The sequence below is a fragment of the Meleagris gallopavo genome, chromosome 5 (genome assembly GCF_905368555.1).
Source record: "Meleagris gallopavo chromosome 5, MGAL_WU_HG_1.1, whole genome shotgun sequence".
Classification (NCBI taxonomy): Eukaryota; Metazoa; Chordata; class Aves; order Galliformes; family Phasianidae; genus Meleagris; species Meleagris gallopavo.
The window spans coordinates 21,363,929-21,593,833 of record NC_139408.1 but is presented as its reverse complement, the minus strand read 5'-3'; the positions used below and the strand labels follow the sequence as shown (position 1 = coordinate 21,593,833).

Sequence of the window (229,905 nt, the reverse complement as noted above, 5' to 3'; positions counted from 1 at the left end):
GGCCTTGCTCCACAGTGGGCTGGGCAGTGTAGAAGGAGTTGGGCTTGTCCCTGCAGTCAGACGACTGCTAAATTTGCCTCTTTCTTCTGAATATGTTAAACATCAGCCATGACCCCATCAGTTTATCTATTTGATCTAGTCTGTACTAGCTGAGCTGGAGAATTGATTAACTATTTAAAAAAATGCTATTCTTCTGACCCACTGCCTGCAGGCTTTTTTCTGGGCAAACAGCACATCTCCCAGGGCAGTAATGCAGCCAAAATGGATACTGAACCAGAGCTACTATCTCAGAAATTACAACATTTTTATTATAACCATTATGACAAACTATGTAAGCCACAGTAGAATCAGGCCCACAGATATTTATCTAAATGTATACAATTACATTATTATTTTGGTAGGAGAGGAATCAAAAGGAGTTGTATACCCTATCCCAAGCCTTCCCCATGTCTGTCCCACTTTGCAAGAGGCTAGGTTGTGGGAGATTGTATATACCCCACTACTCCACTGCTACCTCACCCTCTTGCACCAGTTGTTAGGAAGAGTTTAAAAAAATCAGTGAAAGCTTGACTGAGAAAGAGATTAAGTTATGTCAGGATTGGTGGGATCCCACCCATGTGGAAACAGGCGTCTTGAATGTAACAAACAATTTGGGATTAAATTGCACACTTGGTTCCATATGATTGACTTCCCTGGAATTGCACTGACAGAAATGAAAACAGAACTGAACTCCTCAGATTTCAATTAAGTAGATAAGTCATTGTCTATGCCTCCCTCCTGGTTACTTTGAGAGAAAAAAAAAAAAAGTCCATTATTAACTTACAAGAGTTGTCAGACTAGGAATTCTGCAGTTGTCGAGTTCTGTAATGTAATATACACCCAGAAAAGATATTGTCAAACCTAAATGCAAACGTGACGTGAATGAGAGGACTGAGTGAGCTTAATGCATCAAGCACGAGCCCCTTAGCTGCTGCCCCAGTAACCTACCTCGAGGTAATGCTCCCAGTTTTATCAGCTTTTACAGTTTTATTTTGTTTCAGAGAGCGCTTTATGTGCAATTGCACACTATAGGCTAGTCGCTCTCAGTAGCTGACCACAACAATCCAAGCCAGAGTAATTCAGAAGGTATGTTGCTATGAGTGTCTCAGACTGAACGTTATGAAAGCTCTCTGCAGACTCATTTGGCCTATTTACCTCATGTTGCAGTGCATATTTAAATTTAAATGGCAGCTAAAAGCCCAGGGTGCTGACCTAATCATCACTCAAGTATTTTTTCCATTGCTTTTCTCTTTCTGCTGCAGCTATAGTAAATTAGCTTGCTGTGTAATGGGTTTGGGGTTGCTTTTTTTCCCCTTCAACATCCCCAATACACACGAGAAGCACCGAAGGGCAGGAAAGAGCACACTACTCAGCAGAATGGTGCTTTCATGTTCTTCACAAATAACAAAGCAAATGAAGCAGAATTATGTCAGCAATGCATTGTACCATCAAACCCAATACTTTATCCGTCAGGAGAAAATGTTTTAACTCCTGTTTTTTATTCTATTTTTATTCTGCTATAGAGAAAACCCAAATTTTATTAATTTTCTCTGAAGTTTTCTTATATTTCTCACTTTCAGGAAACAGCAATTCTGAGGCTGTGTAACATTGTTCTGAACATGTTTTCACAGTATTTCAGGATATGAGAGGAACTATGACAACTGCTAACATAAAGCATAATAGAATAATGGAAATACTCTATTACATTTAATCACTAAGGGCACCTGCTACTTAGTACTGATTGAAGCAACTTATCTTAATTTCTAGATCAAATGCCTTCTGTTAGTGCTTTAATGAAACAGTGTGACATACAAGAAAAATTACTTCACTACGCACGTTGCAATCTAAAATGATTCAGGGGAAAAATCAACCCAAACAAACATTTCAGTATTTTCCCTGTATTGTAAACATCTTATTTTCCACAAAAATCCTTTTACAGCAGAAATGTCTCTTGGGCAGCTTTAGTCTAAAGAAGAAAAAAAGCTCAGTAAATCCCATGCAGAAGGGACACTCTTATTTTATCTTTGGAATGTCCTATTTCAGTGCTGTTCCAGTCACCTTATATTGATTTAAGCACACTAAGTGTATGCTCCCACTTCTTCAAAGTATGTAAACTCTCAATCCACACTGCACCAAGTTTAAAATGCCTGGTTTAGTTAAACAGGGCCTCAAACGACACATAGTCAAGGCACTGAGAAAAAGGATCTAGCTTACCAAAACCATGGATGGACTAGAATATTTGTTAACATTATTTCAAAGGCAGATGTCAGATGACTGGGGCTTTAGCAGAACTAAGGAAAGGAGGGACCCAGGCACTGGAAGCAAGCAGAGAGAGCAGCAGCCTCAGTGGTGCCTGGAGGCTGCACAGAAGTGAAGTGGGAGCCAATTCAGATGCCAGCCATACTGGAAGGTCCATTTGGCCCTGCTTACAGGTAGGCTCTGCAGAAATGCAGTAGCTAAACACGTTTCAAAATCAGCAAATGTCTTACACAGTTTTAGTGCTCCTCTCTCCCTATGTTGCTTCTCTTTCTTCTTAGACAGTCCCTGCAAGGGATAACAGTTACATTTTGCCCTCTGCATCTTTGATTGTAGTTCCATTTCCTACTCTGTTGTCTCCCCTGAGGGTTACTATTATCCTGCTCTTCCCAGCCCCACCTTACTTCTGCCCTTTCCTCTCCAAGCTTAATTTCCCTGACTTTGATCCTCTAATTGGCCATTTCCCGCTTTCAGTCATTACACTGCTTCCCTGTGTGCTGGCCAACATCCCATGCTTCATCTACATTTTGAAAAAAGGGTGAAGAGTAGACCAGAAATAGCACCCAGGAGCATGTAACTGTGCTGTGAGGGGACTGAGCGAGCCAGAAAAATGAGAGAACATACCCATTAATGAGCAGTGTTTGTGAGTGCTGTTACCTCAGACTTTCTTAGGAGCAGAAAACTTAACCATCTCAATCCAGAGTTTTGCAGATTTGCCACATCTTGTAGAACCCAAGACTGTGTCATCCACTGCAATACAGACTGATCTTCTGCAAGAAAGATTTTGTGCATAGGGATTTCAGCCACTGCTGTTGTAATGGAAAAGAAACTCAACAAACAAAAATATACTTGAGCAAACTGTAGGAAAAAAAATAGTCAAAATTACACCCTTATAAACCAAATACAGATGGGTAACAGAAAGCAAGGAAAATATTTTCCAGTACATGGACTTTGAAATATTCCCCTTTGAGAAAGAAGAAGAAAAGAACATGAGATGCAGAGCAGTATGGATAGCTAATTCTCTTCCTAGGACAGGCCAACAGCTAGATGATTTCCTGAGAAGGATGGGCCCACCTCACAGAGATGCTCAGAATGTGAGCTGGGGGATGGGAAGGAAAAGAGGAAAAACAGCTATTCACTGCCAAGCAGAAATTGCACGGGAAACAGGAGCTTGGGAATGTGCAAGATGGGATTTGCAGGCACAGCTATGCAAGATGGAGAAAGAATCCATAATCTGCAGGGTGGGAAAGGCCACCAAAAGAGCTTGGGTCTCCTGGGAAATCTGTTCTCTTTGGAGTTAATCCCTCCAAGTTGGAAAAGAAAAAATGAAAATTGCATTAAAATTTGATGAGATTTTTACTGCCACATCTACTCTCCTGCTGAGCACCTTCACTGCTCCAAGTCCCCCTGCCACTCAACTGCATTCTGCCATTTAGCAGGTAATATTGGTGATGGGTGGATGGTTGGACTGGATGATCTTAGAAGACTTCTCCAACTTTGGTGATTCTATGATTCTATGAAATTTCTCTACTCGTGGATAATGACCCAAGTCCAAACACATAGACCCCCTTGCTTCTAGAAAGTATTTTCCCACGGTATTTTCCTTCATTGCAACAGACCCTCTCAAAGATGGATTTCATGGAGCTGATAACCCTATCAATTTCTAATTAGGAGCCATGTGAAGACAGTCTTCATCATTCAGAACTTGTTTGCTGTTGTAATATCACAGCCTGGGTTTTGATATTCGGTTAATGGTGTCAGTCAGCAATAGAAATGACTTAGCTTTCCTCACATTTTTTATGTACAGGAACAGACATTATAAACACCAATTGAAAAATTAACTCAGCAATTTTGTTTTGTTTTGTTTTTTGTTTTGTTTTTTTTTTTTCAGTGAAAGCAAGAGGTTTCAACACTTTCAAAAAGGAAGTAAATACTTGTAGGAAATATAATAATTTTTTAAAAGTTCAAAAAGCAGGCAAAGCTCCCAGCCTATTTCAGTTTCTATTAATAAAGAATGAAGTAAGAATAAAAAAAAAATTCAAAACAATTTTTCAAAAGTGAAAACTCATGTTTACCTTTGAAAATGAATTCTGAGGCAAAACCAAAAGTCATAATCATAATATTTTAGGCAAGCATATAGTTGTTTTGTTTACGACACATTTTAACTGGAAAATGGCGTGAATAAAGCATGAAAAAAGCTAGAACTTTGTAGATGAGGCATGAATTTTGCAGATAATGCTACTATTTCTTATTCTCCATTCGAAAACCCAGCAGAGGAGATGAAACGGGGAAAAAAGCTTTTTTTTTTATGCAGAGAAAGATGTAACACTTTGAAGAACACGAGGTGAGAACTGTTTAAAGTCACGAGATGGATACCAGCTTTGTGGTAGTAGAAGACAACTGGTGGCATTCTGTAAAAAGAGATTCAAGTTCTGTTTATCTGAACTGACAGCAGTTAGAAGAACATTTCATCCTTATCTATCAACTGTAATGCTGCTCTAATGGGACAGGGGATCATTTTCATGGAGTGCTGCTGCCCAAGGCTGTATACTTACACAAGCAAGCAGTAATGGATTTCCAGACATTACAGATTTCATGTTGCCTGAAAAACAGGTACACATTTTTGCACTAGTGCAAACTGCATGCAGAAAGTTTTCCAGTCTGGAATGGCAGCAGTTTAGATTTTTCTTGCACATCTTCAGCAGAAAGGAGCCTATAGGGTCAGGACAACAAAGCATTAAACACAGTATGTCTGAGACAGGAAGAGTGCAATTATTATGATTTACAGCACTGTCAGGTTCAACATGTCTCTCTAACAAAAACTGCAAAGGAATCTCAACCATTGAACTGTCTAGCTCTTAGCTATTACATTTGATCCACAAACAGTACCTTCAACAGTACAGTGCCCTCTAGCACTATAATAAAGTATTAACCTTCCAAATTTCTTCTTAGTCCCATCCAAATACCTATCAAGAGAGAAGTTCAGTCTGAAACCCCTGTTTAGAACAAGTATTGAAATCACTAACCATTCCTGATCCCGAGGAGAAGTAGAACTATTGCTCATTTTACTAGCTTCTAAATGAAAGTTTTGACTGAGCTTCCCTCTGTGTTCTCAACAGCTCCTTAAAAAAATACAGGTTTCTTCCTGAAACAGAAATGGCAGTAACTGATGAGCAGCACTGAAGTTTAAGGAACCACCTTTCTGAAACAATGGTAGGAACAGGGGAGTGGAGCAATTCACACAATAGGATTAACCATTGCTGATGGCAGTAGGTGGATGGGCAGACCATGTTAAATTACAGTTATGTTTGAATAAGGAGTTGCTGTGCCCCCCCTGTCCACACGCAGTTTGACTGAATAAGTTTGACTGCTCAGCAATGACCCAGTGGAGCTAGGTTCCAGAAGTAGGATGAATTTGAGCTGCTTGGATGACAGATCACTGGTCTTGAAGAATGGAAAGCCTGCTGTGATTGTCCTGTAAATGGACACCAGAATATGGCACGGTAAAATTTAGTACTACAAGTTTTAGTGCTCTTAAGATGTGTGGAATAGTGGCCCATGGGTGGATGCCCCATTCTTAGGTGGCCCCAATAGCTCAGAGGGAGATTATCAGGAAATAAGCAAGTTTAGAACATAGCTGTTGCAGGCATTGGGCAATGTTCAGTAGAAGCTCTCATTGCAAGAGGAAGTGAGGGAAAACACAGGAATCCTAAGGGCCTTTGATAGCAAGACCACGGCAAGGAGATACCAAACATGGAATACACGTGTTCTTGCCCTTGCTGACTTCTGCTACCCAGAGGAACTGCAGAAGCAGTGCAGATACAGTAAGACAAAGTGAGTCTTGGAGATATCTTAGCTGCCTTACTATGGTTCTGTTGGTAATATTGCAAAAATGCAATACTTATTGCATAATAGGCTTCTCCTACAGCTTCTGTATGGAAATCAAAATTTCTTCCAAATGCACATTCTTGGTATTAAGATGTTCTTTGTAGATACAACCAGGGACCAGCTAGTTGCTCTAAAAAACAACTCATCCAGTTTCTACTGCATGGTGATGCTACAGAGATCCTCTGTCTTTCCCCAAGTATTTATTCTAGTAAGATTTATTAGGCTATGCCTTTGAGATTCCATCAGTACTTCTCCTCAGTTCTATTTTGATTGTAGAAGACAATCATTCTGTGACCAAAGAGGAATGGATGAGGTAGTATACAGTAACAGGAGAGCTTTTTCCCCCTTTATTGCTATTATCTATGACATGGATGTTATACACAGCAGATTAGATCTGTGCCTAAAAGCAATAGGCCACTCAAGGGAAATTACACTAATTAAGTATAAAGGCTGACTGCTGTCTCATTTAGTTCCTGTCTGCTTTGGAGGAGGACACAAAGAAGGGACTGTGGAGACTTCAAGAAGTATGGACGAGCTTTTCCCACATTTAGGATATTTGCATGTTGGGAAGCCTAAGATCAGCTTGGCTGATGTAAGCTTCATCCCTTACTGACTTCATCTTAGAAGTCAGGACTTGATACTGCAAGCAAAGTGCATTCAGAGAGTAGAGTGGGAACTCTCTCCAATCAGACAACCTCTGTGCAGTGAGGAGTCAGTCATCTTCAGCCAGCAAGTCACTCCATTTGCCAGCTGGGAAAGGATCCACAGACTGCCCCAACGATGCTCATACATTAATCCAGGGGATTAAGGGGAATGCCAAATGTGGCAGGGGCTCTGGAAGCAAGAAAGGAAGTCACAGCCAAAAAATCCTTCCTCACAAGGCCTCCCCATGTCTCCTCCAGGGTCCTGTAATAGCTCCAGCCTCTGTTCTCTGTCTCCTTGGTCAGATAACAAAGGAGTGCTGAAAAAACACTTTCCTATAGCCACGGCTAAAAAAAAAGCTCAGCACAGCACACATGGAAGATGACTAGGCTAGCTCCCACTGTTTGCTGGGGAGGGGTTCTCTCAGATCTGCAGAACCTCTGAAGTGTCAGCACCATCAATTAGACTGGAAATAAAACCTATAAAAACCTCCTATTAGAAAATGATCTCTGTGGTCCAAAGCCCTGCAATACATCTTCAGAGCTGTGTGAGACACAGTACCTGTTGTATGGCTTGGATCTACATAAATGCAGCTTACAGTTAATTAATCCACTGAGTTTGGAACAGCTGTTAACCAACTTCCCATAAACTTAAATATTTAAAAAGCACAGATGACCTCACAAAATATATTAGCACGTGGGGCTATTTTGGAATAATTCATGTGCTACCACTGCTAGCCGGTGGACTTCAAAGGTGTGATACTGTGCATTAAAAGCCTATCTTGGTCCTTTTAAAGGCTCCCCATGTTTATTTTGGAGGCTTTGAACCCTGAAGAAATAAACTGATATTTTCAAAAGATCTTGGCTATCTAGAAAGGGGATGATTAGCATTTCAAATCAAGCATTTAATCTATCTGATGCATTTCAAAAATACAACGAGGTATGGGACATTGTAAAGGTTTTACTAGTACAAGTGAGGGATGACCTACAGATCTCACTCACAGCTCTGCCAGATGCAGGGCACTGGGGAGCAGCACAAGAGCTGCCCTACAAGAGGCCAAAGAGAACAGCAGAGCAGTCTGGACAGTGCTCATACCAACATGAGCAGAGGTCACAGCGCACCAGCAAGAAGGCAGAGCAGCTCTAGTGAGTCTAACCAGGGTCAGCCTCAGTCCAATAGTTGCCAGACAAGTCCATACAGACAAAATAAGTCTGAAATCATCCAGGAAATCAAGTCACCAGGTCAGGGTTCAAATTAATGGGGTGCATAGTCAGGTAAAGGCATATTTGCAGTGTAACTGAAGTCAGGACAAAGGGCCTGGGTTTAAAAGCAGTTCTGAACAAAATCAGCAGGCAGACCCCCAGAAGGCTCCCCCGCAGGTCTCTTACAGCGATGCTTTCACAGCACTCTGACCTCAGGTTAAGCTGCATCTATCAGAGTTGGCTGGGGCACAGGCAGCCAGAGCCCTAGCAGGGGGAAAAGTCTGCAGATCTGTTAGCACCATCTGGCACAGGACAATCTCTAAACCCCGTTCATGTCAGTGACACTACTGTACCAACACAAAGCTATGATGCAGATATCATTATTGATACCATATTCTTTTTTCTTGTTCCAGCTCTTCCTAATCTCAAGAGGTGGTATATCTCAAATAGGTGGATGCTGCACCTCCATCAAGTAGTGCCCAATGTTCAAGGATGAGATATTTTATCATTATGTGGAAAACAATACACAGATCTCTATCTATCAGCTCTGCAGAACAGAGTGAAATCTCCAAAGAAAACATGCAAGCAGAAGAAGAAACAGCACAGTAAGGAGATGCTCTGAAACCAGGACACCCACGTTCATACAAACTATGTCATGGGTTATTACAGAATTACTTCTGTTTCTGCAAAAGAGAAAGAAAAAATGTTTGAAGTTTCTTTCTCACTGCATGTTTTAGCACTTCTCATTTATTTTCCTCCTACTCTTCATTCAGTTTGACTCAGTTAAGTATACCTTTCTCTTACATCAACTGCCTAAAGTAGCTTAACAGTCTCTGCCTCTTCAACTCAATCACCCACAGCACCAAATAGCTACTGAGAAGGCTCCTGCAGCATATCCAAAATTGGATAATACTACCTTAGAAACCTCTGTGACACAGATATCACAAAATACAAGAAATATTGGATATATGGGGCAATGTGATAGGCCCTGGATACTGAAGCTATGAAAAAGTATAGCTGAAAAGCAGGCTGCACATTGAAGAGCGTCTTCTTTGCTACAGGAAGAAATAAAGTGCAGCCCTTATGGACTAAGCCCAGCCAGCCACAACCAAAGACATCTGGCTGAATGCTTGCCTGAACTACTAAGGTGGTCACAAGATGGTCTTCTGCACAGAAATGAGAAATGCTGGAATTCTTGTTTGTGGCAAAAGCTCACCTAATAAATTCTCTAAACCATGCTTGGTTCTAGCTTTCTGCTTCTGCTTTAGAAGCACTGGAATAATCCTGAAACTATGTAAAAAAAGGTCAAATGTACAAGTTAAAACAAACAACAACAAAATCAACAAGAAAAATTAAAACAAACAGAAAAAGACACACAAGGGGGAAGTAGAGCAGTGATAAGAAATAGACCATTTGATAGTTAATAGGTTAGTGCAAACTATCAGGGCTAGTAAAATAACACGCTATGGCAAGAGGAAAGGGAATAACAAGAGAAAGAAAACAGTTGTATTTCACTCAGCACTGCCAGGGACTATAAAAGAGTGGAAGGGAGTTCTCCTGATCTTGGTAATCCCTCTACAGAGGGAAGGTCACAGGACAGCTTTTGAGAGTTATTGACCTGGAAGCTTCCTGCTCATCGATGGACACTCTTTCTGCACTACGTTACTTCACAAAGCAGAACCAATGCCTCATAGTCAACTTCAATCATCAAGAAAAAGTAGTACAGTTGCTACTAAGCAAAGTTAAAGCAGTTAACTTTGACTAGAAAAAAAAAAAAGTGTGGGATTTTCAGAACCTTCTTGCCTTAGAAGGGAAAAGGTTAAAGCAGTAGTTCAATTGATGAAGAAAAACTGGCAAATAGTCATTCATCTTTGGATCATATTATAATCTGAATTCAAAACTGTTTTTTGTGGATTTTGAAGCACATGGGATTTATCAGTGTGTGGGGCTATCAGCAGCATGGACCAGAGGAACTAGAAAACAAGACTTAGAATATATAGCTTAATGCATTCAATTAACTTATTTTGCAGAAGGGAAGGTTTTAGAGGTGACATAATTGCTGAATATAGCAAGTTACACATAAGAAAGCATTTACTAGGAAGCAGAGGCAAGCACGCAGGCTTTTCTATCTTTCTGACAAAGAGGTAATGTCAGCCAATAGCTAGAAGTTTACAAGACAAATCTGTCTTATTTAAGTAATTTCTGGGCAGCTGGAACTGCAACAGCTTCACTAGGGAAGTCACCAGCTTTTGAAGTCTTTATAACCAGGCTGTATCTTTCAAAAACACACTTACTATGTAGTTTTGGAAGGTAATGTACTGTACTACAGGGTTTGCAAAGGGCATATCCAAACTGGGTATTTCCTCTCCTGAGGTCAAGATGCCTCTGTAGCACATTCATACAATGAAGTGAGGTGGGGCTGATCTGGTATGAGTGTCAGAGAGAAGTCCAGGCACTGGGTAAGCAGTCAGAGTCCAGTGCCCCCAGCTACCCTTGCACATTTGAAAGAACAGACCAACAACTTCATGCCACAAACACGTAGGAGGATATCATGATCGGTTAAGAATAACTTGTCCACCACAGGGATCATGTATCTTCCTCTGAAGCACTTGGCAGTGCTAGCACTAGAGATAGCATACTAAAAGAGACAGCCCAGAGGGCAGACAGTCTGGCAGTTCCTATATCCTTGGCACAGCTCACCAGCACACAGGGTGTCCTTGGAGGTCTCCTATACTTGCACTGACCAGAGCTGACCCTACTTAATTTATGAGCTCTTCTGAGATCACAGTCTCATGTATTATGGCTCCAGGCTCTATTGAAATGAACTTTATTAAAATAAATTCCAGCTGCTTGGAAGGAGTTAGAGAAACGACAAAAAGAAGGCAAACTCTTCCATTCCCTAACTCACCAAGAACAAAGCAAAAAAGTAGTTACAGGAGACTGAGTAAAAGCAGAGAGGGAATTCAGCTGGCCTAACTGAAGGAGCAGGAGACAAAAAATTTGTCAAAGGGTTTTTGTTTGTATACTTTTTTTCTTATAAAATGGGATGGGTATGAATAGTAAGGCAGAACTTAGCCAGGCAGTACACAGAGAAAACAGGTTCAAAGCACAGCAGCAGAGGGACTAAGGGTCAGGAGGGACCTTGATAAAGCTTCTGACTGAGGGTGGGATGCATATCAATAAATCAGATTCATTTGCAAGGGGTCTTGAGTGCTTGTCCTTTTCCTGTTTTGTCTGTTCCCTGGCCTTTGGTCTGCACTATTTCCTTCCCCAGGATGCCTGTGGGCTGTTAATGGAGAATATTAGGGAGCAGCACCAGGATGTACCTCTCTCTGCATGTTGCTGCCAGCAGCCTACAAATCATCCCCATTTGGTAGATGCTCTTTTTATCCTACCCTTGCTGTTGGGGTATTTTGAAAGGATGACATTTCTAATGAAGTCTGGCATTGTTGTCCAGCCACAGCCAAGCTGTACTGCCATCTGATGAAGACTGCAGAAGTAAAGCTTGACTCTACTTCCCTTTCACGGGCCTGCAGCTAGAAGAGAAAAGATCTAAACTCTATGAGGCCTGTTCAACTGCTCTTCTTGGTCATAGGGTGACCAAGGAAAGAGCTGCTTCTAGGACTGAGAATGGGAAAGCTACTGCGACGCATGGTAGGGTAGGAGCCAAAAACTATGATGACCTGTTGATTTAGATGGGAACAAACCATGAATTTATGAAGAGCTGCTGAACTAGCTATGCTTGTAGGACACAGAATCTGTAACATTCACCTCTCTTCTGCAACCTCTGTGCTTATTTTAGTGATTTGGAGAGCAGTGGCTTGCCAGAGCAGTCCATCACTCCTGTGTCTTGTGTTATCACTGAAACTGCCTCTGGGATTGCCACTCCGAGTGCCTCAGCATGCAGAAGTCAGGGAACTGAGACATTAGCAGTGCTTATGTGACCTCACCCTCACCCCCATCTTTCTGCTTCCCAGCAACTAATTCCCATGGCTTCTTCAGAGATTTCTCCAGCTTTAACCCACACAGCTAAGAGTTTGTTTTCAGCAAGGAATTCCTGAATGTCTTCAACATCATTACTCAGTGTCTGAAACAGCCTTTCCTGCTTGGTATCAGGCATCACAAATGAGAAAATCAATAATTTATAACTGAGGTTTTAGACCCAAGCCAACCATAGCGTATAATGAAATAAAGACCAAGCAAACAAACAAACCTAACACTTAGCACTCTAAGGCTGGCTAGGCCCAATTAAATAGAAAAACAGTGTGCCTGTCGTGTAATCAGCAAAGCAAAAATATTTGCCAGATAATCCTGTCCACTTGAAAGATCTGCAGATGTTCAGCACCTTCACGACATTCATTGCCACTATGGGAAGGATGTGACACCTCAGCAAGCACAGGTTCTCTAGACTAACATGAGAAAAATCCAGTTCGGCAGCGAATTCACTTAGCATCAGCTCTATGGCAGGGGTTCAATATGAATTCTGTAGCTGAAAGCCATTAGACTTTTCCCTCATGCTAGCATCAGCTACTTTTGGCAAGGCATATTAAATGCAGTGAGCCAGAAATGGGGCCTGGAGAACAGATTATCCAGATCACAAATGTCAAACCATGGAAATGGATTGGTGACAAAGAGGGTGGAGAGATGAGTTTCTATATAGCATTTTTTCTCCCCCATTACCAGTGCAGATGTGGTCTACACCCCAACACATGTTTGTAATGAGTATAGTGAAAGAGGAATTCCAGATCTTACTCAAGAGTTGAAACTTGAAAGAGTCAGATGAGTTTGAGATTAATCTAAGGTTTGATTAAGTGTGCACTAAGAGTAACAGAGTTGCCCGTGTTCAGGTCCCACAGGCAATGGACAAAGAGATACAGATTGCCCCCACAGTGCTGTCTCTAATCCATAATCCAAGAGTCTCTTCAGCAGTTAGAGAAGGGCTCAGATCCCAGATTAAATTAGCTTTTCCACTGTGATGAGACTAACAATTTCAGCAGCTCCGTAATTTCACAAATTAGAAAGACGAAGTTCAATTTTGTCAGACTTCAGGCTCTTTTAACTTTCTTTGAATGCCATGGTTTCTTCCTTTTCCGTCTCTCCCTTCCTCTCCGCTACCACTGCAGCAGAAACCTGAGAGAGATTCCTTCTGGTTAACTGGTGTTCACAGGAACTCCCTGAGCACAAAAGAAAGGGTATCCTTATTTAACTAAACCCAAGTTAATGGCTGCTAAGGAGTGAATGATACCTCAAATCAGATGTAACAAAGCTAAATGCTGATTGACATTAAAAACAGCAGAAGGCTTAACGTAGTCTACAGAGTGTTCATACTCTATCTCAGACATCCCTTAAGTACACATTTAATGGAGACAAGTTGGAAAAATAATTCTGTAGGCTTGATAAACTTGAGGGCTTATTTCTTTAAAATTTCTGAAATGAATTTATAGAAATTCCTTGGAGAAAAGCAGAAATTTAAATCTTACCAACATGCTACTCAGGCAATAGTAGTTAATGTAGGAAGCACTCATTAGGATAATGAAACAAAAAATGAATTTGTGTGAACTATCACAAATACTTGTGCAGTAGATTTAAGAGACATAACTATTTACTGGGACCTGGCATTTAAGCTGGGGAATTTTATAGGGCATGTATGAGTGAAAAGAGAGAAGATATGAGGGACATCACTTAAAATTTATATATCCATCACTGAAACAAACTAAATAAAGAGAACAGAATAGCTTTCCCAAACAGCTCTCACTCTGACAGAGAAGGCTGGTGGGTAACACGTCTGATATCAATATGGAAATACTAAGTGGAAAATTATCCTCTGATTTTGTACTTTTTTTTTTTCCAATTAAGTAGAACTATTTCACAATGGATTAAGGGCAATAACTAAATAAAAATCTGTGGAATGTGCTGAATTCTACAGGTCTACATCTAATCTGTGTTTGTGCCTATGTTAAAATGATAAATCAGTTCTGGGCAAGTGAATGCATAAATTCATAGTCTTAGTACTCTGAATGTATTTATTGCTGGTTTTATTTTTCTGAAATGCATGGAAGGCCAGGAGCCAGGAAGGAGATGTATAAATCCTAACGTTAGAAATGGGAAGGGTAAAACGTTTCACATATTCACAGGAGGTAAACAAGTTGTTGTTTTCAGAGAGAAAGGGCAACGTCTGATTAACTTCTTTTGAAGATTTTAAGCTACTAAAAAATAGAAAGAAATCTGCAGCACACATCCCCTTCATTCCTCTCATTCCAGATTTTATCAATTTACACAATGAAGTTGTAGGCGTTCCAAACAAAAACATTCAAAAGAAGAAATGACATAAGAAATAAGCCTGTTTACCTCTTTGGAAGGCAATCAAGCAAGGTTTTCTGGGGTGAGATGACTTCGGGCATCACTTTACTTTTAGATGAGGCATCTGACCCAAAAGTGGTTTGCTGATTGCCCTCCACTACAGATCCCATGTGGGAAAAACACAGTCCCTATGGGAAAACTGCAAGTAAAACCGCATGTAGCATGAGGCTGCTGAAGGGCCACTGGGAGCAGCTCTTGTAAAATGATAGAAAAAAAAAGAAAAAAAAAAAGCCTGGCATTGGTTTAAAGTAGTCTAAACAGTTACAAAAAACACCAGAGATAGCAACAAATACTTAACTTTTCTCATAAAACTTCTCATTGGCTATTTCAGCGACTCCCTGGGTAAGATGAACAAGATCATCTTTGGATGTCCCTATGAAACCAGCTCATCTCCTGCTGAGAGGAACCCTGTGTTTCCCCACTGAAGCTGGCAGTGGTGTTTGATGCATTATGCTGAGAGCTTATGGCTAAAGTAAAATTTGAAGTTCTGAAAATCTCTGTCATGCCCTTATATTTGGGATGGAGCCCATAAGCAGCAGGCTCTAGAAGGAACATTGATATTTTAGTTAGAAACAAGCCATTAAGGAAGTTCATAAACTCTGGTAATAGCAGGTGATGACAAGAAGCACTCAAGGGTAATGGGGCTGGCAGTAGCTTCAGAAGAGGACTGCCTCTTACCCCAGCAAGCACAAAGGGAACTCCCTCCTCCTTTTTGCCTTAAACCAAAACAACCCCCCTTGGAGAATTTTGGAAAGGAGTACTACTGCAGGAAGATGACAAGGCAGGCTGCCACATGGGCCTGAGGAGCTGCTTCCAAGAAAGAAATCCTCACATGTGCAAAATCACAGGGACTTGAGCCCCTTTTGTATCACAGCAACTTCCTCAGAGGCCTTCTAAGTTCATTCTGCTTTCCATGGTCTGAAGTCAGAGACCTTCAGGAAGAGAAAAAGAGATTCCTGCCAAAGCATCCCACTCCCTGAATTTTTAAGAAATCAGAACAACTCAAGCTGCTAGTTAGTTCTGCAACTAAATACTGAATAAAAAAGGATACGTAGAACAACACTGCTTTAACGCTCCTTTTTCTTCAGATTCGTAGTCTGAGAAAGGTTGAGGGAAGGGGAAGGTGAGGAAAGGAGAAAGTTTTCTAAACTGAGGGAGAATTGCTACAAGATGATGCAATGACATTTGCAAAAACTGAAAACCAATTTATCACAAAACATCACTCTAGCATTGGCATGAGGCACAAGCAACAACATCTGAGAGTTATCACCTTTGATTTCCAAGGAGCAGAATCAGCACTGTTTAACTCTTGTATAGAAGAACCATTTCAGGTACCAACAGTAGGAAGGCAGTGACAACAAGAGCAGCTGCTTATGCAAGCAACTCAGCTAAGATCTTCTGGTGCAACCTGCACACAAAGATTGCATCAACTTCTGGCTGAGGTGAAACTTCAGGTTACAATACTTTGCTCTCATATTTCATGGGAATCGAGTAGCAGCTGGCAGGAAGGACTCTACAGTGGTTAAACATTAGATGAGAAATGTCAGCCTCCTAGGACAAGCTGCTAAGCCTGCAGCACTCAGTCTGGATTTCAGTTGTTCTGGAACTGAATGCCATGATATTTACTAAATGAGCATTTTCCAGACACTAAGACTCACATTCACACTGAAAGTCCTACAAGGATTCTAGATTACAGAATCACAATGGTTTGGGTTGGAAGAGACCTTAAAAGGTTTTCCAGTTCCAAATTCCTGCCACAAGCAGAGACACCTTCCATTAGTTCAGGTTGCTCAAAGATTGCTTGTTGTTTCTCAGTGGTAGCTACTGATTCAAGTCTTCATCCTCACACTGCATATCCCGCAGAGCTCACTGCTAAGTCTATGACTGTTCTTTCCTGATCTTGGTTTTAAACTTTATCCTGCGGCCATTTCCCATAGAGGGCTTATGGATTTGCTGACACTTTTACCAGCCTCTCTTCACAGTACAGACTTCAACAGATCACCAAAACCCTTTTTAGTCTTCAGCTCTCCAAATGCTGCCCAACCTCAGCCTCACTGCCAGCTTCCCAACTGACTTTAATATTCATTAATATTCATCATTCTCTTAGAATCAGCTTTTACACTTGTCCTGTATTACCTGCAAAACAAAAAGATAAATCTCAATCCTAGCACAAATCCTGAACTTGACTCTGGTGGAAAGAAACCAAAGACACATAGGTCTCCAAAAGAAAGCCGTGACTGAAGACCAGAATGCTCCTCCAAAACACAATTGCTTTCAGAAGCACACATACTCGGTAGCCTTTGATTAAAGGTAGGACTATGGATAGGAAGTAACTGGTAGGACAAGAAAATAGCAGCATACAGGAGTGTTATTTAGAAGACATGGGGTCTCAGCAGTTATTGCAGTGTGTCAGGGTTTGCAGAATGTGAGTTGTTTTTACATACTAAAAGACTTCCAAGGATAAAGAATTACTCGCAGTAGGAACCCACAGCTTGCAGCTTCTTCAATGACACCATGCTATGACAAAGACAAGGCTGGGGAAGGATACAACTGAACTTCTGTCTTCCCGAGTAACTAAGCACTGGCAGTGGGTCACCCCCAGCTGCTCATTATTCCTGGCACAGGCCTGACACATTGTACATGGGAACTGAGGTCATGGTCAAAGATAGTTGTAGGACACAAGAAAAAAAAAATAGTGAGAAAAACATGTTTTGATGCAATTGAAATTGTACCAAATTACTATCAGCAACAGAAAACACTTAAAGGCAGCTTTTTTGTGTTTGTTCACATCATTGGGTCATATATTTATGCTTAGGAGTGATTAGAAGTAATTGAATTATAAAAAAGAAATTCAAAAACTGTATTTATTTCTGAAAAATATAATATTCTGTCCCTGTTGATCCCAAATCTAAGTAAAATGTTATTTAAAATCAAACTAAAAACTTTTGGAAAAAAAATACTCCACTATTTCCATTTGGACCTAGCTGGCACCAGAGTGTTTCACATTTGATGTCTAGACAGAATAATGTTAATAGGCTGATTTTTCTTGTTCTAGTGTCACAAGTTTTTTTTTTACTTTTTTTTTTTTTTGACAGTAAGAGGATTTCTTCAATCTATCCCATCTCAAAGCTCGAAGTTAACCCTAATCTTACCAATAGATTAATGAATTTTCAGTAGCATGTTTTCCTAATCTAGAATCTCCTCGCATTTCTATGCATCTTTCACTGTTAACTCATGCCTGATTTCATTTCCATGAACAAAAATTTACTGAAGCCACTGAATGCTGCCAACACCAGTTTTCATCCACTCCTGACGATTTGGCCACCCCTAGCTTCCATGTTTCTCACCCTAGTCTTCACTGTAGCTCCCAGTTGCAACTAACTCCACATAGGAATATGATGGCTGTTAGACTTTGCATCAACACATTTTATTCATTACTGCATATTGAACATTTCAGACACTTTCTCCCCAAATTCTGGATAATCTTAAACCTGACACATGGGGATGCTCCTCTTAAGCTGATGTATCACATCAGCAACACTACCAGTAGGCTTATGTACAGTGACACAAATTAAACCTAACCAGACTATCATCACATTCTCTGCTCTGTCACCAGTTAGTCCACTATAAAAAGGTGAATTTTAAAGCATTAACAGATTTTTATTTTCCTTTGCCTGGATCCTAACCACAATCTTTCCTCTCCTTTAAATTATGTTTGTTTCAGTGATGGATCCTGTTACAAGAACTTGACAGCACCAGTCTTAAGCACTGCAAGCCATCCACAATTCTGAAATACGCCACTCTCTCAACCTTCTGGTCCTGGTTTCTTATCTGTGTGGGAATCATACATGCGTATTATAGACCAAATAAACTCCTGAAGTGTAGTCCTCTCCCTGCAATCAATTTCAGCATGATCACACACAGGTTAGGACAGGCCAGCAGAGACCGTCACATTAAGGACAAGGTTAAGAAAGTGTTTACATGACACTGAATTGCTTGGCAGTACTGCAAAGTTCCTACAAGGTCTTAGAGGAACCAACAGAAGCAAGCAACTACAAAGATCTGCTAGTCTGGGAGAGTAAAGGGTTTAGTGGGAAGCAGCTGTCCTCACTGTTAAGCAGTCTACCCTTTCCTATCAAGCCGGTTTCAGAGTAGAGGAAAAAAATTATTACACCTTCCTCCTCTTTGCTACTGGAGCACAGCAGTCTTCAGTATGGTCTTCAATGAATTCAAGAAAAGAGAAGAAGAGATCTCATTACCATTTTGTTGCCTATTAAAGAGTGAGACAATCTAGCTGTGGTAAAAATAAATAGCTGTATGCAATTATGAGAATCGCCAGACATCTCATTTTATGTCAGGCAAGGCTATTGCCTAATAGAAAGACAATATTATCCTGCTGTTGCCTTGCTCAGATGAGAGACGGCCTTGAACTAATTAGCTTCCACGATAGCCAGCCATGAAATTGCCAACTTTATGATAGCCATCTTATTGTAATGGGCTCTCTGCATCTTCTCATCACATAAAAGCTGGTGAAACCAGCTTCCTCACTACTCTTAACACAGTTAAAGCTCTTTGTTAATGACTACTGTGATACCTAGAAAAGGTTAAGAGGAAATGAGAGTGTTCCCAAATCCCAGACACAGCTCTGGTCTGCAGTCTTGGTCCCATACAGCAATCTTTACATCTTTGCTCATAGCTTATGGGCCCAAAGAGAATCTCTGCATCAAGGAACAGGCTCCATCAAGAGCACACAGCCCATAGCCCTGCACCCAGCCTCATTGAGGTTTGGCACTTTACTGGTTAAAGCAGGAGCTGCTGGGGATTTCACAAATAGTCAGTAAGTGCGAAAAGAATACTGAACGAAGGTGTTACAGGAGGCAGAAAATGGCTTTCATAACAGCTGTGGTGAGACTGCCTAAAGTAAGAGAGTGACAATACTTGGATACATTCAAAGACAATTATTTTATAAACAACTGGTTTCATACTGATCCTGAAACAAATGGGAAAGGCAGCAGAGATGCTGAAGGGCAAAGGTGCTGTGGTTTCTTCATTCCCTACACAACATCCTTCACAGCAGAGTGCTCCATCCCAGGCCCCACACACACTGCCACCGAGCGCCCATGTAGCGATCCTCGGTGACTGGAAGATGGCTGCCTGCTGCCCCATACCAGCCCCAACTTTCATGCCAGCTTCCCTGACTGCAGTTCCTCCAGAGAAACCTGTTTCCTACATCCAACCAGGACCAGCTACGGCTCAGCTCCACTCCATTTCTTAGTGACCTCTGATGGCAGGCACTGCCTCCACGCCTGTCTCATGAAGGGCCGACATGACTACACACCTCTTCTTGAAGCACGCTGGGCCAGCCCACAGCCTGGCATTCCTCAGTATCCCCACCTACCTGGCTGCACCGGAGGTCACGAGTCGAAGATGCTGCGTTGCAGGCAGGGCCCGTTCCTGAGGCACCTCTGGGCACATCTCCTCGCAGGCACAGAAGAGAGAAGTGAGGCTTTGGTACCGCCATGCTCATTCTTCTGAAGGAGATGACATACCCAAGCCATGCTCCTGCTAGTCAAGGCCATCACCGCAGTGGCCCTGTCTGCCTTCCTGCACTCCACAAAGCAGTGTCCTCTGCTCAGGCCAGCTGTCCCCATGCTGCTGATCCAACAGAAGCTTTTAGAGATTTCCACATTGCCCTGCCCTGATTTTAAATGATGCAAGACCACCCAGGAGTTGAAAATCACAACATTTCTTGAGGGCATGCCATCTCCTGTGAAATAGCAGACCATGTGCAAGCACAAACCAGGTCGCACCCACATAATAAACAATAGTGGCAGCAGAAACCTGTGATTTTTTGCCTTTAAATTTCTGCCACAGTACTGAGGTATTGAGGTATCACATTTTTAGGTTTGATTTCATAACTGAGATCCCTTCCCTCCTCACCAGCTTCCCTTCGCACAGAAAACACCTAATTAAACATTTGCAGTGGGAATAACATGTGATGTTCAGATTAACAGTGCCACAGTGCAGCACACAGTTGGGTTTACCTCAGATGTTACTTTATTTCAGGTCAGGCTTTGATGATTTCAGATTGGGATTTCCCAGCTATTTCCATGGCTTTAAACTGTAACACTGCTTTCTTGCAGATTTCATGCTTCACATTTGTAGCATACTATTTTAAAAATAAACTTTCTTTATTTTTAGACACTACATCCAAAGCACCCCTGCATGTCAACCCATGACAAACCCATCACTAACACAACCCTGAGCCCAGCCCCTGTCTCTTCCTCAATGGGTATCCAGGATCCCATGGGTTACTCCTTTCCCAGCAATGAATCCCCATCACACACTACTTATGGGTTCAAGTTCTTCACAAGACACTGAAATGTTTTAAAATATTTCTTGGGCATTGAAGGTTTAAGACTTTTCTACTTGAAAGACATTTTTCCGTCCAACTCCAGCCCTTTTACATAATGCTTACCATGAAGTAGCAAATAAGAAAGCAGGAGAAATCTCCCCATTGTATGTTTTCAAACTTCTTTCAGTTCTGTTTAAGCAGAACAACAACAACAAAACCCATTTTGTTTTAAATGAACCTACATACTTCAAAGAAAATCTGCTTTGCCAAAAGAATTTTCAACCAGTCCAAACCAGAGTTAATTACAATGTGGTATTTAAAGGACAACTTATTTTCCAGATACTTAAGAGCATCATGGAACAGCCTCTGCCAAGATTAAAGATCTGTTCTCTGCTGGGTTATTGTTCCAGGCTGTCTGCAAACATCTCCGCATGAGTTACACTCTTCTGACATCATTTTGCAAGTGCAGTGCCCAAAACACACGCCTGTACTATAATGTGGTCTTGACAGGACTTCACATTTCCACTCTAGTAAATTCTAAATAGCTTCCAGAAGTGCTATGTAGAAAATACCCAGGAAGCATGCTGGGTAAGCAATTCATATTATCGCATGCTCCAGGAATCTTACTGTCTCTGAAGAACTTCCATAAGTCCAATCTGCAACTCTAAGCAGGATGAAAAGAAGAAAAAGAGCTGGAGCAACACACAAGACTGTCACAACTGTTGTTTTGGAGTTAGTTACCTGAGACCAAGGCAGGCAGATCCAGAAGTAACTACAAATTGAGAACTTCCAGTAATATTGCTTGGACAGCAAGAGACAACGTGGACACAATACAGGTTTAAGAACAACTGGTAGTGCAGCAAGAGTCACATAATGAGCAAGGTCTGCAACTACAGTCACACAGTGAGGACGTGGGATCCTAGGGGACATCTAGACCTGATCTAGGTCTCGAGAAACAGAAAATTAGCCTCACATAGCTGCAAGACAGTAGTTTCTAATCTGGTTACCAATGCAATACCACTCACAGAACAAACAGCAATATCAAGGTAACCTCTGAGCAGCTGCCATTGCTCAAAGAAATATTCTGAAGGAATTTACTATCTCCTCGGAGCCTATGGAGGAAAGGGAAACACTCTCTGGTTTTCTATAGATGGGATCTATTGTAGGTACAGAAGTAGGCATCTATATTTTCTGTAACTGGGGGAAGGCAAGTCACCCCTTGATGTTGTAAGAGAGATAAAGGAAAGTAGAGACCAGAGATAGATTAAATTGAAGTGTGTGCAAATAACTTTCTCTGGGTCTAATGTAGGATTTTCCCCTTGGATTCTATGCCTCTTAGAGAATCTATGTGCTACTTTGAACCTTATCCTTTTCTTAAGCCCCTATTTAAAACAGGTAATATTTTGCTTAGAGAACTGAGAATGTTTTCTCCAGATACAGAGTACCCAATAAAACAACACGTTCAACCCAGGCAATTATGTTGTTAGGAGCTTAGAGAGCAGAAAACAGAATTCATATGTGAGAAATAAGAATGTATGGTTAGAGGTAGTCAGTTTACCTAGGCAAAGGGCAGCTTCTCACATTTGGCAGAAGAAAGTCTTACCACAAGGCAAGAATTTGTATGTGCTCTACCAGCACACCAAGTCCTAGAAATGGTTTTTAAGAACTAAAGCATATTTACAAACTTTACTAGCAACATTTTACTAATAGTTTTGGTTTAGTAACAGCACAGCTCTTTCTAGGGATTTTTGCATACTTACAAGTATTTGAAGACTTGCAAATTGGCAGATTTTACACTGACAGGTTTTTAGCATCAACCTGGTTTAAGACGTTATTCAGAAATCCTGGCTGCTAATTGAAGTTTATTCTTTGCAATAAAAGGCCAGGGCTAGAGCCAAGAGTCTCAGAGGCTAATGGGCTAGAGCCAGACCATGAATAATTGAGGGTGTGTTCTCCATTTATGGCATTGAGTGGCAGCAACTGGCTGAGAAAATGCATTTGTGGGAATCCTACGGTCCTTGGGCTTTTCAGCAATGAGCCCCTACGGCTGCTGTTCCTCACCTTTCACAACCAAGGCACAGCCTGACACCAATGCTTGCAGTTCATCCTTCAGCAGCCAGCATTCAGCTTATTACCAAACTCATCCTCAATCCCCGAGCCAACACAGCGGGAACCAGCCACACCACAGCACATGGGAGAGCTGCAGAGAAAAGAACAGCTGCTGCATGTTTCATTTGAGTATGTGTCACACAGAAAGCTTAACAAAGAACAAAATACATTGTGACTTGCGAGCTTACCCATGCTAACTCTAGTGCAATTCCTCTTCCTTCTCCAGAAGGAAAAATGCCTCATGGGAAGAATTATAGCAGCTTCTGAGTTCCTTGTAATCATGCAGAACGAGGAATGTCACCAATCCATTACTAGGGGCCTTACTTCAGGCCACAGGCAGGTCACAACAATACTCATGTAATATTAATTATTGGCATGGGACAGCTATACAGCAGCTTGTTAGTTACACACAAAATGCTTCCATGTGCTGAGCTACTGCAGAGGCTGATGCCATGGGCTTTGCTACAAACATGAAACTTTGAAAAAGCCTGTATGTTGCTCTGGTTTCTACTTCCAGCAGCAAACCTTCATACCAGGAGACAAAAAGGATGCCCGGCCCAAGATTTGTGCACACCTTGGGAGTAGCGGCAGGTTTTCTGCTCTCTGAAGGTCTAACAAGTCTCTATTTAAAGTCCTTTACAGAACACATTTATAAGCATCAAATGGCTTCTGCCAGCTTCTCCCCAGCCAATCCCCAAAGGAACAAAGGATGAAAGGAAACATGAAAAAGATGTGGACAAGGAGGGGGAAAAAAAAGAAAAAAGCAGTAGGAGAGGCTCCTCCTACTATCTTCAACTTCTCATGCTACTTTGGGCAGAAACCTCAGAAACATAATCCATATACAGTAGTAGAAGACGTGCAACAAAATATCTAACTGTGTACTTCTCCAAGAGATGGATGGGAAAAGTATTCCTAAAATGCCAAGCAGGAAGCACAAATCGTTTATGAGAATACAATTGTAATTACAAGTTATTTTAGCTACCCTGCTGCCAGGAGTAACTAGGAACAGAAGGAAGCGATCATTGTCATCATCTCATCCCCCAAGGGACCAGCCGAGGCTGCCGATACTGCAGCACCGGGGCCTGAGCTTTCTTGGTAGAACATCTCCCTCCAGTGGCCAAAGGAGAGTGGTTTGCACAGAGATCAGGCGCCTGCGGCCCAAGCTTGGTACCAGCAGCAGTTCTAGCAGAATTCTGGTCAAGCTTAATAGTTGTTCCATTAAGCTGAGCACTCTGAATCAAAGGTCCCAGGGAAGCGCTGCCAGGTTTGGTTTACCAAAATAGCCACCACAGCTTGCCTTCTCTTCAGTGGCCTGGCAGGGGCTGACAAACCTTTTTCAATAGATGCCTGAAGGCTGAAGTCTAAGGAAGGTAAATAGGAAAAAAAAAAAAAAAAAAAAAAAAAAAAAGCTAGGCTAGCAACAGCTGCATGCACTACAGGCATGGTGGTGTGTGTTTTTTAAGTCAGCTCTGGAGTTGTGTGACTCCACAAAGTACAGAATACAGAGATTTGAAGCATCTTCAAATACTGACATCACTTACCTAGGAGATAGCAGGTGATTCAAAGGAACTACAACTTCGCTGACTCTAACTCAGCCTCACCTCACAAAACAAGGCAAATTTTACTCTAGAATACAGGAAAATTGCCACCTCTCTCTGACAGGCAGTATCTTTGTAGTCCACACCAATCTCAGCCACAGATCACAGTTTTCAAGGACCTTAGAGCATACTGGCATACACTTCCTGCTTTTTGGCAGAGCCCTTGCTATCTTGAAAAGCAAGGTATCAGTGATCTGCATGTAAAGCAGAATGGGGCTGAGGAGAAGGAGGGAGAAAGCACTGCAATGCAAAACACATACGCAGAGATTAAATATATATATATATATATTTTTTTTTTAGCAAAGTCTTTATTACAGAAATATTCACTCTCTAGACTTTTATATCTGTACATGCATTTCTTCCAGTGGGAAGATGTTTCTAAAAACAGGAAAAAAAAAAAATCAAAGAGGAAACCCATCATGGGCCCCTTTTTACTCGCTGCTCAGCATTGGCATCTGTAACCAAACAAGAATCTTACAAGTGAGAACATGTTAGAGAATAGACTTTGTACTGTGAAAGCTAGCAAGCTTTGCTGCTAAGAAGGTGCCTTCTGCTATAGCAAAGGTCAGCTTGAAGGATCTGCATAGGAGGGGATAGGGGTCTCAAAATAGCAAAGCCTTATCAGACCTCCATAAAAAAACAGTTGTCCGTCATATTTACTTTCCCCAGTCGCTGTTGAGTCCCTAGATGAGGACACAGCAGGGACCCACTGCTAGGACCCTGCTCCTCTGCGTGGGCCTTTCTTGCCAGAAGAAAAGTTGAGTGGGTAGTGAAGTCATGCCTTTGAACAGCTAGCTACTAGGGCTGTTCCTACCAACCCCATCCAGCAAGAATAGGACTGACGGTCCTGGGACCACTTCTGTAAGGCAAAGGTTCCTTCAACCAAGTATCTTGTATCAAGGCTCGGACAAGGACCATCCACTTCTCTCCCAGATTGCTTCCTACTGCCAGGGTAACTAGAATGCAAATACAGCAGCAGGAAATCTGTTGTGCCCAGGCTACCTCTAGGACTGAAGGTTTCTACCCAGCTCCATTGTCTAGGAAGCTGGGGAGGTTCTTCCACACACATTCCTTGCTTTCTTGTGCTCTACACCACTCTTTGCTGCTGGCCAATGGCTGAACGGAGCAAACATCCCTGTCATAAAGTACATAAACCACCCAGCCTGTGCAAGTGCAAAACCAGCTATTTCTCTGCTGCAGTGCTTACACTCAAGACCAGTCACCAGCAGCTTTGGCTCCAGACCACAGTGGAGTCAGATTGGAACAACTGAAAATAAAAGCAGTTTTATCCTTGCACCTAAACTACAAAACCTAAACTGGGCACTGGTAGCAGGGATATCTCCAACATGCAGTGCCTGCAATTAAGTCAGATCCCTCCATACTCGTTACTAAAAACCACTGTTAATATTTTATGTTCATAATGGGGGCAGGGGAAGAATCCAGTTAATCACAACTTTTGTATGAAAGTTGGCAACCCAACGCAATCAACACAGCCAGCCTGGGGCTGAGTCCACACTATGCAGCAGTCTCCGAAGTGCTGAAAAGAGCCACAAAACTAGTGCAGGGATGAAGGAAAAGGAATAGAAAAACATGCAACCATCAGATCCAGAACCCAAGCGACCTATTCCAAAAGCAGGTGGGCACCACAACCAAAATCTGCCAGACCACACTAGTGACAGGTTGACCTGCCTCCCTCCCAGAGGCTTCTTGTCACACTCAAGGGGAAGAGCTCCACTGAAGGCAAGGCTTGACTGACTCCAGATGCAGGAGAAACGATGAAGGTAGAGCTCAGTAGTTCAGATGAGAGTCTAGGCTGGAAGATGCATAGCAGAAGAAGAATCAGGTTAATTGCAAGGCCTGTAAAGCACGACTAGTTACCACCACATCAGTGAAGTAGGTGAGGCTACCAAAGCACTGGCATCTCGACAGCAATTCTGACTCATGGGACAGAAAGTTGGTGTTTCTTTTGGAGGCCAAGGGAAAGATGTGGGAGGAGAACAGGAGGGAGGAGCAGTTATTGTTATTAGGCCCAGTGGGCTGTAGAATTGAGATATGAATAGGATGTGGGGCAGGTGGCAAAAGGTGTCTCATGATGCAGGACAGTTAAGTTCTGCTTCTTGAAGAAGAAATAATCCAGAGGCAGGATGCAGGTAGCCCAACGGCTCTATTGCCAGAAGATCAGGCTGTATTGCAACTCTAATAGTTCTTAGCAGAGTGGTATCAGAAATAGGACATCACAGGAGTAATGGTCAATGGTTGGACAGTCTGGATACGAGGCAGGAATGTTCTGTTTGCTCCTTTCTCAGTGGTGCCGTAGTTTTGGAGTCAACAAACTCAAGACTTGGGCACTTTGGTGTAGTCTTCACTGTGTATGTTCTTGCAGAGTGAAATGGAGAGTATCATCCCCAGCAACTGGAATAAGTAATGAAAAATGGGAAGTCAGTCACCAATCAGATAATAAGGTAGGAAGAAAGAGTGGTATGGGGAGAAAAATACAGGGGTGTCCTTTTAATGGTATCACTAAGGTAAACAGAGTTAACCTCCCCCCCAGGATGATAAAAATATGTTGCTGCAAAAAAACCCTAAAACAACAAACAAGCCTTTATGGGCTTTTTAAGGCAAAAGTTGTCATTTCACTAGTGGGATGTGTGTGTGTGTAAAAATACATACATTCTGTACGATACATAATAGCAACAGAAACCATGAGTAGACAGGGCTTACTCCAACCAATGAGAGGAGCAGTTCAAAGCTCAAAGTAGACAATTCAGGAGCAGTATTGACATTAAGCAAGCTGTCCATCACTTAAAAAAAAAAACAACTTTACCTTCATTAAACCATTTGTCTACTACTAAAAGAAAAAAAATCCCAATAACTTTGTCTTTGAAAGAGTCCGCATAGAGAAACAGGATATGAATGTGTATCAGGGAATGACTTACCTCTACAACAGCAACACCTGTGCAGACTCCAAGAATGATACCAAGGTTGTCCTTCAACCAATCCTGTACTCCATCCACACAACCCTGTGGAGAAAAGATCATCAGAGGGGAAAGAAGCAAGGAATCTAAGTATCTCAAGACCAGAGATTCATAACACCTCTCTTCTTGTGCATGCACATCTTAAGTCAGTTACATGCTGTGACAAATTTCACAGCAGCTTTAGCAGAGAAGGGCAAGATCCCTGTCATCCTGTTCACTAAAGTGAAAAACATTCTCCAGAATCATTTCCAGAGTAGCAAAAACAAGATGACTTCAGTGGAAGCTTCATGAACCCCAGACATATTCACTCACCTGCTTGTGAACAGGCCAGTCAGCATATGTTGCAGTACCATTCACCCCGACATCCAGACTACAGAAGCCTGTATTTTCCTCAGCATCCTTGGAACTATTGGAGCAGGAGCAGGGATACGCAGTCAAGCTTCTGTTGATAAGAATGTTATTTTTTTCCCACTCCTCTGCTCCATTCCAGCCACAGCAGGTAAGCTAATAAGCAAAGATAAAGCATAGTGGTCATAACGCTTCACACTGATAGCATATTACACACTCAAACAAGCAGGCAGTGGACGCGGTCGCACACAGAGCGAGAACTTTTCACGATCTGGTTCCTAACTGCAAGGTACCTCCGGAGGCAGCCTTGGCCAGCAGGGCACAGCAGCCAGCCGCCGCACGGTGGCGCGGACATGCCACCGAGCCCCGGCTGCGTGCACCCGCCTGGCTGCTGCTCGGGGCTGGCTGGGAAACACATGAGGAAGGTTTTCCATCCAAAGAGACATTTACATTCCTATGCCCTCACGTGACAGAGCTACAGACGCCGAAAGGGAAAGCACGTCGGGAAGTCCAGCAAAAAACTACGATCTTTTCTGGAAGCCTAGACTACCACACAAGCACTGGGATCCAAAGCAGAGAGATAGTCAGATTTGAGGTGGAAATTTAGGAAAAAATCCCTCTGCTCAGAGAAGAAACGTAGCGTTTCAGTCTGACATATGACAGCGGCAGTAAGAACAGCTGAACACCCACAACAGCATTAGCATTTGGTTTCCAAACAAGTGCTGAAAATCGACCCTCCAGAAGAAACTTCTCATCTCAGAAAGGTTGGACTTTAAATCCATGTCTGGTGACAGCACAACTCCTCTACTCCCTTTCAAATGCAAACTGTAGTGTATAAGAGGAACTAGATTCTTAACACTCCCTCCTCCACAGAGCTTTCTTCTTCTATTTCTATATTAAAACAATAGCTAAAGCAGGATCCTTTCTCTGCAGTAAGCCTTCCATTGATTCAGCTGGCAAGGAGTTACAAATACAGCAATAGAACATAAATAGATCACTCCCTCCAATGAAGAGTATTACTGGTCAGTGTAAAGAGCATTTTTCTTGTCTGTTATTACTTGTACTGATAATACATCAGCCCCATGCTGGGCATGTATTTAACTACAACAGCCAGCAGGCTCTCCGGTCCGTGGCTTGGCAGCAAACAGCTATCATGACTCCAGTGTGCTTGAACACTGACCTGGTTACTCAGGCACTGACCCTGATGCTAAAGCAGAAATCACAGGCAGTTGGATGGCTCCCAAGAATGCTCACACTTGCAGAGGAATTATCACAGTAAGCAGGCAACAGACACCAAGCAGCAATGCAGACAGTGCTGCTGAGTTGCCTGGCAATAAGCTAGGGACTTTAACTTGCTGTAGAAGTAGCATGCACTGTGGCTTTCACACAGACTGAGGCATTCTAGAGACACTGCAGACGAGGAGCAGAAGTGTCAGGGTACCATTTGGTAGGCCAGACACACTGCACTATGCAGCAAATACTACCTAGTCCTAAGAGCCACCATATAGAAGAAAATCAGTGTCTTACCTACCACTAGTAGTACTACCTGCTAGTATGCAGGCACCAAACATGACAGACACTTCATATCTCAGCCGAATCAGTGCACTACAATGTTAACCAACAGTCACCTACACTGAAAATACAGCTTTTTAAAAGACATCTGAGGAATGTAGATGAGACACACTTAAGTCAAGTGGTACAGGAGATGGTTGCAATTCACTACCAAGAAACATGAATAGACTACATGACATCCAACGCTAAGGAGGAGCTTCCGGAAGCTGAGAATATCAAGTAGTGGATGTCAGCAACTGTGACCTGAATATACAGAACTGGAAAGGCGTAACAAGATTGAGGAGCACTGCTAGGCCTCTTGCAATACCTGTTTTCATGTCTTCAGCCTTACTTTATAAACCGTTTGCTGCACTGGCAAAATAGCATGTTTCTTTTCCTTGCTTCAGCTTGTGGCTCACCTGTTTCTGCACGTAGTCCCACGCATCTTGTAAGTTCTTATCTTCACCATTCACAGGGTCATAATCTTCAATCAGTTTTTCAACTATGCGTGACAACTCTCCTTTCAGCTGGCAAATTAAAAAAAGAGCAAAAGTCAGATTAGTCAATTCTTTGTAGCCTCTTCTTGTGGGTAGACTACATAGACAACCCTTCCTTATCAGCTTTAGTCCTGCTGGTCTGCTGCTCTCATAGCAGGGAAAAACAAAGGCTCACCATGGTCATGGACACTGAAGCACTTTGCTTTGCTCTAGTTCCAGTGAATAAGGCTAGAGCAAAGACAAACTGCAGGTGGAGATTACAGGCACTGTAAAAGAAAAATGAAAATGGAATGAGCAGTAGCTTCTGCTTAGCTCTTTTCCAAAAGACCTGAAGGAGAGAGTAACCTGTGCTCAGACTATCATACTCCCACAATACAGCCATTTTTATCTTGCAGCAACAAGATAGAAACAGTAATACGATCATTGAGAAATAAGTATCATCTGATTGGCACATAAGCAGTAAAGAAAAAGGCAACTGGGCAGTGGAAAATCCCTCAGATTGACCTTGAAATAGTTTACTCTGCAGTCTTGTCTATGCTTTGGAGAACAGGCAATAAATATGATTGAGAAGATGAAATGCAAAATGGGTTTACCAAGATAAAATCCCACTTTGATGACCAGATGACATTTCTTGCTGAGAATTTTTTTTTCCAGACAGAAGTAGACACACAAAATCTACCCCAGCTTTCAGTGACATGTGGCTTGCTGCTACGTAAGAGGAAAGTTGCTCTGGAGGAAGTGAATTAATTTGAAATCCCCGTTTCCTCCCTCAGTCACCTATTTCAAGCTTACTGAGTGGGTGGGAGACTGCTTCCTGGTTCCTCAGAAGTTGAGGAACCTTCCTGTACTGAATAAGGCATTACGATTGTCACACTGTTGGTAAGAGACTCATTTGACATCCAAAGAAGTTCAAGAATCAGAGCTGAGCAATCATACAGACAGAAAGGGAAGCAGAGTTTTTTTTCTCACAAGATAGCAAAGCTGTGAAGTTGCTGGCAAATAAGTGTACTGAAGACAATTGGAGATCTACCACAGTAAAACTTGGTATGTTTAGTGACAACAACAAAGGCAAGCAAACAATAAAAATAAAAATCAACAGACTGCAGCGGTACAGTATCAGAGAACCAAAACAGATGGTTTAACATGCATCAGGACCAGTACAATAAGAAAGTATACATACACAGTTTCAGTCTTGAATGGAAGCTAAGACAGCAGTTTTGCTACGCAATGCAACAGCTAAGTGCTCCCCATTAAGTCCCTGCTTTGGTACAGAGAAAGGCTATGAACCTGGTGAACAGTGAGAAATAGAACTGAGTAGGGCATGCTGAACAATTGATGTCCACCACAGGTGAGAAAAAGGGGAAGGATCAGTGCAAGTTGAAGGATAACACTGTCCTGTGGACTCACAGTTAATTTCTAAACTTGCACTGAAAGGGAGACTTTGATCTGGGCTACTGCAGTTCATCCCCCAGTACTGCTGAGCCCTCCACCTCTCAGGGAAGGTTTGAGTCACTCCACTGCTGTGTGCAACTGTTTTTTGACATACAGCCTGCGGAAACTCCTGTTTTTCACAGGGCATTGATCTATCTCTCCCCAGACTCCCGGAACTGCTGCTTCTGCATTGAGACAACATGTACTAGACCTGCCTAAACTGCTCACTGACAGTCTTAGAACAAAGCTCAGCTGATCAAATAACCCCTATACACCCATTCCTTGTCCAGAGATTTATACCTCCCTTAATCTTGATGAGAGGCACAAGCTACCACTCAGCAGGCTCCTCAGCCTCCTTCCTCCCTTCTCTCTCTGAAGATCTCCTCAACCAGCCTGTACACAAGGGACAGCTAGTACAGCTGTCACTGTTAGGGACAGACTCCTATCTCAAATGGCTGGAAAGAAGCATCACTAGACAGCTAGTGATAGCACAGAGTTACATCAGCCCTAGCACTGGGATTCTCCCACCCCTGTGTATTACCTTTTTGTCTGTGGTGCTACAGCATACTTCATATCAGTGGAAAAGGTTTTTCTCTTTCAATTAAGCATTGTAAAAGACTGTGGTAAAGCTAAGGACAATCAGCAACAGAAAGCAGTGCCTACTCATTTGCTTGCTATACCAGCTACTTCTTCTAGGAAACTGCAGTATGGCTCACAGCAATCACCTACATCAGGCCAGGCAGATAGGAGCCACATGGTCTTCCTTTTCATGATGCCTAACTCTTCCCCTTTTAATTACTTAGCTTCCCCCTTTTCCTTCCTTTCAAATCAAGGCAGCCTGACCTGGTTCCTACTAATGAGATTGGCCTTAGATGCTGCCATAAGCCTGATCCATTACGGAATCTCTGCATTCCCATCCTCACCCTCTTGCGTACAGGGAGGGAGGCAAGAAGGGACAGGGCTGTCGTCTCACCCAGGGCCCATCTGGCCCATTTGCACTCACGCCAGAAAGAACCAAGGGTCCCTTCTACGAGAATCCCTACCAAAAAGAGCCTCCATTCTCCAATCACACCACAAGCAGACATAGGGCCAGAGTTAGATGTCCCTGATTGCAGCTGCACAGGAAGCTGCATCTCTGCTCTTCCTCTATTATTATGCAAGAATAGGCAAGAAGTCTTACAAACAGCTCTGGTTTCAAAAATGTCATCTAAGGAGGCATCTAAGTGAAAGAAAGCCAAGGTTCTTGGGTGTTTTATGAAGTAATTGGAGAAGGTGGGGATTATTATACAAACAATGGTACAGATCTAGAAAACACATGCAAAAATAGCTTGCTTAGCTGGCAGCACAGCTCAAGGGGGAGAAAGGCACCTGCAGCTGAATGCCTCTCTGCACTGGCATACAAAGCACAACAAGCTAGAAAGGCATGCTGAACTTTAGCTTTTCCCCTCTTCACCCATTAAGGACTCCTCAGGACTTAAGCTGTGTGGAGCATGGCTGCTCCAAGACACTGATGCCTCTGTCCAGCATCAGAAGGAACAACGTTAGCACCAGAGCCAGAAAGCAGGAGGGCTGTCAATCTCCCTTGCCCATGGGTTTACTGAAGAGTGCAGAAAAGCTGAATGCCAGAGGCAAAGCATACATCACTGCTTCCAGCCATCATCATGGGACAAACCCATGCAGGACTCTTCCACTATCAGACACCACTGGTCATCTATCCTGCCCCTCAGACTCAAGCAGATCCTTCCCCCAACACATTTATTAGATTCTAATCTGCATATTGAAATAGGCCCAAAATACAAGGGCGACCTCACCCCTCAGTCACTCCAGATTCTGAAACTAATGCATACCCTGGAACCTCAGGCACAAATGTTTGCTACAAAGAATAGCTAGAAAGGAGGGTAATTCCTAAGGGACTATCACTCTCCTTTGCTCAAGGCACTCGGAGCCAAGCTGCAGAGAACTGTGTGAACTAGGATGGAGAGACGTCATCCAGACTCTCCCAGGTCTAAAGCGTTGTGATCTAAAGAGGTGTTAAGTGAAACTTACGATGTTGCTATCCTGCTGTCCTAAAAAACAACAACAAAAACAAACAAACAAAACAAAAACAAACAAACAAAACAAAACAAAAAAAAACACCTCACCCCACCACAAGTTTTCAGCAGGGGAAATGAATGTTCAACATCCTCCTACAGTGGGCAAGCCCTGGGCAGTTCCAGTCCAATGGGGCATTCCTCCAGCCATGCCCACAAGGGAGGCAGAGCTGCAGCCTTCCTGTCAGGCTCAGCACTTATAGTTACACTGACTCTCTCAGTATATTTCCATATGTCAGTGTGGGGAAGGATTCTGATGCTGAAAGCAAACAGATTTCAACAGAAACATAGGCCTTGCTGTAAGGTCAGCGATACAGGCAAGCAAGTGAATCTGTGCAGTATCTACTGATCAAGAAGTGAGCAGGTAGGGAGCAGTACAATAATCTCATCTCCTCTTCTCTAGTAGAGAAATTGAGACTTCAGTAAAAAGAAGCAGAAGAGTATCATCTTGCAGCACTTGATCCAGGATTCTTTCCTCCACTCTTATTATTCCTTGTTTTATATCTAACCAACTTCCTGAAGTCAGAAAGGAAAAACAAACATGAAGAACACAATGGGGACTGAATCCTGAGAAGTTTTCAGTCTTCTTCACTGCACTCTGAGCTGCCCTGGGATGGCATACATCAAGTGAAGCAGGGTGACAGGAAGAGTGTCACTGAAGCACAGCCCACAAACCAGCATGTGAGAGGTTTTTGCCAAGACATTCTTGAAATTGTCTTTTTTTTTCCCCCTTCAGTTGTTCTGGGCAGGTACTTCAGAGGATCCCTGACACAGAAGGTCTCTGGAAAAGTTTTACCATAAGTTCTGCTCACTGAGAACGGCTGCGTGTGTTCAAACCCCTCTCCCTCTCCGTCATTCTGATGGATCTGTACAGTTATTTCAGCTGCGCTGATTTTGCTGTCTGTGCAAAACTCTTAGCACTTTCAATCTCCCTCCAAACAAAGAATTACAGCTGAAAAACTGGAGTTTCCTACATTGAAGTAACAGCTGGAGGAGAAGTACTAAGAAAGGTACAGAACTTCATGACTTGGGAAGTCATATTTCCCCAGCATCAGGGAAATGCCGATTCTCATACCTCCTCTGCATTAGTCAGAGCTGTTGTGAATCAGCAGCCTGTTTGAAACTCTAACTTCACACATCAGATAATTGGTGTTTCAGTTACTCCTCTACCTTCAGCCAGCCCAGAGAGCAAACTACATTCACACCACACTTGGCAAGGAACCCAGCCAACAGCTGCTCACAGTCACCACAGCCACTTGCATGACGTTCCTATCAGCTCCACCAAGGCAGGCACCTTCCACCTTCCCAACTTCACCACCAACTTCCTCAACCACCTACTTTTGTAAACACCAGCAGAAAGACTGGCTTAGGAGAAGCAAGCACAGCGCTGCAGTGGTATGGATACATGGTTACGTGGCAAAGGACAGGGTTACCCATAACTGATACTAGAAACCTGTGTGCCAAGACAGGAGCCAGAAGGGACAACACAGTTTTGACTTCTTCCCACTGCGTAAATGTACCTCTCAGTTGAGGTGGCAATTAGTTAAAAGGTCTAACTGAGCACTGTGCAGGCCAGGAAACCTATAGCCAGGGCAGGATGTTGCAATGCACTGACATAGCTCAGAGAAGTTATCCCTTCAAATTCTGGAGACTCAAAACTCTAAGAGGCATATGCTGTGAAATTCCATTCCTGACAAGAGAGGCCCACTTCAAATTGTTAAACCACTCGGCTTTAAGCCCCAGTGATAGCACAGGAACTGTCAGATACTAGGGATTGCTCTTAGGGAAGAAAGGCAGCTCTTCCAAGAAGGGCTTTGTATGCAAATTCTTAAGAGTTTAAAGGAAGGAACATAATGACATAGAGTTAAGAAGGTTGGACTGGTAATCTAATACGGCAGCTGTGATGACAGTGTGGTAATTACTGCTATTACTACATTCACAGATAGTAGCCTAGAGCAGGATCAAGAGGAAGCGTGGTCAAAAAGCTTTTCAAGAATTGCTCTTTACTTTTCCCACAACGAGAAATAAAGCCTATATACTAAACAGCTTCCTAATCCTTGGGAAAGAAAGACTACCAAGCAGATACAGGAGAAACAAGCTGTACAGCAGCTACAGTGCTGGTGTGGAAGAAAAGAGAATTCAGTTGTGCTTGCCAATTGTACATCCAAGTTGAAGAGCACTTCTAGGTGTCTTCTATTCCCCTAAGGTAAGCCCAGGAAAAACAAACACAGACAATAAGAAACACTCACTTCTTCTTGCTGGAAATAGATGACCAGTCCTGCAGCCACCTGAGTTATGAGAATCACCATGAGGCAGGTAAAGTACTGGAAACAAAGAGAGAAGACATTACCATTATCAGATTCATAACGTCTGCACATAAGAGCAAAACTTTCAGTGAGACTTCATTTACAGAAAAAGTCACATCTAGCCAACATCTTTGCCTGCAGACAAGCTCAGCTATCAAAAATACTCTTCACAGTGAAAGGCTTAAGTACAAGCCTCTGCAAGTACCAACAGCAGCTACAACTTATTGAGTCAGCGCGCTTCAGTACTTGTCTCATTGGGCTAACAGGAAGAAGACAGTTTATAAGGATCACATGCATGTGTCACTCCAGCCAGGATTCCTCTCCCACCCCCAGCACCGTTATAGTCTGTCCGACCTCAACTGGTTGAACTCTCTCCACCCACAGCAAATGGCTAATCCAGCTAATGCCAAAACAAATGATGTGGCCATAACTGGTTTCCTATATGCACATGCTCTGAATAAGCAGTAGTAGATTAGCAGGTGGAGGTTTACGAAGGTAGTTTTGTGTCATTTAACAGAAAATTTTACATAGATAAACCACCGGTTGCAGCATGCTGACAAGAGAATATAAAGTATGCAGATAAAGAATAAGTTCTGAGTTGACCTAGCAGAAGTACTGTCCCCAAGGAGACCTGAATCTCAGAATACAATCCAAAAGATATTTTGCAGGAGAGGTATCAATGGGTAATCTAAAAGACCGGATGAATTCTCTCACCAGACCCAAGAGACATCGGATTTCATTGACTGCTCCAAGACAGCCCAGGAATCCCATCAGCATGGTGAGAGACCCAACACCGACCAGGATGTATGCGCCAGTCCTCACAGAGGGAGATGACGTCTCTGCAGGGACCAAGAGAAGGAACAAATTAGCTACTGACAAATACGACAACTGCCATCACCATTTGGAGAATTGACTCCATATCCACATAAGTCTGCTATCTTCTACAAGAACAACGCATGGAGGCAGAAGACTGCTTCTGGGTCTTCTGATGAGAGAATACCACTGAAGACAACCTGCAGGTCTGCATTATCTCAAAGCCTAGAGGACTAAAGGTCACTCCAAACAGCTGCACTCATTGCACGCTGTTTCAGTACTCATGTATGACTCCTGCAAATAGATGCTAACTCCAAGATCAAAACAAGGATTGTGCCCAAACATAATGCTATAATAGGATAGAAAGTACCACAGTAATAGCAGGATGGCAAAGTCTGTGGCTGCAACAAATGAGAACAATCCCAAACGCAACAGCTGCAAACACAGAAATGAAAAGAGAGCTGCTTACCTTTGGAAGACCTCAGATAGGCAGGATCTTCAGCAAGAGATCCCTCATCTCACTGCTAACTCCTAAATGAAGTCTGGAAAGGGCTGGATCCTGTATGCGTTGCATACACCTGAGCTTCCCTGGGTTGGCCCTGCCTTCCTAGCAAGTTCTCAATCACTAGTTCAGGACATGACTTAGCATTTCTGCTACATCAAATTAGCTACTTTTGCACATCCTTCTAGCAGCTACCACCCACTGTTGTCTGGAACAACTGCATTCTCTCTATTTTCAACAGCTTTTCATTCAAGTCTAGGTAATGTTAATTCAGACATGCTGGTGCCGTCAGTCCTCTCAACATCTGGTACTTTAAGCAACAGAAGAAAAAAGCCCTTATATCTGAGTTGGTCACAGTACTATTTCTTGCTGAATAGGACTGGAGAAAGGCATGCATTATGGCATAAAATTCAAAAGTCTGGAAATAGCAACCATTGGTCATTAACAGAAATCTGTAAACCTGTGAGTTGGATAGTGCAGGGGAATGTCCAGTGATTCATGCAATTAATATTTCTAGAGCTCAGCATTCAGTTTCCTAGAAAGAAGTCCCAAGAGACAGGAGAAGTCCCTGAGCTCTTCCAGAAATAGGTTAAAAAGAGAAATAACTGAGTCCAGGCTAATATTCTTGCTTAGTCAGCTTCTCAGTATAAGAAAAAGCCATTTCCAGCTGCAAAATCCTTCACAGAAGCCAGAGCAGCAGGTAGGCAGAGGCCATGCTCACACCTCTCATCTGCAATACGCCTTATCTCAGAAACGTGGCCCTGCTGGCTGGGCAAGCCCTGCTCTGCTCACTGTCACTCCATGTTTTCCCCTGCGCTGGGCCAGCTGCCAGGCAAGCACAAGAGGCCTCTTGGCAGCGGGCTGCAATGCCCTGCTATGCAGAGCTCCTCCAATGGGTTACTAAAGCAGAGGAAGAGAGGGGCAGGGAGAAAGAGCTGAGACTAGAAACTGCCATGAAGGAAGTAAAATCTTCACACACTTTGTTAGCAGATATTCTGGGTAAAAAGGAAGAAAAAGAGGCAGACCAAGGGACTTGGTACATTCACAGTGACAGCGACAACCTTAAGCCTGGGGAGTAGCTGCTGCACAGCTGGCACTGATCACATCTCAGACCCTGACAGGTGATGCAAGTAGCCAGGCCCTGGTAAGCCTCTTTTCAGCTCTCTGTATTCAGCGTGTTTCTGCTCATGCTCACACGTTACTTACCACCACCCTTTACTGGGCTTCTTGCCCTTTTAATGGTGCAGTGTTAGCCAGATGCCACAGCACAATAAACAGAGCAGTCTGCAGTGTCTGTGTGTACTGGCCATAGTGGGAGTGTTCTTTCCACCCAGCATATTTCAAAAGCACTGCTAAAAAGCAGTGACTTGGGAGCAGGAATTGGGAGATAAAAGGATCGGTGTAACTGGGAACAGAGCTACAAATGCCATTGCTGTCCATTCCTTGGACAAACAAGATGGGTCTGCAAGCAGCATTTATCTAGCATCCAATTTTCACTACAGCATCTGACACTGGTGACATCAGCAGCAATTCTGGATGTGGTGACAATGAATAACACAACTTGTTAGAAGCCCCCGCTAAGAAAAGGCACAAAGGAAGCAGTTTGTCAGAGCCAAAGCTGTTGTGGCAATACAGCATGCAGTGAGAATAGGATGAAATACTAGTCCTTAGGTTTAAGATGAAGCATGTGGGTTACTGGGTGAAGAGTCAATAGTTTTACACAGTCTGACCCCAGTGTTGCAATTCACGAGACTAGCAGAAACACCATGTCTCAAGGCATGCTCCTTTTCACCCCATTCTTACTAGAGGTCCATCTTGCCATACACCATGTAGTTGGTCAGGCCACAAAGCCTGCTAAAAAGCATTGCTATCCCCAAACTAAACGATCATACAGAGCCTCAGACCAGAGTCAATTAAAAAAGAGAAATATGAAGAAGAAACACGGTCTTACGCAGAACTGAAATGAAGCTGGTTTTGTCAGCCAAAATCCATATTCCAAAACCCAGGATCACAGCACCCAGAATCTGAAAGAACAAGAACAAAACAAATATTTGTATAAACTAATAAGCCAGCTATAAGAGGCAGTAACCCTTATTCATATTTCCAGAGGAAAAACAACTATTCTTTTGCTGTTCCCACCCATCTCCCCCATGGTACTCCTCCCAACATAAACAGGATTAGTATGACTCCAGGAAGAGAGCTTCAGCCAACTGCACAGGAGCCCCAAGTTCTGTTTGGCAGACCTTCACATCATATCGGAGAAAGGTTCAAAATAGTCTGATGAGAAGATGCTGCTAGAATCTTGCACAAGGAAGTGCACAGTTTCTCTGAAGATCTGAGGGAGCACAGGAACATCTAGCATGTGATTTAAAAGATTTTTTGAATAGAGAAACCTGACTGTAAGCGATCAGACTGCAAGCCAGCTGCCAAGGATTACATAGCTGTCAGCTGGAACCTTCCCAGGAAGGACATCTTGGGCTTGTCAGGCTCTGCTACGATGTTATGGCTTCAGCCCACAGACACACAAAACCAGTAGCATTCACTTCGCATGCAGGTTCCCATGAGCAAAGGGCTTTTCTTCTTCCAGAGCCAGGCTCAGGCATTTTGTCTTGTGACCCTATGTTACGCCAGAGCACCCTAGCCCCTCAATACTCCAGCCAACACATCTTCCCACCAACTGTTATGAAACATCAGTCACAGCCTGTGCCTCATCAGTTTTATCTAGGGGAAGGATTAGCAGACCAATACATCCCTGTGAGTACTCAGCTGAGTCTAGATCCCAAATCAAGAAGGCCAGAAACATACAGATTTCTCATCTTGTTTTGAAGGAGGAGAGAGAATAAAAAAAAAAAAAAAGCATATTCTGTTTCAGCCTCTAGGTATTACTGTACATTGAGGTCACTCCAACTCCCAAAATCAGGATCGTAACACCACTATACCACAACGAAGTCACTAGCCAAGAAGTCTGTGAGTCTGCTGGATTTATAAGAAGCCAGAATTTGTGCAATGCAGACAATTCAAAGTTGCAGAGTGGTGAAAACCATTGGTGCAAAGTTCTAAAATACTGTAAAGGAACAAGGGAAGGAAAAGGTAAGTGAAATGCCTGCAAAGGATGTGAGCTGCAGGCAGTAGTTCTTACACCAGCAGGATTTTAGCAGAGGATGAAGCAAGGTACTGAATAAATCAACAGGACTGAAGAGAGATGGCAATTCTGTGCTTCATTATAGAGTGTTCAGATAGATCATGGAAACGTCAAACCACCACCTGAAGCAAGCTGGCAGAGAGCCATATGGCAAGGCATTGTCAACACATTTCCAAAGTTTACAGTGTGTTTCAGCTCCTCACACAAAGATGCCTTTCAGAGCAAAGATAAAATAACACTCTGAAATAAGCTGCTTGCAGGCTTCCTGGCTTGGCAGAGGAATAACTCAGCTCTGGGAGTTAAACTAGAAAGTCACCGAGCAAGTTCCCAATATCTGAAGACCAATGAAGAAAGGCATCTTAGCTGTAGAAAGCATGCTGCTGTTGTTTCTCAGTAAAAAAAAATCCCAACAAGATGATAGTAACAAGAATCTTTGTATCACATCCCAGTGTGCTGCACAGCAGCACTGCATCTGTTGGTCAAACTGGAAATGAAGGCCCCTTGAATATATAACAGCTGGAGGCTCCTAAAAATTCCTCTTAAACTTTGTATTCACAGGAACTGCTGAATTTACAGTTTGAGGCAGTCTCACATTTAAGCCAGTCTTAATAAAATATTTGTCTTGAACAAGGATGCAAACTGGGCTTTGTGTGACATCTCTTTTGGCTCACTGACCCCGAGATGTCACCTCGGTTTTGCTGCCACTGACAAAACACAGAGCTCCTGCTGAGCTGAGTTCCTGGGAAGTTATTTGTTACGAGGTACTCTGACTACCCAAGGCCTGTTTTCACTCGGAGCTTTGTTCTTGTCCACAGCTCATGTGTTTGCCAGGAGCTGCTGCTGAAAACACTAAAAGGGGGAGGGCAGTGAGAAAAGAAACCACAAGGAAAAAACACTGCTCCGTTTACAACCCTATTGTTATATCCTAGCGGGAGGGTATCTCTGTGACTTTTCTCAACATCAGGCACGTGTAAAAAGCCTGCCATCAGCAGAAACTGTTCAAAATCTTCGCTCCAGAGAAGCACAAAGCTCCACAGCAGAACAGATCGGCTTCAAATGCCCCCTTTCCATGGGGCAGCCTTAGGGGAAAGACAGCACCTGTAGCATAGCACAGCCACACAGGAACAGAAAGTGAAGCTGCATTCAGGGACAGACCAGAAAGCAGTATTCCCCTTATCTTGCCTTCTTTCCCACCTCCACCTCCAAGCTTGGCCCTTCCTTTCCTAACATGCTACACAAAAGGTAACTATCAGATGAGCTATTTTCTCGTTGGTATATGGAAAGTAGAAGCCACCTCCTTCAGCAGAGCAATACCCCACACCAGCAGAGCAATACCCGACACTGCCATCATTGGCCCTTTGTTCGCACAACAACACCACAGTATCTAAACTTCACAATAGGATGCATGTGAGAGCGTGCCCCCTCCTAGCCCCCATTTGATAAAAAAAAGAAAGAAAAAAAAAAAAAAGAGCTCAGACTGGATTACCTTTTGCTGAGGCACACGCTGGAGAATAACTACCCAGAGGCCTGCTTCTTTTCTCCAGTCAAGCCCTCCCCAGTCTCCCCCTACCTCCCAATTCCTATTCAAACAGGGGACTTGGACTAATTCACCTTGTTAAAAACCAGAGCCAGCCTTTGGGACTGAAACAAAATTAGAGTTGTTCTTTAAAGTCCCGCCTGACCTATTTAGGAGGGCACTGCTGCTACTTGGCAAGTTTTGTACCTTCGCTGCTCAGGGGCAGCTTTGCTGCTGCTCTAGATGTAACAGAGAAAGAAGCTACCACACCTCTCCATCCAGCAAAACCCCATAACTCTGGCCTTCCATTCCCACTGCAGAAAAGTAGATGTGTGCACTGGAGGCAGCAAGTGTGGACCAGGAGCAGAGCACCTCCGTACTTGGAGTCAGCAGCTCTGATGTGCTTCAGCTTCAGGAGTTCCATTCTCTCTTCCAAAATCTGTGTCATTTAATGAACACACTGGGCCAGCATCCAGAAAAAAAAATGCTTCCAGCTAATTTTAGTTCCTACCTATTCCGCAGACACCCGCAATACTTACAAGGAACAGGAGATTGAAGAGGAACAGGAAGTACTTGGTGACTTTCAAGCAGCCGGACCCCATCTTCTCTCACTTACAGGATCTACAGGGAAAGCAGAAGAACAATGAGCGGCTGTTAGCATCAGGTCCTCCAGGCAGATTGGATAACACCCTCACCCCATGCAGAGCTCTGCATCACACAGTAGGTCTCATAGAAAGCACACCAGAAGCACGCACTGGACAGACATCCTGAGCTGCCCTTGAGAGCAGCAAGACAGGACAACATAGTCATTACAAATACAGCTGCTGCAAAGACCTCCTGGAGCTGACAGAGCTATCAGATGTTCCAGAAGGGATTTAATCACACATACGCTAATTCCGTCACTATTTGCACAGTTTGTGTTAACAGCATCAGCCACAACACCAACTGTAGCTACTAGTCCAGATGGAGTGAAGTGATGCACTTATCTGAAGAAAGAGCCCACAAGGACAGCTCCCTCCCTCTGAAAACTCTCATCTCTTTGTGACCCCCCAGCAGCTGAGGGAACACTGGGTCAATCTGTAAGGTAGCATGAAATCAAGCTTCTTGTGTGCAACTCTGCACTGGATGGCTAAGCAACGCTTGAGAACCAGCAAATCTACTGCATACCAGCAAGTTACTCACATACTGCCAATTCTGCTGCAATTGCAAGGCATATAAAATTTCAGCAAGTGCCTATTTCCATAGACAACCTCAGAAGTACAAGGCAGCATGGGATGATGGATTGGGATGCTGCTGTTAGTCTATTGGTACCAGCCATGCAAGCTGTAGTCTGTGGAGTGGCTAGCAGACGACAGAGAGGAACTACAGTGAGGATCTCTGCCATAAAAAGAACATATCTGACTGTATTTGATCTTAATTACCATGCCTAGAGCCTATGTAACTCCGCATGAGAAAAGATAGGCAAGATTGCTCTCAGCACTGAGAATTCGGAAGCATATCAGCAGTGGTTCCTTATCAGGTCTTTGGATTACAGGACTTCAGGAGTAAATATGTCTGTATAACTGCAAACTACAAGTTCTCACTTGTCTGACAGGAAAGAGCTCAGAAGTTACTGACAAGCCCAGCAGACCATCACTGGGACTGGAGTTCTCCTCCTCCTGGGGAAGAAGAGCAGCTGACTGACACATGGGGACAGCTGGGGAGGAATACATCAAAAGTCAGCTTTTCAGCTTCTCCTTCTGTCCCTGTGCAGCTACCCTTCCTGCAGAGGGAATGGAGCTCTTAAGTTCCTTAAAATCTGCTTTGGCAAGCTCCTTGTTTCAGACAGCTCACGCTGCTGTGGTAAGAAGCAGCATTCAGAGGAAGAGCAGGAGGAGCTGAGGCACTAGTCCTGCTGGGAAGAACGAGGCCCAGTGGGAAGCAAGGTCAGCAGCGCTTCCTGCTGCCAGCCTGGGTGTACCAAGGGTCACAGGAACCTAGTGCGCTCTTTTGTTTCAATTAAAGGCTTTTGCTTAATCTTATTAAATATTTAGGTTAATTCTGGAGTTAAACTGGTATGCAGGCCTTGTTACAACGGGCTAGTCTGCCACCGAGCAGTGGGCATCCTCCTCTACCATTTAGCCACCCTCCTCAACATTTAGGCAGCCAAGTCCCAAGGCAATGATGGATGCCTGCTGTGGGGGATACAAGAGCTCTTCTACCTTTTGACCTAGCCATACAATAAGCCAGATAGATCTCACACAATTCATCAACCTTCTTACCAGATGCCCCAACCTAGGTGCAATCCCTGTTTCTCCAGTCCAAGGAGCAATTCCCAGTGCTTGCTCCCAGCAGGCAGTAGCCACGTGCTGCTTATCTCTGACTGCCCCCTGCTATTTTGATTAGTTGGGAAAACAGACTTGCTGAGCTATTAGGATCATTACAATAGTTACCTAAGGTAATTACATTGTCAAACAAGCTGAAAAGAGCTGCTGTGGAAGAAGTTGTGCCTGAGGTGACAGAGTAAAAGATCTGCTTCCAGGGCCCTCTATTCCCAGCTTTTAAGACGTTCTAGTTTTAATATTTTATTAGAAACCAAAAAACTAACTGCACATTATAGCATTACATGTCACTCTTGCCACAGGGAGATACACCTCCTTCATAGCTCCCAGCAATGAAAAAACAATTCAAAGTACAGTTTTCAAGCCAAAAGTAAAACAGGTCTTTAGAGCTTTTCCCTGAGCTTTTAGCATAACTATGGGTTCCACATACTGAAATATAATACGTTTTCCAATTCTCGTTTTATCCTTAATAAAACTGATCTTCTGTTCATTAAATTAATTAAATTCCTCAGGATCCTACCTGCAGTCACAACACAAGCAACACCGTGGAAGTAGCAGCTCGGTGGAAGTCAAGATGGGAAGATAAGTTTGGATGTCTCACAACCAGGCATACCCACAGGCCATGAAATGTGTGAGTTTGTCCATCTGGCTGGGTTGCTGAGCCCAGAAGCAGGCAGGACCCATGACATGCATAGCACAGCCCTTGTTCTTGCTCTTGCCACTGAAGAGCTGACTGCTCGTCTCTGGCAGCTGCCTAACTTTCCAGCCCCAACATCCTGCAGCAACGCGTGCAAAGGTCTAATAAATAAGGCTCTCAACTTTCTAATTCCACTGTTTGTTCACAGTTGTGCATTGTTTTCTCCTTTTCCTCTCCACCCTAATTGCTTTCATCATTCAGGTTCTTTTTACATATTTTCCCCACACCCGTCCTTCACTAGGCAGTCCCACGCGGTCTTTTCAACAATCCCACCCACACGCCTCTGATTTTCCATGTCACCCTCGAGAGTAATGCCAGCTCTGCAGAGCACTTCATAGAAGACCATGCAGTTGATTTCCACAGCAGAGTATCTTCCTGCCTCTCCTTCCCTATTTCTGTGATGATATGCAGGGCTATTCATACCTGTCTAGCAGCTCACTACTGCAGTAACATCTCAGTTGCATACATGACCTGGTTAGTATTGGTGTGGCTGAATCCAACTAGCAAGGCTCTGCCCCAGGACCTGGGAGAAGGTATTCCCGGGCTAGGACTTCGGGTTTCCAGCAGGCAAGACATAAGAGGAGCCTCAGCAAGCCACGCAGCACCAGAGATGGCTCCCTACCCCAGCAGTATCTCCAGTTTTCAGGCTCATAGTGATGACAGCAGAGCCGATGTGCAAAGCACAAAGCCAAGGACATGTGCAAGGAGCAGCAGCAGAGGAACATCATCCTCTTGTTCCACAAGAGTGGCTGTGCTGGGGGCAGGTGCATGCAGAAATTATCACCACATCAGTCGAGATAGGGGAAGGCAAAGTTAATTTTTAATTGCAATTCTGCTGTGTCAAACTAGACTCTGCACTGCCCCCAGCTAGCCAGCACTGCGTGCTTGGTGCTCATTGGAGTTTACGACACTTGGCTCGGGCTGACTGGTACGTGCCTGTGCAGCGCAGCCCTGTGGTGTGAGCACAGCCTGCTGCAGCTGCAGCCCTGCTCATGCAGCTCATACACCTCAGCTGCCAGGATCCTGCACACTACAAATAAGGGGCTCATTTGCTGGTGCGGCAAAAGTGAGAAGCAAGCAGGAATAATTCTAACACAAGCAGAGTAGGCCAGCTTGTTTCCGTGCTTCACTGAAGGAAAAGCTTTGTTCTTCACAGAAACACAGGTGCAGCAGCCACCACTGTCTCAGTTCTGCAGCATATTCAGTGCTCATGGTGCTTTGCATCTTGTGCCTGATGCGGCACCTGAGATCACTGGAAGAAATTGAGTTCCCACTGGCATGCTCAGGTGGCAGAACTTCTCCCCCTAACCCACACAAGTACCTGCGCCAAGACGGGGGACCAATAGGCTGCTGACTGCATGAAGTCACTTACCTGAGCACTAATTGGCCATTCTGAAGGATAGCACAGTTACATTTCCAGAATTCCCTATTGCAGAAGCCAGAGAAGCCACAAACTATAGAATTATTTGAGTTGGAAAGGAAGGTCATCTAGTTCAACTCCCCTTCAATGAACAGAGACACCTACAGCTAGATCAGGTTGCTCAGAGTCTGTACCAATCTGACCTTGAATGTCTCCAGGGATGGGGTATCCACCATCTCTCCGGTAAACCAGTTCCAGTGCATCACTGCCCTTATTGTAAATCAGGGCAGAGTTTTGCAGAAGCCAGAGAGGATGAGAGAACACTCACAGAATGGTCATTCGTGCTCCTACAGACATCTGCATGCAGCAGGACCTACAGCAGGGCAGCTCTGAAGGCCATGACCTCCCACGGCATGGGAGGAGCCCTCACCCACAGAGCCCAACTAATGGGAATGTTTGATTTTCCATGCAGGTGAAGAACAAACACTTGGCAATCAGGCAGCCTCATGGTCATCTGGTTGAGAAACTTGACAGCTTGGCACAGTAGTGCCAGATAATGAACAAAGGCAGAGTTGCTGAGCCTCTTCTAACCAAGTACAGCACTGCCCTAAGGCAGAGATCCGGTAACACACAAAGAATACCCAAGGGAGTTCATCTTGTTGACATTACAATTCAAAGGCCTTGGACTTACAGTACACCTGGGACTTACAGCTTGTCTCCAGCAAGCAAACAACCACCGAGCCAATGAAATGCTCAGGTCTGAATTCAATGAGCTTTTCTTCAAGCTCCGCTGAGATAATACCAACTGTGTAGTGACCTTGAGAGCATAAACATGGTCATGTTCGTGGTGCAGACTTTCCAAACAGCATCTCTTGTTGAGTTCCAGCAGAAAGATTGGAGGGACAAGATGGACTTGGAAGGTTAGGACTGCTAATAAGGGTTGCACTCCCAAATAGGTCACTTCTGGGGGAACAGATAAATGTCTGTGGTAGTGCTATAACAAGCTATAGTGTCTAATAAAGTGTCAGGGCAAGTTAGGAAAAAAAAATTAAAAATCTTTGCATAATATAACCTTTTGAAGCAGAAGACAGTGGGAAGAAAATGGTTATGGGGGGAAAATAAGTTAAGCGGAAGAGTCTTATCAGTTATTACATCTGCTCTACATATAGCTGCTCGCTCCTTAAGTAGAAACCATTGCCCTTAAGCTAGAGGAAATTGCAACAAGGGTTCAACACAAACAGCAGTGTGGCTCCATCAGCCTTTAAAGTGCAGCACAACAGACAGACCGCTCCTGCTTGTTCAGGATATGGGACAGGTATGGTGACACCCTAGCACAAGTGTCTGCCAGTCATCTGCACACCAGAGGCTCAGCTGTGCTTGCTGCCCTGGTGCAAGAGGGGCAGACCAGAGCATGAAGGGACGCCAGTCAATACCACTGACAAGACCAGATTTCTGAGCAATGAGTTTTTATCAGCTTACAGCACTGAAATAGATTTGTTCCCAGTACGCCTGATAAGACATGAAGCTTTTCGGTTTCATTTCTGGAGCAGGCATACTATTAAGTGCAATAATCTGACCAACGTATCACCCTGTGGGATGAGAGATTAGAAAGCACCCTGAGGACTCTCTATGGTCACAGAGGTCTTTCAACATGTTTTTCAACAGAAAACCTGTGGTGCATTTTGCAAAACGGAAATATATATTTTAGAGACGTGATTCTGATGTGTGAAAGGAAGTGATCAGATATTTATAAGCCACCGTCACGCTTACAAAGAAACCAACACACATTTTGGTATCGCAAAGTAAAGCAGGTTTCACAAGCACCCATGATCCTTTCTGTCTATTTGAAAGAGATGCAACCAGATTTTAAGAACACCTGCACCTCCCACTTCAGTCAGAAAGCCAACATTTAAGTATGGCTTAATTCTCTAAAACTTGGAAACAGAGAAAGTTCTTTGCTATTTTCAGTCTATGCACACATGCTTGCCCAGCACGCAATATTTGCAGGACACTCCATTTCTCCAATTTAAGCAAATCTTTCCATTCAGCAAGACCAAAGATACAAGATTGCCAAAAAAAAAAAAAAAAAAAAAAAAACAAAATCCCAGAATCTGTTCCAGACATCTTTTGGTTCTTCACTTACCAACTCCCCGACATCCACAAACAACCTTACCAGAAATGACAGACAGAAGAAAAAGCCAAAATATTGTTTTTGTTTGTTTTGCTTCTTGATTACCGCTTACTAGATTGCTATGTGGGTAGCAAGCACTGCAGGACTGCAGGTAGGGTCCGGAGGGTCTCTGCGCTGACTACAAGCATTGCAGGTCACATCACAGTGAATACACACATTTCAGAAAACTGGTCAGGCAGCTCTGTCACTTGACTGCACAGGCTATTTAATGGCTCCAAAACAGAGATCAACTCAGCTTTGGTTCCCCCCGTGTCCCGTCCTACTCCCCCTCCCCCACCCGCTTGGAACTGTTATACTATAAACAACATCTCTGCAACAAACGCCTGCACCAGCTCCCCAGGAAGGAACAAAGCCAAAGGGCCCACCAAACATGTGCCGTTGGCATCAGGCCCACCAGCCTGAAAATCACCATACAAGCACAGTGCAGGCTCCCAAGCTTCTCATGTAACGTACACAGCTTTCCCAGAGGTCAGCAGAGCTCATCTGAGGCTGTGCAACCCCTCCCATTACTGCGTAGCTTAGGAGATACCTTCCTGAGACCTCTGCCGCTCCAACTCAGTGAGGCCACCAGAACTCCAGGCACTTCCGTGGGCGAGGAGAAAACCTTCACCAGAGCTTTTATCTAGCTAAGAGACAGAGATTCCCTGTCCCTGCACTAGGAGCCATCAGTACTGTGACTGATTATATCTTTGCCTCCTCCTACATACGACGCAAGAAGTCAAGGTCAAGGACTTTCTACTGTTAAGTTCCCTTTCAAAACAAACCGGTTCTCAGTTACTTCCATTTTCTCAGATGTTAGAGCAGATAACTACAGCTTGTTTAAACTCAGCACACCCATGCCAAACACATTTCTGAGAATTTACAGGCATCTACCACAACTGGGAACCAAAATTTCCCATTCCCTGTGATTCCTTCCAGGAATTAGCAAGGATGTAGGAAAGGTGCAGAAATTCACTTTACAAATGTGAAGTTTTTTTCTGCTGAGTGGCTTAGCTGGTACTGGAGCAAACACACTCCGACTCTTCCCACTCACAGCCCAGGACTGCAGGCCTCTGCACAGAGCAGTGGATGAGGCTGAGAAAAGCAGGGTACCCCCAGCAGGAAAACAGCTAACCTCAGCTGTGCTCACCCTCTGCCCTCCCCAGCAACAGTGGGCTTTCTAGCAGCCCAGTCCTCAACTGAAGCCAGGGAAGCGTGGGAGGATGTGCATTCCCTCACACTGCAGTCTCCAGAGGAACACGGACACCCTGCCAGGACAACCAACTGCTGCCAAAGAGCTCAGGTCCCATGCTGCTGGACACGACCAGCTCTCCAAAGAGTTGAGGTATCTTCTGGCTCCAGGACTCTCCAAAGACCTTCTCCCCTTAGGGCCCATCCACATGATCTTGAAGTGGCAGAAAGGAAGAACAACAAATAAACACCTAATAAAGCAGAATTCCTCTGGCTCATCCTTCTGAATGGCTGTGAAGCTTCAGAATTAAGTCAGCTTTCTCCAACAAGAGATGAGACGGGTTATTAGTGTAATCATATCACATGCTCTGTATCAGATTCTTTGCTGACAGCAAGGCACTTATCCCAAGAACCCAAGGTTTTAACCCTTCAGCCCCACAGACCAAGCAGAGCTGGAGTACTGCTGCAGGTCCAGCATGACTGGAAAGCAGCACAAGTCTACCGACACAAGGAAGTGTCTCAGTCCACAAAGGGATGCCCCTGTTGGTTTGTTCCCAGAAAGAAGCTCCTTACTATTTATGATGTCAAGAATCTTGTTTTTGCCAAACAGACCATTTGCTAATTGCAGCATCCTCATCATTTACCAGCTGCTTGCATGCCTACAGCTACTGAGCCACCCTGCTGCCATGCTACCGTTTTGGCACTGGTATGTGTGACTGCAGCACAGACCACAGATGGATAGCTTTAACAGTGCCAATCTAACAAGTTAACAGGTACGGCTCAGCCAGGGATCTCCAAAATCAATAGGAAGCATTCACAAGAAAAAAAAAAAGCATCGCCACAGCCTCTGTGCTCACTGCAGCTGCCTGGGGTGAAGCTTTCCTTCTGTTGTGCTGCCTGAGGTCAAACGGATGGGACACCGCAGCTCCTGGGAGTGGCTTGCCTGTGCTTAGATGGCACTGTCATCATGTGGACAGACATTTCACAACATCCTGAGTCTGGGCCGCCCAGCACTACCAGCAGGCATGAATGAAGAGAGAAAAGCAGTACTATTTATAGGCAGCTCAAGTTGGAAGGGCCCTTCTTGGCCCAAACACCTTCAAAACGAGGGTCCAGAGAGGGCAGAGGGCAAGAAAAGCTCTGAAGTACAAGAGTTTAGAGCACAGATGTTTTAAGTGATTCTCTTCTAAACAGAAAAACCCACCTGCAACCACATTTTCCCCTCCCCCTCAGTAACACCTGTGTCACATCTGTGTCACACCTGTGTCACAACAGCCAGACCCCTTGCTGATCCCACCACTGTGGCAGCTCTGAGTCAGTTTCTGGAGTAGCCAGTCCCAGGAAGAGCTGCTGCAACATCTCCAAGAGTATTGTAGCACTGCCTAGCACCTCTACCCTCCACCTTTACAGATTCTAATCCTCACTCCTACAAGGAGAAATAAAGCAGTAAAATAAAGATTTTTACAACAAAGAGCAGCACCGTAAGCAGCAAAACCAGCACAAGCTGTTGCAGAAACTGCAGTGGAGTAGCTTCGTTCCTGACTTAGCTCTTCACGAAGTGCAATGCCACAGGAAGGAATATCAGTAGACAAAGCTGGAAGATAAAGGCATGAGGCTCAGCCAGCTGGAGTAGAGGCTGCAGGGCTTTCGGTTTTGCTGTGGCAGAAAGTTATGGCAGCTGAGGTGCACCTGGGTGCATATAGGAGTTGTGCTCCCAGCTGGCAGCTGTGCTACAGGACAGGTGATGGTGGCAGACCTCACCAAGCTGTGTGAGACATTGCTCAGTTTCAGACTTGCTGCCCGCAGTTAGAATCACCCCTCCAAACACCATCCAGAAAGAAAAATCGATCCACCCTAAGAAGCATCACATGCATAGGCTGTGGACAGAGCTGCTTGAAGCCAAGAGGAACAGACATATGGGATACGTTCCCCGGGAATTTGGCAGTTAAAACAGACAGCAAGACTTTGAGAGTTGGGTCTGTTCCGGGAAAAGGAGGGGCTTCCCGCTGTCCTCGGGGATCCACGCATGGCACTGCCTCCAGCCGTCTGGAAAACAGGCCAAGTCCAGCCAGAACCCAGGCAGGCCAGGGGCCTCAATGCTTCCCTGAAAGGGTCTCCTCTTCTAAATTTAGAGCACAAAGACTTTGGAGGACTGTTTGATGGAGCAAAGTTAGAAGAAGAATGGAAAACAGCAGTTCTCTCTTTTTTACTTTAATGCAGAAATAAATGCTCCTATTTCTGAAGGGCCAAAAAAAAAAAAAAAAAAAAAGCAGAGCTCTGTTTCATCTTTAATCAGCAGACTATGACGCAGGTTATCATTACTTTTTAATAGAGCTGCAGACATTTATTTATAATACTTTTGTCCGTCCCACCACGTTGCACTCCCTTCAGGGAGTGGGCCTTAGGGAAAGTAATGCTATAATGGGATGGAAAGTACTGCAATAATAGTGGGGTGACAAAGTCTTTGGCTATAGCAAATAAGCCCAAATGCAGCAGCCACCAAGTAGAAATGGAGGAAAAGAACTGTTTACTTCTAGAAGACCTCAAGTAGGGATGGATTTCCACTGCCAACCCTTAAATGAGGTCTGCGAAGGGATGGATGCTGGCTCCACCCCTTCCAGTCACTCGGGGCATTGCACGCAGCTGAGCTCCCCTGGGTTGGCCCTGCCTTCCCACCAGGTGCTCAATCACCAGTTCAAGCTGTGACTTAGCATTCTGCTACAGAGGAAGACATCTCTAATTCCCATTAGTTCTGCAATATCTATCAAACCAGACTTACTGATGAAATCAAACTGCAACCAGTGGTCTTTCTCCTTTGGAGGGGCTCCCAGCAGGAGGACACTCCACCACAAGAGCAGAACGTGGGTGACAATGCTCTCCAGAGAGATGCTGGCATCAGATCAGGCAGCAGGCGAGAGGCACCATGACTGCCCCTGCAACAGGCTGCCCCAGATCAGCTCACACACCACCTCAGTGGCTGTTTCCCCTGACAGCAAACACCCCATAGTGACAGAGAGCAGCTGTTTAGGCTCCTGTGGGACAACGCCGGATGCACAGCCATCTAGTTGTATACACTCCACTAGCTCTTGCTGGAAGCTGACAGCTGGGTTTGCAAGAAGCTTTCCATCTGCCTGGAGCTGATATGTAGCAGGGACTCACTGTTTTACAACAGCATCAAGTCTAAACCACCACCACAACATTGACAACCCCAGCTACCATGCCCTGTAGGCTCAGAAGCTGCAATGAAACGTGCTGGAAAGGGATGCAGAATCAGCTTCTGAAACCACAAGCGGAACTGTGACATCACTGCAGCCTCTGAGGGCATTAATACTGCTTGTGCCATTCCACGAAATAGCCTCCACTTGAAATAGCCTCTTGTGTTGTGGCAGCAGCTGGCTTGATGGCCCTTTCAGCAGACAGAAATTCCCATGCACCTTCAGCAGCAGGACCTCAGGCCCCATAGTTGTGCTACAGGAAACCTTGGTGCTGCTCCACAACACCATGCTCTGCAAATGTCAAGCGCTGCACAGCTGGCTGAGAGCAGAAATCTTCCCTAATTAAAAGAGATTCCTAAGGGAATGCAGCACAGATTTACTGCATAACTCAGAGGGATTGGCTCTTCAGTTACTGTGTACAGTGTCTTTAGAAAACCTGCGAAAGAAAGGGACCTAAAGGCAAAGAAGAGCTCAGTCTTGTTGGGAACATCAAGGCAGTCCCTTTCTCTCCCACTGTTTTTTTTCCCAGAGGAATGAACAGAATTAGAATTGCTGCCTGCCATTTGAGCCCTGTTTCTTCAAGCACAAGGAAGACGCTATGCAACAGTTGCTACTTCTGGTCAGTGCATAAGTCAAGGCAACAGCAGCGTGGGGTGGAGCCCTGCCGAACTGCAGGTCCCTCAACCTAAGCCCAGCTCAGCATTCTGGGTCCATGCTCAGTTAGGAAACCTCACTCTGTGATCAAAAGCAGCAGAAGAGTATCGAGGGGACAGGAGGCAGTTTACTTGGTAAAGCCTGCACTAGGAAGCTGAGGCCATTCCAGTGAAGCCACCCAGGACTTGACTCATCCCAGTGACTTAGTGCATGCTGACACATGACCAGCTCCATAGCAGTCAAAAAGATGCTCCAATTGTGACATGCTAGCAGGAGACGTGCCTCAGACCCACTGCCAGAACGGCATCCTTTTGTGTAAAGAGTCTACAAATGGCTCGATTACAAGCAGGAAGGGGATGAGCAGATCAGTTCACATGATGCAGTTCAACCACAGGCATGTGAGACCAAAGTCCCAACGCATGCTTGATATTAACATCACTGAACACAGCCCTCCTCTTTAACTGCTGTTCACACATAAGGCATAGACCTCATTTTCCAAACAGTGCTAAGTCAGTTGAAGGACCAAGGAGAAATTGGAAAGAAAAAAAAAGGCAGAAAAGGAGTAAGACATTCTCCAACGTGGATATTTTTGCTGTAGAGCACCTAGCAACCTAGAAACACCAAGAAAGCTACAGAAACGCCTCTGGAAAGATCTAACCTGAGTGTGTGAAAGCCAGCATGCAGCCATTTCATGCAGCAGAGGAGTTGTTCTAGTTAAGTTACATTTCAAAATTGATTCCCAACCAAATTGCTAATCATCCATCACAGGAGACAAGCCAACTCCAGGCGCCCCGGGTTTACATATCCGTATATCGTAGGATGGCAGCAGCAGCCTTTGTTCTATTAGACAACACAGCCACATCCAGTGACCATGAAGCCCTTCTCCGGAGCAGGCCTGGCAAACAGGCTCCTTCACTCCCAACAGGTAGAACTGCTTTACAGCACGTCAGTGCCCAGCCATGCAAATCACCATAGGCCAGCTCCTCTACATAATTAATCTTTTCCCAACCACCCAGTGGGGCACTGGCAGGTGGCCATGGGAACAAGGACAGCGATTCCACTGTGGGAAGGAGCGTGTGGCTCCAGCTCTCACCTCTCAGCCCTCCCTCTGCTTGTGCCTTTTAACTCCAGTGCAATTATTTTTGTCTACAAGGGGAACTCTGCATTATATAGCTTCAAATTTCTGGGCTGCTGGATATCCTAATGTATGTAGCTCTTTCTATTTAGTATTTGTCCAGCATACATTGCCACAGGATTACCATCACACTGGAAGGGATAAAGCTTACTGCCAGGCAACAGCTTTGCAGCAAAAGCTCTTTGTAACACACCTGTCTACTCAAGGCTGTGCTGCAGAGAAACTAGACTAGCAGCATCCTTAGCAAATGCCAATAGTCCTTCACCAATTTACAACACTCCTGATGGCACAGCAAAGCTGCCGAGCTCCTTAAAGACGGGCAGGCCATTTACCTCCATAGTAAGTGTCAAAAATTGAGTACATGCACTGCTTTTATTTGGCAGTGCCCCAGTTCTGGAGATCCACCAAGGAGAGAAAAGAACTAAACCAGGCAGCCCACACGTGTGCTTCTTCTCATAAGAGAAAGCCTGTTTTCCTTCACTTTCCTCCCCTGTATTTACCTTGGATGAGCCCCAAGCTGCCTGGCATTCTTGTTCTGCTGTGTTCGAGGGGTCTTATGTGGGTGCAGGAACAAGACCCCACCTGCATGCTCTGGTCCCCATCCATCTTAACAGGCTTGAATTTTATTCCCTTTTTCTGCTATCACCCACAGAGCAGTCCCTTTTGCAGAACTGCCCACAGTCATGCCTCATCTGTCTTCCAGGATATCAGCTAGCTCTGAATCTGTCAGCACGCAAGCAATGATTTCAGCAATTTCCAGCACGCAGTTCCTGGTGCTTCACTTATCACCCTGTCAATGTGCAAGTCAGCCATTAACTACCTCAGCCCTCATAATCAGAGGAGCTTTCAGCAGAGCACACAGCTGAGTAACAAACAGGCTCTGTCACAGCTGACTGCTCATCCAGAACTGCCAGCCTCACATCTCGTGTTATTTTTCTGCCTTGCCTAGAGATAGCCTCTTCCATATGTAAGGACTCTAGACCCCACAGCGTTACCACTACACTCGCAGACAAATGAAGTCAGGGAGCTAGGAGAAGGAGGTGCAGATGTGGTGCACCTGTGTTAGAAAGGTGAAGTTTAGGCAGTTAATTCTGATGCACACTGATTTTTTTCACCCAGAGAAAGAAGGGCAAAAACTAAGGCTGCAGTCCCCACTTGCTGCACAGGCCCAGGGGGAAGCACTGTTGCCTCCCTCCGTCTCTCCAAGGCATTCAGTCACAGTTTGAGCGCTGCTGAACCAGATGAGCAGGGAACCAGTGTCACTTCCTGCTCACCAGCAAGTAGGAGATAAGGAAGAAAGTGGCCACCATATTCCTCAGGCACCATACAAGCAGACCAATACTGACTACCTGATATGGCACGGGGCATGGTCCACATTAGAATATTGCTTTGGATTTCCTGTAACAGATCCTGAGCTATCAGTGCTCAAGGTCCATGCTGCAGTAGCTCCCTTTACCTCTGCTGAATGCTTCCTGCTGTAGTAGTCCCAACAAAAACCACAGCTACTACTTGGGATGGGAAGTGTCTTCAGGCCTGTGAGTACTAGATCTGTAAAGCTTCCATATTTCCAATTTGCCTTTCCAAATTGAACACTGAATGAACACCTTCTGCCCTAGATGGCCTCCTGCAGACTTATTAGTGTGATGCAAGGACAGGGAGATATATGAGAGAGATAAAACCTTTCCTCAGCTACAGCCAGATGAAGAATTTCATATTAAGATCCTTCACAGTTCAAGCTCCTGCTTGAAGGCAGGAATGGCTCAGGTAACAGGAGCAGGAAACTTGTACGGAGCTCTGCTTGAGCATCTCCCGCACCACCTCACAGCTGCAGGTCATGCTACACCTGTCTCTATTTTAGTACTGGGACAGACAGCAGGAATGAAGGAAGTCCAGATGAGCTGCATCACTAAAGCTGCTAAATCCTCTTAAGGGAGGAACTTAGATGGGGTAGGACAGAGATTGCCTGTGGGAGGGCTTTCTCCAAGTAATGATCTTGTGCCCTGCTCTATTTCTGTTGCTTGCAAGTAAGAAGTGAGTAAATGCTGTGCACCAGAGGTGGTTCTCACCAGATGCTTCTCCCCAGGTCCTCGGAGCAGTGCCATTGCAAAGGGACCCTGTAGTACGCTGACAGACTTTCAGACAGCGAGGCTCTGGCCATATGCCTCCGCTCTGCACTTCTCAGCCAGCCAGCAAGCACCAGAGCAGAGGTGTGAGCCCAGTGCTACACAAAAGAGGGATTTTCTCAAGAACAAGTTTTGAGCTCCGATCTCACGCACAGGATGGAAACACTAGAGCTGGTCCAAGCCATGGGAACACTTCATCCTGAACGAGCTATATGAAGTTTATGGATGTACTGAAGCCAACATTTAGATTCCAAGGCTTTTTTTTTTTTTTTTTTTTTTGCTTTCTTTTTTTTTAATACTGAGTGGTCAATTTGATGTTAAAACACACGCAGCAGAGTTCCTGTGCTGTGGAGCAGAGGTGGCACATCTGGACAGTAGCAAGCCCTTATCCGTGCATCAGCAGACTGGTTAGCAGTCACACTGCGTGGCAATTCACAGCCAACATCCATCCAGCTACTGAAATTCAGGCAGCACTCAGAACCCTGCCCTTCAACAATAGCTTGGAAGAAAAAAGGAAAAAAGAAGGCAGAGCAGGCTGGACCGGTACCACATCCCCACGGCAGTATCGCAGCAGGGCTACGACTGCCACAGTCGCATCTCACCCACCTCGCAGGAATTAAGCAGGACGGAACGCCGCTGAGGACTGCCCACTCCCACCGGGCACAGCCGGGCACGCTCAGCCTCCTGAAGCTGTCTTTTCCCGCAAGGACGGCCCCACAGAGCCGCACGCCGGACTGCGGGACACCTCTGTGTTGCAGAGACGGCTTTTGGGGCGCAGTAGGATCCCCCGGGCTCACCCCTATCTCGCGGCCCCTGCCCCACTTGTAGCACAGCTCCGCCAGCGCCGTGTCGGCCGCTAACCGCAGTCCCGCCACGAGGCCGCCCGCAGCCCGGGGAGAGCCGGGCACAGCCCCGGAGACGCCGCGAGCCCCGGCCGGCCGCGATGCGAGGCGGCCCCGCAGAGCACGGCGCCACCGGCCCCGTACCGCGGAAAGCCCCGGGCAGCCCCAGGCGCCTCGACCCAGCCCCGCACTTGCACCCGCCGAACCCGGGGGAGCCGAGCCCCAGGCGGGAGCGGGATCCCCGCGCGGCAGCCTCGACCTCTTCCTCGCGGGCCGCCCCGCACCTACCTATCTACCTTTCCGCTGCGCTCGCCGCTCCGCTCGTTCTCTCCGCCGCTCTACCCCTGAGCTGGCGACCCGACCAGGGGCGGAGCCGGCGGTTGCGTTCAGCCAGCTCTCGGAGCGGGACCCACCGCCCCCAGGCGGCCCGTCCGAGCGTCCCGCACCTGACCTGAGGGGCTGCCCGTATCTGGGCTTTTTTGGGGTTCTTCAGATAGCGACCCGAGCGCTTCAACACTTTCGGCCATTCATCTCGCTGCTGCTCTCTGCCAGGTGAAGCCAAAAAAAGCCGGTTTCCCCGAACAGGCCGTTCCGCTGCCCCGGCCAGCCCTGCGCACGTCAGCAGCGCTGCCGCATTGTTCCCATCTAAGCCCCGCTCAACGGCCGCTTTGCCCCAGCGATTACAGCGCTGCGGTGACAGCGAGGTGCCGGGCTGCTGACCGCTGCCATTGCATTGTTCTCACTTCTGTGCAGCGACCGCTGCCCGCGGCGGGCTCACGGCGCTGCTTCTTTGTTCTCTTCTTTGTTCTCGGCGTGTAAAAGAACGTCACACCGGGATCCTGCCGCTGTTTCCTAGGCAGAAATAAACAGCGAGAAGGCTCCTCATTTAAACGTGGTGAAATCACAGCAGCTGAGGCAACCCTGAAATGAGGGAAGGTTGAGCGGTCCCTCATCTTTCTGTGAAGCTGTGACCGCACAGTGGGTGAACGCAAGCCCTGCTACACTCACCTCCATCATGGGCCTTGGGTACCGTGAGCAAGGAGGGGCCGCGGGCCTCTGGAGCACAGGTACTGGGGTGGGTGCTGAGACAGAGCAGAGAGAGTGGAGTGGAAGCAGAACAAGTGATTCACAATGCACGGGGCTTCTGTAGGTGTGGCCTCGGCATCTCTGGCAGCCCTCCACCCCTGGTACCCTGCAAACCACCTCTGTGAGGCCAACCACTAGCCTAAGATCAGGATTGCTTGGGGCAGCATCTGGAAACTAAATAGTCCTAGGGAATGGCCTCCCTACCTCTTGGTAGTATTCCAGCATTGCCTTTCAAGCAGTTACCTTGAGTAAAACCACCCTGTTCTCAAATAAAAGTTTGAGGAGATCTTTCCCCTCCCTCCTTCAATCACTCACTCACTCACTCTTTAATGGGCGTTGTCCTGCATTTAAGCACCTAGTCAGACTTCTACCAGCTGCCTATTAAGGCCTATAAACGCTCACCTATAAAGGTGCCAGGCTGCGGGACTAGGTGGAGTTTGTTCTGTCCATCCATCCATGAATCCACCCACCTATCCACCGAGTACTCCTCAAGTTTCTGACCCAAGCCTACAGATTCTGAGCACATAGTTTGTTTCTGGTTCCTGTGAGTGTCCTACTTTGAGGAAAGAAGTCTGGGCTTGGAACATTCCCCTTGAGGTTTAGTGCAAAGGCTGTTTTTCTAAAAGAAATTGGTTTTAAAGTAAGAAGTGAGTACAAGGTGCAGTGTTAATGGATGGCTTATGCGCCGGCAGCTCCCGTGCCCAAATGAATTTGTGTCACTGGCATTGAGAACACGATATGCATTAGCAGGGCCAGCATGGAGGTATGTATGCATCAGTGACTGCATGTATATCTGGTTATGCTTCAGTGCCACTCAGATATGAGCCAGTGAGTCTGTAGAAAAGCATTAGGTCTATATCACTGAGTTTTCTGAGAACAGGGGGTAGGTTTTAAAAGATAGCTTGTAGAGAGCTTGAGTTTCATTGGAAAGTCCAAAGTGAGTCATTCGCTTCTGAGGGCTTGCAACAGGGAGTTGGAAACCATGCAGAAACAGATCTGCGGAGATGCTGCAGCTGAACCGTGCACAGATGGTAAGCTAAAAGCCCATTTATAAACAGCATCTTTTACAACATACACAGTAGGCTGGGTTCTTGGCTAGCAATAAGCCAAAAGTGCCTATAAGAAAACAGAGTGGAAAAGCCCACCGTTAATTACATGGCGTGTAGCAGTGAGGATTGAATGCCCTTTCAAAGGCAGGCAGACACCAGCCCAGAAATCACTCAGCTGATCAGTCTGCTTTGGCCTTGGGTTATCTTCATTTCAGGCCACACCTTAGCAGATGAATCCTCTCCTTGTCATTAAGAAGAGCACTGTTTAAGAGCAAGATGTATGCAGATTCACAATGTTTGAGTATTTATTTCCTTTAAACAAGTCTTTGAATTGGCCTGACATTACTGTTAATCTCCGAGGGGAAGAATCTGTGTGCTGACAGGGTCAGTACAGCGGGTGGTGGATGAGGGAATGCAGAGCTGAGTGTTCCAGTAAATTCCAGGTTGAACAAAAAGTGACCAGGCAACCTACAGTCTGCAGTCAGTGTCTGTTTAACAACACAGCATAAAATAAAGAAATGGAATACAAACCGCAGTAGAAGATTGCAGATTTTGTTAAGTCTGACTTTGGCAGAAGTATTTTCATGGCACCCTCATGGATCCTCTTCTTTTATTTGCCCAAAGCTGCGATTTTATCAGAAGAACTAGGATGGGGATTATTTGTATACAAAAATAACGATGGAGTGAACAGCAATAAAAGCGCTGTTGTTGCTGGGACTTGGAGGGAGGAGGGGGAGACTATTTACTCACATTAGGGAAAAACGTTTATCAAAAGGTATAATTTGAAAGCGGTCTGTTCTGTTTCAGGGCTAATTATTTTTAAGAATCCTGTTTTAGAGCTTCAGAGAAAACAAATCAGCTTCAGTGAATTGAAATAATGTTTTTGGTGCCCAGTTGCCCTCACCTGGCTGAAGGGAGAAATGCAGGCAACCGAAAGATCCCGGCAGAAAGGAAACCTAGGCGAAGCAGCTCCTCCTGTAGGTTGTTAGTTTGGGTCTCTGCGTGGGACCTTCGTGCCAGATGAATTCCAAAAAATACGACAGTCTCTAAGGAGATCTTGCTGATGCCCCTGAGCTCTGTTCAGTACCTGAGTACCTGGGCTAACAACAGCCAGGGTGTGACCTTATGAACCTTTGCATACTTTACAGTAATTTTTGGCAACCAGAGGTGGTTCCAAGGAGGTGGCGTTCAGCCTCAGCCCCTTTAAAATTGTATAGATGTGGGCAAACACCTGTACTGAAGTAAACACCTTGGGCTGAGAGGAATGAACATTACCCAGAAACGAGAAGAGGCTTCCTTCCTGTTTGGAATGTGCAGGGACAGATGCTAGATATTTAGGTAGTGTTAATTCCACACCCCATGGCTCCAGAGACCAGTGAGAAGTTTGTCTCTTTCAGTCCAGTTAACATAAACACTTGAGAAAGCCTAGGGAAGGAGAACTCAGTTCAAAGCTTGCCAAAGGAAATGAAAATACTCAGGAGCTGATATTGGCAGGCTGAATATTTTCTCAGTGAAATTGGTGCAACACTGGCATGACTTACCTGAAGGAGCAACGTGAGTGGATCAAGCAATCCTATGACACTAATACTTCTCACGCAAACTCAGATCCACGAGGGTATTTAGAGGCTTAATTCTTTTCAATTTAATTTGTGAAGGCATCCAATTATCCTGCTACACAGAGCCAATTTTGAATCTTGCATTGAAAAAAGCTACTTTCCCACTTTTACCTCTCTGGTCCTTCTCAGCAGATACATCCTTCAGAGCCCATGCGGGCAGAGAGGTGCCAGAGTGCTTCCCTGGGCCACCATTACTGCTCATATGGTTGCAGCAAGCCACGTGTAGAAACCAAATCCTCGAGATCTGCGCATAACTTGCAACTGTCCATGTGCTTCTCTTCCACTTGGTGTCTCTCTTTAGTCTCAAATCTGGGGCTGGATCTCAGTATTTTTCTCTTGGGGGATGACTATTTGTTATTTGTGTTATAGAAGTACCCCAAAGATTTAGTTCAGCAGCACAACTCCCTAGTGAGCAGCAATGCACAGAACCACAAAACATGATACTCTCTTCCTCTCTCTTCCAGGCTGCGTAGCTTTGCTGTTCTCTCCCCATCCATTTTAAATGTTTAAGAAATTAAAATACTTACTTTGTTTGTGCTGTTTTCTCTTGAAAATAATGAATTTGTTGTCCAATTTAATCCAGTTCGCATTATCCATAATTTGACTCACCCTCTCACCAGTGCTGGAGTTTGCAGGCACACAAGTGAAACACAAAGCATTACTTCACTGAATTCTAAACAGCATTTTTTAAAGGGATGAATTCAAAATAATGTCAAATAAAAATGCAGTCTTTGTTCTTGGTGCAAACAAAGGAGATGGGGGAGAATTTAAGAGCACTGTACAGTACTTCTAATTCTTCTGTGTATTCCAGTGGAAAATTCTGGGGAGGGAGAAGAGGTGATTTAAACCTTCATATACCAAAATCCAAAATCTTTAAGGCACATTAGACTGACGTGACAGGGAAATCCAGAAGCTTGGCTTTCTTTTCAATTTGTACCAAGTGCAAGCCAGTTTTTAATGATATAAGCTGCCCTGAGACTCTCTGCTTTGAAATACTTTAGTTATTTGCTGCCGCATGTGGAAAACACTGCAGCTTGTAGCATATATGCCTTAATGTGCCTGATTCACTCCCAATTCTGGACCTTTTCAGGTTTGCCAGTTCCTCTGAGATTAGATCTCTGAGAGAAAGTGGTCCAGATCTAATATGTTTGGCAGTCCCCTCAAATAAAACTCCTTTCTCCAAAACCTCTTGGTGTCTTGCTTAATTCTGATCTGGAGACCTAGAGACTAGACTCTCAGCTAGTATAAACGAGTGAAGTATACCACATAACAGCAGCTGAGGATCTGGAAAATTATATCGACCAATAACTTCTTACTTCATGTGGGTTCTACCCAAATAGTTCACTAGCCCTCCTGTGGGAGAACAAAGCTCTGTATATTTTCTTTTACGAGCTGTTTTGCACATAAATGCTCTCTGCAGTCCCAGTACATCTCCACTGAAACCAGTGAGAGCAAGTTAGCAAAATGTGCTTGCAGCTTATTTTTAATCCTTTTCAAAATCACAGAGGAATGTTCATCAGATTGCAGATCCCCAACGCAAAATAACTGTGGCATGTGCCAGCATTTGCTAAAAGCAGACGCTGAGATATATTTCATCCTCTTACTGTGCCTGCGTGGGACATCCTGGACTTTCCAGGCTCTGGGGTGGCTGCATGAGGATGGACGTGCCATCTAGCGGCTGCTCGTACCCATGATGCTCCTAGCACAAAAGTACAGTTTGGAGTGCCTGGGAAGTGGAAAATTCCACGTAGCAGATTCTTATCCAAAATAAATAATAAATAAAATAAAATAAAATAAAATAAAATAAAATAAAAAAACTCAAGTTGTCTGTTGTTCCCTCAGAGCACCGAACTGGAAGGTCTTTGCACCTGGCTGGATGGTGAGTGGGAATGGCCACAGCCAATCTGTGAAATACTCGCTTGATTGAGGGTTTGTCCAGAGTCCCCTGCACTGACCCAGGAAAAGGGATTCTTGCCACTTCCTATAGGCAGAAGTTTCTCCTTCCAGAAGATTCTCTCCCTCCTCCACTCACAAGGCTTTCCCTTCCTCACCACTCATTCCCTCCCCGTCCCTTTTGGTTCCCGCACAGGGGTGCTGTGGGAGTGGGAGCATTGCAGAAGGGGCTCTGGAGTGCCTCCGAACCACTCTTTAACTCCCCTCCTCATGCCAAAAACTGACTGAGTCTGCTATGAAAGGGACGTTAGATGTGGGAAAGCAATTTGCAACCCTCAGGATCCTGCCTGCCACCAGCAGAGGTTCCCCAGTGAGAAGAAGAAGGCAGAGAGGCATACTGCACACTGTCTCGAGACTCCCTCCACCAAGCCAGCACTGAGCGATCCCATACATCAGGCTATATCAAATGCAACTGCAGAGGAGGCTTTTCCTTATCTTTCAGGACAATTACCAAGTTATACATCACTTGAGTAGTCTGAGAACTATGGGGGATTGTGGTTTCTAGTAAAATGGGAAAATCTTTTCATGGTTAGCGCTGGCAATGAAATCTGTATCCCACCTCCATCTGGGCTGAGCCACAGGTGATCATTCTCCAAGAGATGAGTTCTCTCGATGCCAAAGGGCAAGTAAATAAATAACTATGTGTGAATGTGCATTTCGAGGAAAAATCATGCTTTTTTCCTTTCTCCTCCCACCCCCCATTTTGCCTCGGAGAAGTTACGGGTTTTCTCAGGTCCTCGGAGAGGCTAAAAACTGTCCAAGATGTGCTTCAGGAAAGTGATCAGTCAAAGTGAATCAGTTTTCAGGGTCTGCTCACCATCTGTGCGCCTTTAGGAGATTGTCACACTTTCGGCTGGCTTCATCCATCTCTCTAATTCCTTGGTTACAGTCAAAACAGTTATAAAAGGGCTTGGTTCCCACAGTGGGAAAATAATGGGACGCTGCTTGCTAGCATCACTTCACCCAGGAGCAGCTGACGCCTCATGGAATCTTTGAAAGGCAAACTCCTCTTCTGAGTTAGTTCTGCTGATGGAGATAACCAGGCAGAGTATTTCTCTGCTCCCTTCTGCTTCTGCTATTGGTAAGGCAATTTGATTGAGAAGGAGATCCTGCTTTCCTGAGGGATGTGCTGTTTCTGATGAAGTCACAAGCATTTGTGCCACCGGTTCACCCACCCTCAGCAATCTGGACTGATTGATTTTCAGGCAGAAGGAGCTTGATACAATGACCATGACTTTCTAGTCTGGCATGTTTTGAATTATTATTCTGTCTCTGTTACATTTTTCACATAAGTGCCCCAAGCCACCGACAGACTGTTTAGCAATAAAGAAATAATTGTCTCCACAGCAGCTAAGAGGATGCCAACAAAGATGCTGCGCGGCTGAGTCATCTTCATGTTGCAATAACGCTGCCCAGCTAGCCACCCTACAAGGTTTAACAGGCCCAGACTTTTCAGCTGGGATAATTCATCTCTTGCAGTCTCTCTCAATAAGTTTCAGTAACTAAAAGGGTGAAAAAAAAAGATTCCCTTTCATTGCAGAAGACAGCTGATGGTCTCACCACCTAAGGTGCTGACTGTCACAGTAAGTGTCTTCATTAAATGTGGCAAGCAGTGAGGAGGCTTGGGAAAAGCTCTTTCATTGTCAGAGAGCTCAGAGAAAGATCTCCTAGCACCAAGTCATTTCTTTCAGACAACCCAAACTGTTGGCCAGCGTCTGGATTTCTGGTGCAGCTGACTGCCACTGGAAGAGGACACATTGCTGGAAATCTTTGCATATCTTTGGGGGTCAGCATGCTGGGCTTGGGCACTGAGAAGTATTAAGGCAGTTTTGCAGCCTACCACAGATAGCGTGAGATGTGGACTCATCCATCCCACATCTCATCCAGCTAGTGGATGAAACTAGAGATACAGAGAAAAAGAGAGCAGCCTGTTGTGAGTAAATGTATTGTACTTCTCTGAGGTGCTCCAGAAAGCTTGGGAGGACAAAAGGCTGATGGTTTCTCTGGTCTGCCTTGGAGGAATACAAATGAATGCTGGTCTACTGGCTTGCTTGCTTTGTTTCTTATGGATCTGTCAGGGTAGAGAAGGACTTGGAAACAGATAACTTTCAAGTTTTTAGGTTCTGCTGTCAGTCAACAGAAAACCAGAAACAGGAAAATCCTAAATAGCTAGCAGAGATTCAGAATATCTCAAAGTAAAGATTTGGACAAGGGAAGCATGTGAGGGCCGTGTTCGACATCCAGGAGCTGCTTTCCTCTGAACATACAGTGATTAGGAGCTACTGTTATTCAGGACTTCAGTCTTGGCTACTTTTTAACAACCAGCGCAACATAAGAAGTCGAGACTACAGTACTGCCTGCCTGCCCGCCCTTACTGCAGGAGCACAAACTCTGGAATCTGTGCTTTATGGGAACTGTGGGCATGTTACCACAAGTTGTACCAAGATATTTCTCTCATGCATGAACCTGATGTACACTCTGAGTGTAGAGAACTGGCTGTGTCCGGACTTGTGCAACACAGAAAGCATTGGTCTGCATGAATCCAAGCTGGGCTGCTACTGCGAGTAATGGGAAGTGTAGTTAGCAAGTCAAACAGGTTACAGAGGGATCTCTGGAATGGAATACACTGAAAGGCTTTCAAGGTGCTAAAATGCACCAGAAATCAGGGAGTCCAACATCAAGAAGAGCTGGAAAAAGGCAGATCCCAGAGAGGAAACAGGCAATGCAAAGCAAATGAGGAAGGAAGAGAAAAAATGGGACATTTGTGTACCGCCCACTGCTGATAGTAAACTTTTTCAGCCTGCTATATCAAGATAGAAACAACGAGGAAGAAGAAAGAGAATGAAGTAAGATGAAATACGCCAACTGAATGCAGTTGCGTTCTTGCAAATACATATCCTTGGTAAGTATCTGATTGTTTTAGGCATTCTTAGCTTCACTAAGATCGCATCTTAGCTTTGTTAGCTTCACTAAGACTGTATCTTAGATTGATTGTACACGTAGAATCTCTTAGACATAAATTGTTGACCAAGTCTGGACTAGGAATGGATCTAGCCATACTCAGCTTCCTTATCTCTGTGGTAGAAAGAGGGTTAGAAAGAAAAGGTGCTCACTCTGAAGCTGCTGACTCAATGGAAGTGCATCCTGTATGTGTGTGTTTAAGCCTATTCTCTATGCAGTAAATAATCAAGCGTATCCAGCCATCTTGAATCTTGTCAAGTTGCTGTTAAACCACCACATCATATCTGTACTATATCAATAAATATATTCCTGCTTCTCTCTTAGGAGTGAAGCGTACCATGTAGTTGTTTCCTTCTGCAATGCATTGGCATAATTGTCAGGATGGCATGTAGGGATATCAATTGTTTACAGGAAGCATAGAATGAGCCTGGGTCTGAAATTCTCACATGAATGGGCTCATGAAAACTGTTAGAATTTAGGAGCTTTTGAATTGCACCTAGAGGTAATTAGGGACCATAAAAGGATGAGGGAGGGAAGATGTTATCTGCAGAGCACTACATTTGGAAGCTACATGTCAAGCAAGGGAGAACAGAAATACGCCAGAACAGCGAACAGAAACCAAAGCAAAGGAAAATAAATCTAGAAACCTGCAAACAAATCTCTGCAAGTGAAACAACATGAAAAAAAAAAAAATCATTATCCCTAGGCATTCCTAGAGTCACAATTTATAATCAGCCTGCAGGCATTATCTTAAATCTATAACATTCCAGAATTGAGACAACAGTGAAGGAGAGTATTTCAGCTCCTCCACTGTCAAGTCCAGCAAGGAAAGGGAAACACGTCCCAACTCTCCTCTAACCCCAGGAGGAATTGTAAGGCCTGAAGTAAGAACAAAGAACAAATATGGCTTGGAAAGCATTGGGCCTGCCATTGTGGTAGCAATGGCAATGGGAGGATGGTTGGACTAGATGATATTGCAGGTCATTTCCAACCTTGCAATTCTACGATTCTGTGATTCTATGATTCCAAGTAAAAAGATAATCAGTAAATAAATAAGAATAGCCCACGTATATATTTATATTAATTCAAATTTTTCCTTAAGGACAATTGGTGAAATCTTTTTAATAAATACAAGAGTGCAAACTCTGATGTCAACCCAACTAGGTTCTGGGAAGTAAAGCATGCAACTCAGACAGCAAAGAGTTAAGGTTACCAATGTAAACAGCACAGAATGTTCTGTGCCAAAGCCAATTTCTGGCTCCCGGGTGAGAAATGTATTTCAACCACTTGCTCTGCCATTACGAATTGCCATGAAAAATATTTCAGTACTCTATGTTTTAAACAGATGACCTTGGTGTTCTGTCCTGTGGCTCAAACACTGATCCCAACTCCTGAAGAAAAAGGGAGACTGTACTGCACGCACTCAGTGCAGCCCCTGTCCTTGAATCAAAAACTACTAATGTACCACAATAGAGCATTTCTGTTGTGGCAGGGGGGTAGTTTTTAAACTTATAGCAGATTTGGAAAACAACAAATTATGTCTCTCGCTCAGAACTGCCTGTGCTGCACATGCTAAACCTTTATAGTTCCACCCCTGAGATGTGGAATTGAATTAGTAACTTCCCCTAAGAAGGTGAGGGAAACAACAGAAGCAGTGTGACTTCTTGTTGTCCGGCTTAGCTGCATTTACAGAAATATGACAGTGATATTATGAATGGGAAATGGAACTTTTATCTCTAGACTAAGTAGTTAAGCAAATTCAGAAAATACATCTGGGACAACCTGTTCAAGCTAGAGGATTTTTAGAGTCAAAGCAGCCTGTGATGGTCAAATTACAGTCTATTGATGCTGAGTTTGTAATTTTAACTAAGCCTAGTACTCTATTTATTGAATAGTAGTTTGTTAAACCTACAAATTAAGGCTTAGTTAAAGTATTCATCTTCTTAATGGAGTAACATGTTTTGAATCCCGTACCAAGACAATTCTCTATTTTTCTTTTACAGCATCCTACAGTACAGCAAGTGGAAATGCTGTATCTCAGCTGCTATCCCAGTCTCCAATAGTGCTACTACTTTAAACTTGTGGTCAGAAAACCTTAAAATACGTAAGCACTTATGCCTGTTTTCAATATATAGGGAGTATAAGAATAGATTCTAATAATGAAGACTTGAATGGTCTCAACCATGGTTACAAGTTGAAATGAAGTATACTTAAACATACACATTAATTAACTGGTTGTCCCACTTGCAATGGCTGATTCAAATCAGAGAGAGCTATATTGTGGATGGAAAGAAAGAAAGAGAGTGATTCCAGCACTGAATAAACTATTTTTTAGATGTGGTCTGGAAGGTCATTATCTACAGTCATTCTGGAAAAAGACACAATTAACAAGAAAAATGTGGAGGAAAACAAAGGCACTTCATTCTGCAAGAATCAGATGTAGCATAGCATAAAAGGAAAAGATTGTAAGTAGCTCAAAGAATGGAGATCGAATGGGAAATTTGGAAATTTGAGGTGTTTTTTTATTATTATTATTATTTTTATTCTGAATAGATTTAGAGACATGGAGGAGAGTAGTCCAGTAGACTGAAATGAGGAAGTTCTGTTTCTCCAGGACAGAAAAATCGGAGCTGCTAGATAAAAACAGAGCTAAGAAATAACATTAAAAGGAGGGCAAAATGGTATCCAGGATCTTTGTGGGAAAAGACTATAATGAAACAAATTTAAAAGGGAATTCCAATCAGTTTTACATATAACAATGCCACAGCTTTTGTCTTTATGATACACAGTGCTTTGGTATATAATATATGACCAATAAATTCACCAGGATTAAATCATAATAGAACTATACTCTAGTCATTAAACGTAATGTAAACATAATGAAATGGAAACAAATGGATAACTGTTGACGTGATTGCATGAGTTGTATGAGAACAATGAGTTTTTATTTGTGAGAGAAAAACCATCAGTGCCCAGGATATTTGTCTTGACACTGAACAAAATCTGCTATTTTTAACACATCCTGATAAAATCCTTGAAACTGTACTTGTGTATTTGAAAAAAAAAAAAAAAAACAACCATGTTTGTATGGGAATCCCTTGGGTCTCTTAGGTTGCACCTCTCTTAGACCCCATTTAAGGGCTGACTGCCACTGAGGAAGGATCTCTTTCTGGAGAACTCTCCCTTGTGGAGTTTTCCCTGCAAGCCTAGGTCTTCAGAGATGGGTGAGCACCTTTCCTTTTTTCTTTGTAACGTCTTTCCATTATGCTAGTCCCTTGGCTGCTATGCTCCTATGTTGTCCTTCCACCACGTTGACTTTTCTGGTTGTTACAACCATGATACAGAAGAGATACCTGGAAAGAGTGAAAAAGGATGGAGAACACCGCTGGTGGGGAGCTCATCTTGTATGGTCACAACAGCAATGGGAGTTCTTAATTCTGTACTTCATCCAGCTTTGATTCTACTAACCCTAATATTGATGTTTGCTGCTTATAGATAATAAACAATGGTACCTGTAACGACCTTGATAAAGCAGTTTGATCACCGCAGATCTGTCTCAAATTGGGGGACTGAGGGAAGAGATAGCAGATGCCTGGTTCAGCAGTTGAGGGCCAGTTGAGAATGGATCTAGAACCAAAATATGGCTAAGAGTCAATCATCTTACCTCATAAATAGTGAGCAGCCCAAGAGCCCTTTGAGCTTTACAAAGCAATAGGCTGCCCAATAGGATTTGCCCTTGAACAGGGATGTGTCTCAAGATTATGCTTGTACAGATGTCTCTTACACTTTGACCTCAAGGCATCTTGCCAATACAGGTCCTTGATAAGTGATGAATTGTTTTAAGCTTTCTTAACTTTATGAAGATCTTAGATGTGATTGTAAACATTTCTACCTTCACTAGGATTCAACCTTAGACTGATTGTGCATTTGTAATCCCTTAGACATAAACCATTCTCCATGTCTGAGACTGGGAATGGATACAGCCGTACCTCCGCTCCTTATTTCCTCAATTCAAGTTGTTCTGTAAGTAAGGAGGTCCACTCTAAACCTCATGACTTAATGTGAGGACCTCCTGTATTTGTGTTTAAGGCTACTCTCTATCCAACAGATAATCAAGCATATCTAGCCCTCTCAAATCTTGAGTCTCTGTTAAATCACTACATTATACCAATGAATATATTCCTGGTCCTCTCTTATGAGTCAGTTATATAGTGTAGCTGTTTCCATTTGTGATGCAGTGACTGAGGCCGCTCCCAGTTGCCTCGGGAACAGCCTGCTTCACCCTGGCAGTGTAGAGCTCCAAGTGGACACTTACAGCATGGGATTTATGGCTTGGCTCATCACTGTGGCAAGCTGCTAAATAATGAGGGTATGGTACAAATTGGCTGGAGAAGAGGCGCAAAGCCAGAGCTCCACAAGAAACATGCAGGAGGTCTTGCTGACTTACAATGTGTGTTGCACAATGATAGCTGCTACCATAAAGGCAGAGACATGTTGCTCTATTAGATGCAGCATCATGTAAACATTAATTCTGGGGCTCTTCAAATTCATAAGCATAGGGTTGTTTTCTCTGCAAAATAAGCCGCTTTTCTTCTCCACTACTAGAAAGAATGAGTCCACCCTCTTCTGCTATTTCACTTTATCCTGGTGAGCACTAAGACAAAGCAAAGAGGGAGTGAGGAGCTGGCTGTCTGAAGAGCAAAATTACTAAAATGTGTTTTTGCTCTTCAAGCAGTCTGGATGCCACATTCTCACCTGAATCGTGAAGTACATTCTGGGCTGTAGCTGAAGGCCAGCTGTTTCTGATGAGTTGGCAGAAGTCTTTTGGGCAGAGGAGGAACATCAACACCTAGCATTAGCTACCTACACTTCTTCCTAAATCCTCTCAGTTGGCCTGTGATCTGACATGCCACATTGGCACAAACCCAGAAGACATGGCAGAGCTTTTGAATGAGCTTCTAGGCCTCCCAACCACTCATTTCAATGTGTGCTGAATGTCTATGGTGATGGAGGGGATGGCTTTTTGCTTCTGATTGGAATCCTGTTGAGAGCTGAGTGTTACCAGAAGTTGTCACTGCTGATGGATGTTGCCTGTGTGAGAGGAGCTTTAGACTCAGCAATGTGGAGCAGCCACATAGCCCCATGTTGGCAGACTTAGTGGAGAACGTAGCGCTGAAATTCAGGGCAAAAACTGATGACAGTGCCTTTTGCTAAGATAAGAAGAAGCTGAGACCTTTCACCACTTCTTAAGCAGTTGTTTCATATGTTTTCATGTGATTTCCCTTGATCTTCCTCAGGAAGAAGGGAACCTGGGGGCTCTGGGGGCTGCGGGACAACTGTTTGCCAGGAGTTACGGCTCCCTATGGGGCTCAGGAAGATCCTGGCCCCAGTTTGCTGAAGGGCAGCCCCACATTAGGGCATATCTATATGCCTTGGCCATATTACCAATTCCTGGTATGCAGGGCCATTCCCATTCCTGTCCATCGAGATCTCTCAGGGAAGCTGTTCAGAAAGACCTCTGCTTCTGTATAGAGGGCCGCAGCAAAACACAGAACATAGCAATGTTTCCAAGCCCCACTGTGGTCTTTTGACTAGGCATAGGCCCCACAGTTCCCCTGCATGCAGTATGGCAGCCAGGAGTGTGGCTGCAAAACATCAAAGTTAATTAGCATCCAAAAGCAAATAAATCAATCAATGCATCCCCAACCCCCTTAGAAAATCTCATTATTGGGAACCAACCCAGGCAGGGACTCCCAGGAAGAACTACAGAGGAAGAGATTCTCCAAAGCTATAATTTTTAAGGTTGTACCACTTGGAGAATAATTATAACCAGCAAAATGATGTTCACATCTCACATTAATATAGAGTAATGACTGCATGCCTGTAGCCAGCTAACCACAGAACTGAGAAGAGACTGTCAACTCTTCTGTCCTGCCATAATACAAAGCATCTTGGAAATGCTAGCAGCTGCTGCACACCAGCCTCTTGTCATCCCTCCTTCTTAAAGACACAGACTGAGCAGAACAAGCCTCCCAAATATCACTTGTATGGGAAACATCATCATTGATGAATTTGCTTTGCTGGCCAAGCCGAAAACTAATATTTTATGATTTTCAGTGAAGTGGGATTTTAAGATCATTTCAGACATTATAAACACTTTATTCAGAATAAAATTGCTGCTTCCAGTTTTTGGGAAATGTATGAAATTTGGGAAAGAAGTATAGCCCTTAAAGGCATCCATACTCAAGGGGCTATCCTATTGTGCAGCCTGATACCATGCAGGAGAGCTCGAGGGACCCTTACACTGCTTGCTATCTGGGGAGTAAGTTGACTGACTCATAGCTTGTTTTTAGATGTGTGCTCAATTTGCCCTCAGCTGTAGAACCAGGCATCTGCTATCAGTTCTTTCAGTTAACTCCTCTTAATGAGAGACAGTGTTATAAGTATTGTTGCTCATTAAGTACCTAAGCAAGGCCTCATGTGCTAGGCCAGGCCAAAGGAAGAAATGGGGGAAAAAGTGGGGTGAGAGCACAGGTTCCTGCAGGGTGGTATTTCAGTGGTGGTTTGGTCTGCTTATGAATCAGCAGCAAGGTTCTCACATGGGGTTTTGAAAGGTTCCCTTTCATTCTCTCTCTTGTCTGTTGTATTTTTAAGGCCATCAGGAAGACTAAGTGCTGTTATGGTGCTAATTAACTAAATAACAAAATGATAAAAGAGAATTGACCAGAGCCAAGTATTGGAGAATTTAAGGGGTGTTGAAGGCAGAGATTGCTGCAAAAGTGTATCAAGTCAGCAGAGCCTGTGAGGATTTCTGGGAGATCACAGTACCTGCACTGTGGTTTTAATAAACTGGAGGAAATCCAGCTGCCAAACTATATTAACAGCATGAGCATGAGGATTTGCAAATGAAGTTCTGCAAAAATAGCCAATCAGAAATGACGGACATAGTAAAAAAGAATTCAACCTCAGCCAGGAGAGTTATGGGAGAGACAGATTCGGAGGAAATTCTTCTAAGATTATCTGGAAACATGAAATTGTCCTTTCTTACTTGGGATACTGATTGCTAACTGGCCACCTGCTTTACCTCCTTGTAAGCAGAAGCTGGGGCATCCTCATGTGCCCCATGTCACCTAGAGACATGCTCCATAGCTGGAGAGAAGACCAACCAGCACAGGAGCATCCTGCTTGGCAGACATTGAGGGCATTCTTTGGATCGTCAGTAGGGATTAAAAGTAGAGGCGTTCATGCTGCACTGAGGGGAGGTAGCTTCTGCACTTCGCTTCAGTCCCTCTGCAGTCTCCAAACAGCCCAGACTTGTCTCTTGCCCAAAGCTGTCAGCACCAGCACAGGGAGGGGACAGCTTGTTCCTGTCTCACTCCACTAGTCCTCCCTGAGAGACCAAGGGCAGAGAATTGAGAGTGGAAAAGTGGCCTGAGAAATTGTATTCTCACTCCCCAGTTACTGGGAGGCCACTCCCAGGGTCTGTCATCAGCTGATATATTTAGGATAATCTTTACGTTCTGCTGTCTGGTCCAGGGCTGAGAAGAAAAACAGAGAAGGTGTTATCAGCTGCTGGAGGGAGCCTCACCTTTGCTGGGGTTGGTGACATTTATGCAGGGACACCGGCTCTAACTCATAGAACAGAGAACCCAGTTGCTTTGCAGAAAAGTTTCTGGGTGTCCTATGCATTCATAGTGCGAGGCAATAGGCAGTGATTCTCATTTATCTTCCAGAAATCTCAGAAAGCCTGGCAACTGCCTCAACACCATCTCACTCCAGCTGAGAACTGAGGGATTTTGCTGCAAGATCCATCAGAAATCCGTTTGAGCTTTCCAAGCCTGCTGCTTCCTTGAGGAGGGAGAAGCAGGGAGGGAGGCTTGCACTGATTAATATTAGAAGAAACTCCCCTGAAAGAATGATAGATCATGGCTTGGTTACTCCAGAATCTTTTCTTGTTTCTTTCTTTGATGGGAGGAGGGGGACTGGAAACAAAAGGCCTAGGAAGGGGGGAATGGAGGGAGGGGTGTGTTTTGAAATCTGCTTCCTTTTGGCCACGCTTGAACTTCCAAGAGCCTGGCTTTGACTGACGTCCCTAGGAAATGGAAGAGAATACTCCATGCTGAGCCGGCGCTCTGCCCAGCAGAGGAAAGAGGAGGCATCTGACTCCAAAGAGCTGAAATAGATGCCTTCAATGCCTCTGTCATTCAGCATCACAGAGGTGTGCTTGGGTTTACTGTGGGAGCATCCTGCTCCTCCAGGCTTAGAGAGGCTCCTCACCCTGCCTGGGTCAGAGCACCTGGGCTCTGTGTCTACACTCTGCTCTCACAACTTGGTTGGAGCAGACAGGACATATGTTGATGGCTAATGAGAAGGGAATGGAGCAGCCTTTGCAAAACCTAGCTCTGCACTTCCCTGTGGTGCTGTCTGCTGGCGCAGGAGAGGCCACAGACAACCATGACTGACCTCTGAAGCATTTCAGAGACGTTTGCTTTGGGGGCCTGGGAAGGAAATGTGTTAATAAGAGTATCATGCATGCCATGCAGCTGCCCCCCTGCCTGCAGCCCCAGGGAATTGAGCTCTGTGGACATGTGTGGGGCATATGCCAGAACAGAGCATCAGGAAAAAAACGAGAAAACAGCCTTAAAAAGGGAGAGCTGCTGCTTGCATTGCAAGGAGCTGGGATGGGGAGGTTAAAAGGAGGGGAGTAGGGGAGGTAATTAAGATTTAACATTATCTAGAGCTTGCAAATTACCATTAAGAATACAGAAGCATTCTGTAGAGAATCCAGACAGAGTGGGTGCTTAGAACAGCACCCAGGAACGCCATGCTTCTGGTTGTCTCCAAAGAAGCTGTGGGGATGCCTTCTGGGCAGGCACTGACAGAAAAAGGTATTTGTCAGTGGGCTTGCAAGTTTAAAAATGCCGCCTCGCCTTCTGACATCCCTCATATCCCTTATCCAGGGCTGAATTATTGACCTCAGGTTTGCTCTTATGGGCAAATCAAACACTGATTTCTGTTCTTCATTAATAACATTAATCTACTTTATTGGATTCCAGCTAGAATCAAGCTTTGTTGCAATTCCTTGGAGCTTCTAGAGGGCTCTTGCCTTTGGTCTTCAGATTTCCATGGCAGAGCCCAGGATTTCTCCGCAGAGGACTTCTGAGGTTCTTCCCAGCACAAATTAAAGCCTTTTGGTTCATGATGAAATGTTGTTGTTTGTTTGTTTGTTTGTTTGTTTTGCATTGCTTTGCCTTTTCCTAACTAGATTTTGTTTTGTTTTGTTTTTTGCTGTTAGGAGGAAGAGGGGCTTTCATTTACTAGTGGTTTCCCACTCCATTTTTTAATGTTTACCATGGGATATAGGAGGTCAGGCACTTGATTTGCCTACCAAATAATTGTTGGTGTGCCAATTTCTGCTGGTAAGTACTTTCCCGGTGCTCATGTATAACTGTATAACTTAGTAAACCATTAGTGCAGAATATGGACAAACCCTTCTAAGACAAAGTTACAGATTAATTTGCATACAGTTAGGTGAGCCTAGTGTTTTCAGAGGGGAAGGAAGACGCGTATGACCATCCTGCCGAGCATGGACACATACGCTTGTCTTGTTTGGCCTGCAGTAGTGGCCACATTACTTGCATGGAAGAACCCCCACAACCACAGACGACTGCTGCCACTGGCCTCTCACCAGGCCATGCTTGTGCACAGAGAACCCACAGCAGCCCACAAGCTGGGCCTTGTTGTCTTGGGCTCACCTTTTAACCACACCTGTCTGCCATCGCTGCTCAGCCTGGGGAGCAACAGTGGGGGACATTTCCCTTCACAGAGGAGATCAGAGGGTGCGAGTCTTGCTGGCTGCTGTTGTTGCTCCTCTCCCCGTGGGACTTGCCCACCTGCCAACTGCGGCTGAGCATGCTGTGTCCCACCACCCCGCTCCAGTTTGACATGCTACTGGTGATGGATGGCAGGCTGGGGAAGCCCGTGAGGCTTCTCTCACCGTGCCTCAGCCCTGCCAGCATGCTGAAACCCTGCCCTCACTGTTGAGAGACAGTAAGCTTGTGCACGTCTGGCTGAGGACTCAACAATGATAGATAATGCCAATAAGCCCCAGAGCTGCCACAGGGAGGGAGGGTGATTTATCCTCAGTCGGATGGCGGGGCCGAGCGGAAATCCTACGGGAGCTGTGGGGCACACATCAAAACCGCGTGTCACAGCGCCCGCCACACCCGGGGCGCCAGTTCAAAGCCATCACGTGCTGTGGCTGGAGACTGGAGGTGATGCCAGGCTAATGAGTAAATGAAGCAATAAATAACCTGTATGGTCATTACGTACTCCCCCTCTTAGGCGCAGGCCTGCTCCGGCCCTGGTGAGCAAGCACTTCTCGCACCCCATTACTCATGCTGAGCCCCTCGGCCAGAGCCCGGAGCAGCTCAGCAAACCATCCATCTTGGCCAAGCACAGCCCTTTCAAGTTCCCCTGCAGCAGCCGCTCTGTTTATTGTTAAGATGAGCACACAGTTTACATGGACTGTTCTTATTTATCCTTGACTTCTACCTTTTAGGTCATTTCTTTGCACGTCCGGCATTTTTCAATGCTGTCTTGACCAAATTTATATTTATGTCCTTGGTTTTGCTGTCTGAAGCTCCAAGGCCGCCAGCAATGGCAAGGTGAGGTGAGCTCCTGACAGAGGCTTTCTCTAGGCAGGCCTGGGGTCCCTCGGGCAAATTGCTCCTCAGAATGGAGATTTAGGAAGCTGTTGATAGGGGGGGCTTGCGGGGTTGCATGGGAAGGAGTGCAGGGATAAGTGCTGGGTCTGGTGTACCTTCCAGCTGGAGTTGGACATGCAGTGCACAAGAAAGTGGCAGAACAGGAGGTGTCTGGAGACAAGGTGATAGCATTTGTTCCACGTGTTGCTAAGGATTTGGGAAGAGAATTGGTCTGGGTATGGTCTTTCATAATCACATTATTTAAGTTCAAGAGGAGATCAGGTCAAGGATTGTTGTCTTCTCTGGGCTGGTCAGGTAAAATACCTCAGTTTGCTGCTTCTTCCTACTCGTGCGCTCTGGATTTATTACCAGTCTCATCACTTACATTCTCCCTTGCCTCTTTTTACCTCAGTTCTTTGACCAGTGGAACAGCTGAAGGACACTTGCATCTCACTTGTGAAAGTGTTATGTGCTGGTGGAATGCCTCCTGTGGTGGTACCAAAGCAATGCGATGTCTTCACAACACCAGGAGTGTTCCATCAGCCTGAAGGTGTGTCAGTTCCGAGCCAGCCTTTGACAAAACACTCAGACACCAGCAGCACCAAACTCTGCTCTGAATTACAGCCACACAGCCTAGGGTGACCTGCTTTAGCTGCAAGCAAGTCTGCTGATAGGTGGAGAAGGATCCCAGTGATAGCACTGGGATGGTAGCAGCAGGAGAGGCTGTATCTTTGGAGAGGCTTCACCAGGCTGCAGTTACCAGGTATATTTGAGTTGCAGTTATGTCTTTCTGCCTTTCCTCTGGCTATCAGAAAGGGTTAAAAAGCCCTGTGATATAGGTCAGCGCTCACACTGAATCTACACACATCATATATATATACATATATATATCAGGTTTTGGAGGGGAGGTTACACATGCCACTGGCCATAACTCAGACTTTTATTATAATCGTGACCATATGGTTAATGGGACTTAATAAACCACCACTGACCTGGACTCTGTGCGCACAAATCTCTTGCTCTCTTTCTTTTTTAACTCGCTTGTCTGGACATACTATGCCAAGCAGCTGCAATTTGCAGATCGAAGGCACCAGTTCCAGTGGCCAGCAGCTAGTTAATTCAGAAAGAATAAAACCCCAAGAAAGCCATGTTGCAGCACAGCCCATGGGAGACAGGAGCTGACCCTCCCAGGGCAGCTGTTCTGTGCATCCTGTGAACACGAGCCTTAGAAGAGACCAGGGAGGGAGCATCAGCCAGACCCTGCTCCAGCACCAAGGCCCTGGGTAAGTGCCAGTGGAAGCCAGGGAATTAAATCCATGCTTCTCACAGTGCAAGTGAAGAGAGTGTTTAACCAAGCGTTTCAAAAAATGCTTTGGCATTTTGTCAGGCACAAAGCTTTTGATTTAATGGAAATTAGAACTGGGGAAAAACTATTAAATCCTATCTAAAGCATTCTCCTGGGGACCTGGTATAAGATTCATCCAGGCCACTCTTCAAGCTAGTCTTAAAATGACCTTAATGATGGGCATGTGACCCCTGCCTATGAAGTTTTTTGACCATACCCATGCTACCATCTTCCCTGCTTTTAACAGTGCTGCACTGTCCCTGCCCCTGGCCAGCCAGATAATGCAAAACCCTCACCAGGCACAGCTAGCTATCTTCTCACTGGTATGCTGATATTGTTGATAGTGCTTTACAAGATCTCCCTATCCCGAAATTTCCTTTAGCTCAGTTTCCTTACTCCCAGGAATGCTGCTGCCAGCTGATTTTACAGGTGGGAGCCCAGGAGGAGAGGCTCCTCGTCTTTCCTAGCAATCCAAACACGTGTCTTGGAGATGAGAGATCTTGAAACCATAGGTAGTGAGGCATGTGGCTGACATGTAGGGCTGAGCTAGAGTAGAGGTTTTGGTTCATTCCTTTGATCCTGAGTTGATACTTAATGTTTTTATTATTTGATTGGTGTTTTTGTGATTACATGCACCTGCCAATAATGATATCCAGGCCCACGTGTAGGTGGGGTGCTGTTGAAATTAAACTCTCTTCCTTCTTTAAAATGACTGTGTAAACACCAATTCCAGCTCCTTGCCTCATGTTTAGAAATGAGGGCTCCTGATACCGTATTACCCTTTCTGAGCTGCATGTAACAGACCTTGGGGGAGGCTGTTCTGTTCTGCTCTTTTTTTTCTTTTTTTCTTTTCTTTCTTTCTTTTTTTCTCCCCTTTTAAAAATTATTTTGTTTTTATAAAATCATTTTGCATGCTGTTTGGAGAACATCACATCTCTAGTACATTGTATGCTCAAAGCTGTGTTTCTTCTGTCCACAAATAGTTCACATGGCTTCATTTAGGACCCAATCCAAGCACCAGTGGTCACAGCTGGAGACTTTATGATGTCTTTGATGGATTTTGAAGAAGCCTGAGTAGATTTTGGTACATCTTCAATCATGTTGGTAGGTATCAACTGTTACTCATCCCAGAGCTTTGTCTGTCCTGAAATTGGAGGGATTTTTCCTAACCAGTGGCATCTTGGTACTTGGTATCTAGAGGAAGCACCAGAGAAAAGTGGACAGACAGACTGCATCACGATTCAGAAATAAACCTCATTGAACAAGAGCCAGCTGTATGCCCTGATTGCCAAGAAGACCAAAGGCATCCTGTTTTGTATTAGAAATAGTGCAGCCAGCGGTAGCAGGAAGGTGGTTGTCCCTCTGTAGTTGGCTCTGGTAAGGCTGCACCTCAAGTACTGTGTTCAGTTTTGGACTCCTCACTGCAAGGAAGACATTGAAGCCCTAAAGCATGTTCAGAGAAGGGCAACAAAGCTGGTGAGGGATCTGGAGCACAAGTCTTATGGGGATAGGCTGAGATTGATCAGTCTGTCTGAAAGGAGGTTGTGATGTAGTGGAGGTCAGCCTCTTCTCCCAGGTAACAGTTATAAGTTGAGAGGTGATGGCATTAAGTCATGCCAGGGGATATTCAGGTTGGATATTAGGAAAAATTTATTCTCAGAGAGGAGAGGTACTGGATCAGGCTGCTTGGGAGGTGATAGAGTCATTGTTTCTGGTGATTTTCAAGAAACGTGTGGATGTGGCACTGAGAGACATGGTTAGTGGCATGGTGGGGATAAGCTGGATTCAGCCTAGGTGATCTTAGCGGTCTTTTCCAACCATAATTATTCTATGACTGTGAATTGTAAATGGTTATGTCAAAATGTAAGAACCAACGTTCTGTGTGAAGGCTTGGCCTCCAACAGGTGAATTATGAGTGGTGAAACCTTCAATGTCATGAAGAATCTGACACCTGAAGTGAGCCTTCTTGCATACTTCACCCTCAGCTCCTTTCATACAAGGTACCTTTCCCACAGTGATGTCCTCTCCAATGGGAAGTGCCCATCTCTTGGTACATCGGCCCAGTTCCTTTCTTTTGCTTGAAAATCCATCTGAGCAGAGTGCAGAAGCACGCAGAGGTCAGGCATAGAATCTCAAGACACAGCCATGCAGTGCAATGCTGAGCAGCCTGCAGCATGCTCCAGGTCTCTGCCCCACACAGGGGAGCAGGAAGGATCCGTGCACCCTGCAGAAGGAACGTGCCCAGAGGAGCAGGAAGCATGTGTTCCTTGCTCCAAAAATGCTGGTAGTGTTTACAAAGTCAGACACGTCAGCACAGCTATAGTCAGTAAAGTGAGTGTAAAATTGGCCTTGTTACTTCCCAGATCTGAGGGATACGAATCAAATACGCACAGATGGTCGGCCACTTTCCATAATGAAACACGTCTTTATTGTCCCGAGGAAGCTGCATTTCACAACATAAGCATTGGGGCTTACTTCTTTTTTTATATATTTTATTTTCTCTGCAAACTGTGGGCAGTTTTGCCCCTTTCCTTAAATCAAAAATCACGGACGATAAAGACGTGTTTCATTACTGAGAGCTGGCCAAGCATCTGTGTGCAATGGACTTCATTTTCTTCTCTAGGTTGTTGGCACAAACATTCCCAGCCTAAGCCAGAGAGGAAACCGGAGCAAATGCAGGGATCTGAGTGCTCCCAAGTTTGGGGAGCACTCGAGCTCTGTGGCTGATTTTTTTCCGGTCTGTGCTCAGCTGCCACATCCCAAACTTTTAAGGATGTGGGGAAGTGCAGACATGAACTGGCATTGCCAGGTGTGAAATATTTGGGTGCCTGCGCTGCCATGGTTCCCAGAAGAAGCACAACCTCACAGGAAGCGGATGCTGTCCTTTGGGGGTGACTAAATTGGCTGCCTTGAATGACCTGCCTAGAAAATGCATCACGCTAGTGAATCCTAGGAGTTTGTTCATTCCTGCCCTCAGTGATGGGATTGCAGCCCCTGCTGCTGCCTGCACGTTTGGATTCATGCCTCTGAAAGGTCTCATGAGTGCTTGTGTGGAAACATCTTCCCAGAAGCTGATCCTGAGCTCCTTTTCACTGCCAAGGATGTGGTGTGACGTTTGGTCTCCATGCCTTGTGCAGCTCTAGGATCCTCCTAGGATCTTACCTGCCCAGTAGAAATGATGCTGTGCCATTCTGATTTATGCTCCTGACAGAATACTTAACAAATACGCTACTTTAAAGCATTACTGTATCCAGCCTGGGAGGAATCCATTCAGAGACACAGTACAAAGCATATGGCTGCAATGACAGCTCTGGGACCAGGATGTATTTGTCTCTGGTGCAATGGGGTTATGCCTGCAAATATATATTTTGTGAAAAGTAGTTGGCTTTGATGATGCTTAAACAGCCAGTTCTCTTTTCAAGGAAGACACAAAGACTAAGAAATAAAAACAGAAGGAGAAAGGGAGAGTGCCCCAAGAAAAAGACAAGTCATTCTTACCACAAGTAAAAGTATGGGGCTTTTGACCAAGCACAAGAATAATTGGATGCATTATTTTAAAAGCTTTCCTATCTGCATAATGTTGCCTGCCTGCTGGTGGGTTCCCAAACACAACAAATGAGCTGTCTGAGAGGAGAGCAGATTGGGATTCTTGAGAGCTGTGGCTCTGATTCTGGCTTTTCTGTCTGTTAACTCATTGCAGGAGTCAGTGCTGAAGTGGGATACGTGCTTTCCCTTTGCACTGCAACACAGATGAACTTGGCAAGGCTGCATGGATTCATGTCTGTGGTTGTGACCACACTGCATCTTATACCAAGGCCAGTCGCTGGGTCTGCAGCCTTAGCATGGCTTAGCTCCTCCTTGCTCATACCGCAAGTGTTAGTCCTGGCTTTCGTGGTTGTGGTTTCAAAACCTGCCCTGCCCCAGTTCAGAGAGCCAGCTAGCCCCCGTGCCAGTTCCAGACTCCCTCTTCCTGTAATAGGGGAGAGGGATGAGACTTTCCCAGACATTGTGGCAACAGCGCAACAGAACTTCTGCATGAGATCTGTGCCTTTCAGAATCATCAAAATACAACTTCTGATGACAACTTAAAGTATATCAGTGCTTAACCTACATAACTAAAAACAAAGGTAATTGAATCACTGGAAGAATGTAGGTATTGAGCACTTTAAGTGTGCTGTTGAAACGTGCTCTGCTAAATATTGTAAGCGTCTATAAAATACAGCATGTGCCTGTTCAACACTTATATAACTCATCTTGTCTACTTTTTAAACTCCATCTTCTTCTGTCCTTGCCTAAACCCTGGCCCCTTTGAAGGGGCTTGACCATGACAGTTATTCTGGGATTTCCTCCATACAGCATGTTTGGAACAGAAGAAAACTCTGAGAATTCACTGTCTTGTGAATAGCTTTGTTTAAAACCCAAATGATTTCTGGGATAGATTTGAAGAGCAGCTGGTGTTTTGGCTGGGTGTGATGCAGAGCTGAACCTTTGCTCTGGGTCTGGAGGAGTCTGTCCATATCCTGTGACTACATGGGGGAGTAGGCCATCACCTGGGTTGGCAGGTGGCTAGAGTCACCCATGGTTTTGCACAGCTAGTGTATAAGGTTCTGCTGTTGATATTTCTCTGCCAGTGTGGCTTGGGTAGCAACACTGAAGACAACAGCAGTACATCTATGTGATGGTCCTTGAATGGCAGTATAGACTCTGCAGGAGACAAAGTCTAAGCTGGAACCCTGAGGCAACTCTAACCTTGCAGCTAGAGCTAGGAAAACTGCCTTTCTATCACAACAAACAAGTCGTTATGCACTTTTTCAAAATACATATAGCAGTAGATAAGACAGAGAATCCAAATAGGTCCCAAAGGTATTCAGTGTTTTCACATCACCTTCAGTGAAAGAAAAGCCATTTCTGCTGAGGGCAGCTTGCCTTTTCTTTTTTTAGCTTGCAAGCCTTGGCTAGATATAATTGCATGAAATCTTTCATTGTACTTGTGTTTGCAAGATCAAAGCCCCTCAAAATGTTAAAGGAATCTCTACAATAATACCTCTTGGATGCTCACTTTAATAAACAGTTGCTTTTAAAATAAACCAAAAAGAAGGAAGGAAAAAAGCAATGAAACCCTCGTCCTAATGGGATAATGTATTTATTTTCTCTCAGTTATTTTCAGCTCTGAAAGACAAATCTGAAAACTCTCTTTCCTGGATCAAGTTTGTCTCATAACGGGTTGCATTTCTCAGCGATACAAGTAGAAATGGCATGTACCAAAGAAGGGATTTTGGACTGCCTTTGAAGTAGGGCAGATGGCAGCAGAATTATGCTGCCACCAATACAGTGTTCAAGAGGAGCTATGCCAGGCTGAGACACACATTCAACAAGGGCTGTGGTTGCAGCCTCAGTGGGGTCAAAATTTTCCCTCTGGTCCCCAGAAAGATTTGGTGTCAGGTCACTGATGGTTGAGCACTTCTTTCTCAAATAGTTCAAAACTGTTCACTTTGTACACCCTCAGATCTTGCTCCTGTTACTCAGTCCTGCTGGAGGTGAAGAAGTTGCCCTCTCATGTGCCTCTAGCAACCTACACAGTACTGCAGCCCAGCGAGCATGAGAAGCTCCCCATCTGCCAGAGCTTTCTGAGAGAATTGCAAGTGTTCAGAAAACACCCCATGTCTGCAGCATGGCATCATCCATATCCACAGCTTGGTGTTCAAGTTTTTGTTATGGTGATGTCAGAGGGAAAGACTGCTGGAAAAAAATTGTTGATAAACGGTCTCTTCCTAAGCAGACAGAGTGTGCCTGAGTGAATACCATAGAGAAAGTCCTTCTGCCATGGCTAAATTGACAGCAAAACATGCTGAGGGTCAGGCCTTCAGTGGGTGATTCATGACGCAGGGTGTCACATGGATTGAAGATTCTCATCTGAAGGGAATTAGGAGTTTCCAAGGAAGCACAGTCCTTCAGGGCCTCCAGCATTTCCTTGAAGCTTTTGGAGTCTCAGAGCTGCTTCAGACCTGCCTCATTATTCTGTCTCATCACGTGAAATGTCCACCTCAGTTTTGGCAGAAGGTATGGAGGCATCTCATTCAGGTAAGATAAGCATCACCTGTGAACATGGAGCATAGGACTGGCTGCTTCCCTTGTGAGATCTGGCCCTGTGGGACTGCCTGGAGACAGGGCTGGAGGGCTCCCTTGCCCTTGTCTGCCTCCTTCTGAAACCTCTCCCTCTGCCCCTCCTTCCTTTTCACCACCAAACACTTCTCTCCCAGCTAGGTGTTTTCTGATGCTTTGCATTAAGTTCACAATGTAAAATTGGAAAGTACAGAGCCAGTACAAGATACAGTTAAAGTTGTGTGTGTGTGTGTGCATGTCTGTGTATGTGAGCGTTTAATGCAAGGCTTTGCAAAACTATCAAGCACTCTTTAAAGTGCCGTAAAATTTAATGCTCAATAGGGAAGCCTAAACAAATGAAGCTGCACTATAAAATGTTTAGTGTTTCTATTGCTTTCACTTTGAACATGAAGACTTACTGCAATATACAAAGAGGGACCTCTCTGTCCCTTTCCATTTCTCCCTGTGCCTCTTCTATATTTTCTGATTTGCAAAGAATTTATGGATTTTATAAGGGAGTATCTTCAGCTCCCTGTGCTCTTGGTTCCAAAAAACGTGTCTGTCTGTCACTGAAAAGGTCTGCATGTTCTCTTTTCCCTGGGAAATGGGAAAAGGAGTTTAGAAAAGGAGCACTATTCTTTCATCTACACCAAAATTCACTGTAATTAATTATTTTACTGTATATAGTGGCTTCCAGAGCAGCCTGGTACTGCTCATATTCTTGACCTGCTGTGTTTTTTTCTGCTTTTCTTGTGACTTCAAACACAGAGCTCAAAGTGTAATCAGTGGAGATCCAAAGCATGCTCAGTGATACAGGCAGTGGGGTCACTTTTTACCTGTCTAGTGAAAACAACGAAGAGAAAACCTTTTTATTTTTGTCAGTGAACTCAAACATGGTGTGATTTCAGGTTTAGGCAGTTCAGTGAATCATTTGCTTTCATAGGCAATAAGGTTAGGCATCACCTGCAGCACCCTCACTGAGCAGCGATGGCCATCCACTGTCTTTATCTGCACCGTTCTTCCATGGTGACATTGTTCACCTTCAGTATGAAGCTTTCAGTTCTTCCATGGTTTGTGATGTTTGCTTTCTCAGGACAGAGGAGCAAGGCTCAGCTTGGCAGGGAAGCAAACAACACACTTCTAGGTGGCACAGTTGTTTTTCCACTAATAGGTGATAGGGACAAATAAGAGGCAGCAAAGACTGCATGCTATTTTTGTCTCTTCTGGACCAAGGCACAATACCACATGTCTGCATGCTTTCATTTTTGTCCGTGCTGTCATCCCTTTGGAGAAAAAATATAGCCAGATAGATAGTCTTTTTTCAAGTGAAAGGTTTCAGATTACCCCAGATATTTAATGGCTCCTCTTTTTTTAGGCTTCGGAGAAGCCACAGTTCATGGTCTTTCCTATGATTTCACCTGTGTGTTTGAATCTCACCAAGAGAACATTACATATTCTTACAGATGATAGCCTTTCCTCCTGAGTGGAACCCAGTAAACTGGAGTTTAAATCTCCCATACTTGAACACAAATGGAAGAAACTTGTCTGTACTCTAGTTAGCCTTCCATCTGCCTTGGGGCCTGAACTTAGCTGCAGGTTTCAGCATGGGAAGAGGCACAAAGTTCCCATGTGCACATCTGGAATTAAGAGCTGAAAATTGGGCTCGGTGCTGATAACGCTTTATTGACAGGAGATGAAAGTCTTGATTCCAATAACTTTCCGAGCTCCAGTTCCCACTGCTTTACGAGGTGTTACACACTTTGGTACCTTTGAGAGAGAGTTTGCTTCCCCTCCTTCTCTCCCACATCTTTATTGCTTCTGTTCCACAGACTCAAGTCATTAAAGTCTGAAACGCTTCAGACCAGGAGGGTACAGAAACCTCCTTTTCCTGAGCTTCAGGGAGGAGATGTCAGCATCTAGGTTATCTGTATGGGTGGACATGAATCAGCCCAAAACTAGAAACTCCCACAGTACCCAAAAAGAGCACATAGAACATGAGTGGGGGCTAAAACCAAAGAGAAGGAGGGCAAGGAAAATTAAGTACTGCAAGGGACGTGCTTCCACTCTCATTCCTCCCTCCCACAGGTTGCTGCAATAGCAGCACAGTGGATGAGGCAGAGCTCTTATGACCATGACCTGACCCAGAATCAGGGATCTCAGAAGGCTCCAAAATCAGGGGGACACAAGTTGCTTCTTTTGTTCCTATCTTGCAAAGCTCACACTGTATGTATCTACTGGACTTTAGAAAGCTGGGACAGTACCTGCATTCCTATTTCCCTCAGTGATTACATGAGTAACCATCCTCTGTGCTCTAGACATGAGTTGAGGAGTTTCCTCCTGCTTCTCTTGGGCTATCTGGCCATTCAATTCTCTCTCCCATTATCTGAGAATGAGCCCTAATAAGAGTCAGCTGCTGTTAGGAACTCTGGTCTCTAAATCAGTTCTGCATTAACAGCAAAGGATGTGTGAAGGGAAAGTCAGAGGCTGCAGGCCGTTATAATTACAACTGTCAAAACACAATGTTGCTTGGATTGGGAAATATTTTATAAGGTGATTTTTTTTTGTGCAGAAAATGTGTGCTTGCCTGAAGGACAGCTTCTGAGTTTGTAAGTTTTAATTTCTTCCTTATATTCATTTATTTTCTGACAGATACTCTCTGTCTTGAAAATTATTTCCTGTGATTTCCTGGGTACTTTCAAATTTTCTTCAGAAAAGACAATGCCTGAAAAATGAAGTTAAGAATTTTCACCCTGAAATAATATATTTTATCTGAGAAGAAATGAGAAATAGGAATTTTAGCCAGTTAGCATAACTCTTCATTCCTAAAAGCCAATGTCTTCAGTTATTCATCATCACATAATTCTGTATGGGTGCTGTGGGAGTTGTAGTATTAGACCAGCATCTCCTCTGCACATTTTAGCAGCAGCACAAAGAACTCTTTGGCATCCCCCATGAAGTACAGCAATGACACAAATATGGAACGTTTCATAACATAAAATTGAAACACTTTCTATTTTAAAAATAGTTCAGATGAAACTAGCAGTTTCAACATTAAAACCAAGCAACGGAAAACCCCACACACTTTCAGATCTGCTGTAACAGCAGCTCTCTGAGTACACTGTCAGGACTCCTGTCCTAACTGCAGGAAGCTTCCTTGGTATTTATTACAACACCAGAGTTACTGCTAGTGTTAACTAACAGCTGTCACTAGTGATGGGTAAGCTGGCAGCCAGAAGCCTTATCTTAATCATTTGCTGCCTCTTGCTCACCTCCCTTTTCTGGTTTGACTCTGAGCTGAGATTGGCTGCCTAGGGAGGAGCTGGAACTGAAGCCATGGGGTTTACCTGGGCTTCCCCCACTGCTGAGCACCTCATCCCATGTTTATACTTGGCCACAGCACATCTGAAGCCTGTGGAGGAGGAGGTGACTAAAAGTGGCACAAACAGCCAGCTTCCTATGCGAGTTCATAAATGTGTGACTTCCAGCAGGTGCTGGGATGCTGCTCATCTATAGCCCTCCCTTGCTTGGTCTGAAGATCCTTTTTCCTTTGGCAATTATTCCTTTCTGAAAGGGAGTACCAAGGCTTCAGAAAGCTCAGCATCCTCTCGGACCTCGCACCACCCACCCCTCAGCAGTTGACAGCTGCTCTTGCCCCTCCACAAAGGACTGTGTCCTTTGGGAAGCACTGCCACACACACCAGGCCCTTAGGGAAGGCTTCTTAAAAGGTGCAGGGTTGCCTGTCAGCTGACACAGTCCTGATGCATTTGGGACATGCACACCAGCTCTATGGACTGCTTTTCCTTACACTTTCTGCAAGAGGTGATTAGCTTTGACTTGCAACAGATATCACAGAGAGATACAAAATCTAAACAGATCTTGTGTGTTCATTGCAAAAGATCCCCAGAGAGCCTGAGAGTGGAGTCTTTCACGGCCTTCACAGCTTTTATTTTAAGTTTTATATGAGCTTTGTGCTCTTTTCTGGACCTGAGCTGTCTCTGGTCTGTCAGCCACATGGTACAGATGTCTGCATTCATTTGCTGCCAGCATTCTCCCAGGCTTTATTCTGCAAACCTCATCTCCTTGTCCGAGCCTTCATGAGTTAAGGATCCCTTTGAGACAACATGATTATTTTCTTCTGCCTGCGATGTATTCCTTGGCATCTTTTCTGGTTGTGACCATGGGCAGATATCGGTGTCTGACCTGGTTCATCCAGAGGAGAGGACATCACGTGTAGTATCAGCCTTTTCATCAGGAGAGGTGTAACTTTGAACTTCTCATCTCATGGAAAGTTCTACTGTTTCATTTCTGTTCTAAATGACTTCTAATTTGAAATGAGAAAACTACCAACAAGGAAAACCAGAAATGAGATTGCATGTAGACTAGTAAGGCATGTGTGTGTATCGAGCTGGGGTCCCCAGCTTCTCATTAGGTGAGCCAGCTACAGCCCCTGTTGAGAAATACTCTGTCCTCAGCTGCCTTTGGAGAAAGCTGAAGGAGACTGGACAAGGCCTACAAAACAGTCATCGCTAGGGCTACTCACCTACTCTTCTGATGTAGGAATGCAAGGGAATGTGCGTGCTGCACCTCTGCTGCCTGCTCCGCTTTGACAGACGGGAAACACCCCGAAGCAAAATTAAGAGGAGCCCTGTTTATTTTGGGACTGCAGATTAATGTCAAACATGAAGGGAGACAATTATTTCCATTGTGGAAAATGTGGCATTAGCGAACGAGTAGTTCTCTCAGCCTCAGCTTTGTGTTTTTCTTTTCTCTAAGGAAGGTTTTCCTTTTTTTTTTTCTTTTTTTTGAAGAACAGACTTGAATTAAACGGGTAGAGAAGCATTTAAATACAAATATTTGTAAACTCAGTGGTTTTCCTGAACAAAGCAGATCCAGATGACAGACAGTCTGTTGGCTGTGGTATGCCAGTGCCTGTCACACAGCGGTCCCTTTGTTTGGTACTGGGTGGGAGGACAGCCCTGTGTCATGCAGCAGGAGGGAGAGGACAGTGACTTCTAGGTCATTGGAACCAAACTAAGCACCAGGTCATTGGGCAGGTAGGTCCTCAGAACCTTATGGGGTGGGGAACATGGAAACAGGCAGCTTCAGAGGGAACTTTAGCTCCTGCAGGTGTGAGGAAGTGTCCATCAAGCCATCAGAGCAGAGCAGGAATTCTGCAAAATCTTTTTCTGTCTAGCATAAAGCTTGTTGGGTAGATCCTGAACCTTCAGGAGAATGTGGCAAAAGCTTAGTTCGAAGGAGTTTCTCATGCCTAAGAAGGGCCAAAATGGAGGTGTGTGTGCTCAAAGGACAGCCAGCAGCTACGGCTGTCCTTGAGCCACTGGTGATCCAGGCTCAAAGCCTTTGCTCAGAGTGGTCTGAATCATGGAACCATAGAATTGTAGGACGGCTTAGGTTGAAAGGGACGTTAAAGATCATCCATTTCCAACCTCCTGCCATGGGCACGGTTGCCGGCTGTCAGATCAGGCTGCCCAGGGCCCATCCAACTTGGCCTTGAACACCTCCAGGGACTGGCCATACACAATAATTCTCCAGATTTTGGACCTGGTTAAATTGGGAATTACATTTTTGTTGTTTTGCACTGAAAAGCTCAGAAGGAACTGAAATCTATCCTGAAGAAAAACAGAAGAAAAACCTTGGAAGCACAGAATGGAAAACACGCTTCTTGCCCACGAGGATGAATTCTTCCCCCAGGCACATCAGCCTCTTCTGGCTGTGCCAGTCCCATGCCCTCACTCCCCAGTGTGGTCACTGAACACTCCATCTCCAAGGCAGCTCACCTCTAGTGGCTGCAGAGCTGCCAAGTGGCAGGAGGGTGCCAGTGCCGGCTGTGCTAGCTGTTATTTTTACTTCTTAATAATGCCCTGAGGCTTCTGTTACTTTCCATTGTTCATTTCTTGGGGAAACTACACTGCCAAGGTCTGTTCACTTGTTCTGGCTTTTTCTGCAAAGGCCTGAAATGCCTTTATTTTTTCTATTCGTTCTCAGAAATAAAACTTCTCTGTAAATGGCACGTACCAGCTTTCCACCCTCTCTGTGTCTTAACCACAAATGTCTGCCTCCTGACAGCTTCTCCCCTGCTAGCTTGGTTCTCCTGCAGCGGCTGCCTGTGCTCCCCCAGTCTGTCTGCATGGACACAGCGGGATGTGAGAAGAAACAAAATTTTCAGTAGAGAATATCCACATGGAGCATCCTCCTAGGTCATTGGGATGGGATCCCCATCCTTGGGGAGCTGTCCTGGATCATCTCCCTCGATCTCTGTGAGACACATCCTCCATTAAACGTCCATCATGTTACTGAAGGACCATTGATGTATCTGATTAGTGAGGGAGCTCTGAAGAAACCCATCTGTCTTAGCATTTGAATGAGTATTTATCGCTTTCATGGGTTTCTTTTGTCCAAAGGAATCGTTTTCTCTGATGTGAAGCAATGAGAGATCTGGTCTCCTTAGGGGTTTCAGCAGGAAGCTCTGAGCCTCCCTGAGCCTCGTTTTAATCTCCTATTGTCATAAATCAGGAATAACCTCAAGAAAGCAAAATAAAGCTTGTGAAAATCGATGTACAGGACCCGGGGCCTCTGATCTCCACCAGCACTGGAAATGAGCTCAGCCCCTGAATGTTTTCTCTCTTTGTATGTGAATCTATCGATCTCTGGAGATGCTCAGACATGGCTCTCGCATGCTGAGCACAGACAGCATCCAGGCTTTGAGAGTAGGTCCTCACATGATTTTACTGACCAGGTAAAAGGAGAAGATATGAGGACTCGTGTGGAAGCTCTTTTCTTGTGGAAAGCTCAGGCCAAACCAATAGAAACAAGAAATTCCACTGTGCAGAAAGAATTTTGAACCTACTATCATTCTGATAAGGGTCAGGCAACACACTTGTTACTTGCTTCAATTAAAATGATGGATATGGGGCAGATTCAGAAGAGAAATTGAAAGAGTGCTTGAGTGGCATCAGAGCAGAATACTTTTACACTGTGTGTGACCATAGGAGTCCCAGGAAGAACTATTTTGACCTTTGTTCTTCCTAAATGTCAGACATAGTTAGGAAAAGTGATTTAGTGATATCTTCTCATTCAAAATTGTTAAAATCTGCAGTCCTTTTCTATTTCAGATAAACAGACGGATTTTGCTTAAAACCTATGCTTAAATGGAGTGCCAGGATAAGAAAATATTTTAAGAGTTTGCTGATGCTCAAATTTAAGATAGAATAGAATTACAGCAATCTGACTCACAACACTTCATTTTCTGATTAGTTTCCCTTCAACAATTAGTTTGTCCCAGACAGAACATTCAACTCACTTCTACAACGTGGAGAGATGCTGAGATTTCAGGCTATGCAGGAAATACCTATTAATGCCATTCCTTCTTGCCATTCCCATGCTTTCACATCAAGGTTTGGCATGAGATCAGCTTTAGGAGTGAAACACTGTCTGTGAAAGTTTTATGTTCTTCCAGTGATGTCTGAGCACCTTATTGTTTTTATTAGAGCTCAAGAGATACACAGAGAAGTGACCTTTCTGCTTTCATAACTTGTATAAATAAAGGCTTTTGCAAACTGCTTTTGGCAGCTCTGAATGATGGAAAGCTGAGATTCCACTCTGTGAGAAATTTTCACGTTCAAAACTGAGATGTCACTCTGAGTGGAAGTGAAAAGGCAGTCTTCATGAATTTCCCTTGGAACAAAATGCTGAAACGTTTCAATTCATGGCTGTCAATGCCTCCCATTCTGATCTGTGGGATTGCTCAGTTTTTGCAGCATCTAAACGTGACGTTGCATGTTAAATGTGACATCTGGCATACCTAGGAATATTTCTTATAATTTGAAAATCACAGTGAAAATTAAGCACTCAACATGCTTTTGAAAATACTGTTATTGAAAGGATGTAATAAAAGCAAAATGGCGTATTTGGGAAATTTCTTCTCAAAAACAAGGAAATCTCACTTTCCGACAGAACAGTTTATTTTCAGCCACGGGGGCTCTCTGAAGCAGCACAAAGCTTTCCCTGCCCCATGCTTTACCCTGCTGACACCGAAATTTGACAACATCTACTGATGTCCATCTCAGGTGTGTATAAACCACCTGGCTTGAAGCCTTCCCTCCAGATTCCCTCGCAGCACCCTGGTGAGTGTGCAGGCTGAGCACCTTCCAGCAGGGAGCAGCTGTGCTGGTCAGCCTGGCTTTCCCCTGTTTCACACCAGTGGTGCGAGGTGAAGCCACCCACTGCCAGGAGAGCCCTGGGTCCATGACCTCCTGCCCCAGGGGACCAGCTTATCTACACTCCATCTCACTCTGAGCGGGTCTCATCTCTTTTGAGATGGCTGTTAACAATTTGTTCCTCTCTGATTCCTCATTCCTCCCCCTCCCTGCTCATTGTGCACGCATCAAGAAGCTGCGATAGGCATGTTGGAGTAAGACAAATGAACAAAGACATTCCCCCTATGTTTCCCACTGGATAAATCACAGATGGGCCCAAATCAACTCCCCTGGATCCAATGTGTCATTATGTGCCACTATTTCTTTCCAAGAGGAAGGATGAATATAGCTTTAAATGATTAGCTGCCTTATGTATTACCATGTCTCAGAGCAACAGGGGGTAACATGGGCAAATAACTACATAGACAAGGAAGTACATGAGGGCTGAGCATTTGGGGCTCTCTAACTACTGTGGTTTCTTTATAAAGAGCAATAAAGATGGTTTTAATGTATTGTATATGGTGCAACAGATGCAGGATGCCTCTGGCAAAACTCCTCTGGTCCAAAGTTGACTGAAGACAGTTTGATGATTTGCAGGGAGCTACAAATCCCAGAATGGGAATTGTACATACCTGTCAGCTGGTAATCAAAGCTCAAACTGGCCTTGAGAAAGCCTAATTAGTACTGACATCAACATAATTATGTGTACTAGGGAACAGTCGGCAACTGCAGTTTGGTGCCTCTATACTGTTCTCTCCCATTTCAGTCTCATCCCCACTAAATGTTGGGGTCTGCTCCTTATTGCATGTATCCTGCACCTCCACAGCTGCGGATCGGACTGAATGCCTCTCCAGGCTCAGCAGGAGCAGATTGTGTTGTGTTTTCTCTCTCCTCTGGCTGCCAAACATGACCACAACATCTCCAAGGTCGCAATGACATTGATAAATGCAGGGCAAGAGCAAGCTCAAGGGATAACAAAACACGTTCTGGTAAGACCCACAGAGCACATGGAGAGCAAAGCAAGAGGCTGCAGCCTGTCATCTCCCAGAAACACAGCAATGCTTCAACCCCAGAAGGCTTATATCAATTAGGAATAGATTTAGGCTGAGCCTTCAAATCCAAACTGCAACATGGAGCCCCTGCTCCTTTCCTTTCTGTAGTGGGAGCCGCAGGCACAGCTTTCCTTTATAGTGACATCAGTACTCAAACCTGTATTGCATTCTGTGATGACTGTGATGCTTGCCTTCATAAATCAACTCATTCATTTGATTTAATATTCCATTTGAAGTCCCATCCATAGGTTTTCTTGGCTTATTTTATTCTGTGCTGCCTCTGCCAATTCCCAAATATAATCCAGCTACAAAAGCCTTTTTGAACTCCTGTAACTGATCCACTAGAAACAAATTTTGCATAGAAGCCTGGAGACCAAGCAGACTGCTGGGGGGAAGCAGGAGACTGACTGCATGCTGCTAACAGGGAAATTCCATGGAATTTTCTACTTGGGACTGAGATGAGCCCACATCTTGCTCATCCTGGCCCATAGCTGGATCCAAAGCCAAGTTTCTCCATAGATGTGCAGTTATGTCAGCCTGTAGGCTTCAAGTCAGCGCATTAGAGAATGCTGCAGTGTCCAGATGTGGACCAGGCTGCAAAGATTCCCCCCAGTTCTGGGTGATGAAACTTTACCCACCTCCAGCATGTCTTCCCTATGCCCAGCCTCATTTATCAGAGACTGAAACCACCAGGAGCTCAGCCTGACACCTCCAGCTGCAACAAAAAGAAGGGGAAGTGAATATTTTCTGCCTTTTTTTTTTTTTTTTTTTAATAACTGTAGAATGGCAAGCATGATGCTTGCAGTGGCTTGGCTGAAGATAATAGGTCTGTCAATATAGAAACACATGTTTCAGGCTGATGAGTGTAATGTATGCCAACCTGAGGATGGCTGAATGTGTCTGAGCATGGCTGTGCCAGCACATGAACTTTCAAGGACACTTAGCGGGAACTTGGTGGGGATCCGGGACTGACACAGGTGAGACTGGGCAGAAGAAGCAGCTGCACTCCTGGACTGTATCTGTAGGTACAGCCAACAGGATGCTCATGGGATGAAGACTGAAGAAGGGAGTTGAGCTCTGAGCAGTAGGAGCTCCTCCAAATTCACTATTATTTGAAGACCGAATTCTAAACTATTTTTAGAAGTTTCCCAAAACAAGAAGTCAAAACATGATGGAAAGCTGAGCTTGTTTTAAAAGACGATGCAACCAGAATTTATTTTCTTTCTAAAGAGAGAGGTAAATAAGTGGGGGTAATCTCAATGGTCATCTGGCCAGGAGTGACTAGACTTCCACAGGCTCCTTTTGAAGATGTCCGCTTGCATGGAAACCACAACAGCCCTTTTGGTGCCAAGAGGGCATGCCTCCAGAAGCAGCTTCCAGACTAGAGGCAACATTGTCTCCAGGGCTCCCATTGTTCCACAAAAATGGAAGCTGGCCTGGGCTGAGAGTGACATGGGATCTAGGACAATGCAGTGAGGTTGGTCGCAGTATCCCATGCTGGTTTGCTTCCTCCTGCTCCTGCAATTCAAAGTCCCCAGCAGTCCTCCTGTCAGTGAGGCATTGCTGCCAGCCACAAGACACAGCCCCATGTGTAAATGGTCCTACAGCATGGTGTGAGCCCTACAATGGCCTGGGAACCTGACTCACAGGGGACTTTCTTCTTGAAAGGAAGTACGTCTAGCGAGTCTGGAAATTACAACTGTCAGATGTCACCCCTGAAACCACCAAGGTCAGTCTTAGAGCATCTCACTTCTCTCTCTCTAAACCAGACTAAAACAAGAGCAAATAATACTTTAGAATTCAGTCTTCAAATAATAGTGAATTTGGAGGAGTTCCTACTGCACAGAGCACAGTTCCTTCCTCCACTCTTCATTTCATGAGCATCCCATTGATTGTGTCTACAGATAAAATCCACCTTTTGGTGTATTAACCTAACGTCACTAATGGCTAGGACTGAGTTCTGAACCATTGAAGCCAACAGTTCATGATGCGTTTACTGGTGCTCTGTGGAGGTTGTGTTGGTACTCCCTCAGCCATACCTCTTACATTGGATATTAGGAAAAACTTCTCCAAAACAGTGGTCAGACAATGGAATGGGCTGCCCAGGGAGGTGGTGGAGTCATCATCCCTGGAAGTGTTCAAAAAACATGTAAATGTGGTACTTAAGGACATGATTTGGTTGGCAATATTGGTGGTAGCTGGGTGGTTTTACTAGATGATCTTAGAGGTCTTTTTCAACATTAATAATTCTATGATTCTGTGAGTCTAATTTTTCCCATGTAACAGCTTGCATGAAAAACAGCTCTAAAGAGAGTAAACCTTATTCTTGTGTTGGCTTGCCAAGGGAAGGACTGGAGGAAAGTGACAGAGAAGGAAGATGTGCAGTGAGGAATGGAAAGAAGCATGAGGTGCTATATTGAGATCTCATGCAAACAAGGGAAATGCTTGTAAAATCCCGAATTAGAGAAATCTTGCTAAATTTACTGGAATGCAGAAAAAAAAAGTTGCATCCGTTGCTGTGTCTTGCCAACTGTAACCTTGCCAGTGCCATTTTTAGACTGGAGGCAGGAAGTCACATATAGACTCACTTTTTTTCTTTTTTTTCCAAATCAGACTTCAGAAAAAAAATATGGCTTTTTGTAGTGGAAATTAATTTTCTACACTTATAAGGCACACGTAAATCAGCTCAACACACACTCAAGCTTGATCCAGAAGGACCTGGTCTCATGGTGGTTTTTCATCCAAACCACTTGTTCATATATGTGGCTCAACTGCCAACATTTGCACAGCCTTTGATGGACAGTGAAAGGGAACAGTGGTGAACAAGGCTTGTGATCTCTTTGCCTTCTGTTCATAGAGGCAACCCATGCATTCCTGACATGGCTGAGGCTGAATCTAATGTGGCCATGCATGGGAGAGTGCCTGAAGCTGCAGGCTTTCAGCTTCCTTCCTTACCCTGGAGGCATCTCTCCAAGACCAGTCTAGCAACAGCCAATGGCTTCAGAAACTACATTCATTTCTTTCTCCCTCCTCTGATTTTCCCCCTGTTTCTGTTTCTGTCCTGCTACAAGCCCCCTCCTCCTACATCTGATTGCTCTTGTGCTACAGCTCGGGAAGAACTGTGAAGTTTGATTTTTTTTGGTCCAGAATCAATCCAGCCCAGCAGCTGATATTGAGGTGATTTGAGGGGAAACTGGGGCATAATGTGTCCCTTCAGCCTTTAGACAGCCATAGACTAGAACAGGACTGCCATTTAAAACAGCAGAAATCCAAATCTTCATCCAAAGCTGAGTTTGGAACATTTTGGGAACATCATTATTTTCCTGCAGAAGCTTTTACAGATTCATCTAAACATTTCCCCACCCAAACAAACCTACTTGCTGAACATGGCTGAGCATGGCTCTCCGGTGCTGTGTTCCTGCCTAGGAACTCTGGGGATTCATGAACCCAGATCTCGCTCTCTGCCAGTGTAAAGAGCAGATTTATACAGGCAGAAGGGGACTGGGCTTGCTGCTTATCACTTATCACAGAGCAAGGTCCTGCCTTTTGCAGTCTCTCAACATTGCTGATTCTGCCAACATTCTTGCTAGCAGTCCTGTTTGCTAGAATGCTTGTGAGAAGCCAGAATGAAAGGAGGCAAAAGAATCCAAATGGAAATTGCTGGTGATTTCAAGCATAAAATGGGCCTTCCCAACCCCCATGCCACTTCCAGCCATAGAGCTATGCCCAAGACAAAGGGCAGGAAGGAATTGCACCTGCCAAACCCAACATGAATGTAGGACTCAGATGTCCACAGATGAATTATCAAGGCCATGGGACTGGAGCCATGGCTAGCAGGGAGAGCCCAGCTCCATTCACAGGCTTCTGGTGAAGACCAGCCTTTGGAGGGCAGAGCGGATATTTCTTCATCTTCTCTGTTCAGCTCCTGCTCCTGTTGTGTGGGGGCCTTTATCCCAGAACACCACAATGAAGGGAAGGTGTGCTGCTAGAAGAGGGACCTGTGACAGGGGTAAATGAAGACTTGAACAAAACAGCCCAGGAAATACAGGGTAAGGAACTATGGGCAGAGAAGCACTCTGAGCCCTGAGCTATCCTGCCTCTGGGGCATGTGGTACACCACAGAGGACTGCAGCACTGCTTGAGTTCAGAAGAGGGACAGCATCTCAGCCCAGGGCTTAGCTGAGAACAAAGCCAAGCTATCTCTGAGGTTCAGTGAGTGCTGGTAATTCTTTTGTACCCCTGCCTTCCTGTACTATTTGCTCATTTGTTTTCTTGTTTTATTTTTTTGGTACCTCAGGAATAGTGGGATTCATCTGGGTTAGGAAACAACATTGCCAGAATATCCTGAGAAAAGATTGTGAGTTATTTCTGGCCCAAGCAGGAGCTGGAAGTATCTGACATCTTCCAGTGCCCAGAAAGCTTATTCTCATGAGAACTGAGCTCCACATCACACACTCAGGAAGGCCAGAGCTCAGGGACGTGGAGAAAAATCATAGAATCACCAAGGTTGGAAAAGACCTTTAAGATCATCTAGACAACTGTCCACCTACCACCAATATTGGTCACTGTATGGTAACTGTTAAGCCATGGCCTGAGCTACTGATTGAGCACCTGGAGACAAGATCGGTCAGCTCTGAGGGCACAGGTGAAAGCAATTCACCTGTGTGACCAGAAGAGGTGGAGCCTGGCTGCACTTTCTCTTAGACCTCATTTAAGAGCTGACTGCCACTATGGGAGGTTCTTTTGTTGGAGATTCCTCCTTTGTGGAGTTTCTATTGTAAGCCTGGATCCTTGTAGAAAGGTGAGTACTTCTTTCTTTTGTAATATCTTTCCATTATACTGGTCCTTTTGCCACTACTTTTTGAAAGATTTTCCCACTGCGCTGGGTCCTCTGCAGTTACACCCACTAACCATGTCCCTAAGTACTGCATCTACACATTTTTTTAACACCTCCAATGACAATGACTCCATCACCTCACTAGGCAGCATTTTCCAATGTATCACCACTTTTTTGGAGAAATTTTTCCTAATATCCAACCTGAACCTCCCTTAGTACAACTTAAGCTATCTCCTCTTATCCTATTGCTATTACCCGGGAGAAACAACAAATCCCTGCTTTGCCACTACTTCCCTTCAAGTAGTTGTAGAGAGCAATGCGGTCTCCCCTGAGTCTCCTCTTGTGCAGACTAAACAATCCCTCAGATGCTCCTCATAAGTCCCCAGTGGCAAAATATAATGGGATGGACTGTATGGGTGTGCTGAGATCACCCTACCTGGGGCACCTGAAGAAGGCATCAACTACCCACAGCTCTTGTGAGCATGGCTCCAGGGCTTGGCAGTGGCTCTTAAGTGTCTGCTCCTTCTGGGAGCCTCCCCCGCTCCTCCTGCTCCCCTGCTCAGGCACTCTTCTTGGGATTATTTTTTCCCTTGACAAAGCACACACAGATGCTGTGTTGTCTGCCACAATCAAGGGGCTCAGGTGGGTAATGCAGAGAGGCAGAACTTGGCATGTACTTGTTTGCCTTTGTGCAATTTTCCCATAATTGCACTTCCTAACCTTTCAGCATCTGCTAAAGATCAGCTCATGACACAGCAAAATCAGCCTTGCACATTTCTGGACATTGCACCAGGTTAGGAATCAGGAATCCCTCTTTTGGGTTAAATCCCTTTGGAAAGGTGGGGAGAACTGCCTCCCTTTTGTGCATGGTCAGTCCTGGCTGATCTGTAGAGCCCAGAAGGAAAGCACAGCTCATCAAGTGTGTTTAGCTCAACCCTTTTATGTTGGAGTTATGGGGGCTTTGAAGGGAGCATTATTTTTAGAAAGGTCCAGGTAACTCTAGCGCAAGTTCTTTCAATTTGCCTCAATCTTGTGGTGAACTCACTGAAAATTGAACACATGGGACCAGTGCAAATGGGAGGACACCAAAAGGTCCAGAGGTGCAAAGAACAGCAGAGGTTATGCAGATGTTTTACTGTGGCAAGCATCTCTCTCTTCTCTCTCCTTACAACTTCAGTTTCTTTCCTTTAGATGTTACCAGCCATGCAAGGAAAACAGTGAGGAGCAGAAACAGAGGGCTGAGATGATGGACATGTCACAGGGAGAGGGCAGGACTCGGCAGAGGCTCCTTGGGCGCTGGGGCTGACAAAGAGCAGCCCCTGCCTGTAGGAGCCTGCAGTCCCTGTGATTGGAAACAGGAAACAAACCTCAGAGCTTTGTGAGGAAATACCTTCTACCCAGGCAATCTAGCAGACAGTTTGGGATCATGCTCTGGAATTTGTCAGGGGCTGCAGGTTTTGTACTGGAACGACAATCTATTCTCATATCTTCCCCAGTATATTTAAGACTTCTTCTAGCTAAAACATTAAATTGAGCTGTGGGAAGAAATAATATGCTGAAATTAAACTTGGTTCTAAACAAATGGAAGACCGTGGTTTACTTTTGTGGAAAATCTCTGGGTTAGCAATCCTCTTACATGTGCATACCCCAATAGTTGCCATTTAGCCAGGAAGCTTTGTAGTCCTTCAAATGTCCTGCAGAATTTTGTTTCTTATTAACCTCTCTCTTTTTGCCCCTGCACACTTTCAGGGGGTAGTGTTGGCTTCCTGTTGTTTTCAGATAGCAACATAGATTACTCCAAAAGTAATGGTCCCTATTTATTTCCATGGAAATGGACAATAACACTACTTCAGCACAGTGGAGGCTCAGACAAAACAATACCTGCCTGTGGCATAAGAGCTGTACTGAGCTGCCAGGAGAGGAGTACAGCTTCACCATCCAGGCAGAGCAAAATTAGCTTACAGAAAAGCTCTGAAAAGAATGGAATGTTTTATTTTCTATACAGTCTCAGCACATAATGAGTTTTGTTTATTTGTATTTTGTCTTTTTTTGCTTTGATTTCATTAGAGAATACAGCCAAATGAACCTTTGAGTCATACCTCAGACGCTCTGATGCTAAGGGCTCTCAGGCTGAGGCTCACACATGAACATGCTCTCAAAAAAAGGAAGAGTGCAGCTCAATGTGGCTTTTTCCTGTGGAGTAAAAACCAACTAAAAACTAACTACTGTCTTACCACAGAGAGCTCTTGTGCATTCTGAATTGCATGAAGTCACTGGAGCTAAATCTCTTTCCACTTGAGTTATACACCAGACCTGCAAAGCGATACCCAAACCACTACTTTGTCCAAATATTCTTCCCATCCGAGGCATAGCAGGAAACAATCTTCCCAGAGCTGCCTGCACTAATACTGAGCATCTGGGTATGGCTAAAGAACGATGCTGAAATCCTTTCCAAATCCTAGTGATATGGGACTGCTGGGAGGGAGTTAACTTCTCTCCTGCAGGGGGTGAACCCTGGACCTGCTGCGGTTTGGCAGAGCTGCCACACCTGGATCCCACTCCCAGCCCCAGGCATGGTGCCGAGGGGAGCAATGGAGGGTGTGCAATTCTTATTCAGTACCAGCCCACTGGAAGTGCTGCTTCAACAGCCAGGTTCAGCCTGGCCCTGTATGTTCATTTTGCATAGTGATAGATAACTGCAGCCACTTACTGACCCCAGCTGGCAGGGATCCTGCCTGCTACTGCACTTACGTGAGCAACTGATGTGTGGGGCGGTCGAGTCCTGCTGCAACAGGAGGAGCTAAAAGCATCCAAAGAGGTCTAAAAGGAAAGTGAAGGCAAAAGCTTCAGGAGCACACCTATCTGCTTCTGAGGGGGTTGGACCTTATCTCTTAACATATGAGTCCGTGAAGAAAAGAGCCTTTCTCAGGGTAGGCTGATTGTGCAAGAGGTGTAAAATGAAAAATGGGGGAGGGAACAAGCCATGATGATGTGATGGCGCTGCAATCCAGAGAGTGATGCAAGAGCAGCTGTTGAGCATTCCCAAGTGGGATGAAAATGTTATTTCATCTCTTTTCCTGTCCTTTGGGTCTTCCTCCATTGGAAAACAGAAGTCTTGAACACCAGCATGGATAGATCCAGGCTTCCATGCCTGCCAGCCCAATGACGCAGATAGAAGATGCACTGTCTAATTGCCATCGCCAGTAATTAGCAGATTCCTTGACAACCATATGTTGCTAAATAAGACTATCAGGTGAACAGTGCTGCTGGATGTTCCCCTCTGCACTATCACATGCTCTGTATTCCAGATCAGTATATTCTGCTGTCTGCTTTAAAACTGCCAAACTAGAAATCAGATCCAGGTTTCAAATAAAAGCAGCAGACTGTCCTTATTTCTAAAAGCAGGACAAATTTTTAGAAGTTTCTTCCACTGAAAAGGGTCTCTGTTTCATTTCAAGGGAGTTGGGTTTCTATTTGGTTGTGCATGTACTCATGAGAGAGAAAATGAAGTAGGTTTAAGGACTTCTTATATTCGTAAAGCTAAAAATTACTTCTAGTAGTAACAGGCGCTCGTTTTGGTTTTGTTTGAACAAACACAAGAAATCACAAGGTTTGGAGTTGGAGAGATAATATACATTTTCCTATTTGGATGTCAGTTCTGTACATTCATTTGGCTCTGAAATCTCCTCCATCTGTATTTCTTCCCCCAAATAGAAAAAAAGAGATACGAGGGAGGCAAACAAAAAGGAAAGGTAGGACAGAATGAAAAATAGAAAAATGAAAATGTACATAGAAACATAGAATCATTAAGGTTGAAAAAGACCACTAAGATCACTAGTCCAAACACAACCTGTCCCCATCATGCCCATTAATCCATGGCCCTCAGTGCCACATCAACATGTTTCTTGAACCTCCAGGGATGGTGTTCCATTACCTTGCTAGGCAGTCTGTTCCAGTGCTTCACCGTACTTTCTGAGAAGTGTTTCCTAATAATCAATATGAAATAAAACAAAAGTTGTTTCTTTTCAGACCTGTAGAACAAGCATGATTTCAAAATTCCCTGTTTCCTGACATACATTTGTGATGACAGCAAGGTGTCTTGCCTCTGCACCTTCATTAAGAGCTCAATTTTCTCAGAGAAAGGGAGAGGAAACCCAGCAAGGCCCCATTCCTCAGCAGCATCCAGCCTTGCATGCACTGAATCATGTGTTGCGGTAATGGAGACACATCTGGGCATCTTCCCCTGCAGCCCCCCATGCCTTGCAAACATCAGAGTGCAATGTGTAGACTGGATACCAACCATCCCAGCTCAACCACTGGTACTGGAATGGGATGAACCTTCCAACAGAAGCTTCTGCTGCACAGGGTGGTTATGGAGAAGCCCTGTTAGCACTGCTGAATTGGCAAGACTTCAGAGAGATGGCAATCTCATGTGCAGGCTCACTGTGCTGGTAGGGGGTTGCACTGCGGTCTGCTCTTCAGGGTGGATTTTTGAGTCAAACACATGTATGTTTGCTGACACTGGTTCCCAGGAGAGGTGGGAAACAGACAGCATTTGCATGTCACCCCAAGTCTGAGCCTGGCAGAAGCCTACCAGAGCAAAAGAGCCTTTCATTTTGAAGAGAATCCAGTCAGATCTGCCTCTGCATGATTTATTTTCATAGGCAGAAGGCCATCACTTTGAGCCATCCCACAGGCCCAAGTGCCAGCACTTGCCCAGCACCATGGGAAGGTGGGCTGTGGCTTCAGCCCAATAGCCCCAAGCCCCTCAGCAGGCTGATTCGCTCCATGTCAGGCGAAACCTCGCACTGGCCAAGAGTCACCTGGAAGCAATCTCCCATAAAACCAGCTCTGTAAAAGCTACAGCTACTCACTTTGATAGTTCCCAAATTGCTTTTCTCTCTCTATTTATTTTTCATAGGACCAGTAAACAGTAAATTGGTCCCCAGCAATCCACTGGAAGGAGCTGAGCAGCACTCAGGAGTATTGTCCTGTTCCAGAAGATCTGCTATCTGCTACTGAGCTTCAACGGGAGCCTGCTGAGTTGCCACTCTCTGTCTCTCTACAAGATTAGCAAGGACAGCTTTTCACACAGAGCGCAGGAGCCAGAGTTTGTGCACACACATACCTGAGGAAGCATGCATATTGCCCAAAGACCTCTCTTTTGGACAGGAACACAGGAACACTCTCTATCCTGGGCTTTTTCCATCCTCTTGTAGGCTGGGTTTTTGTGATTTGTTTCTTTGGCCACTGGAAATTTACTATAAATACCGGGTACTGAGAGCCATTGTGTACTAATATCTTACTAATATCTCCTAACCACCCTTTCTAGCTGCCCAGGGCAGCAAATGATGTGAAAATTATATACCCTGGGCCTTAGTATCTATTCAGGGTTCTGGCCACATGTCACTTCTTATTCTTGACTTATGCATACATTCTTTTTATTCACTTTTTTGTAAACATTTGTGTATAATTATTCACTCCAGAGTTTCCAGCAGTTTTCCCTGGCTTACAGATGTGGCAAAGCTTGTTCCATGCATCCAGGAAAGAAAGGGTTTTTTGACTACTGCAAACTGGGATCCTGAGAGATTTCAATCTGTTGCTTCCATGTTAGCTCTTGTGATACTTCGTTACCCATGGAAAGAGACAATTAGCTTTTAAAATATAAAACAGAAATAGTCCCAAGCCACAGATTTCACATCCAAATCCAAATCTGGGGCAGTTCAGATTTGGCCTGACATTTTGGGTTTGGGCCCAGGCCTGACTCTCCTTACGAAGCAGTTTGACATTTTCAGTTCTGGGAAGCTGTGCTCTCTCGTGCTGAGCCGGTCCCAGCATCCGGCCCTGCGCTGCCGAAAGCTCTCCAGCTGATGTGGGTTTTTCAAAAGCCTCTGTCTGTCATTGCTGCAGCTCATTTGACTGCTGCAGGGGTGGGTGCACAATTTCCACGATGCTGCTGTGGCATTTTGGTTCCTACAAGTGCCAGAATGTAGAATAATTGTGCTCTCTGCAGTTAGGTGTTGCCCATGTGGAAACATAAGACATTATAGAGAATTCAGGATAAACCTTTGGTCACCTATCTTTAATGCAGACCTCACAGCCAACCTTACATATTCAGAGTACTGGACACAGAAGAAGGATGCTAGGGTTCAAATCTCCAGCCTCAACTAAACATTCAGTATAGGGCCTTCAGCTTGCTGCTTAGCATCCATACATCTTCAATCTGGGGACAATCAACTGATGTTCTATGCATTGGCCACCTGTCCAAAGCAGGTGATGTCTCCATCTGTGTTAGTACAACGCAGTGCTGATTTTCACAACCTCAACACATTCTTAATGTCAGTGCAATTAACTTTTTACTAGAAATACTGACCTGAGCTGTGTGTTGCGTTTGGATGAACAGAAGTGGGTTTTTATGGAGAACATTGAGCTATTGTCATGTTCTTCCCCTCACTGAATGTATCAATATTTGTTTCGTAGAGTGCATTTTGAATGTGAATTTTTGTTCTTTTCCAAAAAAAAACCTCTTCTTTGGGTATTTTATAAGCAGTTCTGCAGCAAAAAAATGCTGTCACATCTTGAACCAGTGATTGAGCACCTGGTGGGAAGGGAGGGCCAACCAACAGGAGCTCAGCTGCATGCAATGCACCTGAATGACTGGAAGAGTTGGAGCCAGCGTCCACCCCTTCCCAGACCACGTTTAAGGGTTGGCAGGGGAGACAAGGGCGTTTTGCTGGAGATCCCTGTGTACGTATGGCCTTCTGAAAGTAAGCAGCTTCTTTCCTTATTTCTGTGCTCCTGGTTGTTGCATTTGTGCAAGTCCTCACTTGCTGTAGCTTGGGAGCCTGCTCCTCTGCTGTCATTGCTGCGCTTTCCATCATGTTACAAGATCATTAGTAGAATTGGATCCTTCTTAAGCACTGAGTTTGATTCTTAATTGATGTTTTGTCAAATTATGTGCTATCTGTGGAGTTTAATTACTCGTTTTACAGATAAGTTTAGGTGGATACACCATCATGCTCAGGTTATAACTTATCATTTATCAAAAGTGAGGAGCTAAAAGGACCTTGCGTAAGCCAAGTTCACCAAGATCAAACTGTAACAATCAAAGCAAGATATCTCTTTAGTGTTTGAGTCTTCTCTTCAAGTCTGTTACCCAAGAATACATTTGCAAAGTATTTATCTTTGTAATCCCACTGAGAGGTGATAACTCTTACCTCTGAAGGGCAAAAACTGTAACATAGAGAGATGAGGTGATGTGCTCAGAATGACACAGAACTCTTTATGACAAAGCTCAGAAAACTGTTTAGAGCGCTCCTTTTCTCTTGGTTTTTATCGTCTGATTTACATATTATTCACAGGCTCTGAAGTGTATTTGGAGATTTCAGTAGTATCCTATTTAACGTAACTGTAGCCCTGATATTAACTTTTAGAACATCTCTTTAAGAGAAAATGCCTTACAACTATGACAATCCAGTGAGATTGAAAGAATTAATCTTGCTTTACATCAGGCTCCAAATTAGTTCATAGTGTCTGAAAGAATTCATTAAAGAAGGCTCACAGATAAAGTATACATATAACGCTGTTCTTTATAAAGATAGATTTTTATAGGCCAAGTGCTGAAGAGCCTCAAGAGATTATGAAATAATCCAAAGGGAAGTGCTTGAAAGACTGTTTCTTGGGATACAGAGAACCAGTCTGGAAAAACACCATGGCGACAAGACTCTGGGGATCAACCGTCCCTTAGCTCCTGGTTATGGATCAAACAAGCTTTTTCCATCTGTGTTTTCTTCCATGAAACATAACCCCTCTGGATCCAGTGCAAGGAGCACAAAGGAGCAGGAGGAGAGGGGAGGTGCCACCTGTACTCAATTCCAGTTGTTTCATCAGTTCTTTGCAACCCACTTGCAAGGCAAGGTGACACAAATGAGTTAATTTCAATGGTATACTGAAACTAATTGAAAACAGCTCTAGGGCCCTGTAAAGTATTAAGTTAGACTGCAAGTGATAATTGCTCACCTGCTGCATGGGCCTATAAGAGGCAGTGCATTAACTAGCACATGGGGTTTTATCACTTCCCTAGGACAGCAGGGGCTGGACTCTTTCCAGCACCCATAGCACTGAGAGCAAGATGCTGAATTAAGCATGTAGTTTATGGGCACTCAGGCAGGGAGAGCTGGTGATATGGAGCCAGATCCCAGCTTTCATTACATCCTCTCCTGGGTCAGAAGAGATTCATTTTCCCTAGTGTGACTGGTATCAGGTTGGAATAAATAGCTTTCATTTGTCTTGAAGTTCTGGAAGAGTGGTTTAGCACTCTGTTGAAGAGTACAGACACATGATAGTGTAAGGAGCCTAAATAGTTTCCAATGATCTGGATCTTTCCATTGTAGGGGCTTGAAGATGCAGAAGTATTAGAAAGTAAGTCTGTCTTTCTGCTGTAAATCTCTTATTTTCTAGCTATTCATAGCTGTCTTCTGTCTCCTTCTCTATTCCTTTTTCTCTTCATTAGAAAAGACAAGTGTATCTCAGAAGACATGAGTTATTCTTGAGAATGGGAGGTTAGTTTGTTGTGTTGCCCTGTTTTGATAGATTGAAATGAGACTTCAGCAAGAAAAGCCTCTATTTATTTATTTTTGAGATGCTGAGGAGTCACACTCCTTCTGTAAGCTTAGAGCAGAACTGCTCATTTCCAGAGCCTGGTGTGGTAGCTTTTCACATGACAGAATGATCAGATATATTTGGAAACAACAAAGAAATTTCACTATGAGCTGAAAAATTACAAATAAAATAGACTTTTTATGCATATCCATTGGCAGGTATTCTGGTATCATCATTTACTGCTGTTGTTCATGAGTATCCTGATGCAAGAAGAAATAGGATATATGCTGTGCAACCCATGTATTTCTGAGATTGATGTGAGTATCTCAGGATAGCTCTTGTAAAGTTTTAAGCCTGAAGTATACTTAGAGCTGTCAGAGGCCCTAAGAGTTTTCCATGGCCTAGGATCCAAGACCAGTCAAGTTTTCACAACCATGATGCTTGATGTCTGTACGTCAGTATTCATTTTTGTCTTTTGCTGAGCAGGCAAATGAGTGGCTCAGTTATGAGCTAGGTACCACAGTTCAGATGATACCATTAAATCTTGATATTCTAAGTACTTCCTAAAGTCATATTAATTCCCTTAGATATTTTAATTATTTTTATTTAGAAATGATTTTTCAGAACTAAATATGTTGGTACAAAAACGAAAGTATTAAGCAAGGCTGATCTTTGTCCTGAAGTAGTAGAAAAGTTGTAAATATAGAGGTAGAAATAGATAGGATAGAGGAATGTTGAATTACTAAGTAATGACCAGTACAAATGGAAGTATGTCTGGTGAAGGATGTGTATTCTGAAGAAGGATATGTGTGCTTTAATAGCACTACTAGTCCTAATCTCTGCAGGTGAAGTTAAATCTTATGTCAAGGTCTACTTTAAGCTATACACACGATTTAAAGCAGTTTGCAGTTAAGTAGATCTGAGGTGTAGAGAGACTTAGATGACACGGGCAATAACACTTATTGCTGTGTCCTCTTTGAATAGAGGTAAGTGGTATGGCTCTTGAGAATGATAAAGTAGCTACACTTTTTCAAATCAATGAAGATGATGTCTTGAAAGAATTTAAACGTCAACATGTAATGAACGGTCAAGAACACCAGGAAACCAGCATTTTTCCATGGGGTTCTTACCAAATCTATTTCTGATCCTAGTCTTGAAACGAAGTCAAAACCAGGCCAACTTCCAGCCTCTTTCACTGGTGCCTTGATATTCTGGGACTGAGCCAAGATCCAGGAGCTCAGAAGCCAGCAGAAATGTAATGCTGAGTATATGCCAGAGGCTTGAGGCAATATTAGATTAGTTTGAACACTAGGCAAGGGTAAAACTTTCTGAGCTATTCTGTCAAAGTGAGATGGAGCATCCTTTTCTCTGGGATATGTCATGTCCTGACAGTCCTTCAATTAATGGTGTGTTCCCGTCAGGGAGTCACCACAGGAATGTGGCTCTTAGGGTAAAAAACAGATATCAGTTTCTAGCTGCTGGGAGCTGGGAAGGTGTTCTTGTCTGCACAGACTAATGCAAAGTGGAGACTGAGTCCTAATGAAGTTTTTCTAGAGTTTCCTAATGAAAATATTGCTCTTAAGAGAAAAACAAATGGCCTGTGTTTCCTCATTGTGAATAAACACTTTATGACTTGTGCGCTTCTTGGGAATGACACGTTTTTCAAATGGTCTGACTGTCAGACGCCTGATTTTGATGGATGATGCTAAGCATGGACGTAATCACCATCTTGGTCTCAAAACCAGCCAGTAAGATATGGTAAGATTTTCCAAATGTTTCTCCAACAATAAAAGGAAATGTAAAGTTAATCAAATTGTCATGAGAGATCAGAGCCCAGCAAGGAGGGACTAAGACTGACATTTGAAGTAGAAGCACTAATAAAACAGACGGCTGCTTGCTGATCCTGTCCGTGCTTGTGTTTAATTTAAACAAGTTAACAATGAATAGAGTTTGTAGAGGAGGGGCAGGGGTGCTGTCGAAATCGATGTATGTAGCAGCAATTTAAGGAAAGCAGAGAAGTGGTAAATCTCTAACTGCATGTGAAAATTGTGCCTCAGTGGTGAGGCTCTGTAAATGTATTTGTTGGCTTCTTTGGAGCAAAAGGATATCCTGCTCTACTTTACCTATGGTTCCTTGCTTCACAGATAGAAGTCGGGTAAAGGAAATCTTGTGTTCTTGATTACTTTAAATTGATACACCGCATTCTGCTCAGCAAAACTAATTCCTGTGCCTCAATGCCATTAATATCTCTAAATAAGGTGAGCTCATCTCATTTCCTAGCTTTCCTGTTAACACTCTGGTATTCTGTGCATTCAAGTGGGTTTGGCTGCCTTATCTCTCTGAAGATGCCCTCCATTATAAATCTGCTGGATACAAGGACCCCGGGATGCTCCTTGGAGTAGGTAGCTGCCACTCACTGAACCAGGAAGCTGAATGTTGTCAAGATCCTTTTTGCTTTGAGCTGTGGATGCTTAGCACCTCGTAGGGTGTTTCTCAGTGAGCTGGATTTTCTTGTACCACAGTGCTTTTTCCATCTAGTGATAATGTCAGAGTTGCTCTGTACCTGGTGAAGTTGTGAGCTGGAGCTTTGTTGTCCTTGGGGTACCAAACCCCATGCACCCTTTCTGTTCTCAGCTCCTTTACCCCACAGCAACTTCATCCTGAACTCCAGGCATTCATTTCCTACTGAAACCCTCACCCACCACCAGGTGCCAATGAGTTTCAATCAGTGCTGCCCTCCAGGCACAAGTCGGATGAGGGGCCTGGAGATGAGAAGCTGCTTTGTTATCCATTATTCATCCCTGAGCCAGCTTATGTGTTGTTTTGCTCGAGCTAACTACAACCAGGAAGCAGAAGTGCTCCTCCTGCTCCCTAGTGCCTTTCATTAAGTTGCATCCTGCAAGCACTGGCAGGGCAGCAGGGAGGTCATGGTGGGCAGCTGGGGTGGCCAACAGCTCAGCCCCGGCCTGTGGCCAAGCAGATGAGCTCAGCCTGCTGTGCCCTGCAGCACTAGGTTCCTTGGCCACAAAGCTCTTTCTCTGCAGCCTGCTGGCTGACCCTTACTCACTAGCTTTGTGCTCTTATTCTTCTCTGCAGTTTCTTCCTTTATCAGATTAACTTTAATTAGTGAAATCAGAATCACATGGAGCAGGGAGGAAATGCTCTGAAGGCTGTGGATTTATTTTCAGCCAAGAGAAAATGAAGAGCAAACAGACACGGGGAGGATCTGGGAAAGGTTTGGTCCAGTAAACCACCGGAGCACGGGTTTGGTGCAAAGAGAACCTGGGCTCTGCACCTGGTCCTGTCCCAGCCCTATCTCCTTCAACACTTACTCTGGTTCTCAGCACATGCACATTCTCTTTAGTGCCTCAGTGCTGTGATTGTGTCCCACCAATGCAAAACGGGACTGCCATGTACCGCCATGATCTTCCCTTGTTGATGTTACTGCTGCATCTACCTCAGCCCAGAATTTCTGAGATGGGACCCGATATCTTTGCAGGGGACAGGGGAGGGCCATGGGACCTTCATGGTGGAGAGAGCAGAGGCTGGGCTGGGAGAGCCAGCATGCCCCTCAGCCCTCCATGTGGAATCCCCACTGCCTAAGACCATGACTTTTTTTATGCTCACTTTTAAGGTGGTTTGTGGGCCTCTCACAGGTGCATCTCATATAGGAGGGCAGTAAACTGCTGCTGGCTTCTCCCAGAAATCAGTTCCAGATGTACTTGAGTAGAACTTCTCTTCTGAGGAACTGTTTTTAGGTAGGACCTGGTCTGTGAAGCTCAGAGTATTTCCTATACCGAAGAACAAACACCTTTATTGTAACTTCTCTTCATTTTGACATGTTTCCTTCTCAGTCTTCGTGTCAACAGTTTGTATAAGTTTCTTCTTACTGTCCCTGTTCAGGTAAGGACCAAGGTTTCCTTTGCAGTTTTGCTCTGTGTGTCTCTCTATCCACGCTCTTTGAGGCCTCTCTTTCTTCCCCTCTCTGCTGAGACACCTCCTCTGAACCCGACTCCTGTTATGCATTCTTGATGATCGAATTTACCTTTTGCTGCTTCTGCAAAAAAAATGCCTCTCTTGCTCCACTTGGAGCTCTCATTGACACTCTTCTGACAAGAATATCAAATAGTGTGGTATTGAGATTATTTTTATGATCCATGTGACGTTGAAAATGAAATTTGATTTGTGTATCCTAATGCATCACATGTATGCAGTGTATCTTGTACTTTGCATAAGCAGCTCAGGCAGTGTTCCTTCCTGCAAGAGCGGAGCTGTGCTTTCCAAAGTCCCGCTGCTCTGGTAGTGCCACGCCAAAGCTGTAGAAAAGGCCTTAAAATGTGCTCCTGGCTTTGCATCTGGCTTCTTCACCTCCTGGCAACAGGCCTTCCTCCTACTTGAACGTGACACAGAAGGGACAACTGAGCAGTGATGTGAGGGCTGCAGCATGCCCCGTTCATCCCGATGACAAAGGGGCATCAACACAGTTGTCTGTAGGCTTCCTGTTTTCACTGGTGTTTGATACAGTGCCATAATTTTACCAAAAAAAGCTAAACAATGTGTTTATTTGTCTCATGCAGCCTTCTGCATGTCACCACGCATCGACATTTCCAGTTTCTTGTAGCCAGTTGCCTTAGCTTTTCCATTTTTACCCTCACTACTTCCACAATACCACTGCACTTTTAATGCAAGAATCTGTAAGTGCAAGGGCAAAGTAAAAGGAATGTAGCTTAATATCCAAACAATTAGCACAAGGGTTATTGTGCTGAAGGCATTATTCATTTTAATTATCCAAAGCTGATGAAAAATTCCTAGGACTGCCTCCAATAGGGCGCATGAATCAAAGCCCACACGCAGAATGGTAGCTCGTTGCAAAGGCAAGAGGAGAAGCAGTTGGCCCATTTTCATGCAGAGCTTCTCATCTCTGGCCTGAGATGTGCAGCAATGGAGAACCAGCTGCTTACTTCTGAGGCCTGATTATTTCTGGTGGGCATATTCCTGAGCTCATGAAAGCAAGGTAATGAGGAGGAAGGAAGCAGGAAATATATCTGCATGTTAAGTCACAATGGTTAATTTGGGCCATGCTTCCTCTGATTAAAAAAAGATAAGAGCTTCTGGGTCATATCTGGGGGAGGAGGGAAGAGTATGGATGAGGTTGGATTTTTCAAACAGAAGTACTGCCTCCAAGTTAAATATGCTTAAGAGACATATTTTCAGGGTGTTTCACTTTAAGTGTATATTGATTCACTGCACATCAAAGAACGATATACTATGGACACGTCAGCTTCCTGCAGAGAGCACAATAAATGCTATATAATTCAATAAATAGTAATAAAAAGAATGAATTTTAAGTTTGCATTCTTATACAAGGCAGTAAGACCAAGATGACAGTGCACAGAAACGAGGAAATAAAACTTGGTCTTTTATTTTGCAAGTTTACTCAAATTTAGTTTTCTATTTTGTTGGGATTTTTTTCTCTCTCAGCTGAAGAGAGGAAAGTCTCCAGGAATTTTTATAGCTATTTCTTTTAGGCTTTGTCTCTGTGGAATAGTTGGGCAGGACTGGGCTTTGTACTTGAGGCCAGATCAAGAATCACACCCTTGGTACTTGTAGGCATATCTTCTTGAACAGGGACTGCTGAAAGGCCTGCTAGGCATGGTGCTGAGGATCTGCTTAAGGAAATCTCTCACTCTATCCCTAAATATTTCTGCTCAGAACAAGAGTCATTGGAGTCTGATTTCCACCTCTTGCACTGCAGTTTTCTGAGCAGTAGAACTGCCCTTGCGAGATGGGATATCCATGTGTTTTCTGCTTGAAAGCTGTGCAACAGAGCACTTACGTGTTACAGGAGCGTTTTGTGCCAGGAGGATCTCCAAACCTGGCTGCCCTTAAGTGCCCCCTCCCTGTCCCAGGCTGGGATGCAGCCAGGCTCACAGTGCAGCTCAGATGCTGAGTATTGTTTGGTAACTTTTGTTGGCAGCAGTTTTCACAGACAACGTGTAAACAAATGCAATGCTTTTTGTTCATATTAGGAAAGGAAGACTCTTTCTCAAGTCCCAGAGTGATAAATTCTCATCTTTCTTTGCTCCTTGGAATTAACATGCATGCAACCAGTTCTCTCTGCTCCTACAAGTTAACAGCCCTGTGTGTTTGTTCTGATTTGCATGGTTTTTGTGCTGCTCCCCGCTTCCAATACCCCATCAAGACAGCAGAAATGGTATATTAAACCCAATAACTTATAATTTCTGTAACTGTCCGAATCTTGTCGATAGCTGCTGTAAGAAGGGTGAGATGTTTTATCAGCGTAACAAAAAGGGGACTTCAGAAGGGTATGGTGGTTTTGTCAGTCTCTGACATTTGTCCTCCATTAAATAGTTCATGGATGTTGTGGACACTGCAGTAATGCATCAGAACAGACCATTAGTGCTGAGGCCCTGCTCACACTCAGCCTGGCACAAGGTGGGTGGCAGGAGCAGAGGTTGCTTCTCCCAGGGGTTACTGTGGAGCCTTGGGTACGGATAGCAGTGTGGCTGGAAAGCAGGCAGTGGCTCTTCTTCCTTTTAATGCTGGCAGATGAGTGGTTTGGTTTTACATTTTCTTTCTAAGCAAAAGTTTAAACGGAGTGCTGCTGTTTCAAATGTTCTGCTTGCAGGAGCTCTCTTAACCTCTGCTAACTAAACAAAATGTGTCTGAACACTGAATTTTAGAATGTCTCTTTATTGTTATAATTGAATACATTTTTGGACTTCTTTTTCTGTAAAAAGAAACTATTATGGAAAAATGTTGGTACTGGGAGGGAGAGGGAGAAGAGAATATTTCCTTAAGCTACAGATTTTAGCCAGCTCTTTAAAAAAAAATTTGCTTTTCTGAACTGTTGAATGTGGTACATCTCTCTAGCTCTGCAAGCCAAAAAACAGATAGAGAAAAGCCACTTTTTCCAAGAAAGAAATAAAAACCTCTCCTCACCATTCCAGAGGAAATTGTTAGTGACAATGAGACACGGTCTGTGAACTTAAAATTCCTTGCATTTGAAATGGTTCTTCCCCCCCCCCCCACTTCATGTTTTACTTCCAGCTCTGACCACCCACAAGGGAAAGGAAAAACGGAGGGGTGAGTAGAGCTTACAGAAAAGATTCCTGCAATAAAAGGACCTTTTATTAGCTGTACTGATTGTAAGGTATCTCTTATGACAGTTTCCTGGGTATGTCCAACCGTGTAGATTGTAGGTCAGGAGATTATATCAACATTGCCAATCCTAGGAGTAAGTCGTCAGTATCACTGACTGGAACTGAAGAGTCAAAACTGAAAATTACCAAATGTAAACTTGGCCAGGTTTATATTTTTCCATCTGATATTAGAGCAGGAAATACAGCCTATTATAATTATTAATCTAGAAAAATATTACATTCTGGTGTCACCATACTGGTAAGTTTGAATTTTTAAATCCCACTCTGTTACAATTCTTCTGAGTGTCCTGCACAGAAAAAACGCTATTTGCGGTTGACAAAAAATTGATATTTAAAAATCCAGTGGGAGTTTCTTCTGATCTTCATTAAAAAAAAGCATTCTCTGCATTCCCAGGTGGGAAAAAAAAATCTTTAGTTAGCCAATTTTTGTTCACATTTTAATGAAAGATAATGAAAGGACCTGTATCAATGTTTAAGACAACACCTGTCTTACATAATAGTTGTTATTCTGAGGGAGAGGGTTCTATCCAAGTCTCTAAAAGAGCAAGGGATCCCACCACAAATGAGAAGGGAAGAAGCTTGGACTTCTGGCCTTATCTTTTTTTGGCAACATTCTTCAGAGCTTTCCATGTGTTACTGTGATGTGGTTGTGCTTTGAAAGTAAATTCCTGAGGAAAATGGCCTGCAGCAGCTTGTGCCATCTGCAATAGAAATATCAGGGGATATTTAGTTGTCAGCTCAAACTGGAGAATTTCATGTTAAGCCTTTGGAGGTGACCAACTACAGTGCAGTAGGAAATCCCATCTCAGAACTTTGAAAATATGATGTTGCATGGATCACCTTTTGCTTACATTTGATAAGATTAGGAATATTGCTTGTTAACCTTTATAAATGTGCCAAATACATTCACTTTGCTTTATTATATGGAATCCTAGAACTGCTCAGGTTGAAAAAGACCTGTATCTCAATGGAGGCCAAAAGATAAGAGTGAATCTAGGAAAACTCTCAGCTAACAGCGAGATTGTTTGGATGCATGAGTGACATACTTAGTTTGTTCACTCTGGAAAAAGACTGTCCTCTAGTTCCTCCTGATCTCATACTGTGTTATTTTAATTGGGTTATTAAGCTAAAAGACAGTTTGAATTGAAGACTGAGTGCCAATGATTCTTGATTTTCTCTCCACCTATAAATATTATTTCCTGTTTACTATTTAACACTTACATCCCATTTGCTTCATTACATTTAGTAGAACTTTTAAATACTCTTTTTAATATTGTTATTCTCCTTGACTTCTACCAAGAATGTTGGGGTTTGGATACAGTGGAGCTCATCTCCACTTCACTCAGAGAAGAGGCAATGTAAGTGTAGCTCTATCTGAACTAACTGTATTCTCTCTACCTCAGTCTTGGAAGTTAAAAGTGAGATAGCAATTCCTATCCACCTTTACAGCTTTATTTTATTATTATTTATTTCAAGTTCTCTATTTTGAGAAAGATTGAGATTTGGAGTAAAACTTGAAAAATGAGTCTTCATGCCCAAAAATGTGTTAGTTATACTTGGCAGTGTTGGGCACTGTTTCCTGCAGTCTCTGGAGGAATTTCTCTCACTGCCACAGATGCAGAGAGTCCAGTTCCCCCAGCCTGTCCCTCACCACCTCCTACACCCCATCGCTGTGCAGCAACCAGACCCAACAAGAGGCGATGGCAGGGCAGACACCACAGCTCTCACCCTATCATGCCCTACCACTGCCTGCTTGTCCCTGGGATGGAGATCTGTGGGACTCCACAAGTGTTCGGCACCTGCTGCCCACCCTGGCTCCCAGCTGCCTCCTGGGCAGCTCTGCTCCCCTACTCAGCTGCAGAAAGCAGCCGCTGAAAGGTGATCTGCCTGACCTGATGTGAAAGGGATTTCACTAGTATTAGGACACTTGATGACAGGGGGGAGGGAGATTGAAGTGAACTCCTTCCGTCTTCCTGATGCAAAATGAGTGCAGACACATTGCTTTAATATCTTCTTTGTAATTCATTTCCTCCAGTAAAGACTGAAGATTCGATGCTTTATGTGTCTCTGGGTTTATGCCAGCAAACTACTTGCAAACTAATCCATCTGGAATAGACAAGGGGCATTAATCGTTCTGATTCAACTCTCTGTATCATCTCTGGGATGGCACTAGCCTTACACAGAGCTTTTAGGGCTGATCTACTCCTCTGAGAAGTGATTTAACTGGTCATTTTCTTGCCATTTAGATCTTGTCTTCCTTCGGCAATGTCCTGATATCTCATTTTTTTCAAATGATAAGAGATAGGATGAGATAAAATGGCCTAAAGTTGTTCCGTAAGTTTAGACTGGACAGGGTGGATTAGGCACTGGAACAGGCTGTCCTGGGAAGTGGTGGAGGTATGTAAGAGGCACTTAGGAATATGGCTTACTGGTGGACTTGGTGTTCTTAAAGGTCTTTTCCAACCTCAAAGACTCTATGATTCTATCTACTGCCAGGAAGGAGCAGTGGCTGAATTCACGGGTAATAGGGTTTCCTGTGTAATCCCAAGGTAACAGCTCTCACCTACATTTCATGTTGAGCAGCACCAATTCTGGTGGTTACCAGGCCCACCACTGATCTCTGCAAGGAGGGAGGAAACTGCTTGGGCTCAGTTCAGCCATCTTTTCCTACCTCTGGAGAGATACCCTAAGATCAGGTTTTCCAAAGTCCTCTTTGCAGACCCAGTTTGTGAGGCTGGAATCATGACTAAGCCTGAAAAATCCTTGGGGCCGAATATATGATGGAGGGGGTGTGTGACAGACTGCTCTCTGAACTGCCACATAGCAAGAGCCTATTTGTGTTGTGCTGCCATGGCAAAAGCTGCTTGAGTCCTCCCTGATGGAGAATCCCTTCCAACTGCAAGCAAAGGGAAGAACAGACAAGGCTTCTGCATTATCCTTGCTCTTAATGTTGTTGCTAAGTGTTGCAAATGAGTGATCATAGCATGGCAAGTTTTCTCCCAGACTTTGTTCCCGCTATGTGATTCAGTCAAGCATATGCCTGTTTCATGTAAATTATGTTTGGAATTTATTTCTAGTCAAGAGCCTGGAGGCCATTGGGCGGGTGAGAGAATCCCATAAATGAAAGTCTATTATTAGTGTTCATAATATTGAATAACACCTGTAAGCATTATGTAGTGTCAGCACTTTATCCCTGCAGGGAGAGAAGACTTGGTTGCATCCCAGAGCCAGTGGCATCTGGTTTGGTACTTACACAGGGCGGAAAATACAAAGCCTGTAAGTTTTCCATTAGGGGGCTTACTGACACTAGACTCCACTTAGGAGCCGGTCTTAGTAAATTGAATTTATTTGGAAATGCACACGGCCTCTGAATCAGCCCAAACTGTCTTTTAACTGCATGTGCCTGTGCTATGTGCGTTGATGGAAACATTTAACCTATTTAGCTTGCAGTGCTTTCTCCACGGACTGCTGAAATCGCAAATCCAAATGTCTGTTTGTGTGTGGGGATACATCGTGCCCAGGGCTGACAGCCAGCCTACAGAAGTTCTTCTGAAATCAAACCTAGGCTGAGAAAGAAGTATTTTCTGTGATCTAGAAATGCATTGGACTGGATAAGATCTCAAATTGTCAAAGGACTTTGAAACACTCCAAATGTTGCAAGTTTTGCATTTCCTGAACAAAAGCAATAACTAGAGAATCTCAGTCAGCCCTTTCAAAATCATAATTTCTTTTTTGGGGAGCAGGGAGAGTGGGGACTGAGGTGGGGAATGGGTAGAGAAGGTTGTCACGATTTAAATATGTGTTTTAGGCCAGTCTCATGAAGACACTGCATACAGCTCATTAATCTCACTGTTCTGAATCCCTGTATTTTAATTCTCTTTCTCTCGCCAGGCAGATCAGTCTCAATATTTCTATCTTACAAATATCTTCTCAGGCTGTCCCAAGGCTTCGTGTATGTGACCAAGTACATAACAAAGTCTAGAATAAAACTCTAATGTTCCCATTTTCAGACTCTTGTACAGCCTAGAAATTGCTCCAAAGGCATGTGGTTAGGTGGATTTTTTTATTTTGTTCTTGACAGCACAAACAGTTATTTAAGACTGTGATACAGTGAGAAGTGATTCTGTTCTCAGTTTTGCAAACTGTTTGATAGCCTACCAGCCCTGAGTCTGTGCATAATCCATCTTGTAGATACTCACAGAGGTACAGCAAACTCATTCCCTCATAGCACAGATTGCTTTATTTTGTGGGTGGCTGAAATCCAGTATCAGTCAAATTATCAGAAGTTAATGAACGCTAATTGTCTGGAAAGTGAGGAATTACTAGTCCAAAATGAACTAATGAACTTGGCAAAGTTGAATCTGTCTCAGATCAGAAAGAAGAAATTGAATTCTTTCACTGTCCTTTCCTGACAGGTAGTTATAGGAGGGAGGGAAAGAATGAAATGCCAGATTAGACTTTTGATATTCATTACTGGGTTCAGTGGGAATTGCTACCTTTTGCCTCCAAAGGAAGCTTGAACAACAAGCACCTGTCTAATGTACATAAATGATCTTTGGTGAAAGTTTCTTCCTGACTCCCACACGACAGATTGTATGCCATGAAGCATCAGATTTGCTTATCCTAAATATAACCAAATGCTAGTTATATTTTTAGTTAGTGCTTTTTAAGAACCATTTACTGCATTTAACTAGTAACTTTCTGCAGTTGGATTTTCCACAGCCTGATTGTAAGTGGAGGTTTTTGTAAATGTCAGTTTGGATATAGAATTTATCAACTGAAGATGATTTGGGATAAGGAATTGTGTTTGACAACAGAAAGTCAAGAAAATTGCCGAGTGTAAGAGAAAATTTCCTCAAGATACTCCACATGAACACTTGTCTGAACATTTCTTTATGTGAGTTGGCTCAAAAAATCAAGTTGTATTTTGGCTAAAAAATACCTGTTTTCCTAAAACAAACCAAACAGAAACAAAAGGAACTGTAATATCACCACAACATCATCAGCCTTGCCCCTATTTGCTGAAAAGCTCTGTGCTCCACTGCAAACGGTGGACTAGCAAAACTTGCAATCTGGACAGCCACAACCTGCAGGAATGCTTTAGAACCCCATGGAAGGGGAAGTAGGTGTGAGCTCAAACTTCTCTCATTTCCTTCCCATTTACCTTTCTTTCCATAATATATTTGCCCCTCCTCAAGCAAAAAGCAGTTGAAAGACACCAACAGGATGATTTGGCGTTGAGCAACTTGCTCAGCTCCACCTCAGATGTGCTGTAGCTCATCTTCATCAGAAGAGTCCCTGGCCTTGGATGTAACTGCAAGGGGAATTCTAATGCTACTCAAGTGTTCCCCAACAGCTGTTTCCTTCTGTTCTTGTCTTCATTAAGGCAGAGCTGAAGATCCCAGTCAGTGCTGTGTTTGTGAAATAGACTTTCTGCCTGCACTCAGCAAATTCTTTAAATAAGTCTGCAAAAAAACACTGTGGGGAAAGGGAACACGATGTATTCAATTCCATTTGAGTAGAGCTAGGAGAAAGCAGAGGGAAAGAAGACCGTAAGAAGTCATCTAGTCTGTCCTGCTCCAAGGAAGTGGGTACCATCTCTTAATTTGATACATAATGAACAGGCTGAAGGACTGTTTTTCCCCACTGGCGTTTACACACACACACACAAAAAAAGTTAGTTTTAGCTTCATTTGGTTTTAACCTGCTATTGTTTAAATGGTTAATGTATTTTGTTGACCAAAATTACTAGTTATTTTCATATTAAAATAATGAAATATTTAAAAAAATGTAAATTTAATCCCCAAAATCCAAACTAAAAAATCGATCTTAATTCACTTTCATAAAAGTTTTTAACAAATAAAGTAAAAAAGTATTACTTTGCCTTTTTTTTTGTACATGAGATCTAAGCTCAGTCCATTCCTATTTCCGTTTACAGTTGCCCAAAAAGGCTTTTCAGAAAGGTTTTTCTGTTCTTTTGTAAACACATCCCTTGCTATTTTATACTCATACAATAATTTTTTCATATAGTTAATTTGCTCCTCTGATATATTTTTATTTCATTCAATTTCCATACTTTTCTATTTGTATTTAAGGCAGGTTAAGGCTTTTACCCTCTTTAATTTATTTACTTGTGCCATTTTATTGCCATGATTAAGTAGTCAATTGGCTGCAGCAATGAAAATGCAGCTTTCCCATCACATTCACTTATCTGCTTCTTACTGGAATTAAGATTAATTATAGTTGTCAGCACGTAACTAAAATCACAAATGTCAATTTCCCCTTTTCACTTTTTTGGCTGTCAGAATAAATTGCATAATCATCACTTAATACCAAGCTCTTGTTTCCCTAATAATATGCTGAAGCCAAAGGTTTACCAAAGGGAGCCCAAGGAAAACATATGAAATCTGGGAGGGTAAACATGATGTGGGAAATCGGGGTCTCTGTACTGCTGATCCTATAGTCAGAGTGAAGTCTGTGCAAGGATCCTGTGTTCTGAGGTGATGGGCTTTGCTCCAAGGGAGATGACTGCTGGCATGAGTGTACTGGGACCAGGGCTGTGGGACTTCTTGGAAATATGGTCAATAACAGGGGCAAGAATTTTTACCTAAAAACTCAAGGTATATCAGGTCTTTGCTGGGGATGGGAGCTGGACTGGAAATGACTGATGGCAGCCCAGCCATGTCCCACACACTGCAGCATGGCTAGTTCAGGGAGATGTTTTTCCAGCATCTTGATGTGGTGCCAGGTTTGTTCTCCTGTGGGCTGTTACTTCATATCTGACCAAATTAAAGCGTTTCTGTAACAGAGCGCCCCATCCATCCATCCTGATCGCACAGGATGCAGGAGAGATGAAGGCTAATCTGGGAGCTAGGCCCAACAGGGATTTGATGCAACACTGGTGATGTCCTAGGGCTGTCTTCATCCCCAGCTGGCTGCTGCAGCATGGGTGCCTTTCCCTCATCTGCACAAAAACCCCTACACCCTACCAGCTGGGATCACATTCTTGACTTTTAAGTTCACATCCTTGAGCACAAAGAGAGCTGATCTCTGAGTTAGGGTCTAGGGACATCGACATGTGATCCAGTCTGCGTCCCTGAGCCCTCTCCACCTTTGCTCTTACATATGGATATCAGCACTGTAAACCACATACCAACTGTGCCTGTGATCTCTCTCTGTGCTGTTTTATGGAGATCCTGCTTCTCAGTGTTTTCTGTCTTGGAAATGTTAGACAAAATACAAAAAAATGCTGTGTGCCTATGGCTTCCAATGGAGGGAGGCAGGTGAAGTGTCTGTGCCCTTGGCCTTGTTGCATGTCCTGATCTACATGGAGGATTTGCAGAGAAAATGGGAGGATTTTCTCCCTTTTGTCTTCCAAGAGGGACCCTTACAAAGTCATCTCTAGATGTGGGTGTCAGAAATGAGGTAACATCTCCCTCTGTTTTGGATAAACTGAAATGTAGGCATATATAAATCATAATATAAATTAATTAATTATTAATATTGATATTAATTATTAATTATTAATATAAAATAATATAAATTAATATAAATATAATATTAATATAAAATAATATAAATTAATTATTAAAAGAAATTTAAAAGAAAATCAAAGATAAAACTCTTTTATGGAAGTATGAAAGCCAGTATTTTGGCTTCCAGCTCTTAACTTGACTTTTATTTGTCAGTTGTTTTATTCTTCTAAAGCCAGGGGAATTTACTATTTGCCAAAAAAAAAAAAAGAAAAAAAAAGAAAAAAAAAAAAAAGAAGGCTTATTTCTAATTTCAGTTTCACTGAGGGAGTTTGGCACTACAAAGTGGAAGAAATATATGACTTCTGACCTGGTGTATCAATGGTAGGCTTGTATACAAACCAGAATGAAAATGAAAATACTACTGCAGTCAAGGCCTTCTGGTAAAGTTACAATTTACTTTCCATTTCGCTGTTCTGAGGCTTTATTTTTTTTAATTAATTGTCATTTCTCATTTTCCTTTTTTTTTTTTGTTGATGTTGTTGCCCATTGACTTAAGAGGCTGTTTGCCCAGGGTACCTAATTTCAGGAAATGCATAGAGGGATTCGTATATATGCTTACAAGTGCCAGGCGCTTGAAAATCTGACCCCACTAAGGGTCTTTTCTCAGCTTCTGAAATAATAATAGTTCATTATACATTTCTCCCTAGGAGTACTTTTCCCAGACAGCTTGAGCACATGGCTTTGGGGTGACATTTGGGAAGGTCTATGAGATCCAGAATATTGAGTGTGTCCGACTGAACTGCTTCTCATCACATTATATGCTGAAAAAAACATGCCTTGTCAAATTAGAAGCATAAGACTTTTCAGTGCAGTCCAGTGTCACTTTTGGCTCTGCGGGTGTGATGACTCTTCTTCAGGAATGAAGTACAAAGGGATACTTAGCAGAGGTAGCAGGTGCCACATGCCTTGTTTTCTTTCTGATCTGACTCATTTGGCTTGGCCCCAGTCTCATGTGAAGTACTCTGGAAGATGGAATGCAGAAGGAAGGAAGGAGGAGAGCTAGGATGACATTTTGCAGCACATGTGCTTGCTTTGGTTTCCAGCTCTCTGCTTTCCCACAGACAATGCTCTTCCCAAACCCTTTTTCCCAGTCCTCTCATCCTCCATTCCATTCCTAGGGCTGTAGTGTGGCAGTGGCACCAGCAGCAGTAAGGCTGCGGAACCAAGTGTTCCCATCTCCATTTCCAGCGGACTGAGCTACCTCCCTTCCTGCTCCCATCTGCCCCACAGCCCATCAGATGTACCCTTGTGCCTAGTGGGAATGGTCAGAGATAAATTACTGATTGACTCCAGCGTCTGAGGAGCATGGAATTATTTGAATAGAGGCAGTGAATCAACCAGTGCAACTTTATTTGGCTTGACATATTTCCTATGGCTTCACTTCATAGAGAGCTGGATGCATGCTTTTAGGCATGTGCCTACTAACTACATTGCCAAGACAGAGAGGGAACCCAGAAAGGATGCACTTGCTCTTCTGCCTTGTGTCAGAGGAACAAAGCTGCCAAGATGAACAAGGACCATCTGAGAGCCACACCCTGCTGCTCCTCTCTGTGCTTTGGCTGGGGCTCAGGGTTAGCAAAAGCCCACTGTTACCATTTCCTTGTGCAAAGGGAAAGTGGACTTTTCAAGAAAGTGTTGAGTTGAACAGAGCAAGCAGGAAAAGGGAGGCTTATATTTTCCATTTTCCTAAGGCAGGCTTGTCCAAGGAATTCATCGGTTACTCAAGACAAACCTCCCTCCCACCATTCTCTTCCTTGTTCACGTAGTTGAATAATATATTTCTTGAATAATATAATTATTGATTTCTTTTTTTTTTTTTTTTTTTTTTTTTTTGGTAAGCTACTTGTTAATGCCATCAGTTTACAGCCCTGACAACGCCTCTCACAACAGTGATTCTCAATAGCCTCCAGTTCTTCTTACACTTTCCACAAGAAGCTCTTTAAACATTTGTGATATGTGAAATTCTAACAATTATAGTTTTGTCCATCCTTGGATGATGTCACAATCACTGATGGGTGCAGTAAGTGCTGCTCATCAGAGTGTCTCCCAAATAGTGAGGAATAGTTTTCTATCTATAGGAAGCAGGATGAGTATGATCCTCGTCCTCACAGGATGGACCAAGGCTGGGGGCAAAGCTGCAGTTCTCTGGCTGGAGAGCTTCTTTTTGTAGCAAGAGAATAATCACTATCCAAAAAATGAAGCAACTTCTGTTACTAATTTTTCAGTGTTCTGTGTATGCTGTTAAAATCTGAGAAGTGATGGAGACTTGCGTGTTTTTGTGTCCATCTCATCCTAATCTGATCTTCCCCAGTGAGTGAGTAATAGGACAGGAATCACAACAGAGAAAATCAATACAAAACTGCTTGCAAACCAGTCTTCATATTTAAAACTGGCTCTGTTAATTAAGGAAACAACAAAGCACAAATATGGATCCTATCTCTGCCCAATGCAAGAGACAAATGGTTTGTTTTGTGCAATCCATGGCACTACCTGGGAGCTCTGATTCCTGGCTCTCAGAAGCAACTTCTGGCCACAGTACCTGGTTGAGCAAGACGTATCCTGCGTGATAAGGCTTACAAACCCTCGGCATGGTAGTACAGGAGTCAAACTAGCAGGATGCAAAGCCTCCCATGCTGCCAGCTCGTGCGGACAGCTTTATGTGCTGTTCCTCTGCCTCCTGCTTCATAGACGGGATAAATGACGTGTGAGATGAGCCAAGAACACATTTTATATGAACATCATGTACTGCAGGAAACGTGTCTCTGCCATCTTCCAGACCTGGTTTCTTTTACAAGAAATTAGCCACTCGAGAAAATTCCAGCTTGTCTCTTGCCTAGATTTCCTAATTGTGTCAAGATCCCTATGAAGAGCTCATTAATAGATTAAAGAAGTGCAATGTCTGCAACAAATATTCTGGGGGAGACAGATGACTTGTGAGAAATGTGTGCTTTAACGAGGGCCCAGCCCATCAGTAGTGAGAGCTGACACAGCTGCAGCAAGGTGCCAGAGCTTCCCTGGCCGGGAAGAAGGAATGGTGTGCCCAGGCTGAGCCCTCAGCTCAGCCTGCCTATAACACCATTCTTCTTATAAACTTCTGTTTTTGTGGCCTTCTGCACTGATAAGCATTTTCCTTTATGTAAAGGCTACTTACTTTCCCTTTATGAGGGAAAATACTTTTTTTTTCCTCGTCTCAGACTCATAGATTTCCATGTAGAAATAAAAGATCTTACCTGTGAGTATTGATGGTTATGGTTTCATTCAATACAGGCACTAAAAAAAGTCTGTTCTGCTTTGTCTGAGGAGATACCAGAGAGATATTAAAGCTTGAACTAGCTTTCATTCCTAGACCTAAATCAATCCCAGACTCTATTAATTTGAGCAAGTGCCCTTAGTCCCATTGCCTGGCCATCCAGAGCTATTATATAACAATTAATTGGTCTGTATGTCCCCTTTAATAACAGAATCCCACTGCAGATGGGGAGCTGGAAATGAGCAGGACAGATGCCTGGCCTGGGGAAGCTGCAGTAAGCAGTGAGTAAAGCAGAGCCTCGCCATGTTGTGTTAACGTCTGCAAGGTGGGATGTTGGGGATCTGCACTGGGATTCCCCCAAGGAATGGAGATTCAGGGCAAGCAATGGAGTGAGAAATTCAGAGAGATTGTGGCCTAAAAGATGAATTGTTCTCCTTCCCCAGGCCCTTGGGACAGTGTGTTTTGAGATGGCACAAGGGGAAAAGTGGTCTGGGTATCCTGAGTGAGGATTATGGCTCATTAGGGGCTGAGGAGAGGAAGCAAGGAGCCACATGAGCTGCTAAGATTTAGGAGCTCAGGAGAGGTGTGTTTGACCAGCCACACTCCATCTAAAGGGCTTTTGCCTTCTCTTGTAGAGGGAATCACCATAATCATAGAAGGTGAGGACTTTGGTTCTCACAGCTAGAATGCAAAGATGTCCTTGTCACCAAGACAGCTCATGGTAGGAGGTAGGTGGAAGGTGTGACCTCGGAGCTCCTGAGGGTTCAACAGAGCATGGTGCAGTGCTGAATCAGAGCTCTCCCACAAGGCTGATCCCAAAGCTCAGTCTTGTGACATACCTGGTAGCCATCTCCAAAGCAACCGGCTCAACGCTGTCTCCAGAGAGAACTGCTTCTCCTTAGGGAGGACCGTAACCTGTGAGACATTCTGGGGTCCTTCAAGGCATGCAGATTTAAAAAACAGGGCACCCACCTCAGCTGCAGGAGAGTTTCCTGCTATGAAGCTGGGCCCAGGTTTAGGCTCCAAGTATGCAAGGAGCTAATTCCTGTGTCTTCGGGGCTGTTTGTGTCTGTGAACCTCCCTCCTAGTCCTTTAGCACTCTGGGGACAAAGCTCTGCCCAGTGAGGGTGGCAGAAGAGGCACTTGGATTGCAGGATCACCAGCCTGTGATGGCATTTTGTCCTGGTGCCACACCATGGTCAGAAGAGGCTGACTGTGGTACAGCCCTCTCCATTTGGCCATGTCATTTCCTCAAAAGATGAGACAAAGAGATGTCGGGAAGATGCCCAAGGATATTGACAGGCTGGTGGGCCAACATGTTGCCCATGAGGGTTTGAGGAGGCAACTTTGCACCTACCCCACCACATGTGCCCTCTGTTGAGCACAGGATAAACAAAGAAACATCAGGCTGATGGATCGATATTTTATTTATCAGCAAAAATTAAGCTGCCATCGCTCAGGGCACGGAAGGAAGAGGGAAGATAGAGGAGGAGTGGAGGAAGTAAATATTCAAGGGAGAGAAGAAGAGGAAAAAAGGGGGAAGGAAAGGTGGAGACAGAGAAAGAAGAGATTGGAAGAGTGAGGAGGATGCGGGAAATGGAGGGAACAGCACGAAGCTAGCTTGCAGAGCAATACAGCCATCCTGAGAGCAGGCAACAGTCCCATAGCCTTCCTCAGAGCAAGGCAACCAGCATCACTGCACCTCCTCTGAGGATTGTGTTCCTCTCCCTCCTGCTTTTCTCCCTTGCCTCAGACTTGAGAAAGTCAGAAAAGAAAGCAAGTAAAACAAAAGCCCCTTCGCCTTAATTGAATTACCCGTCCGCCCTCTGGGGTTGACACTGGGGATGCATAAGGCTTTTGTGTAATATCTGGAGGAATTCTCCCACCGCCCCCCGCCCCTCCCGGGGACAGGAGGGAGGATTTCAAAGGGGCAGAGGAGGAAGGGGGAGGGGGGAAAGCTAATAGGGATGGGAATTATTCTGCGATGGCTGGAGGGATAAGAGAAAAAAGGGAAGGAAAGCTGCGGCAGAAATTGAAAGCCGATTCCTCGGCGGCTCGAGGCGGTGCTCTGACCTGGGGTAGCTGCCCTTCTGCCGGAGACACGGGCAGAGTTCAGGGCACGGGGAAAGCTGCGTAAATATGAAGGACACATTAGGGGCCTGGTCCTGCAGCTATGGAACACAGCACGGTGTGGGGGGGGGCAAGGTCCCCAGGGACATCAGCGCTGTGGGACCACAACCAGAGCAAGCTTGGGTCAGGAGAAACCTGCAGTCTGCACACTGGAAGGGGAAGAGCCCTCCATGCATTGAGAAGCCGAGCTGGGGTCTGCCTGCCCACCTCCCAGCCTGCCTCGGAGAGGCACGAGGCCCATGGCAAGAGTAGCAGCCCACATACCAGCACCAGTTCCCCTCTGCCGGCTGCCGGGGAGGAATATTTCTGGGAACAAAGAACATCTGGGCTGTAGGCTGAACTGGGCTTTATGTGATGAAGCTTGTAATGCTGTCCCATCTGGAGAGCAGCTCCAGCGGGCTCTGTGGGGAGATAAGAGACAGAGTCAACTATAAATCCACTCCTTTAAGCATGACAAGTGTGTGCCTCATATTCCAAAGAGAGGAGGGGGAAAAGTAAGTGGAAACATTTTTCTCCATGCTGAACACACGCAGAGCTAAAAAAAGGCCAGGCTGACTGATGGGAGGCTGTTGAGCATGGATCACCCCGAGGGTGCCAACAAGCACAGCCCAGTGCTTTTCCTGCAGTGACAGCTTCATCCCTAGTGACAGCCAAGCTGGCGGGGAAGCGTGGGAGATGGGGGATGATGCCACCACTGCAAAGTGGGAGCCGGAGGCAGAGATCCCTGGGGAAGGAGGAAGGCCTAAAGCACAGAGGTTTCACCTTGATGGAGAAATCAGTGAGCTTCTGCTGTTCATAACTAATAATGATTTACACCATTAAAAAACAATATGGAAAGGCTGGGTGAGGAATCAGGCTGTGGACATGGGAAATATTATCACTGTTAGGAGGGAAAGAAAAGCAAAAAAGTGTGAATTATCTCCCCAAGTCAGCTACTGACATTCAGACTATGTGCACCTGGAGGGCTGGCAGCACCTCTCCAATCAGCACCATGCAGGAGGCATGCAGTCCTGGCGATGCTCTCGCTGCACTCTGTCCCCCGCAGCGGCATGGCCCTGTGTGGGCCACCCAGGTACCCTATGTCTGGTGAGCACCTGTGTCAGCCGGCTTGGAGGAAGGTATGAATACAACCTCCTGTTTATCTAGGATTTCCCACTTACTGCTTTTGGCTTTCAAGGAGCCACCCACTTGAGCAGAGCAATCAGGGAGCATCCTTGCTTCAGTCCCTAAAATTTCTCCTCAAAATCCTTTCTCTCCTCTTTTTTCTGATAATTTTCCAGCCTGTGCTGATTGATTAAAATATTTAGGATAGTGAGTTTGTACTGGAACTACACCTTTTGTACTTTTTTGCGCATCACATCTGAGCTGTGTATTAAAGGGAAGTGAACCAGGTATGCATAGGCCTGGTAAGGAAGGGGAGGCTCTCAGCTCATTCATCTGCCTGGAGTGTGCGCTGTCTGAATCCTGCACCCAAAGTTGACAATAACTGAAGCACCGCTTATCTTGGCCTTTAGTTGTCAGAATGTCAGGAGAGATTTTCACAATGTGAGATTTGTGCTGGCTTGTGGCAGAGTCATAATTTTAACTCAGTATTTTCTAAGCTCTATTTTCCTATAGAGAAGAAATAAGGACTGGGAAGGGTGAAATAAGAAAGCATAAGTCTTCTCTCTAAAATGTTGTCCTTGTCTGATCCATACCACACTTCAGCCCTTCCTTTGTACTCCCCCAGTTGGTGGGAAAAACATCAAAGATACTCACTGGAGTATATATGAGTGTGTGAGTGCATGTGTTTGTGTCCCATTATGTAAAAGGGAGAGGGGGAGACTGTTTTATATACGAGTTATTTATTTAGAAGTTTAATATTGCCCTACATAGAAATTAAATGGAACAGCACTCAAACGAGCCATTAAAATTCACTGTTTCTTGTCATTTAAAAACCCATGTAAGAATTTCAAGTAATACTGATTAAGGTCTTGTGTGGCTCTGGGCAGCCTGGTTTAGCAGTTGGCAACCCTGCACACGGCAGGGGGGTTAAACTAGATGATCTTTGAGGTCCTTTTCAACTGAGGCCATTCTATTATTCTATGATTCTATGATTTTGTGTCTTGCAAGAAATGAAAAAAAAATCGCCTGTCAACTCCAGCATCACCACAATATCTGCACCTTATAACTGCTTTATTGATACCAGTCTGGAATTTTCCATTTACTGTGCGCTCTTTTGTTGTTGCTTGATGACCACTGCCTTTGCAATGGACTGCCTGACTGATCAGCATTTAAAGTTCTACTTTACCCAAAAGTGCATTTTGCTTCCTTTACAAACCTGACTTTTAGCATTTTCTTCTTTCCTTTCTTTTCCTTTCTTTTCCTTTCTTGCTGTCTTTGAAGTGAATGTGTGAATGTTCAAATGCACATACATGAAACACACTCTTTTTCCCTTCTTCTTTCTTTTTTCCTTACATTTACATGTACATACTTAGCTTCTTCTAGCACTTTTTTTATTTTCTATGCACATTTATACAAATGTTCACCTATAAAAATGGATGTGAAGAGAACCCAGAAAACTAGAATAATGTTGACAGATAGAATATGGTTTAGATAGAATATGGTATTAGAATATGGTTTTACAAATGAATGAATAAGATGACAGGAAATCTATTTTAGGTTAAGTGGTGAATATATATTTGCTACAGCTATTGAACCTGGTACTCAAAGTACAACACTTGGAAGTAACACCTCCCTGAGAGCAATACTCAGTCTCTTGAGAATATGCTTAGAAAGTGCTGTCCGGGACCCTCTGGGTAAGATGTAGTACTAAAAACTGACTTTATGTGATAGAATTAGCCCTGAAACTTAAGAAAAGGTAGAGATGGTGTCAGCTTAGAAAAACACTCTGAAAACTTTGTTACTGCATGATTAGTATGTCACATGTGGTCTTTATGAAGAGCTAATTGTGACCTGGAGATTGAGCTTGATATTTTGGATGTATAACGGCTACAGCTTATGTTGCATGGTTTGCAGGCATTGCATCAGTGAGGAAAATGTTGTAATGTTCTCCTGCCAGACAAATGCTTACTGCGTGCTGTCTTAAAGGAAAGTGCTCCTGGATTCATTGTCATTACATAACAACAGAAAAGAGAAAAAGAAACTGCGTGACAGTGTAAGCAATAAAAAATGTAGCCCGAAGGAGGCTTTGAAAGATTATCCTGTCCAACAGCCTGTGCCATAAGACAAGTTCTTTCTTTGGGCAGTTGTCTGAACTTCGTCCATTAAAGCTGCAGCAGTAGAAATTGCGCAGCATCCCCAGGCCATCTCTAGCTGCAGTTTGCTACCCTTGCCACTGAATAGGCTTAATCTTGGCATCTATCTCCGAGTCATCACCACAGTCTTGCTCTACAGTACTCACATTCCAGTTGGATAGAACTGGGACTGGAAGGGTATGGGAAGCAAGAAAACATCTTGGCTGAAGGACGAGTGTATGGAGGTAGCCACAGGAGGTCTGCTTAGGACAAGATCTTCTGGCAGTGTGAATATGTGGGGCAAGAACAGCTTCCCCAAAGTCAGCTTTAGAAGTCATCACCGAAAGGTAGTCATCACTTCTTGCCTTGGTCTGCCCTAGTGACCAACAAAACAGAAGGTTCAGGCTGGAGGTTAGGGGGCTAATCAAAACTGACCCTGATGCTAGCCCAAGGAATGTTATTTACTAACCTTCATTGGTCTCCATCCAGTGGGGCAAAATTATGCCAAAATAATGCAGTTTGTGTTATACTGACTGTTTTGTGATGTCTCAGCACTCAGCACAACTGAAATGCCTGTTAATCTGGTGATTTGTTTGTCCTGCAAAATGGCACTGATATGAAATGATGATGTATTGTAACTCTGCACAGTATTAGCAAATAGCCTCGCTTACAGCCTGGACTTCTGCAGGTCAGGCCTCAGGTATGCTGGGTGGGATGATAGCACAGATCTAGGTTTATCTGCTCAGCCAACAGCATCCTCATGGGTCTCTACCACTATAATAGCAGTTCTTTAGGTACTTCGGAAGAAACATCACCCACTGGTGAAAAACTGCCTTTCTTTTCACAAACTGAGGAGATATCATTTTGTTTAATGAAATAGCTTGTTCAAACAAATACATTTTAAAATGCATATTCAGTAAACTTCACTGACACTTCTTTGACAATATATGGGAATGGTGCATTGATCTATGGGTTAAACCTAGTTACTTTGGCTAGAAATTGTGCCTTGAGTGCCAAGACAACCAGGTCAAGGAAAGAAAAGCATGAATTCAAGAAAAAAAACAGGGTGTTTGACTGACAAAAGCAATTCTGAAGAGATAAGCATGGTAAGGGAAAGTGAGTAGTAGAGCTCTGTTTTACACTAAAAGATCTGCTACACAACTTAAACATTATAATTGTTGCTTTTGCTTCACTACCCACTGTTTTGCCCAGGTGGAATAGCCTGGGGTGTGTATTTAACATGCATGGTAATTGTAGAGGTCCAGGCCTAACGCTGGTGGGCACAGACATCTGTGTGCTGCTGTCTCCACATCAGCTCCCACCACATAGACACAGGAGCTGGTGTGGGGAGAGGACTGCTTTCCCCCATGAGACCGAGAAAGTGCAGTGACAGTTTTTCTTCCTAATCTTCCTCAGCCCTCCGGTTCCCTCCTGTCTGCTTGCCTCCAGGGTCACAGTTAGGGCAATGGAGCCAAAGGCAAATAGTGTTTAACATGTGTTGGGCTCTGTCTGAGTAACAGCCAAGTTCAGCCTGTAGGAGTAGGGATGTGCTTCTGGAGACAAAAAAGGACCATTTGAGGGAATATCCCTCTTTGGGCAGCTTCAGCTATCAGCTGCCTTCCTGGGAAAGGGTTCAGGAAGCATTTTTTGAAGAAACTGCCCCCCAGACACCCCTTAGAAAAGATGAGTTTTGTCAGAATGATTTCAGTTGCAGGAAAGAACCAATTTCAAAGACTTTTATTGACTGAAGTCCAGAACTTTGTGGAGAAACAATAATCAACCTACCCTTCTCCCAACATCTCCAGCAGGAGAAACTGATGTTTCTCTCACAGTTAATTGATATAAAAACATAGTGAAGATCCAAGCAAAACATTTTGATTGACTAGATCTCTGTTTGATTTTCCTGTGGTTCGTGGAAATGCAGAGATTGCACAGAGCTTCCTCATCCCAGAACAGAAGGAAGCAGAAGGGAACAGAAGGGCAGAGCCTGTCCTTATCGAGTGCCCAGCTGATCCTCCCCATTGGCCCATGTAGTCTCAGCAAAAGCAGTTCTTTTCTCCAGAGCATTCCTAGATCCAGGTTTTCAAGAATTTCTTACAGAAGCATTGTTTTCCTGATACCAGTATATGACAAACCGTGGGCATATTTTTCTTCAAGAACATTTTGGGCTTTGCCATAAGCCCTCCAAGCTCATCCAAAAGGTCTGCCATCTCAGCATCTCATCAATGTCTAGGCAGCAATATAAAAGGAAGAAAACCTTGGAGGGTAGGCTGATCGTTGTTTCTCCTCAAACTTCTTGTCTTCAGACCAGAAGAGTCTTTGAAATTGGCCCTTTCCTGCTACTGAAAATATTAATGGGTATGGATAGGGGGCTGAAATTTTGTAAGCACCCAAAGAAATCTCTTTATCTCAATCCCATTAATCTTGTTAACTAAATCATTTAGAATCCTTTGGGATTCACAAATGTCTTCTGCACAGAAGGGAAGAATTATCCTCCTGATTACTTTATTAGTGTTGTACGAAGGTGCAATGGCACTGAGAAAAATACTTGAGGGAAGGCTAGAGAATAAGAAATTTGCTTCTGTGAGAACAAGCAGTCAAGGCAACATATTTTAAGTGGCCAAGAGAAAGCATTTGCTGTAATAAAGGCGTCATTTGATTTGCAGCAGTGTGTTCAAGAAAAGCACTGATTTAACTTGTTGGGTTTTCACATCCTACACATTCCTCAGCATGCCTTTTCATTTACTAAAAGTATGATGTGGTGATTTTCCTTTCCATAGGACAATTGGATTTCTAGAAAAATGTTGGAATAGCATTAAGCCAGTTGATGTTCCAACAATATCAAATCTTGACATCTGTCTTTTGCGATTGGATCAGCCAGAGACAAGGAACTATAAAAAGGTGTTGTATCACAACATAAACAGGTTGGCAAAGTAGGCATCCCATATGCTCTGATAAACCCTTGATGGTACAGAAAGACGTCCAGACATCTCAAGACCACAATCTTTTGTACACCAAAATGGGGATTACCACACTTGACAATAGACTTGGCTGAATAACCCAGACCTCATTTCAACCCACAATACTTGGATCTCCAAAAGACAGCTTGCCAGATTTACATCTGTTTCCTCTATGGGGAATTTGGAGTCCTTTTCTAACCCTTTGAGCATACTTTTCCTTCTTCTCTTGGCTTTGCTGCCAGATGATAAAGATTTAATTCATTTATTACCATTACAATCCATCTGGTTTTGAGCACAAAAGTAAGCAGGATTTTCAGAATAGCTTCTGTTCCTAAGAGAAAATTAGAGTCTACACCTACTATTTTAGTGTCTTCCTACTCTTTTTCCCTCTTGGGCAGAAAATTACACTATGCAGCAGGGGTTATCCTTGCCCTCCCCATGTCCTCTGTGTAATGCGAATAGCAACGTGGACTTGGAAATGCAGAAGAGTGGATTTTATTTTCTCCATTCCTCAGTCCAGGGAGCTCTGACAAGGGGTTTTCTATTTTATCTTCAGTCATGACTGTCTTAAGCTTTTAATTTATTTTTTTATTTTTCTTCAAGTGGTGTGGGACTAGACAACAATCCTGAGTGATGAAATTTAATTTCAGTAAAGCAAGTGTGGTCCTGCCGTTCCTTTTAGTAGTCCCAAATTCTAGTGAACCTCCTCTCCAGACAATCTAGGAACAATTTATTTGTTCACATGCAAAGCCTCTCCTCATTATAGAAATGGTGTGTTTTTTTTTTCACAGGAATGAGTATTGGCACTGCTAAATGCATCAGCCAGATTTAATCTACTCTACTGTAGACATTTATTCTTCAGTGAAGGCAAAGCAGAGGCTATTATTTACTTCTCTGTGTGATGTGAGATAAAAGTATTACACCTCCAAAATTTCTGCTGATGTCTGAAAAACCCAAAGCATTTCCCCTGCCTTTCATTTCTAAGAATGCTGCAATCTCTGGATGAAAGCTCCTTGATATATGCCAGTTAATTGTTCTTATCAAACTAAATTCTTCAGTCATCCAAAGCTCTCACTCAACAGCTGTGGCACCTCCCTGTGGAACATCAAATTTTCTCCAGTTTCCAGTGCAGTTCCATGATCAGTATTTCTATAGTATATAAGCACACAGCATTTTAAATATTTACAATGCTTTTTTTTTTTCTTTCCTAATGTTGCAGTGCCGAATACTGGAAGTCTCAGTATTCAAAGGCTAAAGGATCACAGACTTCAGTGAAACTGTACCATATTGATCAGGAATAACAGAGACTCAACTCCAAAAATTCTGATACCAACATTGAGCAGCATGTACAGAAAATGCATAGTCAATGTTCCTAATGAGGTATCAACCATACATCACAAATACAGCCAGGCAGCCTGTGCTTTTTACCTTTCAATTTATGTGCCCATTTCAACCTGAGCTGTTGAACTTTCTGCAAGCAGAGTTGATACTGGGGGTTAAAGGTTACAACTAACAATCCAGGCAATACTCTGACCGGGCTGCAAAAGCAATAAATAGAGTCAAAACATGAGAAAAACCTTTTCAGCTCACAGCTTACCTGCTCCAGGGGTTTGTGAGAGTTGGATTGAGGGGATAAAAGAAAGTGGGAGGGACCCAGCACTGGGGCTCAGAGCTGGAAAAAGAAACAACAGTGAAAAGGTCAACGTTCAGATGATGGTATCACATCCTCCTTTCATCCCTGCAGTTCACATGAAGGCCGGGATCCTTGCTTTGCTTTACTTTGGGGAAAACTCTTGCTTTATTTGTTCATGTTGAACTGCTATCGGAGCTCAGTGTCTCAGTGTTGTGTTTTAATAACATCAGTTTCCCTGGACCAGATACATATGAAGTCAGTTAGACGATTCTATAAACAATGGATCCAAGTCACGCAACGCAACATGTCTGATTGCAAGATAACCTTTCTGAGGGCGAAGTTAGCGAGGTGAGGGGTTGGATTCCTCAGCCAGGCATGAAGGGAAGCCTTCAGCATTCAGATCTTCTCCAGTGGGATGAGGTCCGTCTCCTCTTGTTTTGGGGGAAAGACTCCTTGGTTTGTTTTTCTGCTCTCCAGTCAGCATGCTGTGTGACTTTTCTGTATTTTGGCCGCCCGGAGCATACTTTGTTGACAGTTCATTTAAGGAGATCTGCACAGAATATTTTTCTTTGAAATCAGTTAAGGAGAGGAATAATGCTAAAGTTTTAGTGAGTGCTATATCTCTTCAATTTTATTCTGGAGTTTAAAAAAAAGTGATACATGTGGGAAGATGTTTCCAAACCAAGGAACAAGAAGGTTCATTAAGCATAGTATAAGAAAGGTCAGAGAAGAAGGGAGAAAGATGGAATCGACCAGATGGAGATTTTGGAAAGCACTTCTCCCAACATCTTGCATGTATAGTTATTTGTTGATGAAGATATTAGTCTAATATCTATTTTAAAGCAAATTCATGCTTCAGGATCCAATATAGAATTTTTGTTGTTTGATTTTTTCCTCCCTTCTCTGGTACCTAACACAAGACAGAAGCTCAAAATGTAGATCTGCACTTTACCTTTGCACAGCTGATGCTGTGTATGTCTGTCTATTTGTGATTTTATTTTTTTGCCATGTATGAAGGGGTGTAGCCTTCACATGTGTATGTGCCATGTTGTTACCTACAGGTATACTAGTTGTTCTGATATGTGAGTCATTCTACACCTTGCTTAGAAAGGGTCTGGAGATCTTTTGTGATCTGGAGATCTCTTCTGTGCTTGTTACTGTATGACTACACATATGCTGAGCACAGAGCCAAACAAGATTTTCTGTTACAAGCTGTAGCAAAGTCTACAAGCAAAGCTATATAAAGCTTGAGTTGTTGATGCAGTTTTGCTTATAATTCAAGTCCTGGTATATGGTGCTAATTTCAGTTGCGGCTGGTGAGTGTAAATCATAGTAAAAAGAAACCTTTGCTTCAGTAAACTTGGCAATTTCAAAAGGGGAATGTGGCCTTCCTTCTCCAGGTACCAGAAGCAATCTTTCTATTGTGACACAGAACTTGCTGTGGGCTGACTTTTTCTCTCTGAAGCTATGAGTTTGGAAGAGATTGGGTGGAGAGATATGATTTTGCCTGTAACATCTATGAATATTTCAGTCTTCAGCTCACTCCTAAGTTAGAGTCTAGCTGCTCAGATCAGGGATTACAATTGTTCACAATTGTCTCTCCTAGAGGCTTATTCACATCCACAGCAAGGGGACCCTGGAGCAGACCCCTGAAATGACTTCCTCATTCAAGGGACATGGTTGCAATCATGAGGGCTTCCACAGTCTGTCTAGCTTCATGTTTGGCTGACAGCTCCAACCCCAGCAGCAACAGGCTGATTCTGCCAGGCATGGTGACAATTGCAAAATTCCTTTGCGGACAGCACATAAAGGGCACGTTGGCTGCAAGTGGCACATGGTTGCAAACAGTTGCAATCTGCACTTTGTCAGCTTCTATTTTATGTTATGGAGAAACAAGTTCATGTTGCTCAGCAGTCAGGGCTTCATAGAACTACCCTGGCTGCATTGAATTGTCCACAATTTCCATGCACATAGGGTCAAAACTGAGTGCAGTTCTAGGGTAAAGACCACCCTAGCAAACTGGGCTGCTGTATTTTAGATCAATAATTATGCTACTAAGGTTAATCACCAGCCCTACCCTCTATGCATATAGCTGTCTATCCGCTGTTCTATACAGAAGGGGAGCTAACATCCCACATGTTTGTTAAGATTTGTTTAATTAAGCAGAAATAATAGACATAATGAGAGTTCATTTAGAGTTTCCAGTGGCTTGCTCACATGCTTGTGAAGCTGGGTTTTGAAAGAAGCTCTGGCTGACTATCCTGGGGGTCTGGATTCAATTCTTAGCTTTGCCATAGACTTCCTGTCTAACCCTAGGCAAATTGTGCAAGGCCACATCTGTAAGGTACCGAGGTATTTAATTCGTAAATGCTTACTGACTTCTTCTGTAGAGAGGCTATGTTGCCTTTCTGCTTACTCTACCCATCTGCAAAAGAGATAACAGAGCAGGTCCTTATGTACTGTGGTTGAAGCATTTGATATAAGTAAAAGCTCTTTCTGAATGTGAATTTGTACAGCAGTGAAATAGTTTGGGTTTTAATCTCATTTGATTTTTCAGATACTATAGTGCTGTGGATAAAAATACCCCTTGAAGCACAGACAACGATGGCGCACTGACATGAGTTAACACACACTCTGTTACTTAACATCATGAGTGGATTTTTTCTTGGAATACTTGCTGTATATTCCCCTCTAGCTATGATACTGCACTCCAACTGCAAATGTTTAACAGTGGGAAGATCCCAGACCTTTTGTCCTGACCTAATATTAACTGAATGGATTACTTTATTTTAACAAGAGGAAAAGTGATTTTTCCCACTTCCCTCTGTTTGAGACTTGTGTAACTCTTACTGTCTCTCTGTTGAACTCTTCCTCTTTCTGTCTATCTATTTCTTTTCTCCTCACTGTTTGCTGAGTCAGACAGCCTTTTCCATATGACATTATGCTCCATTGGTTTGCAGATTTATTGTTTAAAACCAGTATCCAGTATTCCCAATAAGCATTAATTATTGCCTCAGTTGTGACATGCAATGTTTTTGGGTGAAATAAAAGTCACCATCGTCAAGAATTCACTACCAGCCTGCTCAGCAAAGAGCAGTAGTCCATGGGGTAGACATTTAGGAAAGATCCTTCAGTCCGTTAGTCATTGTATTGATTAAAAGCAAAAGGCTTTAGCTATGTTAAAGACAAGGCATTCTGTAGTCTTTTCAAATCAGTTATTCAATCACAGAATAATTTTACCACCCAGGAGCTGTACTCACTCCTCTTGAATTCTAAACAAAATGGCTTTTCTGTCCCTTTGCATCATCTCTCTCCCAGGCTGGGGCAGTCAAGATGAACTACAAAAGCTCAGCACAAAACCTCTTGCCCAAGTGCAGCCCAGGCAAATTTTCATTGCCACATGTTGCTTCCCACTTCTTCTCAATGGCATTTGGAATGCTCCTCTGCTCTCCAGTACTCAGCCAATCTGTCTTGATGTGGGGTTTCCCAGGTTGCTTTCTTATACTGGGAAACACCTCTGTGTCCCATGTCATACTAATGTGTTGCACGCCCTGACTTGCTCAGCCCTGTTTTGTCCTTGACCTCCTCAAACACTTTGGCAAAACCAAAAAGCAGGTGCCACAGCAGGTTCAAGTTTTTCTTCTCACGTCTTTTATCCCCACAGGGTTTCAAAGAAGCAGGCGAGTTGTTCATCAGCAGGGACCTAGCCTACTCTTCTGTCCCACTGGATTTCAAGCTCTTCTTGCCAGGCTGTCCTGGTGCTGGTTCAAACATATGTCATCACATGCAACATGGACACAATACCCTCATTCCTACGGGCTCCAGGACCCAGCAGAAGAAAGCGCAGGCAGAAGATCAAACATGGAAGGAACAGAAGACAGAGGAGCTGCTGTTGCCGTCTGTGTCTGGAACAGAAAAATGAACACAAGGGAAGAGACAGGGCAGGGGGATAATTACTTTCATCCCAATTTTATTCCCACAATTCCCAACCACTTTTGAAGCCAATTTTCCTTTAATAAAATATACTATTAATGACTCAAGTAGAAGCCTTTTGTGCAAGACAATACCCAACTCTCCAGATGGAATTATTTTGCATTCTGCACAATATACATGTATGTATATTTATATACATAAATGGAGCTGTGAGCATGGTCTCCATTACTCTATTTTGCAAATAGAGTAAGTTATTTCAAAATATGTTTAACATACTTTATTTCTTTGAAACTAATTCTTTCGTAGCTCTCCCCCTCTTCCAGCCCTCCCTACCCCCTAAAGAGAAACACAAGCCAAACAAGAACTATTTCCCATCATTTCTGGAAGCCATTCATTTGCTATTTCTGTTCATCAGAGCTTCAGAATGAAGGAATTTAAAGAGCTACTGATGCCTTTTGCTACTTGGCATATATATCCAAAATTGTCTTTTGAGCAGTTTAGACACATCCTTCTTCTCTTTCTTCTTTAACAGCCTGTCAGAGAAACAGGCCTAATTATTTTATTGTGGGTTTGTGTGTGAAGGAGTTATTGAGGGAGTGCCAAGTCAAAAAGTCAAACACAAACTGATTAATTTTCACAATGCACCCCTCTGAGGTGGGGAAGTTCTGACAAATCCACTGGGTGTTCACAGTTATCCTGTGCTCTGCACACAGAGGCTGGGAGCCATATGGAGAGCAGAGCGCTGGCACAGCACTCTCAGCTCCCAGAGCTCACAGTCTGGGCACTGGGGTTGGCACTGAACCTCAGCACCCATCAGGAGCATGGCCCAACAGACCTGTCTCATCCCCTAACACAGAGGAACATTTGTTACAGCCCTTCTCTGGGGTCAGCTTTTTGGGCTCAGAGGGATTGCAAGTAGAATGTGCACAGCTTAGGAGTATGATGCAATTATTTATTGGTTTGCAGAAAAGATAGCTCAGATTTAAAGAGGCATTAGGCTAAACATCCATGTGCCCACCACCCTGATGCCCCTGCTGGCTAGGCTGGCTTGACAGGCAAATTTTCAGTACATGAAGGGAGCTTAAAAGCAGAAGAGGGACTGACATTTTACATGGACTAATAGTGACAGGACAAGGGAGAATGGTTTTAAAATAAAAGAGGGGAGACTTAGGTTAGATGTCAAGAAGAAATTTTTTACTCAGAGTAGTGAGCACTGGCACACTCTGTCCAGAGTTGTGGGTGCCCCATCCCTGGATGCAATCAAGGCCAGGCTGGATGGGGCCCTGGGCAGCCTGATCTGGCAGATGGCAGCCCACAGCAAGGGGTTGGGACTAGATGGTCTTCAAGGTCACCTGCAACCTGAGCCATTCTGTGATTCTCTACCTTCCACATTGTTGTTTTCCCTACCAAATCTTTGGGCTGTGTATGGACCCAGCTCAACAGTGCTACCTCTGTCAGTAATTTAACTTTACTTATATCTCTACAAACTTTCTCACAGCTCTTCCTCAGCAGTCTGAGTTGAGGTTACAGAGCTGTGTCGTATCGCAGCCGGACTTTGCTCCTTGGTGCAGCTCTGCCCGGGAAGGTTTACAGAGGGTGGCTACACCAGTTATTTGGGAAGGTCAGGAGCAAATGACTGACCAAACTGGTCTTGTAGTCTGGAAGGAGAATGAGCTAGATCAGTAGATTTAACATCATTGAAACTTCCAGAAAAAATGTTCATGATCCACAGTGGTTCCCATTTCCAACCAAATACAAATTAGGCTGACCTTTAAAGGTTTGCTTAGTGATTTGTAACTCTGCCCGTCGCATTTTCTTGCTTTCTCAGATGCCAGAGAATATCAGGAGGGAGGAAGGTTTATTTCCCCCAGTGGTTTTGTGGAACGCCTTGTAATGCTTCTCAGACCAGCAGTTGTTCCCCTGACCTTCAGCTGAGAAACACTGATCTGCAAAGCCCCTTCCAGCACAATGTTCTTTAATTCTAGAAATTCAGAACCTCTTGAATTTCTATTGCTGTTTCACTGCCATCAGCTACATGTCCTCTGCTTCTCTGGACTATCTTTTATCACCTATTATGCTAGCTGGATAGTAGCTGTAAAACAGAACATTTGTCCAGAAGAGAATTATTGTTCCTGTCACAAGAGTTTATTTGAAGCCATAGCTGCTATAGAGATGAGTGTGATGGCACTGCAACCTTCAAAGGCACAGATTTTTCTCACTCAAAGCTATTCCGAGGTTACCAGCATAGAAGTCTGATTGAATGCAAGGAACTTTTGTAGCATTTAAAAACCAGATTTTTCACTTGAAAAAAAAATGAGCACCACTCCTATGAACCCTAGCTTGGATTTCAACAGAGCTATTCACCTCACTGTCTTTTTCTCTGCTTCACTCGTTTTCTCCATTCCAGCGTTTCTTGCAGTTATGTGCTTCAAACAGCATCCAAACAGACATGCAAGCAATATTAAAAAGCCATCACAACACACCCACTTCTCCTAACAGCTCCTCTGACCTGGCATCTCACCTCTCTTTGGTGTGCTATATATATACACACACTGCAGCAAGTGACCAGGAGGGGCAAGGAAGCATTGTTTCTGCGATCAAGGGGCCAGCAACCCTAACTGTGAGGTCATCTACCTGAAGCTTTGGATCCCAGCCTGTGTTTCCATAGGGGGCCCGTCAACACCCTGCTCTGGCAGTGATCACAGGATCATTCAAGACTCTGCACTGACTTAGCTTTAAACTTCCATGAACTGGGTCAGATTTGCAAGAGTTGGTTTTTGTGGTAGGGCACTGTGCCGTGGCCATCAGCCTCATTTGGATTCAAACAACATTATGAGACTCGAGGGGTTTATCTGAAATATGAAAACACCATAAATATTCATTTTGCGAAAATCCTGCTCAGACAGAGAGCATAGAGCAGCCTGATTTGTGTCCTGCTAATATCATCCGGCTGCAAGTGGGCAGGGGGACCCCAATTCTGTGTGTGTGTCAGAGCCATATCAGATCCACGTGGCTGGCTTGACATCCTCCTGTTGTCAGCAATCTCGTGCTCCCCCAGGGAGTCGTGGGCATGCACCGAGCAGCTCAGCGGTGACTTGCCATTCAGCTTACAGCAAGGAAACATAGTTCCCATGCGCTTCACGTATACTGACTGAAATGTGTTGCATATGGGTGTGAGGCAAGCAGGATAGAGATATATAACGTTGGATTGATTTAGTAGAAATGAAAATAGCTAGACATATGTTCAGCACATTAAAAGGACTGATGCATATTGTGCCCCTGCTTACTGTTACTGGGTAATTATCTTTTTATTTTTTAAGAGTCACAAAGAAGATCAATTTGTAGCAGGCCCTCCCTCCCTGCCCACACGTGGCTTCACAGGAGGAAAAGGCAGATTTTAAAAGAACAGTTAAATGTCAAGATAACAGCTCCAATGTCTAGAAGCTAAGTCCTGCATAAAAAAGGGACTTCTGTTTGTGTTTCCTCTGACGGCAGTGCTGGAGCCGATCCCCCTCATATGTGTTTCAACATCAGTGGTCCACAGCGTCTCAGCCATCCGAGCCATCTTCAGAGGATGACAAGCAGCAGCCACCTTAATCCAATTTCATTTAAGTATGTAATTAGGGCTGTACATCTGGGATCACTTTTTCTCCCCTTCAAAACTTAAAAAGCTTTGTGAACTAGAGGCAGGAAGGAGGGTTTGATCCAGCTTTGGGTGTTGAAAAATTCCTCTCATCTCAGCTCAGCAGTATGAGGCTCCAGAGGCTTGTACTCACCATTTGCTGGCTCTGGGGGAAACCAAAAGATTGTGTGGCTGTCTCAGGACTGTCTCACTCAAACAGTTTCCTTGCTGTTTGGGCACATTTCCTGTTTCTCCACAGTATTCTCTTCTAGTCACTTTTTGCTGGCATTGGACTCTGCATGGTCAACAGACACTCACCTGAATCCTCAGGCTTTGGGGCTTTGTCTTTGCCAGGCACAAGTGATAGAATATTCATGCTTTACAGGACACATTCTCTTGCAGTGCTTTGTACAATGAGTGACCTCCTTGCCATTAAAATGGGTCACCATCGGATGTCCAATAAGGCAAGAATCAAAGGGGGACAGATGTTTTCAGAGATTACTTAAAATATAATACCTAATGCTGAACACATTACAGAAAGGATGTCCAGCTCCCTGTTTGGAGAAAGGACTTGTTTGTCCTGCTATTTCCAGGCAGCTTGCAAGCTGTGTATGTGTCATCACTGGAGGCATTCAAGGACAGTTTGGATGAAGCCCTGGGCAGTCTGATCTGGTGGGTGGTAACCTTGCCCATGGCAGGGGGTTGAAACTAAATGATCTTTAAGGTTCTATTGGAAATGTTAAGTCGCAACTTGAAGCAGTGATTGAGCACCTGGTGGGAAAGCAGGGCCAACCCAGGGGAGCTCAGCTGCATGCAATGCACCTAAGTGACTGGAAGGTGTGGAGCAAGGGATCCACCCCTTCCCAGACCTCATTTTAGGGTTGGCAGTGGAGGTGAGGGTTTCTTGCTGGAGACTCTTGCATTCCTGAGGACATCTGAAGGTAAGCAGCATCTTTCCTTTATTTCTGTGCCTGTTGCATTTGCACAAATCCTCACTTGTTGCAGCCTGGGACCTTGCTGCTCTGCTGTCATTGCTGTGCTTTCCATTGCATTGCAAGGTCCGTTCCAACCTAAGTCATTCTATGATAATCTGCGGAAAAATATTTAGCATCTCTGTATCTTTGTTGAAGTTTATCCACGTAAACAGTTATCTGGCACTAACAAAAGAGTGGAAACCTTGGGATGAAGGGAAGAGGTGAAGAGGACCTGGGGAATGTCATGGATACACTATTGATGAAGAAATTCTCTAGGCGATGTATGTGATCAAAGTTGTGTCTCACTTTCCTCCCAGACTTTCATACAAATATTTTCTGCCCTTTCCAGTGGGACAATGTTGAATCAACTGTCTGTATGGCTTGGTGCCAGCTGAGAGGCTGGAAATGCCTTAAGCAAAAGGATTGTGGGTGAAGGATATTTGACTACACTGTCTGACATCTAGAAAGAATAGATGATACTGATCATGTACCAGGGCTTAAAGTCACCATTTACAACCAGCAAGAGAGTACTGAGGGAAGGCCTTGGTCTGTCACACCTCCTGGAGTTGTTTCCTCTTTGGCAGTACAGAGGATACACACAGCATGAGGGCCACACATGTAAGCAGGTCTAGCTCTTGTGGTTCTTCTTGCTCTGAATGCTGTCTCTTGTGCTAGGCTCTCAGATTGAGGTTGATGTGACTACAGGCCCACTGCTTCCACCACCATTGACTTCAAATGTGCTGAAAAAATTAGACAAAATTGATTTTTAAAACACTATCAATTCACTGTGAAGAGAATAAGAATCACAGAGGAGTAACCTCAGCTTCTCCTTTAATATAAATCATGGAGGAATAAAGTTGGCAATCAGCACTGATAGGAGAATTGCACTCTGTCCTCCCACCCAAAAGAAATCAATACTGTTATTAGTACTGTGAGGAAGAAATCTGGGACAACAATGCCAGTAAAAAAGAAAATAGTTTTTTAAACATTCCCATTTTGAAACAGAAAAAAACACTTTTTATAACTAAGTTCTGGTGAGATTTTTTTAATTTGTTATAGTTTGTATTAGATTTGGAGCAGAAATAAATTCCCAAATTTTGAACTCTTTCCCAAAGTGAACACCTCATCTCCTCCACAGACCTGTAAATCAGAAAATTTGAATTTGTTGTAGGAGAAATGTGAATGCTGCCTGCAATTATCTCACCACTTTCTAGGCTTCCTAAAGGCTAAAGATGTCTGCTTTAGTTTTAGTTTGGGACTCAACAACCTCAGTCCCAAAGAAGTTAGAAAGAAACTTGTCTGAGCAACTTACACTTGCCCACTTGAAAAATAAATAAATTCAAATGCACTAAGTAAAGGATTGCAAAATCAGATTTGGAGATAGACCCTGAAGAAATTTATTTGCAGATGGGCTTAAACTGTGGATAATAGTACTGACTCACCATTATGAACTGCTTTGAGGTCTAGGGATAAAAGGATTATGTGAATACTAGGTATTATTACATTTTTATTGTTAATTTCAAAAGCTAGAAAATGAATAACAAACAGGAGAAAAAATCTATTCAGTTAAATTAGAGACTTAACCTGATAAGAGAGCCTAAGTGTCAACACTATTGGCATTATGACTGCCTCTCCATCCTGTCATACCTTACTGGCCTTTTTAAAACCTTTTCAGTGTGGAGTGAGTCCAAAAACTGCAGAAATTTGGACTTGCAAATTCATAGGTATTTTCATAGCCTATTTCCTCTACTCTAGTTGTTGTCATGAGTGACTCTGTTCCATGTCATGCTGTTAGAGAGAGCCCTTACACACACCCTCACACACACACTTTTCTTCCCATACAAGCCCTTCTCCTTAGCAGGTAGCACATAATGCAAAAAAGAGGAAAGAAAAAAAGTATTGGGAAATCGACATCTGGTTCGGATAATTCCTTCTATTTGATTTTTTTACTTAGAGAACTCCCATTGGTACCAAATAATTGAACTCAGTTATTCACAGCTAAAGTCTTGGTAGCACTGTTCCACTCTGGTTTCATGTGGTGGATCATCACACCTAGGCTCCTAAAGCCATGCAGAGGATTTACATCCTGGGTAAAAAGAAGTGAAAGGTAGTTCCCTCTTTGTCACCGTAGTCCATGGATATATACAAAAAGACACTGCCTTGCCTTCTACCCTTCCCCTTTATTATAAGACAGTGAACTTCTAACAAATACACTTCATTTCATATTTAAAAAAAAAAAAAAAGCAGTGTAATTAGCCTTGCTTTTTTTGGCCTGCATGTGTGTGGTAAATGTCTAGTAATAGTTGGCAAGTCTTCTGCAGAGAATGAGATTCCCATGGTTAGATCTAAAGCCCAAATACTTGGAACAAATTAACACCAGCCAAGAAAGTGAGGTTAATTACTGGAACACTTAGAGGGGAAGGTCTCCCTAGTCTGGAAAAATGCAATACGTTATCTACACGTATGGTATGTAGCAAAGCAGGATCTCTCTTTTTGTTTTTGTTTTTTTCTCACTTTCTCTTCTTTCCTTTTGTGTACCAAGTATAGACAAATGTTAGAACCACTGAGTGAGCATCTCATCTCACTCTGACCTATTCTTCTATGAGGCCAGTGCCACCGATGGCCCTGGAAGCTTCTCAAAGCTGAGAAACAAGGCCACTGGAGGCTGGCTCTCCTTCTGTCTATGTTTTCTCATTAGTGGTTTTGCGTTGTTGAAAAGCATCTTCATTGGAGGCCCAGGATTCCAGCAACATGCTGCTTTAATCTGGGGTGGGTACTGAGGCTTTCAAAAACACAGCATACAGCCCAACGGGAGAACAGTCATCTTCCCTAACGTGCTCTTTGGAGAGCAAATCTGTAAATCCTGTAGGCCCCTAAACATCTGCCTTTGGTAACGTTTTAATGAGGAAAATTTGCCTAGTAACCGCATTGCTGTTGACCTTTGATGCGTAAGGAATGTACACATCCTCATATCTTGGCAGGGGCTGATGTGTGTGAAAACCTGTGAAATCGAGGTAGAAAAATCACTTCAGTAGAAGCAATGTGTCCGCTTGGGTTACCTGCGCACCTTTAGGAGGGCTCCCTCATGTGTTGGCATCACTCCTGACGCAGCCCTCTGCGGCATGAGGATGCAGCTTTTCTCCACAGGACTGCTGCCGCACTCTGTGCTCAGGATGGATGCTGTTCGCTACAGGAACATCTATTCAAGATTTTGTTTTCTCTTCATTGTTCAGTTTGTGACCTCAAGCCTTACTCGCTGTGCACTATTCAAACCCTGCTCTGAAAACAACATCGTTCTGTTTTCTCATGGGCTTTTCTATAGCATTCATGACAATAGTATCAAAGTGTCTCATAAAGATTAATTTGTCTATTTTTGCTGCAGACCCAGGAGGCAAGCTGGTATTTTCTTCATTCTCTAAATGTTGAACTGGAAGCGTAAATGCTGCTATACAACCACTGCTGCAGCTTGTGGGGAGGCTGAAGGCAGGGTGTCTTCTGCAGCAACACTGCTGCCCCAGGCAGCACCCATATGGCCTATCAGCCTGCATCTGGCCTCACTGTGGGAACTGCATGCCCCCTGACCAGGTCTGCAAGCTTATGGAATTGAATCTAGTCTTGAAGGAAGCCTTGGGGCCTTTGGCAGCATAGACATGGAAAGATGCTTAACAGAGTGTCTGCAAGATCCATGATAGGCCTTGACTTTGAGTCCTGCCATTGGGATCCTTAGACCTTGATTTTAGCTCTTGCTTGTCAGTAGCCAGAGCTGCAGATGCTCAGATCAGAGCTGCTGCCAACCTCAGTTCCAGGCTGGCTCCCCAGATAGAAAGATTCTGCACTCAGAAGACCCCTGTGAAAAGTTTACTGCTCACAGCTAGGCCAGATCAGACCTTCAGTTTTTCACTTCATGCCCCTCCATCCGCTTCCATCACCCGCAACAAATGCAGCAGGAGGGCTAGGACCTGCAGCTTCCCATGCTGAGGCATGGCAAGAGGGCTGCAGGAAAGATCTTGAGCATGTGTATATGCATACTGTCTACAAAAGAGTAGGATTAATATTGCATAGGAAGCTCTAATTCAGGTATTTCCTGACTTTTGAACAATTGACTTGGAAGCTTTGGTAATATTCTCTTAATGCTGGAGTTTAGATGTCTAACCTAACTGACTTTATGCCTTAAGATAAGCTATGTGACAGTATAAGCACAAAGATATGGTGGCAGCCTGTAGATATCCACAAGACTTGTCACGATGGCAACTTTCTACTGCAGCCTGCTCTGCCAGGAGTTAAGCTGACAGAAGTAACAGATCCTTCCCACATGATCTTTTTCAGCCTTATAACTTGGCCAAATGTGGGTAGTTTTTCACAGGAACAGACAAGGCACATCCTCAACACAAAAGCCACCTCTTCTGCCAAATATCTGATTGCACTTCCAAAGAACAGGAGTTCTAGGGTTTTCCAAATAAAAGGTTGTTTAAAAAAAAAAAAAATGCGTCAAGGCAAACAATGTATTTTTCCAGGCTTCTTCTCAGAAACACGATGTCATTTTGTCTGAAATTTCAGTAAATAATTCAGTTTGAGGCAGATGCCCTGTATGTAAAATTCCAGCCCAAACAGTTGAAGCTGTCAAGATTATAAACAAGTGAATGAAGGCTCTACAACAGAAAAGCCAGACAACTTAGCAGTAAGCAGTGTCACAGCTCTGCTTGTTGCTACATATGTGTGCATTCATCCACAGTTTGTGTGGGTTGATACATCAGGCTGACTTTGAAAGCCACTCTGGGAGTCCTGCCTTGGGAAATGGACTCACGCTGGCTGCTTACTGTGCCTCTTAGAAAAGAATTTTGGAAAAAAGACAGGGAGAGGAGAAAAATAGGCTATAGTGACAACAAATTAATCAATGCAGTCTATATAGCCCAGAGGGGCTCTCCTGCTAAGCCAGCCTCTGGGGCTCTCCAGCTCCTTAGAATAAGGGTCAAGAAGAAAAGGGGAGTGCAGTGCTGAAACCAAAGCAGTCATCTAGCCCAACCCCCACATATGAACTGGGATTAAACTGACCTATTCCTGACCAATCACAAAACCAAATTTTTTCTGATAAAGCTCCAAGAAGGTGATTCTCCAACCCCACCAGCCTCTACGAGTGCTTAACTAGAAGTGCTTTGATAGCTTCACTCAATTTCTAATAGTTCATTTGATGCAAACTGGACATGTTATGTCTACCTCAGCCCAGAGTATCAGGCAGGACAAGAAATCACTGTCCTTTTCAGGATAACCTTTACATGCTATGGGACTTCCACACCACCCTCTCTTTTCTCTCTCATCTGGGGGACACGTTTACTCAGTGGTGCATTTTCTAGCTCTTGTCATTCTGGGTTCTCTGCGCCATATATTTCCCAAAGTGCAGTACTTAAGATTAGTGAGTTTTCCAAATGAGTGTAAATCAAAAATTGTTTTAGCAGCCCATGTGCTTATACATCAGTGTCTCTCACTTACTGATGTGTAAGGAAACTGCATGACTTCTGTTGAGGAACTCCTGATGAAATAGAGCCAGAAGCATAATTTATAGCTCATTTAGGATAGCCCTGCATTTAGGAACATCCAGAATAAGGTGAGACCTTTTTGTCTACAAGCCTTTCCAAGACTCCTCTAGTACTCTGGCCGCAGAAGTAGAGCACAGCAGGGCAGTTACCTTGCATAAAACAGTAATTGTGCTACATTGCAAAATCTCTTTGGTGTTTTATGTGTAGTAGTTATTGTTGTGCAACTGCATCATGTTGCTGACTCATGATCCTGTTTTTTATAACCAGTATTGTGCTATCCTCAGCCAGGCCATATTCTTAGATTCATATGGAGCAATGCCTGCAATCTTCCCTGAAGTCAACATTTATCACAGTGATGTGTTTTATTTGTGCTCACTGGACCAGTCACGAGTGTACAAAACTTCAGTGTGTGCCATTTATGCATATATGTGAAGCAAAGGGAAAGGAAGATGGGAATAACAGTAATGTAGCCACTTAACCGCTTCTGTTTTCCACCTTCTCTGTAATTCTGAAATGAGGTGCTGAAGAAGTGCTGATAATACAACAGAAATCAGCATGTGCATTATCATCTGCCTTGTGTTAAGGTTAAGTACCTCTGGAAAGAGAATGCTGATGCACATGTGCCCAGACTTACAGTTGTTGCACATGGAGGCAGTGTTCTCGGGCCGAGGCACACTCAGGGGCTGCACATCCCTGCAGGAGGGAAGCACATCACCTTCCTTTCTCTTGGATGGGAAAATTAGCGATCAGCACTGGTAATCTGTATGGCTGGATGTGTGCTCACGGACTAATCTGCATTTGGATAAGCTACCCCTTAGCCAAGCCATAAGTGAGATTCCTAGCAATTTTTGAATGATTGGGATAGTAATTTGGATCACTGGGAGAAACATGATAGAATTCAACCAGAATGTCCCTCTGGCTCTTGGACTGATTTCCTTCTCCTCCTGACCAGCATGGCTCAGCAACATGAAAGTCTTCCTGAAAGCACTGCACCAGTTCAGATATCACAGCCATCTTCCATGTGAATAAATGTTAGGTGGAAGGAAAATGCGGCATTCCAGCATTTATCTCAGACTTTGCTCCCTCCATTGCCCTGGAGCATGGTCCAAGGGCAAATTGCCTCCTTTTTTACAATGTCAAAGTGAGTTCAGGATCACGTGCTTTAGGGCTATGAAGATCAGCTTACAAAGTTATGGAGAGATCCTAAAATGAAAAGTGCTTCAAGAGTGCAAAGCACTCTGATATTAGTAGTATTCCATAGCACTTAGGAGAGGGTAATGTGTACAATAAATACATATTGCAAGATAGGTTTTATTTCCTTAAAAAATCCTTTTACTCCATTCTCCTAGGTGTTGCTAAAAGCAAATATAATTTTATTGCTGACAGTTTAGAGAAGCTGAGACTGTTATTGCAGGACTGGTGTGAGGCAGCTGTACTTGGCTCCTTTCATCACCTGCATATGGAGAAGTTTTCGTTACCAGACTCGAAAGTCCAACTCTGGTTCTCTGAACCCTGGCTCCCAGCTTTGAGAAACAGACTTCCAGCACTAGTGGCATATGAGGACTAGGGTACGTATCCTTAGTTCATGCCCATGAAGGTCTTGTCAGCTGTTTTTGAGTTGAATTTGTATCTTCCAGGGTGAAATCACAATGTCTGTTTCCTGGCTGAGTTCCTTATGTGCAAAATAGGAAATGCCCACTGCATTCCCCAAGACACTACACTGCATTATGTGGATTGGGCCCTGGCTCTCTTTGGAATCCATGGTCCAGATGTTCCTCTTGGCCTTTGGTACACACCTGTGAGTGACCCTTCCTTTGATATTTTTGGGAGATTTCCACAAAACTTATGGCAGCCTGCAAACATCTTTTCTTAATAACTGCATTACCTCATACGGAGCAATGTGCATTAGTACTAATTTGCTCTTCGACGAAGTCATCAGACATAGCTTTTCTAAGATGCTTTAGTTAAGCCCCGCAATCTCTCTGGTAGGACAGTTGGTACTGTTATTCTCTGAAGATGAGGGATTTGAGGTGCAGAAGTAACTTGCTCACAGTCATGCAATACATCAATCACAGATCTGCAGAGTCCAGGAAGCCCAGCTCCCAATCTTAAGCGTTAACCACTAGGCTATGATCTGTACAATATCAGAAAGAGCAGGAAGGACCAAGAGGCAGCTATGCAACATGCGGAATTAATTCTGCTGGAGGGATATGGGAGAGGCAGAGCAGCAAAGTCGTACTCAGCACAAGCTCTGTGGTGATTGCAGCCTTACTGTTTGTGGGCAGCAGAGTATGTCTCCCATTCCTGCATCTGCACTGGACTAAATCTCATTGATCCTCTCTCTCTTTTCCAGTTTCCCTGTCTTCTCTTTTCTTCCACAGTCTCTCCAGATGTTTGTCTTTTCATATCTTCAGAAAGGAAAGCTTGTTTTTCATCCAGTTACCTCTTCTTGAAATTCAGTCTGGGGGAGCCCTGAACTGTCTGTGGCTCTCCAGCAGCTGAGGCAGCACAGCTCATGTAGAAGTGTGGCAGTCCCCAGGAAGCCAAGCTCTTAACCACTGTGGATTTAAATCCTAGGAAGATTTCCTATTGAATTTTTCATGTAGTAGTACAGTATCTTGCGCTTGTGCCAGCTGGTTTTGATGGGAAATTTGAATCATAACTTAATTCCTGGTCTAAGGAAGTCTAGGCAGTGTCATCAGATTTTTTTTCACTCTGCAGAAATCTCAGGATTTTTCAGAAGCTACATGTCACCAGGTGTTTACAAGTTTCTGGAAATTCATGGAGAGTCTCATGGCAAAGGGAAGAAACCTGTGCACTTTGACATCAGGAGAAAGACACATTTTACAGGCCTTTCAAGAGAAGTCTCCCAAGTATGTTGCCATAAGTTGGAGCCAGACTGCCACTAAGCAAGCAAAACTTGAATGCTAGAGAGGTGGATGGTGAACATAAAAAATGGTTGCAAACTTTAAATCTGAATGACCGGATCTTTGCAGCCTTAGTTATTCACTGATCAAAATCCTTACTGAGGCAGGCACGTCTGCCAGGGCTATAGCAGCAGACCAGACCATGTAGACACCTGGGGAAATGAATTGAGTGAAAAACACTATTCTGAATCTATCAATATTTTCAATCCATACAAATTTTGATATATAGTATTATGAAAATTTTCTCTGAAGCTTCAAAGCTATTGATAGTTTCTAAAAGAAAAGACTCTCTTTACAAGAAAATAACATATTTTGTCAGGAAAAAAAAAAAAGAACAAAAATAATGTTACTACAAGTAATACTAATTATACATAGAAAACTGTTCCATAAAAGATCACGTAGCCTAGAACTCATGCAGGACATCTCTCCTGTAAACAGAGGAGGCCACTCCTCTGGATACTGCTGATCAGTAATAGAACATGCATGCCCCACTCATTGCTTGTACTGGTGACTGACTGGCAAGGCAGTGTGGTGCACCAGCAATTACAGAGTTAACAGACAATGCTGTCTCCAGTGACTCCAGGATGCTTAAAAGAATGAGTTCCAGGACCAAATAGTTTTGGTGGTGCTGTTTCTAATGGAGATATTGCAATGACACCATTTATCAATGGTTTTTATTTCCCAGGAGGGGGAGTATAAACTGTATATGGCTATGAACTGCCCATACACTACTGTACAGATTCAAGTGGTCAGAGATCCTGCTGAGTTAAATGGAGTCTTCGATAATAGGAAAGTGAAGTTTGGCCACCTGGTATTCATCAGCCCTCTTTCCATTTCATGAGTGTCCATTAGAAACCTATATGCATGATCCCTGCATTTTGATTGTTAGAAAAATTAGCTGTTAACCATCAGGAAATGACCTGTTTCCCCAGCACAGTCACTCAGACCCATTACAGGCCCTGTTCTAAGTCCTCTTCTTATTGAACGCAGTTTACAAGAGGTTCACCATAATCCCTTTAAAATTAGATTTTTGTCCTTTTTTTTTTTAAACCCTTCAGATTGTTACTCACACAAAATCTTTTTGTCTTGTTGCAAAGAGAATGGGAAGCTGACACCAGGGTTGGCAACGTGGTATCATATATAGCCTCAAGAGGGTTGGCTGGAGATTGGAGGTGGGTACAAAGCAGGTTTTCATCAAAAGTGGCCAATTTTCTGATTTGCGAAGGACATTTCTCACACATGGGATGGTGTTTTGGTGGCAGTCAAGAAATGAGAGAGGAAATCTTCACTGGAGAAGTGAAAAAGATAGAGTTGTAGCCCTGAGATTAAGCAAGGATGGAGATCCACAGTAGACAGACACTTAACCACCAGGCTTACTGAAAATGTTTCATTGTTTTTCTGTGTTTCTAGGGAGTGAGAAAAAGGAAAAGGTAAACAAGGGTTTTGGAAAAAGCATTTGTGTGGCCTGCTTTCTATTCAGTAATGAAACAACAAAATGCATTTTTAAAGCCCTAAAATATGTTGGTTTCAGTAAATGCTTTCGGCCAGGGCAGTTTTTGCTTCCTGTCTAGTTCTCACCAAGAACATCTTGGGCAGCTAGTCAGTCCTTGAGTGTCCCTACAGAAAACGGTATCCCTGTGGATTCAGTATGAGATACCCATCCCAAGCATGAAAAAGCACTTGTTGGTTGGTCTTGGGACCTTTCTCAAACACTGTGGAGAAAACTGACCTAATGATTTCAAGAGCCTGAGTTGGAGCACTGCATACAGGCCAGGATTTGTGGTGTAGGAGTGATAGGGCAGCTGGGAAACATGGGTCCCTCAAGAGTGTTAGAAAGATGTAGTTATGGTCCAAGACACGTGTAGACACAGTGCTCCAGTTCTCATACCTGTTCATAACCCAGGTGAAGAGTATGATGCCCATGAGACCCTGCAGCAGAGACACTGCTTTCATTTTAAAGGGAACAGAAAAATCCCCAGATGGAAAGCATCTGGTTCAGAGCAGAAGCCAGGTCTGCCACGCTCCTCTATCTAGTCACTGCCCTTCTGAAACTCATTTGCTATGAATTACTCCAGAAAACATCATCCCAGCAGCAGACCAGCAGAAGCCAGGGTGGAAAAAAACAGCTGAATTTCAAACTATAATTAAAGGATGCTGAAGGCAACACTTCAGCAGTCAGAAGCACTGGAAAGTTTCTCAGGAGAAGGAGTGGAAAGAGTATTGCTTCAATCACAGCGACAAAGCACAGAAAATGCACACTAGGCAGAAATTTGCCTTAGCTAATGTTGGTTATCAAAAGGCAGGAAGTCAATTCTCACGCCAGCAAATGCAGGCAGTGTGTGGTAGAGGGAAACCCATTTCCCACAGAAAGCCAGGCCTCCATGTAATCTCCAGACCTCACTCAGAGGAATTAGGACTCACCCTGGCATTCAGGGAGAGATATGGGTGATGGTGGAACAATTCTTGGCTGCTCCAATGTTTAGTACCCACAGGCTCCTCAGCTCCCACTTACACAAGTAGCCTTACACAAGTCTGGCCTCCCATTTTCAGCTGTGCTTTCTTTTTTTTTTTTTCCAAGTAAATTGAATCAGGAGGTAGCTCTCATCCCTCACTCACTCCATGAGAACTTAATTTACAACTCTGATAGTTATTTTTGAAAAGGGTTTTTTTATTTGATTTAATTTGATGTGGTGTAGTTTGAGGATGAAGGGAGGAGGACGGCAAATTCAATTAAGTTTCTTTTCCAGTGTTTCCATATTTCTCAGGTGTAAGAGCAAGAGCATTTCAGGCAGTAGAGAATTTGTTGAGATTTGGACTGTACCTTGTCTGCGAGATCATGTAACTGGCTTTTGGATTTTTGGACCTTGTCCAGGAGGCAGGGTGGTTCCTTCACTCTGCTGGCCCTTAGCAATGTTTTTGGGAGTGCCCATCTGCAGAATAATTTTGTAGTATTGCCACAGCCAACACTCATTGGAAGTTGCTGGTAGGTATTTAAGAAAACATAGATGCAGGGAGGTGTGGTCTTAAGTTTCCAAGCTTAAAGATAAAAAAAAAAAAGTATAATGGAAATTGAATAGACTGTATAGAAAATTAGCTCTTGCCCCATCATCTCCCAGGCAGAGTTACTCTTCAGGGTTTTGGTTTTGTTTCTTATTTAATATCAAAAAACATATCTACTCCTATTTTTACTGTTCAAAGACAAGGAAGAAGAATCAGTAAGGACAAAAAAAGTGCTTTAAAGCAAAAATACGCAGGATTTTGTTTGATTGCTTGTTTAATTTGGAAGTTCTTTATTTAAAAAAAAAGTAATTATAAAGTAGTTTTGATTAAAAGCTGTTAAGTTTTGAATCAAAGTTCTTGTTGCAATTTTCAACAAAAAAGATTCAACAAAAGAGAATGATTTTTTAGACCTTCACATTTTTTGTAAGAAAATAAGTAAGGTGAACCAAAATCTTCTGCAAAATGTTCTTGAAGAATCTTAATTTGCATCCAATTACCTGGCTGACCAAGGGCATGAATTCCTAATTAATACTTTCTATGATTACCAATTTAACCATCTCCTCTTTGGCAGAGATGAGCCTCTTTGTATGCCGTCCAGGATACAAAAGTCAGAGAATAACCTAATTCCATTGCATTTGCTTAATTAATTCTGAGCAGCTTTCTAATGCATATACCGTTCATCAGCATATCTGAATCCCTTCCCTAGTAGAGAAGCAAAAATGAAAATGTGATGAATGTCAACCAGATAAATTACACTGAGACGTGTCTCAATATTTTATGTCTATCCTTGGAAAGTCTGCATAACTTCCAACAATTTTATGCTTTATAAAATAGAATTTAACGTGCTTTTTGCATATTTTTTTCTATCATCTTATCTCTCAAAAATATGCTCACTGGTCCAAGATGATTGAAATTTCACTCCTTGGGAAAAATATAGTCATATCACTGCTGACAATTTTGAAACCCTGGCTCTTTCTTGTGCCAGACACTGGTGGTGAGGAGACTGGTAAGAGCTTGTAAGGACCTCTGTGTCACCTCGTGACTTCGGTCTCCCTGTCCTGCAAAACTCAGCCACAGGTATCTCCTCTCTCTCCTTGCAACTGTTCCAGCTGATTCCCTTTTGGTTGTCAGCCAGTCTGGCAGTAGTCTTTGTTCCTCAGCAAGTGGAAAGAAGTGTTCATCAGCAAGTGGAAAGAAGTGTTCATACCACTTTGATGAGATGCTGTACGAACAGTGCAAGAAACACAAGCAGTAGGAGCAGTTCCATCAAACTGTGAAAATGCCCTAGGATATTATGTGAATTAGATTTTTATTCCACAAATTAGCCAGAGCTCTTAAAAGACCTTACTAGACCTAATATGTATTGTCACTTTGGGAACTGGCTGTTGATTATCAGCATGGTAAGCACTTAGGAGATAGGACCATTGCAGCAGCATAGCCATAAGTATTAGAAGAGATGATTACTGTTACTGAACAGCATGATCATTTTAAGCAGATACATCACTAATACTTGAGTCAGGTTATGAAAATCCTAAAGAGGAGAGGCTAGACAAGAAGGCAGAGAATGAGGAATTGCAGATGAGAGAGAGAAATATATGGAACAACTTTTAGTTTTGTAAAAAACAAAACCACAAAAAAACAACCAAACAAAAACACGCAAGCCAAAACAACAACAACACAAAAACAACCAGAGCAAAAGTGCTGGAAAAATATGACACATAATGAAACAAAATCCACAAGTGGATTGTAAGCTAGAAAAGCAAAAAACACAAAAAATATGACAGTGAGCCTTTGTTAGTATGCAATACATGAAATCTAATGACAAAATAACCATTGAAACATGGATTCCTATGGTACTGACAAACACTTGAAAGCCTCTTAAAATGTGCTGCTGTACCACACATCATCTGCATAAATTTTCTACAGTTTGTTGTTTGATCTCATGGATCCACCTCTCCAAGATTTTGACTGAACTTTTCCACTGATCTTTGCTTCAAATTCTTCAGTGCCTCTGCTCAGAGTATTTTGTTCCAGCTCACAGACAAAGTAAATCTTTTCTTAGACAATTTCCTCTTACTTGTTTTTCAGGTTTTCTCTGTGCTTTAATAATTCCATAAAACTGAAAAATTTAAAAAAAAAAAAAAACAAAGAACAACACCATAATAAAAGATGTAATTAATTCAGTCGTTCTGAAGAGGCTTATTTTGTATATTAGTCCTTCCAGGCTTTCTCCTGCCAATGAATTCTCCAAGCTTAAATAGCGACCAACTATCCAAATGAATTACTTTCCCTGCAAGATTTATCACATCATTCAGTAATGTCCAGTGTCTTTTCTTCTCCTTATCCAGAAATCTGTTTGTCAGGGAGCACCAGCCATCCACTTCCCTCACCTTTAGCTGCCTGAACAGTGTTTTGCTTTCATCTGTCCTCAGATGAAGCTTCAGAGTCTTTACCACCACTGTCAGAAGCTCTCGGCAGTGCATGAAAATGAAGAGAAAAGCAGTGAAAATGCAGAGGAGATCCTGCATTGTGGGAGGCAGCTTCTTATCATAGTTGTAGTACTGTTATTGGTTATACTCCCTTTGGACACTTCTTCAGGGCTTTGTTCTTGATGACACAAAGCACTTTATAAATAACACTGAATTTACATTTATACTTCACAGTAGATTTAGAAAAACTGAGACAACAAAACAACAAAATAATTTTAGTTTAGCAATTCTGTAAATAAATTAGAGGGATGGGGGGAAACAAAAAACCTTCACTCTCAGCCCCACAATCCAGCTCTGAGCTATTACCTTCCATTGCTCAAGGAAACAAAGGCATTATCCTGCATGACATCTCTACTGGTGTCCAAATTGTGTTGTACTTTCTTCTGCCTCCTAAGCTGCACCAAAGCCAAAGATTCCCAATGGACATTTTGAGAAAGCATGGAGGGAGGGAATGGAGCAGGGTGGCATTACATTTTATCACCCCCTAAACCGTAATACTTTCCTTTGCATGCTCTGTTTCTTATTCACATGCCTATAAAATTCACCACATCCGGGCAAGAAGATCTCTCCAGTGAACCAGGCGGTGTTTACGAACTGGAAAAGGCATTCTCTTGCTCCTCACTGTAGGGGTGAAACAGAAACATTAACAAGTTGCTTGCAGTTTTCTCTTTCCGTTCTCTTTCAGGTTGGACAATCAGACCTCTCTTAACACCCTGGGAGGGGTGTCGCAATTTAGGGACATTTTATACCTCTGAAGATTTGCAATCAGCAAATTGCCTGGAACACTTTTCATTTCCCCACCCTTCTCCCCTCCGCAGTGTCCCACCATGGAGCCTCTTGCTAAGGACATCTTGATGTTTGTGGTCTTACAGATTCCTTGCTCAAGCCAAACACATTTCTTGGAATGCTGGTTCTCAGCCCAGCTTGCTTTACATCATAAATGTAAAAATGTTTCTTTTATAAAAATAAAAAGTGAAGAAAAAAAGAAGAAACACACAACCAACCTATAAACAGAACATAAAAGCTGTTTAATGGAGTGCATAATGAAGCAGAAAGGAAACAGACTTGCACTGATTTTCCTTGGCATTTTACCTATTAAATTACAAGTTTCTTATGGAAGAGTCTGAAAATGTTTTCGAGTCAACTTAAGCCCTTTAATGAATAAAACACCACTGTTGTTCCTATTGAGCTGAGGTTGTGTGGTAGGGAAATATCAAGAGGGAATAGGGCTGACATATTAAGACCCCCAGGAAAATGTACCTCCTGGTTTCAGGCACCCCCAAAGCTTTCTCACACCAGTCTGGAGACATTTCAGAAGAGAGGCTGCAGGAAAAACAGGCTGGAGAAAGCAAAACTTTTCAGGCAAAGAAAAAGGGAGTGAGATGTGGCCTGCTCAGCCTTGCTGACCAAGAAGTGCTACTTCAGCCATGGCTTTGGTGAGGTATTGGAACAGGCTGCCCAGGGAGTCACCATCCCTGGAGGTGTTCAAGAAAGGGATAGATGTGGCACTGACTGACATGGTTTAGAGTTGTCACAGGCAGGGGTTGATGGTTGGACTAGATGTCTTATTAGTCTTTTCTAACCTTAATGATTCTACCTTTCTATAATTCTATGCCTTTGGGCAGGCTGCTCTGGTTTCCCACAGCCAGATCCTGTCCTCCACAGAAAAGTAGTGATGATGTTGACTCACCGATAGAGGTTACTGGAAAGATTAACTAATCTTCTAGGCTCTTCTGAAGACAGAGCTCACTCCTAACACTCATCTGGAAGTCCTCATCTAGTAGTTGAGAAAAACTATAAAGTACCCGACATAGCTGGTAACCGGGAAATAAGGGGCTGCCCAGACTGCAGAAGTGAGACACTTAATTAGGGACAAGATGAAAAAAAATAGCAACGCAGCAGGAAAGTGAAAAAACAATGTGGGACTCATTCCTCCAGGCACAAACCACTTGTTTAATGAAAGCCCGTCTCCACAGTCACCGCTTTCTGCGGTGGGGCCGATCTCACGCAGGGGCAGGGGGCTGTGCCAGCAGGCCTGGTGGGCGGCAGGACCAGGAGCTGCCCACTGCTTGGCATGGGCCACAGTCACTCACGAGGCCCTGCTGGCATGGCCATCAGCCAGGCTGCCCCACACAGCCATGCCCTGAGCATTGGCCCAAGGATCAGCCACGATTTCAGAGCATGCTAAGTACTCAAACACAAGGGAACATCTCTGAGAGGCCCTTGGCTTCCACACGGACACTTAGCATCAGGTCAGAGCAGCCAGGACAGAGCCTCAAACATCAGTAATAGTGTTTCAAGGACAGACAGCTTCTTAAAATGAGGGTGGTTTGGGTTTTTTTCAAACCAAATACTAAAAATATTCCAGACTCTTTGCTGAAGGAACGAGAAAAAATCCCACTGCCCACAGTGGTGCCATGTCCTCTGACAATGCTGATGTGCCTTGTTAGCTGCCGCTGTAACCCTGCAGAAAGACGTGCAGGTTTGAGACAAATGGCTCCACTCCCCATGATAGCACTGTGCAAGAAGTTCCTCTTGTGAGATTTGGGTTTTTAGGGTGTAGAGATGCCAAAAAAGTATTTTTAAAAGGATTTGCTTCACACAGATACCAGTACTCCTCCAAACCACACAGAGAAAATCAGAGCAAATAATACTGACAGAAACACTGGTTTAAGTAACTCAAACTCTTCTTATCTGGGTTGTGGTGACTTAAAGCATTTCAAGAACATCTCTGTGTGCTCCAAAAAGCATGCAGCATGGTAATATGTCTCTTCTGGTTTGCCATGTACAAGTGACACATTTGAGTTCTTGTGACTAAGTAACCTCTGAGTGCTGTAAATTAAATAAACTTTATGGAAAACATAGAGCAAAGAAATGTTCCCAGCTCTGGAAAGTTCATTATGTCACCAGACCAATAGCAGCCTTCCTAAAGAAAATGTTTCTGCATTTTGGAGACCTCCTCAGTCCAGCAGCACAACACAGATGGTCTCAGACACAGCTCTGCTGGTGGATGGCAGCTGGAGCAAGGATACCTCACCACCTTTGGCATCAGCACCCCCCCACCCCCTCTCCAGATGCCTCCATAGGTGGACGGAGAACATCATAGCCATCACGTCCTGCAGGTTGATGAGGGCTCATCATCCCCAGCGGCATGGCGCAGGAGCTGGAAAGCTCAGTTATGTGTCCAGGCTATTGCTTTGTTTGTTTCTGTGTAACTTCTTGAACTTATTAGGAGACTGGGGAAAGGAGCAGTTGTTTTGCTTTGGCTGTGAGGTCCTGGATGCTTCACTTCCAGGCCTCCATCCCAGTGATCCCAGCAATGAGGACAGATTGAGGTAAGATTAAGTCAGTGCCTCAGGAAATTTACATTTGGGGCCTGGAAGAGAAGACTGTCTTCTCTGGAGAATAGAGAAAAGTGTTAGTAATGCAAGTCAGAATATGTAGGCATATGTGTATATATACACACACGTACACAAACACTACTTTTTACATTTCTATGTGGTTAAGTCTGTATCTGTTTATTCCTGTATTTCTCTATTTTAAGGTTCAGGTAGACAGAGGTGATTGAGGAATCATCCTCCCACGCACACCCTGCTAGCTATAATGAGGGATAGCATCACTGTAATTAAGGATCGAGATTCAGTGCTTAACAGCCAGTTTTTCTAAGTGCTTCAAAAATCCACATGCTTACTCAGGATTTCTTAGAAACTGCTTGCCTCGAGGGATCCTGGGGAAGAACAGCAGTGCAGCCTCCTGTGTCTCTGAATAAGTATACTCATCCTAGACAGCGCAGTAGTAGCACTGCACCCCTCTTGTGGGGGGTCCTGTACAGCTGCAGCCTGTAGCTCCCCCCAGCCCTGTCCCACCATATCCCTCATTTGGAGCTCAGATGGTGGCTTATCCTCTCCGCTATGCCTCTCTCTTTTAAAGCACTATTTTAACCTCTCTTCAAGGTATTAACTGAACAACCAGTCAAGGGGTGGGCTCTAAGCCAAGGCAAAGGGAGAAACCGCCTTTCACCACAGGCTGCTCGCCGTGGCAAAACAGCCCTGGCACAGCTGGATCAAGCTGGTGCCGCAGACACTGGGAGGTTCACTTATGGAGAGCAGCTGCTGCTTCCCAGGAACCTGCAGAAATTGCCGTTTCAGGCTCTCCACAGGGCTCTGCCTCCCCTCTTCCCTTTCCCATGGCAGGAGAGGTTCAGCTTCTGGGCAACAAAGTAGTTTTGCCCATGCTGAGATGAATCTCAGGGTCCTGCATCGAGCCAGTGAGCCCAAGTGAGTTCAGTGATGGAGTAAATCTCTTCTGAAGTACCACGCTGCAGGGAACAAATTCAGGTATCTCCACACCCAGTAATTTAAGACCTATGTAGGTGTTTTAATATTAGAGAATCTGCCTGCATGACCCAGGGGCTGTTCTAGAGGCTACCCTTTAAGACCAACATTTCTGATTCCAAAGCCCAAATTTTCAAATCTGACTCCGATTTTATGTGATTACTATCCAGAGAAAGATCATTAAGCAGAGAGATGTTGTTTTAAAACAGTTCAGTAGAGCTTCATGCTCTTTATCCATTCCTGCACAATGGAAATGAATGTCATGTTAAAAAAAGCAAATTGTCTATCTGCAAGAACTCAGTCAAAAGCCATGAAGGAAAGGTTCACGGGAGGCTTGTCAAACCTCAGAATATTGCAGTTTGGGGGAGCAAGAAAAATCAGACTCTAGGCCAAACTTACCACATGACCTTCCTTAGAGTGACTGTAATAAACTTCAAATGATATTTTAGGGAGTAAGGAAAAAAATGAGTGGAATGAAGACAAGAATAAACATCAGAAATATGTTTAATCTGAAGCACAGAGGTCTGGCAGGCCCTTCTCACTAAAGAGAAAATCCACAAATAAGTATGGTGATGTTGCCGTCATATAATTCCCTTTTTACTCCTCTGCCACATGGAGGCCAAAAGGGCTTTCTTCATGATCACAACAGATTTTACCTTTTCTTTCTGTGTTGTGGCTTTCCGAAGCTTGAATTTGGATGAATTCATTATTACAGCAGACATTCACTACTGCTCACCTCACATATCAATACTGAAACCAAGGCAGGGTGCTAAAAGCATAGCTCTTGAGCTGTGTCATTTTGGGAGGCAAGTAACATTAGTAATTTCATGGAATTGATATTAAACTAGAGCAAAGTAATTAATTAAAATTCAGTTGTTAAGGTTGAACTTAATCTACCAGGTGACAAGAATGGAAATATTAAAAATAGTTACATTCTTTGAGAGGAGGAAGGGAAAATCCTTTTTTTTTATCTATGCTCTTGAATGTCCATTTCAGCAGATCAATCCTTGTGCTTTCATTAACATGAACCTTCTACTTTCCTTCATGCTATAACTTGTGTGCCTTGAGAGCCATAGCTGCATTATCCATCTCAGCCATAGCTCTGTTTCTGCACACGAGGGACTTGCTGTGCTGGTTTGCGTTAAGTGCATCTGGAATTTTATAGTTACACAGGTACTGTTTCTAAAGCACAGTGCTAGACTTTCTGCCAACAGACAAGGCTTTCACTTTCATTTGTTGTTAGCAGCTTCCTTGCGATAGGGTATACATTCAAGTACACTGTAGCATTTCCAAATGCCTTTTGGGGAGTTTGATTGTATTTATGTCTGCTTAGGAGATGAAGGCTCCTTGGATGGTTAAGATGAGAGAGAGTTCAAGATTTCTCCTTCAAGGAGCTGAGCTGAATACCGAGAGACTGGAAACACAAAGGGAAGGAGGTATCCTGAAACAGTTTCAGATGGCAAAATCCATTTGGAAACAATAGGTATCTTCTCAAGAATGCCTTTGACCTGACACAAAGTTGAACCTTTAACCACTAAATTGAGTGAGCTGATTCAGGGCTAAAGGTGAAGCTGAGGCACTTCAGACCAGCACGGTTTGGGAAATTATCTAATTAGGACTTTTTAGCAGTGACGTCAAAAGCAGTTCCTGATTCCACAGCTGGTTTGTAACTGGCAAGGTTTTTGTGAAGGCTCAGGAGGTCTGAAAGGTCAGCAAGTCCCTGAAAGCTGGTCTGTTCTCTTCCCTATTGTGGCCTGTGCCCCTCGATTCAAGACATCTGAGATGCCAGCAGCTACTAAAACAAACCACAAAAATAGTTTATTTATCTTTCTTTTTTTTTTTCCTAATGCGCAGCTAGGAAGAAATATTTCCAGACTATGACAATTATCAATTGTAAAAGAGGAAGTTCAAACATAATCAAAACCACTGGCACATCCCAAATTCCCCAGCCCATGGCTGTTGGCTGTATGGGGTTGCTCCTGGCCTCATAGGCTCACAGCATAGCATGAACCAGGCTGGTATCATAGCACCAACCAGGAACCCCTTCACAGTGGCCCAGCTGTTGGAGAAGTGCTACAGGGATCACACTTATCCCTGCTGTGGCTTTCAGGAATGAGTATGGGCAAATGATGGCAATTTCCATGGGATTCTTCTGTCTCAGTTCTAATTCTCATGGCAGGTAGCAGCAACCTTGACAGTGTTATAGTCCATCCATCCTCCTCTGCTGGCTAGACACAAGCCCATTGAATTAACTGGCTTTTCAAAGCCTCTGTCCTGCACCTCTCTTGCACAGACTCATTATGTGGTGAAGGTCTCTATATCACAGCATCTCACCATCAGCACAGGCTTTTCCAGTCTCTGCTGAGAGTAGAAAACAGCAGCTAACAACAGTTTGTCCTCTAGCTCAGATTCCTAAATCCTCTTTCCTGAGGTGCTTGTTCACAGCCTTGGGATTTATAAAGCATGGCTCCATTAGGAGATTTCAAAGAATAGGTATGTGACAACTCCTCACTGGACAGACTGTAATAGGAAATGCCATCTGAGTAGCTACTTGAAGACCTAAAGAGCTGAGGGACCATGACCACCCCAGAAGAGGAGAATGGCCTGCCAGAGGGGCCTTTAGCCTAAAAACTTTGGATAGAAGATGAAGATTGTTTTTAGGAATTTAATTTTCCCTTCTTTGTCTTATCATTTGGCCTGTTTCCTACCTCCACGTGTCTCTTTTTGTTGTGCCTTTGCTGCATTAGAGTCAAATGTTGAGTAAATGTTCCTTTGTGACTTCTCTGTTCTTTGTCTGCCTTAACAGGCCCTGGGATCTCCAGGTAGCATGCAGTCTGCTCCCCACTACTAACAGCGTTTGGAAGGAACAACATGCCATTTCAAATGACTTTTTCCACTGTAGAAATCACTGTATCTGTAACCCTGGAAGACAGAAACAGGCAGCCTGAGTATCCTTCTAAGACCAGACCAAGTGTTCAGTGAAGCAAGTTTTTATTAGGGGTGCAAATTTCTCCCAGAAATTCAGCCAGTTGAGTGAAGAGACATAAAAGACTGTGGATCAGTGTACAACAAAACAAAGGCACGAAGACCCTCAGTCTGCCCCAGTCCCTAGTGATGAGCACACACGCATAGATCAGCCATGGGGTTAGGATAGAGCAGAGATACTGAAGGAGCAGAGCAATATCTGTGCCATGTCACCTTCGGGCTGGTGTGGCCAGGCTACTTCCAGCTTCTGCCTCTGTCTGCAAACACATGCTCCTGATCCTGTTACCCAAACACCATTCACAGGAGTGATAAAATCATACTAGTGACCATCACCTTTAGGAATAACAACCAATGAACCCTGTATTTCGTCATATCTGTTTACTCTGTGGATGGAAATTTGGCTTCTGGGATAATCAGCAGGGATCCTTTCACCAGTGCTTAATTAGAGAATAAGCAAATGAGTTATCTGCTCCAATTCTGCAAGATGAAAAAATCAGAGCTTAGAAACAAGAAAAAGCCATGAAGGTAAATAAAGAAAAAGAACAAAGCTGAAGGAAACATTTTCCGAACAGGTTCCTGCAGTGCAGAAATGGCCAGTACACTAAGCTTCCTTCTAGGTGGATCTTTCTTGGCCTTTGTACTCTGGTGTTTGCTCTGGCTGCTCTAATTTAGGTGGTAGAGTGGGGAGACACCTAAGGCTGAGTTGTATGAGATTGCCATAGGCAGACCTGCAGATGTTTACTCAGATGAAGGGCTTTCTTACATACTGACTTGCAAAGTATTCCAAAAGTGTACTGAGCTTCTTCTAAACTTCTGGGCCTCAACCATCAGCCTGGTGTTTCTCCATCTTAAACAAGCAGCCATCAAGCCAAAGTTATATGTGTACATGTATGAGGGGAAGCTGAAGATACACTAACATCTTTCACCACAGGTTAGATTGAACTCAGTTCAAGCCCACTTTTGAAGGAGCTGAACATCCTAAATTTCCAGTTGACAGCATCGGCCAGCCAACAATACAGAGCCCATAGTGCATCAGATGATGCTACCCCATGTCAGGTAGAGCTGTTTGACCTTAAGGCTGAGCACTGCCTGGCAAGTATGAGATACAGGTAAGGAGACATAGAAAAAGCTGCAATTGAGACTCTATGGGTACGCATGGGAGATGGGAATTGACAAACTGATTCTTCATGTTCAGAGATCTCTTTCTTCAAGTGCTATTAGAGAGGTTGCTGAACCTCCTATTGGAGATTTTATTGTAAAAGGACACTACTGGGAAGCCAATTCTCAGCAGTTATTGCAGTCAAGACAAGGATGTGTTTTGGAGTGTTCTCTGGGTAACAAGCTCAACCAAGATTATAAATTCTGTTTAAGAATATTAGCAGAACATCACCTGGCTCTCATTAATTTGGGGTAAAGATCTCTCTGGCTTCCTACAATAGAAAGGAGAGAGAAGTATTCCCGAAATTCATCCACTCTCATTCACATGCCAGTGCACTATATGTTCTGCATTTCAGGAGGCATTTTCAGCCCCTTTAGATTGGGAACCCCAATTCCCCAGGCAAAGTGGGGATGTATCTTCCAGAGAAAGGCAGAAAAATGCCATGCTCAAAACCAATCCCCTTATTTTCCAAAGAAAACAACTCTGTGACATCTCAGACAACAGTTGAAGAGATATGCGTGCATGTGTATATGCAGATGTACGTATACATAGTTCCATAAAAATACTTTCACCAGTCCAGTCACACTTGTCACAATATGTACCCAATTCCCAGCCAAACTGGGGAAAAAAAAAATCTAGCTATCTTAGATGATTTGGTGACAGGCTTTGCTCAGGGCAGCCTTATTCTAGCAAGATTCATGCTGTCGGATGATGTCCTTGCTGTTCCTAGGCTACAGTGCTTTTCCTGCATGCAGTATTCTCATTACCCAGAAAGTCTTCATCCAAAATGCTGTTCCTCAAAGTGATCTTCACTAATCATACTGGGTAAAAAAGAAAGTGAAGACTGGAGAAAACTGGCTTACATCTCCCTTTCATTCCCTTTCATTTCTCTCCTTTCTTTTCTTCCCCCAAAAGGCGATACTCCCACTTACCAACCCTAAAGCAATTAAGCTGAAGCAAGATAGTAGTGTGCAGAGGGTGATCTGAGACAAGCCTTTTATATCAATTTCAGTTTCTGCTGGGCATTCTTCTGACATTTCAAAAGACTGTGATCCTAATGAAAACCACACAAGCTCTCAAAATTAACTCCTTTTGTAGAAATGCAAAAGGATAGAGAAGAAATGGAAAGGAAAAGGGGAAGAGGAGGGAAAGGGAAAGTGAAGGAAAATTCTTTTCAGGATTGTATTGGTGCATACAAGAACCAAATTGTCTATCAAGCCATGCTTGGCCTTACAAGCCAAAAAAATATAGTTATTACAGAGCAGAAAAGCTACAGATATTTCTTCTTCAAAAATTTTTGTCTCAAGAAAACAAAATAAAATATGTTTGACGTTATTAGTGTAAAGTGTAAGGAACAGATCTGTCAAAAAAAAAAAAAAAAAGATACAAAACTATACTATTGTAGCATTTCTTGGCTCATTTTTAAGTTAAGGGTTCCTCGGTAATCTGTGGTCATAAAGCACAAATAAAATGAATATCCAAATCAGGAAGTTTCATCTGTCACTGGATTTCCTCTATTAGAGCTGTGTGAGATCCCTGTGAGCCTATCAAAAGGATAACTGCTCTGTGCCTCCCATTTCAGCAACCCCAGCAGGACAGATGCCAGCCTATCCAATGGAATTGGGTTGGCAGTCCACTTGGGCGCATGTCTTCCTTAATGCAAGCAAAGGTCTTCTATGTTCCCCGAAAGTTTTAAAATTTCACTCCTGAAACTTGCTACTTGCTAGACTTAGTGGGCTGTATTCTGGGCACTGGAAGTTTGGTGCTTGATGCCTTTGAGGCTGCTGAGGAATAAATAGAACAAATCTTGTCTCTTGTTTCCTGAAAAGGAAAAGAAAAACAGAATCAAGAATCATAAGCAAATGCTGGACCTTCATTGTCTCTTTATTATACAGAGTTTTTTTAGATGACTTGCAAAGAGAGCATCTGCTCTTTTCGTCAATTTTCAAGGATCACTCAACTGATTTTCCAACATCTGACAGTTCTTCAAGTACTCACCTTTTAGGTCCTCATTGGAAAATGCTCAAACTTTGGTGGAATACAGGTCACTCTGAATCTATCCCAGCCCAAAGGAGGTTATGAACTCAGACACGGAACATACTCAGGAAATTCACTGTTTGTGCATTTGCTTTGAGTATAAGTCCATGACCTAGCTCTTTCTGAGTCACCTTGTGGCTCATGTCAACATTGACAAAAAATTGGAAAAGCCTTCTTTTTGTTCTTGTTTTCTAACCAACTCAAAGGCAGCAAAAGACTTTTAACTATACAATGATTGGAGACTTGTACAGGTTTTTGCTTGTGTTTCTCATAATTTCTGGTGAGCATAGCAGAAAACAACTTCTTACTGTTATGATGGGCTCCGTGTCATACTCAGATTATGAAATCTTCCAGAGTTTCAACATAAGAATGTGGCAATTGTTAGCAATGCAGAGCTCAGACTCCTAGGCATGAACTATAATGTCAAGAAAGATGAAACTTGATTGCGTGGGGAACATTACATGCACTTTCTTATAGACAGTGTTATCCACTCCAATGCCAAAAGAAACAGGGAAACTGGAGGTTTTTGGTGCTTTTTTTTTAAAATAAAGATTTGAAGGTAAACAAAATTCCCCAGAAGAAACTTCAGACTCTGGATCTGACCCAGAACACACGCTGCAGAGGCCTTGGGTAGACATGCTCTCCAGAGTTTTAAAGAGCAAATAAGTGAAAGAAAACACGTCACCTTGAGGATGGAAACTTCAAAACAGGCATTTTCTCTCTTTCCATCTCCCCCTCTTTCTGTCTTCACCAATATCCTCAGGCAGCTGGAAGAACCACCAGGGTGATCTCAGTGGTAAACAACGTCCAACATGTTTTTCCCCGCTTTTGATAATGAGTTGGTTTCATCAAAGCTTGGCCCATTTGGAGAGGCTCATGGGGAGTTCAGACCCACGAGGCTTCCTCCTTCACAGTGTGCTTTCAAAAGTTTCCAGGACAATGACATCATGAGAAAAATGCCTGTCTTGTGTTGCCTAGACAAGTTCTGGGAGAGGTGTGCTTTCCCACTGTTCTGCTTCACTTCAGGTAGGTGAGTTGGACACAGTAAGCTTGATTTTTCAGAAAAAAAAACAGCAGTAACTCATCTATCCAGAGGCGCTGTAACACAGTCATTCAAGAACTGACCTGATTTCCAGACTCTTGGAACAGTTCACATCAACCTTAGCATTCCCCCTACATAGACTTACAAACATGATGATGTAAATTGGAGGTCTTGGATGTTAAACACCTTTTTTAACATGACCCTTGGCACATGAGTTACACCCACTCAAGTCAAGAACCCGGTGTAATTTTTGTTGGCTAGAGTTGCCCACAAGCTTCTGGCCAAAGACTAAGTCCCAGGGCCCTTCCATTTGGGTCAGCCATTATTTCCCTGCTCCTCTATCTAGGCTGCTATGCTGCAGACACTGCCACTCATACAATTCTTCAATGAGGGTGTTAAACAACTTAGCAAATGCACTGGTGGCTGTGTAGCTGCAACAGTGTGGAACTTGTCTGGGGTGTATGTTAGTGGGTGGCCCATGCTGAACCCCATAGTGCTGCAGCGCATCCACATTGCAATGACGGATCCTTTCAAATGCAGTAGATGAGCTCAGGAGATTTTGGCAGCATAGTTTAATGCCAAGAGAGATCTGGATCTGGAGCTAATCCTGGCATTTCTGCCGGTAGAAAGACTGGAGTTAGGATAGACACACCTTGCAGGACAGGACTAATGGCTTTGTTGTCACAGTAAGGGACTAGGGCTATATTTCAGAGGAAAGTCCCAGCAGATTACATTTCTAACCTGAGCAATGTCAATTTTACACCAGTGGGGTTCATTTACGTGTCTTAAACAGACTAAATTCTCATCCCTCAAGCCTGCAGCCACATAGATTGGGTATAACTCCCAAGATTTGTGCATACAGAGCAAAAACCATATATGTAGCTCCAGATCTCTTAGAACTGCACAGCAGTTTGCAGGGCTGGGAACCACAGATGATAACAAACCTCCTTCCCAGCTGACATCTAGCAGATGAGTTAATTCTCCTAATAAGAAACTGCCACATTGTCAGGCCATGAAGAAGAGCTGAAGAACCACAGGGGTAAAGAAATAGCATGCTCTGGGCCAGTATCTGGGAGACATATACTGCAACATTTTCACTTCAATGCATTCTCTCGTCGCTCCTGGTTCTCGGTCAAGTCACTTCGTTTTCCTTAGTACTCCTGCTGTAAGTCAAAGACAGAAACACACCATAAAGGAAGATAGATGATCAGAAGTAGCTATTTCTACGGCCCTGCTATATGTGCTCAGCTGTATCAGATCCGGAAGCAGGTGGGAGCACTGAATCAAATAAATAAAACCATTGCCTTCTGAGAGCTTAATGTTTGAGTTCTCCTTACTTTGTTTCCTCCTACTCTTTTTCCTCTCTCCAGCCTTGACATCTGATTGTTTCTCTCCAAGCACTGGGCTGAGGATCCCTTACAGGCAGATCTTCCCAGTGATTGCTTTTTTTCCCCGATTGCCAATGCTGTTTCCAGGTAATTACTGTATTTGACTTTCTTCTGTGGGTGTAATCTAGTTAAAGACTGTTATTAGGTTTGTCTGGTCAAGACTATTTTTTTCTTATAGATCACTTATGCAATACTTAACTTCCTATTTTGTAGATTGTTATTTGTAGGTGTTTTGCAGCCCTCTCCATTTAGCTTTTGGTTTGACTACCCAGATCATTCTGTATCCTTTGTATTTTATCCCCTCCCTTAAGAAGGCTTATGACTTCTTCTGGAAGATCATTTCTGAACACATATGGTCCCAGAAGGATTCTTGGAGGACCCTGCGGGTAGCCTCCTTCTATTGTGAAAGCTGAATATTTGAGCCTATTCTTTTTCTGTTTCCTTCCCTATTACTACAAGAGAGTTTATTTTCTGTAGTTAGCCCTTGTAAATGCTTTTTTTTTTTTTTTTTTTAAATCAAGCACTTAAGTCTCTTTCATTACCTTCTTCCATATACTTACTGATTCTTTGAAGAATTCTGTTAGATTAGTGAGACTTGCTTTCCATCTATGAAAGCTATTTGTCTCACTATATTATGTTTATTTATATCAATTGCAACTATTGATTACAAAAGTTCTGCCTAGAGCCTTCCCTAAAGTCTGGTCAGGGGCTGATCTAAGCTGGGTACCCTTCTCATCAATGCCCGCATCTGGGTGTTCTCGAGCACTTCTCAGACACCAGTGTGGATGCCAGGTCCTCTGCATCTCACTTCCATCTCCTCTTTTCCTGGTACTTTCATCTAAGCTAGCATCTTCACTTTATGCAGTGTAAGAGCTGGAATCTCGTGTGAGAACTTCTCACAGCTTAACAGAATGTTCGTGCCTTTCCAAGATACAGTTGTGGGGTCTGACAGTGTAGTGTCCCTGTAACACCCTTATAAAGCATTAGTCCCATCAGCCTAGGGATGCGCAAAGTTCCCTCTTATCATTGCGCTTTTTTCCTTTGCAGCTTCTTGAATTCTCCTTAACTTTCTATAAACACTACCAAAAACTGACAGGCTGATCAATACTACCCCACAGACCCACTAGTATTAATGGTCCCTAATGGTTCTCCCCCCCTGCTCTCTAGAGTGCTAGTAAATAGAGGCTGTGGTAGGTGTTGATGTGATTAGCTTGTTTCCCTTATTTGACGTTATGCTATAGAGGGCCACCCCCTGCAAGCACTATCAGATCTGTCTTCACAACCCTTGGGTGGTAAATTAATGTTGTCATTCATAGTTAACCATGAGTAAGTACTCTGAAATGTGTGTGGCTGAGGGGCCCTGAATGTCAGCCGAGAGCCATAAGCTCCCCGGGGTAGAGATGGCATCTTTGCTGTGAGTGTAACCAGGCTGTGCAACTTCCAGCCTTTGCCATTTCACTCAGTGAAGGGATTTGGCTGAACCACAGTGTTCCAAGATTAAACTGCGTAAAATTTTCCGCTTCTCCAGGTTTCACGCAGCTAGCTCCAACAAAAAGCCTTGTGAACCTCTGGGAGCTTTTTGATGAACTTCTGTTGAATTTGCGGATGCTCACTGAAACATAACCCTGACTATATTTAACAGCACTTCTGAGTTTGCAGCTGAAGTTCAAATGTGATTTCTTTCATCAAAGTCACTCTTAAATCGAAGTGATGTATCACCATGTCTTAGTGATGATTTTGATCCAGCTTTGCCTCTCACGCCAACATTTTGTTAAGAGCAGATATTAACATATGTAGTTCTGCTTCTGCCTCCCACAACGCAATGCTACACTTTGCTAACTTTCTCCAGACCGGAAAGATTCTCCTTTGCTTGGTTACAGCAATGGCACGGCATGTCTGAATCTCTTTCAAGTGACTCCTTTATCTTTCACAATTGTTTTTTCCTAACCTCTCTTTTCCTCTGCTTATACAAAGTCAAAGTCTTGAACATGTTGTATTAGTTAACAGAAAAAAAAATCAACATACTTAAACTATGCCGTAAGCTCCTTTCCTACTCCTCTTCTCCTCTGCAAAGGAAGAACAAAGGTTCAGCGCCGTGAAGGCAGAGGAGGAGGGAAGGAGGCATCTGTGGAGTTGTGGTCCTATGTTCCTCTGCAGATAGATGCCTGAGGATGGAAGGGAAGGAAGAGAAGGAAAGAAAGAAGGAAGAAAGGAATATCGCAGTAACCTCAAGATAGGTTAGGGAGAACACATCTGCTTTTGAAGTTTCTTTGCAAATCCTCAAATTAACAAGAATGAAGTTATGAAAAGCACAAGCTGCTTAGATACAAAGTGGGCAGTGCTGTTACATAAGCTGTTCTGTCTGGAATTAACCACTGTCGTTCACAGTCACTTATCTCATTTTCAGAAGCTTTGGGACACTTGGAGGAAGGAGGAGAAAAACAGATACACTGAGGCTCCGTGTCTCAGTGTTCCCCACATTTGTGGGGAATTATATTACAGCTTTTAGGTGACAGAAACTAGAAGAGTGCAGGAGACAGGACATGAGTATCTTGTAAAAAGAAAAAATAAAACCCAGTGTCAAGACTTTTTTTATTTTTATTTTTAACATAGGAGCATTGACCGTTGTCTGATTTTTCTAAGCTATTGGGTTAGGAGGGGCTGAGAGATGCTGAGGGGAGCTGGTGGTTAAGTGGCAGAACAAAAGCATCAATTCATAGTTCATGCTACGGTGTGTTAAACAGCTCTAAGTAGCTTGAAAACTGACTGAAATACAGCCTACGGCTGTCTGTCTTCTAACAGTTCATCTTTTATGGCCAATTGCCTACTATGAAACAGAACGTTTATGGCATGGCCCAAGTAAAGAGGCAAATGATTCATCCAGATCCAAGATTTAAAGAACAGGATTGAGAGGGCTGGTTAAGTTTTAAATTATAAAGAAAATAAGAAAGCATGAAAAGATCAGGTGGCAGGTTTGGTTAGGTATTGAAGGCTGAATACTACAGCAGAAGACATAGAGACAATACCCCAACTTCTTAGTGAAGGCAGTCAGCGCTCAAAATTGTACTACTGCCCCCACAAAGAGAGAGCAATATCACTTTTTCTTTAGTAGAAATGGTAACAAAGCACCTCAAAACATATTAAAGTTCTCATGAGACAAAGCTATTTCTGTGCACAGCCTCCTACCAGAGTTGCACGGCTTCCACATGTTCCCCTTCAGCTGGCTGCTGCCTCCCCATTGTGCACCTGCCTTTCCTCTTACGCTGTAAACAAATTATGTTCTACAAGCCAGGACGTATAAGCCTCCTGTTTTCACCCATGACCTAAAATCTTGTGAGGGAGTTGTAAAAGCTTTTTAATGATCAGAGGTAAGGTGACACGGTAATAACATACCCATCCTACACTATCAGTCTTATCTGAAAAATGATCACCCACATCATAAGGAAACTCAAACAGCTGAAAATCCAGCAGACGGTAAAGGTTTGCCCAAAGATGTTGGGCTGAGGTCTGCATAGATGTCAGTGTGGGAGTGAGGCCCAAGTGCTGAAAAAAATAAATAAATAAATGGCTGTCTCGAATACAAGCAGCTTCTGCCTTTTTCCCTGTCACCTTCTCCAAAAACCTACAGATAGGAAGGTAATCTCATGTCAGGGGAGTATTGTTTGGTTGCTGATGCAAAGAGACTTTCTTTGCCAATTTGGGAGGTTCAGCACTGCCTTACTCGTACTCAGCTGGCTTATGTTCTGCTGCTCAAGGCTACTTGTCTATGTACATTCTGATGCATTCACTGCATATCTTGACATTGTGGCGTAACGTTTTCTATCCTAGGTACATGAAGGAAGTGGCTATGTTAGACTAGCAGCTGCAGGGCTGGACTGGTGACCACTGTGGACGCAGAGCCTCCAACTGATGCAAATTCTTCCTTAGGTAAGGAGGTCAGAGTGGTGAGGAATATCCAAGGTTATTGATTTTCAAGTGCTGTTTTCTGCCCATGTTGAGGAATGCATCGCAGCCACCTCTGAACAGCAGAAAATAGGACCATGGAAACCAAGGCAGTGTTTTGAGAACAAAACATTCCAGTGTGTTTGGCTTGTGATCCCTTCTGCCACAATCTGACTGTGGCTTTCTTTAGTCGATCAAGACTTTTTAAAAGTACATATGTGTTCTTCCACCAAAGGGTAAAGAGTTGGCTTCTCCAGCTCACAGGGAGAGAATTTGTGAAAGAACAACACTGAGCAATGCCCTCTACTTGGAAATGCACGAAGCTTGAAATTCAAGTATGCTGTAAATATGTTAATCAGATATTACTTAAAATTATTACGATTCCTATTATAACTTTATAGAAAGTGATAACTGCATGTAAGTATGATCTGATGGATGCTTTAGTGGGATCTTGCCTTCCATTCTAATGCTTAGTGTTATCTACGTAGAGGAGACTGAATACTTACAATAAGAATATCCAGATGTCTCTTACTGCTAATTAGTGTATCTTAGTGCCAGCATGCTTCAAGGCAGGCCAAACTCAAGTCACCCACTTGAATTTCAGTTTGAAAGAGAAGAAGAAATCTCTTAAATTTTAACCCAAAAATGGTCTATAAATTATTTTTTCCCTGTTCCTTATGAAACAGTAGGCACGTGGCACCACCCAGTTTGTTCATACAGCTAATTCATTAGATCTAGCACAAGGGTTCCTACAGTCAGTCTTTCTCCTGCCCTTGCTGACACTGCTCTTCTCTCTGTGCCTGTGCTCTCATGCCTTGTGCTCCTCCTCTTGGACTCTGCTTCTGCCTAGACTTCTCAGAACAGTTTGGTTTCTGAGTTTTCAGTTGCTACAGAGCAGCAGATTGGACCATCACTGCAACAGACGACAGCATTGCTCTGATCTGCACAGCATGTAGGAGATGCTTATGAAACCTAGGAGAAACTACCTCTATTATGCAGTCTTTCCTTGCAGAGATGCTCTGTCTTAATCCATCCTCTTGCCAACTGCTCACAATTGATATCTCATAAACAGATAATGATTGTACCAGCAAATGTGATGTGGTGCCCGCTGTTACTGGGGAACACAAGGTGTAGGGGACAGCATGTGAGCATTTCTTCCTACTGGGAGAAGAGGAAAAATCATAAGAACTGTTATTTGATCTTTTCTCTAATCTCTATCTCCTCCTTCTGCATTACCATATTCTTAGTTTTTATATTTTCTTCTAGCTCTTTCTTCTGTGGAGGGACTCGAATGGAAGGTGATTGTGTAGATCTATTGAGCTTTGTAGTAATACGCTGTATCTATCTCCACTGATTTTCTTCAATAGCTATCTGCCTGATCCTGTTATTTCTAAAGTAAGTTATCTGTATTTCTCTTGCCAAATCTACTAGAAGCACACAACTCAAGCTGATCAGAACATGTCTGTTTTCTTTGGTAGCAGGCTGCAAACCACACAGAAATACACCGTGTGTGCTGTCAGATCACTTGCTCTGAAGTGAAAGACTGATGTGCTTCAGCAAACTCAAGAATTTCATGGCCTCTTTGGTTGATGGCTATCAGTTTCAGGGGTTTTCTCAAGGGGAAAATGCACAAATTTCACGCAGATTCTGGTGAAAGGATAAATTTCACAACTTGTCTTCCCAAGAGGCATGAAACTTGTCACAGACACGAAGAAAGCAGAGATCTATCACTGCTGCATTGGAGATGCCCTCAAAAGAGGCAATTTCTTTCAGGTTGGAAATGATGTCTGAACTCACTGGATACACATCACAGTACTATCCATGGAGATGAATTGAGCTTTCGTTGAGCTGTACTTTCCTATTTAAAACTTTACTTTTCTCTTATGAGCCCAGGTATATCTTTATGTCCTCTTACTTCAGTGGTCACCAACAGAAACTCATCTCACAATCTTCCATATCCTTCTGAATTCCAGAAGCACTTCCTTACTATGCAGATGACAGTGGTATGTGTTGCCAGAGAAGTAACGAGTCTCCCTCCTTGATCTTCAAAAACCCCCAGAGGTGGTTCTGCACACCCTGCTCTGGGTGGTCCTGCTGGAGCAAAGAGTGACAAGCTGTTCTACACTCCATGTGCGACCAATGAAAAGAAGCTGGTGACTCTGGAAGGATAGTCATTCCCTTATCTCCATTGGGCACGTTTTTCAGGACACGTACCTACCTCTGTCCAGGCTCCTGGATCAGCAGTGTCACCACTGGCAGGTGAGATGGGGGTGCAGCTAAACGAAGACTTCATGTTTTTCAGACCTGAGAACTCAGACTGGTGATAGCCTCTGCCATATTCTGCTCTTCATCATCAGGCAACTAACCTTACCTCACCCTGGGCTGTTCCTACAGCCAGAATAGTCAGCAAGGCAGTGAAAGACCATCCTTGGGGGCTCTAACATATCTGCTTATCCGAGGTCTCTATATAGGATTCAGAGATTTGTACGAGACTGGATAATAATGCGATTTTTGCAGATGAACCATTCTGTTCTACTGGGAGCTGTGGGTGCTTTTAATTATGCCAGAGTCCAGTTGCATCGCCGTGTCCCATACCCACCAATGGACCACAGCATTCAGCTGTGGCTGATGTGCAGAAGAAGAGCTATTTTCTGCTTTGGCAGATGCCAATAGCTGGGCCGGGGAATGACTGATATTCATCAGTATCAGAAATAAGTCTGGTGCACCAAAACCTCAGGGAGAGTCTTGTTTAGAGAAACGAATCCAAGGTATGACTAGGTCTGAGTAGATCATTTAGCTCAGCACTAGAGTTGAACAAGAGAGGTGATTTTTAGTTCAGATGCCAAACTGAAATTTGGGCTAGGCTGAAATTGATTGTTAAGTTGGTATTAAGCTGGATCTTTTATGTTTTAAGAGAACAACAACAAAAAATGTGCCCATATTTTGTTTTGTTCCAGCTGCAAATGCTTTCTTAAAATCAAAGTGATTGGGAGCTATTTATTTTTCTCCCTCTTTCATTCTTTAACTTTTCTTTTTGTTCAACTACATTACAGTTTTACACTTCTAAATTGAATCATATCAGTGCAAAAAAAGAAAAAGGTGTAAAAAAAGGTTAATTTTTTTTTTTTTTTTTAAATCCAGATCTTTCAGCTAAAGCAACTTATTCACTGTCTTTGTCCTTTCAGAACTCTCTTTTCTGTGTAATTCGTCATTTGAAGAAACAGTTCAGGTTCACCCTGCTAAGAACAATGTGTGCCCTTCTGCCTGAGACAAGAGCAGGCAGTTTCTGTCTGTCAGAGCAGTAGGCATCCACGTGCTGCATGGCTCTGGCAGTCAAGGCCACCAGCAGCAGCAGGGCAATGCAAAGAACTCAAGCTGCTGCATCAGTCTAATGCGTTGCCATCTGCAAGGCTTGGTGCTGGGCAGCAAGGAGGAGAGAGGGCAAGACAAAGATCGTGTTTAAATAACCACCTAGCCTGGCTGGCAATAAGCAGGTTCTTTTTTTTTCCTGATGGTTTATACCCACTGTGTGTTTCTGTTCGACTCGGCCTTTTCCTGAACCGAAGCCAAGGGATTTTTCCATGTCCCCAAGGAGTGTGTTAGAAAAGCAGTGTTTATGTTAGGGGACTTCATTAACATTACAAGTTGTAGTACCCAGAGACTATCACAGGCTCAGCAGAATGGAGCAAACGAGTCCTTGTTCCTTTGCGTCATTGGCCAAAGCAGCCACCAGGCTGAAACCCAACCCTGGCTGCTTGCCTTCAGGGGAAAAAATAAGAAGGGTAAAGTAAACAAGGCCCCTGTTCAGCTTTCCTGGACCTCGATGGGAATTGCTTGTAATTATACATCAAAACTATGAGCTGGTTCTAAGCAGGCACAGCTCTGTTCCGCTGAGGCTGCAACCTTGTGCAGAAACCTCCTGCCCGCAGCCTGTAGCCACTCCGGCTGGCCTCTATGTCCCGGGCCACAAAGCCAGGGAACTCTGAAGTGTGTGCTTAAACCTGCTGCTTCTCAGGATAGCGCTGATTTGACAGCCGCATAGCTTAAAAGCAGGCATGAGGTTACAGGCTTTCCTGAACATGGTGGCTTTGCCCAGGCTAGGTCTCAGCCGCTCATTATTTTATCCTGATGACAGCTGAGGTTTGGGGTTTTTTTGCCTGCAGAGTTCCCTCCTGCTCTGCATTCCCATTCCCCTATCCACTCTCCATCAGGCATGCGCAGCTGTGCTGTTCCCAGGGCATCTCCTGCCTCTGCCGTCTCTCCCTGTCAGCATACCAACATCCCCACACCCATGGTGGAGAAGGCCCAGGCTGCCAGGACAGAGAGAGAGCAAAAGAGCCATGGATGCAGGTGCCCAAGGTCCTCCGAGTTGCTCCATTTCTTTCTGTCTCACTGCAGAACCTCAGGGCTTTTCCCTGTTCCCTCACCAGCACAGGTCCTATGTGCATCCATCAGGGAGCTAAGTACTTTTGCTTTCCTAAAGAAGACATAATTTTGTACATCTATAACTAATTTCTTCAAACTTTTGCTTTCAGAATATAGAGGTGCTTTCTTGTCTACGTTTTAGGCATTTCAGGATTTCAGAAAAATTTTTGAGTAGTGATGCATTTAATTAATAGTGAATGCACATCAAATTTTTCTGGGCAACTGTACGACAGCCACATTAACACCAGATGAGCACCAAACAGTTTATTGTTATTACTGTGAATACTGAGTGAATTAGGAATGACTGATCGGATGTTTATTGTGACTCAACTAAATATATGCATTTTCAATAACAAGATTTTTGAGAAGAAGAAAGAAAAATGCTGGCAGAGAGGTTTCAAATATATTTGCCTCTTTTTTGTTGTTTTAAAAAAGAACTAATTAGCCAAATTGCATGGCTAGAATTTGAAAGAAATGAAAGTATTCACTCCATTGAGTACTGCTGTTCTAACCCAAGGTGACACCTACAGAAATAACTTGGAAGTGTCACTTGACGATCAATCAATTCCTTATGGTTGCAAACGGTTTAAAAGAAAAAAAAAAAACAACAACAAACAAGCCTGTAGCACCGAGGGTATTAATAAAACTAATAGGGCATTTAAAATCGTGCTGAAAGGCAGAACTGCATTTGGTCGGCAGAAAGGCAGGGGCAGAATTCTATGCCCGATGTTCCCCACACCACTGCCTGCAACAAAGTGAGCGGAGTGTCGGCGCTTCCCTGGAGCGGAGTGCCCCGTGTTTGCCTGGGAACAAAAAGGCAGGAACCCTTATTGAAAAGATTATCTTTCCCATCAATAATCATCCTCTAAGAGTTCTTTATTAGTAAACCCCACGGCAAAACCTGACATATTTACAGCTTGCAGTAAACTTTATGTATCTGCAACGATATTAATAATAAAGAGCCTGTGACCACAGCAAATCATTCTGGCCTTCAAAATGATCAAGTGAAAGCTTAATTGTACTGAAAAGAGAGAGCCCTGACAAGTTTGAAATCCTTCCCGCACACCCTTGCCGAAAAAAGAGAACTTTACCGAGATGAAAAAAGTGTGCCGGAGGATTGGAAACATAAGAATACATATTTAAAAAAACAACAAAAAAAAAAAAACAGCCTGATATCACAGGCTGAGCTGAGACAGAAACCTGATCTTTTACATGGAATGGGCAACATTTGGGTCTGTTTTATGTGAATTGCTCCAAGCTGTTTTGGTTAGAAATGCGTAGATTTTAAGGTAAGGCGTACCATATAGGCAGCGCAGGTCATACCCATTTTTGGAACACTTTCCCCATTACTTTCCAGCTGACAAAGGTAGGGTCCAAACTTTTCTTTCTTTGCTGAGTAACGTCTTTGCTTTAGCACCGAGCTGGGTTTGGCAGCAAGGCACTCGTGTCTGCTGCCTGATTGCACTTTTCAGCACTCTCTCATTCCTTTTCTGCTCCCCACCCTTGTTACAATTACCTTATTTCAGTCACCAACCTGCAGAAATTTTTACTTTGGTTGCTTCTTCCGATGTCCCCTAAGAAATGTTGTTTTCCAATAATTCTGCAGACTTGTCTCTGATGGGGAAATTGTGAAAAATTATGCTGTTTAGAATAGTATTTTGGAAAGGATTAAGAAAGAGAGCTCCGACGGGTTTTATTTGCCTTTCACTTTAAATAGAACCGTCAAGTGGGCTTTGTTTCTTATTAGACAGCATTTATGCATTCTTATTATGATTTCTTTGCCTAAAAAAAAGAAAGAACAATACCTTTCCATTTTGCCAGTCAAAAAAATATTGCATTGTCTTTATTTTACATAACAAAATCTTTTGCGAGTATTTTCATACTGACTGAAAAAGAGAAATATGCATGGTTGGAATAAGGCGGTAATAATGTAAGGCAACTGGAAATGCCAAGTACGGTATAAGTTTTTTTATAAGAATGGTAGCATCTTCTGAGATGTTTTCTAAAGAATCTGTTGCTGCTACACAAGCCATCAAACTTAGTTCTGTTCTTATTGTCTTAATGATTTAACATTTAGATTTTGGCAGCGCCGTCTTTCTTACAGATGCGTGCTGAAACAAGGAAGGGAAATATCATCTTTTATTTTTGAATGGCTGATACGTCCCATTTGTTGATTCAGAAATTACCACTAAAAAACATAGCAAGAAAACTATAAAACACTGTTTAATGTGTTACATATTAGTGCTGTGCTTACTTGCCACATTTTGGCCAATAATTATGTAGCCTTTTAAAATTAAAATTAAATGTCTGGACCATGATGTTGTAATTACATGCAGAGCTCATTCTCACTGCAGAATGGCTCTGCTTTATTCCGCTCTGATAATCACCGAGTGATCTCTTTGCTGCGCGTTCATTTATTTTTTGTTTTCCAAGTGCCCTCTAACAGAAGCTTATGTTCGTGTGCAAGTGTGTATACAGACAAACAAAAGCGTGCTGCTCTGCCCCATGTACGTACTCACAGAGAAAGCTCACTGGGCACCAGGTACGGCTCAGTTTTACAATGAGGACAAGACCGCTGCGGGACTTTCCCCATTAACTCCCTGCCTTGGAGCTGTGCTGGTTCACAACTGGGGCTTGTGAGCTCGGCACACTAACTCTCTGTCTGTCCCTTTGAATTTTTCTGTTTTAAATCCTTTTTTCAGTGTTCCTAGCACGAGGTCGGATCTGATTTGTTTTCTGGTGCCGTGCCGTTGTTTGTCACAAGCCCTGCTTTCACTAAATCTATTTTGCCGCTCCACAACTTAGGTTTAAATGCAGGTCTGTGGCAGGGCTGCTGCCGGGTAGCAGTTTTTGGCCCTCTTCTCTCTCCATAAAATTGACAGAGATTTCACATTAAGGAAAAGGGAATCCTTGTGTTTGAAAGAAAAAGTAATACCCGCAGCACAGATCTGCCGTCTGCTGCCCCCGAGAAATTGCTGGAAGAGGCTTAAGGAAAAGAATCAGCTATTTGTGCCCTGTGATTCTCTTTAATTTATTTTTATTGTCTATTATTATGCAGAGATGTATCTGTGTATAAATAGATTGCGCTACTTGCTTTCCTAATATAACTCTGCTAATTGAATCAACCTCAAAAAAAAAAAAATATTTTCTTGTCACATCTTCAGCTTAACAGCATCAAATTTGGAATTAAATACTGTTATAATTTCATCACACTCAGAAAACTCATGTTTTAAAAACAGTGCTGTTCTCTAAACTTATCCCGATTTTTCTGTAGACCGTTGAGATTTCTAATAATTTTGAATGGCCTGCTTGGTGATTTTCAGAAACAGTATCTCTGTAAACACAGCTTTTGATGTATACACACATATATATATATGTATTCTAAAGACAAGTTATAAACTGCACCAAGCTGGCAGCCAGCAGGAAGATTATTTGTGGAGAGAGCACTTTAGCCTAGGGACATAGTGGGCTCTTAATAATAAGCAAGGGAGGAAAAATTACTGTTTTCTTTAAATTAAGAATCATGCAGGATTGTTTTACTGAATATCTAGAGTTGCGAGAGTGACTTGCAGGCTTGAGTTTGCTCCTGCTCTAAAAAATTTCCTTTATGCCTTTCACTGAAAGATCAAAAGGAGCCAATTAACTTTCCTATGAGGTAAACAATCCCATAACTGGAAATATCCTTTCTCACTGTCTGGCCAGCACAGCACAGCCTTTTCTCTGCAGCCCACTCTCCATGGAAGAGGACAGCCATTTTCTGCCTCATCAGGGAGGGGACAGGGGTGTCCCTGCAGGCTTGGGGTCCTCAGGGCTGGCTGCTCTTCTGCGCCAAGATGAAACCCCCGTGAGTCTGTGACCCTGCCAAGCTGCAGGTGCTGGGGATGGTTCTGGGATATTGCTCCAGAGCTACAGTCCTGTCCTCGTGGATCTTCTCTGAGAGGAGGAACATTTGGTTTGGGAATAACAAGAAGAAAAGGGAGCAAGGTGGACAGCAGGAAATGCAGGACACCTCAGGCCGCCCCAGCTTTGGAGGCGCAAGGTGCTCCTCGCCACTCAGAGGAGAACATAACCCACATCTGTCAGCAGGGAGTGATACATTTCTCTGCTCTCCCTGTCCCGAATGGGGCCCATTGAAGCTTGTGTAGTCCCGTGCGGGGAAAGGGCTGGACACAATTGGCCATGGCCATGCTGCATGTCCCTCTGAGGAGCGAGAGGATGCATGCCATGAGCACTGCCCCAAAATCTGTGATAGACAGCAGCAAGTTCATGGGCAGAAGAGATGGGGCAAGGGTGGGAGAAAGAAAGCATGAAAAGACTTTCAGCTGTAGCCTCTGAAGTTCTTTTTGCAAGTCATTTAAAAAAAAGCATGCACACACACAAAAATATGCAGATCCTCACCCCCGAACCCTGCTCTTTTTAATTTGTGCTATAGAGGATTTGTCCCGCTCCCCAAGGCCGCCTTGCTGATGGGGTTAGGCTGGGAACAGCTGCGCTGCTGCTGCGGGGGGGAACAGAGCCCCGGGGATCTCAGCACCACAGTTACCCTGCTGTCACCCTGCCATCACCCCACGCTGCCGGCTGAGGGGACAGCCCGGCTGCTCCCTGGCCCCCATTTTCAGGAGCACCAGCTGCACTAATAAATACAAATGACTGAGTGATACCACCTCCCCCAGGGGTAGGGGGGAGAGAGGCTTTTTGGAGCTCTGCTGTTGTGTTTAAGCGGAGTCGCCATTTTGTCTTGGCTGTGTCAGATGGCATGGAGGCAACTCTGAGAGTGCCCACGTGCTGCTGTGGGGATCGGGGCTGTGATGCCAGCCTGCCTGGCCAGACTACAGTCCCTGCAGCCGAGTTCTGCGCAGCCGTGCAGCCCTTTTCCACCACAGGATCGGCTAATGGTTCCTCAGAGCTTTCAGAACAGGTTTTCCTGATCGTGTCACCAGCGAGTGAAATTCAGAGCCTCTCCCCTGACTTCCATCCCCCACATCTTCTTGCCAGATCTCTTTGGAAGGGAAGGAGAGTTAGCAATATTCACAGATCCCAGTCATTAGGCCTTTCCTGCATAATTTCTAAAATGCACTAAGAGAAAGGGGGGGGGAGGGGGAGGGAATAAAGAAAAACTCCTTTATTGTGCTGAAGCTCATAAATTCACTGCAGGATGATTTATAGCAGCAGAGCGTAGCACCTAACTCAAGTCAATGCAAGAGGTTAATATGAAAGGTTAAGGAACTCGGTTCTGGCTGATTTATGGCTGGTCTGTCGGCTTTTATCCTGACCACAGCTCTGCAACTGTAGCCTGGGACTCTACAAAGCACAAGAGGGGGTGGCGGTGTTAAAAAAAATAATGTGTATTTAGACATTATCCCTGCCTATAAAATAAAGACCCCAAAACACTTAAATGACCGAGGAGCTTTCGTATCACCACATGCCACTGCAAAAGCAAAGTGCCTCCGCTTCTTTACTCACGGGCTCTGAGACCAGCAGGGACGGCTGCGGCCACTTGGCTTCCTGTATTACACGGGCAATAGGGCTTTCCCAGAAGCTGGGCTGGAGCATGTCCTGCAGAACGCCGCCAAGCGTGCCCGAGAGTCTCCAAACTCCACGACACCCCTCTTCCCCTGACAGCCAGTGCTGCTGTCAGAGGCTATGGAAGGATACCTCGCTCCAAGGGTGTATTTGTTTAGCTCCAGTTTCCAGCCTTTGCAGCTTAGGATGCATTTTTGCTTGCAGGATAGAGAAACCCTGTGTGCGTAGACATTTCTGTTTGCAAGTATCCGCAGCTGGTGATCCCCGGCCTTTGTCTCCAACAGAATCATTCTCTGCACAGCTGCCCACTCTTAAGATTTCCTTGCTGGTCCCACCTTGCCAGCACTTCCACAGCCAGACAAAGACAGAGCTGGGCGTGATGTGTGGGCAGTGTCTTAGTGAGGATTGTGCGACATCTGTCCCCAGAAATACGCAGTGCTCTACTAGTGTCGCCTTTGCATTAAAATCCATGAATAAATTCATTTTTAAGAAATTCTGTGTTAATCCCATATTATACAAGCTTTCAATCTAGAGGTATTAAAACAGATATCATCAAGGAATTCTATAGCCAGTTTGAATGTAAGTTGGCTTTGTCAAGCAGGCCTTTACCGGTGTTTGGAAAAGACGAGCATTTCTCTTACAGGGCTAGATTCTGTGAAGCTATGCACAGGCAAGAGACTTCTGATCATGCAATTAGCCATAGCCTCTGCAGTGCTTAAATCCATGGCCAATATCAGACTACCCAGCCTGTAGCTCCCTGATCTTCTTTCAGAGCCAGACTTGGTATTGTTTATTCTTGGAGTCTTGTGGATTTATCCTAGATTTACCTCTGTAACTGAGAGCCTTGCCCAGGCAATTTGGAGCAGCTCTGAGTGACTGTATGTGCTGGAAAAGGGACATAGCAAGGATACTTTCACTATAACATTTAGCAGCAATGATCCAAACCCACAAGAAATTCCTGTGCCTGAAAGTCTATTACTTTTTTAAAGAAAATTGGGTTTGCCCTTAGATTTTTTTTTATTTTTTTTATTTTGTAAAATAATTTTTTTTATTTTGTATAAGCATGTCTGTCAGCAGTCTGGGAGGTTAGATGTATCCATGCTCCAGCCCAGCATCAGCCAAGCTATTTTTTCATTCAAGGATGAAAAGGGACTGAGGCCACCCTCATGCAGTGCAGCACAAGGGGACATCAGCTGCCCCTGCCAAGCCACAGTGTCCTCACAGGGACTTCTGCAGCCCTTGGCCGTGGTGGTCTTCACTCACGCTGCTCACCACATGCCATTGCTGAGCTGCTCCTCCAGCACAGCACAAAGGATGCTCACGTGCCAACACGGAGGGGACGGTGTAGCTGCCTGTTTGCAGATGCTCTGTGTGCCAAGGAAATGCTCCCAGTCAAAAATAGCCAGCGGGTTCACACACGTTGACTAAACAAGGCACAAAGCTTTTAACCCTTCCTGAAACCCGAATCTCCTGGGGATCTCTGATCGGCGAGAAAGGAACCATTACGTGTTAGGGAGAGGCACCGTTTGTTTCTTAGCTGTGTAACTAAGCTTTTTGTTTTCACTTGATTTTCTTTATGGTCAATTATGGTTGAATGAGCTCAGATTTTAATATCAGTCTGTTTATGCTACTAGTCGCTGTTCCTGCTGCTTCTGGAGAATAGGGGAGATTGGCTTATGGCCCATACGAGCACAGGCTGAGAGGGAGACAGACAGGCAGAGAGGAAGGAAAGTTAACTTTGGCTGCAGACTATGCTTTATCCAGTTTTCTAAGAATAAGTAATGGGCATATTCCTGCTCTTGGCTCTTGGGGTGTTCGAATAATCCCCGAAGTACTCAAGATGTACAGATACCTTTGAGAGCTCTTGTGTAAGGGTGGAGTATAGAGTGACTTAACTGAGTTATTCTAATCTGGAAAGGTGGGCATTCATATAAAGAACTGGACATTTTGTACACAACTAGTAACACGCTTAAACTTTTGCTATGGGGTATTTCAAGCACAAAAAGATCGTGTCTCCCTCTCCTTCTGCCTTTCCTATCACCACTTGACATCAGTGATTATGGACCTTGGCAGAAAACCTAAATCACAGATAAAAAAAAGTAATATAAACAGAAAGTCTAATCCTGCTGCCAATGAGCTGAACAGCAAAACTTTTATTGACTTTAGTACAGGCCAAACTGGGCCCATGCATACAAAAATTAGGACAAGTCACTGTCTATACTGTGTGAGCCAACATGATGTGGGCTTGGGAGGCCAGGGAGAATATTTCTCATTGGAAACACACCCGCCCAAATGTTTGAAATATGCAGTTTCACATGAACTAAGTGAAGGACGCAATTCCCAAAACTCAGCTTTCCTCACAGACCTGGGAGTATGTTTCCTGGACAGCTCAAAAATGATATATATATGTATATATCTTTTTAACAGGTTGAAAAACAAACTTAATGTGCCTATACTAGTTGCACGTATATGCATTTGTACTTACGCTGGAAAGATGGGCAAAGGAAATGAGTTTTTTGAACACTTGTCAAGACAGTTGGCATGTTCTTCCAACTTCGAGCTCAGATACTTCTTTAGACATCACTAATTTAATACCACAAGCAGCCTCTGCTGTAGAAGACCAGTTTAGTGTTTTACTTCCTTAACCAGAGCTGTACAAATGGCTACAAAGGCATTGTATTGTTCCATAAGGGGCCAACAACCAGGGCAAGACACAAGGAGGTGGATCTAGATAGCAATGGTTCTGTGTTTAGTTTTGCTGGAGATACTTTCTTCCAATGGGCTAATTTAATTTCTAGATAAATTTAGTGACAGTAGTTCCCCATATCTGCAACTCAGAATGCAGGGACACAATCTTGCAGTTCCAATCAAAATCACCTTTTTTTCTTTACTACTGTCGTTAGCTAGAGATCTCAAAAAAGGACAGCCTAAATGGATTCGCTTAGTGAGCTCAGGCAGCTCCTGCTAACAAAACAAGCAGTGCTTGGCAGGCTGACAGCTGTTGTGTAGATGTGCAGAGGATGTCAGGGTTAGAAATCCAAGAGAACACCAAAAAATTGTCCTCACTGCTTCTGGCAGTAGGATTTTTGGGCACTGCCTCAGCCTACCAGGCTCACGCCCCTGGCAACCCAACAGGAGTGATCCTGAGGAGAGGAGATGGACGTCAGGCAAGGGCTAGAATTTCATTTCATCCTCAACTCTGCAAGGAAGCAAACCCTTGTTTCTGTGACATCTGTGAGGTCTCTGCTAATCTGTGCAGCTCAGTGATCTCATCCTCACTGTTTGTCCCAAGGTAAAATGTATTTATGGATTTAAGGTGACTGAAGGTTTTTAAAACAAATCTCTTCTTATCCCTCAAGAAATATAAAAAAAATCATATCTCAGTTTTCTGTTTTGTTTAAATGGCATCACATTATTTCACTGCCCTCGTGGAAATATCACCCAAAAGCTGCCTCAAATATAAGCTAGAAGAGAGCTGATGCAGTTGAAGTAAATCACGCCAGTCATCCAGAGTGAACTGTTATTCCCATTCTCCTTATAAAAAGAATATTAACCTAGTAAAAAAAAATAATAGTAATATAGAATAAAATGCTGAGTTTCTTGGAACTGGCTGTCAGTCCACTGGGTCAATTTAAGGTTTTTAAAGAATATATTTCCTTCATCCTGCCTGAGGCCTTGAAGAGGAACTACCATGCCTCTTCCAGTATTTTGCAGTGCCATGTGCTGTATAAAAAAAGGATTCAGGTGGACATATCCCTGAGCACTCATCTCTTGTCCAGGCCAGCTGAGAGTCTGATTCTAGGTGTTGGAATATAACCAACCTAAGCACACGCAGCCCTCCTTCTGAACAGCACTGTCCTTTTAAAACATCATTGGGTTTCCCCTCTTCTGAATTGAAAGAAAAGGTGTGGAGTCAAATGCCTTGTATAAATCACCATGACGTATTCGGGGCCGTGTCGATTTGTACAGGTTAAAAAACAGCCTAGGTATTCAGTGTGCTGAGCCTGCTGTAGGGAATTCTGCAGGGAAGGAGGATGGGAAAATACGTAACAGGTAAAAAGATGGAACTTAACTTAACCACTCCAGATATAACAGTCTCACATTGCAGACCCACGTGACCACAGACTGATGTATTTCTTAAAATGAGTCCAAAAGATCCAAAAGCTGTTCACTGAGACGATCTCTCCTGCTGACTGCAAATACATGTTCCATTAATACTGTTGTGCTGTAATAATGAACAGCCTTGCCCTTCAGGCCTATGGTCTGCCCAACTACTTTTCTGTTGAAGAGAAGAGAGAAAGGAAAGGGAAGGACCATGTTTTAGGTGTAAAACTGGTGTTACCATCATCGAAACCACTCATCTGTACTGAAATCAGTAGAGCAAGCAGAACTTGAAGGAAAAGTCCTGGTGCATTTTCTAATCCTTCTGCGGCTGCAAATATAGTTTTTGACATCATTGGCAAGGAGATAAGAGCTCTCTTATCAGTATACTTGGTATCAAGTCTTGATATTTGTTTCATGCTACTGAAATGAACAGTGGCTCACTGGAAGACACCACAAACGTGTAACATATTTTTGGCCCACTGTGATCTGGTCGTCTTTTTTTTTTCTTTTTTCTTTTTCTTTTGACTGCTTGTTATCAAGACAGATGTCAATTCCAAGAAGTCCATTCCACATTGCAGTCAATGCAGAAGTCCATTCCAACTTCCATGGCATGGAAATTTCAGAGAGTCACAAACAGCACAAGATCCTTCTTAGGAGCAGCAGCCCTCATTCCTAGTAAGGTGCTGTGGTCACCATTTGTCTTTTACACTGAAATGCAAGAATTAATGTGAATTAATGAATTAATATCTTAACAGATCCCTTCACTTCTGGAAGTCATGACCATAGTTTATAAGGTATCACTTGCCCCATGCACCTCATGTCCTTAGCCAAACAGCATAGAAGAGGTTGAATCTACAGAGTGGTTTTCTCCATACACCTTGTTGATTTTAGACCAGAGTTGCACGTGAATTTAAGAGTGAGATTGGCCTGCCCACCAGAAGGGATTGGATCACTCCTGTGCCATCATTGCAGAATTGGATGGCAATAACCCAGCGCTCCTGGCCCAGGGCACAGAATCTTTCTGATTTTCCTGCTGAAAAGTGGGGAGATGTGAAGATCACGTTTATGTAGTCAGAGACCATAGAAATCCCATAAGAGAACACAGACGAGCCAAAGAACCTTTGGGGACCGGTGCTATTTGGCCTAAAAGAGGGTGTACTGGCCCTGAAAATTCAGCGTGACATCACGAGAACAGAATGGAGAATCTCTGGACCTGCCTGGGGTCTAAGGAGAGGACAAAATCTGGGCAATCCTGCTCTGGTAGCAACTCAATCAGCGTATGAAAAAGCTGAAGTGCAACCATACTTTCAGCACAGGGGATGAAAGTTGAGATCTGCCTTGCAGAAAGGGCAATCTCAGACATTTCTGCTGTATTTAAATTTGGTTACTCTTTAAGCCCATTTGCTCCTCCTGGTGTGCCACACACAGATGAGCTTCACATGCTCTGGATGTGAAGGTCTCCAAGATCAGCCCCAGTGCCCTTTGCAGGTAAGTGCTCAATGTACAGATGGGACACATCTCTCACTAGTTAGCAACCTGGCTATGCAGTGTTGCTGCCCTCAGCACATTTTTTTAACTACATCTGAATCAAGTCAAATTCAAGGGTTGCTACTTCTGGGTAAGCAATCAGAAGTTTAAATCACATCTGGGTAAATATTCACCACTGTATGAGGGTTTAAGCTGCTCTCAGCAGAGTCAAGAGTCATCTCTTGGAGTATGCACTCTGGCTGGGAAATATTCTGTCACATCTGGATGTTCCACCACCTATCCACGGGGTTTCTTCCTTTCTCAGTGGAATGCGTGAACTTTGCGCTGGTGAAAGCGAAGGACTGGTGGCTTCACAGATAAGCAGGTGCTCTGAGAGGTTCAGATAGCTCTGCTATTTACCTCAGACATAACTGGCTGTACCCCTGTTCTGGCCTTGTGTTACGTGGCCAAGATTCAATCTGTAACTTCGAGACTGCTGTCTCAACCTCAAGCCCCCAAGTTCTCAGTCCTTCTGAGCATCCCAACGTGGAACTTTGCTTGACACAAGTACAGCTCCCTGGGGTGCTCTTCAAATGTGCCAGGGGAGAAGGACATAATGAGAACCCATGGCAGGACATCTGCTATTTAAGCCAGGACTGGAGCCCAGGCCTTGGCAGATGTCTACGAGAATCTTGCCCAAGTGTGCTTGTTTTCCTCCTTTCTTTTTCCAAGTGTTTGTTTCCCAGTTTGCACTAAATTTTATTGAAAACATCAGGCTAATAGCAATGGGGAGAGTGGTTGAGTAGATTTTGCCTCTTTTTCCCTTTTCTTTCTGGAATGCAGCCATCAAAATAAACATTAAATACAAAATCCTGGGGCTTGAGTTATTACTTGTGAGGGTGCTGGGAGGGAAATTTATAGCAACATTACTGTGTTTTGCTAGAAATCTCTTAATGCACCAAAGTGGAGAGGTGTGTGTGTTTTTTATTAAAATGTTACACTCTATAAATCTGAGCAGCAGGGAGGACACAGGTGGCCCTGGGGCTCAGCTGAGCGGACTGTCACTGCTGAGGAAGGTCTGGCTGTCCATCCAAGCATTGGTGCAGCCACAGATCCTGGGCTGCCGTGGCTGTGGAGGCACTGCTTTTGTTTCATAGGCGTTATCATTTTTGCTGTTGGTTGCGCTTCTTTTTTTTTCCATCCTTCTGGTCTTTGAGCCACCAAAACACAATAGTTCATAGCAAGTCATTTCTCCTGCTTTGGAGATGGGTTCGCTAGTGGTGTCACTCAGACCTTCCCTCCCCAGGCCTTCTTAGTGCCTTCTTTAGATGATGAGGAGATTTCATGGGTGGATGACCCGTAAGAGCTGAGGGTGGCTGCTGAAGGACAGAAGTCATTCATTCCCTGTGGCTGAGTGAGATTTCTGGCTATGCAGTTTGGAGGTCAGCTGCACATAACCAAGGTTTCTGACTCAGCAGTCTAAACCAGTGTCCAGCCACCCGTCTGAACTGCTGCAGCTTTCGCAGTCTCTAGGAGAAGTTCTGGACCTGGGGAAATCCTAGCCTTCTGTGTTCCTGTGACTCTCAGTGCTCTTACACCCAAAACTCACCTGGGAGAACAGCTGATGCTGCCGAGCTGCTCATGGGATGGAGGTGGCAGAGACCAGCAGGACTCTTGAGCAATCTTCCCGGCAGACAGCAAACTCTGCGGCTCTGTGTGAGTGTGAGAAATTGTTTGCCTGAGCTTCACTTTCCCTGCCTCAAAACGAGGGCATGAGATTTTCCAGTAACTGTCATCCCCGTGGGATGTACATCCAGGCAACCTGTTTGCCTGCTCCACTGCCGGCAACATTTCTTGGGCGCTTTCCATAAGAAAGAGAAATCCTGAAGCATCATGCGGAGGGGATCTCCGATCTCTAGCCTCGTGGATCCACATCCCCCCATTCAGCACAGTTCTGACACTATCAGCACTGATTGGATTTTTTGTGTGGGAGCTCAAAAACAAAACAAAACAAAACGGAAAAGCAGCGTTCCTGGAAGGCTTGAAAAAATAAGCAAGCAAACGAGTAACAGAAAAGTGAAGGTCACAGCTCTGGTCAGAAAGCTCCAGGAGCGGCAGCGAGTCCCGCTAGGAACCCGTCTAGGGACGGGATGGGGAGGGGGCGGCAGCTGGGCAGCAGAGTGTCCCGAGAGGAGCCGAGCGGAGAAGTCGAGCACGTTAATTCCAAATGCCCTTTGCATCCTGGCGCTGCTCCTCTCCCTTGTCGGGACATTCTTGGAAGGGGCTTTTCGACGCCTCTCCTGACCTCCTTCCCACGCAAAAAAAAAAAAAAAAGAAAAAAAAAAAGTCTCTAAAAAATAATTCCTCTCTATTTATTCCCTCCCCGATTGAGCCCGACGGGAACCTCGAAGAAGGGGGCGATTCCTCCGGGGCTGCCCCGTGGATCGGCGCTGCCCTCAGAGGGGTGAGAACAGCGCAGTGCCGCAGGGAGCGGGCCCGGGCCGTGCGTGGGAGCTGCCGTGGCCGCTGTGGCCGCCCTGAGTCCACTTTCCGGCTCAAATCGCACGGAAAATAGTTAGCCCTGACAGTCTGGTATGTTGCTGTGATTTCTCTTATTGGGATATAATTATAATAAGGAAAAAAAAAAAAAAAAGTCGTAATGGTTAATATTCTTAGCAGCGGGTTGAAATTTTCTTTATTCGTCGGGGTCCCGTCGTGTTTGTTCTCGGGCTGATTTTCGGTTTTACTCGGAGATTACAAGAAGAAAGGCGTTTTTTTGCGAACGACCCGGGAGGAAATAGAGGTGCGAGCGGGGGGACAGGGGAGCCGCGAACGGGACCGCCGGCCGAGGGGACGCAGCCGGGGCTTCGAGCGGGGCAGCACGACAGCGGGGAGGATCTCCACGAAGCCCGGGCTCTCCTCCCCTACCCGCCTCTCCGGGAGAGCTTTCCGTCCGCCCCTACAGAGGGCACCGGCGGCGCCGGGGCCGAGGGGGAGCTCCTTCCCCGCTACTCCTCGACGCTTCTCCCTCGGTCGGCCACTTCTCCCATCCTGTCCCGTCCCCCCCCCCGCCGCGGGTCGTGCCGGCTCTGCCCGACTCGGAAAGGTCAGGGGGAGCCGCGCTGACAGGTGCGCCGAGTGCCGCCGGCTGCCTTGCGCTCGGAACCCCGTCCTCCGCGGCCTCTTTGTTTCGTGCGCAGGGCAAAGAGGACGTTCCCATGAGGGAAACTCCTCACTCACGATACATCGCGGCCCATTCGGGGTCTGCCCTCGCCCCGTGCCCGGAGCTCTGTGTCGGGGTTCCCGAGGAACCAAGGCGGTTCCTTGCCCGACACATGGGCTGAGGATTAGATCAAAAAATAACCCCTGACTTCAGAGAGAGGTCTGGCGAGGTCACGCGCCAATGGAAAGTGTCGAGGAAATTAATAGCAAGTGGATTTTTGCCTGCGGGAAGGAATTTGCAGATAGCCACTGACAATTCTGCTCCTGCGATGCCCTCCCAGCTGACGGGCACTGGTGCTCGGCAGCCCGCTTGGCTCCCCAGGCCGAGCCCTGCGCTGCCCACCCGGGTCCCGCAGCGCGGAGAGGGGCGCGGGGCCGCCCCTACGAGGCTCTACCATTGGCTCCCGCCTGATGGCGTCATGGGGGGCCCCGTGATGCCAAAGGCGCTGATTTTCGGTTCCGTGATTTTCTGAGGACAATGGAGATGGGGAAAAGGGACGGAACGTTCGGGCTGGGCCCGGGCACGGCATCCCGGGGGCAGAGCATAGAGAAAGGTCCATAGTTTTACCCTAGAGCGACTCGGCCTTGAATTGAAAACAAAACAAAAACAAAAAAAAAAAAGAAAAAAAAAAAAGGGAAAGAATTAAATAAATTATCATTATTAATAATTAATTAATTAATTTAAAATTAATATATTTTTTAAGTTTTGCTAGGAGCCGGGGCGGGGCGGGGCTGGGGGCCGTGCCCGAAGGCTCAGGCAGGTGCCCGGTTTGGATGTACACAACGCGGACCCGGAGATCGGCCCGGAGCGCGGGGCTGAGATGCAGCGGAGGGACTTCGGAGTGATGAGGGGAGCTGTGTCTGCACGAGCCCAGGGGGGCAGGGGCAGCCCTGCCCGGCCCGAGCCTCCTCTTGCTCTCTCCCTGGGGTCAGCTCTATTCCAATATAATCTCCCTCATGCCGCTAGGAACGCGTTTTATTGATGATCGACATTGCACGGATAGAGGCAGTGTGTGTATTTTACGTATACCTCCGAGCGCAGCCCGCCCGCTGCCGGGTGCACGGCAGAACCGGGAGGTGCAGCGGGGCTGTTGCTGGGCAAAGTCCGCTCCTGAAATAAAGACTCGACCTTCGTCCCGCTGGAAAAATAATAATAATAACACTAATACTACAAATAACACTTTGGGAAGCCTAGCGCAAGGACTTTTTCCCCTCTCTCCTCCTTCTCAATGCCGTTATAAATAGGCCGCCTTCAGATCTCGGTCCGGTACAAAAGGAACCCGCGGCTCTGAAGTGACCACGCCGAATAACCCAATGAGAAAATAAACCGGAGACGGTTTCCAAGAGCGAGGCTCTGCCAAAGGGCGGGGGGAGAGGGGTGAAAGGTGCCCCCGTCTCTGCAGCCCTTCCGGCGAGGTGAGCCCGCTCCTCGCACCGCTCTCTCCCAGGAGGGAGCAATGGTCCCGGAGCGGCCCCCCACCCCCGCCGTGCCTCACCCCGAGATTCCCCCAGCGGGAGCTGGAAAAGCGGAGGAGCGCGTTCCGGGCTTCTCCCCACTTACTCGGCGGTACCGGCGGGCACTGCGGCCTGCGGCCGGCCCATGGCACACGCCGGGGTGGTTGAGTGGTAGGAGACGGGCTGGGGTCTTTTTCGCAGAGTCGCAGTGTAGCATCCACCCGCCGTCGCCCGCACCTCGCCCTGCTCTTCACTCCGAGCTGTGCCCGCTTCTGCACCCACTGAAAGCGAACGGCCCTCGGGAAGGACCCGGCGGGGCCGCCCCCGGCAGCCCGCTTCTTTCGGGCGTGTTGCCGAGAGGGAATCACGCACGGTCGCCGAGGAGGACACGGTGAATGGTCCCGACACGGATAGGTCTGGGGACCGCTGCCGCTCGGAGCCGGATCGCTCCTACCTGGGCGTCCCTGTGCGGGAGGAGACCCTCGGGAGTGCCGCCTCCCAAAGCGGCAGCGGTTGTGCCCGAAAGCGTTCCCGATATAAAGCACACGCAAAAGCACACTTCATGAATAGCCCAGCGGAGCTCAGACTTTTCGGCCGCTCTTCATTTTCCCTCTTGTACGTGTTCTTTTTAGGGACAAAGCAGATTCGGGGATGCTCGAAGGAAGAACGTCCTTCCCGCGTCCCTCCCGCCCCGCGCCGCTTCTCGGAGCCCCGCACAGGGTCGTCCCGCTCGGGATGGGCGGCAGCGGGGAGAGGCGCCCGGCGGCCGCGTGTCGCGTTTCTGTTCCCGGTGCTCAGCGCACAGGAACGGGGCGGGGGGTCCTCCTCAAAAATAGCCGGGAGGGCTTCAAAGAAAACTCACCTCGGCCGAAGGAGAACTCTCGGGATAAGCGGTTTCCCGTTATTCCCCACCACAACCACTCCGCCAGGTATTGGCGTACGCCCTTACTCTCGGTAACGATTCCCGTGGTAACCGCCCGCTCCCAGAGGCACAAATCGGCCATTAGAGAGAGGGGTTTATTGCATTCCTTTCCGCGGGCCGCGCATCAGCCTCCGCCGGGATGCAATTTAGTTTTCGTTGCAGCCCGGGGCTAGGAGGGGCTGCGCAACGCTCCCCGGACCGGCCCGTCGGTCCCCGGAACCCGCACCCCGGCGCTGCTGAAAAGATAATAATAAAAGAAAATTAATTTCCATCGTCTCCCGCTCCATCCTGGAATCTCTCCCTCTCTCATTTGTTGCTGTTATTTCAGCATCAGCTTCGCTGAACAGAAATCGCCACAGAACTGCACGGTTTCTTTCGCAGAGCGGTGTCTCCACAGCCGCACAGCCCTCACTGCCCGCACAGCCCTCACTGCCCACACCGCCTGCACTGCCCGCACGCAGCGCGCACGGCGGCCCAGGAGGTGCTCGGGGCTCCTCCGGCTGCGGGCAGCGGGCATCGGGAGCGCCCCGCTGCCGCCCGGCTCCAGGGCTGCCTGCCAGTGGGGAAAAAACGGCGTGCGTTACGCTGCTTTGCTTTTTATTAAGTCGTGGAGAGGAAGAGAGGGAGCTGCGGTGGGGGGAAAACCGGGAGGTAAAGAGAAAAACGGAAAAACGAGGAAAGAATTAAGCAGGTAATAAAGAGAATAAGGAGGGAAAATCCTCTGGAAGCTGTCTTGGAACAGAAACCTGCAGGAGCCCGGGGCGGACGCACGGCTCCGAGAGAGAGGAATGATTCGGGACCAAGAGCGGGTGGCGTGGGGGGAGCCCCGTTCTCTCAAGGGTAGCGTCGAGCTGTGACCCCCCGGCTCGCTCCGTCCCCTCGGCTGCTGCCTCCCCACAAACACCCGGGGGAGGCGGCTGCCTCAGCCCGCCGGCCCCCCGAGCCGCCCCCCTCTCCCCAAATACATACAAAAAGATGAAAGCCGCGGGCTGCCCCGCTCCGCGCTGGGAAATGAGCCGGGGGCAGCGGAGGGACAAGCGGGTTGGCTCGGGGGGGGCCGCTGGGAACGGGGAGCCGCCGGAGACCCCGATCCCGAAGGAGTTAAGGGCCTTCTTCTCCTTCCTTTCCTTTCTTCCTGGCTTTTTTCTTTCTTTCTTTTTCATTTTTTTTTTCTTTTTTTCCTTTTTTTTTTTTTTTTTTTTTTTTTTGACTGAAGAACTGTGGATGCAGTTTGCGTAATATCTTTATTACCGAGAACTTCAAGGTAAGTGGGCAATAGGAACCAGATGTGGGGCCGGGAGGAAGGCAGGGCGAGGGCGAGGGGACGTGCGAGGGGCAGCGGGAGGTACCCGGGGGAGGGGGCATCGCGTTGGCTGCCGGGGGTGGGGGGGGGCCGGAAGGTGCGCACTGATTTATTTGTAAGCCCCTTTTGGGCCGCCATTGACCTCTCGGAGCAGTAAGGCCCCTTCCAGACTCCGCTCCTTTGCAAGTTCACGTCTGACGGTCCCAAAGCTTATTCTGTGCTCTCGGAGGCCCCGTTGCAGCCCCTCCCTAGCCCCCCACCCCCCTCATTCCCCCCATTTAGTTACACCTGGAGAGAGCGCGGCTGTCGGGAGGTAAAGAACCACGGCCGGGTGCCCGCTGCCAGGAGACGGAACAGCTCCGGGAGAGCAGAGAAGGGGTTAACGGGGCTAGGGGAGGCCCAGAGGCCCAGAGCCGCGGGGACCCTCTGTAAGGAGCCCAAGGGGAGGGGGGGGCGTGAGGTTGGGGGTCCCGCAGCTGCGCTGCTCGGCCCAAGGTAGGAACAAATGGAGCGTGGCAGCAGCGCGAAGCCCCGCGCATCCCTGCGCTCGTCCCGAACCGCGTTAATGCCATGTGCTCGTCTGCTTCGTTTTCTATTTTTTAAACATAAAAAGCTTTATTTTTTCTAATGAGAAAGATACGACCCGCACCCCCCTCTGCCTCCACACCCCCATCCGCATCCACGCACACCCCTCTCCGGGCCCCCTCCCCTCCACTGTCATCATCTCCGTATTAATTGGGGGAGAGGTCTCTCTTTTTTTTTCTTTTTTTTTTTCTTTCTTTTTTTTTTTTTTTTTTTCCCTGTGCGTGGGGGGGAAAGCGACGAGAAGAGCCTCTTTGGGCGGCGGAGAGTTTGGAGGGAGAGAGAGTGTGGGAGAGAGGGAGGGATAGAGGGAGGCAGAGCCCCTCTGAGAGCGGATCGGGGCCGGGCGGCAGCGACTGAGCCCTCTTACAGCTCCCGGCCCCGCTGTGGGTGTGCGCGTATGCGGGAGGGGGAGAAAGAGAGGCTCCTGGTGCCCCTCCAAGCGCATTAAGGACACTCGGGCCTTTTAATTTTAGGAATGAATGCTGATACTTGTGTTTCTTATTGTGATCCGGCTGCCATGGATTCCTACTACAACGCAGCCTCCCAGGGCGCAGACGGCTCCTCGCCTTTTAGGGCATTTCAAGCGAGTGACAAGTTCGGCCCCGCTTTCCTGGCCGCCAAAGGACAGAGCTTCGGTGACAGCGGCGCGAAGTGCCGGAGCCGCTACAGCCCGCAGGAATGCCCGTCCCTGGACGGCAGCGTGCAGGCGCCGGGCCCCGCCGCGCCCCCGCCCGCCTTTAGCAAATACCCGCAGCCCCAGCAGCAGCCGCCGCACCTCTATATGCAGCGCGGCCCCTGCAAGACCCCCCCGGAGAGCAATCTCAAGCTGCAGGAAAGCGGCGGCCACAACGGAGCCCTGCAGGTCTCCTGTTACGGTGAGTGTGGGCCGCGAGATGGGGCCGGGCCGAAGAAGGGCTCCCGGGGCCGGGGGGGCTCCGGGGGAGGCCGCGGGTATCCCTCGCTCCGTTTTGCCGTGATTTTGCGGCGAATGCCGAGTCGGGAAGAGGCAGAGGCTCGAGAAAATCGCGGTAAATGAAAGAGAAAAGCAGTGCGGAGAGCCGCTCCGTGCCGAATGCCACAGCGGGATGGCTGCGCCGGGACAGAACTTGGGGCGAATGTCTCCGCTCTCTGTCCACGCCGCCGTCCCGTCCCTCTCCCCCGCCCGCTGCTGCCAGACGCGGCCGTGCGCCGGCCGGAGCCCCGGGGCCGCTCTTCGCGTGTGTCCCGAGGGCTCTCCTGGGCGAACTGTGCCCGGGAGGTCGGGGAGCGGAAAAATAAGAAAGAAAAAAATAGGAATAAAAAGCAATCGAATCCCCGACCCTCTGTTTTTTCAGAAGAGGGGAAAGTGGAAATGAAACCTCTCCCCTGGTCTCTAGGTGCGCTGCGGGCAGAGCGGGGCTGCCGTGCCCCTGTCCAGATGCGCCTGCCGTGACCCTGCCGGGCAGGCACGGGGACGGTGACATGGACGGACCCTGCCGGGTGCACTGGGAGCACAGGGAGGGCAGCGGGGAAAGGTGGGGGAGTGGTAGTATTGAGAGGGACTTGGATATTCCAACTCCCGCGTCCCCGTCTCTCACCATCACACCAACGGCGGCTTCTGTGCCCTCTTTGCTTTCTCTTTCTTCCCCACGCACCTTCCTTTCCCTCTGTGCAGGTGTACGAGCGCGCAGACTGACCTCCCCGGCCCCATCCGCCCTGAGTAAAGCCGAAGGGGTCCCCGTACCCCTCGCCCCATGACCCCGGGCACCGCTCCCCTGCCAACTGCTCCTCCCTGTCATTTACTTTGCGCCAAGACCCGCTCCCCCGTGCCAGCCGGGGCCGCTCCCGTCACCCCATTTTGGAGCTGCACCCCTTCCCGTGAGAATGGACTGAAACCGGCGGGTGGCCGCTCCGCATCCGCGGAGCCTCGGGGCGCTGTGGGGCAAAGCGGGGCGCGGGGGAAGGCCGGTGCAGCCCCACCACTAACCGGCTCTCTTGTTCCCTTAGGCCAGTTCAGCCCTCGAGGGCATTTTGCAGCCCAGGGCAGAGCCGTCCGAATCTGCCCCCGCCGTCACGCTAGCGGGCGGCCCCGATCCGTCTCTAAGGGGACTTCGGATGGATCCCCGGATCGGGAGCGGATGGCCCAGCCCGGCCCCGAGCGCCGTGTGGTGCTGCCGGGATCGATGGGGCTGTAATAGGAGCCAGATGGCTCCTCGAGGATAATTAACAACAACGCTAATAATGAGGGCTAACGATTTAGGAGGGCGTCTTGTTAATGGTAGCCACGCTCGGCTTCCTCGGAGTGAAAGCAGCGATGGCGGCCGCGGGCTGAGCTCCGCCGGGCGCGCACCGCGCCGGGACCCTCGGGGCGGAGGCAGAGGCGGCCGTTCCGCTCCCGCGGATCGCAGAGGACGTCGGAGCGGCGGCGGTTCGCTCGGAATGGCCGGGATAGGCCGAGCCCCGCGGCTGCTCCGGCGCTTGTCCGGCTCTCTGGGCCGCCCACCGGGGCTCTGTCCTCTATTAAAATAACCCCCCCTAAAAATAAAACAAAATAAATATATATATGTACACATACATAATAACAGAGCGAGAAAAGCACGAGGCCGTGGAAAACGGAGCCTCTCCCCGGCGGTGCTCTCAGCCTGCTCCTCCCTGCGCTCGTTGTACTGGGGCCGATGCCCGTTCGAGCCTCTCAAGTCAGCCGGGCGATTTCTTCTTTAATTTTAATTCCTTAATAAACACGTTCCGAGCTATAAAAAACCCCCCTGCCGTTTATAGCTCCCAGCGTCTATTTCCAGATCGAATCCCTTCCATTGCATTGTACGGATAAATATAGGCGGGGAGAGCAGCGGCCGCACATCGGCGCAGGAAGCGAGCGGCGGTTCTCGGGGCGCTCCGCGGGGCTCCCCCCGCTGCGGACGGCCGCGCTCGGCTCCCGCTGGCACCGCCCTAACGGGGGGCTGCGGGGCGGCCCGCGGAGCGGCACCGGCAATTAAAGCGAAATCTTCAATAAAGCCCCGGCGAGGGACACGTATCGCGGCTCTCAGATGATTGATGCGCCGCGGTGATTGAGCTGCTATTCCTACAGCGCGGAACCGGAGTTAAGTTGTGTGTCCTGAACTTATGTGCCTCTATACCCGCACACGGCAACACGCGCGGAAGTACGGGCTGGAAAAAATGCTTTGGGCGGTGAAGGGAATGTGATGGGGACGTGTACCCGCGGGAGGCAGAGAGAGGAAACGGCCTTCTTCGTGCTGAGGAAATCTGTAAGTGCGGGGTTAAGCACATAACGAGCATTTCTTGTCTTTAGACAGTGGCAAAAAGCGCAGTCTTAAACGCGTTATTGTTAGCACAAAGCGAGTGCCGTAGGAATTATTTGTCCGCTGCGCACTTTATTACTGTTGCTATTATTTTAATTGACACTTCTAATGTTTTTCTCCTCCCCTCCTCCCCCCCGATGCACACGGCAGGCCCCCCGCCTCCGGGACACGCCGTGCCCGGTGCCCGCCTACGCTATCGCGGTGGCACCGCTCTCTCGGTGCTCCCTTCGCCGGCCCCAAGCGGGGCGACGCCGCGCCCCCGCCCCGGGCCTGGTTCCCTCGGACCCCCGCCCGCCCCGGAGCGCGCAGGGCGGACGGTACCGCGGGGTTCGGGGTGCGCCGCCGCCCCCGTCCCGACTCCTGCCCCGCGGCCGAAGAGAGGCGGGCGGGGAGAGGGGGAGCTGCCCGCACCCCGGGGGCCGGGAGGGGTGGGGAGGTGCTGCCCCGGCCCCCCGCTATAAAGGGATGCCGTCGGGACGCGCGGCGCGGCGCCAGCGGAGAGGGGACGGAGGACGGAACGCCGGGGAGGAGAAGGGCGAGCGGCCGCGCCGGCGCTCTCCTTCCCGCGATAGGGTCAACAGATCCGCCGCTCAGGGAGAGGAGGGAGCTCCCGCCGGGAGTCGGGCCGAGGCGCTCGGCGGTGTGGGGCCTCCTCCGCGGGAGCTGTGGGACCCCCCTCGGCCAGCGGCACCCAAGGTAGGGCCCCGCTCGCTTCTCGCCCTCGGAAGGGTTCGGTCGCCGCTTTTCGCGGAGCTGCGGCGCGCTTCTCGTGGCTCGACCGGAGATCTGGCTGTGGAGACCTCGGTAAGGATCCCGGCCCGGGTTGTTTATACCGCTCATGTGTCAGCGGAGTGGAGCTCCCCCCGGGAAGGTCTGTTTTCACGGGAGCGCTGTTTGTTTTCCATTTGTCCGCTGCCGAGCGGATTTAGCTCCGCTTTGGCCCCGCGCTGCTGTTGCGCACGGTGTAACCTTACCGGAGACGGGACGGGTGCGGAGAGAGAGAGGAAAAAAAGCCTTCGACTCGTCCTTGTCTGAATTGTTTTGAAACAAGACGGGGAAAAATACCGATGGGGAGAGAGATTTGGAGATGCTTACTGCGTGCGTCTTTTCCTAAGGGTTTGATGTGTTATTAACAATATATGCTGATGCCAGATAGCGCAAACGAGCTGCGTGTGTGTTATCTGGGGCTGCAGGCTGTTTATTTTGTGCTCCCTTTGAGTGCGCTCTCGGTGCGGTTGCATGACTAACCGGCTGCAGTGATTCACTGGCTGCTTTCTGGGTGATGGCTCCAAACAAGTTGTGAATCAAAAGAGAGCTCCCTGGCTGTGGTTTCTAACCTCCCAAGTCAAAACCCGGAGCGGGTTTAAGGGGAGCTGATGAGCAGTCTTCAGTCCTTCAGATCTTGAAGATTTATCCCCCTTCCAAGCCCTTGCGTTCAGAATCGTGATGAGTTTCCCTTGTAAGAGAGAGGTGGTGTCTGGGAGGCTCGCAGCCAAGCTCTGTGCTGGAGGACATCTCCAGCCACAGTCCTTCAGCTCAGCTGAATCTGTTCAGAGCCTTTCAGCAGCTGTATAATTCTCAGCTAAGAAGCATGGTGTGCTTTGGACAAAAGTGACTTCTCATCCTATTTTTCATATGGAAGAACTGAGGTTCAGGATGCACAAGCAGCTTGTGCAAGGCCAGGCTGCCACCACGCAGCGGCATCAGTGCGATCTTCCCCAGGCCCAGCTCCAGCAGCAGGACGCTCTCGCAGCTGGGGAGGGATTGGTGGAGTTACTGGGAAAACTCAGCAGGCAGAGATCCCTCGGTTTGATTTTTGGAGGGGGTAAACTTGGCTTTACTGAGCCAGGCCCTTGTTTGGTGCAAGTAGTTGCAGCAATCGGTGTGTTCTCATGAGTCCGGGTGCCTCAGCACAGAGCAGAGGCTCCGCTTGGGCAGCCCAACAGGCAATGGGTTGGTCACTGCTTTTCAGAAAAAGCTGAGAAATCTCTGCCCAAAGAGCAGTGTGTTTCTAAGGCATGTCTCCTATGCCCCTGGAGGAAAAAAAAAAAATAAAAAAAATAAATCCTGATGTAATTATTAATCAATTTGGAAAGTAAAGTCTTACGTATGTATGGAGATATGCTTCCAAAAGGAAAAGAGACAGCTCTGGATGAGGAGAAGCCTGAGCTGTGACACAGCTGATAGAGGATGCTGTCTGAGAATCATTTACAGAGGGGTGGATGGGAAGAGTTCATAGGAATAAAATGTAATTTACCGTTTATTTACAGCTTACAAATTCACAGCTGTTCTATGTCTGTCTGCTACCCCAGCTTCTTAAGTAAAAGTTCTTAAGTAAAAGCGGAAAGCTACGTATATATGAAATGGACAACCTCCTCTTTATTTTCTTCATGAGTTCAGGCAGATCAGTGTTATTACACACACTGACTCTACTGGGCTGTGATTTTGTTTGTGCTCACACATAACTTTTGCATTTTGGCTGTTACTGCTATAGGCACGGTGTGAAAGAGAACTTCTGGTCAGCGTAGAGCTTTAGGGGCACTTTTTTGTTGAAGAGAGGTGGAGGGAGAAGGGATCAGAGACAGAAGAAAGGAGGCAGGGAAGGGGGAGCTGGGAAAATTCAGAGGAGTGGAGTGTGGTGACAGACAGCTCTGTGCGGAAGCTGGTCTGGGACAGATTTTATTGACAACACAAATCCACCAGCGTCAAATTCTTCATCTCTCCATTGGGGATAGCTGTGATTCAGCAGTCAGTAGCTGCTGCACTTGGGTCCCTGCAGAGTCTGACTATGACAAGCTGATATGTCATAAACTGTGGCCTAGCTTTATGTTTGCTAAAGACTTAACTCAGTGGTTAAATGCCTATTGAATCTGATAATTACTTTTGGGGGGAAAATGTGAATAAAGGTTTTACCTGTTAGTGTTTATCTGCTTGATGGAATCAGTACCATTTCTAGTTATGTTCTTTATTAGCAAAATCTGTATTTGTTAGGTGTGAGGCAAGTTCTTTAGCAGGTACCAGAGTTGGAAGGGTAAGCTGTTTCAGTCAATGGCAGGCGTGCTGTATGCTGAGATGGTGTGAAAATTTCATGCTACCTTGAAGACAGCATCTGCCTTTGTTTGGTAAAAGTCTGTGAGCAGGGATGTTGCTGCAGGAGGGAGGGACACAACAGTGAGAGCCACCACGCCAAGCAGAGCCACAGAGGGCTGCGGGGGCCTTGAGATGAGGAGGTAAAGCAGTGTAATGAGAAGCTCATGCAAATCCTCCACACGGTTCTGGTGGTGAGATATATGTGTGTGTGTAGGGCAGAGGGATCACCAAAACCAAATTTGAGGAGTCAAAGCAAGACAAGGCTGATTACTCAATGGGGAATGAGGAAACTGAAGACGGAACACTTTGGGCAGGCTTCTATCTGGGGAAAATGACAGGAACTTGTAATATCAAGCCTAGAAATGGCTCCTGTTCACTCCTCTTGCATTTAAGGAGACAGACAGGGCTTTGCGTGCAAACACCACTGCACTGAAGAAGTACCTCAGGTCTCACCGGTTTCTCCCTGCACAGAAGCAGCCTCTACAGGCCCTTAGATGTTGCTGACTGCTTCAGCTGAGACTGCTAATGCTGGTGTCAGGAGAGGGCTTGGTTTCCTAAGGGGGAAACAGGGAGCTGCATGTTATTCTGGTGCAAGAAGGATCAGATAACGAAGGTGCGTACAGAAAGCCAAGCTAGTCGGAAGCAATAGGAAGTGAAAGGAATCCACACGAGAATAAAAACAAAACAAAGCTGTAAACTTCAGCGAGTGAAGGGCACTGTTGGGAGATTTTCCAGCAGTGGTTGAAGACAATGTGAGAATGACATTCTGCAGGGACAGTGTGCAGGGAGACCCGTGGGCCCGGCTGCAGGACTCCAGTCTTTGAGGTGATGGGGAACTTGGGGCTGGGGGAGGTTTTAATGGGACAGGAGAAAGAGGAAAATGTTGTTCAGCCTGAGCCACTGCAAGGGCTTCTGAAGGAATGGGAAACTATCTCAAACTGGAAACTGAAGGATCACAGGGATACCAGTGTGCTGGTATTGGCTGCTGGCTCAGTGCCGCTGGGCTGTCATGTAGGGTTTGGTCACCCAAAGGATTGTCCATTTCCAGCATGTGTGCTCTGTAACACAGGGAAACATCAGGGAATTCCAGCCCCAGCAATGCCACTGGCAAAAGGATTCCATAGGAGGTTAACACATGTCTATTCTCCAGTTGTATGGAGCCTGGCCTGGCAGCACTGCTCCACAAGGAGAGCATGAGGCTGAGCACTGAGCAGGTGTGGGCTGCAGCCCAGCCCGCGTGCTGATGTCTGGGTTGCAAGCCCTCCTAGAGCACTGAGTGGTTCTGTTCCAGCCTCTCCTCTGATGGTGCATGCCCGGACCTCATCCTGGAGTGGAGTCAGGAGCACAGCTGTGGCAAGGACCCATACCTGAGAGCTGAGAAGCACTCAGTTATAGACATAACCTGGCTTATCAAGATTTGCTCTGAACTTTTGTAAGCAGATTGGAGCCAGATATCAGTCTGAGCTAGACAGGACACAGCCAAATGCTAGAAGGCAAGAGGAAGAGGAGACCCACCTACATTGGCAGAGGACCTGCAGACATTTTGTGCTCCCCACGTCTCCAGATGCCAGTGAGGACTTCCAAGATAAATAGCCGGTGGACCAATTGCTAGACATTTAGGCAGATTGTGGAGAAGGAGGAGGCCAGAAACACTCCGTGAAGCTGTGGGATTTATGGCAGAGCTTAAATATTGCATTTCAGCCCTTCAGCAGGAGTCAGAAAGCTGCTACTGGAAGAGAGGGAAGCTGGTTTCTTTAAGTCATACAATGTCCTATGCTGGGGAGAAGAGTATTTTCATCCAGCTCATACCACTTCAAACTATTAGAAGGACTTTTGCAGGATAGAGAGCAATGGGAGGATTGGCTGCAACATCAAACATGAGTGCAGCGGCTGGGTTAAGTGTGGCTCTGGTAGGGAGTGGAAATATGGGGAGGCTTGTTGTAAATATATGGCTAGTCAGGACAGAGCCTCGTAAAAACCTACTGAAAGGCCTAAACTCTGTCAGGAAGCAGGGGCACCTGGAGCTGCACATACTGAGCTGGGTGATGCTGCTTTTAAGTTAAGGCTGAGGCTGCAGCAAGGCTTTGTGGTGCCCAGGGCCGGATATTAAGTTTGTGTTCAGACCAACCCTCTTTTAATTTCCTTTTAGGAGGGGTACACTTGTGGCTGATTCTATGAAAAATCCCCTTTTCCTTGGACTTGGTGGCAAAAAGTGCTGTTCTTGATAGTATATCCAATTTACCTGCATTTGGCAGCGGTCCACTTGTGAGGGAGGCCCATGGAGTAACCCAATGTGCCGTTGCAAGAGAGGGACTGCTGCATGTGTGTGTAATGTATGGGCATTGCAGATGCTTGTTCAGGTTCCGCAGTTGTTAACCCAAACTAGACAGAGTGGGAGACAATGGGGCAACCCAAAATGGAGCAATTCGTGGATGGAGGAGAAATGCCAGTGGGAGACTGAGCCTGTGGGCTCCAGGAGAGATCCCAGCAATGCTCAGCATGCAGACTGCTGCGGGTGGTGTCTGATCACTGAGCCTTTCAACCCCTAAAGACATGGCTCGTGTGAAAGAAAGAGGTTTGGGCAATGTTCGTAATGCTTGCTTCTGTGGGCAGGTCCCTGAGCTGTCTCTTTGAGCTACCAGCCAGCTCTTGGGCCTTGTTTCTTGTCCTCACTGGGAGAAAGGCCAGCAAGTACTGCACTGTGTAAATTATGTTAATCAAAGGATGCTTGTGCCTTGCCATTAATAGATAATATCTGGGATGTGCTCTACTGGGTTCATTTTGGTTTTCACAGTGGATCTGTGGAGGTGAAAATGGCTTTCGTGCTGGGACAAGTGCTTAGCAAACTGTGGCATGGGTTCCCCAGTCCCTGTGTGTGCTCAAGAGACTAACAGAGCAGGAAATGTGTGACTGGCCACACTGTTCCTGTGACAGCTGAGGGCATCTCTGTAGATGGTGATGTTTCAGGGGAAATCCCCACTGTGAGAAAAGAGTGACATGGCACTGGATGGTCCCCCAGCCTTCACAGCTCTCCTGGGCACCAACCGAGCTGCCAGGGTCTCATCTGCAGGCCTACGAGAGGTACAGAACACCACATACTTCTTGTGAAAGGGGAGTTCCTGCTGTACACAGGTGGGGACAGGCACAGCACTGACGTGAGACAAAGCGTACCTGACTGTAGGCTGACTGGATGCTGCAAAACTTGCTAGCACATAAATACGGCATGTGTGTGAACCCATAGTGATTCAAACCCTAGATACCTTCACCTAACTGTTTGGTATGGAAGTGAACTCGTGTCCTGGCATCGCATGTAAATATGCAGTATTCTTATTTCTTCTTTCTTTCACTAGCTACAGAAAACTCTTCTGCTTCATCCAGTAGATGTAGGATTACAAGGAAGTTCAAGGAGCTACAAACAGCCCTCAGAAATGCTCCTGGTATCAAAGCAGGGTGTGATGCAAAAAAGATTCATTCAGCAAACATGCCTGCTTTGTTGTGCCTATTCTCTTCAGAGTAGCTGAGGAGAACCTCTCTGGGAAAGCTTAGAATTTAAAGACAAAATATTGTATAGAAGACAGAAATAGAAAACCGAATGATGACTGCTCATGAGAGTTCATTATATCAGAAACCCTCCAAAAATAAAAGGTTCTGAGGTTTTGCTACCAGTGGATCCCTTAAGGTTGTGTTCTCTCAGGCCAAGAGATAGCTGATTGTAGCAGAAATGCTAAATCAGGACCTGAACCAGAGATTGAGCACCTGGTGGAAGGCAGGGCCAACCCAGGGAAGCTCAGGTGTGTGCAGTGCCCCTGAATGACTGGATCCTTCCCAGACCCCACTTAAGGGTTCGTAGTGGAGGCAGGGGTATCTTGTTGGAGGTTCCTGCATACCTGAGGCTTTCTGCAGGTAAGCAGCTTCTTTCCTTTGTTTCTGTGACCACAGCTGCTGCATTTGAGCACATCTTCACTTGTTGCAGCCTAGAATTGTGCTACTGTGCTGTTATTGCTGCACATTCCATTGCCTTATACTAGTTTTAGGGAAAGCATAGAGAGATGGATAAATGCTTCAGGAAATGTGATGAGTTTCTTGGATGGGCTATATCTCAAAATAGGCTTCCAAAGATGAGGAGAAATCCTATCGAGCTGTAACTTCTGGATACATTACTGCCATTTGTTGCTGTTGATGTTGTTGGGCCTTTGCCTGAGATTGAATCTGACAGAAAATATTTGTTGGTAGCTGTGGATTTCTTTAGAAAATGTCCTGAAGCTTACCCAAAAAGGAACCAACAGGCTATGATAGCAACCAGGCTTCTAAAGGATGCATTTTTCACCATATTTGGGGGTATGGACATGAAAAACATGCAGCAAGGCTGATGCTTTTTGGCCAAAGTATTTCATCAGGTTTGTTAGATGCTTAAAAATGCAGTAGGAACGTTCTATGGCTGGAGGCGTGGAGAAGGTTTGGCTAGTGCTGGGAGGAGACACTGATTCTGGCTGCAAGTGCCTCATGCTGGCATAAATGTCCCCTTGTATGCTGCCTGGACTCCTCGTGCTACTCCTAAAGGTCTTGGTTATCTTGAATAGTACTGGAAACCCAGGGGTGGGCTACCTGGGTACTTCACAGAAAAACAATAGAAGGACCAGGACTAACCCAGTTCTTGGCCTGTTCTGTTTGTTTTAGTGACTTTCAGAGGAGGGAAAAGCACAGTCTTTTGTCCTCTTCAGCCAATACCCAGGAACCATAGCGTGCTCCTTACAAGCAGTTCCTGAATTTGGGCCATTTGGCATGTCAGTCTGGCCTACCTAGTCTTTCCAAAAGTCTCCCAGTGGAACGGGTTGGGTATTTCCAGAGGAAAAAGTGAGTTCTACCTGGGGTAGAATAAACAGTCTCTGAAGTAGGCTCATATGTGGACACCTGGCTGATCCCTCCCATCCCAGGAGATGGAGAGCTCATAGCTTCATTTGAGCTGGAAGGGACCCTTAAAGGCCATCTAGCCCAACTCCCCTGCAATGAAACAGGGCACCAGGGTGCTCAGAGCCCTGTCCAGCCTGACCTTGCCTCTCTCCAGGGAGGGGGGGAGGGGCCTCCTGGCCCAGGAGGAGCTGTCAGAGGGTGCTGGGTGGGCCCCCCAAAAAATAAGAATGCAGCCATGAATGTTGAGTCTGATGGAAATCATTTCCCTCGCTGAGGACATACTGAGGAATGGCCAGGTTCATCTCCCGGGGAGATAATGGAGCTGTTTAGCTGAGGCTATGTTCTTGACAAATTGCACTCACACACACACCATCTCTCTCAGCTGGTAGTTATTTTACAAAGCAGTTATTACAGAAGAAGGTTATTTATTCCAGTACGCACTACAGCCTAAGTGAACTGGACTCTATAGCAGTTGTGAGATCCGTGTTTATAGGCACCAGCTTCATCTGCTGTAGGAAATGACTATGGGGTTTGACTTGAGCTGATTCAGAAAGCTGCAGACCCAGCCAAAGGGCTTTTTGACCCCTTTTTTGGGATGGAGATCTCCTACTGCTCCTGCTTGGCACTAATACCTTAATGCTAAAGCCCTGGCTTCTTGCAATCTGCAGCTTCTGTGTTCCCTGAAGGAGTTTCATAGCTTGGAGAACCACTATTTACATCTGTGTCTTTTCCTGAGAGTCTTAAGAACAAAATGAGTTGCTTCAGCAATTGCACGTGCCTCTTATGCATGCTGCAATGCTATGACAAAAACATACAGTCAGATAGCAAATCTGAGAAGGTGTTTTGTAGGAAGCTGGGTTTGAGATGAAAAGGAAGAAAAAAGTAACCTGCTGTGGCCCAGCAAGCTCTCCTTGTAGACATCTTCTCTCATCCAACCCAAAGGTTGAAGATGCCCCAGGAAATGAAGAACAGCCAGTTCTGTTCCCTGTAGCAGTTACCCTGAGTCCTCAGATGTTGGAAACTGAAGTGATCTTGGCTCTACTCAGCAGTTACCGCATTAGTGTTGATGGGTTCCTGAGTCATGCAGCCAAAAGGTGATTTGTGCTGGTAAGCTGAAGGTGAGGATGTGATGGACTCACGGAATCTTTCCAGGTGCCTGGATGGATGAGCATCACTGCTGGAAATAGATTTCTGGGGCAAATTCTCCTTTTCGCAAGTTCCTAAAAACAATTTCTGTAAATATTTGCTAATGTTTACTTGACATTTGCAGTCACGCATGACAGTATGATCCTACTCTGGAATGTTAACTGGAAACAAGCACAAAAATGGGCATGAGCACCATTGATGTGAGTGCAGTTTTTAATTTAGGCTGATTTTCATGGTCATCATCTTTCATATAATGACCCGCTTCTGCTGGGAATTAGTGGTGCTGCAGGAGTTTTGCTGTTTTCAGGTACTGTGACTTTTTGATCTCTATTCAGAAGCACGATACCAGAGTCTCTGTGTCTGTCTGACACTTCCTATAAAAAGCTGCCTCCAGTTGCCTCTAAGTTAATAAAAACTTTTTGATTTGGGCTAAAAACTTCCACAGTATGTTTGCCTCTGGCTGTTTTTATAATACTGAGGTTTTTAAATTTCATCTGAATCTACTAAGCTTTTTCCAAGGACATAGCTAAAACTAAGTGTATTTTTGTTTTCTCCATGTCAAGAAAGAAAAAAAAAATCTGACACTGCCTTTTGTCAAATGTTGTGGTACATGGTGCTGTAGAGCACAGTGGAGCTGGGATTTGGGTAGAACATATGCCTTCTGCCTTTCTTCTGAAAAGCTGTCCAGGACAAGACTGAAAGAGCTGTGGTTCTCATTGGTTTAGTAATGACTGAGTTTTGACTCTCACACCTAAATACAAAGCAGGTTTCACATGCTCTGGACAGGGTTACAGCCAGCTCTGAGTGCACTCTTCTTGTAATGGCCATTTCCCCCTGAAGATGGTCCAGCCTTCCTCAGGCCTGGGTGCTGTAGGGGAGCAGGTGAGAAAAGCTGTTCCTGGGGAAGCAGCAGAAGACCTGGGATATGAAATTTTATGGAAAAAGCTTGGTCTGAAGGCTAGGGAGTGTACTGCATTGAATTGGGGCTTTTTTTCCCCTCTTATGGCTTGGGTTGTGCAGTGCTCTGAGTTATGTGATATGAGGAGTTTACCCTTTCCGCAATTTGCGGCTCCCCTTTCATAAGTAAGAAACATTTCTGTTGAGGCTTTCCTTGTTCAGCATTACCTAATGGATTTTTTCCTTAATAACTGTCATTTGCCCTGCGCCTTGCTATTCTCAAATGAAAATGAAAAATGTCAGTTGCCGGCTGTGAACAGCATTCATTATTCATTTACTAAAGGAATCTCAGGCCCATTCATCCCATTTCCTCTGAGTGTCTCATTATCAATCAACCTTTACCTTGCTGCTTCTATAAATCATTTTCATCCCTTTGCTTTGCAAGCTATGTGTTTGAGGTCTTGCACAAGCATTTCACAGGAGTCATGGGTCACATCAGGTGGTTGTGTTTCTACTCCTTGGTCACTGGTAAAACTTCATTAAGAGGGAAATCATTGAGCTGCACATGCATATGAATGAAGAAAGCATTATACTGAAGCAAACAGAGGAGAAGTTGGGCAAGAGTTTCAGCCATCCTTGCCTTTCTCTCCATGACCCCAATGCGAAATTTGCATGGCTGATGTTGTAGCAGCCCTGTTGGCTGAAGGCACAGTTTTTCCCCGTGGAAGGCTGAATACTACTGCTGTGTCCCTGCTTCAGTAGAGGCTCTTGGTAGTGGATGCTGTTGCGGTACATAGATACCGGTGTCAGGGTGAGGCAGGGCTAGCAGCCACAGAAGCCAAGAGCTTATTAAACTTCAATTCAGCCAGAGCTGAAAGATGTTCTTCTTGTGCTGGGTAGCAGAGGTTAATGGAGCCCTTCTCATAGATGTTTTATGACACTCTTTTGGGCTGAATATAAAAGGACTGAGACTTTTGGAGCAATTTAACTAAATATTTGCTTAGGCTGTGTACGGAGCAGTTGGGTTTCGAGGCAGGTCAGACATAAATGGATGTTTCTTTATCTCCCCTCACCTCTAGGAACTGGGGTGACTGGTCACTGTGGTGCCTGTAGCACCATCCCCATCCCCTGAGCCCATGGAAGGGAGATGTTTGGCTGTGGGTGAGCCAAGCAAGGAGGGGTCTGGAAGCAATCAACCTGTCGCTGCCAGGCTTACTGTTATTTCATCTTCATTCTTGGTCAGCAAGTTCCCATTCCAGCTTTTCTGCTTTTTGCTTCAGTTTGTGATTTTGCTGCCCTGCTCCTCTCTGCCAATAGAGTTGATCCTTGCCTCCCATCCCCACTGACTGTGAATTGGGGGTTTGGTAGCCAGAATCCTAATTTCATTCTGGAGTGCCTACAAAAGCCTGGTGCTCGCAGGAACACTAGCAATTCCCAGACCTGGCTGGCCCTGAGTTTTGCGATGTGCTGTGAGAATGGAAATAAGTTCTAGTTGTGCTTCCAAGAACAGGCACGTTTGGTAAGGGCCGAATGTTTTCCTTCCCTCGTCTGTGCCTTTCTTTACTAATCAGCTGTATAAAACTGAGAAGCAGCAGAACTGTTATGCTAAAGAACCTGGCCCACACTTTGGTCCAACATTTAAATTCAGCCTTTTCTGTGGTTCAGTGAGGTTCAGCCAGCTTTGGGTGTTTTCTGTTTTTATTTCAGCTTTCCAGTTTCCAAGCATCTCACAAACTGGGGATCCCAGCTCCCCTCACACTGGGGTGCTCTCACTTACCTCTGAGGGTCTGTGGACCCTTTGGAGATGAAATCCAAATAAATAGCTACTGGTGGGTGCACAGGCATGAGTCTATGACTGAGACAATGTGGAAATGCTTTGGGAAAAGGACACCACTTCTACAGGTACCAAATTCAGGGCCAAAAGGAATCTGCAAGTCTTTCCAAACTGTCTGCTGGTCCTTACCTGCCTCATCTCCCTTCCTGAGCAAATGTTTGTTGGTGATGCATAGGTTTAGAGTGGCAGGGTAGATTTTGCTACAGGTGCATACTTCTTGGAAGAGATGCAAGTAGGATGTAGCATAAATCCACAGACATTCCAGCTGGACTTTGCATGTAGCCTGGAATACTGGGGATGTGGGTTAACGGACACGGTGGTGAAGGGTTGATGGTTGGACTAGGTGATGCTAGTGGTCTTTCCCAACCATTATAATTCTATAATTGACAGCCTTCACCACCCTAAGCACTGAGCTGTCTCTGTGGGATCACCAGAGCCAAACAGTGTTGACTGTTACTTCCCTCTGCTGCCACTTGAAAAGTCATCCTTCCTGCCCCTGACAAGGCAGAGCAGCATGTCCCCAGGGCACTGTGTTGTCACTGCTATCACTGTAGACATTCCCGCATTAGAGATAAGAGAGCCTGGTCAATGAGAATACGTGGTCTCATCAGGGAGAGGCAAGATTCCCAGCTCCAGTATCTGGCACAAACCTTCATCTCCTTTCACTATCAGAGGTGAAGCAGCTGGCATGCAACCCAGCAGTTTCATATGCTCCCAGCAGGGGCAAGGCTGTGCATTCTCTTACTCCAATTCTTTTCCTGTACTGCATTCTGGTAGCCAGTAGGAGAGCTGCAATGGCAGCAGAACCATTTCTGTGCTTTCCAAATTTGCTGTCAGCTCTTTCCTGCTCTTCAGATGGGTGTGCCTCACAGAGAAGGATTTGGGGCATAAACTGTGCCTTTTTGCTCCAGCCACAGCTTCTATTCAGAGTTGTGGAATAGATTTGTTTCTGTAAAAGCCGGTTTTGTTAGTGTCCTTTAAATACCATGACAGAGGAGCAAGCAGCGCGTGGTGCACTCTCGGAGCTGATGCTGAGCTCTGTGTATGCAGCTACCGGTGTGCAAATTCATCTGCTCAGGGAATGAAGCACTGTACTCACATGCAAGCATTCCCAGCTGCCAGAGCAGGCTCTGGTCTGTGTGATAGGTGGGCGTACACATGGGGACTGCTCAACTTCATGCAAGCTCCAGGGACCTGCAGGCTGGCTGGGCACAAGGAGATGTGCTTATCCTTATCTGGAGTGGGAATGGAGGTGTTCCAATCAGTTCCCACTCAGCAGCAAGGACACTGCAGCTGTTATAGTGATGACTCCTCATGTGGACTTCCACCTCTTGCATTTAGGAGAGTAATGATGCTTAGTGTTCCACCTGTGACCCAGTGTGGAGGCTTGGTTAATTATTTGCTCACTGCTAATAAAATCAGTGATTCTAGAGCCGGACACAAAATTCTGCATCTTTTCTCCATCTTTGAATCCATTTTTCTATCTGTAGACCTCAGAGTGCTTGCTCCCTGAATGGGAATAAACCTCAAAATTCCTTCCTTCTAATGAATGAATAAAGGAGCCCAGCTGCTCCTTTGTATCCTATCTAACCCCAAATGTGAATATTTTTTTAAATGATGGCCTTGTGCTTCTTCTTGGGCTGCAGCAGCAGGCAGGAGGCTGCAGCAGCCAACCTGGAAAAGCAGCAGAACAGCTTCACCATGTATGGAGAAAGATACCAGGACTGTAGGGTTGCTGCTGCTGATGGGGTCCTGAATGTTTACAGTCTGGATGGTGTTGCAGCTCCTCCTCGATAAGAAATGCAGCCAGTGCTGTCCACACCAGGCCTGAACTTCAGGGCTGCTACTGAAGCATCAAACCACATGCAGCCAACACAGTGCACTGGGGAAACAGCCATGTGCCAGCAGTGTTCATGGGTTGCGCTGACCATGTAGGTGTCTCGCAGCCTTGTGGGGTGCTTTGCTGTTTCTGTGGGATCTGCCTTTGCTCAGGGGAATCACAGCAGATGCTGTGTGAAGGAGACATTGCTTTGAGCTGAGCCCAGTGCTGCTCTGTGCACTGGAGACGCCCTGCTCCCCCCTGCCATGTGGATGTGCCAAGCTGAATTCACTTCAAATTAAATTTCATGGTTAAGTTTATATACAGAGAAGACTTTACATCCTCATCTTTCCTAAACAGCCAGTTAGGAACAACCCAGATACGTGCTATGGACCCACAGTGTGGCTAGAAACCTGTTCCCTGTGGGGAGGGTTCAGTGGACATACTGGGATCACTACAGGGTCGCCTGGCCACCACAGTGCCCAAGCACACAGTGTGCTATGGGTTCTTCCACCTGAGGTCCCACAAAAATATGTGCTGGCACCAAAAAGGCATTTCCCCTTGTGCAGGGATCCAGAAAGAAACTATGGCAGAGCATCACAATGCTGGAAACCTACAAGCCTGGCTGTCCCATGCTGCCTGCTGGCACCTCCCGTGGGTGACTCGAGTATGGCAGTACTGGTGGTACTGCAGATAGATGAGGCACTGGGAGAGGCCAGCAAATCTCCTTCCACCACAGTGAGGGTAAGGGAGGAGCCAAGAGTAGCAGAGGAGGCACCGAGCAATCCTGTCAGGCTTGTAAGGGTGTAGCAATGCTCACATTACCTCCTTGTCATGGAGATCTTCATAATATGTAACTCAAGGTCTCGTTAGATTTGATTAGAAACAGACACCCCGAACTTTGCATTGAAACTTTGAGGCCATCTCCAGTTACAGGAAGTCTGGACATATCCATATGCAGATGTATGCAATTTGTTTCACTTCAGCATTTAGCATGACTGGTTTGAGGTCAGGGATCCTGTTCCCAGGGAATGGCAGTTGCTTCTCTGAATGTGGAGCAAAGGGAGATGCATGCCATCACTGTGGGCCACCTCCAGCCCATCTTCTGCCTGTGGACAGCCAGTGGCTGAGCACTAGAGGTGAGAAGTAGTGGGGAGCCACCAAGGGATGGCCTCAGGGCCCCGTTCTTGCTGCTGGGGTCTTGGGGAGAACTGGAGGCAGCCAGTATGAAGGCATGGACGGAAATGTACCCAGCTTCATGACATACTAAATTAAAAAAAAAGAAATGAAGGTAACTGTAACAGTGATAGGATGAGAGATAATGACTTCAAGTTGTGCCAGAGGAGGTTGAAGTTGGATGTTAAGAAAACCCTCTTTTCAGAAAGAGAAGTGAGGCATTGGAACAGGCTGCTCAGGGAGGTGGTGGAATCACCTGGAGGTGCTCAAGAAACATGTAGATGTGGCACAGAGGGATGTTGTTAGTGGGCACAGTGGGATGGGCTGACAGTTGGACTTGGTGATCTTAATGGTCTTCTCAAGCCTTAATGATTCTGTAATTCTATGAATTAATAAGTATCATTGGTATAGCCTGTGACTGATATACTCAGTGCCCAGGGTGATGAATCCTCCTAAGAACCATACCAAAGCACTGAAATGGCAGATGACATGAAGCCTGTTTGAGCACCTCAGAGTCTGAGAGAGCAGCAATAATTTTCTTCTGAAAATCCGTTAGAGTGGTAGAGGCAAATAGCTCCCACACCTCCAGCATCAGTTCCAGTCCTGGCCACTTTTCTGCACTAATTAGGCAATTTCTTTCTCAAAGTCCTTTCATGTCTTATCCTCCCATACTCAACTTTGTGCCTTTATGCCCAGGAGCAGTAGCCACATTTCATCCTTTTCATTTCAGCCAAATTACATTAACTCAGTCCTTCAGCTGTGAAGGTGAGTGCAGACCTCCTTACAAATCCACCCACTTCATGCTTTTGCTATGAAGCCATGGCCAAGCTGTTCACCAAGCAGCAAAGCTGCACATCAGTGATGAACTAGGCTGAACAAAGTTGTAACAGAAGGTAAATGCTGGAAAAAAACAGGGATTTCCAGACACTTTGGCAAATATATCTGGGTTAATGTCCTTGGAGGTGACACTGCAAAATTCTCCCAAGGGAAATCTCCTCATAGAGAGACCATTAGATGGTGGAATTGTTTCCCAGAAAGGTTGTTTCTGGACACATTTAAAAGCAAGCTAATATGAAATAAAAAAAAAAAAAAAAAAAAAAAAAAAAAAAAAAAAAAAAGCCAGCTGTTGTGTTCTTGCATTGGTAAGGAGGGTTTGAGCAGAAAGTATTCCTGCAGCCTTTCCATGTAGGTTCTGCAGGAGATGAGGTGAAGGCAATGTTTCTCTATCCTGTACCAGACTGGGGCTTTCTGCAGGTCTCCTACATTAGCCCTCTGTGTAGTGATGGGCACTGCTTTGCCAGCAGCAGTGTGAGTCCTCACAGCAGGTTGCCTGGAATGCAACCAGAATGGGGGGACATTTGGGGACACATGCTCATAGAGCAGCACCCCTTGTACCCAGCCCCAAACTCAGACTCTAATTTTCCCCGTATTTCTCCCTGTCACCATCTGTTTGTTTCTATTAAAGGCTTTTCCCATTGCTGGAGCTCTCAGTCTAAACAATCAATCGCCATAAGGTTTATACACACTTTCTCCTCTCTCTTTCTCCCTCCAAACCAAACAGGTAAGGAGAGCAGCTTGGGAGAGGCTGACTTGCAGCCCAACGCTGACCCCTCGGGCATGGACAGCAGCTACCTCAGCGTGAAGGAGGCTGGAGTGAAAGTCCCTCAGGACAGGGCCAGCACAGACCTCCCCAGCCCCATGGACAAGGCGGACTCGGAGAGCAACAAGGGCAAAAAACGGAGGAACCGTACCACCTTCACCAGCTACCAGCTGGAGGAGCTGGAAAAGGTCTTCCAGAAGACCCACTACCCAGATGTCTATGCCAGGGAGCAGCTAGCCATGAGGACAGACCTCACTGAGGCCCGAGTACAGGTAACAGCAATGCCTTGGGCTGGGCTAGGGGTGGATGAGCCTTGAGCCCCTTGTCTTTGAACTGAAGGGGCAACGGGGTTGGTGAATCCCTCTGCCTCAGAGGGCCAGGAGAAATGGGTGGCTGTGATGCAGTCTCACAGCTGCCACCAGCAAGATGTCAGCTCCCTGCTGCTAACCTGGGTGCCCAACTCAGCCAAACCCCAAAACAAGGGAGTTTAAGTGCTTCTCTTTCTCTTGAATCAATATTAACCCAAAGGCTTGGCAGAGCTTAGGAGCATATGCAAAACAGAGAACCACTGCTGAGAGCAGATATCTATAACTCATATTTTGATGGCCACCTAAGGCTGCTGGGAAGCTAGGACATCATTTTGTCATCTGGTTAACTCTGTGACTCCTGTATTCAGGCGTTCATTGCACCACCGCTTCTACAACTCACATTAGCATCAGGAATATCTAGAATGGGAAGGAATCTGGTTATACCTCTCAAATCAGGAACCCTGCTTGCTTTCTGCTTTGAACCCTGTAAACTCTTTTCACAAACAAAGCAGCTAGGCCAGCATCCCTGTGCACATTAGTTCTAGATTCATTCCTAGCTGCAGGACTTTTCTCACCTGCTTGTCCAGACCAATCTGCAGGGCTCCATGGTCTTCCCGACAGCTGTTTCTCCTCATATCAGCTGTGAATGTGTCTCAACAGAAAGCGGAGAGGCTCCTGTTAGTTCTGTGGGCAGGGGTGGGCACCTGGCAGCATCCCCACACCTGGCTTTCCTCCATATCCAGGCAGTGCTGTCCCTCCCCAGCAGCACCATTCAGAGAGTCCTGGCACAAGGAAATGATGGGGCTCCTCTACCCCCCTTCAGATCCAGCACTCCAATTGCTAGGACTGCTAAGGAGATCTTTTCAGTGGTGCCCCTGTGATGCGGCAGGGGCTTGAAAGTGAGAGGGAAATGTCAAACTTGGCTGTAGCGAAATCACTGCCTTGGAGGAGAAGAAAAAAAAAAAAAAAAAAAAAAGAAGAAGAAAAGCAAAGCAAGAAGTAATATATCTTGATCCCTTTTCCCCCATAAAACCCTGGGAGGCTGGTGGAAGGAGCGGAAAGACTGAGCTAAGCCTGCAGGAAATTAAACATGAAATGAAAACAAGCTCAAGTTATTCAGTTCTCTCATCCCAGGCTCCAATTTCCCATTCCAGGCCACTGATAAAATGGTGTCCAGTTTCAGTGCTCAAAGATGAATTCTGGCTCTGTTCTTGCAGGCTGGAAGGCAAAGGGCTGGTGACCATCTCTGGCAAGAGGGCACACAGCCTGGCCATCAGCATCGGGATAGGCCTGGAGACAGACAGATGGACAAACAGCAGAGGCAGGAAGGGGCAGATGTGGGGAATAATGGCCACTGAAAGGGGAAGATAGAAGGGAGGGAAGCTTGCTTTAATCTTCCACTTGGCATTAGGACTGAAGTAATGGGCAGCCCCGGGGCAGTCCCAGGCACTCAGTGGTGTTGTGGCCCCAGGCACCCCAGTGGGCAGTGTCCAGTGGGCACCCACACAGCAGCACCAGCTGGGCAGTAGGGAGAGCAACACATTTCATTTCAGCCCTGCAGCCTCCATGGAGTGTCAGAGTGCGTGCATATGGATTGAGGTATACCGGCATATGGCCGCATGTTTATGGAGACAAGAAACATTTTCTGTTCTGTAGATTTTTATAGGACTGATTGGATACATTGGGGCTTATCAAAGCACTGTCTGCAGGAGTCAGATCCATGACATTTGCCCACACTCCCTCCCCACTCGTTCACACTAAGGTGCAGTGCAACAGGAGCACTCTTGCAAGCACCCTGCCCCCACTCACAGGCAAAGCCCCAACCACTGCGCCCCTTCGTGCAGCAACATCTCTCAGCTGAAGGTGACAGGCAATGAACAGAAAATGCACACTTGGTGCTTTTTCAGTTTTTTTTCTAGATTTCCTCTTTTGGTACCTTCTGAATTAAAGGAAGCCAGGGGAACTCCTACAGGAAGATACCAAGCAGCCTGAAAATCATTTGCTCTCAAGGAAAAATGAAACAACTGTTTGGAGCAGTTGATCGCAAGAAGCAGTGGGGCACAGAGGGCAGGGAGCATCTCCATGCCCTGGGCCCCAAGCACCTTGCCTGCAGGTGCCCTTCAGCCTCGGGGTTGTGCAGATATTTTGCCCCAGCCTTCCAGCTTGCACTTTGAGCCTAGTTTAAACCACTTTGCCTGGCCATTGCCAGCCCCTTCTGGGGTCGGTCCCAAGCAGGGCAGTGCAGGTGAGTGCTTGCCAGGAGGGGTCCGGCCACATGTGCTGGGCATATGTCAGCCCCAGCACCGTGCGCAGCCCACACCATGCTGCCTACCTGCAGGCACCCGCTGTGCACAGCAGGGCTCCGCAGCCCCGGGAAGAGCCAGGTCAGCACCGCTGGCTGTGAGCCTGCAGATCAAAGCGGAACGATCCCAGCCAGCCCTGGGACTGGCCCGCAGCTGGGCCGGGGTGGCCGTGCCAAGAGGAGGCAGAGGAAAAGCAGACGGGTGGATGCCTGGGGCACCAGTGTGCTCCTGCAGGATGCTCTGCATGTGCAGCGCTCTCAGCTGGAGTGATATTAGGACTGTTCTGCTGAACTGCACCCTCTGGAAATCCTTGCGGGGTGGAAATTGCACCCATAGGACATTCTCAGAAAGCACAAATCCTCGTACTGGTTTCTTCCTGGACTAGCTTCTAGCTGAGCTGACACTGCAAATGCTGTTCTAGTCTGAAAGCTGCACTATGCCCATTGCCCGGCTCACTGAGCACAAGAGCAGCCCAGAGGGGCTCCTGTTTCTGTGCTATCGCTACAGTGAGATGCCAGTCCCCCAGCCCCAGTCACCGTGCAAAACTTGAAGCAGAAGCAAGAAGCTCACAGCCTGCTTCCTTCATGCACTGGCGTGACCTGCACACCCCAGCCCCTGGTGATCGCATGCATCGCTCGGTGCCTTCAAAGCAGCTCGTGATTGATGTGTTTCCCTGACTCACAGGCTTCAAGAGGCTTTGAAGACACTGGGCCAGGCTCTGATCTTTCTTATGCTGATGCAAATCAGGAGCAATGCTGCTGACAACAGTGCAATAATCCACACTGATGTCAAGCCAGTAAAAATAAGAGCAGAAACAGAGTTTTGGTCTTTCCACTGCCTCAAAGGCATCTGAGCAGTGCTGTGAAGAGCTACAAGACCTGCAAAGCAGAAGACATGCAACTCATAGAAGTGCACTTGTTTGCAAGAGCTAAGACGGAAAGGAACACTGAAAACCTTTTTTTTTTTAACAGTTAATGAAGACTGAGAGTTCAGTAGTAAATAGAAGTTCTCAGCCAACAGCATCTTCACAGCCAGGACCTGGGGAAAGCCCCAGGTCCCAGCCTGGCACAAACACACACTGATGTGTTTGCTCCTTGTCTGAGCATGGGGGGAGCTGGGTCATCCCAGGGCAGAGCTGGCTGCAGGGCAGAGGCCAAGGCTGGGCTCCTCCTCTAGACCAGGCTGCTCAAAGCTCCTGGTCCCATGGGCTCCCCTGCCCTGTGCTCACAGCCCCACACCCTTATCTCCCCACAGGTCTGGTTCCAGAATCGACGAGCCAAATGGCGCAAGCGGGAGCGGTTTGGCCAGATGCAGCAGGTCCGGACCCACTTCTCCACTGCCTATGAGCTGCCTCTGCTCACCCGTGCTGAGAACTATGCCCAGGTGAACAAATCTCCTGCCCAAATCCATCTGTCTGTCTGTTCCTCACTGCCCTGCTCCTGGAGCCCCCGAAGCCATGCTTTGCTCCTGGGGTTCATCCCCTGCCCTCAGGTTCGGGTGCAGGAGCATGGGGTTGTGCCATTGAGCAGCAAAGGCACAGCAGCTGTTCAGGTGAGTGCCCTGTAGCGCTCCTTTGAGCCCCATTGGATCACAGCTACCACAGCAGGCGCCAAGTCCTGTTGGGCTTCAGATCCATTGTGCGCTGTGTTTTCCGAACATCCTATAAAGTCCAAGGTGTTGTCCTTCCCCACGCCCTGATGCGTTGTTTTCCCCCACAGATTCAGAATCCCTCCTGGATTGGCAACAACGGAGCTGCCTCCCCTGTGCCCGCTTGCGTCGTCCCCTGTGAGCCAGTGCCCTCCTGCATGTCCCCCCATGCGCATCCCCACCCTGCTGGCGGTGTCTCCGACTTCCTCGGTGTCTCCAGCGCCGGCGGCCACGTGGGCCAGACTCACGTGGGTGGCCTCTTCGGCACGGCCGGCATCGGCCCTGGCCTCAATGGCTACGAGCTGAACAGCGAGCCGGACCGCAAGAGCTCCAGCATCGCGGCCCTGCGGATGAAGGCGAAGGAGCACAGCGCCGCGATCTCCTGGGCGACATGACAGGGCTGCCGTCCATCGCCTCGGCACACCGCGAGAGCCAGTGGGGAAGCTGGGAGACCTCCAGCCGGGATTCCAGCCAGCCCTTGCCTCCTCGGGGATGTGAACGCAGCACTTTGAGCTACCCTAGGTGTATAGAGGACGTGTGTTAACGTAAGTGGCGTGTGCCCAGCACGGACATGGGAGGTCCCGGCCTCCCGGCACTGGGTCAGGGCTGTGGGGCAGCGCTGCTGCTCCCTGCTCTGGAGGTGTCCTCTGCTATCGCCACTGCCTCCCCGGGGACTTGGATGCCTTTTCTCCCTGCTCCTTTTTCTGACACCAGATCTGCCTTTCCGGAGAGCAAGAGCCCACCAGCATCTCCAGCAGCTGCCCCATCCCTCCACATGTACAGCTCTTCCCTCCTCAGAACCCATCTGCCTTGCCCAGGGGACAGGACGGGGACTCTGGCACCAGCAAAGAGACACTCTTCAGGCTGCTCCTGCCTCATGGGAGCCATGGCTGAACGGGGTGAAGGGATATTCAAGGCCAGAAAGGTGGCAGTGCTATCCCACTTCCTTCCACCCAGCAGGAGGTGAAGTACGGAGCTTAGGGGCCTCTTGTGTGGGCACAGTGCCACCACTCTGCTGTCTTTGATGGCTCTCCAGCCATCCAGCTGGAGATGTGCATATGAAGTGATGGCTGCCTGGCATCTTGCAGAAATCACACCCCCATGAGCACTTGGAGTTTGCTCTGTTGTAGTTGTGGCTATTGTGCCGTAGCTTTTACAGGACTAGGAGTCACTGCCCTCTGCTCTCAAGTCCCACAGGGCCCCCAGAGAGGAACAGCTTGAGCAGAGCACGCAGCCAGGGCTGTGTGAGGGCATCCTCACATTGTCCCTGGCCTACCCCATGCAGCAATGTCTCTTCCCATCGCCTCTCATTTTCTGCTTCCCCAAAACCACCTGCCAGCACCTACCCACACCTCCTCCAGAGTGCTGGGGATTGCAGGTAGTGGCACTGCCCCATCTCTGGCCACTCCAGTTCGCCCTCACCTAGCAGAGTGAAGGAAACACCAGAACTTGCTCTCTCTCCTAAAGTCCCACCCATGGTTTTCTCCCCACGTGCTCCCACTTGCACAACTCTATTTAGTACAGTCTCCTCTCCAAGGCCAAACCTCTCTCAAGCCATTCAGTCATAGCACCGAGAATAATTTCAGAGTTTCCTTCTGCCCCACCAAGAAGCCATAGCACACAGCTCACATGCTGAGCTCCAGCTCAGTGAGCAAGAGAAGTGCAGGGTTTTGCCCCATACAGCCATCACATCACGCTCCATCCACTCTAGGTCCAGAGAGATTTGCAGCAAAGGGCTGCAAAAAGGCTACAACCAAATGTCACGATGCAGGTTAACTGCATGCCATATAAAAATATTTCTACAGCGCCTAGACATTGCCATACACAACACAGATGATTACATCAATGCTAGATCAAATGTAACACATACTTGTTGGAATATGGAAAGATCCGTAGTGCTGTATCTTGTCTCTGAAAATATGCTGAGATGCTTGGCTCGGCGTACCTCAGGAACAATGTGCAGTCAAGCAGACTGTGCAGGTGACCTGGGCTTTTCCACAGAAGCAAACCAGACTCATGCCCCAGCCTGAACGTTCAGCTGAGTTACCAGACTAAAATGTGCTTCAGGTGCCGATTACTGAGTGGCTCTGGATCACTGTCCTAATATCTCTTTTCTGCATGCACAGGCAATAATGTTACAGTTTAAACTGCAGTGAATACCACCATTTGCCTTACCCCAGACCTCGCCCAGAGCCCTTTTCCCACAGTGCAGAGGGAAAGGCATAATTCCACTGCAGTGCTCAGCCCCCAGAACTGAGCAGTGCGCAGCAGGTTGAGAGGGTGCATGGGGATGGATGCTGCAAGGGCGTGGGTACTGCTGGCTGTCCCACTGGGTGGCAATGGCCATGCTGGGGCTTTGCTGCACTCTATTGAAGCTGAAGGGCATTCCTTCCTCCACTCTCACAGGGCCAGGATTTCATCCAGGCTGCATAATGGCTCATGAGATGAAGAGCTGCTTCCTCTCCTCCTTGTGAACTGGCCTCAGACAACACTGCCAGGCATGCCCAGCCCTGAGCTGCTGGGTGCACTGCAAGTGCAGAGCTCTGCTCCCATGCCCCACTCTGCTGCCATTCACCAGCATAGCCCCTCTGCATCTGCCATCCTGCTGCATCGTCCTGCCAGCAACAGCCTGGGTATGCAGCAATGCAGGCAGGTCTCCAGCTGTGTGCATCTGTAGTTACACATTTTTTAATTAATGTAATAGTTTTTTTAAACCAGCTGTTAAATTAATAAGAAAAGCTGTACAAATATATATATACACACACTTAGATATATGTGTGTGTAAATATATATATTTTAATCTAGCCAAACTGCAGCCAATGCATTTTTAAGGGTCACAGGGTCAGTGCTGTTCTTGCAATTTCAAGCTACCACAAGGATGCCTTTTTAAATAGTAATAATTATTATTTTAATACCTTTCAACTCTATTTATGACTTTCTTCTCTATTTATTTCTTCTTTAGTATTTCACTCCTGTCTATACACGGAGTTGCAGTTCCCTGGCTGGGATTTAGATGCCTGTGAAGCTGCAAGCTTTGCATCCCCCTCCCCAGCCATGCTGTATCCTGCACGGTGCAGCACTGCAGCCTCAGCGCCCTGAGCTCCCCTGCTCTCAAGCTGCCCTTTGCAGCCTTGCAGAGGAAGGAAGCTGTCTTACATTGCCCAGGGCTGGAAACACATGAGACATCCCAGATTTTGGGGCTAAGAAAGACAAGCAGGGAGAGCAGCACAGTTCCCAACAGGGGCTGATCGGTAGTTGCGTGCTGCAGGCTGCCAAGTGCTCAGAGCAGTTGCGCATGTATTGGCAGCAGCTGCAAACCAGTGGTGAACATCCCATAGCTCTCCCAGTTGCTGTCCCCTCAGCCCTTTAACTCCTCTGAGCATCTCCCGCTGTGCGTGCTGGAGCACATCTGGCCCTGGGATACGGGCAGGGGCACTGCAGTAATGCCGCCCGCACGGACGCCCGCTGCGTGTGAGGCGGCAGAGCGGGTGCACACGTGCGTGGCACCCCCTGCAGCACTCCCCTGGGGAGAGGGACGCTGGGGGCACTTCGGCAGCGAGGGCTTTCTGGGGGTGGGGAGGCCGGGTTCCATCTCATAGAGCAGAGCAGCGCCTTGTAAAACGTTCTCCAAACAAACAAAGCCAAAAAGGTAGTTTCCTGGAAAAGGATTTAAAAAACAATCAGGCAGACACAGAGAACTGTGTTTATTTTGCTGCTCTGACTGACACAACAGAAAGCAAACAGACCGAATTAGAAATTAAACCCAAATGGGAACAGGGGGAGGAATTGGGCTGAAAGTCATCCCCAGCCCTTGTTGGGCCGGAGGAGGCAGCCCGGCGCAGCCTGGCACCCCGCTAGCTCTTCGCTGGTGCCCCACTCCCCACATTGCTAGGTAGGTAGGTAGAGCTAGGACTTTTGTACTACTGATTTTTTGAAGGACAGTTTTCAATGTGTAATAATATATCGGTTTAGGTGTGCAGTGTTTGAAAGAGAGACTGGGAGAAAGAAAGAAAACAAACCTCAATCAATATTATTGTTTTTGTTGTAAGATATTGTAACCTTGTGTAAACGCAAACTTTTTTTTTTTTTTCCTTTAGCTTAAAGGCCTGGGGTAGAACATATTAAAACAAAATTTAAAAGTTTTTAAAACGTCAGGAAAAAAAAAAAAGAATAAAAAAAATCATTAAAAACATTGCCATGTGAGGTTTGTGCCATGCAATGTTAATGCCTATGCAGCCATGTATTAGCAGTTCATTACAGTGGAACATTAAAAAAAGAACAAACAGACTTACAGCTTGGTTCTTTCCATGTTTTTTCAAAGTAAGTTATTGCACTTGCAGCTTCCATTTTATTTTGTTTGTTTGTTTGTTTGGGGGGAGGGGAGGGCTGGGATTTCCGGGCACTAATTTTTATTTTTCCAGTTTTTTAAGGGGTGCAATTGCTGGGAAGGCCCCCGCTCCCGAGCCCCCGTGGCCGCGGAGGTACAAGCACTGTTGTTGTTGTTTTGGTTTGCAATAAACTCCTTCTCTTCTCTCCTCTCAACTGGAATCTGTCTGTTTTGTTCCTGACTCATGACAGATGAAATGCGATCAGAGGGGCCTCCAAAATCTCACGTTAATTGAAGTTGGCAAAAAATACTAACAGTGCCCTTTTGAACTGCTGACACAGTGCAGAATGGATTAGCTGGGGGTAGATTAACAACAGGTGGCAGCTCACGGGCCTGCTGCCCCTGCCCTACAAAGAGACGACTGCCAGCCCGTAGCCTGGTGCAGCAGCATCCCAACAGCCTCCCCACATCCCCAGCAGCCCACTTGGGGACCTGTTGGGCTGTAGGCAGGCTGAACCTCTGGGCTTGGCCCCTCCCTCAGCCCCAGAGGTTCTCAGCACACATCCTATGTCCTACACCTCATCCTAATGTGGGGAAAACTCCACAGCACTGGCAGAAGCAGATTGGGTAAAAGCTCAAGCCCTCACATCCAGCTGTGCACCAGAATGTGCTCTCTGCGCAGGCAGAGCTGAGGAGATACTCAGCAAACACCAGCAACCCACTGAGAACAGCCAAGCTTTCCATCAGCTGGCAGGGAGCACCAGCTCAGTTCAGCTGGAGCAGAACTGTTTTCCATCTCACAGAGAAACGGATAACGCAGGTGCTGTTGCAAGCTTATCCATTCCTCTCACTTGCAGAAGAAAAATTCCTTCCCTCCCCAAGCACTCAAAGACAGATTCTCCAGATGTTGGCAAAGCTCTGACTATTGAGAGAATAAAGCCAGTTTCAGTAACATCCTGCTTCTATGGGTTACATCAGAAATCGCTCCTGGCCTGAATGCTGCCAAAGAACTAAAAAGTCACCCCATTAACTCTACAGATGAGAAGCCCACCACCTTTTGCTGAAGCAACATTTTCCCACTAGCTTTACCGGAGTTGCTTAAAACACACGGCAACATTTCTTGCTGGGAGATGAGGCAACAGCACCAAGGTTAACACGTTCCTTACCTGCTGAAGAATATGACTTTGAGGCAGGGCAAAGTTCAGGCAGTTTTAATGAAAAACAATTCTTTCTTTCTGTAAACTAAACAGATTTGCCATTTTTTTTTCTTCCTTTTTTTAAAAGCGGGTTATTAACCTTTAAGCAGATGTATGTACAATAATCTTCTCCGGCATGAAAGGTAACAGCAGTGCAAGGTGCACCTATTTATGGCCAGATGGAGCCCACATGTAAAGGTGTTGCATTTAATCTGAGGCAAACAAGTGTTTATTATTTGTGAAAGGATCTTCCACTTTCGCCTGCTTGTCAGTTCGTAACTTACTCACAGGGCAAAGACACATGCTCTGAGTTAGCAATGAGCTCCTTTTGCTGCAGCCTCGCTGAATTCCTGGATCTCATTTCATGGTCCTTTCTGCTTCCAACCTTTTCCCCTGTCTGTTTTTGTATGAAATGCGGCAAATGCGGTATTGTTCCCCATCAGCCCTCAGCTGTAGGCACTCAGAACTATCTATAGCATGCAGCTGAGACCTGGCCCTCTCTTCTGAAGAAAGGTGGCACAAAGAAAGGCCAGCGACTTTTCAGATGGTCGGACCATCAGGCAAGAAGCAGCATTTCTCTGGACTATCATCTTTCTCAGGGACTCATCTTCCAGATGACGGTAGAAAGTGAGATGTTCACCCTGGGCAGGTGAATATCATAAGCAGCACTTTACCATCGGTCCAAGCTTTGTCATTAACTTTCCACTGTGTCATTAACTTTCCACTTTACTGCACAGAATGGCAGCGGGGGCAGAAGAGCTAGGATTCATCCTTAAAAGCAACATTAACAGCAACAAACCTCAATCACACACCAGAAAAAACTTACATGGTTTTGTATATTCCAAGCTTTTCATATCTTGGTCCAGCTTTCATCTTTTTCCAATCCTCCAACCAACTGATATTTAGACTAAAAAAACAACAGATGATATCATAATTCTTCTATTATTTTCTTATAATTCTGCAGGAATAGTCACAACACAAATTATTTCTCTTTACACATATTTCATTCTCACCTGCCCATCTTACTTGCTGTCTTTTCTGTCCCACAGTCTAATACTGAGCACGGATTCAAGACTATAGACTTAATGAAACCATGACCAAGTTGCATTGATCCTAGACCACAGTTTTTGTAGAGCTGTCATACTAGGCTGAACAGGAACACTTCCTATTTAGGCAAGAAAACAGGCAAGTGGAACGAGTAAGAGAAATCTGAAGTGGAATTACTGGATCCTTTTCCAGACAAATGAAAACAGCAAACAGGCAACCTTGCAGGGAATACCTTTGAGCTGTGCTGCCTATTTTCAGTCGGAAAACTCCCTGTGTTCTGCTAGCTCCACGCCACTCCACTTAATTGCATCAATTGTCACTGTTATCCTTTAATGGGAAACATAACTCACGTTCAAAGCAACCATGAGAAGCTGCAGACAGGGGAATCCTGAAGATCAGCAGAGGTGGGACTGCATTACAGCCTTTTCCATCAGGCTGAAATTACACAGAGTGCACCAGGAATGTCTCTAAATGGCTTTAAGCCAGAACAGGCTGAAGCATGCTGATACTCTAAGTCAAGGCTAGTGGTCCTCTACCTTGGTATTAAGCTACTCAAAACTCCACACAAACACCTCAGACAGTGTAGCAAATTTGCTAGAACAGGGGCTTAGGATTCTGGTGTTCAACTCCATATTCACTCACACAACCTCCTAAGGCCATGGGTACACCACAGCTTCTCTCCATTTGCTTATCTTATCTACAGTGCTAAGTAAGATACTGGTCTTATTCAAGCCGGAGGAGTGTGATGCTCCATTTGTTGTTCTGCTCATACAGCAGTGGTGTGCATTGCAAAAACAGCTTACACTATGTATTTGTATGCATGAGAGACAACCAAAACACTCTCAACTCATCAGTAAACTAAAAGGCTTCTACTTCTGCTAAGCAAATGCACGTCTCCATGTATACCAAGGTTTGCAAGAGGGTTGAAGTGACCACCTGCTCACAGGATAACTACCCGATGCTACAGAAAGACACAAGGACAGAAACAAATTTTCTGGGTTTAATAGTTAAAAAAAAAAGTCAGTATAGGTGGAATACTGTCTAGTATTTACTCTGCTCCTCTCAACTTTTCAAAGACAGTTAGCAATTGGACCATCTCAGTTTCCAGCACACATTTCTTCTATAATGGCTTTGCAGGACTTTCTTTTTCCTTGCTCTGAGAACATGGAAGAGACTCTAGGACTGCAAGAACAGCACAGATGGAGCTAAATTTGTTTACAAACAAATTAACATGCTTTGCAGTAGCTCCAGCAAAATTTTAACATGAGAATCATTAAGAATTATGAAGAAATTCATACTCACTCAGCCTTATCTCTGGCTAAGGGATTTAAAATCCTTCCTCTCATTGGCACTGTCAATTTGTTTTTCTTTCTTGTGCTGTAGTCTTGTTACAACAGTAGCTTCCATGTAAGAGGGCTGAATAGAAGACTTACGTAGTACTAATTAACCATTTTAGATTCTTCCTGATCAAAACATGTTCTACCTGTTGTAAGTATGCAAGTTACAAGACACTCATTAAGGAGCTTTCAACACAGGGAAGAACTAGTTGCTGCAGTAAAGCAACTAATGTTTGAACTGCACCACCAGAAGCAAGATGGGCAGCAGGACATTCAAGAGCAAGAGATGGCAAAAGAGAACAACGCGTGTTAGGGCTTGAATTGGCACATCCTGCAACGAGTCAGTGGGGCTGCGAGGAAGGAAAGAGTCAGTACACCACAGGGAGAGCTGATGGTGCTAAAAATATACTCTTAAGACCTACCATGACTGGGAGGGCACACGGTATGGTCCATCATACCCCTCTCTACGCACAGGTAGGAAGGTGTATCATTCATAGGCCTGTTTGCACTATGCTCAGTACAAAATGTGACGGAACAAAGTGCTGCTACCACACCAGTGAATTCCACCATTATGATGATTCAGCCAAAGTTCTATTGAAATCACAATTCTTCGAAATTTGCTGTCTCTCTTCACAAAAAGAGAAAGGGTCTGTTCCCTATTTCTCTAAGATAAATGCTACTGTCAAATTTTGGCAGCAAATAAGAGTAACAACGATTTGTTCAAAGAAGGTGACTGGGATATATTCGTGCAGAGCAAACTTCTGCTTCAAAGAACCATCCATTCTGCTTATGGGCAAGACAAAATACCAACAGGT

At 45.1% G+C, this 229,905-nt stretch overlaps 2 protein-coding genes and 2 long non-coding RNA genes across 12 annotated transcripts; 3 read left to right on the top strand and 1 right to left on the bottom strand.

The window, feature by feature from the left end:
* Positions 1–24,716: 24,716 nt before the first annotated feature.
* On the bottom strand, positions 24,717–58,359 carry CD82 (CD82 molecule). Of its 5 annotated transcripts, none has more exons than XM_085224612.1 (9): positions 58,337–58,359; positions 42,160–42,241; positions 38,914–38,986; positions 36,362–36,486; positions 35,591–35,665; positions 29,743–29,850; positions 27,737–27,928; positions 27,386–27,469; positions 24,717–26,861 (listed from the first exon to the last, which is right to left on the bottom strand). In XM_085224612.1, exons 2-9 carry the CDS (start codon positions 42,220–42,222, stop codon positions 26,784–26,786), a joined length of 798 nt encoding a protein of 265 aa, XP_085080738.1. In that variant the 5' UTR covers positions 42,223–42,241; positions 58,337–58,359; the 3' UTR covers positions 24,717–26,783. The 5 variants fall into 5 exon arrangements, with proteins under 5 accessions (XP_085080738.1, XP_085080737.1, XP_085080735.1 ...); XM_085224611.1 differs by lacking the exon at positions 58,337–58,359 and adding an exon at positions 57,625–58,122; XM_085224609.1 differs by lacking the exon at positions 58,337–58,359 and adding an exon at positions 57,617–58,121.
* LOC146544278 (uncharacterized) lies at positions 43,422–44,772 on the top strand. Its single transcript, XR_014883482.1, has 2 exons — positions 43,422–43,545; positions 44,454–44,772. It is a non-coding gene; the product is annotated as an uncharacterized LOC146544278 (long non-coding RNA).
* Positions 58,360–65,105: 6,746 nt separating the features above from the next.
* Positions 65,106–138,821, top strand: LOC146544277 (uncharacterized). Its single transcript, XR_014883481.1, has 8 exons — positions 65,106–65,934; positions 67,997–68,458; positions 75,289–75,412; positions 76,555–76,660; positions 77,112–77,462; positions 79,028–79,148; positions 79,243–84,125; positions 138,446–138,821. It is a non-coding gene; the product is annotated as an uncharacterized LOC146544277 (long non-coding RNA).
* Positions 138,822–197,613: 58,792 nt separating this feature from the next.
* On the top strand, positions 197,614–225,725 carry ALX4 (ALX homeobox 4). 5 transcript variants are annotated; one of them, XM_085224607.1, is made up of 5 exons: positions 200,625–201,148; positions 209,396–209,560; positions 216,887–217,197; positions 220,791–220,919; positions 221,255–225,725. In XM_085224607.1, exons 3-5 carry the CDS (start codon positions 216,943–216,945, stop codon positions 221,576–221,578), a joined length of 708 nt encoding a protein of 235 aa, XP_085080733.1. In that variant the 5' UTR covers positions 200,625–201,148; positions 209,396–209,560; positions 216,887–216,942; the 3' UTR covers positions 221,579–225,725. The 5 variants fall into 5 exon arrangements, with proteins under 5 accessions (XP_085080730.1, XP_085080734.1, XP_085080733.1 ...); XM_085224604.1 differs by lacking the exons at positions 200,625–201,148; positions 209,396–209,560 and adding an exon at positions 197,614–198,028; XM_085224608.1 differs by lacking the exons at positions 200,625–201,148; positions 209,396–209,560 and adding an exon at positions 200,088–200,398.
* Positions 225,726–229,905: the final 4,180 nt, after the last annotated feature.

What these genes read in the sequence shown, in the direction of transcription:
- CD82 (XM_085224612.1), bottom strand. Translation starts at nt 42,222, where the DNA reads ATGGGGTCCGGCTGCTTGAAAGTCACCAAGTACTTCCTGTTCCTCTTC. An exon ending in CAGCTTCATTTCAGTTCTGC is followed by an intron (nt 36,487 to 38,913) that starts GTAAGACCGTGT and finishes TGGTCCCTGCAG; the next exon opens with AGACGTCATCTCCCTCTGTG. An exon ending in CAGGTGTTGCTGTTGTAGAG is followed by an intron (nt 26,862 to 27,385) that starts GTAAGTCATTCC and finishes TACTTATTCCAG; the next exon opens with TTGCTGGGGATGATACTCTC.
- ALX4 (XM_085224604.1), top strand. Translation starts at nt 197,629, where the DNA reads ATGAATGCTGATACTTGTGTTTCTTATTGTGATCCGGCTGCCATGGAT. An exon ending in CCTGCAGGTCTCCTGTTACG is followed by an intron (nt 198,029 to 216,886) that starts GTGAGTGTGGGC and finishes CAAACCAAACAG; the next exon opens with GTAAGGAGAGCAGCTTGGGA. An exon ending in TCACTGAGGCCCGAGTACAG is followed by an intron (nt 217,198 to 220,790) that starts GTAACAGCAATG and finishes ATCTCCCCACAG; the next exon opens with GTCTGGTTCCAGAATCGACG.